Here is a 244,924-nt window from a genome sequence, read left to right as displayed (position 1 = left end):
CAAATGTGAAAGCAGCAAGATTATGAGACTACTTTTATTCTGAGTTTTTTGAAGTTGAGGGTTTTGGCATGATGCCTGTTCTTGCTCTGTGAGGATGGAGATGGGTGTTAGGGCTGATTGTCATAGACATGGGAGTAGTTGGGTTAGGGTATTATGTGGTGCCTTACTATGCCATGCTCTGTGTGATCCCTTGGATATGTGCTGATGAACTTCTTAAAGTCACATAACCTACCATTACTGTAGTATTGCTTTTTGAAGCATCAGCATTCTTTAACTATCCCTCACTGCTGAAATAAGTTATCTTTGAGCTTTTCTCTCATTTGCATTACCAACCATAACACCTCTCTGAACTTCTGGAGTTCCAGCAAGTACCCTTGTCATAGGGTGATGCTGCCTGGCAGATGAATCAAGGGCCAGAATGTGACACTATATTATAAAATCACACTGCCAGTTTTACTTTTTTCCTTTTTTTTTTTTTTTTTTTGCTATTTTTAATAATAATAGCTCTGTGCTACTCTGATGGTGTGAAAGCAACACACAATTGGAGTGAAGAGATAAATGACAGGGGTCTTATGTCTTGTTAAAAATGTCAGTATAGGGATGGTAAAAGGCAAATCCTCCACAAGTTGGCCACAAAGTGTGCACAAATTTTAGAGAGTGTGTGAACGTTTTAGAGAGGCGCTTCCAAAGGGAGGGTTTATTAGGGTGATTTTACTTACAGGGTGAATGAGAGCAGGTGCAGATAGAGGAACAGATACCTGAGAAGTGAGGGTCAAAGTGCTGGCTTTTGAGACGCTGTTGAATGCTAATGGCCTGCTGGGCTCTATCTGGATTCTGCATGTATGGGATTTGCTCCATCCACCACTCTGCATGAATGAATGCAAAAAACCAGGAGAGAGCAAAACCCTGTGGTTTATCTCCTCTTGCAGTATTCAGACAGGAACTCTGAGTCTCCGTGACTATTTCCTGCGTTTGGCAGTTTACTTTTTGGTGCATAATCTTTTCTTTCTGCGTTTGAGATCAACTAGGACAGACTAATCCCAAGATTAAGGCAGATCAGATGAAGGACTGTTTCCATAGCAGATGCTGTCATATGAGTGCTGAGCTCCTCTTGTGACAGAGCAAGGCCATAGGCCAATGCAGATGGTGGGGCAAATCCTGTTAGTCTTGACTAACTGTAAACTCCGTCGTAGTTCCTTTTTCCCCTGCAGAAAAAAAAACCCACCAAGCATCCAATTAAGGAGACTGAATTGGTTGAAATCCTAACCCAGGCTTGCTCTGACATCTCTTCTGAATAATGATCTTCATTAAAGTTTGCATTAGTTCATGTTTGACTTGTTGAGTAGCAGTTTGCATAGTCCTGGAGCCAGCTGCAGGAGGGGACTGTCTGCTCACTACCCCAAGGACTGCACTGTGTAGCTGCACACTCAACTGTGCTGAAAAGAATCTAAGAGCTGCCCTCAAAAATTATTTATGGAGGTCTAATGAGTAAGTTCTTTGACAGAAATTGATACTGCTGAGACTCTTCTGTAAAATCGCAGCAGTTTATTTTAGTATCATCTTGGGATGAGGCTTTCTACTAAATGGAGAAAACAAGGTTATCTGTGAGGTGTAGCTGTTATTTCAATATTTAGATTGCAAAGCTTAATATCCTTCTGAAACAAAATATAGTTACAGTTCCTATGACAACTGTTTCTGTCTGCTCTGGAGCATGGGCTAATGACAGAATTTCATTACATGGTCATGTAACACAGGGCACTGTGACAGCCTTGTCATCTCCACTCCTCTGTTTGCTCCTAAATGGCATTTAGCTGAAGCCCACTTGTGCTGTGCAGAACACGAACTGTAGTGACTGACCTTCGCTGTGCTTACTGCCTGCCGCCTCTGACTTCACAGCTTCCCGCTTCTCACTCGTAGGCTCACTTTCTACCAAAATGCAGTTGGTATGCTGAATTTTGTTGACAAAAAAATTCTAGAAACTTAACTTGAGTGGTAGAAATTCTATACACTGACATTAATTAAGAATAGCATCTTAACAAGTACACAGAGTACTGATCTGCTGACAAACTTGTGAGTACAGCAGCCAAACCAGACTATTAAGCAGATTCCTGCAGTTACTTCTGTAACACACTTAAGAAAAACTATAACAAGTTGAACAGATATATTAAAAGACTTTATTCACAATAGAGAAATTTTTACAAATATAAGTTCTTAAAAATTAAGCATCTTGGTCTATTATGTATTCCATAATTTGTTTATATAAAGATGAAAAGACTAAATGGAATATGTACAAATCAAAACCAATTTAAATACATGACAGAAATGGATATGTATGAAGTCACCATAGAAACAGTGAGCCATTGAGCATTGCAAAAATCTGTGTACAATCAACACATATGCAATACTTATCTCACAAACAATCAAAAAATATTTTTCCCCCCATGAAAAAATATGGGTGCCATTTAAACTGATCTACTTCTTATGACTTAGCATCTGCAGATTTAAATGTATTATCATGCTACAACAAAATGGAAGAAATATGGGCAGTGTGTTTATGCAAAGATAACGTCTCCATGTCCTTGTTTTCCCTATCTGTGTGTCTCCTCCCTCCCCCCCCCCCAATAATGAGCAATTTCTTTTGCTCTTATCAATGACTGGGAACACAAAGTGATCCTTACCAGCTACTTCCATGCAGCTAGTTAAGTGAATGGGAAATAAAATGCATATTATTTCAGCAATCTAACAAGCAATGGTAAGTGTGGACTGTTTCAAAATGATTGCTCTAACTTTGGTGTTTTGGGGTTATTTAAAAAAAAAAAAAAGATAAATCAATATATTCTCAGTTTATGAAAATTTTTTTCTTACAGTTGGCAGATCTACACGTTGTACAATCTTCTCGTCTACTTACATTAGTTTACAAAAAGTACAGTATAGTGCAGTTTGTACATACAACCTGAATACCAATACCAGTCACATCAAATTTGTGCTCTTTCAAATCATCATAACTCCCACACTGAAAAAAAAATCATATGAAATGTCTGTATTACAAGGAAACAGTCGTGATACTTCTGTTTAAGTACATAAGACCCAATGCATACACAGTTGCGGGTGTGAAGCCTGCTTTTTGAAATGTGAAGGAGACCTATCTGGTTCTCTGCTGTTTCCTTTCAGCTCATTAAGTACCAGCAAGATCACTAAAAACATCTGGGGGAAACAAACGGTGGTTAAAAAAACCAGAAGCTTACAAAATGCACTTTTCAAAGACTGTTTTTGTCTGAGCTGTTGCAGTTATGTAGCTGAGAGGAGGCCTATAGCAGCACATGCATGTGGTAGGCAGCAGCAGCAGGTGACCTAATAAAGCTACCTAAGAAAAAAGTAATTATTATTATTTTTTTGGTTAAAGAGGGAAGAGAGCTTTTTGTTTTGTTTTTATTCCACATCTATAATTTCTTTGCGGTATTTCAGGGAGTGGAAAATAATCTCTCTTATAAATACCATTTCCAAAGAAATACAATAAATTATAGTCCTCCGACAAGACAAATTCTGGAGCATCAAAATCAGCAGAATTTCTGCTTTTCGACAGAGGAAATAGCGAAGACTTCATCCTTGCTTGGTTGGTTTCAGAAAACTACTGCGACATGAGGGAATCCATACTTTAAAATAGAAAATAGTAATTGAAAAATAGGCAGTAAAATAAAAAGTTTTGAGTCTATGCGCTGGCTCCATGAAGCAAGCTTTACCTGCAGATGCACATCCATTTCCATCCCTTCTCCCGGTGCTGCGTGGCCCAGGCTCAGAAGGGTGATGGAAGGATCAGCATCACCTTGCCTTGCCCCCTACATAAATGCCTTTGGCAGCTTATGTGGCACTTGCCATCTTCTCTGTCTGCAGGGAAAGGAGAGAGGCAGTGCTGCCTGTAAAGACTCCAGAAGGTGATGTCTACGGGTCAGCTTCCAGCTGCTATATATAAAAATGTAATTAGTAATTTTTCCTCCTGGCTTCTACCTAAGAAAATGTCCCTTGCAGACCTCTGTTAATATAGAAAAAATGTAACTGTAAAATGTAAATGTTACTGCCTAAACAATTGTGCTCCCTCAGCTATGCTTAGTAATGCTGGACATGTGAGCTATCTTACTAAATACCATTAAATATTACTGATCAGAACCATATTTTTTTTGCTGCAGTCAAATCAGGGAATTATGTGCTTTCTCAGAATGGGAAGCCAGGTGTTTCCTACCTGAAATGTATGAGAGTCATCCTGTCCTTAAATGAAGACATAGGTAAACTTAAAAATCATGTGAACCACTTCAAACCAGACTTAAATAAAACCAGTGTGCCATTTCTTTTTCCCTTTGGTGATGCCACAAAGCAAAATATTTTTTGGTAAAGTTGTTACCTTTCTCAGTAAGCCAGGTCTCTGCCCTAGGCAGTATATTTTAAGCACATTGCATTTCTATTACTTAAGACAGTGCTGTCAGAAAGTTTTCATTCCATGCAGCGTAATTTCCTCTCTGAATAACTTATCTTCTTTTGAAGAGCCAAGTTTTCTTCAAGGCATCTGAATATCTAGCTTTATTCATACAGATACATTAGATTGTTTCATGACAAATAACTACCAAGTCTGGTGCCAAGTCTCAAACTACCAAAATGTTTGCAAAAGTCCTAGAGAAACAACTAAATTGTCTCTGATATAATTCTCAGCTTCCAGGAAAATGTCATTGAGTATCCTTTTGCCTTTTTGCCAACCAATCAAATGAAAGCTGCTGGACTAAATATATAAAGAAGGTTAATACTCTCCTTTTTAGTCAGAAATGACTACCTTATTTTACTTCATAGTAGCTTGACTCAAGACGTAAGAATAACACCACTTAGAAAAGGGAGGAAACAATTTATTCTATTACAATATTCTAACCAAAACCTGAAAAACTAAGGTCTGCTAACTAATGTGCTAAATTCATAAAAACTAGTTTAATCTAACCTCAACATATACTGCAATTTCAGAGTTGTGTCTGCATGAGATGAAAATACCCCTGTGTAGACTTCATTGACAATGAAATACAGATACTTTACCAAGTAATAATAGACCCGCATAAGAAGAGGCTGTCACAGTCACAATATTTGTCCTGGATGAAACACAAAACAAATTAACATAGAACAAAACCAATACAATTAAAAAAAAAAAAAAAAAGGAAAAAGCTCTTTATACTTAATTCAATATGGCTTTTTGCAACATGGCAAAATATTACAGCTTAAAGCATACATCTCCTCACAGAGGAGAAGAGAATTTTGCAGTCAAATTAAAAGCATAACAGGAAACGAGTAATATGCAGACCCTCTGCTCTTTTTGGCCAAGATGACACCGCAGCCTAACAGAATCTGTGGAGATGTACTATTTCTCTTCTAAGAAGTTATTCATCTGGATTGGAGGACTGAGGTTTTATCATAATTAATTTGGGTCCGTTAATAAATATTTACTGTTAAAAAAAAACAGACTGCAAAACACTTGATTTAAAAATTTAACTCAGGAATTTAAAACCAAATTATGTGCCCAAGTCCTGGAAAGAAATACAAGGAATGAAAGAAAGGATAAGTTAATCTTCATCTATTTCTGGTTTTCTTCTTTATTCCCATCATCTTTGTGAAGAACAGGGAGAGGATGAGCCTCTGTATTGAAGACCCAATGTTCAAATGGAAGAAGATCATCTTCAGAAAACAGCAAATACAGGTACCTGGCAAGAAAAAAAGCAGGAAATGTGACCACATCTACAAGTGAAACTACAACAGTTTTCTGGAAAACATATGGTATTTCATTTACTTGAGTATTAAATTTTCTGTTGAAATGGCGTGACTTCTTTTTTTTCTGGTCCCTGCAACCTTTTCTTGCACAGCAAAGGAAAACAAGTGAGGAAACCAAGACAAAACTTTGTTCATCTCATTAAAAACTTAGGACATGATGACAGATAATGAAATCTTTTGGTTTTCTCTTTTAACAGACCCTGCAACTTCTTTTTCTCTTTCTACAGTTTTCAAATGAGAAGTATGTAATACAAGCCTGATAAGTCTAGTCAATTTGTTTTATTAGTGTTGGCATATATAATTAGATCCTATCAAAGGCAGGAGATGCAATTTCTCAAAGACTATCAAGTACCTTTATCAGAAGTAAAGAGAGTTTCCAAAAATCAGGGAACTTAGTTTATTGACATAGATGGGGAAAAAAAAAAGGCAATTTGGCTTCCTGTCACCTAAGAAAAGCTCTGCTATTCCACTCAGATTTTGTTATGTGAATGTCAAGGGTACTAAAGATAAATACTTATCTGTAAAGGTGATACACAGAACTACTTCCCATTAATGAAAGTCAACTTTCTTAACTTACTTGAGTGTCTCTGAAAGGAAGAAACTTTGCTGCACATCATCATGGCTTTCATGATTGTTATAAACATCTCTAATGCCAGAATAGCCACCGTCTACTCTGCAGTGTTTTTCCAGTGCCTGAAGCAGGAGAAAAAACCAAAACAGTAGGATTAACAAAATGAATCATCTATCAGTTTTTCTTTGTTTGACAATAAAACTAGCCAAAAACAATTGTCACAATTTTTTTGGAAAAGAGATGAAAACTAGATAAAGCTCCAGATAGAAAAACCTCTTTTTTTTAAAGACACACGCACATGTGTCTAATTTTACATTTAGGAAGAGAAGTAAAATGATAAATGAATAAAAAGTAAACACAAACCAGCTTTCAGAAGGAAAGATATAGGGGTATAAGGAGGTAAAGACATGGATTTCCACAACAACTATGTTTTTCTCTAACTAGTTTCCAAACTCTGTATTCAATTAAAAGGTGTAAACCAGATGACTGATGCCTATTTCACAATAACAAGGAGTACATGGACGACCTAAAATTCAATTTCTTTTCTGCCCTCAGGAATATCCTATATTTTGAAGGAGATTTATGATTTTGAAGGAGAAAAAAGATCAGATGAAGAGTGTTTGCAGAAGGGCAAAAAATATGTGCCAGAACTGTAGAAGGTATATACAGTTAGAGTATTTAACAAACTTTATTTTAGACAGGTGTTTGCATTAGAGAGGTCGAACTCATATGCCTATGTATGAACCATAACTTCTTTAAATGTACTGCTATCCAATACCTTATTTGAATATTACTTATCATTACGTTGTTTAAAAATATTAATTCTTTTTTTCTTTATAAATGACCTATTTAACAAGGCCACAAATATTCTTAGCCTCTTAATTCTTCTCAGTCTGTTTTATAACTCTCTTGTACCATGCAGTATAATGAAGGAGTTAGGAGAATCTAAGATGATTATATTTAAAACAACTCATTATTCAAAAACAAATCCAGAACATGGTATTTTACCCTAAATGATTTCTCATAATGAAAATGATGGTAAGGGTAGTGGATTACTACATTCAGTCAGGACCACGCTACTCTGAAACTTGATGTTTGGTCTGGAGCTGGTATTGGAGCAGCAACTTTCAGGCAGAAGTACCTCAGGCTTTATCCAACCCCCAGCAGAGAGCCAGAAGATAACTAGTTTCTGAAGTTACTACTAATATCACTGCAGTGAGTACAAGATGTGTAGATTTTATTTAGGGAAAGATGCTGCATTTCAAAACACACATGGCAAAAAGCTATGAAAAGGCAGAAGGTACGTCTAAAACAGGCAGAATAAGCATTTTCTCATGAAAGATGGGACTAAAAGTCACTAATAATTACTGAGGTATCCATCACCTTTACCTGCTTCAAAGACTGCTGGAGATCTGTGTTTTGCTGTGAGTAGATATCCTAAACGTCCTTGATTTTGCTGGAGTCCCTGTAGCTGTCTGCACACATTTAGCTTGCATGTCAGGCTCTTCCTAGTTTTCACTGGAGAGTATGCTGCCTATTGTATATTTAAAAGGGATTTTTCTCCAGGAGAGATCCTTTTAAAGTATAACAGCCTATCTGTCTTTTCTTATGTGTCTTTAGGTTCTTTAATTTTCCTGGATACTTTTACTAAGTGACAAATATTCTTAAGTTTAAACAAATAATTTCCCCTGGCTGGTACTCCTTCCCTCTTGTCTCCTTCAACCTGCAATGAATTCAAAATGCTGAATCTGTCTCTCGATTTTCAATGTCAAACACAAGATGGTGTTTTTCAAGGCACAGCAGAAGGAGAACTTGAAGGATAAGGTTATTATGCAAGGAAATAATCTCCATTCTAAACAGGGCAAGGTAAAAGAAAAGCAAATTGCATTTGCTATTTATGTGCTCTTAGAGTCTTGTTTGAGTTCACTGTAGGGAGACACCATAAAGGTACCTGAACACACTGCTGTGATGTAAACCAAGGCGTTAACTTGCACCATGTCAGCTATCTGGTGGTATTTGCTTGGTGCAAACATGAAGCATCTTATCCCTCAAAGCTCCTTTCCATGTAATTAAAGCACATTCACCAGCAGGATTAGTAGGATGAAAAGACTTTTGGTCGCCAACCTCCTTTGACTGGCAATGATGGGCTTTTGTGCCCCTTACCTGCACTTTCAGAGTACAGTGATGCTCACAGTGACAGGGGGTAGTGGTGGGTGGGAAGAAACAATCAAACACATTTTAAATTAGCAGTTCTCAGAAAGCGAGGGTGGCTAAGATCAGTTATGCTAGAGTAATGGAAAACATCAAGCACAGTGAAAACTGGCTGACAGTCTCAAACGATCATAAAAGGGGAAAAAACAAAGGAAGTGCTACGGATTGAAAATATGTGCCACATTTATAATGCAGAAAGGGAGGCTTTCATGAGCTAAGCTGATAAAACCTTTCTGACTCAGTAACAGTGGATATTACTGGTGGTCATAACTGCATTTTCTCCAGCTGCTGAAGTACATACAAAATGATCTTGGACTCAAAGCAGCAAAGGAAGTTTACAAAGAAAAAAGGGAGAGGCTATAGCATATTTTTAGTCTACAAAAGTTAGAGGACTTAATAGACTTGTCAAAGTTTAGAAGTCATGACTCTAGAGCAGCCTCCTTTTGTACTACAAGGGCAAGGGGAAAACATGATTTCTTATTGCCAGAGTAATGAGTTGAAAATGGACATGAAAAACCTGAAGAGCAGCTATTTTAGGGCAGAACCCAAATGGTCTGATTGTTCCCTCTTTTTTCTTGTTTCAATCTCAGGTTCTGTTTCATGCAACAAAACTACCAACTACCTTCAGTGATTGGGGACTTTCCCAAGAACAGAGAGGGTGAAGTGACGTGCTCTCTGGGGCAACAATAAGGAGCAAGAGGGAGCAGAATTTATGAAATAGTTGTGGTAAGCTATTATGAAGTGCTGGAACAAGAAACATTATCAGGTGGAGCTGTAGTACTATAAATATCAAGGGAGAAGAGGAAAGAAAAAAAAAAAAAAAATTATTTTAAACCTTCAACTGTGATTGTATAACTTCTGTGAAGCTGTAAGATTTGTTTTTGTGAAACACACAACTGCACATTAGGACAGTGGAAGATGGGCCCCCTGCAGAATGGGACCAGCTGCATCTCCCACACACAGGCTGTAATCCATTATGTTAGAGCCAGATGAGAGTAACCACAAGAATGTTAAACAAGGAACACATGGGGAGTGCTAAGAAGGTAACCAAGTGTACAAACCTGAAAGAAACACAAACAAACTGAACCAACAGGGTAAAGAATAATAATGAGGAAAACATTTCAATTGTTTATAACAATGTTATCAGTGTGGGCAGTAACAATGATTCAGGAAAAACATCTCTTGGAGAAGGAACATTTGGCATTGTTGAAGCCTGGTGGGATAACTTCCATAAACAGCCATTGTAAATATGCCAATTATAATCTGCCTGGGAAGATTCCATTAATAAAATGTGTGCCTATGGGTGGTGTTACCAAAGAAGAAAGTAAGGGAACAGCCCTCTAAATTAGAGGTTTTAAAACAACAATTGCTTTGGAATCATTAACTTGGAAGCATATTGTTTCAGGACCACAGAGCCAATACCCTAGAGAGGCAAATATAATGCCCTAAATAACTACAGTCTACCTAGCTGAATAGAGTGCTCACTGCAGATACAGAATAACTGTGAATATTCAGACAAGAAGTTTGAGAATATAAGTACACTTAATGCTATTAGTCTTCTTTGCAAAGCAGATTTTGCCTTTAATTCTTCAAGAAAACTGATTACTGAGCTTGAAATGCCTTTTTTTCACAATGCTCAACAACATTTGCACAGCATTTTCAGTACATTCAGTATCTCACATGGTGAATACTGAATACATTTACAGACCTTGGTTGCTGTTAAGGGAGTCGGGTACATCGAGTCACAACCCAGTAAGAGCTCTCTAGTGGGGTCCCTCAGGGAACAAGTTTACATGTTCTAGCCTTAGTAAAGAGCAACTTTCTACAACTAGCAGTGTAGGCCCCTCCAAGAAAGTTGTAATATCACACATTCATACACTCCTAGAAGGAAGAGGTGTTGGGCACACTGACAAAAAGGACATTTTTGAAATCCTGGAAAGCAATACCTCTGCACAAAGGAGGTTGCTGTGGAAAAAAATACCATATAGAGGTGTGGTGGGGTTTTTTCCCCTTTTTTTTTTTTTTTTAATTTTTCTTAAGTATACAGAGCCACAGAAATAATGTTCTTTAGCTTCCCGTATTTCCTATCAGACTCATATAATTTAACATGGGTAACATCAATGTGAGGAGAAATTAAGTGAACTCTGTAAGTGTAATAGGGGCCCAAACCGGAGGATGAACCATGGTAAATCTAAAGGCTCTCATCCCTAGCAGTAAGAGTGCTTAACCACTGAAATAAGGGAAACAATGGATTTGGCAAGCTAATTTTGGCCGTATGGACTAGATGCCCTCTTGGAAGGCTTGGGCTAGATAAATGCAAAGAGCTAGATTCAGCATTGCTGGTCCCAACTGTTAGTGGGACACAGAAATTTAAACATAGAAGAGATTGCTATCATTTATGAAGTTTTGTCCAGATGACCTATGCTTTTTGAAAGTCACCCAGTTTTTAAATATTCAGTACTATCTAGTACTTCATCCTGGCCTTCATCACCTTAATTAAAATCACCTTTGTAAAATTACTGTTGAAAACATATTTCATAAAACTTATTTCCATGTCAAAGGCTTAAATCTGACACACGTCTGCACTTTCCATTCATATGCAGCAATACTGCACATCTTGCACAGCACATCCAAATGTGACTCTAATCCTAGAAGTATTTAAGAAGGAGAAATCACAAGATATTTTCCTACTATGCAATACCAGCAGTATTTGCTATTTGTCAAAATTATCTTAGTTAATACATTAGTAAATGAATCTCTGGAAATTTGAATTGATATTATTGATTTAAAATAAATATTTACTCTCCATCTGCTAAACAATATCCAGATATCATTCAATAGCTCACGTAACAAGATATTAGGATTTAACATGAAAAAAGTCCAGTGGAATATTACCTCAACAGCTTCCCATCCCCACTGCCTGTACTTTGGATCGTGAGTGAGCCGCCACATGTACATGTAGGTTTCTATGACTTCTGGTCGTAGGATGTAGTATTTTTCATTTTGTCTTGTAGCAATGGCCTCAACACCACCATCAAATCTGAAGGCTTCTGGTCCCAGTTTCATGCCTAGCCAATATAAAAACACAGGCTAAACCTAAATGTAAATTATGTAACATACCAAATTATGTTTCAAATTATGTAACATACCAAATCAACTAGCCTTTCTTGTGGCACAAATCCAAGTTGCCCAAAAGGTATATAATCCATGAAAGATACTTCCAGCACATCCTATTTTTAATATTTTGTAAGTAATTCAGGGTAGGAGAGAGCTGTTCTTCACCAATGCCTTAAACAGAGGTTACAGTTTGAACAGTGATGCTAACATTTGCATTCTGGAAGACTTCATATAACTAGCAACATGTAAAATCCTGCTTAAAAGATGAGGATATTTACTTTTCTATATCAAACTGGAAAATACACTCTGGGATCTGAAATACTGCCAGGGTTATTTCTATAAGAAGATGAAAGAATCCAAAGAAATTCCCTGCACAGGAATCCACTTTCTTTGTGCAATTCTATTGTTTGCAGCATTGTATCAACAGAATTGAGTGTAAAATAGGGTTTTTGTGCATAAAATGTGATTAACAGCTACACTGATGCATAAATGAACAGCGTCCCTCTCTTATTTGTATTCAGCTAGAGAGAAATCGGCATAGTGAAAAAAGCTGTCATGTTAATTACTACAGTGAGGAGGCACAACTCAGGTGCACAGAAATTATTTATAAAACCGAGCATCCATTTTTAAAATTACTCTTAAAGCAGAGCAGCATTTGCTCAAAAAAGATGAACAGTTCTCACTCTGCTACAATTTTCATTCAGCATTACACAAAAATACCAATGGCTGCCTTCACAAAGTCAAGCTGTGAAGCTAAACTCTGCAATACAGTACTCACGTGTACGATCATAGGATTCATGGCAAGTCCTCGCAATTTCAGCACCAAGCTCGATGTGATGGCCCGTTTTGTCACTGGGTGCTCCATCTGCTCCGAGAGCAAACATGCCTCCAGCAAAACAAGTGAGATGTCCCATCTTGTGTTCAAGCAGCCCACCCTTCCACTCAGCGATGTATGTCAGCCCCCCGCTTGATTTTCGGATGAGATGGGCCTCTATGGCCTGCAAAAGTACATGATTCCAAAACAAAGGCACCGATTGGTAAAGTGTGAAGGACAAAGCTGCCTTGTATGTTGGCTATTTTTGCTCCCTATTGCCTTTGCTTATAAAATGAAATGGATAACAGGAACTAGCATAATCAGAGTACAGCCGAACCAATGCAGATTGGCATATATCAGTAATAATGACTGATTTTGCTAAAACTTTGAACAATTTAAGTGGTACATCTTATAAAAATGTTGGAAAGACCTACAAAATACAATTAAATTTTTTAATTATTTTCTTTCCCTTTCTACTTTGAGCAGTTTCAGGTAATTTCACGTTTAATAGTGGTTAGCCATCACTTGAGTTCTGCGTTTCCCATTTTAATTCTGACTTAAAGGATGTGCTTATTGATATAATTTCATGTAAACTATATGCAGACATAACTCATATTCAAAACACTTGGTTCAGTGCGTGCACTGAATGATGTTAGGCCTCTGAGTCTAGATGGAATTCCCAAAGTTCAATGAGTTTCCCTCCCAGACTGAAATGGTCTATTTCATCAATAAAGAGTAGGGTCTCACTGAGATTTCTGGAAAAAAAAAATATAAGCAGAGTAAAAACATACAAATGTAGAGAGAATTAGAAGTTGGTGATACTAGCAACGCATGGTAACTGATTACAAAATCCAGGAATGCAACCTTCCCTTGTGGGAGGAACAGAATTAGAACAACAGAGGAGATGCAGAAGAGCACATTATTTAGAAGCCCACAAAGAAAGTAAGCTATTACTCTTTAAAGGGTAATAGAGAGGAGATAAAAATGCTATCATACATTCAGTTATCCAGCAGTGCTCTGGTTGTTCTATTGAAATCATAAGATACAGAAACAGTACTCAACATGCCTTATACAAAGGACAAAAGCATTAATAAACATCAGTACAGACTATTAACAGATTATTACATATTATTACATATTATTAGATTATTACAGATTAGTACAGATTATTAACAAAAATGCCTGGATTTTTTTTAAAGTGTATAAACAGAAATTAATTATTGTATTTACTACTTCTTACTTAAACATTTGTGAAGGTTGTTTCTATAAGCACAACAAATCTCTAAAATAGAAGCATCAGGATAATAATTGTACAATTGTGACGTACTGAGTATTTTTTTCTGCCAAGAATGTCACATTGAAAACCACACTTTGTTTTCCACTAAAATTAGTGCTAAGCACTTAGTAGGGATGTTTTCTGCCAAGATACAGAGTCACTATTAGCTCAGGAAACTCCTCTATCCCTTTTTTTCCTCCTTGATTGTATGTTTTCTAGCTCTAAGTACCTACTGGAAAGCATACCTAAATTTTAAGCTGCAGTAAATAATGAAGATTGCTATGCTTTAAACAAATCACATTTTAAACAAATCCTGCATAATTCAACTTTTAAAAACAGGGATTATACATGAAATGGGAATGGTGAGAAACCACAACAATTTTGAGGGAAATAGCTTTAAGACTACTTAAGCATATTAAAAAATAAGTTACCTAAAACCAAGTTCAGAAAAGAAAAAACTTGTAATTACGTTTCATTAAATTTTTCAGCATGGTATGTCCCATCTCACCAAAACAACAATTTTGGCAACAGGTGATAACTCTACCGGTCATAGAATCATAGAATTAACTGGGTTGGAAGAGACCTCCGAGATCATCAAGTCCAGTTCTTGATCCAACCCCACTGTGATTACTAGATCATGGCACTCAGTGCCACATCCAACCTCGTCTTAAAAATCTCCAGGGACGGTGAATCCACCACCTCTCTGGGCAGGCCATTCCAATGCCTGATCACTCTCTCTGTAAAGAACTTCTTTCTAACATCCAACCTAAACCTCCCCTGACAGAGCTTAAGCCCGTGCACTCTTGTCCTAACTGTTAGCCTAACTTGTCCTAGGACAAGTTAGCTGGGTTAATTAGCTGTTGGGTCAGAATTTATTTAAAAAATAAAAAATTATAAAAATAGACTGATGATTAAATTTACCTATATTGCATTTTTTTTAAAGAAAATAATTAATTCAAGAAAATAATTATTGTAACACAGAAGTAACTGACAGAAATAACAGCAGTGATGCACTTTTGAACTATAGTAACTAGACTAGAGTTGATTCCTGTATGAAAATGGATTTTGTGATACCAATTAGTCATTGCAAGTTTTTCACCCTCTTGGCTCAAGATTAAAGTTCAGGTTGAAAAAAGACAACTTCCACTTGAGAAATTTTAAAATTATTCTAACAAATGGGTGCTAAGAAACTAACAAATTGATGTTGATTGATGCCAAGAATGTCACAAAATAAAAATATATTTCCAATTTAAGTATTCATGTTTCGTTAAGCAAATCATCTTGGTTTTATAAACGGGTCCTATTAAGAACTAGTACATATGTCTATTAAAAGTTAATTTACTATGTAACCATCTTACTTAAAGCTATTTTTATTAGGTAGTTATTTGATATATTACAGACTCTCAGATTGCCTTGTCATACTTTGTACAATCATGGGTCCATGAGTGCTAGATAATACCTATACCAATGCATATGCCTTTATTAATGGCATGCCAGGTCACTAATCATTTTTACCTAGACATGAAACCTGAAGTTTAACAGTAGGATGGAAAGGTAGGGTTACACTCCCATAAGGAAATGCTACTTGGTATCTGAAGTGCTGTGGGTGCAGTTTTGGTAGGGAAATAAAGTGAGTAAAACAAGTTATTATAAAAGGACAATAGGTAGTATGGTGACAAAGATCCACTCAAGTAAAAAGCTCTGTCTGGTATTATTAATTTTGCATTTCATACTTAAAATCACTTTCTTTTTGATATAATTATGTACTCATTCAAAGGGACACATTTAATTCAATTGCAGCTCTATTACAAGTTGCTCCCCCCCTACAAGTAATTCCGTCCTGCACTGTTTGCAGATCAGGTGGTGGGATGGAGCATTCCTCCTATGAGGAAAGGCTGAGAGAATTTGGTTTGTTAAGCCAGGAAAAGAGTAAGCTTTGGGGTGACCTAATTGTGCCTTCCAGTACCTGAAGGGAGCTACAAGAAAGATGAAGAGAGACTATTCATAAGAGCATGTAGTGTCAGCACAAGGGGGAATGGATTCAAACCAAAAGAATCATAGAATCAACCAGGTTGGAAAAGACCTGTGAGATCATCAAGTCCAACCCTTGATCCAACACCGCTGTGGTTACTAGATCATGGCACTCAGTGCCACATCCAGTCTCTTCTTAAAAACCTCCAGGGATAGTGAATCCACCACCTCCTTGGGCAGCCCATTCCAATGCCTGATTATTCTCTCCATAAAAGATTTCTTCCTAATATCCAACCTAAACCTTCCCTGGCAGAGCTTAAGCCCATGCCCTCTTGTCCTACTGCTGGCTGCCTGAGAGAAGAGAGCAAGCCCCACCTGGCTACAACCTCCTTACAGGTACTTGTAGAGAGTGATGAGGTCTCCCTGAGCCTCCTCTTCTCCAGGCTAAACAACCCCAGCTCCCTCAGCCTCTTCTCATAGGACTTGTGCTCAAGTCCCTTCACCAGCCTGGTTGCTCTTCTCTGGACCTGCTCCAGCACCTCAATGTCCTTCCTGAACTGAGAGGCCCAGAACTGGACACAGCACGCCAGGTGTGGCCTCACCAGCACTGAGTACAGGGGAAGGATCACTTCCCTTGTCCTGCTGGCCACACTGTTCCTGATACAGCCCAGGATGCCATCGGCCTTCTTGGGCACCTGGGCACACTGCTGGCTCATGTTCATCCTCCTGTCAACCCAACCTCCCAGATCCCTTTCTACCTGGCTGCTCTCCAGCCACTCTGCGCCCAGCCTGTAGCACTGCAGAGGGTTGTTGTGGCCAAAGTGCAAGACCTGGCACTTGGCCTTGTTGAACTTCATCCCGTTGGAATCAAACCATCTCTTCAGCTTGTCCAGGTCCCTCTGAAGAACCCTCCTGCCTTCCAGCAGATCAGTGTGGTGTCATCTGCAAATTTGCTAATGGTGGACTTAATCCCCTCATCTAAATCATCGATAAAGATGTTAAACAGGACTAGGCCCAGCACTGATCCCTGGGGGACACCACTGGTGACTGGCTGCCAGCTGGATGCAGCCCCGTTCACCAGCACTCTCTGGGCCCGGCCCTCCAGCCAGTTCCTAACCCAGCACAGAGTGCCCTGTCCAAGCCATGGGCTGCAGCTTTTCCAGGAGTTACGATGTGGGAGATGGTGTCAAAGGCTTTGCTGAAGTCCAGATAGACACATCCACAGCCTTCCCTCATCCACCAGGCAGATCACCTGATCATAAAAGGAGATCAGGTTGGTCAGACAGGACCTGCCCCTCCTAAAGCCGTGCTGGCTGGCTCTGATCCCTTGTCCATCCTGTAGGTGCTGTGTGATTGTATTCAGGATGATCTGCTCCATAACCTTGCCAGGCACTGAGGTCAGGCTGACAGGCCTGTAGTTTCCCAGGTCCTCCTTGCAGCCCTTTTTGTCGATCGGTGTGACATCCCCCAACTTCCAATCGTCTGGGACCTCCCCAGTGAGCCAGGATTGTCAGTAAATGATGGAGAGTGGCTTGGTGAGCTCCTCTGCCAGCTCCCTCATCACCCTAGCGTGGATCCCATCCGGTCCCATAGACTTGTGAAGATCCAAGTGGCTCAGCAGGTGGCTGTTTCCTCCTGGATCACAGCGGGGCTATTCGGCTTCCTGTCTCTGTCTACCAGTTCCAGAGCCCAGTTGTCCTGAGGACAACCTGTCTTACTGTTGAAAACTGAGGCAAAGGGCAAAAGAGGTTAGGTTTAGATTAGATATTAGGAAAAAAATTATTTCCTGTGAGGGTGGTGAATCACTAGAACTTGTTGCCCTGAGAAGCTGTGGATGCCCCATCCCTGAAAGTGTTCAAAGCCAAGTTGGCTGGAGCTCTGAGCAACCTGGTCTAGTGGAAGGTGTCCATGCCCATGGCAGCAGGTTAGAACTGGATAATCTCTAAGGTCCCTTTCAACCCAAACCATTCTATGATATTTATCACTATAAAGATTATTATTTCTTCTCACTGTAATGAATATTCTCAATACAAACCAATATGCAATATCTGAAAATAATCAAAAAAGCTAAAATAAGGTGGTCTTTAGCTGAAAATACATTACTGATGGATAATTGTTTTTTGGAGCTGGTACAATTTTTCTTTTAAGTAAATGGAAATTTAATTCCAGAATGTATTAAGGTAAGACAGAGAGGCTGTGCAACATAAAAGTCTGGAAAGAGAAAAGGTGGTTACAAATGTATGTTGCCAAAGGGAGGAATACCAGACACTACCTGGGAGTGACCAAAAAAAAATATAAAAAATAGAGACAGCCTGACTTCTTTGTCCTGTACTCACATATAGCTGTAAGTTTTTAGAGCCAGACTTACATTTAGAGCTGATACTGTTCCTGGCAATTTTTGAGCTTTTACATAAGGCTCTGCTTACAGACCTTACTGCAGTAAAGCCTTCAGCCAAATTACTTTTTTCTCCATCTTGTGGGAAATTATTCCTTTGATACAACAACTCTATAAATGCTTTAGCACTCAATTAGAAACAATAATAGTCCCTTTTACAGTTTGAATTGCGGCTCAAGTGCTCCTTGTATTACTACTGGCATCTTTCTCATGAGTTTGCATGTTAAAATTATGCCCTTGCCTATCTGTCACAGTAAATGAGACATTAGGCATTGTTTCAAGTACAGGGATTGCAGTTTGTGTAATCTCTGTTATTGACAGCACAAAAGAGAAACTCTTCAGCTTTTCCCAACCTGATTTGCATCCCCTCCTGCCTTCTGTGGTAAGGCAATGTTTTGTGTTCTCTTATCAGCCTGTTCCTTAACCTATACAATTATACTGCCACTTCTTATCCTTGCACAGTTAAGTAGAACTGGACCCTCCTAATAAATACTCATTTTCCTTCTTTCGGTTCTTCACTCCTTAAAGCTTTTCATACAGCTTAAATGGTGTCTTCACCACCCCCTTCCTCCATCCCTGACTTGATTTTGTCATTGGTAAGTCCTTTGTTTACCCATTTACCCTTTGATTTGTTTAGAACGAAACTGTATTGTTTGTAGGGAAACACAGACGGCACAGAACTAAACCATCTCACTGTTCAAATGAGTTAAACCCCCCAATCAAAAAGCTTATTTTTACATGTATTCTCTTGGTGGATTACACTGACAGGTAATAAAAACACTAACAGAGATGCCTACAGAGCACAGATGGAGGCTCCTCAGGAAAAATGATCCACACCTCAAGGTTGCTCAATTCAAAACAAACATGTGCCACAAAAACATTAACTCTGCTAAAAGAGTGGAGATAACAAATTACAAACCTGAAGTTGCCATGTAATCCTGCAGTTCTACTACCTCTAGCACTTAGGCATTTTACCTCTCCTTTTACAGTAACTTCTAAATTATGATTAATGAATTTCAACGATTACTGCTGTTTTAACAAAAACCAGGTGTTTCATTTCCCACCTCAAGATGTCGCTGTAGCTGGAGATAAAACTGCCCTGCAAGACAGTTACATATTTCCATAACTTAATAAATTTGAAACTTCAAAAATATGATCCCAGTTCTAAATTTCAAGGGGTTTTAATGTTTGTTTTGGGGATAATTACAACTCTGTAGGCGTCTTCATAACAAAGCACTATAAATTATCTCAGTTCAAACTTTTAATATATTTTTCTTCCCCTAGGACTTCTCACAAAAAGTATTTTGATGACCTGAAGCAACAATGAGGACGAAACAGAATTCTACCACATGATATTTCCAACAGTTCATAGATGTATAATGTCAATTGTGTATTTATTTTAATATTTACAGCTTGCACCAATACATTTTATTGCTTTGAAACAGCACACAGCAGGCAGGTAAGCTTTTCATGCAGTGCATTTCTAAGTCAAGCTGACAATTTTCTTTTGTCTGAAAATCATTATTTTTTTCCCTCTATGGATCTATTAGTGCCTCTAAGAGCACCAGTGCTCTAGCACTAAATGTACTTAATGCTGTCTGTTACCAGAAGGCTAAATTTATTCATATTCTTAAAACAGTATTAACAGTCTAGCAAGAATCAAATCAAGCCACTCTCAAAATATTACATTGTGCATTTTCTGAATATTCTAGAATAAGTATCTGTTGCTCCTGATAAGCTTTTTTTGTCATCAGAAAAGGAAGGGAAAATAGCAAGAGTAGAAAAGACACGGCTGCTCTGACAACAAAACCAAGGTCACGAGCAAAAATCAGACAATTTCTCTCTGGACTTTTACAGTTAAAATCCTCCTTAAAGACTTCTAACAACATTATACAGCTCACTGCTTCTCCTGACAGTCCATAAATAAGCAAAAAGTTGAATAAATACCTTCTACAGTCCAAAATATAAGGCATTGTGCAGTTATAAGTAAGTTATAAACAATTAAAAAAATCTGCAGAAGCCTGTCTTTAGTCTTGATGCTTTCTGTAAGCAGTTGTAGAGAGCCTCAAAACTCTTGTTAAGAGGGGAAATACAGTGAAGAGAATAACAAGGAGCAGTGAGTCCTCTGGACATTCTCCTCTGCTAAGTGTAATGAATCTACATAATACAGCTATACTATCGCTATGTGCAGAACACCAGTGCATCTGGGTGATAAATATTTTAAACACAGCTGCTGACAAAATGTAAATAAACTGCCTGTTTATTAATTTTAACACGTTTAAAGTTACAGACAATGCCTCCCCACTGCTACCTCAAAAAAACCCCCCAAAACAAATTATGCAGTGGGACTGCTGGATCCCCTGTTTCATTCTAGGGGCTCCTGTTGCAGCACCCCGTGTGCCCTGTTTATGTATTTTCTTCAGTGCCAAGAAATGCTTAAGTATTGAATGTCCAGTTCATTAAAATACTTTCCCCTTTACCCAGTATGACAAACTATTATGAGTGACCTGTTGCAGTTCTGTCACTGTTCACATTGGTTATGTAGTTTTTATAAAAGATCAATACAATCACAAAGCAAACCACTTCAAGCAAATTAATGCAAACTGCAATCAGCACAGACCAGCCACCAGACTGTCACCACAATTACACAGACCCTCATGAAACTCCGGAGATAAAAAGGGCCTTTCTGCCAGCATCACATGTTCAGTTTGCTAACAACACTTTGCTCTCTCCCTTGTTTCAATGAGAAAGGAATCTACATGGATTTGTTTTATTTATCTGAAAGGCTGAAATCAACAGCTCTGAAAAATATTCATTACTTAATGCTGACAATTAAATCTATCTCCAAAAAACTCCAAACAAAATCAAAGCTTCCTCTGATAGTGTACAAACTGAGTATATCAAAGTTAGTCTCCAAAGTTAGCAGTGTGCAAAAAAAATTATAAAAAATTAAAAGTGATTCTATATATTTTCTGTCTAAATTCTCAAAATCCTGAGGCAAAAAAGTAATTACTTTTTTGCCTTTTGATACCCACAGAAGTTTACTGCATTCCTTAATCATGCAATCCAGCCTAGCAGCAAGCTGACTTTTAGGAATGCTGTTGAAATTTGGCAGGATCGCTGTGGCACTGCTGTGGCATCACCAATTCTTCTTTTGGCCATTTCCATTGTTTCTACTTCCACGTGCTATGTTCTCCAGAGATCACTAGTTTTCTTGTTATTATCTTCTGAGCAGTTACTCTGCAGTCACAGAAAGTAAACAACCTAAATGTCTAAAGGTAAACTACCCTGACTCACGGTAAAACTGCAGAGACCATCTCCTTCACCTTACTGGCACCACAGGGCCACCCTGGGCTGCACTGAATTGGGAAGTGCTGGTGAGGCATGCTCCCCTTTCCTGTGAGGTTCTCCTAGGATGAGTTTCCATTCTCTTTACAACCTTTAGTTATGTCATTTCTCTAGAAATACACTGAGAAGAGGATGAAGGCAGCATCAGAGAGAGAGAGAATAAGTATATAAGATGCAGAAAGATTGCAGCAATGGCCATAAATAAACGTAATGGGAAAACTGGAAAAAGATACTAGACCAGTTCAGACATCAAATGTGAGACAACCTATATACAGGAGTAGTGGAAAAATATCCCTTCAACTTGGAAAATGAGGGCTGACACATTCAAGAGGGGAGGATTTGATGCAGTTGCTTATGGTGCTGCTGTTGCCAGACTAGATATAATTCAACCCACAAGGTCCATTTTTGGTCTAAATTGTCATGTTCTCTTATTAAACTTGATTGTGGTTTTGAGGTCAGCTTTTTAACTGAGAAGAATGGGATGATTCTTGTCCTGGATACTTGCAAAGACTCATAGATTATTCTGTTGGCAGTTGTATCCTCAAATTATGGGTAAAAGCTGAATACACCTTTGTTCTGTAACTAAATGTTGCATGCTATCCATTGAAATCCATTTAAGAAGATCTCTTACTTCATGTATTATGTGAAACAGGACATTATAGGTATTGCTTTTTAAAAAAAAAAAACAACTTACATTAAAAATGTATTCAGTTGTCTTTTGTGTGAATTCTAGAGGTTATGAACCCCTCTGATGGCCTTATATATTCATACTAAGCTCTGCTATTCAAAACAAGACTACCTCTGTCCCTCTTCCCATTAGAAATAAACACTTCATTAAATGGTTTCAGCCAAATATGCATCTTATTCATGGCAAGCAGAAGAAGTTTTTAAATTTAGTTTGACATCTTAGTTATTGCTTTTAACTTAAGCCATTATACAATCTATAGGTGATACAAAAATTCTAATACAAAGAACTCTTTTTTTAAATATGGTTTACAGAACAATGTGAGAAATAATCCCAAAGCTTTATCTAAATAAATTTTAGCTTTTCACAGTGAACTGTATCACTCACCATATATTTTCATTTGTGGTTTCTGGATAGCAGAGGATATTGAATTAGGCATCGAACCCTCACATCACTCTTTCAGAATCTGGTGGGTATGTGCTGGAGTGAACGGCCAGGAATAATCACGCCGTTCCCTTTGGCGTAGTCTTAAAAAGATTCTGAAAGCATCGGGGGAAATCTATCTAAGAAAATATGAAGCAGACTCAGAATGCCCAAACCATGGAGGTTTAGTCTTAAAGAAAGACTGCAGCTTATGCAGACTCTCAAATTAGCTTTAATTTAGATAAGTAATGGGTCGATAGCAATAAAGGCAATATCAGAATGGATTTCAAATCAGGTTTGTTGCTCCAGGGAAGAACCTGGCATCTCAGTAGGGCACAAACATTCCGCAGTTTCTGTGAGACTGCAACTTTGCCTATGACACTCTGCTTTTGGAACACGCTATGTTACAACATCAAGCTGCAACTCCTAGTGCTGCATGTAGATTTTCAGCTTTGGTACAGATGTACCTTGGTACAGAAAAGAGACAACAGGAGGAATGTCATCACTCAGAAAAGACGTGGCATTCAGCCAGCAGCATGAGGAAATCTAGCACATCTTTATAGTGTTCACTTGGCCCTCTCAAACAATAATACGTGATGCTGGGACTTCTTAAGAGCTAGTACTACTAAAAAATATTAAGAAAATAGATACTTTAAATAGTCATATACAGGAGAGCTCAGACCCTGTCATTGATATTGTCACATTTGGTGATGCTGCTGACCAGGCAACTGTGCCTCTCCAGCTCAAACCCAAGCAGGGAGAACTGCTGTGTGATTCTGTAGTGTGGTGGCCATCACCACTTCTGCTTCCCACTAGGACCTCAAGATGCCTGTGAAAACTTCTGTACCCAAGGAGGTTGTTATCCTAGTATAGCTAAGGAGCGAGTTTAAAGACAGGCATGCTCCTGCACCCTGCACAGACACACATCAGAGTGCTCCTGGCCCTCTTCTCCAATGACCAGCCAAAACCTGGCAGTTCTTCAGCATACGGACAGCTCGGGCTGACTCAGGAGAGATACAGGCATGCTGCCACCTTGCAGCTGGCATGGAATGTAGACATGCTCGTGTGGTGTAAGGCAAGACAGACTTCCTCATGTACCTCACTCCAGCAGTGCTCACAACAGGGGAAGGTAAAGTTCCACCTTAGTAGAAGCAACCCCACAGTGGCCACCGAGGCACTGGGCTCTTGGACTCTCTGTTGTCAGCTAGGATCAACGTGCCCCTGCTCCTCCCCCGCAGGGGCAGTGCACTCAGGGTCCTGCCAACAGGGGCGATGGTCACACCACATTTGGGACAGTCTACCTGCAGTTGTTTCCAGAATAGCTGTACAAACAAGAGTACATTTTTTTTACCGTATGCATCTATGCACTACCGCTTACCATGTGTGAGAATGTATTTAAAAGGAAAACCTAGCGTTATTAAGCCAAAGGAAGCAGAAGGCTAGAAGCAGCTTTGAGGTGCTTCAAAATGCCTTCCATGCTAAGATGAATTGATATCGTATTATCAGACACTTTGTTCTCTCTGTTTGGCTGCCAACCCGATGGTTGAGCTATTTACAGTAGCACTGTTCTTATGCTATAGCCTCAAATGCACTCAAATCTAATTTAAAATCCACCTTTTGCTCTGAAGCTGAATCCATGTTAGCAGGGAGAATGAGGCCGACTGCATCCAAATCTGCACTTACAAAATTAAAGGCAAGATTTTCTTAGCAGGGGATAGATACTTGGTCGTCAAATTTACTACCACCAGAGATCACACCCTCCCTCAAATCATCACATAGCACTTTCTAATGAAAAAAAGAAAGATATAGTTGCAATAAGTCAGAGTTGTATTTTTTAATGTCACCACTTTTTGTGTATTGGAAGTAAAAAGAGACTTATAACTTCCCTAGGGACAGTGCATTTCCAGATATATGAAAGAATAAGCAGATATTGCTTAGCATCTTGAAGCCTTGTCTATAGAGGCACTGCACATAGATACAGTTAATAAGAGATAAAAGTCCTGGCCCTAGACAGCTTCCAGTCAAAACAGATGAAAGGATGGGGAAAAAAACAACTAATATTATCTCTTTTATATACATATATATGAAAGCAAAGAACCAAGAAAATAGGTCATTTGCCCAAGACTGGAAGGAAAGCCTGTAAATATGAATTTAAAGTTAGTATTTCTCAAGTCTCAATCTGGTGTCACAAACCCATTACTTCTCCCAAAACAGCATATTAAGGAAATACTATCAATAACAAAGCAAACTGCAGACCAGCAGGACCATAAATAAAATACCACATAGAAATGTAAGCGTGAACAATTCTGATTTTTGTGTCCAATTTGGCTGTTTCACAGAAGCTGGCTAATATATGCTCTTGCACCAAAAGGTAATTGTGCAACAGAGCCCCTATTTTCATTTATACTTATCTACCATAATACATTGATCCATTTATGGACCACAATCAAAACACTTTTGATGGCTGAAATGTGAGACTGAAACACAAGAGAGGAATTCCCTTCTGGACATAAGGGAAAAAGACAAGAATAATACATATTTAGAGAAGACTGAGGAAAAACAATTGAATGTCTTTCTGGGAGCTACCTGTAGATGCATCTTTTGCTGCTTATTTTATACTTTTCTTCTCCAGAGACAACTGACTATATTGCAGTTGAAAAAAAATAGTTATTCATAAAGATTCTCCCCTGTCCCACAGTATCTGTATTCCTCTAGCACTTCTATTTGAAGAAGTCTTTTTAAAACAGAAACTAATTCTTTAAAAAAACACCCTGTGGTGGCAAATACATAAATCTCTCACATTGTCCCCAGAGCCTGTCTCTTTAGAATTATAATAGATTAGATTATTATGGAAAGGAAGATTTAAATATCTTATTTACCTGAACAGCATCATAATACATTTTCTTGCCGTCTTCATCTGTTTTGTCTGACATCAGCCATGCCTTGAGCAGATATTCATAAAAGCTATCCCCAAGCCCTCCAATGGAGACATGATCTTAATAGGGAAGAAAGAGATTGAACAGCAATTTCATCTTCAGCCCAGGCAATAAAATACAATTACAGTATGAAATAGTGTATTTGATGATCTCTTTCTACAACATCTGCAGTAAATATAAGCCTGGAATCTCAGGAAAAACTTTACTGGTATAAGCAGAGAATTATTTATTTCATTCCTAAATTTTTAATCTAGCTAAAGCACCACAGTTATTTAATATCCACAACATGCCTCAGGAGTTCATGGCAAAGAAGAAAGAATTTATATGTGTTAGTTCTAATTCATGTAGTTTATCCCATACAAAAAATGTGTTAAACTATGGTATTTTTTTATTCTAAAAAGGGAAAAAAGTAGAAAGTGCTCTCTAATTTGATAAAGGTTTTCCCTTCTTAATATGCAGGCATTGCTTTTATTTGCTCTTTTATTCATTAACTTTCCATTTAAGTCACTTCATAAAAAAGGCTTTTAGCTTCTTACTGCAGAGTTGAATTTCAGGTTATTTAGTGGTATTTCAAAACACTGAGCCGTAAGTTTAAAAATAATACTATATTTTTGAACATCTGACTGCTCTCACAACTCAGCACTGGTTCTAGAAGGAAAAAAAAAAAGACTACAGAAGATTATTGCTGTGACACTGCATTATTCTGCCCTATGTTTACCACGTGAAATGATCTGGTACTACAGATGCCGTGATTATTCAACTGAACAATTTAGGATGTGACTCTGCAAACACTAACACCACACAAGTCAGACATCCCACACCAGTTGCACCAGTGATGGGAAAGTTAGGGATGCTCTCAGATGCTTGTATAAGGCTGCACCCACTTGCTGTGCAGGAGCCTAAGAGGTTCTTGGCAAAATTTTAATGGGTTATCATGATTTCAGCATAGATACCCTTAATACAGGAAATACTACAACTATATACATATGTAAAGTGTTTCTCTAAGCTCCATTAAACTAAGGACAGTAGCTAGAGGTTTTCTTCTAAAACTTGGTGCTGCCTGGTAAAATCAAGTGATTTGGTAATTATTGAGTCTTCAGTGAAAGGATGTCAAAATGCTTTACCAGGACTATTCATTTATAACTCAATTTTACAGCAAGAAAGGTATTCACTAACTCCACCCAAGACATCCAGGATGTAGATGTAGTTACATAGATCATGCAGTAAGTCCATGAGTCATTACCATAAAATTCTGGGCATGAGAAAAGCAAAAACAACCCTCATGGGATAATCCAGGCTCATAAAGTGAGATGCAGAAGGGTTAGTGGTACTGAAATTTTTCCTGACACCTAAGTCTCATTTTAGCTTCGAAGTTATGCCCCTATTGGAGGAATTCAAAAGAACACAGAAAATATATTTCTAAACTCCTTTGTATCTTTCTCTTCATGGAAAGCCTCCTGTCACCTTCCAAACAGGTTGCAAAGACATGCAAACATAGAAGTTATATATTTTTCTATTCAAACTTTACTAACAGTGTTTTTTTCCTCCACTAGCCTGTGATATGCAAAAAAATAATGCAGCTTTCTGAACATATCCTGTGCCTATCAAATACACTGTACCATCAAACCTGGGTTTTAAATGGCTTTTTTTCCCCTCCCTACTCTTTTGAATGAGATATATTAAACTTCTGAAAAGACTACACTATTTTTTTAATTAAATGTTCGTGGTCCAAAAGGAAAAGAGGCTTCTTAAAACAATGGGAATATTTCCTATGATCAAAGGCTGATCTTCGAACAGCAGCATTTAAATGACCTTTACAGTTTCCTAAATAAATTACCATAGAAACCTCTGACATTTGCAAACTAAATAGCACAAGCACAGTTTCATCAATAATAAGCCCTGTTATTATATACATTATTGCAGCAGACAAATCCAATTGACGCATGCTGCAGCAAATCACTGTCAGTTTACTGTCAAAATAACAAGGGCTAAATGAATTTACAGGAACAGTGGCAGAGATCCAGCAGTGGCTTCCAGTTATGGCACTGCTGGAGAAGAAATGTTCAGAAACCATTTCTCCCTCCCCACTTGATGTTTGAGAGAAAATACTTCTGTCTTATGCCAATTAAGGGTATAAAGGGGTTGTTTGTTTTTTTTCTTCTGTTGTAATAAACTGAAAACAGCCTTGAGAAAAGCAATCTCAAAACATCTTTCGAGTCTCACAGACTGATCTTCTCCTTGGGAAAAAATGTCAGTGTCTGCGAATGAAGGCAACCAATATGGAAGAGATGAGACATTTGTTTTTGCTGCTTCAGCATGCTACAGATAGACCTGCATCAACATCTGTGTTCATCATTAGCATGCACAGGAAGCTAATTATTTGTCTATACTACATCCTATTGGAAAGCAAAGCTAGTATAAGCTATAAATTTCCCTGTGCACACCAACATTCGTGTGAATGAGGAGTGTATAAGATGCAATTATATTAAAAATTCAGAAATGGCAAAGATCATAAGGTAGAGTAAGTGTATAAGGCAGAGCCACTAAGTGCCTCGGCCACTAGAAAGATCTGCTTTCATGTAGCTCACCAAAAAGCTGACAGAAGCCAAGGAAGGAATTAACTGGACCTGGCTCACAGGTGCAGTTTTCTCTGCCCTTCTCTGCCCTTCTCTGCAACCTGTCGAGGTCCTTCTGAAGGGGTGGGCCTCTCCTCCCAGCTTTGTGTCATCACCAAACTGCCTGAGGAGGCATTCACACCTTCATCCAAGTCATTCATTGATGAGTAAGGTAAACAATACTGGGCCCAATAGTGAACCCTGGGGGGCACCACTACAGACAGGTCTCCAACTAGACCCCGTGCCACTGATTACAACCCTCTGGGTTCTGTTTTTCAGCCAGTTCTCAATCCACCTCACTGTCCACTCATCCACTCCCCACTTCCTGAGTTTGTGTATGAGGATGCTGTGAGAGACAGTGTCAAAAGCCTTGCTGAATATGAAGTAGACAGTATCCACTGCTCTCCCCTCATCCATCCAGGTAGCTGTTTCATTGCAGAAGGAAATCAGGTTGGTCAAGCATGATTTGTCTTTACTGAATCCATGCTGACTACTCCTGATCACTTTCCTGTTATACCCATGGGTAGTGATGGCCTCCAAAATGAGGTGCTCCATCACCTTTCCAGGGATTGAGGTGAGGCTGACTGGCCAGTAGTTCTCTGAATCCTCTTTCTTGCCCTTTTTGAAGTCCTCAGGCACCTCTCCTGAACTCCATGACCTTTCAAAGAGTGGCCTTGCTATGGTGTCTGCCAGCTCTCTCAGCATTCATGGATGCATCCCATCAGGGCCTATAGACTTGTGGATGTAAAGTTTGCCTAGGTGTGACCTTCCTTTTCTCATTTTTACTTACTCTGACAACTCCCTATATTAATTCCAAATGGCCTGACCCTGTTCCATCTCCCGTGTATTTCCTGCTTATGCCTGAGCAATGACAGGAGTTCCTTGTTCATCCATGCTAGTCTCCTGCCTCCTTTGGCCCATTTCTTGCTCATCAGGATGCATCATTCTAGAGCCTGGAGGAAGTGATCCTGGAATACCAACCAGGTCTCTTGGAACCCTCTTCCTGGAAGGACCTGTTCCCATGGAATTTTTCGAATAATATCCATAAAGAGGACAAAGTTAGTTCTCCTGAAAATCCTGGTTACAATCTTACTTGCTGCCCTCCTGTTTCCTCCTCGTCCAATCCTGAACTCCACAGTCTCATGGTCACTACAGCCAGGGCTGCCCCCAACCTTCACATCTCTAACAAGGCCTTCCCTATTTGTCAGTATGAGGGTCACCCAGCACACCATTCCTTGTGGGATCCTCCACTACCTGTGTCAGGAAGTTGTCATCAGTGCTCTTCAGGAACCTCCTGGACTGTTTGTCCTTCACTGTGTTGCTTCTCTGGCAGATGTTAGGGTGGTTAAACCCCCCCCCCCCCAAGAATCAGTGCCTGTGACTTGGAAGGTGTTTCGAGGTGCCTGTAGAAAGCCTCATCCACTTCCTCCTCCTGATCAGACCTCATTAGCAAACATCCACAACAGTGTCATCCTTGTTTGTCTGCCATTTTATCCTAACCCTAAGCTCTCGACTCACTCGTCATCTACCCCAGGACAGAGCTTGGTACGTTCCAAGTGCTGCCTCACATAGAGGGCAACTCCACTACCATGCCTTCCCGGTCTATCTTTCCTAAACAGTGTGTAGCCCTGCACAACAGCATTCCAGTCATGCAAACTATCCCACCATGTCTCTGTAATCGCAGTGAGGTCAAAGTCCTACGACTGCACACAGATCTCCAGTTCCTCCTGTTCCCTATACTGCATGCACTGGTGTGCGGGCACTTTATAGAACGTATTTGATTGCATGAACATCCCAGTAGGGGTGCAAAGGGATGCCCCAAAGTCCTGTCTTATGGTTACACCTTTGGCTGCTTGTACTTGCTGGAGGTAAACCCTCTTAAACCTCGTTTTGCTACTTCGGTTGTTGCTATAGTTCTTCCCTTCCCACGCTTTATCTCTCTCGAGCCTGGCTATTCCCCTTCCCCCTTCAAATCAGTTTAAAAATCTCTCAACAAACTCTGGTAACTCTTCAGCTGAGATCCTTTTCCCCCTTTGAGACAAGTGGGCCCCATCTGTTACCAGAAGGCTTGGTGTCATATGATCCATGATCAAAACCCCCAAAATTCAACTGTTAACACCAGTCTCAAAGTCAAGTATTCAGCTGCATGATTTTCCTGTTTCTTGCCCCATCATTCCCTGCATCTAGTAGGACAGAAGAGAATATGACTTGTGCTCCATATTGCTTGATCTGTCGTTACAAGGCCCTAAGGTCCCTTCTTGATTGTCTGCAGCCTTCTTGCCGGGAACTTTGCCACTACCCACCTGGAAAACCAGTAGCAGGTGATAATCGGTGGGCCACAGCAGGTTGGGAAGTTTCTTCGTGATGCCCCTTACTTAAGCCCCAAGGAGGTAACACATCTCTATAGCTTGGGTCCAGTCAGCATATTAAGCCCTCCAATCCTCTCAAATGGGAGTCACCAATGACTACTACCCTTTTTTTTCTCTTAATAGAGGTCATGATGCAGTGGTAAGCTGCCCTGCCCTAGGTGACCCCTCCAACCCAGATGGGCCTTCATCCACATTCTTATTTCCCTGGTCCTCAGATTCCAGGGCCTCACAGCTATTTTATGAAGGCACCTGGGGAAGTGAGGTATGTCAGGAGGGGAGATTTGCCTGCCACCATGAGCAGAAACTTGTTTCCACTCCCCTCCATCTCTAAGACCCACTCCTTCTGCCTGGTGGTGAGAGGGTAGGGGATCCATTGCTTCTTGTGAAGTGCATCTTTGCCTTCTAATTTTGGTGTCTTCAGCAATGGTTCCAAGGGGATTAATGCCATGGCATAGTTCTGTTTAGTTTGCTTCCTCAAACAAGTCGTTGGCATTAAACATCAACAGAAATCACAGCTGGTACTAACTGGGAAGACTTGTCTTATTGCTTTTTTTTCTTCAGTGGACTCACACCACTCTAAAAACATGGAATTTGATTCAGATGAGCTGATAATGTTTCCTTAACCAGCTACTTCAGAGAGTACTTTAGATAAGAGACTTATGTAGTCTACCAAACCCTTTCCAAAATCATACATATTCAGACATTTCCCTGCTTGCACAATCCATACTGGAAGATCAGAAAAAGTACATTAAAATACAGCAAGTAGAATTATTAGTTTTATGTTTGTAGCATTTTTCACATTTTATAGAACCTCAAATATAATGTGAATTTCTATATGTTATAAAAGTTCTCCATATATATATATATACACACATACACAAAAAACACTTAACAGTGACTGAAAGAAGTTAATGACTGCAGGCAGCACACTGATAGACAGGTCACAGTACCAGACTTGAGCTACTTACGCTGGCCCCATTGGCCACTGCTGGGATTCAGATAGTTGGGGTAAAGTCCCTCTGGTTTATCCAGTCGATTTAGAACTTTTCGAATATTCATCACCTATTGGAAGGGTACAAAATATTGAGCACTGACCCATATTCCACATACACACAAAATAAAGAAGTGTTGGTACAATATGCCAAAAAATAAATCTCCCAGTCTTATTCAACACAGATACCTGAATACCTCTGTGCAATTGTATTACTATTAAAAAAGACTCTCAAAGCTGATATCATCATGCACACAAAGCCCCTCAAAACCTCTGGAGTTTGTGTGTCGAGTGTCAGCAATGAAACAACCCAACAACAGAAGCAAGCTCCAAAGTTCAGGGCTTGCCATGCACAATCTCACTCCTCCACAGGAGACTGAAATTGCCTGAGCATATTTACCTTAACTAAGTTAACCTATGGCAGCATTATATTCCTCATACACCTAAATCAGAAATGGTATTAAATATTAAGCCTATCACCCAGTTCAGATGTGGAAGTGAACTCTAAAGCAGTTTTGCCTGGAAAGGAGAGCACTGCTGGAACTGAGTTTAATACAACCAGCTTGCCCAGCAGGCACCCAGGCAGCCCTGAGCAGTTTGCTGGCACTGCTAAGGAGCTTGCTACAAATGAGATGCCCGGGGAAACAATTGCAGTCCAGATGCTCTGCAGTTTGAGTCATCCAGCAGCACAATCCATTGCAGAGCACATGAAATGAGTTATACTTTAAGAATCACAGAAAAAGCAAATGTAGCAACTTGGGAGCATGAGGATCCTGGGCACTGCAGGCCAGAAACTGTAAGAAAAAGCTACTGACAGCTTCATTATAACACCCTGAATGTCTGGAGATCCAGTGAACTAGCCACTGAAAAAGAAGATAAATTAGGTTATACCAAGGCACAGAAGGATTTCTGTTGTGGTACATAAACTGCTTCCTGCATCTCAACACTACTCATTGCTCTAATGCAGGTTGTAACGTGTCCTAGACCTCAGTCAATGAGTTCTGTGAATACTTCCATGCAAAGTTTATTCCAGTGTTTTCCCTTCTTTGCCAAGTGTACCAGCCCTGGAATGGTTTGCCTTGGAAGGCTTTGGAATCACAATCTCTAAAGGCTTTTAAAAACAGATTACATAAACAGATTTCCAGCATCTTGCAGCTAGAGCATGATGCCACTCTGTAAGAGAACCATAGACCTGGATTTTTAAGATACACACTTTCATTGTCTCTTAGTAGCACAGATGTTATACATTAAATTACCATAAATGTCAAAAGATAATTAATTTACATGGTAAATTTGTTTCTGACTATTCCTCAGTGCTGCTACCCCCTCCCTATCTATCCCCTGCAGATTACATTTCTTTAAGAGAAATTCTCTTTAAATTCACCCCTAAATACATGAAAATTTCTAGGAATTTGCTTCACAAAATTTATTCCAATGTTGACAACGGTATTGCAGCAAAGCCATTCAGTCCTTATCCAGTAATAACTTTAGATTTGGCCACTGCTTTTAGACCTACTGCTAAACATTTGCAGCTTGTTATTAGTAACTAATAAATATTAAATGCATAATATCAGTTTTAGCTAACATAGGGCAGCTGCAGTAAGAATACAAAACCAAAACAAGTGTAAGTTTAAATTACAGGAAAAAAAAGAAGATAAATGAATCAGTGTATTATAAAGAACAGGACTTGCTGGCTATTTATACACCCAAAAGCAAAGCAAAATTGTTTAGGTGGGAATTAAGAGCAGGAGGAGTTGCTTTCTATGGCTCATGTAAATAAAAAGTATGATAAAACGTTGTCAAATTTTGGAAGCATTAGTTGTTTGACAACTGTTTTGTCAAAGGATGAGATTTTTTTTTTCTTTCCTCCAAAGAAAGTTCAAAGTGTATTTCTTATAGGTCGGTGCAATGGAAGCACTTTATGAACTCGCTGACAGCAGTGATATTATACAGCATTTTAAAGAATAAACTTGTTAAAATCACCATGGTGCTTTGCTTTCTCCAGACATCAGTTATCCCCAATATAATGTCAGTATTTGTTTACACCTTATTCAGGTGAAGAACTGAAGAAAGCTCTACAGTCTGATTGTTTAACGTAACAGTAATTTAGAACATAAACAGAAATTATGTGTTTTATGAGGCCATATACAAGAAGATGCATCAGAATAATTTTGGAAGGCATTTTTTACTTTTTAATAGAAAAACATGCCAAGGTGATTAGGGAAAATGTGACAAATGCTTACAACTGAGGAAAATCCAAATCTCTCCCCACTGATATTAGTCTTCTATTATGTGATTTTTACAACATGATTTTGACTGAGAAGTCTAACCTTTTCAGCAAAGACAGGGTTTCCAGATAGGTGGCTCAAATGCACAAACTCCAGATGCAAAGTCCCAAATTCTGCCAAAATGCTGCTTCCACCAGAGGCCCATGGCCAATTTCGACCGATTCCACTAAGATGAGGGGAAGAGAAAGACAGAAAATAACCACAAAGCATCTATAAGGCAATGCTAATAAAATATAACAGGCAGTAGCTATACTGTTATCATGAGGAGATAATTAATTTAAAATGTATTTAATATATATGTAAGGAGCCATGCTTCAGCAGCCTTCCATGACTTTACCAAAGTGCCTTAAATTACCTCAGTCCAGTTCTGCTTAGGCTTCTAAAATCGCTTCTTGCAACAACCCAACCTTTTAGCTCATGAATAGCTCCATTACACTTCTCACTCTGTTTCATTGCATGATGTGGTGGTTTTAATCACACATGATTATTACGTTCAAAGACATTAAAAAACACTATGAGGAAACATTGTCATACTTCACCTGTTTTCCCCTGTATTTAGCACAACACTCTCCAATTCTAACTCCCAATTCTACAGTACAATTGTTTATTAATTTAAAATAATGCATATATAAAGAATAGGCTTTAAGTTAAAAGTGCTGCAAGCAGTGTATCCTTCTTAATGCATGAGAATTTAATAGGGTAGGATATGGAGGCACTGTCTCTCTGGGCACTCTTACCAGGATGAGTAACTTCAGTTTTCATTAAGACCTAAAGATACTTCACAGCAAAGTTAATCCCAGGATTTGTGCTGAGAGTAGAGAAAAGCACATTTATTGCTAAATCCCCACCAGAAATTAATGCTGGTTGAGATTCAGGACAAAAATCTACTAAAGTTTCATCACAAAAAGATGGTTTTCTTTTTCGCCTTGAAATTTCCAGCAGCAATATTCAGAAAAAAACCCTGAAATTAAAGAAAAATTAGCCAACTTTCTGGAGCATCTAGGTGGTATATTATTAGCATGAATGTCAGATATAAACACACTTATTAGATACTGGAATGTCTTCCTTATTTGCAAGTTGTAAACAGCATTAAACACATATACCTATATAAATAAAATTTTAATTTTACTTTTACACATAAGCAGCCACTACAGTCATCAGTTAGCAGCTGCACAACCATGAAAATAGGGTATTCTTCTCCATTAAAATATGACTTACATTATGAAAAAAACCTCACAAAACAAAGTAAAAAACCCAAGAAACCCCACCTTCAGTTCATCAAGATGGAAGTCCTCAGTTATATTAAAATCTCTTTTTCAAAAGGTCATCTATAGCTGAAGTTTATCCAATACAAAGAAATTAAGACTCCATGAAATTAATTTCTCTAATAGCTATATTAACACATTATTTTCAGATTTTTGCCAGACATGTGAAATGACACCAAGTCATTAAACTTTAAAAGCAGAGAAAAGACTACAAATGGAGAGCACAAAGGAAAGAGATCAGATGAGGCTCTGCTGGCTGACCATAAAGGTGCAAGAGGCTAAGACACACTGAAGTCCTCAAATGCAACTGATTGCCCAAAAATCCAAAGGATAAAAATGTTTCTAATCTTCATAGCTGCAGACAAAAATCAATGACACAATGAAATCAGGGTACTGCAAAGATGCACACAATCCAATTTTGATATGGTATTTGTGTGACCGAAACAGAACATAAGTTTCATGAGACCTAAATATCTCATTTTAAGAGCTATCTTACAAAGATTAGAGCGCTTTTTGCATTGGATGAAAAGAAAAAGTGCAGAGAAAACCCCATCTGGTTTACAAGCTGTCTGCACTTCAATCTACTGTGGCTTAGAATTTTTCTGAATGGTAACATAAAACCATCAGATACGACAGAAAACAGGATCAAGGTGAGTATGGCAGACAACATATGTGGAAACCTCTTCTCCATAGTCTGAAGAACTTACAGCTACAGACTGGTTATTCACCCAAGAACAAGCACCATATCTGGGACACACTGGCTCCAGTTCTAACTGCTGATTCTAGAGGAAAATATTTTAGCTTGTTTCCAAAACACCTGGATTTTAAGAGCTGACATAAGACACTACTGGTAAATAAAGTTCACCAGGGGATGGGGGAGGAATTGAAATATTTCAGGGTTTTGAAAAGTTACCATGTTATGGTACATGTGGAAAAAGCCCTCTTATTTTTTTCTATTAAGTTCCTCTGTAAATCTCAAAGTGGAAAAATTGAGCTGTTCCTGCAGCAAAGCATCAACCAAAAGTGACAGAAAATGTTAATAGAGTCCCTACTTGCACTCCACCCCAATGTCTGCTGATATCAAAACAACCTGTCAGAACATTTTGATGTAGTGCGTTTTGTTAACCAGAAAAATTTCCAAGCATGGCTGTCAAGAGCTTTCCTGCATGCAGCAATGTGTTTTGCCATCAGAGGAAGCTTCTTCTTGTTTCAAGATGGCCTGAAAATTACAAACTCGCATCCTTTACTCTCAATACAAAAAAAAAAAAAAAAAAAAAAGAAATAAATATCTTTGTTGCACTTTTGTGCTATTTAATATAGCTTTCGGGTTTTTATCAGTTGGGGCAGCTGGTTAGGAAAAAAAAAAAAAAGGCATGAACATATTTCTGGCAAATTTGCAAAATAATGAGGCTATCTGTTGGTTTAGTCTCAGGTGCGAGCTCTGCCAAAACTGACAAGCTCATTTCAATACGTGGTAGAACCCAAGAACTGCACTGCAGTCCCTTGACCATTTTTCATACAACCCTCAGTTATGAATGCCTGGTATTCTCTCATATCATAAAATAGTTTGGGTTGGAGGGCACCTTAAAGATCACCTAGTTCTAAACCCTTTGCCATGGGCAGGGACACTTCCCAGTGGACCAGGTTGCTCAGAGCCCCATCTAGCCTGGCCTTGAACATTTCCAGGGATGGGGGGCATCCACAATTTCTCTGGGCAACCAGTTCCAGTGCCTCCTCACCCTTACAGTAAAGAATATCTTCTTCTTCTTAAACCTATCCTCTTTCAGTTTAAATCCATTCCCCCTTGTCCTATCACTACATGCCCTTGTAAAGTCTCTTTCAGCTCTCTTGCAGGCACCCTTTAAGTACTGGAAGGGTGCTGTAAGGTCTCCCTAAGCCTTCTCTTCTCCAGGTTGAACAGCCCCAACTCTCTCAGTCTGTCTTCATTGGAGTGGTGTTCCAGCCCTCTGATCATCTTCATAGCATACATTTAATCTTTGGGAGCAATGGAACAGGTGAGTTTTCCATATTCCCTCACACCAACTGGAACAGCCACAGTATTGCTTCTGATCCCATTGAACTCCATCCTTATTTTAGGATGACAGTCCAGTGTGCTCTATACAGACAGTCAGCTCCTGAAGAGACATTACTAGAGCCCAGGAGACACTCAACACAGCTTTCAGCATACAGAATGTGAGACATTTTTGACTGGGAAAGTCAAAAGTCCAAAGACTTGGACTTTTGTTTAATAGTCTCTTGGCTTAAAAAAATAACAAAAAACTGAAGTGTGTGTTCTTTATTCACCACCCCCTTCCTCTGCCTAAAAATAATCCTAAATACTGTATACTTTTAAACAGAACAGAACTTGAAAAAGAGAACTTGAACAGAACAACAGATGTGGTGAAATGGAAAAAGATGACTGTGTCAAGCCTTATAAACAATGAGCACATTTAGAAATTATTTGAGGTGCCCAAGAAAATAACACACAACAAATAATTGTAATAGCTTAGTAAATCTTAATAACCAGGCATAACAAAATACTGATTTTTGCCCATGCATGAGACAACACCTCCAGTGCTCCCAACTGGGACATTTTTCAGGCTCTTCACCATTGTTATTATTGAGATGAACAAAAACTACTGCAACATTTAAAAAGTCAGTGCTAGTTACTCTTCAGTCATAAAATCAATGCTGGGTATCTTGTTACTCTTCAGTTACGAAGCTATACGCTATCTTCCTGAAGCCTTGAGATGTAGGCCTGAGGCTCTGGTGAAAGGTTTCATTTCTACTCCCAAGTTTTAGCAAACCTATGTAACACTGCAAGCTCCTACAGTTTTTCTTCCAAGGGCACCCATTACTCAGGTCAAGAAATTACAGCAGCAATCTCAACCCAAAGGATGGTCAGGGCATTTGGGGGATTTTTCAAAAGATAGCTTACGAGTCTGAGATGCACAAACTTATGTGCAGATCATTCCTCCCAGTCAAAGCAAAATCTGTAAAGCACTGAAACTTTTTGCATCTTATTTTCATTCAGTTATTCTTCCAAAATGGTGTAATGTCCCAAATGTCTTGTAAGCTAACAAATGCACTTTTCAGAAAGAGATGGAGGACAACAAAGCGGGCCAGGTATGATACCCTTTCTCTTAGCTTCATTCCTTTATCTTGCTTTCCTTTTGTAATTTACTTTGCCACTGCATTTTTCAATTCTACTATGTTGATACTCACTACAACCTGTACTAAGTGTCAGTCATGTACTAACACCAGAGTCAGAAACAAAACTCCTACCATACACTTCAGGAAGGAAGGAAGGAAGGAGACACACTGCTCAAACTTCTTTGAAGATCCAGATCACTACTAAAATAAGTTCAGTTTACAGGGCACTATTTGAATGTATCTCAGATCACTGTGTCTTAAATCGTACTTTTTATACTGCTTAAAACACACAAAATTTTTCAGTAACATATTCATAGAGCTTTATGACTGATTATAACTGGTATTATGTAAGTAAGTGAAGTTTGAACTGAGGATCTAGATCAGAGAAGCGTATTAAAGCAGGATCATCACTGGTTTATAACATTTCTCATTTATTTTATAAATTTTGTTTCTGAACACTGAGTGCCACAGAACCTGAAAAACAGTGTTTGTAATTCTACTGTCATTAGTTCTCAGGAAATGTGAGCCTGACTGACCCGGGCTGCTGCTAACCCAACTCAGTATTTTTCCAGTAAACCGTGGTTGGTCCTTCTGTACCTAAGAACAGAATGTATGAGATCAGTATCTCTTCTAAAACGTACAGAATGTACCCAGAGAGGGAACCATAGAGGAAACATAAATATTCAAAGGTTGCTTTTTAAAATTATTTAAGTACAGAGGCACAACAATATTGAAAAGATTTTTTAAAAATTACAGCACATCCTCAATATACATAAAGCAGCAGCTGAATTTCAACTGAAAGCAAAAGCAAATCCTCAGGGAAACCACATAAATACTTCAAAGGGTCAAAACACTTATCAAAATTCTTGTCACCAATGATAAGAACTGTTTGTCTCTACAGACAACTTGTTTATTATACCCCAACCTTTCCCGGAGGATGCTAGGACAACTCCACAAGCTGGAGGCAGAGCAAGAAGTCAGAATTTCAATATTTAATGCAAAATGCATAAGTACAACAGAATAGTCAGTATCCTGCAGACTTAGCCAGTAAAAAGAGCAAAAGGCCAGAATAAAAGAGATACAGCAGTAACAATGTGAAGTGTCCAAGTGCCACTGCTGTGAAAGGTTTTAGGATTAAATATAAAACAACTCCCAGTAGCCCCCTTGGACTTTACTAATGCTGTTTGGTTGTGGTTTGTTTTTTTTAATGAAACTACCCCAACTATGATGGTGGGTGAAAATACAAAAGGCTACAACGGAGAAATGAGAAGATGGCGCTGCGAAGGTTCCATTGAAATTCACCAGAGCTGGGACTCAAAGTGGAGCACACAGGTTGTGCCTGCAGTGCTGAGGGGGCAACGGGAATCTGCCCAGAGAATACAGTTTATGACTGGAATTGGTTGGGCTTAATCTTCTTTTAACAGCAACCTGCAGGAGTGGAGTGCTGCCCAGCCCAGTCTGCAGATCCTGGCTCACCAGCCTCACTCCTCACCACCAGACCCAGGAGGGAGAGAGACCTTCCCAAAAGGAGGTCAAGAAATAGGCAGAGAGTGATGCAAAGGACATGAAAACTTTCCTGCAGCTGTTTTTATCCTTCTTCCCCCTCCCAGGATGCACTTCGTGCTTCTCCCTGAGTCTCAATCCCCAAGCGTACATGCCAAGAAATAAAGTAGAATTATCAGGTTTTCTGTGAAAGAAAACATCACCCCCTGCTTTTTTTCCCCATAGGAAACCTGTGGTCCTCAGACAATTTTGAAAGCATAACATGATCATTTTTCCATGTTTTAGTCTTAAAATTATGACTGCATGTGATTTGGCTGCACAACTCAAATCCCAAACTGTAATTCAGCAGCCAGGCACTGTGTGCCAGCTACAGGTCTGACCATGAAAGAAGGTGAGGAAATGCAAGAGCATTGTAACTCCAGCAAGGGTAACTCACAGAAATTAATCTCTTTGGGACTCCCCCGATAATCAGTACAGTGAGATAACAAAATTAAATCACCTCACAGAGGAGATTAAGCTGAAGATGGAGTCTTTCCCGTTACAGAGTAAACCCAGGGAGACCAGTCTTCTACAGTTACCCCTTCCCAGGCGCCCAAATCTCAAAATTTCAATTAGTTTCACAGGTACCAGATGAATTTTTTAACTCTCTACAGGCTAATATACATAACAAAAAGAAGTACTGGAGATAAAAACTCTGTAATATTATATTTTTAGTTCTTTAATTATATATATAAAAAAAGGTTTTTCCTACCTCATAATTTATCTTTAATGATTTTTTTTTTGTACTGGCCACATTTGCATGACATTTTTATAATTAATCTTCTATACCTAGTCAAGCAAAGCCATGCAACCAGTGCCACATATTGTGAATTAGTAAAACAAATAAGTTAACACAATGCATTATGTCCAAAATTTCTCTCATGTAAGTAATACATGCCAACTTATTATTTTCTATCCCATTCTAATGGGAGATGTCCCTGCCCATGGCAGGGCAGTTGGAACTAGATGATTTTTAAGGTGTGTTCCACTTTGGCAGAATTGCTCACTATTCCTGTGTCTTCCTTTTATAAAAACAGTCAGTATAACTACCCAATGCCCAGTCACAGCATTTCTAATAAAGTGTTTATACACTGCAAAAGGTTTCAGTCCATACATTGCCAGTCTTCAGACTATTTCTTTTCTGCCCCTACTAGTCTTTCATATATTTTAATTTAATTAAGTCAACTAAGTCTCCTTAGAACAGATGAAGAGAGGTCAGTAAACCGTCAGGTTTGCATTTACATACTAAGTATCTAGTTGTCATTTTAAGCAAAGTATATTTAAAAATTAAGTTGGTATAGAACCATAGATGGCAGAAAATACATCAAAACGCTAAATAAAACTTATTTGCTTTCAGCATTTCCTAGGCAAAGCAACAAACTCACAACCAAACAATTAATATGCTCTAAATATACTTTGTGACACACACCTCAACATAAAAATAAGCCAATAATGGGGACAAAATATTTCATGGATGCTATAGTGGCATACTCCAGGAGTGCTCTAGGGTGACCCTGCCTGAGCAGGGAGGTTGGACCAGATGACCCACTGTGGTTCATTTGAACCTGACCCATTCTGTGATACTGTGATCCCCTAGCTCAGGGAGTCAAATTGGCAGCCAAAAGGATGATTCTCAGAGGCCATTTTCTGTTTCATAAATTATTTAGGATTGCCACATCTGAAAATGTTTTCACAAGAATGATTTTTTGGTTTGGCCTGAATGGAACCAGTTGTCAATAGGTCACACCTTCCCAGAGATGCTAAAGGATGCTCTGCTGTTAATACTTTTTAGAAGAGATTCCCTTCAAACTCCTGTGCTACATCTTTCTACTTTTAGTACTGCAGCTGACTAACAATGCTAATAAATTATGGTGTATGATTTAATTTATAAGGAAGCTGTGATGAGGAAAGACATTTTTTAATTACAGGCTCATACTTTTAAAGCAAAAGAAAAAACAAATCCAACCACAGAGCACAAAGGAAATGCTTGCTAAAGTTTAACTACTATATTTGATATATTACATGTTCAAAAGATTTTTATTTTTTTTAAATTTACTTCCTTCACCCCTACCCCCAAGAGTACAACATATGGGATCTTGGTGTAAGGGCCTGTCTTCACAAACACTGAAACCACTGATTAATTTGTTAACACTTCAAAGATATTTAATGTGTTTTTGTTTTCCCCATACCTGGCAAACCATCCATACCCCTGAAATCTCATGTTTGTGCACATCACTGGCACTCAACTCTTCCAACCCAGTCTCATGGCAGGAGCTGTCAGGGCAGGATCAAATGGGGGAACCCATGACAGGACTATTTCTAGTCCCAGCAGCAAGCGTGAAACAGCTTCCTGTACAACTTCCAGTAAATGGTAATTAACTTTTTGCAGGCCTAACTGGTCCCAGCATCACCCAAGGCACCCAGACTCCTGCTGGAGCTCTGACTTTTCCACACAGTATCCCTTTCCTGAGACAGGAAAATGATTATAATCTGTTTAAGCATCTCTCACTCATTGTCCCAACAGCTGGAGACAGCTGAAAAAGAAACTGAAAATCAGCTAGCTAGCCTATGTGGTAGTTTTTGATGTCTGTTTTATTCCTCTTTGAAAGGAGGATCGTTAGGCAAATTCTAACAGCTGGTTACTTTTTCAGCTGTGACAATGAATGTGTAACTACTACTGCCCTTGCCTAACCACTGCTCAGCTGGCAGCTTCCTGCTCAACTGAGCTGCCCTCTCTGAAGACTGACTGAGACCAGCTATCACCTGGCGAGGTGATTTCTAGGGATGCTGACTTAGCAGGACGAGGTAGACAGTGAATTAGTACCATCAGCAACCGCAGTAGGAAAACTAACAAAAGTGGTTACTCAATTTTGTGGTACGACAGGGAATAAAAAAATTTCTATGCTGTAATGTGACACAAAACACAAATGTTTTTTACTGTAACAAGTGATATAATGAAGAGGTATAGCCTCAAGAGCTTTTAGTTTGAGAACATTAATTTTGCCTATTTGCCTAGTCATATGTGGTGTCAGCATTAATATTATGCTGATCTCCTGGCCACTTGAATGCTGCCAGTGCAGGAGATGCATCTATTTGTACTGGAGGCACATGCACATCATCATTTGTCTGGAAACAAGAGTAGAAAAGTCAGATTACTGTGGCTGTTTATCTTTTGAGAAACTACCAGCACAGCTTCAAAAAGATATGAATTTGAAACAAGATCTCTGCTTTTCTCCCTGAAGTTCATCTGTTAATGGCGCAGGAGAAGAGTGTCCTTGCTCCCCTTGCCAATTTTAGGAAGATGGGACCAATAAGAATGGTCTTGTGGTTCTTGAAAATTAACAGCTGTTTCAGATACCCTACACTACCATGGCACATCAGTTGCACTGTCTGTGGTTACATCTTTCAAGAACAAAGGTTATCCTCTTCCCAGCATTTTTGTCTTTTACCTTTATTAAGGAAACCTATGCAGCACCTCTAAAGCTGTCCTACTTTTCCTTAATGTGCTGGGAGGCAAAAGTTTAAAATGTTCAACAATCACGGGACGCTATCCAGTGGGCTGATCTTCATTGAGGTGACCATCTGACAGGCAATCTCTCTTGAAACTGGACAGAACAGCAACAGAGACTGAAGAGCGCTGTTAATGCACAACCAGGAAGCGAGCAGAAGGTGCATGAAGTACAGGGTTTCCAGAATCAACCTGTGCTATGGCCTATGCCAGGACAGGTCCCCACCTTCCAGAAGGATCAGTCAGCAGTGCAGGACACAGGGGAGGCGGGAAACATCTATCTGCTCCATGTCATAGTACTTGGACATGGAGCAGCCATGAAAGCCCACTAAGTATCTTCTGTGGTGAAATGTATCTGCTCATGATTAAGTCAGAGTAGTGATGGCTCCTGAGGAAGCACTGAAGTCAGTGGACACCTCTCAACTCATGACTACACTTCGCGAACGAAGATTTGAAAGGGCTCTACCCACGCTTGCTACAAGCGCGCTGATGGCTAAAAAGGCCAATGCGAGATAGACAAGTCCGGTTGCAGAAGGCACAGCAGAAAGACTCCCCAGGTGATACAGACGAGACGCGATTCTTTCTGCGTTGTCTTTTCTCCTCGAGAGTGATCCTGCGTGTGTTCTCAGAAGCAGCAGCAGCGTTATAGATGGTGTGTCTCCAGGCCTCCCGATTGGAGGCCAGGGTAGACCAATGGTGATGATCAATATGGCCAAGGATGAGGGATTGTTTCAGGCAGTCCTTGTATCTCCTCTTCGGGGCTCCTCTCTTGCGGTAGCCAGTGGCAAGTTCCCCATAGAGTACGATCTTAGGGAGGCGGTAGTCCTGCATCCTGGAGACGTGCCCTGCCCAGCGCAGCTGTGTTCTCAGCAGCATGGCCTCAATGCTCGTGACTGCTGCCTGTTCAAGGACAGATGTGTTGGTCACATAGTCAGTCCAGTGGATGTTTAGAATTGTGCGGAGGCAGCGCTGATGGAAGCGTTCTAAGAGACGCAAGTGGTGCCGGTAAATGACTCATGATTCGGATCCATATAAAAGAGTAGACAGTACAACAGCTCTGTAAACGCTGATCTTTGTACTTTTCTTCAGGTGTTTGTTTTGCCACACTCTTTTATGGAGTTTACCAAAAGCTCTGTATGCCTTTGCTAACCTGTTGTCTATTTCTGCATCAATCTTACCGTCTGAGGAGATGATGCTACCCAGGTAACTAAACTGCTGGACTGATTTGAGTTCTGTTTCACCAATGGTGATATGGGGGTGATGGGAGACTTCCTGAGGTGCAGGCTGATATAAAACTTCTGTCTTCTTCAAGCTGACTTCCAGTCCAAACAGCTCAGCAGCCTCTGCAAAGCAGGATGTTAGGCGCTGCAGAGCTACTTCTGTGTGAGCAACGAGGCGGCATCATCAGCGTAAAGCAGCTCACGGATAAGACAATTTAAGGTCTTAGTGTGGGCCTTCAGTCGCCTTAGGTTGAACAGGCTCCCGTCCGTACGATATCGAATGTAGACACCATTTTCATCATCGAGGTCTGCCGTGGCCCTTTGGAGCATCATGCTGAAGAAGACTGTGAATAAAGTTGGTGCAGAACGCAGCCTTGCTTCACACCATTGGCTATTGGAAACGGCTCAGAAAGTGCGTCACCATGTCTCACTTGACCGCGCTGGTCCTCATGAAGCGAGATGATCATTTTGAGGAACTTGGGAGGACATCCTAAACGTTCCAAAATCTGCCACAGACCTTTTCTGCTCACAGTGTCGAAAGCCTTGGTGAGATCAACAAAGGTAACATAGAGTCCTTTGTTCTGTTCCCTGCACTTCTCTTGCAGTTGTCTGAGAACAAATACCATGTCTGTGGTACCTCTGTTGGCTCGGAAACCACACTGGCTTTCAGGTAGAAGATCTTCTGCTATGGTGGGTATTAATCTGTTCAACAGAATTCTTGCAAGGATTTTACCAGCAATGGAGAGCAGAGTAATACCTCGGTAATTTGAGCAGTCTGATTTATCTCCTTTCCTCTTGTACAAGGTGACGATGACAGCGTCACGAAGGTCTGAAGGTAGTTCACCTCGTTCCCAGCAGCGCACCACAAATTCATGAAACTTAGCACAGAGTGCTTGGCCACCGTACTTCCAGATTTCAGGTGGGATTCCGTCAACCCCAGCTGCCTTGCCAATTTTCACCTGCTGTATTGCTTTAAGAGTTTCTCCCATGGTGGGGGCGGTATCCAGTTCAGTTTTCACGGGTTGTTGTGAAATGAACTGCAATGCTGAGTCTTGAACTACACGGTTAGTACTGAAGAGGGTCTGAAAGTGTTCAGACCATCGATTCAAGATGGAAACTTTATCTGTGAGAAGCATTTGGCCATCTGCACTGAGTAATGGGCTTTGAACCTGGCGTATAGGACCGTAGGCTGTTTTCAGAGCCTCATAGAATCCCCTGTAGTCACCTGTATCTGCGCATAATTGGATTTTTTCCGCTAGATTGGTCAGTGGACACCACAGTGAATGGAAACAGCTGCACAGGGAGCAGGAGGAGCCAAACCCAGGTGGAGAACAAAATGCCAGAGAGAACCAAGATGAAGAGGAAACAATTTCATCTGCCTCTGGAGAGCAGTAGAGAATAAGCAAAGGCCAGTGAAACTCTCTGTGGGAAGCTCATGCTTCACTGTATGCATTGAAGTCTGACAGCCGCTGAGAATAAAAATAAATCACCTCCTCCATGGGATCCAAAAGCCACCAGACTCCATTAGGTACTTCTTTAATGTCTGATATACAGTTTTTGAACATCTGGATCTAGTGATACTGTGTCTATTGATGCTTAAAATAATCAGAGTATCTTATTTTTACCAGTCCATTCAGGCTGTTGGGCTGCTTTGTTTACATCAAATACTTGTGACATTTCTCTGTGGAAAAAGGCTGAATTTCTTTAGGATTTTACAGTCAGGGTTTGCACAACCCTTTCCTTATGGCTGTCTGCCTAGTGACACTTCTCATGTTATTGGTGCTCTAAAGGGGCATCAGAGCTTGTGGAACTGACACTCTGTAGCAAACCCACAGAGCAGTAAACTCACATGTACACACCCACACGGAGGAGTAGGAGAAAGGGAGAGGCAATTAGTGGTCAGGCAGTACATGATCTGAAATATCACTATGAGACATGTCAAGTGCTTAAAGGTAATTTTCAGTGTCACTATCTAAAACTGTACTAAAACTGTGCTTGTTACCATAATAATTTCTGATAAAAGTTATCTGAGCACAGCACAGACCTACATATCTCCCACAACACACTAATGAATAAACTAAACAATTCATGCATCCTATTAGTTTACGCGCTAAGGTTTAATTAAACAGCTCCAAAGGCTAAAAAAGCAAGAGGGAATACAAAACAACAGAGCAAGGCTAGAAATAATAAGTACTAGCATGGACCACTTTTAATCAAGTCCCCAAAGAAAAGTGAAAAAAAAAACAGGAAATGAAAAGTCATGGTTGGAATTTCACAGTTCTGCCACCCATGTGATAAGTTAAGATGGTGTAAAAGAAGGTGGTATTAGAACGAAATCCCCCACTGTAGCAAGTGGTTTAACTCAGTGTCACTGACAACCAAAAAACTCACAAAACCAAACCCAACGAAATAACAAGCCTCTCCAACTCCAAAAAACCCCAAACCAAAGCAAGAAAAACTAGCTCCTGAGAAGCCAATGGAAAACACCTGAACAGATTCACTGGGAAGGAAAATAATTAAGAATTCTGGAAGAGTCCATGAGAAATGCTATTTATATATGTTCTTTTCCTCTCTGCCATGCCTTTTAATACTAAAAGACAAACTAACTGTTTAAAGCTTATTTCAGAACTTTACATCTCACATTAAAAGTCCTTGCTGCCTTAAACTACAGTAGCCACAGCACTCAGCACTCTTGATCATGTCTTTTTTTCTTCTTGTTACCAGATATTCCCTTTACTGCCAGTCACTACAGATAAATTTTAAGTTGTCTCCACACAGCCTCAAGTGGAAAGCAGCAAGATGTGTTTGTATGACGGAGATCCTGCAACAGAAATTCCCTTCATTTCAGGTTGAGGACACTCACAATCCAAGCAAAGATATTAGTGTACTGAAATATTGTGATAACAATGGCTTCTCTATCACAAGAGCAGTAGTCACATTTTCAAGGAAAGCCACAATGATCTTCTGGACAGGACAAAATCCCAGTATTTCGTCTTCTCAGTCTGATGAGGACTTATAAGAAAGGGTAAAGATTCAAGGGACCAAAGCATGGATGGCAAGTGACAGCTATATGAAACTTCTCAGGCACTAATTCCCATTTTTCTACTTCATAGTACTAATTTTTCAATACCCTAAATAATCCTAATCTCAATCTCAGTCATTTTAAATATATCTGCATCACCTTGTTTATACAGTTCATATTCATTCCTTACCACCAGATGGGAAAATCAAAAAGTGGGTTTATTCTTTTACTTTTCTGAACTCAATTAGCTTGTATTAGCTTCTCATGTCATGAAAATATTTTATATGGGTTCACAGTCATTTAAGTCAAAAAGTCTATCAAAGCATCTAGTCATATTTATTGTGCTCAGTGTCGCATGTGGTGCCATCAAACGTTTGAATCACAGAATCAAAATCATTACACTAACTGCATGGCTCCATTATTAAAAATAATGGGCTGACAAGTTGCAAAGGTCTGTTTCAAGCAGTTTTATAGCTACCATTCATCGTAAGGAGACTACATCAAAGGCTTGCTGACTGACAGTCGACTACTTCTCCTTCTGATACAGCTGTTGGATCAACAGTGGTTTCAAACACTGGACAGCTTGTCACAAGACTTGCAGCTGTGGTATTCATCTGATATTAACATTAACTTACAAGTGCTGTAAATTACACTTGCATATGCATTTACAGATACGTGTATCAATCTAAACATGTACAATACAGAGACACCACTGTTGTCAAGGGAAACCTCTCTTCAGTATCTGCTTTCCCAGGTGCTGTGACAGCTGTATGAAACACTACTGAAATGGCATTTTGGTTCACTGAAAGGGACAGCTTCTCCAGATAAAAAAACCTGAAGTAGTCTTTTTAAGACTAGTGTTGTTAAAGACATAATCTGTTTTGACAAATGCTTTAAGAAAAGTATAAATGTCCCCTTTTTTCAGTCTGCTTCAATCTCCTTGTTCCTCTTTACCCACACATTGCTGTGTCATATAAATCCATTTGTTATGGGATTAGATAAACATTTGTTTTTCTCAGTGCCAGTCACTAAGGGCTTGATCCTTATTCACAGGCAACAAAAAGACTCCTGGTGGCTTCAACAGGCACTGATCGAGCATTAAAATCCTGCAACTGTCATTAAACCTGTTGCAGAGACGACAAGTTAATATGAATACAGGGATACCCTGCAGCCAGATTGAAACACCAGTATCACTGTATAAAAAATTTCTGCTAACACCATTCAGATTTGGGAACTGAGACCTGATTCTCTTTCTGGAAATCAGTAATACAATGTGAAAAAAAGACGCAGGTTTCTGGTTTCTTTCCCCAGCAAATGACACATTTACTTTTGCACAGTTTTATCCTTCAATGACTATTAGCTAAACAAAAATCAAGGTTAAAGTCAATTATTTTAAAGAACTACTTATTTACATACAATTTACCTATTCTTTCCTATGTTATAGATTTATGGAAGATACATATTATTCAGTACAATCCAGGCAATTTAACTATAAAGAGCCATCCCTATTTTTCTCAAATGACATTAATTTCAGGTATATCACTAGGCTAGAGAAGATACATATGCTGTTTATCAGTTTCTGATTCTGAATGTTATGCTTATGCTCCATACTTAATAACCATTAAACGTTATTTTATTGGATCACATATTTATAGATGAATCAAGTCCGTCATTGTTTCTGTCATCAAGGAAAATAAACCAATGGCTAAAATATGATCAAATTCATTAACTAAGGTATGACCAAGAATATTTCCTACTGTGTAGCAGGCAAAAAAAAAAAAAAAAAAAAAGGGCAACAAATGACACATAATCTAATACACACGTGATTTTCACATGAGGAAATAACCCTATTCCACTTTTCCTGTAATAGTCTCAATTATCAGTTATTCAATTGTGTTCCACCAAACCCTGAACTTCACCATCAATCAATTACTACTTCAAACAACAAATGCTTTTACACAGCTGCTGCTCATCCTATAGATGAGCTATTTACAAGAAACCAATGATGCTAGTTATCACAGTTGGTGAGGCACAGCAAAATACATCTTAATTCCCAGATTTGCACTAAAAATTATGATCCAGGACAGTCTAATTTCACCACAAAAAGAAGAAGAAGAAAAAAAAACCAAAAAAAGGACAAACATTACCTCGAAAACTCAGTAAAGTCAGATTAGGCAAGACTTTTTTAAAACAAAAAGTAATTTTGTTCCATAATCTTTTTTCAGTAATCTATGTATTAAATTATGATACAAGGACACTTTACTTCAGTGAATATCCCGAAGAAGAAAACGAGTTTTCCATCCAATTACCTAACAATTCAATAGAGCTGCAAAAGGCTGAAAGACATTTGCTACCTTGGCAGAGCAGAAAAATGAGAAGTACCAAACATTTCTTCTAAAAGTACTTAAAAAAGTAATCACAATCCATGCACTAATACTCATGACCACACTGAAGATATTCCTTCGGGGATTCTGTAAACGAGATTATCAGATAATAAAGGACCTGGCATGAAGTAGTCAAATGAGCTGTTCTTAACAATAATGGGATTTTAATCAATACAATGAAAATAATATAATAAAGGATGAAGCGAAATCAGGATGAAGGGATTACTATTTAACATAGTAGAACAATAAAAAGCTCAGAAAAACCCGCACACTTCTGGAATCCTCCTGGAGGCAGTACGTGTAACTTTTTGTTCCTGCACCAGCATACAATGTTTCATTAACCATGCTGCAAAAGCTGCTGCATACTAAACAACATCCACAGGGAAAGTACCTTACTGTTTTTTCTTTTATAAATTATCAGTGAGAACAATGATGCTATAGTTTTATAAAGCATTTAAGAAAATCAGGTTTTTGTCCCAATTTCAGCAAGACGTTTGGTCAAAGGTTTTAAGTGGTGTTTGTAATCTCTCTCTGCTTTTAATGGCTTTAGTGCAAGAATCAGTAATTTAAGCTTTTTTGTTTTCTGCCATTTTTTTACTTTTTTCTTTTTTGTATTTCTCGCTGTAGACTGGAATAAAATAACATGGAATATTTTGAAAGGATTGTTATGTAAGGAGCACCATATCTGTTCTTCAACTACAATGAAGACCATGTCTGGAATGGAGTATATTCTGGATAGATATGGCACATTGGTTAGTTTTTTTGAAACTTTTGTAAGATAATGTCAGTCAAAATAATTACTTTTGGTAAGGTGCACAATTGTCTTTTCAGTACCAGAGAGACTTTGAACTCAAAAGCCATCAAAATAAACTATTTTAGGTCTCTTATGGGTGACTTAAAGTAGAATAGGTCTACTTTATTAAAAGTATTTAGTTCTTGTCTCATTATATTACATATTTGGGAGTTTAAGAGCAACACCCTGGCCCAAGTCAAAATGATCAGAGTAAATAAAAAAAAAAAAATTGAGATGAATCCTTTTTCTGACTCCTGTCTCTTTCAGCTAGGTAGATTTCCAAAGGGTGTCTTGAAGGGCCAGCAATCAGAGTCCAAATTTTCTTTGATGTGTGGGTGAATGCAGGGATAGAATGCAAGCTCCCTTCTCCTCCCTAACAAGCAAGCATGAAGAACCATCTCTGCTACAGCTGCGGTCCCTGTGGACAGTAACAGGTCTTTCTCTAATCCTCTGAAGTACCCAAGACATGTTTAGTCAACTCATGAATGATTAACAACAAACTAATCTGGCTCGCAAATAAAATGCTATACAATCACAAAGGATCATAAAGGGAAAACAGGAAAAAGCCGGTTGTTTACTTCAAACAGGCTCAAGAGATACGGAAGCCTAAAGTCTCCCATATTGGAGAATCAAGTACTGATTTGGTATAGAAAAACAGAAAAATACATTAAAGTGATGGTGATGCCACAGTTCTGTCCAACGTTTGTTTTCTCCTTCTGTTGTGCTTGAGTGAGGGGAAATAAACAGAATGCTGAGTGAATACCAGAGCTGTTCTGAGGAGTATTTTGCTTGCTCAAAAAAATGGAATGTGTATGGAAAAGTGCTCTGGAGTATTCATGAGACTACTACCTAGGATTAGAATATGCTATAGAAGCATCCCCACAAGCTTGGAGAAGTAGGTCTGGAGGAGAAGATTTCAGAAATGAGCAGGCTATAAGGGGAAATGTAAACAAGGCATGTCATGGGGTGTATGATGTGATTTAGATGTGAACTGAGGAATGAGGACGATGTAAGGTCTATGTTATTCACTCACAGAAAGGCATTCCTTGATCTCCATCCAATACTGGATGTCAACTACATTTCAAGAAAGACAGGGAAAAAATTTAGAAAGCTTAGAGAAGAGTAACAAAAACTCACAGGAAAGTAATGGTAGGATTGAGAGGAGAGTCATCTTGTCAATAGATTAAGCATATCAATAGTCTTCCAACACATAAAAGGGGAAGACTTCACTGAAATAGTGAAGTATTTAGAATAAAAAGCACAGACAATAACATCCAAAAAAACCTTCAAAAGTGAGGACACAGAGGCACTGGAATCAGCTCTCTCAGAAAAGCATGGAATCCCCATGTTGCAGTTCTTGAAGAAATGGCTAGACAAACATCCGTCCACAATAACTTAGATAGTGCTTAGGTGTTCAGTATTGAAACATATGAATTGATGACAGGATTTCTGTCTTATTTGCTGTGTTTAAATCATTCCTGAATCATCCCGAAAAACATCTGATAAAGCAATACAAAGCTAAATCATACATTCTTGAGGAATTGTTTGTTTAAAAATAGTAATAAAAATTTTACAGCATCCCATCCCTGTGCTGGAGGAGGGAAGCAAGTAAAGCCCATAAGATGTCCTTTTGTAATTTTTAAGGTATGCCTTATCAAAGGATCTGCAATATGACATTCAGAAGAAACAGTATATCATGCAAAAACTGGACAGTTCAGATTTCATTAAGTAGAGAAATAGAAGCAAGTATGAGCCACTGTCTAAAGTTTACTTACTCAAAAACAGGCTTGTGAACTAGTACGACTTATGAAATATCAGATGCTAGTAAACCTTAACCATACAATAGGCTGAATACTAAACCGACAAATTTAAGCCTTCAAAGACAGGCTTAAAAGCTATTAGCCACTAAAACAATGCTGACAAACTTAGTTAAGCAAAACTCAATTAACTTACAAATGGAACTCTGAGTAGAAGACAGCAAAAATAACTTAACTAGAGCCTCAGTAGAATACTATGACGTGATGCAAAACAACATTGCTGAAAGACTGCATATTCTAATGCCTGTTAGAAAACATTCATTTGAAAATAATTAAAACCAAAATGATACACTTTTTTGCTCCAGTAGATTTGATTACCTAGAGAGGTTGCTGTATGACATGAAATGGGCAACCTGAAAGGTCAACCAGAAAGACTATCAAACTTGCTGCACCAACAACAATTTGCTGGGATGTATTTAAAACATATAAGCCTCTCCAAGGCAAAGTATTGAATCAAGACATTTACATTTATGGGCCTTTGACTAATACTAAGTTTTCTTATACTAAACAGAAACTGCACAACACGAGCACCATTACAAGATATATAGCATATGGATACTATTAAAGCTCAATTATAATGAATACTTGCTCATTTATTTCTCTAAGCAGTACTGCAAGGAATGTAGCAGCAGCTTCACAGGTGTCAGCTGGAAACAGTAGCCTTTCATTTAATTTGCTGAAAGATTGTCCCTCCTATTAAGTTCATCCTAAAGATGTGTCAGTGTTACAACAATAAAAATGTCACTTTAACATGAAGTTTAAAACAATGGAAGGCAAATATCTGGAACAAACTATTCATATGTCTTCCTAACCTCTTTTTATTTCCTTCTCAATAGGTTTCAAACTACCTCTTCGTTGTACAAGTCTCATTTTGTCTTTACCCTCTGCTGTATGGATTCCTACAGCAACATCCATGTATCTATGGCATTTACTGCTGAGGTTTTATTACTGCTTGTTGGTGAGCAGCAGATTGTCTAATACAGAGCAACAGACTATTCTGGCAAGCCTTTTAAAATTACACTCAGTTATACCATATCCTCTAAGCCAGGTCTACTCAGGTTACGATGTACTACAATGAGCAAGGACTGCTCATTAAAAAGAAGGAAAAACAATGACTCTCAGATTTTAATGTGAGATTAAAGCAAGAGCACAATATATTTTGGATGTTGGCTGGGTGCATCCACCTAACTCAACACTTAGATGAGAGTCCACAACAGCCCACTGGACTAAGAAGGTTGAGTGTTTTCTGCAACATAAAGACATGCTAGTGAGCTGTTACTCTTGCCTGCCCTTAAAAAATTCAGTCTGTAATGAGTTAAAGGTCAGCCAGAGCGGAACATGATCATGAAGGTATTGCTTACTGGGTTATTTGTTCTTGAGGTTGACTTGCCAGGCTTTAGTAATTCCAAATTATATGGCAATATTAGGGAAAAAACCAGCACAGTCAGCCTACCCAGTATCAAATAATCACCCTAACACTGGCAAGCTCCAATAGCAAAAGGAACACTTGCATCAAATGCTCACCTAGCCGTAACATTGATATGATAATGACATACAGTTATTTTGAACACATACAGGATTTTTAGCATCAACTCACTGAAAAACAGCATAGAGAAAACAGCAGATACAGATTCTTTGGTAATCTGTGTTTCTCCTGACTGAAGACTTTAGCATCTTTTACAGTTTCTTTCTCAAGGTGAATATCATATTTGCCACCATAGCAGAAACCCAAAGATATGACAAAGGATCAGTTTTCAAAGTTATAGGTACATGCAATTAATCAGCAATCAGGAGATTAAAAAAAAAAAAAACAAACCTAAAAGTTTTCCTAAAAAAAAAAGGAAAAAGAAAGAATACATTAAAAGTCAAACTATCTCTCTAAACTGGACAGAAAAATTGAGCAGTTAACATTCCATACTTTTTAATGCTGTGAGGAAAAACCTCAGACAGCTACAAAAAGCCCTGAGGCATTCACATACATGACTGAATTTGCTTTTGGAGGTGCTCTTGGTCTTTACTACTCATGTCAGTTCTACAACCATCCATTTTATTAGCACAGTTGAATGAGTTACAGCACTGGATATCATATAAGGTTATATTTTATCCTGCATATCTACAAACTAATTCTTTAATGTGTACTCTTTCTCAGCAGTAATATCTTATAGTACAGGAAAGCGCAAAAAAAAGTCCACCTGATCTAACTGAAAGTTACAGCGTAATCAAACTGATTTACAGTATTGGAGTGCCTAATCCACTACAGAATGACTTCAAAGAATACATAAGACACTTTAAAAAAATTTCTTTCTCCAACCAGCTGCATGCCATGTAACTACTCTTATTTTGCCATATGCAAACCGAGCTTCATTACTGGAAATGCTCATGAAAATTGTGTTACAGTGGTAACTGGAAGAAAATAGTTATCAAATGGCTAGTTACTAGAGAACAGTCAAATCTTTTCATTTCTGCTCAAAATCTTTGATTTGGCTGGCTTTGCTCAGATCAAAAAGCTGGATCAAAAGACATAGAAGGCTTTGCTTTACTTAGCTATCTAAGACCGAGTTTGTGACCCCCACATGTTCTGAGAACAAGCAGGTCAATGGTGCCAAGCAAATATCCACTTTTAGGTACTTTCATGTTTATCCCATAAACCACAACACAGCAAGAGGGAAGACTGAGAGAAACACTTCAGAAGTTCATTTCCTGAGCTGAACTAACCTGCTAATGAAGACACCCATATTGATTCCTTGATCTTAATTATTCAAGAGCCCTTAGGCATAACATACCACCATTCACCTATGAGTAAGGTCAGACTGATTTAAACTCTAGCTAATGCTTTCTTTTAAAGGAAGAAATAACCTAGGGAGCTGAAGCACACATCTGAGAACTAAAACTTCTCAGTTTAATTGTCCTCCAGCTGAAAAGTTTCAAACCCATGCCTTTTAAAATCTTGGAGAATGTCTTAAGTACTAGGCAAGAAGCTGTCTTTCTTTTCTTTTGTTGAAATTGTGTCATAAAACAACTGAAAGGACAGATTGACTGGACTGAAAGTTCACAGATTTTGGTCTCCGAGAATACCTTCTCCAATGCATTCCTAATAAAAACTCAAACAGCAACAACAAAATCCCTAAAACAAGACAAGCAAAGTCCCCACAAGTCTTTTTAAATAAAGCAGGTTGTTTTAATTATCTGTTCACTGACAATTTAAGGATAATGAATGGATTTAGACAGTTTTCAGCATCTGATCTATAGATGTTTTGTGCTTTTTCCTCTTCAATTGTTAAAAATAAGACTAAATATAAAATATAAACCTTATTGACAGGATTACAATACTTGGTTCACCTGACTATTTTAGTAGATCAGATTTGATAGTGGCAAAACCAGGCAGTCTGCTAAAGAGCACTTTCTATTATTGATTCCACTGCTAGGATCCAAGCTGTAGTTTTTGTCCAGTACCATTTGATTTCCTACTAGACTAGAGGCACTGAGCATGGGGTGATCCACAATAACCTTCATGCCTCAAAAAGAAGGCAAAAAGGGTACAAATGCTCTCTCCCCCACCCCTCAAGTCACCTTGTCATGCTAATTAAATACACCTAGGTAATTTCTACTGTGTTTCTGAAAAGAGTTTAGGGATAGGTTATGAAAAATGCAAACTAGTATGACCATTACAGTAATTGCATTAGTTAAATATTAATTTGTCAAAATTAAGTCAATAAGAGTTTTAGTAATACTATTATATTACTTGATTAGTTTTGAAAGTGATTATCCTAAGAACTCTATTTAATTGGAATCATCTCAATTTACAGGATACATTAAATGTTCAGTAGCATTTTAAGATGATTCAACATATGCAGGTCAATTACCAGTAATCACTGTTTTATACAACTGCTTCAGAAGAAACTTCAGTACAACACTGGAAAACAATAAAAGGGTATTCTAAAAAATACAACTGAACCCCAGTTCTGAAAGATACAAGTGAACTTCAGCATATGTTATTATAGTAAAAGGCTCTATGTAATACCTAAGTTGTTAAAACTGTTTTGAAATGGTAAAGATTATAAAAATCTGAGCTAATATTAAAGAACAGTTGTCTACCTAAAAATGGATGATGATAATTTGTCAGGACTGCCAAATTACTGAATTGCACTAACTGCACTCATGCCCAGCTGCACATTAATTACCAGATTAGAAAGTTATAATTAATTTTCTTAATATCACTACACTGCTTTTCTTCCTTGAGTTAATAAAAACAGATTGCAATCAATCTTTGTTAATTCATGCTGCAGAACAGAACTGCCATAGCTATTTCTATATGCGAAAAACACCGCACACATAGTTCTTGGGGTAATACTCTGCCTAGAAACTCTATCTTCTGACATTTTAATGAAGCGTTGTAATAAGGCAAATAAATTATAAATTATAATTTGGCTTAGCAGAAAAACTACAGAAGCCTAAAAAAGAATTTTTAAAGAATCTTCTTAATTACAAAATTTAGAAGTGGATAGTATATTTCAACATATTTTGAACTGGAAAAGAGGGTTTAGTCATAACTGCATTGTTGAAAGCATTAATTGTTGAGACTTTTAAAATTTCTTCATCAGCTGACTTTGTCTTTAGAAACCATAAAAAGTGTTCCATACTTGTCTGGCCTTTCCAGAGCACACAGTGCAAGACATTTTAAGAACTAGTAAAAGAAAACAACTTTACAGAGATACAAACTAAAGTACATCAGAGTTCTCATCAAGAGCATTCAGTTACAAATGCAGCCAAGATAATTAAAGCAGCATTCAAGCAGCATACAATTTTATGTGTCCATATCTGCATCAGTATAAAAAGGTGATTTTATAAGATGGAAAGGTTTATTCAAGGGTTGTCATGTGAAGAAAGGAGAAATGAACAAAATCAATGTATCTTTTTTTTCATTTTCCATTACACCCGAAAGCTGTTTAACTTCTCCAGCCTCATTATTGCTTAATTACTTTTTTTCTCTCCTCACTTCCCTTCCTTAGTACAAGATAAGAATGAGTGTAGAAACATAAGAATTATGACAACATGGCTTCCAAAGAGTGCTAACCTATTCTATTTTGATCTGATAGAAGTCAGCTTAGGTGTCAGAAAGGGAAAAGTGAATGTCAGTAACAAATGAAGACTGAAAATATCTTTGGTTGGGGTGTTTGTATTTTTTGATGTTTCTAAAGTCTTCCAGGGGATGGTAAAGAATGAGCAATTCCATATTTGTAGAAGACTGGAGATAAAGGATTTTAAGAGAATATATAGACTTCAGCAGCAAAGCCAAGCACAACCCTTTTGTTATATATCTCTTCTCCCAAACTTCCCTAAAGAAGCCCAATTTGCCTTACACTGCTAAATGTTATAAATATATTTTTTATATATATAAAACATCTATATGCATGTGTTGACCTATACCCACACACACACCTCCCCTCCACCCCACAAAGTATACCAAAATACATATAAACTTGATTATCCCTCTTTCCAGAATATTTAAGTACTTCAATATATTTAAGACCTTGATGAACAATGTAGTAGATGATAATACTCTAGGAGAAGTAGGATTTATGGATCAACTCTTCCATAATGCATTATACCTTAAAGCAGCATCTCTAGTATATGTTCTGTTTGGGGTACTGCAGAGAGGAAGAGTAGCAGATCAAACAGATGACTCAAGAATGTGAGTTGACAGAAAGAAGGAAAGAGGTAAAGAAGGAAGGATGGAAGGAGGGATGGAAGAGAAGAAGAGAAGAAACTGAAAAACAGTCAGCACAGATGTTGCAGAAGACATATGTGGGACAATACCCAGTACAGTTCTCAAATATTAATTTTCAAAAGCTATGAAAATGAAAAATATGAAAAAAGACTCAGAGAAGCAACCCACAGATCTGGAAAACACGATGCATCCAGGATTCAGATACCTCTTATGTGGGGCAAGAATCACAGAATCACAGTAGAGAAAACTTCTATCAGCTCTGAAAATGATCACTGCTGTGCTTCTCCTCCAAAATAAATATGGATTAGAAGAGGGCATCAAGCATGGAAGAGGAGTAGCAGGGTTAGAAAATACATAAAGTAGAGCAGGATCAAAGACAGATTGCAATAGTTTTGATTTACAGAAAACACACCACTAAAAGGCACTGGATGAGTTCAGAGATTGTAATAAAACTTGCAATTAGATTAAGCAATCAATTAAGGTCTGGATGTTTAAGAGTCACTGTGAGAAACAGTGTAGCTGTTTTCCAACCAAAAACCATTTTGTTATATTGACCATTACCTGGATAACTAAAAGTAACAAGCACAGCACTACAGGTATCATTTAATGCTGAGATTATTACTTAAAACAATTATGTGTTCTTTATTCAGCTGGCCATGAAGTGTGTGTATATCTCAACACATGAAGCTAGTCATAAAGCTGAGAAAGTCCAAGTTATGATCATCAATTATGGAAGCAAGGAAGCAAATAAACCTTTTATTATTTTAAGTCTGTATCTCTGTAAAGTTGTTTTCTTTTACTAGTTCTTAAAATTTCTGAAAAGAAAGAAAACTCTGCAATCCTCATCTAATGCTAAACATAACTGAACAATTAACAAATAACAAACTTTTGTTTCGGTTAAAATCTAAGGCAAAAATTAAATCTGTGTGAATGTTATTATTCTGATATAATAGACTGATTTCTAAGGGAAAAAACACCTATTCTATGCTGATTTGTTACTTTAAGGCCAATCTAAGAGATTAAATGGGAAACTGTACTGCAAGAGTATCCAATGTATCCATGAAAACAGATATGCCATGAGTTTCAGAAGAACAAAAGATTTCATAAGCAATTATGACTAGTCAGCTTAAAAAATGCATAACACACATCCATTAGCATTGGTGCTATGAAACTGAAAAACAAAAAATTCAAGTTTCACAGTATTAATAGGATTATGAAGTGCTATAAAGAGAAGTTAAAAATTCAGATAAGTAAAACTGTTATTTGTGATATACATGATGCATTGGAACTGTATCACTTACAGGCAGGGTTTCAGCTGTCCAGCTGCAAGGTTACAATTTAGAGGAGGGTACAGAGAGAGCCTCTCACATCAGCAGTAATGAGACACCATAAAATGATGAATAAAGATTAACCAATACATATATAAATCTATGTGTTTATCTGTCATGAAAGGTGTACTTCAAGAAGTATTGAAGGGAATTGCTTTTTTTCAGTGAGGAAAAAATGCAGTATTCCATGAAGATACGAGTAGAATCTGTTCCCAGCAATGATTTCTGAAAAAATGTAGTTAACAACACTTGTTCATGCTCATCATTTTAGGACAGTAAGAATACAGAGTAACTACAAACATCAGTTAGCTATTTAAACTTCTGCTTATTTTAGAACCTAAAATAGTTCTTATTTTCAATACTAAAGGAAAACCTTGTTTCTCCAGTCTTCTAATGCTGAACCCTTATACCAACAATTTACTCTATGAACAGTGGTTTTATCTACTAATTTAGATCATAAAGACATAGTTTTTCATTTTGAAATTTAATGAAACCTGAAATCTGTAGGAATTGATTCCCTTCCATCTGAAGGAAGCCTCGTCCAACAGTGCCATTTTGTCTATTATAAGATTATAATTTACTATTATATTATAATTTACTATAATTTTAGTCTATACAGATTAATCTGTAAAGATTAAAATTATGACACACAAGATACAAGCAATTGAAAGGGAAATGACCTTCAACCAGTGCAAAGATTACTTTGCCTACACCCAGATGTTGGTGTTCCCAGCACAGTCAATAAGGCCAAAAGAAAGCAGCTCAGCAGGCCAGGCACTGGATACTTGATTTCAGGGAAGGAAGGATAACTGCTCCTCAAGCTGCTTCATAGTGACTTTGCAGTGTGTCCCACTGTAGTGGGAGCTTGTTCCTGCTGTGCTGGTGTCTCATCTGGTGTCTCATCCAAACATGTCTCATCCGGAACTGAGCCTCAACCTGCACATCTTTACAAACAACTCCAACGTGTTTGGCAATTCAGTGTTAAGTGTTCCCTTGCAACTCCTAGGCAACAAGGAGGTATGGTCCAGGTGCAAGAGATCTTTGGAAGAAATCGCAAGGAGGGAGAGGTTAGCACCCGCTCAAGGAAACGTTTGCTGGCAGGGAAAAGTTTTAATGTGGGAAGGAATTTGTTCTCGTGCAGGATGCTGTGTATGTTCTCCTTCTGTCTGCTGAGAGGTAACTCCCTTGCTACAAGTGATAAAATTCTCACAGACGTGCCTGGAGGCTCCTGCAGGGGGCCAGGCAGGCCATAAAACACAGTGGGAGAACACAGCCTGGGCTTTTACTGTTCATGCGAAAGGTGTTAAACAATACCAAAATGGGTTTCTTCTTTTGTCTTCTTGGCCAGCTGTATCGATCACTTAGATATATTGCAGTGTTCTTGGCAGTTAAAATTAATTTTCTTTAAAACTTTCACCACAACCTGGTGTCTGGGGTTACCTGCATGCATATCAATCCTTATATATGGCATACAAATAACTCCTAAGTATCTGCCGCTATCAAAGTGATACCTAGCTAAAGCAAGAGCACAAGCAACACCAATATCCATATACTAATTGATAAAATTCTATTTTCAATAATTGTAGTTTCAAAATCTTGCAGGTAGATTTCTTTGTCGTTCAACGTGTCTATCCTAACTCAAATCCCTCCCTGTTTCCAGCACAGAAAATATTCATATCTTCATTTTAAATAACACACACAAAAGCCAGTTCCTATTTTTTTAAACCACCAAGACAAAATCTTATGATAGCTGGGGAAGGCTTTCATACCCTAAAGACTGTCTGCTGAGGAGGGGGGCAAGACCTATGAAGTGAAGACCTAGAGCCTCCTCCTCTAACCAGTTGGCTTCTATGGGGCTGTTTGGCACAAGGTTTGTTTTGTTTTTAAAAGAACATTACCTATTGTTAGTACCACAGAGATCTATAAAGTGATTGCAATTGTACATTTTATGCTGAGGAATCACATTCCTAATACTCACACAGGATTTTACACAGATGAATCGTAGGATAATTACGAACTTGCAAGGATTTATATTCATTTTACATTGCACTAATAAACTGTGGGAAAGAGTTAGTATTTAAACTTAGAATTTGGGACTCCAATCTCTTTCTTTTGGCTATAAAGAAGGCACTTCAACTGAGAAAGATATTTTGCAATAGTAATAATAGGTCCCAAATCCTTCCTGTGTTATTGCCAGAGGCCAGCCTCCCACACAAATTCTGCATTACAATATTGAATTGAAAATGGTATTTGAGTAATACAGCCTATCATTAAGGGCTATCATAAAAATAACATTTTTCTTGGTTCTTTTTCTTCCTCACCAAAAAGCTATGTTCCTTGAACTATCTCATGGAATTTTTCTGATAGTATTACAAATGAGACTTTTTTTTACATTGCCTAATGGCAAATCAGACATCACTGCAGGTCAAATATACTGACTACTGAACATAAAGCACTATGCAATACCGGCTACTCATTTCAGACAAGGTAAAGACACGGCAAGGAATCTTTTAAGTTTAGTGTTCTAACAAGTCCTAAACCAACGAAATTTCTTAGCAGATGACATATAGCATGGTGATACTAATATGCCCCAAACACAAAACTATCTTCCCAGGCTTTTTTGCATTCAATACTGACTCAAGAAATGTAAACTTGTTTATGAATCATACAATGAACTGAAATGTCTGTGCTGAAAAATGTACCCTTCGCTGAAATCATTCTTGTCACTAGTTACTTATAAATTAGGATGGAATTAATTTCCTCAACTCAAGATGTTAGTTCTTTCAATTACTTATGTCTGGTCTTCTTTAGTCAATGCAAAGGGATCAGTATCTCTAGACAGTAGATCATTCTATGCCAAAACATATACTTGACACCAGACAAATAATTTTTAGAGAGGTAAAGTTCAGCTAGGATTTAGCTCCTTGCATCCAGTGCTAATACAAATCCACACCATGATCCAAATGCCTGAAGGCAAAAGTCTGTTTTCAATTGGTTTGTTTTTCTACAGGGTTTAACTCAATATCCAAATCCTTTTTGTTATTATTGCCACTTTATTACATCAGTGAAGCCATTTGCCAAAACCACACGCAAAAAGTCTTCATAAAACATGTCTGCTACCTTCAGCTTTTTTTCCTTATGTAGTTTTGATTTCTTCCTCTGACATTATGCCAAAATTACACAGAAGGGGTAAAATTAAAGATTTCAAGATTTCATCTAAACACAACTTCTGCAGGGTTCTACAATAACAAATTATGCAGACAATGTAAGATCTTCCTCCCTAAAATTGCTTTAAAAGACAGGTTTATTTTTGCTAAAGACAGTCAAATTTGAAGAATAAGCTTTATTTAACCCTGTAGTCTTATGTTTTTTGTTTGTTTGTTTGTGTGTGTTTTTAAATTTATTTTAGACACTGGAGTTAACACTGCAAACCAGAAAAAATTAATTATCTATCCTGGTTGAATCTCTGCAAGAAATGGCTTGTTGCATCACTAGGACAACTAAAAGCATGAACTATTAATTCTTTTAAAGAATATAATATCATACAAACAACTTGCAACAAATTTTGCAAAATAATGCAACAATCACGTTTCAGGTACTTTGTGACAATGTAAGTAGGAGAACTAAGCTGTCCTAAAATGTTTACTGAATTTACATGATTGGATCCCTTCTTTGTTATATTTTCAAACTTTTAAGATTCCTTTACAAACTATAAAGGTATATACTCTTAAGTGCAGTGACTATGTTTTGGAAAACATCCCAGAACTCAAAGAGAACCATTCTGTTATACGCTAAAATCTTTCCTTAGGAACACCAGACTTTTCCTAATGAAGCAGCACACTAAAGACATTTTGAAGACCTCAAGTGTTTTTGGTACGTGAGACCTCAAACACATTTTGAATTTGGGAATTACTCTCAAACTTTAAGATATTTTCAAGCAAGTTCTGTTATCTGAAGACCAACATTTCATACCTCAGTGCTTGGTTTATTGGCCGCATTTCCACTGAGGTGGGAGGTACTGAGAGAGAAGCTTTTTTAAATGCCTACAGCCTAAACCACTGCCAGTACTCTGAAGTACCAGAACAAGTACTTGATAGTGTGAAGTATCAAAACGAGTGCCCCATAAGAGAACACCACCTGTGTCTGTGTCATCCTGGCACATGCTGTGGTGTTTTAGCACAAAAGCCCTCTCCAAAGCAGCTCTCTGAGGCAAGCCAAACGGTGAGGAGAACCATCCTACTCGGCACTACTGTCATGCAACAGGAATCTTAGCTGGTGGGAAAAATTAATTCAAAATAAAAAACTATGAGTGTATTTTTCTTGCTACTTTCTTTTTTCTTAGTGATGTGAGACAAAAAACTCTTTTTGAAGCTATGAGTGTATCTTCTTGTTTTGAATCCATACAGTGGCTACAAGGGCCCAGCAGCTCCAACAAACTTTTGTTCAAACTTTGAAAACTGTGAGGCCTGGAAAAGCCTGTGGCCCAACTTAAATATTCTGTACAAAATGTAGTACTTTATTTATTTATTATTATTAATTAATATAACAACAACAATAAAGTCAAAAGGGGACCTTGTTAAAAATCATGCTGACAACATCCCAATGGTGTATACTGCAGCTTAGTCACTTCAACTTCAGTTACCTACGGATGAGTAACTACTTTGTGTAAACAATTTAGCAAGGCCTCTGCTATCTCACTTCATAAAATATGTTATACTGAATTCAACTCAGGTCTGCTTTTAATGTACAATCAATGTTCGTGTGTGAAAGGCAAAGAACCCTGAGTTGACATCAGACACAGTAAGCATTTTACATTTATGTCGAGTAACTCTTACCACACCCTGTAGTTTGATTTCAATACCATATTTCAAACTTCTCCTTTTTAGTTTCTGTTGAGCAGAATCTTAGTACTAAGAAGTTAACTCCTGACTGATCCAAAAGAATAACATCAGTCTGGGTTCTTCTCTGTATTTCACAGCTGGGCATCATCCCATAAACAAAAGCCCTGAACAGCTTCCCTTTTAATAGTTACAGGGGTAAAAATAAATAGATACATTAAAAAGATTTACTTGATCCTGCAAAACTGATACAAGTCTGGGTATTTATTAAGCTTACTTAACTCCCTAAGAAAGTTATAATTCCAGATTTTTTTTATTTCTATAAATCTTACAGGTAAATTACACAAATACACAAGCATTCCAATTGCTCAGTCATAAATTACTTGAAGTTTTCAGAATCCAATTTTAGCATGGAGAAGCCCAATTATCACAAGTCACTGAGAAGAAAAATATAGGATCATGAGTGGTATATCAAGAAACTCTTATAGTTGGTGTTTTAGAAGTACTGAAGACAAAATATCTAAACAAAGGATTTGTATGAGGGAGGAAAATAAATAAGTAAGCAAATAAATAAATAAAAGTGGCTTTGCCAGTTTGTGTTCCTTATCCCCAAGAATAAGACTCAAACTTGTCTGTCAACCCATTACTGCTTTAAACACTTCTCCGTCTGCAGCCTCTCTTTGTACCAGCATTTTTAGCCAGAATAGTCAGTATGTGCTATACAACCCTGGTTACTTAAAAGGAACTTCAAATTTGGCAGTACAAGCAGAAGTGAAAAACAGATGCTGCAGATGAAGCTACAGAGCAATGTCAAGAACATCAGAAATAAGGAAATGCAACTGAAACTTTAGAAAGAAAGAAAAGGAAATCCCAACCAACAAACAACCAATCTAATTACTTAAAATGCACTTTAGAGATGAAAGGAAATTTTACAAGCAAACACACTCAAGAATTGGCAAGTAATTTTAGCTGCAGAATAGTACAATGAACTTTTTATTTATTTGACAATTAGGGTTCCACAAATGAAACAGTAAGTGTCCTATGGTCAGTAAGTGGTGAGGAAAGAAGCAAGATGAAGAAAAACAACAGAGAAGATGAAAAGACTTCAGATGGATGCCTTTGGTATGTAAGCACATATATACGTCAGATAAAAGCACATACATGTTTACACACAGTGGCATGCAAGGAGAGAGCAAGTCTGACTATGATGATACAGGAAGAGCAGAGAAAACAAACTATTTTGTGAAGAACATTTGCACAGTGAAATAAATATCCAGCTCCTCTGTTAATCCAAAAATAGTAATTTAAAAATAACCACTGACACCCATAATCTATTGTGAGGGTTTTCCAATTTGAAGTGCAAATCAAAATAAAATCAAGTAAAATACTAATCAGAAATGAGGCATATTAGATCTGTTATATATGCAGGCTTCAGTGGCTTAGCATTTCCTAAGCCTGGATGACAGCATATTTGTTTACTCACAGTATTATGGAAGAGTCATCTACTGAAGGTCAAACCTAGGCAGATGTGGAAGGATTCAGAATGAATAACCAAGAATCCAGCATTTATTGTAAATTTTTCTGCCACGGCAAAGGAAATTATTTCAGCACAGATCCTCTTCGACTTTTATGCTGGATAAGAAACAAATCCCTTTTGCATTACCACCTTGCAGTGTTTGTGGTTGACATCTGCAGTGCCCTATAGCAGTTGTTGTGAGAAGGTAGGAATAAAACCATAAAGATCTACCAAGCAATTTGAGCTATATGCAAAAAAACCATTGATTTATTTAGTAGTTAAGCAGGGATTTAGATAAAAGACAAATTTTTAGCCTGAATACCTTAAACACATTTACATATACTGTGTAGAGCAAGTTACTCTTGGGTTGCAATTTCAAACATATGCTAGCATTCTGTATTCAGAAGTTTTTCTAACAGCTTAAAAACAAATAACCAACACACCTCAAGCTGTTGTACTATTGAACTTGTGAAGAACTCATTAAAGCCTGTTGAGAAGAAGTTATTAGCATGCATATAATTAACCAAAGTCCAAGAACCATCACCAGGCAGCACTTAATCAGCCCCTTCGATGATGAGAAAGTTCAGGATTTGCTAATTCCCTCCTGCTCCTGCACACAGATGCATTTTTTTTGCCTTCTACCTCAATGCTGTTTGAAGGGAAGGTGGAAGAAAAGTCTGTCTGAACTGTCATGCCAGAGGTTTCTGTAGGACTCTGAGCAGTTTACTGTGAAACCTGAAGCAAACACAGCCAATCAAGTAACATGACAATGTATGTCCTGCTGTGGGGAAAGGTGTGCTCATAAATACAGATCAAGAACAGTGGAAGATGCTGACTGCCAAGGATTGAACCACACAAAAAACCCACAACACCAACACATGCAATTGTGAAATTCTTCCTGATTCACTTCCTTGTGACGAGTGATGCTGGGGTTTATTTGCAGTATGAAAAAAGCTGATGTGTCCTTACAAATACACCCCACAGGTGTAACTTTCAATATTTTTCCCCATTCAGTGCATAGAAAGAATTTTTTTTATCAGCATCACAGCCAGTGGTTCTGAGATGGACCAAGGAATTGTTGACACATCTGGAGGCAAGAGTGATTTCAGGAAAGCATGCATCTCCTACAGCAAACACACAGCTGCCTTCAAACCACAACTGCCCAAAGCAAAACCAATCCTTGAGAGAAGGTACAAAACAGTGAGTCACTTGTAGCAGGTATCACTCTTGCTTCTCAATTTGAAGGACGTCCTAATGGTACATTTGAGAATAGATAAAAATCAAGTGGCTAGAAAACTTATCCTTTCAGAGTAACTCGTGCCCTTTTGCTTTTACCCTACCTAAAACAACTGTAAAGGTAATTAAGGATCTCAGTGATGAACAATATCTTAACTGACAAAAACGCAGCCAGTTGTGAGATGAATAAATATATTTGTATGTGTATTCTTGTGTGCACCACATGTATCCACTTAAATTTCCCAATTTAGAACCAAAAAGACAAAAACTGTACAGCAATTGCAATAATTCTGTGATAAAGATGGATTCAACATAATTTTTATATGCTCTAGGCACCATAAAGCAGTTGTTTTACCTCTTGATGTTAAGCAATGCCCAAGGTATCCCAGTGGGAGTGTTGAAAGCTGGTAGCAATTTCTCTCCAAGCTCCACTGCCTTTTTTCGGAAAACCTGGAAGTTAAGAAGAAACCAAGTGTTGGAAAATGCACTGGTGCTCCAACTAAATTAGTTAAAATAATGCCATTATTGGGCATGTGGTACAAGCCACCTCAGCACAATGAAGCATTCCTGCTCTTTTAGAATGATGTCAAAGGAACGAAGCAGCATGACCCGTTTTCCATTGCAGCTGGTAACAAGAGAACCCACACAGCAGGATCACGCAATGACAATGCCCAGATGACCAGCCTCTGGCACGACCCCGCCAAAACCAGAGCCATCAGCGCAGCCAGACCTGCTCCAGATGTCACAGAGCAGCTCACATGCTCCCGGTTGCCTGTCAGGTACTCCAGGCTCAGGGTGGGGCCCATGAGCCAGGTCCGCTGCTGCTGCTGCATCCAGGCTGGCTCGCTGGCAGCTCCCTGCCCTGGGCAACACGTCCCGCCGGAGCGGTGGGAACACGGCTGCAGTAAGGTTGCCTTTGCTGTCGGTGAGGTTTATTAACAGCGGCTCAGCAGGCTGTGGGAGCCAGGGCTGCATTGCCATGTACCTGCTGTACTGCCAATCTGCTGTGCGGGCAATCTGCATGGGCAAAAACACCCACCCACACCACTGAAAAAAAAATAATTTTGCAGCACTAAAGTCTTTATGGACTCAGCTGGCTTATGCCCAGATAGTGTCAATGCCACAATTAATCAAAAAATTAGAATATACCCCTGCAGACAACTGAGACTTAACTGATATTTAGCATCTGAAGAGTTTCAGCTTTCATTTTAAAAACATGAAGTAAAAGGAACCCAAATGCTTAACATATGCCCACAAGAATGATAAACAATTTAACAGGAGGAACTTTCATGAGTTAAAAAGCTGGAACAAAGAGGATTTTGTTTTCCTTCAACTGCCAGCTCAGCTCAGGTTACACTAATCTGATTTTTTGAGAACTGAGTGCTCTACTAAGAGAGTTTTTAATTAGAAGCAATATTGTTTCAACTTAAATATAGAAACCTATTTAGTGATTTCAATATGATGATGTTTAAGGCCTATTTCCTTGGAATTACACTGGGATCTTGCGCAACACTGAAAGGGATTATCCCAGGTGTAGTAGTCAAAATAGCAAAGTCACCTTCATTGTTCTCTGTTTCTAACAATGGTTCCTTTCAATTAATTTTTTCTCCTCAGACATATTTATGATGAATTTATATTTATTTATGTATTAGAAATCAGCTTGTACATCTGATGCATCCTGTGGTGAAGCCATGCATATGTGTTTATGTGAATACATAAAGACAATTGCTGATCAAAACAAGGTAATGAAGAAGCTTTTTTCCACACATATAAAATACAATTCATAAAATCCCACTTTCTAAAAGTGACATTGAATAAAGGTTTTCGATTATTGAAAATATGTGATCAGGAGTGAATATAAAACTCTGGGATAAACATGTTACCATAAAGAAGCTCCAAACTACCCCACTCCATGGTTTCTTCAGATGATACAGATCTCAAGATTAAGAAATACAGTACAAGATATTTTGAGAGAGCTAAGTAATTTCAAGCCAAATTATGGCTGGAGTCAGAAAACTTTCTCAAGTGGATTGCATGTGAGTGATGGGAGAAACTTGAAGAAAAGCAGCAGGTAAAGCAATTTGCTTGGAAATCCCTTCATAATCCATGATATTTTTAACTTCCCAGTTTACCAATTGTGTGCATTCTGATGAGAATTAGTTATGGATTTGTGATCTTTATCCAGCACAGAATTCAGTTTCCCTAAGGGTTAAACCCTTGATGAGCACTCAAACAACAGTTGGTGCAGAACAATTACCTCTTAGCAGACTTCCTTGGGGGGAGCAAGAGACAGTAACTCACTATGAGAACACAAGCTTTCCCCTCCTTTCACTACGCAGCCGCATTGTTCACCTTGGTCTGTTGAAGCCAAACCTATCCTTTGTTTTTTTAGCACAAGAGAGACCTCCCTCAGCCTTTCACAACATACGGTGAGATGAACTCATCAGCCTAGTTTAGCACCTCTGCCCTGAAGCATTGAAATACTGACAGGAGAGTGGCTACGATGATCCTCCTAAGGAATGGGCACACCAGGACCCAGAATTTTTGTAGAAGAATCTGCTACATAACATAAAACCCTACCTTTTGCTATTTGTAAAAGGGCTTGATAGATATCTCAGGGAATGTGGTTAAAGGTGCCATGTGTATTCTTTTTAGGTAGGTATGTAATGACAAGAGGAGATCTCCCTTTCAAAATGCACATACATACATAACCACAGCCGATGCAGAAAGGCTCACTAACTGCTGTACCTTACAGGCTGTATTAATCCTTCATCATTAAAATGATTACATGTGAGCTCAGAAATAGGTCTATTATAATAATTGCTTCTGGACAAAAATGTGACATTTTACTATCTTAATAAAAGGTTTGATGTACAGCAACAATGCTCTACTTCTAAATATTTTTACCAACTCACATATTTTTTAAATTCTACTGTATTTATTTTATAAATTAACTACACAAATTCATTCAAAATAAAAATTGCCTGCTTTATGGAAATGTCACAAACAATGGTTATCAAAAAATAAATACATCCCATACAAAGCAGTAAGGAAGTATTGTTCCATAAATGGTTAGAGAAGAAAAATGTAATTCAGTCCTGCTAAAAACAGTGCTCTGAATACCAGCATTAGAACACAGCGAAGACCAACACTGGAACGCATTCTAACTTCTTTCTTGTTCAAAATGCACCTGTTCCAATGTAGTAAACAATTTTCCTAGTAGGCAACTAGGAAAAAGAATTAAAAAATATTTTTAAATCATCATACAATTTTGGCACAAGTGCCAAAGTGAAGATGCACTTCTTGTTTACATGAGAATTTCAACAGGTTATTACTAATGTATGCTAGTGATTTTTCTTCCCCTTCCAAAGTTAAAAATAAAAGTCAACTATGGACATTATCCAATTTTATCTCTAAGGCTAATTTAACATGGCTGAACAACTGACTGCCAAATCACTATCTATTAAGTAGAACAGTATAGACAAGAATGACAAGAATACAACACCACTCTGAATGACTCAACACAATAAATAGTAGCTTCATGCAGTAAAATTATACTTTTTCAGCAAGGGTAAATGGAGGAAGATTAATAAAGGAACCACTTTATTTCTCAATTTGCAGCTTTAACAGTTAAAGAAAAAATAGCAAAGCAGGTGCTGCAATTATTGTACACCATCCACAATGTTCACTCTATTTTTCTTTTGCAAAAACTTCCAGTATTGGACAAGAAATAAATATTGTACAGGGCAAGGTATTTTTTTTTTTTATAATAAAAGTCAATAAACAACAGAAACTTCTACTTCTTATCTTCTCTTTTGACATGAATTTCAACTTTTTGCCAAGCCTCGATCTTTCCAGACTATCATTCAGTAAAGTCAGCACTGTGGTAGGCACAAATGATAACAGCTGTGCTGAGAAGCACAAAGCAAAGGCAGAAATGACAGAGCACAAAAATGAGAGACATTATATAATAAGGGGGAATATCTACAGCAAAATCTCCCATTCCAGTAGTTATGTTTAGAGGCTCAAGAACCTTTCCTGGCTTTTCCTCATGAATGAGGAGCCAGCAATAATGAAGGATTACTTACACGAAGTATTCCAACTGGATCAGACCTGGCAGAAGCTTTCACAGTCTCATGCTTGCACCCACCCTTCACCCCACATTTAGTTTAAATATTTACCTACAAGTCTAAAAGCCTACAAATCTCTTACAAGGTCTTCATCACTTTCTCCAGTGCTCTATCATATGTAGATTACATACTCTTTAAAGAAGAGGGAGTGTGGAGTTATTTACCTGACATATCGGCAGTCCCTTTATCAAGTGATGCACAGAGTAAGCCACAATGTCATCAATCCCTTCTTTTAAACTGAGGATTCAGAGGAAAGTACTCCAACTACCTTTAAAGAGCAGCAAAACCACTAGAAGTTTCACTGATATTTAACTCAGCTAGATATCATACCACAAAAAAGAAAACTATTTCAAGTAAAGCACTGTGATTCAGGAAAGAAAGCGATCACTGAAACGAGTCAGAAATACATGATCAGTATGTAACACTATAAAGTTGCGCACAATATGAAATACTTTCTCAAGCATTTCCCTTTAACCTAATTTTTCCAGACTTTGGATGTAAGATAACTCTCTTTTTAAACTCTAAGGTATTACTAACATTTTTAAAAAGATATAATACTGATTCTCACTGTGTAAAACGGACTCCTCCATGAGATTAGTGCAGATTCCTCTGTAGTCCTATTCAAAATTATCACTAAAGCAAGTTAGATACTTCCTATAATCATAAAATAGATTATATAGAAGACAGAGTTACAACATTTTCAGTCACAATCTCTGTTTATATTAGTAGGCTGTGAATTATTAAAACAAGCTTGGAGTTAATAAAGCAGCACCTTCACTGTCCTTTGAGTTACCAATCTGGAGTACCTTACAGACACAAAAGTCACTCCAACCATTACCATTACTCCAAGACAGCAATTCTTTGAACAATATTTGAGTAAACAGTAATACAAAACAAGAAATCCAACTCACTGCTGCACACACTCGGCTTTCCTGTTACTGTCTGTTCATTCCACAGGCAAGGAACATACCAAGCAAGGGAAAAAACACATCATATTTTCAGTCATTAGATATTCTTAATTATTTTTTAAATACATACAAGTATTTTTGTTCTTAGTAAGAGAGAATAAACTAGCTAACTAAGAGAGCATACATCCAGAACTGCGATGCTCACGTTAGAACACCCAATGCCACAATCAATCAGGTCTTGCAGACTCTCCCATCCATTAACAAATCTTATTAGGGAAAATAGCGTTCCCACAGAGAAATGAGGATCTGCCTGCAAAGATGCAACTGCAGGGCTAAGACCAGACCTGTCATCTGGTGAGCACTGGCTTTCATTATAGTGCAAGAATGTTATCTCCTCTGGATAAACAAAAATGTTTCCTCTGGCTGGAATGACAAATCCCTTTGAAAATGTTAGATTACCTCATTGTAGATTTAATTGCTGTTGCTAATCAGGAAGAAAAGAAAACATAGGAAACGAGAAATATCTTAGAACTATGTATGAGGCACATCTAATTAAAAAAGAGCATGAGATGGTACAGTATCATAAATTAAAGAACAGCCAGAATTCTGCTTTAAAAAGTCCTCCGTATGAAGGAAATTAGAAGTTAAAATTTAACACCAAAGGAAGTAATACTATGTTTTAATTTTTTTTTTCAATCGACAAAGACATTTTCCGAACATTTCTAATTCTGTCAAATTAAGCATTTCTTATTTTTGTTTTCATATTTACAGATAGAAAGTGACAAGCCACTAAGTAAGATTTATTGCTTTCTTTCCTGTACCCGACTGCCTTTCCCAGTAGGGTAAGGAATGAATATTTCAGTGCAAAAGCAGAAAACAAGAGCAGAAAAATTAATAGGGACAGGCTGCTTTGCTGCTCTTCAGAACACTGAATAGAAATCCTTCCAGCGTAACAAATGTTGATTTGGGTTCAAAGTGATCTGCTAACGAAATAACTCTCTCAGAAGAGCTTATTCCAATACCTTCTTCATTGAAAGACAATTCAGTATTTTTGCTATATTTACATGTGTTTTATTTTTACAATGAAAGATTACAAATGCTACAAAAATTGTGGTACTCCACCTGACATACCGGAACACTTGAAATAGTGGAAGTTGAATTCTGCCACTATTTGCAATACCAAGTGATACCACACCTAAGTGCCACATTACTTGAAACCATTTCCTATAATACATTTTCAGTATTTATAACAGCTGGCTAAGTTACCGAGAAGCTGCCATTAATTCAGCAGCAATTACTGCTTTTACAATTACCATCACCTTGACATTAGCAGGTGGCTTTGAATTTAATTTCATTCAGTCCTCACTCCTGGCTGAGCCAAGTCAGTTATGAATTTTCTGCACTAAAAGGTGAGGAGACAGTTAATAAAATTTCTGGAAACAAGCATTGTAATGAGTCATGTCAGTGTGATAACAAGTACCAACAAAAGAAGCCAAATGGACTTCACTGAGGACTTCCAAAGCTGTAGTTGTATTTTTGTACATCCAGATCCAGAAGCACTGGGAGTGTGTTTTGAGCATTTTCCCCAGGACACAGACTGTGTTCAAGACCAACTCACTTGCTCTGGGCCAGCCCTGCTCCTGCTGGACTTGAGCATGTGAGTTGCCACACCAACACATGTGCCCACCTCCAGCCCAGGACTGCACCCAACCTCAAGTCTTCCTACCAGGACACAGAAGAGGAGGACAGTGCATTAAAAACAAGTGGCTTCACTTGGGGCTACACCTATAGTGGTCCAAGACCAGCCAGAACAATTAATACAAAGGCACACACTGATACCAGTCAGCATCACATTCTTCACCACTCTGGGAAGGCTTTTCAGTTTGCAAGCACTTTGCCCATCCGCACAACTTCGCTCAAAGCTGATAAGCCTCCCCTCAGTCCCCAAGACCAGAGGGTCACTGATGGCTGAGACCTGGCTCTCAGGGTTGCACCAAGATGAAGCTCCAAAGATTGGCTGGATGTGGGGACTTTCCCTACAGAGGCAGTGTGGGGAGGGCTTCTGCACTACACATCTTAAGGCACCCCTCTTTCTTTACTGGCCAAGCTAAGCCCATTCTTAGGGGCGCCCCAGGCACAGTCAGACTCTCAGCAGCAAACAGATGACTCTGAGCTGGAAATTTAAATTGGCATCAATTCTGTAAAAGCACCATGAGAAGAAACACAACATGCTTTATCTCCTTCACAAAGGGGTTGTCACACCTTCAAAATGAGAATTTTAACTGGACAGAGCAGCATTTTATTTTATTAAGAATTTAAAAAAGACATTCCCTTCCTAGAGATTAGCAAGATACAACTGGTCTTGTTCCTAGCCCACTGGAATATCAGCAGAGGAAGCACAACTGAAGCTGTTACACAGCACAACACAGGGGTATCTTGGGGTTAGGAAATGTCAATAATCCCAGGAAAATTAAGAGATTTAAAAAATCTACTTAGTTTGGGAAATAATCTTCAATGTTCCCTTCATTAAAATTCTCAAAGTAGCTAGTTTTCATACAGTTCTCCCTCTCATGCATAAAAACAGTATCACAGCTGAATAAAGCAGGATGAATATCTCATTCAAAAATAATGACAATCAGCACCCATTCCCACAATCCTGCCCAGCATCTGCCATCATACAGTGCTGGGCTGGAACGTGTTAAAAGACAAATGGTTATCAGTGGAGACAGCATGGAAAATATAGATCCTGTGGTAAAAGAGGATCCCAATCTAAGGCTAAAACAACCACAGGGTAGTATTTATTATGAGATCTTCAGTCTGGGAATCCGAAGCTTATATGTGACACATCTGTGCCAGCAGCAGGCATCAGAGATTCAAGGAACTTGTGGTATCTGTGAGCAACAGTTCTACTTCACCTGCAAACTGCTAGAACAGTACATGTCTTGTTCATAACTCGAGGAAATAACAAAGATGGGTAAGCTTTTAGATTTGTACTGCCCTTTCCAGAATAGTCCAGTATGTTAGTCACCAGATCATAGAAGAAAATCTACTTTAAAAAGATGCTTATTATAAAAAGTATATTAGATCAATAAAATAAAATAAAATTTTAAAAATACCTTATTTTATTCAATTAGCCTTTTTTTATGGTTTCACTGATGGCAAGAAAATTAGTTTTCTTTTCTAGCTGACTATTGTATCAAAGAATTTATATAATACTATGAAGAGTATACCCTCTTTAGAAAAGAACTTAATCTAATGGAAGTAACTGGATTAGTGAGATATTTCCAAGTCTCATCCAAATGCACACAGCAATAAGCACAAACCCCCTTAAGTTATCAGCAGTAGCTAACGTGTGTAATTACTTCAGTTGTTTTTTAACTAAGGAATTTCTAAGTAGATCTACCACGTTTGAAAATCTTATTTTAGGAAGGCTGGTACAAACTATCAGAAAGAACACCAGGCATAAACCAAAGAAATATTAATGTACAGTAACTTATCCATATCTGACTTGCACTTTAAAACTCAAATAAAGGAATGAATTTATAAATAACTGCAGAATTAAAAAATCATAAAGGAAGAGTTTGTTCCTGTTATATTTAGTTACTTCCCTTTGTGTTATCATGTGCATTTAAGATTGCTTACACAGACAAACTCTGAGAACTATTTAACAGGAAGAACTTTTAGACCACAGGAGAAAAAGTAACTGCTAATTTATCTACTAATGTCAAGAAAGCATAAGTTTTTTTATAGCTTATGTATACTTGAACAATTACAATCTTAGCTACAACCCATTAGTAGCTGGAAAGCTCATGAACCAACCATTTAATAATATCTGTGCTGCGATAGTTCAAGAAAAGGTGGTGATGAATGTAGTAAACAAACTTGAATGATTTCCTGTAATAATAAAAGGAATTTGTTACTTATAAAAGCCTTTGAGAATTCCTCACCCCAAACTCAGGGCAGCCCTAATTTTTCAAGAGGTGCGATACACAGAGTGTACAAAGAGTAACAAGCTGGATTTGCTGCATAGGTATAGATTAGTTGTGTGCTGGCAATTGGCTCCTGAGGAAAAAAATACAGGTAACAAGCCTAACACCTACAAAAACTACGCTCAAACCTTAAGACTCTGAAATACCACACCACCCCAAATACATAAATTATGAAACATCTCAGTGTCAGCAAATGAGTGTCAAAGATTTGGGATGCCAGTTTTGCATCCTATCAGCAAGAGAAAGCCTGGAACTCTGGGTCTTCAGTCAAATAAAGCGTGTTTTTTCCAGCAAGGACAGATGATAAGTTAACAGGTATAATAAATGTCAGCAGCCCATAATGGAGGACTAAGTCCATACTTAAGAGCTACTGAAAGTTTTAAATATCTGTTTTTAACCAATATCCAGATAGTTGGAACAGGCTATTAACCCACTGTATATGTATTAACCCAATGATACGTCTTGCTTTGAACAACAGGGAGCACTGTAAGAGGCACCATAAAACTGTATGGTGTACTAAAGTATTAACAGACACTAGCACTAAAAAACTCCTTCCCAAGACCCCTCTGCCCCCAACAAAACAAACCCTTTCCAACATGTTGAAATTTGATATTCCTATGCTTGGATGCTGGTGAGAGACACTGTCAGCCCTAGAAGCAACTCATACACCAACACCAGGTAAGGATGTCAAGAGTACAAAATACATCATGTATTTAGTCCTCAGGTCTTCTCCAGTTCAGGAAGATGATACATGTATTTGAAAATGTGTGGAATGTAAGTAAATATGAATGAAATTACAAATATGGCATATACAATGGAAACTCATTATATTGCGAAGCGATACAGAAAACATCTGGATGTCATCTTAGAGGTTTGAGGTTTTTTCTTGATTAAGGAAACAGCTGCCTTAGCAAAATTACTCATACCCAGCAGTAATGAAGAGTATCTTTTAGCACAATTCTTCTGTTAAGCCACAAGCATCTGCTTCCTAATTTTCCTTTTATTTAATCTTGTGTACCCAGCCCAAGTGTTGTAACAACAAATTTAAATAGCTGCCTCATTTTAAATCTTGCAAGCTATCAGAACTAAACAAAGAATAGCACTTTGCATATGAAACTCTCCTTTCAAGCAGGTGACCATTGAGAAGTGATTTGCAACACCATCTGTGTGAAAGCAGGAGGTGGGGTGGAGGAGCCTAATAAACTTTGCATGGTGAATCAATAATTACATCCTTAATGTAGCATAAAGTGCTAACAGAAGATTCATTCCTAGCCTTGTAAATTCGGCTGTATATTTTAATTCCAATACCATTAAGTTACTTAGAGTGATGTCTTCACTCTAAACTACGCTCCTAGACCGTGGTGGCAGGCACAGAGAAAGCTAAAATCACTCTGTGTACATGAATGGAATTCTATTTGCTTTTTAATGGTAAGTCAACAGCAAACGAGGCGCTGTTTCAGCCAATGTTACATGACACTTGTAATGGCGTAAATGGCAAGAGTTCTGAAAGATGGCTATCAAATGTACAAGTGTAACCATGTGATCAGGATATCAAGGATGCCTACTTCAATTGTTCTTCCACTTGTATTTTTCTAACTTCATTTACTCACTTTAATATTTTACTCCAACCAGAACAATAGCTTAATGAAATGGCTCCCAGTAGTTTGAATCCAAAAGGTCCTTGGAAAAAAGTGCCCAAGACTGAAGATCTCCCATATTCTGTCATCTTCCTTCAACCGACCACTAGCAAATCTAATCAGCTCACCAAGCAAATAGAAAAATATAACTACCCTATCTTTTTGTTCTGCTTCTCCTCTATAGGGATTTAGGAAGACTGCCCTTCATAGTCTCAATCTGACATCACCCACAGGTATTTTAAGTTATTTTTTTGTTTCACTCAGAGGGAGTCCTCAAATAGTTAAAATTTGTATTGACAGTGTCCTCAGACCAGGTAGCACAGCTCAGGGTTAGTTCTTTCTGGAATTACTCACTGTACAGAAGTTGTCCTGGGTCTGCAGTTGTAGGGAAGTGGCCCTGAGGAAGAAAAGCTTTCCCTTTCCCTGTTCTTTACATGCAGAGTGCTCGAGATAGTCAAGGGGCGGTGTTTTCACGGAGCTTTCAGTGAAAGTTCATGGAATCAGAGGATGGTTGAGTCTGGAAGAGACCTATGTGGAGGGAGCCCTGGAAGTCATCTGGTCCAACTCTCCTGCTCAAGCAGGGCCGCCCAGAGCATGTACAGATAGTTTCTAAATATCTCTAAGGACAGAGATTGCACAATGTCTCCGGGCAATCACTGCAGTGCTCAGTCACCCTAATAGTAAAAACGTGTTTCCTGATGTTCAGAGGGAACCTCTTGTGTTTCAGTTTCTGCTGAAAAGTCTTATATAAATGTTATACATGTATTGTGGCACAGCATTAAGACACTCAGGGCACATCAGGGCAGTGGTACAGTCCTAAGTGGTTTGTCCAAGTTATAACTTCAGTAGACACTGAAACAAGATATTTATTAAGAGTCCTGTTTGATAAGGTAGTAGTGGCTTGATTTAGAATGAAGCAAGCAGTAGACTCATAATAATAACGACAATAAAAAAAAACAAATAACCAATGAACTGCATGCAATAGATGTTATGAAAGGACTAGCACAAGGAATAAAATATGATGAGAATCCAGACTGACAAATTTGAATACTTAAGTTTTGAAAACAAACCATGATGTTAGGCACAGAATTACTAAGTTCCAAGCTTTACACAGTCTTCATTAAACACAAAAAGCTTAAGAAGTTAATTTGTATTACTTAAAAATAATGGGATTGAGTGCCATTTGAGTAAATTCAGCTTGGATTTGAAACCATGTAAACAGCTCAGCTTGACTCCATGATAGGTGAGTTTGGTAACACTATCCTTGATGCATTTTTAAGTTGTTATTTTTCTAGGGGGAGGAACAGGTTAAAATTTTGCAAATTTAGCATGCAGGCTCCTTTCTCCACAACACTTCTGACACGCAATCTAGCTGACTTTTTATATAACTAACGTAACAAGAAAAAAACTTCTATATAGCAGGACACAAAGATGATGGTTTCTTAGCTCAGAGCTTGTTTTCTTATTATTGGGATTTCTCTGACAGACAGTAGTCAGTGAATTGTCTGATGAATACTGGACACATCCAAAATGATACTAAATAAAGCGTGTATTTTCCTTAAATTTAATATAAAAAATGTGAACTCTTGCAGTTCTTTTTATGTAAGCCAAACAGGAGGCTTCAAGAGCAAAGAACTATGATTTAAGAAGCTGCTTTTATGTTGTAAGTTAAATCATCGGGCAGACTAATTCAATTTCTTTCTGTTTACTCTAAGACTACTTCTCTTACTGGACAAGCCATAAAACAAAAGTTTTATTAAAATATAAGGAGGCAAGCAGACATTTCCAATTCTTAAGAATCAGAAACAAGTCCTTTGACTGAGCAGCAGAGCTGCCAGCATGTCACATTTACGAGCAATTCAACTGCTTCTCTGAATTCCCTGCAGTTAAAACTTTTTTATAGCTAAACCTCAAAATCCTTCTTGTAATTAAAGAGCAATAAGTTCTTCTCTCTAAAGATTAACATTATTTTTGAATACAGTACATATTTGGAGCTAATAATGGTTAGAAGTATTCATAAAGATGTCAAGCATGCATATTAGCACATATAGATATTATTACATTGCCTTCCATGCCCCCACTTGAAGAAAGGGGAAAGATAAAGGCATGACAGTCATGTAAGCTCTCTCAATTTTTAACAAAACTCATGACATGGCTCTAGTGTTTTATATTACTCTTTGACTGAACCCTTTACATTCCTAGAGAACCTACCTTGTAGGTTGCACTAAATTATTTTCATATTTGATGGTATGTAAAGTAAAACATTAGATTACCTTAACTGTAATTTCAAGTTGGAATTAGATACAAAAAAAGTCTTCAAAGTATGATTTAGAAAAAGGGCATCTTAGAATTAATGAGTAGAGCTGGTGCTATTACCAACTGTCATAGTCCCTCAAGAAAAAAAATGTTTGAGCAAGTACTTCTTGTTATCTCAGTAAGTCTTTACTTTTGACCTTGTGTCAGTTAATAACCATATTAACTTAACACAGAACCTTCAAGCAAATCAGAAAGGCTGATGGCATTTAACATCCGAGTAATTCTGCTCAGACATGCTGAGAACCACTGCTGTAGTTTCCTGCAGCAGTGTGGCAATGTTGGCCCAGAGCATCTCAGCAGTTATAGATCTTGCCTGAAATCAGGAAGATTATTTGTTCTTCCCTCTCAAATATAACTGGAAATAAAAGCAGTTCTGGAAAGAAAAGACTGAGCACAGACCGAATGATGTTTGTAAGAGATACCCTACAAGCAGCAAATGCTGATGAGAAGGTTTGAGTTATTCACTGGTTTTGCATGATAAAAGGAAAAAGATTGAAATTGTCTGTATACTATGAATAGTGTTTTTTAAGAACAAGTTGGGGAAAATAGCATCCTTTAAGAAACAGCATTGTAAACTGCTGACTTTGTTCTGCAGCTGTTGGTTTGAAGAAAACAGAAAAGAGTTTTCAAAGAAAAATGGAAGGGAATTAAGTTTGTAGCATATCCTTTTCACATGATGATCTTTAGGATCTATTGGACTGTAAAATTATCTAGTCATGCTTGCAAAACTTAAGGACAATTTGCCCCCCAAGGGACAACACAACTTTAAAGCATTAACAGGACTGAACCAGCTTTCAAACCAACTAGTATGGTTGTTTTGCCTACCATGCAAAACCAGATGAATGCCTGAAGACTGAGGAAAAGAAACAAACCAAACACATCTAGGTCTTCAGATTAACTAGTTACACAGCCTTTCTGATAGTTCAATGCATAAGAAACAATGGAACTGGCCCTGCCAGAAAGAGGACAGCTTTCTGTTAATTGAAGGTTGACTCTACACCAGTAGAGTCATTGGTGCTGAAATGATCTTCCTTGATTGCTTTAGAATGTTGTAAGACTATATAAGGTTGAGTTTTTGGATGTTAAAATAAGCTTTTGAGACTTCATGCAGCCAAATGACAAGAGTTTCCTTATACTGTACTGCCTTAATTAGCCACTATTTGAAGAAGTTCATCAGGGTCAGGTGGGTTAATGTAAGCAATTAAAGACATTGAGTAAAGAATATCAGAGCAGAACACATGAAAAAAAAAAAGTTTTTCAGAATGTTTTGTCACCTCCTGACCTTCCTTACATCTTATGCTTTACTATGAAATTAAACAGTAAGATAGTAGACCAGCTAACACCTTCAGGAACACAAAAGCTTGTATATGTTTTCACAAAAGACTTGCACTGTAAATTAAGAGCTAAGAAACTGAAATTGCTGTTAAAGTACATCCTAAATTATTTTTCCCTGAGAAAACCAAGTAAGATTTGTATGAGACACTGGCACTACATACCACTCCTCTTTTTCAGCTTTCAAATCTTCATGTTCATCCTCTTCTCAGTCTTTGGTTTAAGAAGAGTTTGCAGTTAGCACAATTCTGTGCACTTAACCCTGGGCAAAATAAGCCCTTATATTTACTGATTTGAGGGAAAAAAAGGATTTGTCTTTCAAATACCTCATGACAACTCTGTTTAGGGACAATCACCTGCCAAATCCACAAATTCCCCTTAATATCCGTCATGATGAAAGTGGCACAGGATTTTTCATATGAACATATTTTCCAAATTCCTTCTCAATCATTTGTAGATAGGGTGCAAATACAATCTGGCAGAGGCAAGCTTTTGGCACCAGAGAGACAGGAACCGCACTCATTTATCAACCACAACATTTATCAACATTATTCAAGTGTTGCATTTTTGCAAACAAATTGCAAACAAATAGCATGTGGATTCCTGCAGTTCCTGAAAGACATGGGAGAAAGCTCCCTCCTCATCTTACAAATCTTTCATATTTCTGTTGTCTGAAAATAACAAATCTGCCAAAACCCTCCACCAGACAGGCCAATTAGCACTCACCATAAATTGACCTCAAGAGTTCATGCCAACATAAAGCCAGTGAACCTTGTTTGTATCTGTTTCACATTTGATCTGCTGAGTAAGATGTGTTCCTAAGTATAAAGGAGACTAAAAGAGTACCTGTTTCTTCTGCAGCAAAGATACTATTATCTCCATCTATTGCTGGAGACATGAAGGACAAGCAAGAACAGCAATGCTTCTGATTTCAGGCATTCAATTTTCTCAATGATTTTCAGTTAGCCTGATGCAGCAGAACTGGTACGTGGCACAAAGTAGTGTTTTGTAATGAATTTCTAATCTGATCCATCAAAGAGAAAATTGGATAAGAAACTTTCCCAACTTCATCATAAATTTCTGTTCACTTGATTTGTATCTAAAATACTAAGAATTAATTAATGCTTACATAATTTTTAATAGAAGTAATTTAAATTTTTCCAAAAAGATACAAAAGTAGAAAGATTCTTTGCTAGCCAGCTTTGGGAATCTGATGTAATGCCTTCAGATGCCTTCTACCAACAGAATCAAAAACATGGTAATCTACTGGATGGTTTATGCTTTTATCTTCTCAAAGCTAATAAGAGTTATCACCTACTTAGCCCCCAACTTAATGAAAAATAACTTCAGATTCAATCTATGGAGACAGAGCACAAAATGGACTCTTACACAAACTAGCTATGCATTGTGACATATTTAGATGAAGAAATGAAGAATTACTCCACACTCAGAGTAAAATAATATTTTCACATGTTCTTTTTTTGTGAAAAATCAGTACGATGATTCAATAACATCTTTTACTTATCACCTAACTTAACTTTTATACTACATAACCAGAGAGAATATACTTTCCCAAATATTTTACATAGCCTGGAGTTTAAGCAGAATAAATGAATGTTGATCTATTCCCACTGTCAGCACCGACTGTAATATTTGTATGTTGTTTTCATTTGCAGAAAGAAGTAAAATTCTCAGCTGTGATATTATGCATAAGGATTATTCTTTAGATATGGATAGTATATTTGCATCAATGTAAACACTGCTTGCAAATGGCTCCACAGAACCCTGTATCTAAGCATATGTTGTACACTTTCTATTAAGTCTGCAGAACAACTCCACCAACTCTTCAGGCACTATGTTTCTACCCTGTTTTTACTCCTTGTAATTGCAACTGCATGTGCTGGTACAAAGTGACAGAAGTGAATACTGAGATAAAAGAGAGAAATGTCTTGGAAACAACTTCTCTGCATGGTGACTCTGGTCAGACTGTTAATAGCGTATCACTTCTTCTGTACAATATATTAACCCACATGCAAAGAATTCTTCTTTTGGGTCTATCTGGGCTGCTGCTGCTCAAAAGGAAAGCATATACACTGCTATTTCTGATAGACAATCTCTCTCCAACTGTTACGTAGAACCATAATGAAGTGAAACTGCAGGAGCTTGTTGAGAGCCAAATCCTCAGAAGAAACAAACAGCTCCTTCTCAGTTGCTTGAATTCTACTCAATAAAGTAGCCCATGAGGTTGTGTCAAATAGACCAGCCGATACTATCGCAATCAGATTATACTTAGCTCTCATTATCATCCATTCTCCTTTCTAGCAATTTACCATCAGACTACAGTAGTCTGGAGGTGAGCAGGGATTTCAGTTAAAATTAATGTAATGAGCAACTAACTTTTTGGTTACTTCTAAAGTCAACATGTCAAGTTGTTTTCCATGGGACAAAATAGACTTTTTTGTTGTTTTGAGAAAACTCCCCAAACAAACTCCTTTCAGTTATGCACAGAGGAAACCACTAAAAGAGATGAACTTGGTTATGTACCAGTTAGAGTTCTGAACTCATGTTTCTCAGACCAAAATAAGGGCTCTGACTCCTGGTTTCATAGTAGGTTTAGTTATGGCAGCTGCAGCAAGCTATTACCATAGCTTCTCAGTCCCCTGCCGTGGATATTCACACTGATGACAGAGAATCGAGAAAAAAACATACCCACTGCTGGACTCCAGCAGACAGCACTTCATAGAATTGATGCAAATTGCCACTATTCTCACTTTACATTAGTAGAGTAGCTTGAGGGCCTTTATTCTGAGACACAAAAAGTGTTGGCGATGACAGCTAATTGTGTGCCTGATGGTGGTGCCTGATCGTGGTACAGGTGGCAGAGTCTCCACAAGGCTTCAGGAACTCAGACCTGAGAAAATTCCTTGTCATGGTATGTATATGAGGCACCAGTAACTCCAAAGCAGAGAGGGAAGAGAAGGAAAACCAAAAAGCAACATTTTAATTAAGTGCAAGACTGGAAATCCACATCTCTGTTACCCATATCTTCGAATTTTTCTCAGAATTATGTGCGGGGCCAGCTTGAGCAACAGAGTTGCACAGAGCTGAACAAGCAGCACTGGGAGAAAGGGGATAGAAGTATTAGGAAAGAGAAAGCTTTTGGAGTAAAGGGAACATATTTAAGAGAGATGGGTTTCATCAACAGCGACAGTATAATTACACCACAGGAACTTAAGAGACAGAAATAGAAGACTGAAGGGCAATCTGCTTGCAACAGCAAAGAACAGTCTACATAAAAGAAAATTTTAGGAGTCAAGGTTATATCCAGAATGTGAAACCAGAGGGAATCTGTAGTACATTTTGATGCAGCTAGCAGAGAAAGTGAACAGCCTTAGATTTATTAAAGGTGGTGAAGAGACTGAAATACTAATGGAGATTACAGACTGTGATAGTGGGAAACAGAGGAGATTTTAAATCCTTCTCTGTCCCTGAGTAGGCAGTTAAGTGTTACATTAGAGCTGATATAAACCTTGCTTTTATACACTGTAATGACAGCTTCTTGAAGAAACTCAGAGTCTACAAGAGAAAAAGTAGCTCTTAACTTAGTTTGACATATTACTGTCTAACAGGGGCCACATGCTCCAATTCAACATGCTGTTATAAGCAAAAGGTTCACTTGGCTAATGTTTAAGTTTGAAAAGAGAATCAAGATGACCAGCTGCAATGAACTTAGAAACAGGCAAATGCATAGAATGCTTGGAGATGACTTGGAGAATAAAATATGAGGTTCAGAGTCCAAAATTCTCAAATCAAAAGGCTCAGATGACTTTTACCTTCTTTTAGTATGACTGTAAAGAAGCTAATTAAAAGTATACTGAGTCCAGTTAAGAAGTACAGAAACTGATAATGCTTGACAAGTTAAATGAAAACTCTCAAGTCAGGCTAAAAGTAATTTTTCAAGAACAAATGTTTAAAGTTAAAAAAAAAAAAGAGAAACAGAAGGCTTACTAGAGAGCCAGAAGAAACAATGAGAGATCTGTGTAAATGAGCACAGTGCATGAAACAAATCCATTGAAGGAAAGACAAATGCAGAGCTTAGCCAGGTTCCCATGCAAGAAGGTTCTCAAAAGAACAAGCCTAAAGCACTGTTGCAATATTGAGGCTGAACTAGTCACCTCTTGAGGTCACTTCCAAGTTGAATGGCTCCAGGATTCAATCATAAATCTATAAAAGTGAAACAAATCTTAAAGATCATTTTAGAGCTTTAAAGGAACGAAACATGACACCACTGAATTACTGATGTATTGCTTAAAAGGGGCAGCAGATGGATGGTAGGTGGGAAACAGGACTCAAATCTGAAAACAGAGCTGCAGAAAGCTACAAGCAATTGCAGTCTTCTAGTTTGTACCACAAGGGGAACTCAACTGCCAGTCTAGGAAAACGATTAAAGAGGAGTTAAATGGCATTCACACTGAAGTGATCAAGCTGATACAGTATGCCTGCAGTTTCAAACAGCATTAGAAATCAAGCTTCCAAGGCATAAAAGGAAAAGGCCTCTTGTTAATTAGTGTCAAATTAAGTGAGAGGAAGCAGGAGATAAAACATGTGGTCAATTCTCACACTGGTAAGCTAAGATCCCTGAGGCAAGTACACTGGGAACTTACATCATGATTTGCACTAATAGGCCAATACCTTTGTATAGGTGACAAAATTAATTTTCCTACCATTCAAGACTGCTAAATGATGGAATATATTTTTTTTTTTTCCATTTATGGAACTTAAATATTCTCTCTGAAGAGACACCTCTACAAGAGAGGGAGAGATGGATAAAATAGCTACAGCTAAATTCTGGAGAATGTCTTAGCACTATATGAACTCAGAAGTCTTCTGTGGTCAGCTTGGCAGAGGCAGCTCTAGATCAATAGCATCTGCATCATTATTTCATGCCTGCTCCTCATTAGTAAGACAGCACTACAATCACTGAGGGATGGTGGTTTTAAGTGAGCAATGACTAGGTCTGAAGTCAGACAGGAAGCCAAGATCATCAAATGAGGTTGAATAGTGGCACTGTAAGTCTGATTCTAAATGCAGATATAAACTAATTAGGTGATATGTCATCACTTTCCACTTTTTTTTAACCTCTAATTAACAGCTGGTAAAGAGCAATAGATGAAACTCAAAGTCCAACATTTATCTTCAAGAAGAGCAGTTTTGTTTTTTGGTTGGTTGGTTTTTTTTGGTCTGGGGTTTTTTTGGTTTGTTGGTAGTGGTGCTTTTTTGGTTTGGTTTGGTTTTTTAATTATTATTCCTTCACCTTAATCAGGATAAATTCACGTCCCTTCAAAAAGGTTGTACTGCCAGAGTAAAAAAAACCCCAAATCTGTCACATTTCTGCTTCATGCCAGGGAGAGGGATGGCAATATGAGCATATTATGAAGGAAGAACAGCTGCTGAATGCAAAATATTCTGACCCTGGGACAAAAAAAAAAAAAAAAAAAAGTTACTTATCCCATTCAAAAACCAGAAAAGCTTCAAAGGAATCTGTGAACTTACCAGCTGGATCTAAAACTCATGTGTTCCTTATTCACTTCAGAGCATTTTGGATTTACATTTTTGCTATTCAGACAAACAGCAAATTAGAAGCTCCTTCTATTTCTGCCTGTGCAACGTATTCTCTGTGGACTGTGGAACCAACATTCAAGTAAAACAGCTTCCTTATTACACAGCTTTAGCAGTGCCTTTAAGAACCATCTGTGAGTAAATCAGAAGAGCTAGAGAATACACAAGCCTGATCGGACTAAGAGCAGTGCCATACATTTACCATGACTTTCAGCACCAGTATCACAGTTATTCCCAACAGTGAAAATTACAGTGCTCACAAGTAATGTTTGTCATCTCCATGAATTCCAAGAAAGACTTCAGTTGCTGTTAGATGACACAATGTTTTCGTCCTGCAAAAGTTAACAAATTACCTCCTTCTATGACTACATATGGAAGTATGTGAATATCTGGGTCTGCAGAACAGGGGATCTCGTTGCACGCAATACTCCTGACACTTGGTATACCAGAATTTTACATCAGACCAGCAAAGTACAGCAAAGCAGCTGTAAAACAAATTTCTCCCTTATTTTCCAGTAGCGAAACAAAAGTTTCTTAAAATTGCTTACTTAGTAACGAATTCAGGTTTAATTTAAACAAAATGATCAAGAAAGTTTGCCAAAAAAAAAAAAAAATCCTGTCCCATTCTGATGGGTTACATTTACCATATTACAGGCTCCTACCGATATTGTTTCATACAAACAAAAAAAAAGTCAATACTAGCAGTGCTTTAAAAGAGCTAGTTTTATTTTTAATAATCCCTTACAGTCACTGACTCACGAAAAAATACCAGGGAAGCATTCACATGCAATATTACTATGAGGGAGTTAAAAAAACTGAAACAAACCAAAAAACAACAACAACAAAAAAAGAGCAGCACCTAAACGGTTGCATTAAATCAAGTTTTTTGCTATTTGTAGCTGGTTTATAAATGAAGTTTGATATTTGAGTGGAAATCTTTCTAGCTTGGATTTAGGTAGTACTCACATTTTTTTAAAAATTAAAGCATATGACACTTCCAGCACTTTTAGGTATTTCACATTAATTTGAGTAAGGCAGAAACTGTAAGAAGGTTTAATAGAATGCACCACATAGCTCCATTTGCAAGCGAGCAGTACACAAAGTTATCAAGAGGCAAAGTATTCAATCTGTTCATTTTTAGAATGATTCACATTGGTGCCTTTATCTAAATGAACTATTATGTGAGCAAGATGTCTTAGGAACTACTCAGTATGATAGGATATTCTTTAATCATGATTTGTTAGACTTACAAATGATTCTGGAACATACAATGTGTTGCAGCTTTGGATCATTACCCATGGAAATGTAATTCAGAAGTACAAACAATAATTATTTCCATCACTCCTTTTACTGAAACATAGCTTCCTTTAATTAGGATATTGATAAGTGAACACAAAAAATGTAAGATTTTTTAATAGTTAATCTGATAAATAATTAATTGAGCTTTTAACTGAGAAAGCTTAATCCTCCAAACAGTGTGCATACAGATTATGCCACCTCCTTAGGAACACCCACTAATGTAACGGACTAACAGATTATTAAATATATATTTTCTACGGTAGCAGCCAGTCTCTGGGGCCCTCAGGCCTTGCCACACCTCTCAACAGCACTAGTGAAGACCCACATAGCATGGAAAACCTCACCCTGTTACATCCCATTCTTTCCATAGGCAGTGGCTGGCTATTGCTTCAGTGTCTTGGATTTAGGAGACAAATCGTGAAGTTTCCCCAAATCTGATAAAGGCAGCATGTGCTGAGTTGCACTCTCTAAGCCACCAGGACAAGTGTTTAGGAACATCATTCTGGCTCAAACAGCAGATGCCTAGCAAAGAGTATGAGAACCAGGGACAAGCATGGACAGTTCCTTTCCTGGCCTGCAAGAGCCCTTAATCATGCACCTCTGTTTTGTGTTTAAGAGCCCATTTTACTTTCATTAATGAGTCTGTCATTTTTAGAATTGGCATTAGCATCCATTATGGACAATATTCCACTGCAAAGAGTTCCACTTAATTATTCACCCTGTGAAACACTTTCTTTTGCTTCAGATGTCTCCTCATTTCATTTGTACAAGAGTTTTACTGGAACGTGGGTGTTGCTATCAATCTAGTCCAAGAGGTGGTGGTAAAGCTGCCTCTAAGGATGAAGGAATGGTCAAGAAGCAATGACTAGGTGTTATTTAGGAGAAGCTGTAAGTACTGATTGAAAGCAAGACTGCACATTAACAGACACAAGATATAAACCATCAACACATATGCAAAATCACCAGCACCAATGACAAATGGTTCAGGCATTTCTGGGCAGACAATTGTTGCTTGATGTAAAGGCTCACACTCATTCATCTACCAGCTTGTCATCTGCCAAGAAATATCCTGTGCTTCTGTCAGAACTGGTTAATTAAAGTGTAGCAATAGGTTATACTGGAAAAGTTCACTCCTCTTTGCCAAGTAGATCTGCAGTGAAAGATACAACTACGTAATCGCAGAGCTTTCAACTGGAGACATGCTTAGATATGATTATTTCTGGTGCTGAGTTACTAGAGGAGGATGAGTGATTTTCTTCAAGAGTCAGAGACTGAAACATAAGTAAAACAATAGTTAGGAAGAATCAAGAAGCCAGATCCCAAATGTCTCTCTGTTTTTTTTTATTACTGTCAAGTGTCTAAGTGCAGGGTTTTTTCCCCCCAAATTACAAAGCAGTTAAAATACTAAGAACTGTTTATTTTCAGACAATTATGTCCTTTTAATACCAGCTACACTCAGGACAGAACCATTGAAAACAAACAGGTAAGTCCTTCTTTAAACATAAAAATATCAGAGGAACATTGTTTCCTTTTAACTGCTTTATCAGGTACATGACACCAATTGTATCTGCTGAGGCAGATTTAACGTAATGAGAAATTTTTACAAAACTCAACATGTACACCACAGAAATTAAGTTAATTTAAAGTGACAGGTTCAAAACAGAGCTCTATCAAGTATTTGGGAAATTTATGTATGAAAAAATTATCTTTTTTAGGGTTTTACGGAGTTCCCACCAGTAATTCCTTTGGATTTAAAGAAATCCAATGATAAATTCAACTTACAGTTAGAGTATTAGCTTGTGTAATCCTACAATAAAATACTACTATAATACAGAGACAGAAATACAAATTTAAACTAGTAAGATTAAAGTCTTTTCAAGTGACAAGCTGTAGTGGGTTTCTGTGGCTGGGTTTCCATAGCAGTGGGGGAGGGGCTACAGCGGTGGCTTCTGTTAGGAGCTGCTAGAAGCTTCCCCTGCCTGTTGAAGGTAATGCCAGCCAGCTCCAGGATGAACTTCCTGCTGCTGGCCAAAGCCAAGCCTATCAGGAGTAACAGTAATGCCTCTGTGACAATGTATTTAAGAAAAGAAGGTTATTGGAGAAAGAATTACAGCCAGGGAAGAGCAGAGAACATGGCAACATCAATGCAGACACCAAGGTCAGTGCAGAAGGAGGGCAGGAGGTGCTCCAGGCACCGGAGCTGAGGCCCTGCAGCCCGTGGTGCAGCCCATGGTGGGGCAGCTGTGCCCCTGCAGCCCATGGAGGACCATCGGGGTGCAGAGACCCCCCTGCAGCCCATGGAGGAGCCCATGCTGGAGCAGATGGATACCTGAAGGAGGCTGTGACCCCGTGGGAGGCCCAGGATGCAGCAGGGTCCTGCCAGAGACCTGCAGCCCATGGAGAGGGAAGCCCACACTGGAGTAGGTTTTTCCCAGGTAGGACTTGTGGCTCCTGTGGGGGACCCACATCGGTACAGCTCATTGGTGAAGGACTGCACCCCATGGAGGAGTGACCCATGGGATAGCAGTTTGGGAAGAACTGCTTCCCAAGCGATGGACTCATGCTGGAGAGGTCTATCAAGGACTGTCTCCTGTGGGAGGGACCCCATGGGAGCAGGGGAAGGACTCCTCTCCCTGAGCAGTGGCAGAAAACAACAACTGACCACAACCCCCATTCCCCATCCCCTTGCACCGCTGGGGGAGAGGAGGGAAAACATGGAAGGAGGGGTGGGGGGAAGGTATTTTAAGACTGTTTTATTTCTCACTCTTTGGCTTTTATCCTGTTAGTAATAAATTTAAGTACTATCTCCACTTTGAGTCTGTTTTTGTTTGTGAAGGTAATGAGTAACTGACCTCTCCCAGCTGTTATCTCAACTCATGAATCCTTAGCTGCTTTGTTTCTTTTCCTCTCTCCTTTGTCCAGTTGCAGAGGGGGAGTGAGAGTGGCTGTAGTGGATACCTGGCATCTGGCCAGGGTCAACCCACTACACAAACTAAAAATTTAAAACATCACAGTACCTGTGACTTAAAATGGTACCTGTGACCCGTGAGCCTTTTGGCTTTCTCCAAAAATATTACAGAATTGCATTTAGTCAAAGCTCTTAGCTGAGATTGCATCTTCATTCTCTCCAGAACCCATGAACGGCAACAGAGATCAATGAGTCATTAACGCTTTAAAGACATTCACATGTATAGGCTTACCAGTTTTCATGTCTTTGACATTTTCATGTCTTTTCCACCTGAGTTGAAGCTTCATCTTCAGGAAGGCCAACAGAAGTAGGAATTCAAGGATATGCTTGAAACCCATTTGGAAGCAGGAAGCTGATGCAACAAATCTACCACTATCATAGCATAGGAACTCCACAGTTACACACTATAAAAGCCCAATAAAAATGTACTGGGTATGGTTTCAACACAGGAAAAGAACTTGAGTATCATTTAACACTCAGATGAAATAATAGCTTTAGGACTTATAGAAAGCAACAGCAATAGAAGAAAACCCACTGGACTGGTTTTCTAAGCTTTAAACAAATTTAATTTGGATACTTAAAATTCTTAAACTAAAAGTTTACAACTTATCCAGCTGATGATATGTCAGATAACCCATGTGAAATATCTTACCTCTTCTCCTGAAAGGTAGTAAGCTGAAAGCAGTCCACCGACAAAACGAATGTTCACTTCAAATACAGAAATTTCAGCATTCTGTTGAAATAAACAAACATTTATTTCTATACAGGTTTGTTTGTTTGGGTTTGCTTTTTTTTCCTTTTTTTTTTTCCTCTAAATATATATACATGCAGATATTAAGCCACAACAGCTGTGCATAGCAAAACACAGAAGATAAAGGGAAAGCTAGATACTAGAAAAAGCTTCTTCAACCAGAGGCTGGTTGGGCACTGGAACAGGCTCCCCAGGGGAGTGGTCACAGCACCAAACCTGACTGAGTTCAAGAAGCATTTGGATGATACTCTCGGGCACATGGTGTGACTCTTGGAGATGGTCCTGTGCAGGGTTAAGGGTTGGACTTAATGATCCTTGTAGGTCCCTTCCAAGTCAGCATATTCTGTGATTCTGTGAAGCATTTTAAAGCATTTCTTTCTCTTCCTCACGTTAACAAAATAGCCTCTCCATTTTCCTCATCCTGTGTAACTTTTTCATCTCTTCCATTTGGACAAAAGGCTTTTTCTAAATCTACATATCTAAATACTTCCTTGCAGATGATTCATCACTTGCCCAAAAAGTGCTCTCAGATCACGTGTCCTACACTACCTCACCTCACACCATCTCTTCTCAGACACTGTATGAGAAGCTCTTGATCAGAATGTCATATCAAGGGTTTTCCTACTTCATTCTAAATGCAGGTTATTGTAAAAAAGAAGGTAACATTAGAATGAGTTAATTACATGATCATGATAAAAATGTAATCATTATGTATATTCACAAGGAAGCAGATGATCTTTCACTATTACAGTGATGGCCCTTCCCAAGCTGGCCTGGTCTTTACCAATGATAGAGACTAGGTCTGTGGTATAGCAGTATAGCCATTATCCATCTCAAAGCCAATTCTTCCTTGTCTTTTAATATTCAAACACAAATAAAGAATCTGAGTCTCATGATCACATGCTCTTGTTCTTCACCAAGTCAATTCCAATTTTACCCTAACACAAGACATTCAATCCACTAGATGGATTCAGCTGAAAAGGTGATCTAGTGAAGTTTCTTAATTTTTGCTTTTTTCTCTAATATGACTTTTTATATTTCTGTATTTATGTAGAAAAATGGCACACAGCAGTCAATGTTCTAAAATTTTTGGCATGTAAATAAGGTGTTTGACTTTCATTTGTTCTGAGTTGCTGTTGCTTCCATTGAGTTACTTTTCCATTTTCTATTTGCTGACATACACTATAGCTATTTTTAATATAAATCAATGCATGGTAGAGCTGCACAATTTTCCTCTGAAGGGCTTATAGGTTTTTTTCATTCAGATAGATTTTGTGCTCTTCCACTTTAAACATATAGATGTCAGTCTAAGTAGGAGGGAAGAAGTTGCTCCCTGTTTTCTATGGATTTTGTAGTAAACTGCCTTTGCAGAAAAAAAAGGGAAAAAAAGGAAAAAAATCCCAGCACTAGGCTACTTACTAGAAATATTATTTCATGCTTTTCAGTTTGCAAGGTGCTCTGATTAAGAAAAGGTATCTAGACACATTGCAAAGTTGTTCAGTGTTTTATAAGTTGTAAAGGTTCAGACTTCAAAACACACTCACAGATTGTGTTTTTAGATTTGTAGTATTGTAGAATTGCTACAATACTAGCCAGTTTATACTCAGTCACCTTTTCTCCTCTAAAATCTGTTCTGCACCTCTTATTCTAAAATCTGAGGATATAATTTCATCCACAGAATTACTCTGATTAATATATAATTCATACAGTATATATATATATGTGTGTGTCTGTACAGTTTTTTAATACACATGAGGCACAATTCAAAAGGGCAGACAAAGTAAACCCATCCCACACATCTACCTATTGAAAACTCAGACTGGCATAATGTGTTAAAATTGCAAACTGAAAAAGTTATTTTGCTGTCTTGCAGTGTTAAGAACATAACATTTTTTGAAGTTAATTTTGAGTGTACTGAAACTCTGTAGTTTCTCCTCTGTCACTGCTCTTCCAAAACAGGTCTACTCTTATTCTTTCTGGAAAAAAGTACAAAGGAAAAAAGAAGCTTAATTTCTGTTTCCAACATTTCTGGTTTTCTTTCAGAATCTGGTATTTCTGCTTCCAAGTGTTCAGTCATTGTCTCACTGAATTCAGCAAGAAGACAAATGAAATAACTGGAAACAGGTATTTGCTTCAACTTTAACATTTCTGTGCATGCCTTTTTATTATACCATAACATATGCTAAACATGGGAAGACGGATATAAAAACATTTAAATCCTCTAGAAATCTGAACTAGCTAGACAATGCACCTGTTCACCTCCTAAGCACGCTACCTGTGTAAGAACTCTACATTATATATAAATTAAACACAAAAGGCTGCCTTAACTAAATCCAACACCTGAGACAGCTAGTAAAGAACTGGTCTGACTTAAGAAAGGCTGATCTGACCTGATCTGATTGAAGAAAGGGTGATTAAATGAGTGACAGGGGCCATTTCTCTTCCCTGGAGTTTGAGCTAGCTGAAGTATATTTTATATGAGAACCTTCTTCAGAACTTCAGGTTCTTTACATTTCAGTCCTAAGCCTCAGCATATGTCAAGAACTTTTCTTTGATGGAAAAGTTGAAGCTGTAAAGAGGTAGGTATTAGATGAGGAAATGAGTTAATCAGATATCCCAGACACTTGTGTTTCCTTTGAGGACTGAATTAAATTACTTTTTGATTTTCAATTGCCTGAAGTAAATTGAGTGATGTATGACCTGAATATTTTGTCTCCAGAACGTTACATTTTGCCCTTCTGGATTTAATATAACCACTTAATTCACAAAGCCATGGCTATCTTTCAAGGAAGGCAAAGGCCCTTTAAAAAAAGCTCAGTATGTATGCACTGACATCTTTTTCTGGAAATCAGTTACAGACAAAAAGACGACTTAGAAGTAACATGAATAGAGGTTTTACTGTTGAGCCACAAAGATTAATTGCACTGTAATCTTGAATGTTTGTTGAAGGGGTGATCTTTCAGGACATTTCTTGAAGGTAACCATTATTATAATTTATCAAATTTCCAATATGTCATTTGAACACACCTCTGACCCTTTGTTCAAAATCCTTGTTTCTCACTAAAATTTCTACACAAGCCACTGAAGCAAATGCAATTAATGAAATGGACAAACATTTCGTTAATGTAGATTTGAAAGCTGTACACTTAATAACTATGTATTATAGTTATTCTTAAACTCATGATACTAGGTTAGTATATTCTCAGCACAGCAATTTTCAAAACAAAGTTTTATAATTTCATGTCAAAGATACATTCATCTCTACATGGAAAGCTCATGTGAAGAAGCAGTCTGTTAAGAAAAATGAACTTATCCTAAAAGAAGCAGATTTCTGCTACACCGACTTTACTCTTTTTTCTGGTTTGATTTTTAAAATTTTTTGTATGACACATTGAAGATGCAACACCCTGATCATTACCCTCTTTTCATATTTTTAATCATCCACATACAGTTTGAACAAATAAGCCCATATATTTCTATTCAGCAGTCAAATCCTAAATAAGCAATATGATTTTTTATTTTGCTCTTAGATCCAGCTGTACTTAAATACCTTATGATCCATTTAACAGTGCCAAAATATAACAGGAAAAACTTCCATCTGAATTTCCCAAAATTTCTACTTCATCATCTGGAGAGGCAAGCAAGATTTTACTTTCTCTTTCAAATTTAGCCTTCTTTTTCAAACCATCATTGTATCATTACACAGCAGGTCTGAGAAGTGGATGAATTAATTCCACTACGTCTAATGGAAATTCTGTAAGGAGAAGTGATTGGGCATGTTTATTTCAACATGACTATATTGTTCCTTTTTTAAGATCCCAAGTGTATAAGATGGTGCTGACCAACTGGATAGATACAATTTCTAGTGTTATGGTCCTTTCATTGGGGTGTCTGGCATGGCCACGTGCTGTGTATGAGAATACCTGAAACACCTTTGTGAGTAAACAACTATGCTAAGATCTTATTGTTTCTATGAAATATCAGCTTGCTCTGATATTTGGAGGTCTACATTTTGTCCTTACAAGGAGAAATGCTAAAACAGAGGGGGAGAGGGGTGGCGTTTAAGCAAAGGAATTATAGTTCCAGAAACACTCAAGAAGCTGCAGAACATTACAGATTTAACTAGTAAATCTATTAAATTGATTTCTTTTAAAGAAAGGGAGGGTGATAATACCTTAGGAAATCCCATCTTCAAAAAGCAACAAATATAACCAAACGGGGTGGGGTGGGGGGAGAAATAAAGTGCCAAGAACATTGGCTAACTTGTGTTACTCTTGCATTTCTCTTTTATTTGCAAACCTATGAGATGGCCAATCTGATCTTAGCTGCATCTCACCATCTGACTTCTCTTACCTTTCTGTAAACTGGAGGATTAAGTCTACAACTGATAAACTACTGAAGCTTCAATCAGCTGTGATTGAATTTAATATCAAAAGCACTGTTCGGACAACAAATGACTGTCAGTTGGGCACTCCTAAAGCCATTTGCCCATTGGACTCCCTCAGCTTCCCAAAAATCTCTTTCCTTAAAGTCTTCCTCTCCACAATGCATAGACCAAGATACAAACAATTTCTGTCTATATTTTCTCATGGGAAGTCACCCTCATTTATGAACACAACATTTGAAATACAACTCAACTTTATTTATCCAGTGTGAGCTTCCACCTGGCGCTCACCAGCACTGGTTACTTGCTCTGCCATTCATAATTCAGTTGGAGAAAATACTGTCTGCTCTTTACACAGAAAAATATATTCCCAATATATAATCAGGCCACCTAAATTTATATTCGATAAAGAGCTTACTCTCTTAGCTTTTATAAAGATAATAAAAATCTTACCAAATAATTTCAGTCTTATTTATAGCACAGAATCTTTCATAAACTTTCTTTCCTTCAGCTCTCCTGTTCTTGTACCACCAAGAGCGCATAGAACTTCAATCACCTCGTCTGCATTTCCACCTATTGCTCCTGCACACAAGGCATACAGTGACTGCCCCCAAGCACACACACCATGGTGTACCATGGCAAGCAGCCCATATCCTGCAGTTTAACAAGCTGTGCAAGAGAACACCAGGGACTCTGCACTGAGCAATGCTGAATAATGTATATAATTCTGGACTAAAAATTGCTCACAAAGGGCCCACACTTCCTGTGAAATGAGATGAACTTGTAATTATTATTACTATTAAATAATAGTATTCCCCTGTTGAAGCATAAAGGTTAGGAACAGCAACAAATCTTAGCATTTTCAAGCAGTCCAGGAAGTATGATGGAGCCACGGAGAGTACTACAATAGCTCACTTTCAGCTACTGTAATTAAACAAGATTTTAATTACTTGCAATTGTGGGAAAAAAAGTTTCATTCATATTCCACAAATGAAATTTACTGGCAGCTTGCTAAAATATTCAGTTCCCAAAGACATGGGAAACAATTTTAGCAACCTTTTTATTGCAAGTGTCAAAGCCTGGTTATTGCATAACATGGCATTTAACCTTGCTCAAGTTCCTGTATGGCAAACTGCAAGCTCTTCAACAGGCACAAAAATAAAGTGCTACTGAAGGCATTAATGAACTCTAGCAGCAAAAGAAGTGCATTTAGCAATAAATTTGCAGGATCTCCTTTTAGCCCATCAAAATAAGTTCTTACACAGAAGCAAAACCAAATCACACTGAAGTCTGTCATTTAATATACTAGCAAGTTATGCTGCAAACTAATAATCAAATAGTCCCAAAAAATTAAAGAACTATATTCAAGTGCTAGCTTTCTTAAGATACCTAACAGACCCATTATACAGGTAGTTGAAGTTCATTTACTCACACCTCCCACACAATTTTTTTTTTAAATAGGAAAGCTATTTTGTTCCAAATCATTGTATTAAGAAACGTTCTGATTTTCTCACTTGAAGAGAAAAACCCACCAAGAATAAAACTCAAAAAAAACAACTGCCTCCAAGTCAGAACATTAGGTAGTGGACTGTTAAATATGATTACAAGTCAACCATAATACTTACAGTTTGAAAGTAGCATGATTTTGATTTGTAAATGAAGTTTGAAATACGCAAACTGGTTTCTAAAAGTCTTCCCTGTTACTGACTGCCACACATAGATATGAGCCAATGATAAATGCTGAAAGCATTAATAATTAGATGCAAATAATATTTGCTATTCTGGGATCTTGGAAAAGGAATACGTTGTCCTATATATGACAGTAGAGAAAAACCCATAACTTCAATTTTCTAGTTTTTTGCCATTTTTTTCCAGCTCCCAAAATAGCAGACACATCACTCTCCAAACTTCCATGTTGCATGAAGCTGGTGACAAAACTTCTTTAGTAGATACTCATATTTTCAGAGCTAAGCACAAAGATGAAAATCAGAACTGTAAAGTTAGCCTTCAAGCTTTAAAGTGGCTTATAAAATCAGATACAGTGACAGACCCCTGTAAACAGCTTTCCTTAAGAGCTTCAGCAGGACACAATACTGAAGGTATCCCCTTCTTTTTATTCATTCCCTTCTCTTTATGCAGTTCCTCAATTCATTAGCATCTTTCCTCGAGAGGGAATAATGAAAAGCTCTTCATACTTTCCCCGTTTTCCTTTTATCCCAACAAGTGTGTGGCTTTCTGCTCCATACTTTGTTCCCATTCTGGTCCTATCTGGCTACACTAACATCACACAGCTGATCAGCAGGTCAGGGCACGAATTCAGGCCCTGTCCCATGTATCATTTGATTGTTAGCACCTTCTGGTCTGGTGTGGCCCTCTGTTGTTCCAGCCAATATCCAGATATGCTTTAGGACACCATGTAGGCCAAGGACTGCTCCTAGCATGAAGTATAGGCGAGACTGCCATTTTGCAGGGAAGGAGTTCAAGCAGGGCTGAAGAAGAGGGGGACAGATCACTTAGTTACTCATTCTAAAGATGCTGTGGTGTATCTGGCTGTAGAAGTGAAGCATCATGAATTCCAATACTTAACAGCTCCCAACCCTTCACTGCTCTGCCATGTGGCTCAACTCCTGCACCACGTACCCCCAACACCTGACTCCCTCATTCGCCTCATTAAGATCCCTCTTCCTATTTCTCTTCCCAAGCATGGATTCAGTGAGGTTCAGCCCTTGAGCTGCAGAGACCAATAGCTTTTTCCTCCCCAGTGTGAAGTGCAAGTTGGGTAGTGGTACAAAAACTCTTTCAGAAAGCTGTGAATGCTCTGTGTGTGTGTGCGGGTTTTGAAGCAAATGATAAAAAATAAGGGCAGAGAAGCACGTAGCAGTGTGTAGCTGTAGCTAGGAAACAGCCAAGCTCCCTAGAGATCCCATGAAAGATTGGCTCCTTTTTCCTCTGTTCTAATGTGCTGATATACAACCCAGCCCGGTGCAGCCTTGGGCTGTGTGCAAGCACTGCAAAAGGGCATGTGGGCAGCAGCATGCATGGGGGAGGTCAGAACAAATCCTTAGCTATATTAATTAGAAGAGCAAAGATAAATCCCCCAGGGAGATGAAGTGATTTAACAGAAAACAGAGCACACATCCATGGTGCAAAGAACATGGATTTAGCCACTGTAAAGGCCAACTCTTTTCAAAGGTATGTCTAAATCTCTTAAAACATTGAAAGAATCAGAAAATGTAACGTAATGCCTGAAGGAATGGCTCAGTTTGGCTGAAACTTCAGCAAGGTGTCAAATACAAAAAATTTCAGCAGTTTGAACAGAAAAACCAGCTCTAAGCACTGCAACATGGATATCTCAGTTATAAAATCACAGGGCTACCAGCTATAGATATAATGACAGTAGCCTAAGCATGTTATACTCCAAAATGGGAAGCTTCCAAACACCCACTCACAAGCTTACTAAAATGCACAAGTTTGATAAGAAAGGTGTCATTTACTTTTCTAGAATTTTCCTTCAAGCTCAAAACCTATTTTCAGAAAAGTAAATAAGAATAACCCTGACATCCAATTCATTGAATTGCTGGACTGAAATCTAACAAATAAAGAGATGATGACATTTCCCATTAAGTCATTTTTATTCCATAAATGCTTTCATGCGATAAACTAGTGCCTACTTTACAAAGTGACATTAGGAAACTCTTATGATCAAGAGATGAGAATGATCTGAGTGATGGCCAAATAATTCTGTACAATGAGTATCTTCTGGAGTTTGAAACAGTTTCCTTTATCCAGCTGCATTGAAATGGAACACAGAGAAAAGATACGGACTATAGTCACAGTTACTTTTGTAAAGAAAATCTTAAAAGAAAATTTAACATGTAAAATACATAGTTATAAGAATAAATGGAGAGAAAACCTAATCCTATTTATGCAAATAAAGCCGAAATATGCCTCCCCAAAACCTGAATAAGCAGTCACTGTCCAGGAAATAACCAGAAACATTAAACACAAGTTTATACTACTCACAAGAAATAACCCTTAAGGATATGTCAGTGTGTCAGTTTTTAAAAACAAATCACTTTCATGAGAGAAAGGTTTCTAAAATGTGAGCATGTAAGAGTATACAAAACATTAACACAGAAAATGTTGAGCAATGCCTGATGCACGATAAATGCTTAAACACAAACCAGAGGGCTTTCCTGGTTTTAAACAGTAAGATACAAATACAAAAGAGCATTTAAAACTAGAACTTATATTTAAAGTGAAAAACTAAAGAAGAGTGAAAGTTGAGTAACTTCTAACAATCCAGCCACTAAACAAATGCCTAACCTTTATTAAAGTTGGTGTTGCAGTTATTTATTTTCATTTCCTTTTTCCAGTTTGGGAAAATTAATCTACTCACTGCTGATGCCAATGTAAAATTCAATCCTATATGATTATGAAGTATTATGAGAATAATTTTGTGAGGAGTCAGACTGAAGACAGCTATTTACAGGAATATCAGGAACAAGATACTGTTACTGATGCGTATCAGTATTATCTATGAAGTAGCTTTGGTAAATCTGCTTGACTGCTGCATTGATCAACTAATGCAACACAGGATTTCAGACATTTTGAAAGACTTCATAGCTTATAAGCATTACTGGGAAAAAATAAGTGCAATAACAAGAAGAGCTGAAATTGTAGGCAATACCATCCATAAGGTTCCAGTACGACATATAGCAAGATTTATGTACTCACAAAGATTTTTGACTTGATAATGTAAATCACTCTACAACACTACATATTTCTCCAAGTAGAGCTCAGCTCATCCTTTAAAACGGAGTTTGCTATTTTCTACATTATTTTGTTCTTAGATTTTTAAACATCTTAACAATGCCAAGCTAATAAGACAGGAATTTAGTATTATAACAATTCTTTAAAAAAAAATAATCTTATGCACAAAATAAAGTTAGCACGTCATTCAGTCTTCTTACACTACTCAGAAGCACTGTTTAATACCCTGTATTTACATTACACATGTAAATATAAATGCACACTAAATTACTGCTTATATAAACTGTGTAATATCCACTCTTATTAACTCCTTCTTAAAATGATAATTAATTCTGAAGCATGAAAGAGAAGCTAATTAATCCTGGCTTTTGCCTTACCTATTAGAAAGAGTACTTTGTTTTCAGAAAGTGTTTCTAACATTACACATGTCAACTACAAGAGCTTTTAAGTGCTCTGTGTACTATGCCTATAATGTCTTCCTACTTTATTACGCTGATCAGCAGAGTACTCTATCAGCTCTCTATACCCAGCAATTACAATAAATCCTCTGGCTCACGAAAGAAAAAAAAGCTGAAAAAAAAGATCAAACCCAGGACTTCTCAATTTAACGGACAATTTTCAGAGGTTCTTGCCTGTTCAGGGCTTTTCTAGAATAAACACTTCAATAATGAACTTTGCTCTCAGCTGCATATTTGCCAGCTAATAGAGTGATTTGTACTTGCAGTTGTGAAGACCTGGTGCTTCATATGACTAAAGCAGCTCAGTTGTGTCAACAGTTCAGCTTGACTCATGGGATTCAACTTTACTGGAATAGGCAAAGGAACCTAAGTAGTATGTATGATGTGTAGCTTTCTCTATACACAAGTCAAATTTGTGGAAGATTTCACAAAGTGAAAATGAGTTTACATAACAAAAAATTAATGCTTGAAGTGTCTGGATTCTTCTATCCAAAAAAAGCTGAAAAAGCTGTTGTTTACTTTACAAAGGCAAATACTCTATTTCCTTTTTCCTTCCTTCAGTCCAGCTTGTTGCCTTCTATCTACCTAAATCTCTTAAATTCACAAAGAGCATATAAGCAGAACAGGAAAGTTTCTTATGTTCCAGCTTTTTGCCGTTTTGTCTATCAACGATCTAAATTCTGTAGCCTTGCATCATGCTTTTAGAACCCAGTCCTCAATAGGCCCCTGAAAACTAAACAGAGCATTAAATGCTCATCAGAACACTACTTACCACATTGAAATCCAAGTTTTTTTCAACCCACTCCTTGGCTTCCTTGAATTCCTCTTTCATTTCCATGATGTACAGTGTATCAAGGGCATCCACTATTGTTGCTCCTTGTATGCTACCTGAAATACATGAAGAGCCAGTGATTAATTACTTTCCAACAGAAGACTTTTTAGTTAGATCTAATTAATTTAAATTCATTATAATTTCAAAATCCAAGTTTAATTAATCCAACTAAAAAGTGGGTGTATAAGCATTCAAGTGGTAACTAGTAATTCACAGCTTTAACTTTGATTCCCATGCCACAACACAACATCATAATATTTTTCTTCCACTAATGAAGTTTTCAAGAGCAGTTGTGATGCACTGCATTTTCAGTCATAGTTTTTCATTTTTAAACACTGATGGAAGAGTTCAATCTGAACTAAAGTTAATAAAATAAATTAATAAATCTCAATAATGGAGAAATTACTGATTTTCCATTTTGGAGTGAAAAAAAAAATCAGCTACATTTTTTGTTTTTATACTTAATAATTAATATACATAAAACTTCAAGAAGCTGGTAAGTACTGTTCGCATTTCAGTCAAGAAAGCCCTTTAAGAAGTATACTCTCTGAAAAACAATTTTTCTGATACTGTGCACCACCATGTAACCTACACAATATAGCACTGGGGGAGGCAAAAGGGCAAACTTGCACTCATGGATTTCTCAGCTGAGGAGAGCCTGCAAGACACTGGTTTCCAGAGTAAGTTCTGGTGGTTTGCATAAATGGCATCCCTCTACCTCTCTTATGGAGATGGCCAAGAGCTAGCCTTCAGCTAGCACTGCAAGATGAAACATCATCAGTATGTTTGCTCTGGGGTGGGTTAAATGTTCATGATCTTGTACTGAAAGGTTAATGCAGAGGGTGGGGGAGAAAATACAGTCACTCAAACTACTTTCCCACTACTTCCTTCAAATTTATGATGACCATTTCAAATCACTACTTTTGTCTCAGCAGAGTTTCAGTCCCTATTTATTGAACAGTGTCAAAAATTCAATTTCAACTACTAAAATTTGTATTTATGGTCTTGGGTCTTGCAATTTTCATTATGAATGGAAACCACTGTTATGATATACTTTAGAGACTCTGATACAGAAGTAAACATTTAGAATTACAAAATAATTTAGGTTGCAAGAAACAGAGAAAATAATTATGTCCAATTCCTCTCCTCCACAGCAGGGCTAATGAATTAGGTGAGTAGCAGACTACTTATTCAGGCACTGATTGTACAGGGGGAATAACAAGACAGTAGCTACAATAAACTTTAAAGAACTTGATTATCATCTTGTCTCTGAAACACTGGATGAAAAAGTAAACTTAATTTTGTAAACTTATCAAATATCATAATTCAATTTTTCATATTTAAGAAATTAATCTCCTATTTCAGTCAATTCTTGTGTTTACTGACATCATGAGTTTCTGCTTCCACATGAAACAGTGAGGTGACTGGAGAGCTCCATATAGCAGGAATGACACCACTTTCTTAACTTAAGTTCCAGGTAGAAAATAATTTTCCATTTCTACCATCCTAAACAAAATAATACTTAAGACTATAATAACAGTTACTTGCTACATTTAACAGAATCAGATCCTTTCTCTATTTTAGCAGCTGCTTATACAACTCTTTTTGGAATATCACTCTCCTACTTTGAAGGAATTAATCTATATATTTTCCTCCAGATATTCCACTAATAAAACTGCAGCATACTTTGGTAAGAACAACATTGTATCTTTGCAGAGCTCATTTGGAGCTTAGTTGCCCTTCTCTCACATTAAAGGAAAAGTATTCCTTTAAACTTGGCTAAGCAACTTTTATTTTTCCTGAGTTAATGAGAAAGTGAGAGTGACTGTGAAAAACAGCTGGAGGACATCTGCTCCAAACACTACTGCAAAAGAACTGGAGGTGTTTAGTAACTCCATATCACAAAAGCAGCTCCTAGTGAACTTTTACATCTGAGCTCTACTTATGGAAAAATAATCTATAACCTGATTTGCTTGAGTGGGTTGCGATAGGTGCACCGTGCAATGACAGTCGTTGTGTTAATCCTCTTGTAATACAGCTAACACCACCACTAAACAGTTGAGCTTTCAATTTTGAGGATTAATACTTGAGCTGCAACTCACTACCAAGTCAGAAAAAAAGGAGGAGAAAATAAGGAGAAAGCTTATTGAGAAATCACCCTTGGAGTCACCCCCTTACTATGATTTCTCTCCCGCCCTCCCCCGAATCTAGCCTATATGGCCTGCACAAGGAGCACAGACCTCTCCTTGCAGGCAGGCAGACAGATAATGCTAGAATCTCAAGTAGATCTTATTTTATTTAAAATATCTTTTTTTATTATTCTGAAAGCTTCAGAAAACAGAAAAAAACCAATTATTGCAACAATTAGTCGAGTTTGTCTCAAACAGCTGTACTTCAAAACAAAGACAAAAGAACACAGAATGAATTTTTAAAGTGTCAGTTTAGAGCCCAGAATTATGACTTGTGAACATTTGCAGTTTACACTAAGTCAGCCAACAGGATAATCAAAACATAAGAGTATTAAGGAAATTGTGATGCTGAACAGTTCATTAATAACCAGTCAGACAGACAGGTGAGGGGGGAAGGAATGCAAAGAAGTTACATGAATATTTCTTATTATATGATAAGATCAAATTCTTCACAAGCCTATATAAGTGATTCTTCTCAAAGCACAGCACACAAAGTATTAAATATAGTTATCATTCTTATTAGTTTCTATACAACGTTCCCAAGGAATTACATGGCAGTCATGGTCTACAAGAGGCAAAGTTTATTGCTAGGCAATTAGAGTACACACTCACATGACACCAAATATTTGGACAGGAGGACTGTTTTGCTAAACACCTACAGTACTGGCTATAAATTTGACTAATGGTGAGCACTGCATTACAGAAAGTGCCAGCAAAGTTGCAGTCACCATGGTAGAGTTTCACAGTTGCCCTAGGCAGAAGATATCACAAACAAGACCTGGAGCAAATTCCTACACCTCAGGTAAATACAGATGTCTTGCAGATAATACTAAAAAAAGAGGTATACTTATGGTAGAGAAAATGAACTTGAAACTCATAAAACATAAGCTCAAGGTGAGTAATTTAGATGATAAAAGGAATAACCAGACGTACAAGCCTACCAAAGTGAAACATTTTTAGTCTCTACCAAAACCTCCAGACCAAGTACTCATATATGCTCCATTTTACTTCCTTTGTTAAACCTTTGCTTTGGTCTCTCCTCTTTACTAACAGTATCATATGCTCCATGTGTGTGATTAATAGAGAACACATAAAATAGCCTACAACCTCGTTAACCAAAGACAAGGCAAAAAAGGAAAAAAAAAATAAATCAGTCAAAATGGAACTTCCATGGATTATCTAGAAACACCTACAGAGATTCTTTTCCAGTTTAACACTTCAAATCTTAGGCAATGATCTGGAAGAAAATAAAAAGAATATATTGCTAACAAGATTTGTGGACTATTAACCAAGATGGTTTATCACCCAGAATTTTAGAATAGTGTGATATAAAGCACTGAGCAGTCCAGATCTCCTCTAGTAATGTAGAGTTGGTCTATTTAAATAGCATGCTTTTTAATATCTAACAATGCAAAGGTGTATGCATGCAAATAAAAAAGAGATTACATTACAGAATGGAGTAGCATCTCAGGGGTGGGCAGGAATAGCAGAATAAAAAAAAAAAATTATCAGAGGATGAATAACTTTGTATGAGTTTCCAGGGTGACATTGCAGGGAGAACTGCTGTGGATGTGAATGACAACCTTATTAGCACAGCTCTGTGTCTGAGCTTATGCAGCCATATGGTTTAAAAACCACAGCTGGCTTACGGCCAAACACTTTGGAGAGCATGACAAAAATAAGTTTTTATTTGTCTAGCCCAGGCTTTCAGACATGGCTTATATTTTGGCCAGAAGAATCCAAAACAGGATACTGCCAGGATGTCAGAATCAATGCATATTGCTGCACTTAATAGTTTGTTTATAATTTTCCTCCTATCCCTTTTATACCAAGTTTGGTTCTCCAGAACATGCACATTCCTCTTCAGGAAATAAACTGAGATACATATATATATGGGTGTGTGTGTATATAGATATGTGTGCATATATATGTATATATATACACGTATATATATACATACATGCATATATATATTTATGCACGAAACAGATGCGTATGTATGTATGTTTCTAACAGATGAAGATTTGTGATCTGCAAGGATATCATACACAACATGACATGGAGGAAAGTTTCAGACATGTTTTAATGCACTGTCTGTAAGAGGATGGAAGACAGGCCCCTTACTCTTATCAAGTTCTACTGTTTTTCTTTTGCTGACTCTGTGTCATATTCTGAATGGAAAAAACTGTGGCAAAACACATGATGAAAATAGAAGATAAGGAAAGATGAACTATGAAGTGGCTACACATCAGGTCCATGACCTACAATAGTGTACCTTCCAACAAGCATCATAAGCTAGGAGTTTTTATTCTTGCATGACTGTAGAAGACAGATAAAAAAGACAAGTAGAATGCTGATTTTTCTTTCAGAAAAACAGTTACCTTTCTGATATGTGTTCTGATATGAAGTATGAAAATGAATATGACATTAATATTTGCAATTTTTTAATGTGAAAAATTCAAGCAAATACAAAAAAAAATCAGATATCCCTTCATATAAAGTGAAGATGTTCCAAGAGGTTTCCTCTGTTATTGTCAGAGGAACTTCTCTTCAGGGCTATTTTGTACTGCTGTGGAAAAGAAAATTTTATACACAGCTGTACTTGAATTGCACTCGGCCCCACCCTATTCTTACACTCTTCACTATTTTCAGCCAGAGAGGTAAGCTTTTTTTGTCATCTTCCAGTTATTCTAAGTTGGAGAAGCTCAGCCAAAGTAGATGTACACTATATAATCTCTTTCCAGTCTGCCATTTCAGATTCAAAATTCCAGCCAAAACCCCAGAAATTAGCTGTCACAACTTTTTTCTTAATCTGGCCACTAATAATACTTTTGATTTTCTTAACATATAAGACCAGATGCTTTGTAACATTAAACATGCAAATTAAAAAAGTTAAGCACTCATCCAATTCTTTGCCAGCTCTATATGCATATACATTGTACATTAACAAATCTGAACTACATTACTCTCAACATATCCATGAATAAATATAGGTTTGACTAAAGTAACATTTTGTTTTGAGCTGTAGGTTTCTTGGAGCATTGTTTCAAAAGCTGACTCAGATCTTAAGACCATGTTTCCCTTTAAATAAAGTTCACTGAAAAGGTTCCTATCCAATATCATTAGCAATTTAAAGTGTCAAGAGTGATTAATTATTAAAGTGTGCTATGCCAAAACATGAAACTCTTACTCAAGCACTGGCAAACCCTCAGCAAAACTAACATTTCTTATTTCAGTGACTACTAACAACTGGTAAGAGTGGGAAAAGAAACAATAAGTTCAATTTTCAACAGATCTAGATTTCCATGTGTAGCATGAAACAATACTGTGATATTTCTAGAACACTCTTCTAATCTCTAGTATTTTATACAACTCTGTATTTTAGAGCCAGCTCTAATATCTTTGTATTTGATAAAGCTTTATTAATTTTTCCTTCATTGCTAATCTCTCTGTTTTCTGTGGAAGCTTTTGGCATCCACCAAACTTCCGGCACCCATGCAGCTCAGCCACGTTTCGTTATGAACTACCTTCTTTTGTTTGAACTTGCCTCCCAGTGATTTGGTATTTCCACCCCTTACAAAGGGTATCATTCCCCACAAGGAACAAAAAATCCTTGTTCATCCCATCTATGCCACTTTTTATGGACTGCCATATATTGTTCTGGAAAGTTTTCAACCTTTACCGGTTACTGTGTGTTCAAGTGTGCCACTTCCATGTATTAACTTAGAATTCTCTCTCCCATTTCACTAAGTGACAGTTTAAATTAGGAATATTAGTTCTCATTTGCTATTTCTAAGTGCAGTTATCATCTGTTGGGGAATCCTTCTGGGTTTGTGGAACTGCTTGCAGTTTGCCATTGTTGAAGTTACCCCAAGTAACTTATTTGTGCTGTCAAACTTCACTCTGGTCATTTGTGAAGTTTGTCATCTGGTGAAATTAAATTAGTTAAATTTGAGAGTGTGGCCTCAGCAGCAACAGATCCTTGTCAGAGGCTAGTAATAAGTCTCAAAAATGCCTTTTGGAAATCTAAAAAGACAATAAACTCGTCTTTGTTGTACAACATGATCTCCTCTCATAAATGCTGTGTTGAGTCATTTATCCACATATCTGCTAATGTTATTCTTTACACAAGTTTCTATTAATTTAGTTGAGATAGATGGCAGGCTTACTTCCAAAGTTAAGACTACATATCAAAATACAAAATTTCAAGGAACCCAGTAGCAACAGTGAAAAGAAAGAATATTGGGGCAGGTGGGAGATGTTGAAGCCTTTCAATTTAAATTAATATACTGTTTAAATACATCCACAATTAATTGCCTAGAGCTATATTAATAAGCTTACAGTCTAAAGATACACATTGTTATACACTGCAAGACAGTTTTGAATATAACTTTTGGCAGGCTTTAAAAATCTTCATACACCTCAATGCTCCATAAAAGAAACTACAAAAAAACCCACTTCAAATTGGGAGGAGCAGGATCTTACTAAATTATAGGACTTTGGTGCTGCAGATTGTATTTATTAAATGCCTCCCTTTTCCCCTTCAGAAAACATCCTTTTTCCCTTGCAGAGGCTAATTATACTATGCCCACAAGTTACAATATTATTAAACTGGCAATACTGCACATGAAACACAGTTACAGACAATTAAAAAAGCCCTTTAGTAACAGTCACTTAAGTGCAGAAAACACTTATAGAAAGAGCTCTTTGCTAGTGCAGCAACACTCATTAGTTTTAAAATTAGTACAGAAGGCTTGGAGAGGAATAGCTCCTGGGCTGGGGAGCTGGTGGTAGAGTGCTGTGAAAAAAATTGGCAAAATTGTGATTTTGCCACTTTCGCACTAGGAAGGTAGATTAATAAATCTCTACTTTAGCAAATATTGTTATCAGTAACCTGCAACTCTAAAGGTTAAAGTATTAAAAATTAAGAGCACTTACACAGGGCCTATTTTCTGCTGGGTATATTCAGAGAATGATTAGTACTCACAGCAGAAGTCATACCAGCATAGGAGACATGCCCTGTTTTGCTGATGCACAGGTATGGTGCAAAGAGGTGCTAAGCTATTTCAATTTATTTGATTAACCTAGAAATAGTTCTATGCTTCATGGAATTAAACAAATAAGAATGACACAGAGACAACAACTAATGACTTTTTGTTTCTGCTTTTTCAAATGGTTGTTACAACACAGTAAGAGCTAATTTGGCAAATAAAAAGGAAATAAAAGCAGTACATGGATGTGCTGAAAAGACACTGCGATGGTCAGAAGCATGGATGTGGCTTTGGCTTCAAAGAGAAATGTTTCAGTTTACATGTGTTTCAGTGTTTCCCTAAAGGTATATTATTCTTAGTGTGAACAAATGAGACAGAGCAGTTTCTGCTCACAACATGAATATATTTACACTCTAATAGTCCAAAGACTCTCTCAACTTATCAAATACACCCTCCACACACACTGCTTGCAGAATACCAGCAAGATCAAGGCAAGTCCTTGTCTTCATAAGTTGTTTTCATTGCCAGGGATTAGGACAAATAAATGTCATTTCCAGGTTCAACAAGAAGTCCTCAGCTACAGAATAGCTCTATTGCTATTAATTGTATGAAGTGCTAAAGAAGGGTTCTTTTCCTTCCCCTGAGATCAGAACAACCAGTTGTCCCTATCCTTTGTCCCATCAACATCCCACTGGCCATTTTCCTCTTTTCCTAGCTGAAGTACAGTGTTAGTATAGTTGCCAAATTCATGATTGTCTATGTTTAATTACACCTCTCAAAAGCCATCTTATTTTTGTATTTCAGAGGAACACATCATGACTTGCCTTCAAGACACAACCACTGTTATAATTCATCTACAAGATGATTTATCATTATAGAAAGGAACGATGCATTTATACTTTCAAAAATAAGCTTAGAAGCAGTATCATTTGAAAACAACTCTCCCCTCCTGTGTCAGGAAAGCTGTAATTGCAACATATGCAACAGAAAGCACCCCACAGCACTGGAATCTGCTGTTCCTCACAGTGAGGTACTAAAAGTCTCTGTCCCATAACAGGCACTCCTATTATATGCAAAGCAACATAACTGCAGCAACTAATTCATAGAAGGAGAGGTGCTTAAAATTAAACAGCTGGATAATGAAATAAGTTCTATCTTATTAAGACAATTAGAAACTTGTATTTCTGAAAAATTGAGACCTGGTAGCAAGAACAAAAGACAATCATGACAAATTGGAGACAGTTATGATGTATGACAGTGAACTGAAGGTCTTGACTTCTGAAGATTATGAGGAAATTCAGAGGACACAGAGCTGAACTTATTCTCAAATAATTCAATTCAGAATTACCTTAAAAGTAGTAAACCATTTGTAATTTTTTTTTTTAATAAAAAACAGAAACAAGAGATAAGGAAACTTGTCTGGCCTTTCACAAGGAAAAAAACCAAAATATAAACTGGCTTTTCTCTTTATGTTTTATGAAAAAGAAGGCATTCAATTTGTTGCATTCAAACATGAAGGTAAAGATCAGATCTAATCATCCCAGGACACTCAGAGAAATGAGGTTTTGTTTCTAAAAAACAAAAGGAAATTATGGATTCAGGAAAGGGTAACTTATGACATAGATCTGCTTGCAGATATGCTGCTCTTTGGTATTCTCTAAAGTACTTCAGCAGAAAGAGACCTGCTTGCTCATTTTGATTTGTCACCAAGATCAATAAGAGTGAAGACATTTCTAAGGAAAACTCCTCAGCAATAAGATCTTATACTAGATGACCATAACAAGAAAGTGATCTGCATTTAGACTGACTCTGGCTCTTAATCCTTTAAATGCAGTTTTATTTTCCAATTCAACACTTGTCCTGTTTCACAGTGAATTGTGCCTGCAGTGACAAACTTATACAACATTCACAGAAATCCTGCTTAAGAATTTTACAAGTCAACACATCTACAGCTTTTTCTGTGATTCCATGCAATATTATCGAACCTTAGAAATTTTTCTACCACTTCTGATTCCAAATGAAACTACATTAAGTGTTTTAATTTTCAGGAAATTATATGCTGTTTTGTTGTCCTCTGAGAAAACAGGATTGTATTAAATAGTTCCTCAAGTGTATTAAACTGCACAGGTCACCTGAAGATAATAAATAATTTTAGTTGTGGTTTGGTTTTTTTTTAAGAAAACAGAAGGAAACAGAAACATGACTGAACCCTGAAGTTCTTCCAAACTACTCTGGTTTCAAGCACTCAATTCAGGTCTGAAGTCCAATAACTAACTAGATAATAATTACTTTGTAGCAGTTTTGATGTCATCTCGGGTAGACAAGCGGTGCAGCAAGATCAATACAGATGTTGCATTTTCAAAATAATTTTTGTAATCACAAGTTCTGTCTCTTAGTAACTTACAAATATAGTTGAGGATTTGATAAGTGCTCTATTTAGACTGTTTTAGGAAGTGTTTCCACTTCAAATCATCTTTTCCAAAAATTCAACAAAGTTAGTTCCTGTTAAAAATCAAAATTATGTATTGATTTTGTCAATTTTTTCAGCTTTCTGTTTGGAAAACAGAAGCCATTTGAATACAAAAATTGATGTCAAACAGTTCAATTCTTCATTTTTCTGCAAAACTGATGATGACAGATCAGGGGACTGCTTTCTTACACTTTCTCAGAATGTTATTGCTCTGCAGATACTTATCCAGCTCTATGTCCCACTTGGACACTGGAAAAGTCTTGCCTCTTTACACTGGATTTCTACAATGGTTTTTGTACCTCTCCTACTAGAACTTTTTGGCCCCATATTTGTTCTACACTGATAACAACTTGGGTGTTATTTAGCATTACCTGTACAACACTTAGAGGAGCAAATAATGGTTATATTAATGAAAGAGAAAGCCTGATAAGGGAGTCTGACTGATATAGATTAACAAGTTTTTTTTAAGGAATGGAAATAAATTCCTGAAAACTGCAGGCAGCTTCAGCCACCTTAATGACCGTAGAGAGCATCATTTGCACCTTGTACAGTATTTCTCTTAGAGTTTTTGTTCCCTGTTTATTGAATGTGGTATCAATGAGTTCCACTCCACAGGAAAAGTTTAAGACAGGGCAGTATTTAATGCAACAAAACTATATCTTTATCACACAGCAATGCCATGCTCCACTGATTCTCATTCAGACAGGAATCTATAAAAGTCATAGAAAGCATCATCTTCATTTAGTGTTACTTTTTATACATAACAAAAGCAACAAACATCACGCTGCATGACAGAGAGCAGAAAGAAAACCTGTTTATCACCTATAAGCTTTTCAGCTGATTTAATGTTTTATGCTAACGTCACTAAGCACAAAAATACACTCTACTCACCAAATAAATTGCTTGAATGTCCTTGCTTAGATATGGGTTTCAGTTCATTTAATCCCCATGCGTAACGCTTATAATTATCCCAGGCATGCTTCATCATCTGTAGGGAAACGAAAGCAGGATTATAATGTTGATTTAGCAAGAAGCCACAGCAAATACCAACTTGAGGATATTCTCAGTATTAAACACATTTAATTCAATTCTTAACCAAATTCCTGTTGTATGCACTATAACTATGAAATACTCAGTACAGAATAACGATGGCACTATTTTCCAGGGGGTAGTGGGATGGTTACTATTAAGAATTCCACGACTGTCCACTTCTACCATTATCTGCAAGCTTATGGTCAAGACAGTCTAGAAATAATTAGTTTTTTAGGAAGGGAATTCATTGTGTTGTATATCAGTTAATTTAGGATTTTATTTCCCTTAAGCATGCACCTCTGAAACTGAGGGAAGTAACATTTTTAAAGGAGCTTTCTTCTCCTAGAGTAGGATTTTTTTAAGGTCAAAATTAAGCTTATAGTAGTTTTCAGATTCTGACAGAGACTTACTTGGTTGCATAAAACTAGCTGGCTCAAGCTCAATATGGCTAAAACCAATAAAATAAAGCTAAAGTGGGTACACAGAACACCTAGGAAAGATTTTGTGGTAGGTTATTATGATATGGAGCCCCTGGTGGTCTAGTGGTAAAGGCGCGGCGCTATCACCGCAGAGACCCGGGTTCGATTCCCGGTCAGGGCCACTCCCGGGCAGGTGGGGCTCGTTAGCCCTTAAAGGCAACCCACCTACGTCCTAAGGACCTCGCTGCCACCGTCCAAGCTCGCTTGGCCCCGGCAGATGAACCTTAGGATTAAAGGGTGGGCTCAGTTCCGCGCACACTGTGTCTCACCTAAAAAATCCAATGCGCAGGCTGGAAGGTGTAAAGACCTTCCCCGGATCTTCGCTCGCGAAGACTGGCCATTATTATTATTATGATATAATCTTTTTGTTACTATAAATGCATCTGTAGCTCCTCTCATGCCATTTTGTGCAAACAGAAAAAAACTTTTACAACTAAACACATCACAACAAAAGCATGTTTTGCATAAAAAGAGGTGCACCACAAATACATGCTGCTTTGGGAAACAGCCTTGGGAATCCAGAACAGCAGCACTGCAGTAAGAGCAGAAGCCACCCACATCAGAAGCCAGGGTAATGGGTTGACTCAAGATCACTTCACACTCTTTACCACCACCACCACCAGACACACCTGGCCCAAACTGTGCTTTTCCAGGGTGGTCCAGGTGCATTGCCAGGAGCCCACCTGTTCCTCCCCAAAGAACAATGTGAGAACAATGCATGCAGCTCTGCAGGCCTAGTGGCAAACCACTGACACTCCAGCAGGTCTAACACCTCCCTTTACCAACCACTACCCTTAACATCTGCTCAGGAAGTCTTCTATGAAGAAGTAGCACCACAAGCAGCCTGGCTTTGCATAACAGAAAAAAAGATTTTTACTCCTTTTTGTCCCTCTTTCCTTCTTCCACAAGACAGAGTAGCGTTGGGAATGCCAGAGGTCATCTTCTAGACAAAAAGTGACAATTTCAGACCTTTTCAAAAATACTGCTTCAGGCTGTCAGCTGACAACACTGCTCTGTCCTTGCTTTCAGACCTCTTCTTGAGGCCATGTGTGTCAAGGATAATTCTGTTAAGTAACAGTTATAATCCTAAATTTAAAAGCAGCAGCCTTGGGACATGCTGATAATAGTAATCCTGCACTTTCTCCCTTCCTCTTTCCTTTGCTCAAACCACAGAGAAATTATGTCAATTAAAAATCTGCATTAAGCCATACTATAATAGATGACAAGAGATTTTCTAGAGTACCTCTCTACTTACGAGAATAAACATTTCTTTGCTATTTATGGAATCATAAATGCACATCTATCCTGCAGGAGAATTCATCTATGTTAATCTACACTACCGCCCTTACAGGCCCAGCATTACAAATGCAAAAATTGGCAACTGCATTTAATACATGAGCATTTCCAACCAGAAGGTTAGCCTGGTGTCAGATCTCAGCTGAAAGGCACCAAGAGGCCCAAGTAAATGGTCTCAGGCCATGGATTGCACCAATATGCTGGATGGCAGGAGCAGCATTTATTGCTTAACTTCATTGCAGAATGGCATAGGAGCTCTGCAAGGATGGGGCTTTTTGTCCCAGTGCTGAACTGGTATATTTCCTAATTTACCAATTTAATTCTAATTTAAACGTCATATTTTCTAATTTACCAATTGAAATTTTCTGGTAATTTTGTCTATTATATGAGAAATTCTCAAAGATTTCAGGAGGCTAAATCCTATGCTTTGTAAAATTTTATTTTCTCATGAAATCATGTCAGAATATTTTCATTAGTTTAATCTCAATCAGGGACACAACACAAAAGGGTTTTTTTAAACTACATTTGTAATTAAGTGGCATGAATCAAAGTGTCTAACGATGCAGTATTTTAACAGAATTAAAATTGCTCAAGCCAGTACTGCAATGTTCCTTCCCTTTTTCTGTCCTTTTTCTCCTGGCACATCCTTGCTCCTTCTCTTGCTTAAGAAATGCAGCTCACCTATTTCCATACCAAATCAGTTCAGGAAACAGAAACTTTTGCAAGTGAGATTTTGTTCTGAGGATCATTTTTGTCCCAACTGATTCCACAAGTCAGATTTTCCTGAGTATTAGAGTTACCAAGCAGGAAGGGCAGGAACAGCTCCAAACCCAGTTCAGTTTAGCCACAACAGTCACAAAGTGCCTGATGCTACAAGATGTCTTATATGTGCTCAGTTGCCTTTAGTTTTTCCCAATGGATTGACATTTCAATCATATTGTATCTTAAATGCATGTGTGATTTGGTAATAGAAACCACTCAGATTACCTACTGTTAGTCAATCCCTAGGCAATAAGACAGGAAGACAGTAGACAGTATCTTCTAATAATACTTATTATTGTGTGCTAGTGAAAAATTGTGCGGGGTTTCCCCCCCCCCCCCAAAATGTCCGCTCATTTTGCTAACTACTCAGGTATAATTGTTTATTTATTTCTTAGGAAATTAGGATAGAGTGAATCCAAAAAGCCAAGCAGACAGAAAAAAACCCCAACCCACAGTACTTAAAAAAACCAAACCAAAACAAACCACAAACAAACAAATCAACCCCCCAAAACCCCAAACAAATCCCCCAAACTAACCACCCCTTCCCCTACAAAAGAAAAAAAAAACCCAACTTTAGGAAATATTCCAGTAGGAAAACCCCCACCAGAATCTACTGAGCAAGAGATCCAATTCATCTCTTTTGGCTAATCAAAACATTTTTTTAGAACTCTTCCAGAAAGGGTAGATTTAGACAAAACCAGCAAGGTTACTTAGCAAATTTACTCCTAAGAACATGCACCTTTAGAACATACTTGCTTTAGACATTTGGGGTTTTATGGGCATACATTGAAAGCAAAATGCAGCTCCAAGAGTAGTCAGTGAGCCCTCTAGCGTTTCAAAAGAAAACGAGTCATTCCAACTAGACACAAAAGTGAATGGCTATTTAGCAAAAAGTTACCAGGACTTAGTGTTCCTGCGTTACTTGCTGAGCAAATAGCCACTAGATATGGGAGCCAAAAGTGAGTTTGCATCAATTGAGTTTTGGCATCTAAGCTATCAAGAAGTTTCAGTTTCAAGAATTCAATACATCAGAAGTAATCTACATGCTTTCCCTCCTCTGGAAATCACAAAACTATATTAAGTTTCCCACTAATTTTATCTTCCTATTTTTTAATAATTTTATTTTCTATGTAAAAATGAAAAAGTTCTAAAATATTTAGGACCAATTTTAATAGACCCAGCCCACTGATAATTTTTTGCTTAGGCTAAACTCCTAGCACTGGTACTCTGGGAATTAATTTTAACAGTTTTTTGGCTAAATCTACCTATCTTTGCTGTCTTACCCCTTCTGTTTGCATGAGACATTAACAAATCATTATCTTCAGATTTATTTTTTTAATTCACAAAGGTTCTTCTAATGATATTTCTACTTATACAAGTACTGTTGATCACTTGAAATTTCTAAATAAAGATCACAGTTACTGAGAACATCTGTATATCAACACAACATTACTGATCCTGTTAAAAACAGAAACTCCCAATGAGGGAGAGTCTAAGAGCTTTTGACTAGATAATTCCAGATACTCTCAAACTCCTCTACAGTATAGCTAATAAAATTATCTCACCCGACTGCTTTCAAATAATTCCTTATTAGCCTTCCAGGATGTTAATAAGCAGAGTTACATTTGCATATAGATATCCCTCTGTCCTTCTAGTTTTACTAAGATATGTTAACAGTCACAGAGTGTTTGGGACTGGAACAGAGAAATCATCTGGAAATCAACTAGTCCAATCCCCTCTATTAAAACACGTTCATGCAGAGTAGGTTGCACAGGATTCTGTCCAGGAAAGTTTTGAATATCTCCAGAGAAGGAGAATCCACAACCAGTAGCTTGTTCCAGAGCTCTGACACTCTCACAAGAGAGATGTTTTTCCTCACATTCAGATGGAACTCCCCCTGTTTCAGTTTGTGCCCATTGCCTGGCACTACTGAAGAGTCAGGCCCCATCCTTTTGACACCTGCCCTTAAGTTATTTGTATGCACGATAAAATCCCATCTCAGTTGTCTCTCCTCCAGGTTAAACAGGCCCAGTTCCCCTAGCCTTTCCTCATAACGGAGATACTCCAGTTCTCTAATCATCTTCATAACCCTTTGCTAGACACTCTCCAGTAACTCCTTGTCTTTCCTGAACTGGGGAGCCCAGAGCTGGACAGTGTTCATTGAACCTCAAACTCTAAAAGAGCCTGACACCTCACTGGGAAGCCACATGCCGACGTTAGCAGTCTCTTTCTGATGGAGTCCTATCTCAGGTCCCTCACAGTCAGATGTGGCAGTGGAAGGTTTGACTAGCTAGCACTGTTTCACTAGTAAGCTGGCTGCTTTTCTATCTTCAGAAAGAAATGGAGCACTGATTTTTACTTATGAAGTCAGAAAATGCCAAAACATTAACCCACCTCTCTTGGAGAACAATGAATTATGCTATTGTAATTGCTACCAGCTGTCATTCAGGAAAAAAAAGGTGAAGGTCTGACTTCATACACAAAAGGACCTGCGTATTTCTTTACCTCTAAAGGAAGCATTTTAAAATATAACTTTAAAACCCTTCTCAAACTGCTGAAATTAAAATAAAAAAAGTAAATTACAAAACCCAGAAGCAAAAACAAAGACCTTTTCTACAGCTTTAATGTTGGCCACTAAAAGATGATAATGCACTCCAATTCACTGGCATTTTAGTTACTGCCATCTTTCAAAGCACTCTTAAGGCAATCTCTACAAGAGGACACATAAGTCACTTGAAATCTGCAAAACACAGTTCTATTCAGAAAGGAATGCTCAAGAGTTCAGGCACAAAATGTTGCCAGAAAACAACAGTGATGCTGAATCAGCACAGTAATAGTGGTATTTAGATGTAAACTACTGCAGTACCAGGTGGAATGAAAATAATAACTTAGCAAGGTTTATTTTTAGCAGTGACATGCAAGTGGGGGAGATGTCAAAGAGGACATAAGGAAAAGAATTAAAGCACCTTCTAGAACTGGGATGATAAATGGAAAAAAATTCACTGCATGAAATAGTACCATCCTGACTTTCAACAGAGCCATTTAAATGTTGCCAAGACAAAGGAGGAAGGCAGAAAACTAAGGTACTGAAAGCTCAAGAAATGACGAGATAAGTCAATAAAAAAACAAACACCCCCCCAAAATCAAAACAAACCCTTGACTAAAATGCAACAGTTTATCTATTAAATTCTAACTGCTAGATTAAATTATCTTTTCTTTCTCAGCTCACATGGATCTTTTTACACATTTAAATTATTCTCACCTTTTAAACTCCTTACCAGAACTACATGTTCACTCAGTCTAGTCTCCCTGCTTCTCTTCTTGCTGCTACAACTAAAATATCATTCTCTCATAGTCAGCAAGGGAAATTAGGGAAGTCCCTAGAATTAGTAAGAAACCTCTATAGATTAAACTTTCCTCCTGTACAATTCAACTTGCATGGCTGATGATTGTACTTGATCCGGTTGGGATGGAGTTAGCATCCATCAGAAGAGCCCATATGGTGTTTTGAATTTGTGTCTGAAATAACATTGGTAACACAGCAATGTTTTGGCTATTGCTGAACAGTACTTGTACAACAAAAAAGGTTTCTCTTCTTCCAACCTCTGCCCCTTTTCTACTCCCTCCAAGAAGTAGGATGGAGGGGATGGCTATGAGGTTGAGAGACACAGATGGAACAGCTGGCCCCAGTTGGTCAAAGGGTTATTCCCTAACACATTAATACCATATTCAGCAGCAAAAACTGGGGCAGAGGAAGAAGGAGGGGTTTTCCAAGGGGCCTGTTCCCTGAGACTAGGCATCAGTTTGCTTGTGGGAGGTTGTGAGTCATTGCCTGTGTATCACTTGGTCCTGCCCCTTCCTTCCTTCCTTCACCTAAAAAATGGCCTTTATCCTGATGCACTCATTTTTTCACTTTCATTCTTCCTGTTCTCTCCTGCAGCCCTAGGACAACAGCTGAGTGGTTGCTTAGCTGCTGGTCCAGGTGAACCCAACACAGTGTCTCATAGTATCTTCAGTGCAGGAAGTTTGTGACCACAACACAACCCCCAGCTGGTTTCTTTGCTCTGATGACAATATCACATTAACCATTAAGAAAAACTCAAGCTTTAGAAAGCCTTACATTCTCACATTCTGTTCCCATTACTGTTAACCAACAAGCTATGTGAGACTTGGTGAATCAGAATCACAGAAGGGTTGAGGCTGGAAGGGACTCAAAGTCATCATGCCCAAACCCCGTCAAAAGACCTATTCTCAGCTGTTTTCACAGCCCTCAAGTACCAGCCAAATTGCAGTACAGCTGAAAAACTCTACATTTCAGAAATCTAGTAATCAGTAAATGTAACATTACCTTTGAATGTACTACCACCAATTAGGATTACTCTGAAAAACTGCAGGATCTCCTTCAGTTGATTTACTATCAGTTTTCATAAAGCTATGCTGTATATTCAAGAGCTCTGTTTAATATGCTCTTACTGAATCTACTGATTATAACAGTGAATAATTTTTGGCAATACACAGTCTGTTTTTTTAGTTATGAAAAGTATTACATGTGTGTTTCATCATCTTTACAATGGTATTTAGTGTAACATTGCACTTTAAAGAAATAAAAGCTATTAACCGAGTCTACTGATCTTGTCTTGAATAATATGCATCTTGAAAACATGAAGTAATAGGTGAATCTTTCTTTATATCTCAATACATGACACTTTTTCTAGGATTAGTAAGCACAAGTACATTGCAAAATAATTTGACAATTTCTCTTGTTTTGGAGCATGATCTTTGTTACTTTTGTCAATATTCACTATTATTGCTTTGATAGTATTTAAAACCTCTTATTTCAATTTTTCCTTGCAGTTCTAAATGTAATTGTATCACATTCCAATGTCTTTTCCGTATGAAAGTGTTTTGATCACTTATAACTGCCTTGATTTATTTTTTAAGGTAATTTTTACCAGTATTCAGATCTTTTTACCCTGCTCAGACGTGCTCTATATTGGAAATTTAAGGTAAAGATGTAGGGTATTCTACCGCATTTACTTCTTTGCTAATTAGTTCATAACCTTATCTAAGCAGACACACAGATATGAGCAAGGGTGATACACGTCTGGTTTTGGCTTTTTCAGTTACACTGTCTACTGTCATGCTGGCATGCTGAGAGTATTTATTTTAAGCAACTTTCCATAAAACAAAAACTCAAAGTTGACTTCTTGACTGCAAACCAAGATTCACTAGAAAACTAGTTAAAACTGGTTTATACTCAGATCATGTTTTCTGTAGGTAAAATTGCGTCTAGACTTCATTTTCAAACTAAAAATCAGCAATTATAGTTGTATGAATATTACACTCTTCATTTTCTGTTACTATGTATTATTCCAGAAACAAAGCTGAAAAAAGAATCTCATCTCGGTAGATACTATTTACCTTTCTCCCTTGAATCTGACAGATTAAGATACAAATGACAGACTCCCTTTCTCTACTGGCAACAGAAATCTGTTTTTCACCTTCAAGACACATAAAATAAATCCTGTCACTATGAACCTTCATTTATATAACCACTTCTTATCTGTCAGTAGGATGCTTATTGCAGATCAGGAGTTTGACAGATTTCTTGTGTTTATAACCTCATTTCCTAACACGGCATCATCCCAAGTTAAAAGCAAGCTACACACTGTCAATGTTTGTTTAACAGTCACTGCCAAAGTGTCACCGCTACTAATTCAGCAGGTGGATGACAATCATGCTCAGAAGCTCATACAGGCTGGAGTGCTTCCTGATGGGACTTCCACTTAGCCAAGAAAAGCTGCAAAGCAGTCTTTAGTATTAGTTAATGGGCTAAGATTCCCAGTTGTGTTTTCCACTAAGCAGCAGAGAGCAGTTTTGGGAACATTTAGGTGCTCACTGCTTCACTGCTCATTGTGATAGGAAGGAAGAACTAACAACTCACAAGTTCATCCAACAGTGCTGCCCATGGTGTAGGGCATTGCCACACATTAATTCACTCTTGCCTGCAAAGACAAAATAAAAACCTGATATCTCCATATAAAAAGGAAGTAAGAGGGAAAATAAAAACATTAAGGCCTATTCTGAGGATTAATTTGTCATTTGTATTGCAAAGCACTTCAAACTCCTCAAATGGAAAGCCTGACAGAAATGCTAAGTATTATTCCCTCATGTGTTAAGTTACAGATAAGCTTCTATTCTTATATTTCTATTCCTCACAGTAGCTTGTAAGCCTCTTTAGTAGTGTATTAAACTATCCAACTAATATTCATCATATGCTGTTCTGGGCATCGTTTGTTAACCAGGGACAGACGTTGCACAGTGCTTCATTCTGTTTCTTGCTTTAAAAGGAATCAATTATCCTATTAATTCTGTAACAAGAATTTAATTAAAAGGTAACTAAGGAGAACAGGAAGTTTGCAGGTAAGGTATTTTCCACACTTATTCTATTACTGCATATTTTATTTAATGCATAAGTAAACAAGAAAAAAGAGGCTGTTTCATATAAAAAATAACTAATAAGAACAGCAGCCCTTATGCTTTGATATGCACCAAGAAAACCCTCAGTTCATTTGAAAATGACTGTATGACACACCAAACTACTCCATGATAACAAGTTAAGTTTTACTCATTTTTCAGGCATACCTCTCTTAGTAAAGAGTAATGTACAGCTAAAACTATGATTTTACTGAAAAACTGGAGATACCAGGATGTTTTACTGTTAGTTTCTGAGAGCTGGGCTATAGTGTTTAATTATCAAATGGGTCATTTTAATAGAAGTCACAGTGTGATAAGACAGAGGAACCTGAGGGAAGACTAGACTTCACATGCATACTCCAAGTATTGGTATCATACAGTACAAGTCAATATCTACAGCCTGCTTCTTACCTGGCCATCTCACCACTACAAGTACATGAGAAACAAACTATTTCATGCAGTACGGAAGCATTCTGTTTGAGATCCTTTCCTTGACTAATCAAAAACTATGAAGGCAAGAACAGTGTACAACCTTTGCCAGAAAGAGCACTGTCCTTGCACTTTCTGCAACCAAAGGTCTGGCTAATTTCAGCCAAACGAAATCATCAATTTCAGAGAAAAAGAAAAAAAAGGTGGTTCAAAAATCTTACCCATATAGTTACCCAAAACTAATAAAACAGCATTAATGCAACCTTGAACTATCCAGAGTAGATCAGTTTTCGATTCATTCACTCAACTCCAGCTTTCACCCAAAGTAAACAAAATAGACGTGCAAGAAAACACTATTTCCTTATAAAACTGAGGGGTTTGGATAATTTTTTTTAATTTTTTTTTTTATTTCCCCTCCCAAGTAAGCTAGGATTTGAGTATGTTCGGTAGACATTTAAATATTTTTTTCCTGAAAAAATCTGCCTTGAAAGCATCAATTAAGATACTGTTGAACTGCTTTGTCCTCCAACTCTTTAGTTACTAGTGGGTGAACCAATCATACATTCTCAGTAGCTACACCCGTAGAAAAAGAAAAGAAAATATAGCACTGAAGTGTAGCATTATGAGATTGAGCATAGATTACATTAATGTTTAAGATATTCTATTTTCAACTTACTTCAGTTGCCATTTAGGTCTTTATACATACACACACATGATGGAAATTTTAAATGAACTGTCCAACTCATCCAGTTACAAACAAAAGAGCAGCCTAAAGAACGAGCTATAGAGCCTGTATCTTACAACTTAGCAACTGTTACCAAGATCTGCATTTCAGAAAAAAAAAAAAAAAAGAAGCCTACAGGCTGTCACTCAAACCCACTGCATTTCTCCCAAGTTGTCTTCTTCAAACACTTTACAAAAAAGTCAAATGCATCCTTTAAATCTCTGTGATGGACAAATCAGTGATGCTCCAATGTTCTGGGTTTTCTTTTCCTAAGGAGAGTCACTGTTAGCTAATTTTTAAAGAACCAAATCACACTGTTACTGAAACATCCACTAAAAGAGAAACATCTCACATCATAAGGTAATGTGGAAGAATTCAAGTTATTGTTCATTACTGACAATAACCAGAAAGAAAAATGAAACATTTTCACTTAAAACAGAAAAGCACTGAAGTTTTGTACAAGAAAATAATGTATTTCTTTGATCTTCTGTAGAATTAGTAGCAGCCTCTGAAGATCATGCACAGTTTGACTAACATCATACAAGGGAAAGAAAAAAGAAAGTAATTCATGGAATTACTACTCTTATGAAGAATAGTGGTATACATAGACTCATCCCACTCAGTGTAATTTTTTTTTTCCCTTGGTCTACTTACAACTTGCTACAGTTTCCAAGAACTCCCAAGCTGTACAGCGTGAACAGTTGGGCTCCCGCAACTGCATGATACAATCATGCTTTTGTTCTCTATTTTTTTCCTACTGATCTTTAAAAAGTTAAGGTTTGCTTCTAATTAGATTATAAATTATTCATGGCATAGACTGTATCTCCTACTTGTTCGTTAGGTACCTGGCTCTCCACAGCCATGTGGCCAGCAAAGTTCCAAATCTCAGCAGGGTAATGCAAATGAAAAAACAAGCACAGTGTTATGAAGTATGACACAGCTACATGAAGTGATTAACATCAAGATGATTCAAGCTGCTGTTTCAAAGCACAATTAAAATCCACAAAAATGAAGTAAGAAGGAATTAAAAACCTGTTTACTTTCACACATTTTGAACCTCAATCTCACCTTATATGCTTCTAAATTTTACCCTACTGTTAAAGTCAGTAAGAGTTTTGGCCACCCTGTTAAATGGAAAGTATCAGTATATGCAGGCCTATCCAGGATGTCTTTAAGACAAAAACCAAAGAGGAACAACAAATAAAAAAAGTAACAACCCTCCAGAAGTTTCTCCTCCTTGCAGAATGAGTCTACATTCATCCCACAATCCTGTTTCTTTTTTTTTTTTTTAATTGCAGCTTTTTTCTTAAGAAAGAAAATTAAACAGTGAGCCATGCATTATTAGTAGATTTGGGACCATTACCAACATAATTAAGTAGCTAACAACAGTAAGTAAAAACACAAGCCAGTTATAAAAACTATTAGAGTTTCTCAGTTAACAAGAAACTTACTAGAGCTGGATGTGGTCCCTGAATTCACCAAGTGTAGAGCACTTCGAGCTTTCCAAAATGCTGGGTACTGGCAATAAATACTTTACTCATCCTCATGCCATCAGCTTTTGACAAAAGCCAGCCCAGCCCAGATCATATCAAATCCTTACCCATGTGTCACTAATTGTCAGCTTTAAGAATTTTTCTCCTGTTCACCTGCCCCAAATGAGTTTTTCCTTTCCACTCCCTTCTTGTCTCTCCAGCATCCCGTTAAAGACGCTGAAGTACTCCACTAGTAAAGCTCCTTATTTGGGCCATAGTGAAACTGCGCTTTCAGAAGTCAGACAACCTGTTCATTGAACAGTATCTACATAGATTAATCAGATACACAGTTGCTGCATGGATCAAGGGCTAAGTCTGCATCATTAACATTATCCTCAGAGAAGTATCTTCAGCCTAATAGCCTGGAATTAGAACGAAAGGATGGGACTGTTTCCCAGCAGCTGAAAACAGTTACACAGTGGTCAAAAGCAGGTGATACTAATTTGTGACCTTTCCCCTTGCACCCCCCTCTTTTAACACTTTAAAAGATGTTAAAACTTGCAGGATGTGATGCACCATTATCAAATTTGCAAGTGACACGATCTTGGGGTAGGGAAAGGAAATCCCATCTGGGAGTCAGGGCTGTCATTTGCAGAAGCCAAAACAGCCTGGAGAACAGGCCGAAAGGAACTTCATGACATTTAGTGGGGACAAATGCAAAGTCCATAACCCCCGGTGACGGTGCAGACTGGGAAGTAGCTCTGTAAGGAAAGCGCTGGGATACTCTGCACAGGTAGCTGCGCACATGCCTGAGCACAAGGACAGGACACAGCTCATCCATCAGAGGATGGGATAACCCTCCTGTTTTCACTGCTCATGAAACCACATCTCGATGCTGCATCCAGTTCTGGGCCTCCCAGTACAGAAAAGGTATCAATAAACTGATATGAGTCCATTGGGAGGTGTGGCCCAAGCTGGGCATGGCTGGAGAAACTGGCTGAGGTACGAGCTGGCTCAGCCTGAGGGGAGATGGCTCCAGGGGTGCCAGCAGCAGTCCCTGGTACCTGTGGGAACAGGATCAAGAAGAGAGAGAGACACACACAAGGAGAATCAGCTGGACCAAACTAGAGAGGTTCAGGTGGTGCACAAGGAAACAGCTTTCCCCTGGGGCCAGGGAGGCAGAGGTGTGCACCCAGGGAGACTGAACCAGCTCCGTCCTGGGGCATTCCAGCACTGAGGGGGCACAGATCAAGGACCTTCTCATACCCACAGACCAAGTTATCCTGCAATCCAACTGAATTCAGTGTGGATTGCACATATTTACCTCCCTTTAACAGGGCAAGTAAATTGACTTGCTTCTCACAATCAACAACTAGGACACAACTCAAATTTCAGCCCAAGATAGTGGCCATTTAAAACATTCTGGATGAGAATTGTGAATTGTTAAAGTCTTTCCCCACCCTTCAGAAATATTTCAAGGTATTTTCTGTATTGAATGAAATATATCTATAAATTCATGATTTCTGCCCATTTCACATTTACATCTACTTATCTTGGTCACAATTGATCAAATAGCTTTCCCAGGGCTGCATTTGATTTCAGAAAAAAAGTACTTTAAGAAATATTTATTCCTGCAGCCCTCCAATTAACTCCAGGAAACATGGGCCATATTGTAGCAAATCTTCTGAGGTGAAAATTTCTTGTTGTAAATTAGTCATCACATCTCCCTGTACAAAAAGTGAAATAACCACCAAACAGAAAATGTGTATCAGTTATTTTCCTTCAGCAATTTTATCACAGCATTTGAAACTGATACTGTAAGCCTAAACATTACCATTCTTTGGGTGGCATTTGTGTTTTTCTCTTGAAACATCTATTTGATTACCTAGCCTGTGGATCCTGACACAATCAGTGTCAGGATCCCCAAATACAGTTCCCCAAATCAGTTCCCCAAATACAAGACACTTATACCTTACACCTTTTGCTTAATTGCTTAATTCCACTACCACAGTATATACGTGTTACAGAACAGTGACTGGATTTGTAAATTAGCTTTCCAGTTCACATAAACACATCTGCAAAAAAAGTAGTAACACACTTCCTCCATGTCCAACAGAAACCTACTGGTATCTATAATTTCCTTCAGTAAAGCTGGAGTAAGGATGACAGCTTGGAAATGATGCCTTTGTACTGAAAAGTACACTTATGACATGAATCCTTTTGTGGAAGGATACAGTTTAATAAAAAAATTTTAAAAGCTAGACAAATCTGCTTTTATGTACAAAAATTTATTTAACCCTTAGGTAGTATCTCTTCCAGTGCTATACACAGCATATTAGTTCTTTACATAATATTTTTCTCATGTATACGAATGTTCCTCAGCAAGAAGTAGTTATAAATGATATAGCAAATTATAATACTGTTAATAGTTCATCAACTCCATGTGAATTTAAGAACAGCTGTCACAGGCTTAAGGAGAATATCTGTGCTCGTGTTTTCATGACAGGCAAAAGAAATCAGATGCTCAGTTGTACAAGAAAATGAATGGAAAACCATAAAACCATGATGAGATAAAAACAGCCATGAGGGATACTAGTGGTCTGTCCTAAGCACCTCCTGGCAGTAGAGGATACAGAACAAAAAGAAAGGATTCAATTAAGAGGTGTGAACATATTTTCATCAATAGAAAGGCTGAAAAAATAGCTCTGTTTATTTGCAAATGGGCAAAAAGAGAAGACAAAAATAAAGCCATACAAAAAGTAAGGATTGCTCCTGAACATCTTTGTAAAAGACAGGAGAAAATGAAGTATGAAAACATGAGGTTCGTTACTGAAAAGGCAAACACTCAAGAATTCTTGCCAGAAGATACAGTGACAACCTAACAGGATACTGAAGGATGTGAGAGAGCAGATGGTCATAGTGGCCCAAACCTCATACTGCATTTCCTAAGCTGTTAACAAAAGTGCTTCAAATGCCTTACAGTTTTCACACTGTAAAATGAAACAAATGGAATATAATTTCAGTTTGCACTGCCTGTAACACAACTAATAGCATGATGACTTTCAAGCACTGTAGTGTTATCAGGAAACACCTTCCACCCCATGCACCCAGTAAAGACTTATTACAGAATCATAGAATTGTTTAGGTTGGAAAATGCCTCTACGGTCATCAAGTCCAACCATTAACTCAGCACTGCCAAGACCACCAATAAAACATCCTTAAGCACTACATCTAGGCATCTTTTAATTGCCTCCAGGGACAGTGACTCAACCACTTCCCTGGGCAGCCTGCTCCAGTGTTTGACAACCCTTTCCTAATCTTTCCTAATCTTCAATCTAAACCTCCCATGGGACAACTTGAGGCCACTTCCTCTTGTCCTGTTGCTTGTTACCTGGAGAAGAGAGCAACTCCCACCTCACTACAACCTCCTTTCAGGTAGTTGCAGAAAGCAATAAGGTTTCCCCCTGAGTCTTCTTTTCTCCAGGCTAAACAACACCAGCTCCCACAATGGGCAAAAATTTTAGCTTTTCACTGCCATCTAAACTTACAATTTCTCAGCATTACGGTGCCTCACACAAACACATAAGGTATCACAAAAATACAGAAAGTGGGATGCTCCTCCATGATACAATGCATTCAAACAAGTACCAGAAATTTCTGTCCCTTCCAGCTACTGAGTTAACAGACCTGCAAGCTTGGAGAAAGGCAAGACTGTGGATGGGATGTATTTTCCAGCGCAGGTATGTAAAACCATGCAAGTCTCCTAGATCAGCCCTGTTGATTCTTCACTTGTTTTTCAAGTTCCCCTAAGGAAAACAATCAAAGTATTTGATGTACTTAAAACTTCAAACTGTTCAGCCTGAAGCTGGAACTTTAGGTGCTTGGAACTAACAATCTTTAAGGTCCCTTCCAACCCAAAGCGACCTATGAAAATAATCAAGCAAGTTTGCTACAGCTGTTTCTAAGAAATACCTCAAAGGTAAGTGAAATCATGTGGCAAAAGGGAAAACAAAACATCCAAATCATCACCATAATTTAAAAGAAATAATACCTAGGTCAAGCCACTCAGCTACAGAATGTCTGGTGGAATAGAACTGGTGGTGAAGTTCCCTGTCAGAAATCCATTTGTCCATATTTAAAAACAGCTCTCCCTCAACCCACCAAAACCAAACAAACATACACAAGTGAAAAACACATCAACTTCATTTTCTGTGGACAGAAAGCTGAATTTGACAAGTCCCTTCCAGGCAGGCTGATGGCTGAGGAGAAGTGCAGGCAGGGACTGAGCTTCCCCAGCAACCTACTTGACAGATCCTGTCAGTTTTCATTTCTGGCTTACCAGAAATGCCCATGAGCACATTTTGTAAATTCTGAAGACTCTATTTTTTGAAAATAAATAAATCGGGTTTTTTGTCTCACATTTCTTCCCTAAATCTCAATTTTTTCCACAAGAAATGTTCTCTATGTAGCTGTAGGCTTGATCCCATTTCCAAGTCTACCCTTTTTCAGCTAGCAAGTCCCCTAAAGTCCAGTGCAAACAGCTGCACTTATGCTGATAGAAAGACTTTAGGAAACCCATGGCTATGTCTATAGTTATGTAAACATTGAGGTTTGCGTAAACTATATTATTCTGCAACCCTTTCTGGGGCACAGACACAAAGAATTACAGATTGCAAGACTTTCTGTATGTCAGGGCAGCACACAAATGGCACGACCAGGCTTGTGGTGCCTCTGTCAAGATAACACCACCACCAAGTGCGAGATGCTGCAGATAACAGAGGAGGAGCAGCCTACATGCAGATGGCACTGTCTTGTGGCACCATCAACAAGAAAGCAACAGGAGAAAGGCAGGCACAAGAGATAACAGAAGAGTGCTGGCTTTTAATAGAATCGAGGAAAGGAAAACTGGGCTGAGATGTTTAACTGGGAAGTGATGAGAATGATATGCTGAAAGAACTTGGAAAGGGGAAAACAGGAGAAGGGAATGCAAGGGGAAATAAACCAGGCATTTGAGGTCACATTACCAATGCAGTGAAGGGGGACCTGTGTGCTCTCCTTCCTGCGCTTGCAGAAACAGCTGTAGGGGATCTCCTGACATCTTAACAACTTACAGTATGGAGTAGACCTTTACCCACATTTATAGCTCTTTAACTGAGCATTTGGGTAATATTAATGTAATTCTATTTATGACAGTTAGGAGTTCTGTTTGTGCCATTCTAAAACAATGCCAATATCTTTCTTCGGGACTTTTTTTCATGGTTGTTCCTGTCTCAAAAACAGATTTCTCTCAGTACAAGCCAGCCAACAACCACTTCAGCTCTCAGAAGATACTCAACACAAAAAATGACTGCTAGATGAGAGTCTAAAAGGCTTAACTACAGTTTCCTATCTCTAACAAAATCTTATGAACAGTACAAGCAAACACTTCCTATGAGTAATAGGAGTGTTCAGAGCTTGAGAGTCAGAGACTTTCAGAGCCAGACATGATGCTTGTATGACTAAAAATGCCCAGTAGAGTTTTCTTTCATGAAATTACTCAACTGTTTTCTGAACTTGTTTAAATTTTTTATATTTGCAACATCCTGCAGAAAGAGCTCTACAGCTCTGCAACATAATGTGCAAAGAACAGGTTTGTTCTGATTTTATCACCTAGTAGTTTCATTCGATGTGCCTTATATTCAACAAACAGGAATATTTCTGAGAATAGGTGCAAACAGTACCACTAAATACACTGTAAAAATTGATGTCTTACTATTATCTCTTTCTCCCAATTACAGTACTTTCCAGGAAAACACTCACTCTATTTAATCTTAAAATTTTGGAACAAAGTATGCTTTTATTATGTATTTCGGTAAAGATCGTTGTAGGGGAGCATAGACTTGACAGTCACAAATGTGTAATTTACTTTTCTTTCTAATTATCTACTATTTTTGTATTAAAAGGCGCTAACATGCTTTAAATTGCCTTAGTTCCTGCATTCTAAAATGGGGAAGCAATTCTGATCTTCTCTGAAATGCTTCACTAGACCCACCCACTGAAACCTTATATAAAATATCCATGTGTTATCATAGCATCCAGTTTCTATACCATGTTCATTAGCATCAATTTTTGACTCATATTAATATGCAGGTTACCTGCCTATGATCTCAGTCTCTATACACTTACTGATTTCAGAATCAAATTACAGAAATTCAGAGCTTTTTTTTCAGGATTTAAATATAACATTTAGCCTGCTAAACTAACATGCCTTAGAGATAACTATAAGACAACAGAGGTTTCAGTCCTTCTAAGGATACTACATTTCTCTAGAACTACACATTGTTGCCTTTTTGAGCACAGAGTTGAACACATGAGATATTTCGACAGCTTCTTACAGTCTTCTCTAAACTGCAATATGTTTCAGTCATAAAACTTATTTTTCACAACATCTTTGGTCAAAAACGAAAGGGGAAGAAATAGTTGTCAGTCTAATGCTACATTTTCACAAAAATGTGAAATGTTTTACTCTGACATCAAAGAATTTGAGACTTTTCATTTCTTTCAAATGTTCTTCTGCTGCTGTGCTTGTGACTATCACAGTAAAACTGCGTTTGTTTTTCTTTCCTGTGTTTCCATTCTGTAATGACCACTTGCAAAGAAAACTTACAAAAAACCCTTTCTGACACATCCCTAAGTCTGTCTTGTCTGCTCAGTTTCACAAAATGCTGAATCATATTTTCCACATACACAGGAGATGATCGGCCACCCAGAGAGAGCTCTTCGTGACTTGGCTCTGTAATAGCAACCTTTTAGTTTGTTTAAGTTTGTTTTACAACCAGGACACATTAGAAGGTTCTGACATCACTTGTTTACAGTACAACACAATGTATCCTAGTTGTTTCCTGTTAATCATAACAAGCAAGCCCCATCATCCCGCGATTCAGGTCTGCCAAACACATGGAATAGAAAACCTGTATTGGTGTCCCCATTTTGGTTGGGATGGAGTTAATTTTCCTTCTAGTAGCTGGCACAGTGCTGAGGGCTGAGTTTGGGATTCAATACGAGAATAATGTTGATAACATACTGATGTTTTAGTTGTTGCTAAGTGGTGCTTATCCAAGTCAAGGACTTTTCAAGTATCCCAAGCTCTGACAGCAGGTACACAAGAAGCCATGAGGGAGCATGGCCAGGAGAGCTGACTGAACTGGACAAAGGGATATTCCATACCATAGAATGTCATTCTCTGTATATAAACTGGAGCGATCTGTTCCTGAAGGACTGCACCCTGTGGAAGAGACCTGTGCTGAAGCAGCTTGTGAAGAACTGCAGTCCATGGGAGGGATTCATGTTGGAGAAGTTTGGGAAGGACTGTCTCTTGTTGGAGGGACCCCAAGCTGGAGCAGGGCAAGAGTTTGAGTAGCCCTGCCTTTGATGAGGAAGCAGCAGCAGAGACAACACGTGATGAACCGAACACAGCCCCCATTCACTGTCCCCCTACATGGCTGTGGGAGTAGGAGGTAAAGACAATTAGAAGGGAAGTCAATCCCAGGAAGAAAGGAGGGGTGGGGGAAAGGTGTTCCAAGATTTGTTTTTATTTCTCATTACACTACTCAGATTTGATTTCCCCATGTTGAGTCTGTTTTGCCTTTGATGGTAACTGGTGAGTGATCTCTCCCTGTTCTTATCTCCACCCATAAGCCTTTCATTATATTCTCACCTGTTCAGCTGAGGAGGGGAGAGACTGAGCAGCTTTAGTGGGCACTTGACTTCCAGTCAGGTCAACCCAAAACACTAGGTTAACCATATTTGCAAACTTCTAGCTCACATGGTTAACTGAGAGTTAAAAATTTACCTGCACTAACTAAGTAAGGCAATGAAATGCTGATGTGTATATTGAAGTGGAAATCTAATTGTCCCATCTGTCAGTCGTAAAAACAAACAAGCCAACTCTATCACTGCCTTACTCTGCTGAACAAAAGAGACTCATTTCCTTCTATTCTACTTTTACCCATTAATAGACTATATTCTTTTAAGGTTGTCATTTCTCTAAGGAAAAAAAAAACAACTGCTTTGAGCTTAGTCCTTTTACCCATACTAGCATAGTAGCTTTGACAAAAGCTACTAGGCAGTGTGTTCATCAGCTACTGCCTCTGAAATAGGGCACTAACCATTGCTCCAGCTATATCAAAGCAGACCCCTTCAGAAGTGTCACACCAGTCAGGGCCCACAGCTGCAGTGCAGAAGCCTGGAGCTTTTCACATCCCATTCAAGAGCAGTGATATGTGGCAGGAAAGCCTTTGGGCTGTACAATACAGGAGAGAAGGCTTTGCTCTGGTGCATGGTGCTACTGGAAATGGTCTCAGATTGGGACCTCTGACCAAAGACTAAAAGCCAGAGAGTTGGTCGCAGAAACACATCACTGGAATTAAAATATGCAGCAGCTCAGACTTTCAATTTCTCTAGCCATCTTCATGCCTGCCTTACATATGATGCTACTGTTACTTGCTAATAATAGGTAAAAAACAGATGCCAGAGCAAGAAACTGTCAAGTTTAAATAGTGAGCAAGTATTTTGCATTTTTTGAGGAAGTTTTAAAGTCAGCATAAAAAGTCAACAATGCCTACTGATGCAAGCTAGTGCCATAATCAGACTAAAGACTAAACCCAAGGCAGTGCAGAATGCAAAAAGAAGGGTCTGTAAGAGAGGCAACACATCAGAAATATATCTGCATTTGAAGTCTCCTGGCAGTATTAAGTGAAGTTAAATTCAAAAATTACAGTCTTCCAATACACGTGCCCTGAAAAACTTGTTTAATATTTGCAGTCTGGTGCTTTTTTCATTGATTTTAGGAGAAATTGCTTCCCGCTGTCTTTCTGAAGAACCACAGTCCATGTGGAGCAGCATTTGCTGTGTTTGATAGATACAACCACAAAGAGAGGAAACCCACTTTCACTGCAGTGCCCTGATTTTTCCTCTGTTTCCATTCTCAATACTAATGAAGGGATATTAGAAAACTTTTAAAAGCATTGGGAAATGACAGTTCTATTCCATCATGTCAGAGTTACCTTAAAAGCTAGATAGTGGAAGAGTTTAATCACCCACCCCATCTGGAAGGATCTTTTGGTGGTCCCATCTTTGATTACTAATATTCTTCTACTGTAATCATTTGTTCATGCAAGGTATGTTTTTTACAGATCAAAGTGAACTATAGTTTTAGTTAGCTTGGCTTTCATCCACATTTCAAAGTAAATAAAGGAATATATGTTCAACATATGACCAGAGCTTCAAGGAAAAGTACAAATATTCCACAATTCTCATTCACTTTCAGAAAAATTTGCTCCCTGCAGTCTAAAAGCCTTGGCACCAAGTACACATATGTCTCTTCTATGAACAACACAAGCACATACACTCCGCCTTCAGGGAAAAGGATTTTTCAGTGGCAAAGTGTGTGCCAAAAAGAGCAGTGTTTTATTGGCAAATTTGCTTCCAGCTCTGATCTGGCAGAACCATGGCTGGTTAGAACACCAAGCGCACTGCCAAAGTCCCAGGGAGAATGAAAGGAACATGAGTTTGTGCAGGTTCACGGAAAGTAGTTGACTGTACAGATCTTAAAAGGTTATGAAGATGAAAAATAATTTTTTTCTCACCATATCTATCTTTAATATTTTTTCTGTAGAAACAGAATCAAGTACATTTAGAGACAGATGTTAAAAAAAATTAAATTCTACTAGAAAAAAACCACAAAGTATTTCTAAATTTTCCTGGAGGTATTACTGATAGTAAGTCATAGCTACTTCAGCATCACCAATCATATCACAAAGGCTGGAGAGCATGAATGAAACTGTGTCCCAAAGTGAGAGAATTTAACTGGATTAACTGGAAAAAGTAATTGTTATCAAATTCCTTGTATAAAAAGCTGATTGAGAACTGCTGATAAGATTTTTCAGTAAAATAGTACACAAAAATTATTTTTAAGCACATTGTGACTTGCAAGCAAATACTGTTCTCACCCAAAGAGGTCTATAGTTAGCTAGCAATAGCACTTCCAAAGGTCAAAAATGTTCTTTATGCCCAGCAGTCCAAAGGGCAAAAGGCAAAATATATAAATAACACAACATTTAATCAGAGTTCAATAATCAATAGTACACCTTTATATACAGCTATACATCAATTTTCAAGAACCACCTTTCATCACCTGACCTGCCAAACACTTTGTACTTACTCACCAGTTAAAAAAAGGGCCTTTCAGAGGTTTCAGTCTCATATACAAGCAGGAAAGGCTTTCAAATATTCATGCTATAGAAAATTATGCTCCGTAAAAAAATACAGTTTGGTTCTACCTCTTTGGCAATAATTCCAAATACGAAGGAATAAGCATTTTCTTTAGACTTTTTTCCTTAACACATACATACATATTCATATATCCATACACATACAAATCTTCCTCCACTTCACTGCAAACACTCTTTTATGTGCTAGTTTCTTTGGTAAAATGAGTCACATTCATGATGTTCCTAGTTACTCATTTTCAAACAAAAGATGAGCAAGTTTTCCTTTTCCCATCAGAAAAATTTCTCTCCTCCTTTTATATAACATCTTTGGGGAATTTAGACAAGTTCTTAACAATTTTAAGGAAAAGACTGAAGCTGAAATTTGAGTAGGATTGGGAGGAGGACCGTGGTAGTGTTAGGAGATACAGTATGTAACAAATTCCCTCCTTCTGATTACAGCATGTACAATATCACCTGGGATGCTTCCTATAAACAGCATATTTAAACCACATATTACAGCACAGCAGAAATATCCAAGAGAAATTATGAATCAGTTATTTTCTTTCAGATAATAGCACATTCACAGCCTGCAGAAGTTCCCCACGTAACACAGGACTAAGGGCAACATGAAGGTACCAAGCACAAGAGAATCATTATCGGTGATGTTGCAGTAAAATCAGCCCCAAAGTTCTTAGGGAAATGTTTCTCTATGTGGACATATGGTAGGGCTGGTAAAACAGACAATAAGTGTGCTTAATTGAGGTAGCTGATCACATCCTCATTTATGTACACTGCAGTGTTCACATGAACACAGAGGACTTTTAAAGCTGTTTTTGAGACTTGTCTTTGGCATCAGCCGCTGGTCCTCTTCCTTCCACAGAAAATGAAGCATACACATTTTTCAAAGAGCGGTATGAATCTGAAGGGGGAAAGACTCCTCATGAAAAATAATTAATAAAACAGGCATCACAAAAATACTGTGTTCAAACAAAAGGGGAGAAAAACTCCACAAAATCCCCCCATCAGAGAACACAGAAAAAGGTAACTAGCACACCACAAAGCTACTGCAGAGGCACGCTGAAATGAACACGTGTAATACTTTGCAGTGCACTATTCTGTGTTTAAAATAACTTTATTAATAGTTGTATTCTTCTAGGTTCTTGTGATCCAGGCTACAGCTGACAAAAAAAAGTGTTTTCTCAATGCCCAGCACATACATGTCAGATGACTGTTCATCTAAAAGTTTCTTTTCACATGCAAGAGACCCAAGTGGTGTGACTTCAATAGCTTAGACTACAGGATCAGCTTTACTTAAGAAAATGCTGAATATTTACTTCAAGTCATTGATCAAAAACATAAGTGGAGGTGTACAGCCATTGGTCATGCTTTGGATTCCCAAATAGCATCCAAAATAACTTACTTTCTTGATGACATGAAACCTCCATACTTAAGCACAGTAGAAAATGTAAGGAAAAAAAAGCCTAATGAAAGTTAAAACAAGCTTAACTCCTTCACAAAACCTGGCTCTTTCCTCAGACTTACTCAGTTCACACCAAAAGTACTCATGTAGGTTTTACAGCTAACTTTTCACATTTTAAGGCCCAAATAAAAACTATAGGTGGTTACTGTTCCCATAACATAGGATCATAAATTTGGGGCCAAACAACTTGTTGCCAACAAGGATCATAAAGTTAGGGTAAAAGGAAGGTTATATAGTCCCTGCTATAGATGGAAAGAGCTTTGCTTCTCACATCACTAATCAGAATAGGTATGTCAAATTGAAGGGATGCTCCTATATCTCTGTAATGCTGGAAATTGATCCTTTTAGAAGTGAGTAGTGGGTCTGGACATGGAATACAAGGCAGGGTAAAGAAAGACTTCATTTTCAAAACCAAGCTTCTGTAAATCCAGACCCCTTTGTGATGTCAAAAGTGACAGAAAATCAAATACTGAGGAGCTGGACTCTCCTGAATTGGTGATACAGTTCAATAGTACAACACTGCTGTAAAAATATTTAGAGTTCCTGCTGTAAATCCCAAAATAAGTCCATAAAACACTGGGGAAATTAATAAAAAAAATACATATTTGTAAGCTTAGATGCCTAAGAAAGAAATCAGACAGAACTGTGATTTAAATCTAATCTAATGGTATCCATTTCTGTTACAATACAAACTCCAAAACTACCAGCTTTGAAATGACACCGTATTAGCTTTCATGTCCTTAGTTTCATACTTGCAAAGTATAAACATCAGCTGACTGATACTTTGTTCAGAGGTATATAGAGGAAAGACACTTCAAAATTCTTCAGTGATATCACCCAGTCTGTGTCAGTATTCTAGTCACCCATTTACAGCCACAAAAGTGGCAAAGCTGCAGCTAAGGCTTTTGTTTTCCATCAACAGCTTGTATTTCAAAAATTTGAATGGGAATTCCCTATATCAACCAAATCTCTTTGTCCAGTAAACATTTCCTCATTTTTTAAATAAAAAAATACCTGCTGAGCTAACATACAGTGGCCTGCTGAGCTTCCCTAAGGAAACTTAATAGATGCAAAATAGCCAGGCAAGGCTGCATGCCATTGCAAGGCCTCTCTGCATCACCTTTGAAAGGCCATAGTAACCAAGGGAGGTCCCTGGGAAGTGAGGAAAAGAACAAGAAGGGAATCTTGCTCTGTAGATCCAGGGAACTACAAGTCAGACAGCCTTATTTCAAACCTTTGGAAGAAAATGGAGCAAAACCTCTTTGACTCTCTTTCTAGGAACATCAAGGGTAGAAACAACTTTGCAAATGGCAAGTATAATTCCCCAAAGGCAAAACGTGCCCAAACAACCCAGTTACTCATTATGATGAAGCCACTGGCTCTGTGGATGAGAACAGTGCAGCAGACACCATTTACCTGACTTCAGCATGCTTTTTGACACATTCTGCCTCAGCACTATGGCAGTCAAAAGCGCATGGATGAGGTGGCTGGTCAAAGTTGATGAAAAAAGTGGCTGGTTAGACAATCTCAAGACAGCAGTAAACAAGTCAAAGTCTAACTAGTGGCTAGGTGTGAGCGACATTTCTCTGAACAACAGAGCAACCACACCCTCCCAACTATGTGTGTAACACCAAACTCCAGCAATCAAGAAGCTGGATGGTAGTGCTTAAACCTGAAAGTCCTCAACTCATGGGAGGACTGAGCTGACAAGCCTCTTGAAACCAAATAAAAGCAAATGCAAAAATCTTATACTTGAGTACACATCAGGAACTTATAGGCTAGAAAACAGCTTCGGAACAAATATCCTGGGGGTCCTGGTGAACAACCCATTGAACACAAACAAACAAGGCATCCTTGCAATGATGAAAGTGAGCTGTAGAGTGGGCTGCATTAACAGCATTGCATGATAGTGATGGGAAGCAATCAACACCTTCTATGTGACCTTCCTGATGCTTCAAATTGAAGCCCTTGGTTTTCAGCTCCTTTGTACCAAGTAGAGATTTTTCAAAAAATAATGGAGAACACATGACCTATGAAAAGAGGAAGACAGAGCTGGCTTTGCTTGGACTAGAGAAAAGAGGTTTCTTAGTGACTTACGGGGTACCCATGGAGAAAAGATAGCCAAGATTTCAGTAAGGCACAATGAAAGGAGTAAAGGCAGTGTCATCAGTTGCAGCATGAGAAATTCTAACTAGACACAATAATAATTCAAAAAAACCTACATAAGGGTCTTTGGACACTGGAATATATTTGTCCAGAGGGGCTTCAGAATTTCCCTCTGCATAGGTCTTCCATACTTTGGTGCACAAGACTGAGCACCTCGATTTAATTTTGAAGTCAGTTCTACTGTAAGCAAGAGATCAGGCCTTCAGAGGTCCAGTGGTAAGTCAAAATCTTTCTCCTTTTCAACAACAAAATTCTATGGTAAGCAGAAGGTTGGGAAAAAGAACAAATAGGACTATGGTGTGCATAAAATGCAGACCAAGCAAGTCTCCATAATTCTTTCAGATGATAAGGCTGCATATGGAAACTGTTTCCAAGAAGTCTGAAAACTTTCTCTGAGAGAACCTACTTTCTGCAAGGTTTAGATTTATATAATAAAAAAATAAATTGAGCAAATTTTATTGAAATACACGGATTTTTTTGCTCCATCCTAATTTTGCTTGCAGCATATGCATAATTATATTTTCAATTTAGATGATTATCTGTAAAACAAAATCAAACCTATGCCTTTTACTTTGTTCAAGGTATTTATTCAGATCAGAGCTTGCCTCCAGACTGCATCTTCAGCTACAAGCTACATACAACAGACTCAACAGTACAACATATTTGACTCTTACGTAAAATATACTTATGGAGAGAGATACAAATACATCCGTCAATATATCAGTTAAATTATTTTTTTAAAGACACTGCATAAACAGACATATGAGCTTTTCTTCAGAAAGGTCATTTCTTTGAAGTGACCTTCTTGATGTGTGATGTCACATCAGCCCCTGACAAGATCACACACATTTCTATGAACAGTCGGTTCAGGTTCAGTGCCACGCTTACTCTAGAGCTTTATAGAATAAGGCATAAAAATATCAGTCAACTTGCAGTTTGTTTTTACACAGCACAGTTTTCCCCGTGGTGACTCTTCAGATGATCTCACCAGAACAAAGAAAGCAGCATGCAGTTTAAAAGTATTATGACTTTTTAAATATGTAATATGTATAGCTCTTCTACTCTATAAATTGTAATTAGTTATTCTGTTGCATGAATCTATTTATCTTCTCTAAGTTTTCAAGAGTCTAGTATTACTACCTAGGTCCAACACAGAATTAAAAGTGCAATTCTCAAAATCACAGATGGGTGGAGAACTGCAACCACAGTAACAAGCAACAGATTTCCCTACAGACAGCAGTATGGGCAAAGATTTATCATCAGTACCACCATTCAGTGCATCAACAGATGTCAGTGCTCAAAGGCAGTGAGAAAACTGACAGTGGAGTCAAAGACTGTGTCTGCATCTGCATGTGTCTATCAGTGAATAGTAAAATTACTATCTCCTTAAGCACTAAGCCTCGAAAGCAACATTTATTTTTTCAGTTTCATATTCTTTTACACAATCTACTTCCTATTTCCTTGGACAAAAGTAGTCCCTGAACAAAAGAAATTTCAAAAGGCACAGAGATTTATATTAAGCAGTGAACTAAGAGAAAGAAAAATATGCAGAAATTAAAAAAAAATAGTCTCACAGTGGTCTGAAGCCTAATTAAAGAAGCAAGTCACATTGATCTAATGCAATTTTATTGCAATGTTTTAAGAGCAGATACTGGCTTTTAATAAATAATTGAAAAAAAGGGTTTATGTTGCCAAGCAATAAGATCACCCTGACACAAGTGAAATGATATAAAATTCTGGAAAGAAATTATCAGGCATTCTTTCCTTTCTACTTTACTCAAATAAAAAATACACAATACTGCCTCTACACTAAATGCCAGCAATATGTATCTTCACATGAGAAGTGTAAAGCTGCATCCTTTTACATTAACACTTTAATTACTGTTTCAATCCAGCATCAGAGAAAAAAAGTTGATTCTTCTGAAATAATTTTTGAGATGCACACTAAGTCTTGTAACAGCCAGATGTTTCATAGTCATCAGCTCATTCATTGCACAGAATCATTCTGCTCCTTTGCTCAGTATTGCCTACCATCTCTTTTGATCTTCAACTATTTTCTCACCTGACTAGAGATTTGCCTTTAAGAGAAAGGGCCCATGTTTCATAGAAGTCAGACTTTCATTCACCTGTTGTATTCCTAAAACAATTTAAAAGCCAAGGTACATATAGCTTCCAAGAAAGAGTGAGAGGACAAATGAAAATAGATTTTATACTTGTAGTTACTTTTGCATAAGTGACTGCATATCTCAGTCTTCCCACAAGGGTTGTGAATGTTTAACAGTTATAAGAATGTAACAGCAGGTTATATGCTCATCCAATCTGTTTGAAAAGCTTTTAAAATAAGAAGCATCAGAATGAGCAGTACCTGTATCTTCATAAACACCGGCTATAAAAGCCAATCAGCTTACTGCAAAGAGTTATAGCAAGTTGTCATAGTATTTTATACAAACCTTTCTTGGTTACAACAGAGTTCAAACTGAAGATTTCAAGGAGTAAGAAAGGTAAACTGAATTTTACTATTCTATGAGCCTTCCTTCAAAACAGCACCAGAGTATACCATTTTAATATTGCTTAAAAAGCTTACAGATTGTGACCTAAACACAGAAACAGGAAGACTCAGGTTTAGCCTTCCCCTGAAACAAACAATGCATTTAGCAGCAGTTTAGTGGTAAACCACAGCTGCCCATGTGTAGCCATGAATCAGACTCCAAAATCCAGGTTTAAACTGACCCTAATGAGCTGACATGCCCAGGCCAGAGATCTGCAGCATGGCTAGGAGAGAAGACAGCCTCCACCCAGGATACAGCAACAGTCCCTGGTTTAGCGGGGCACAACCGAACAGGATCCAGGTATTCAAGTTCTGCTCTGAAACCTGTCACACTGTGTAGTCCTGTGCAAGTCAATGGACTGCTCTCACCTCTGGAAAACAAAACTGCTTCCTCTCAACAGTAAAAAAAAGTCTTCTGGACTCTGCAGGCCAGGCTGCTAAGCACTGTGATAAAACAGCAGCTTAACCACAATTCTGTAAAAGGTTTCATTTAATCTGGTTCAGGTAAGCATGCACTTCATTACTCACCAATTATGTTTTCATGACAGACTTGCAGACATGATTAGAAAGACCCAAGGAAAACAGAAAAACAGAGGCGCTTCTTAGAAGCGTGCACACGCCCTTGGTATGACATGCTTAAACCCAAACAACCAAGTGGGAAAAAAATCCCAAACCAAACATCAAAAACAACAATAACAAAAAAGCAACAAACCAAACCAAACCAAACAAAAAAAACCCTATAAATTTTGTGGATAAAGAATATTTTCACACAAAAGGAATCAGCCTATTGAGTATCTGGTACATTGCCCACGTTGCTTAATTCATAGCCCCTCGCTTCGAACCAATTATTTTCCTCATTTGTAAAATGACAGTTCTTTAAATAACTTCTAAGTAGACCACAAAACCCTTCAAAACTGAATGTCTAAAATGTGCTTTACACAGATTCACATTTGAATAGCTGAGTTTGCTACCGAAAAGGCACACAACCAGTGTTTCATTATCTCTGTACCACCAGAGATGGCAGTTTATTGCCAGGTAAGTGCTGCAGTGTTAAGACAGTGAAAACACTGAATGAAAGCCACTTTCCTGAAGTATTACTCTTACTCTGCCAAGTGAGATAGGAAGACAAATTTATTAGTAGTAAATAAAGGAAGTACTTATTAAGATATTATCTTCAAGATGAAAACCACAGATGTTTACACCTATGCTGGGTCCCCAAGCTAGAAAAAAACAACCCAATCCAATAGAAGTGGAAGTTAACACACTCAACAATTCTTACAGCAGTATGTTTTAGCTTTAAGAAAAGGCCTGTCCATTCAGCAGTCATACAGGTCCTTCTATAAGGATGTGAATTACCTTCCACAAGAAGAGATGTCTCCTGTCTCTCTGTGATTTCCTTTTCATAAGTCCTGTGCTTTCATTAATATTCAAAGAAGATATCAAAGCCTGTCTGTCTACCACTCTTATTTTCCCTCTGAATGAGATAAGAGCTTTTTTGGTCTTAATGGTAGATTTTAATAAACAGGTAGAATTTTTCTGCTTCAGTTTGCCCAAAGCACAGAACTACAGCCTTAAGTAACTGTACTCACCAACATTATGATTTATTCTATTTCTTTATATTAAATGGCTGCCACAGGCTCCTATACTAGCATTAAACCCAAAATCATCACCCTGAGAATGTAACTTTTGCCAAAGCACAGGAGACATTCTATTTTAAGCTTTACCTCGCCCCTTTACATCACCTTACTAGGTTCTCAAGAAAAGAGTCCTGTGTGTCTGGAATTTACATTTTGCCTTTACATAAAGTTATGGAATTAATCATGTGCTTGATTTTCTGTGAAAGCCAGATGTTTTCCACTGAATATTTAAAGCCTTTTCATTTTCCCCACAATTCCAAGGATCCAGTTACATAAGACATTCAGTTAGTTTCCATAAATTTACCTGTTGAGAATGCAAGCCACGTCTGAAGGTAGGAAAATTAAATATCCTTCTTAGCTCAAAGAAAACAGGTGTAAGGCTGTAAAAACATGAATTAGCAATTGGGAACACACCCTATTCCAGTCAGATATGTACACAGTCACACACAGACATCCCTCCATCTCATGAGAGATGTTCAAATCTGACAAGCATTTGCCTGCGAGTCATTTGCTTGAGAAGAGGCTGGGAGGTTCCCAATTAAAAAAACAAACAAACAAACAAACAAACAAACAAACCCAAAAAAACAGCTGAAGCAACTCACCTGAAACCACACCCTTCCGTAAAATGACCTTAAGGGCTCCCTTAAGAGAACATTAATTTGCAAAGGTATACTCTATTTCATGTCTCATGGGCATAAAGACACCTCAGTCCATTTTCCTTCACTTTCCTCTCCTTTCAAATGCACTGGCTTAGTGGGGGTCCATTGCTTCCACTATCCTCAGACCTCCACTAGGCCGTTTTGGCTCCCTACCTCTCCAGGCCACAAACCCAACAGAAGTGGCTGGATCTCCATAGATTCTGCCAAGTTACAGGTACAAGAGGATGCTTAATAGAGTCACTGAATCATACTCTTAGTAATTCAGCTGAAGCTTCTCTGCGTCTTGTAGTGCCATTAAGCCCAAGCAAGCACTTTAACTTACTGTTTTGTGAGATTTTGGATACTGTAAGACAACCCAACCACTTCCAGCTTACCACTACACAAAAACACAGATCCCACAAAAAATCCAGGGAAAGTGTCTAGAACCCAGGTGAGGATGCCCTCAATTTAGGGGTATAAGGTACCTACTGACCATCATCATATTTGATTCCCTGTCTTTAGCACTTAATTCACTTCCTTAGTGTCTTTCATAAAATTATTAAAAAAAAACACTACAATAAACAGTATTTATAGTATTTATCAGGAAGGAAAGCACTGCCAAACACTCAAAAAGAACTCGCAGATACAAAAATATTGAAGATTACAGGTAGGTAATTAAAGCTTTGGGTAAAAAAAGCCAAGATTAATTTTAAACTTCGACAAATTGAATGACAGCTATAAGAGTTATAAGTCAGCATTAAGGTTAAGGAATACTTTAAGAAAATTTCTTTCAAAATGTATTGCATCATCAGCATGTTGGCAGCAATCACTACACTGCTTACTCATTAAATGCCACCTCCTTTCTTTTCACTGTATCTTGTTCTTAACAAAATGTACCACTAGGGAACATAGCTTTTTCCTGTCTGAAAACCAAACCACTCAATAGTTAAACTGTTGCATTTTAACTCTTCCCTCTCCTATAAAGGCCCTCACAACCTTCCTCCCAGTAACAGCACTCTGAATTTCTGTCTACAGCAGCTGAGGCTTCAGTAATTTCTGCCTCTGTGTTTCCTCTTATGAGAAAAGAGGTTGGGAGATAGTCTCCTGAAGGGAAGCACTTCATTCTGCTAGAGAAGGTTATTACAGTAGATAGAACCTTTGCTCTGCAAAAGTCTCATTGCAGAGACTCAGTTTTAATGGAGAAGCTAGGCAAGAAGATCAGGTACCAGCTTCTAAGATAAGGCTACTGAAAGAGGTCTCATACCTTTCATCCACCTGTTCTCTCACAACAGCCAAAAACAGCACCAAGCCAACCCTTTCATTAAGGCCTTCAGCTCACCAACTTGACAGAAAGTTTAGCAGAAATCCATCCATTCTTTTTGCTCTGGCAGTTTTCAGTTGGTTTACTGAGCTGAAGCAGCTTATGGAGAGACACAGTGGAATTCACACAAGGTAGATAGTGGGAGAAAGCAGTCAAAAGTAGTAAGAAGAGACTTCTTTCAACAGTAAGAAGCTCACTTTGTCATGTAAACATCACCAAAAGGAAATAAAAATCCCCCCAGCCAGTCACTGTACCCTCCTGAGCAGCAGCACCAGGATACCAGGCAGTAGGAAAGCAAGTGCTGGAAGCACACAGGAAAACGCAAGGGACCGACTGCCCTTCTTCAGCAGTGAGTGACCTCCCATTAATTTTCCCATCACTCCTCCTTGTTAATGAAGAGTTCCGATTATGTCCAAGTGCTCTATGTCAAGTGCATATTAGATCTCTGAATAGTGCTTTATTTCCATGTTCACAAGCTTATTTTCCTCAAGATACTGCTGAACTTCCCTGCAACATTATTGAGATTTCCAACTAAATAAAAACCACCACAGAAAACAGTTAAACAAACAAAATGAATGCTGAGGACTCAGGAAGCTTCAGAATTCACACTGCCAGTGCAACGTCAATTCTTTATAAAAAGACAGGGGAGCCTGCAAAGTCTATTCTGCTGACTTGCGACCATTGCTTTGTTGAGCTCAAAGGACTGGTGTTCAAATTCTCCTCTCCAGGACTTGTACTACATGACTGCAACAGCTGAGAGCTGTGTAAGTACTTGCAGCACTGCATGATCATGCTCTTCCAACATTGATTCCAGCTTACCAAGGAGGCTTTTATCCTGAAAACATGTCCAAATAGCTCTGATCAATAATGTGTACAGTTTCCAAGCTAGTTCCTTTGTACAAGAACAGCTCAGCTGCATTAGTATGGTGCTCCACCACACCAATAGCTTGCTGTTCCGCGGGATTAATTAGTCTGGCAGAGCACCGCACTAATGTGATTATGTAGCTTCTAATACCTGAGCTAGCTCATTCATCGTTTCTATTCCTTTGCTCTGAAATAAAGAGTTTAGATTTTGCTATTTTCTTAACACCAAAATAATTCAATCGCCTTTTTTTCTTTTTGGAAGAGAGAGGAATGAGACTTAGAAAAGACTCAAATTCAGATTTCCCTATCTGAAAGAATGCATCTTCTGCCTCCATTGCTTCTCTCACTATTACCATCCTCTTCTAATCACTTCTTTTGTTCGTATCAACTGCCTATGAACCTGCAAGTCTTCCCTTTACAGCAGAAATAATGATTTCCAGCCACAGCCAACAGTGACAAGAGCAGAGACTGGGAGATGTTGAGCTTGAGTGCAAGAGTCATCATTGCCTTCTACTCCTCCTTTTTTACAGATAGGGAACAGATATCACAGGAGTACTTGCTCAAGACTGGCCACCTCTCAAATTAATGAGTGGAAGAGCAAGAACACAGTCACCTCATTCACAGTCTGGTGTTCCTGTCATGACATGGAAACAGAGACCAGTGTGAGGTATACCAGGTACCCAGACCTTGCCCCAGGTCATGCAGTCACCAGAGCATCAGTGGAACTGCACGAAGAACTCAAGTTCTGACAAAGTACAAGTGTGCTGGTATGCTCAAAATCAACAGTTCCTCTTTGCTCAAGTCTCCCTGAAGCATTTGGCATAAGGAAGACACTCAGAGCAGGCAACATTAGGTCATCCAGTAAAAAAATCAGCAGCCGCAAGCAACTGACAGCAGTTGTACAACGGGAAGTACTGGGGAAACCCCACTGCTGGCAGTACTGCTCTTCCTTTCGAATTTGCCTGTAGCACACCATCAGAAGAGAAACAGAGAATATCACAGCACCCATTAGTGTCTCTGGTCTTTGGCCCACATCCCTTACCTGTATGGGCACACCTGCACACTCACAGGCCCCACAGGTGTAACACAGTGGGGCAGTTCCCACACACAGACTTTAAGAGCAACCATATTGTTCTGACAGAGTGAAAAGCAGTGACAGAATCAAGATCTCCACTTCTTCATGTTTCCACAAGTCTTTTACTTGCTACCTAAGTATCTAGCATTTATTTTTCTACTTTTTGTCTTATTATGGTGGTTTAAATACTAAAAAAGGTTCAAGAATCTTTATATTTTCATCTTTTTAAAGTTTGTCCTGTTTCTGGATTGTGGTTTTGCTTTTGTTTTTTTTTAATACAAAAGAGTATGACATAGAAAAAACAATTAAAATTTCTAAAACAAAATGTGGTTAAGAAATGCTATAAAGTCTAGGTATTTTATTGTTCTGTGACTGTAAATGATATTGTACTGACTGAACTTCTGAACACTTATGTCAACTTAAAATTTGAAACATTAGATAGACAAAATATTTGTAAGTTCTTTCTCCTCTCAGCTTTATGTCAGCATGTTGAACAGACAAAGCTCTTACAGGACAGAAATGCACAGAAGAACCACATTATTTTTTAACATTCTTTTCCTTTAAAGTAACTTGCTTCCTTCTGTCAAAAATATCCACAGGAATAGTTTCAAATTTTGCGTTCCAGGTATATGACACAGATCACACAATGCAGATGCAAGTTCCAGGCTCAAAAGAGTATGAGAGCAGGAAGATTCTTTACATTTGCATCTCCAGCATGCAACCACCAGGCACAAAGAGAGGAGCTTTAAAGGGTAATTCTGGTTTCTGTGCATGTACAGTAGAGTACAAAAGTTCACACTTAAAAACATTGCAGTTTAAAACTTTTTCTAAAAAGACCGCAGATTATAAATCCATCTTGACAGTAAAGTAACAGTATAAAAAAGTAGACTAAAGCCTGCAAAGAGAGAGAGAAAATCAACAAAAAGGCCAACACATGAATTGATGTGAAGCAAGTTAACACAGAGTAAGAAACACTGTTTAGCTGTAAATGGAAAAAAAAAAGTATCTTTTTTTTTTAAACAGAAAAAAGTGAAACCAGGCAAAATCCTGCAAAAATGCAAGAGCAATTAAGTAAACAACATGTTAAGGTCACATACTGAATTAGGAGGAAAAGAAACTCCCAGAAACAACATGTAGTATTGAGAAAAAATAAAGATCTGGAAACTAAGTGCAGTCCTTCTGTCATCTCCTATGCTTAAACAGTCAAAGGTCTCATTTGGGGGGGCTACTGTATTGTTGGTGGCTCCTGTGTAGAACTGGAGGAGAAAGATGAGTGACAGAAAGGAAAGGGAGGAAGAAATTGAAGAGATATTGGGTTATGTATGTATAAGCACACAACTATATGCACACACACATGCATCTATATACAATAAAAAAACTTGAACTAGTTGACACAGAGTGGGACCAGCAAGAGCAGCAGTGTATTTAAGTGTTATCTTCTTCCTCTTGTTTATTTACTTATTGCAGTTTCTACATCACAGAATCAGGTCCGTCAGATCTAGAGCCTCAGTACTTCTAAATACTTCTACATGTCAATTCCAGATAACTGGAATAAGAGCTTGCTGGTATTTCTAACTGTTCCATATGCCTCAGGGAGTCTGTGTGACTAAAGCAGAAGACAACATAGTCTCTGGACTCTCCAAGATGTGGTCTGTACTATGCACTCCTATGAGTTTCTCCCTTCAAAACACCTTTGCATTGGTCTGTACTACTTATGGAGTTGGCTGCAAAATTTGCTAACTGATGCAAGGACTCTAGAGCAGAGAACACAACTTGAGATTTGTGATAGCTTATTATCTGATTCTCTGTGTGATATCATGGCTTACTCTTTGGACCACTCTGTACAAACATACAATAAAAATTAATTATTTCAACTAAGGCTAACCATGTTTCACAAACACTGAAATACTTGTAGTTGCAGTCTTATTCCTATCTCATTTCCATCACCACAGAACAGGAAACACATACTACTAATTAATTCATAAACCCTAATCTCTGCAGGCAGCTGAAATTGTCAGTTCAATAAATAAACCAGCCAGTACGGACGGGAAGTTGAACTGTATTATCAGCTAAATTCTTCTTCTGTCAGAGGACCCTGTCAAGCTCTGCTCATGACAGCGTTACCTAGACACAGTTTGGTGAATTTCTGCAAGGAAGGACTTAAAACCGTTACCTAAACCGACCGAGCAGCACAACCGAAAAAGACAGTTGAATTTGTCAAAACACATACAGCCTGACGCTTTACTGCTTTAACCTAAATTGACCGTATTTTGCCAAACGCCCTCAACTCTTTAGACAGCCGGTATCGCTGAACAGTGAGCCGCACGAATGGAGACAGACCGCGACATCTCCGGAGCGTTGGACCGCACCTCCATCCTGCACTCGCCTGGTGCCGGACAGCCCGGGGCGGCTCCTCGTCTGACAACCGTGCGGCACGGGCAGGGCGCCGTCCCCCCGCACCCCGCAGAGACACCCGGAGCTCACCGGCCGGCGGCCGAGTCCGGGATGCCCCGCGGGGCGCGCAGGGGGACCCGCGCCGCTTCTCTTCCCGGGCGCCGCTGTCCCCAGCCCTCGCCCAGCCCTTGCAGCCTGCCGGCCCGCGCCGGGCTTTGCTTCCTCCGCGGATTTCTCTGCAACAGCTGGGGGAACCCGGTAACGCCGGGAGAGTGGGAGGCGCGGCCGGCGCGAAGCCGGCAGCGGAACGCACCGCAGACCGAGAGGATGCAACCGCGGGCCACGACGCCGACCAGCGCGGCGGCTGCCGAGCGAGGGCCAGCAGAAAGACCCCGTTCCCGCAGGGAGGAGGAGGAGGCAGGAGGGGTCAGGGCTTTCACCACACCGCCGCCAGTTCCGGCAGCGACCTGTTGCCCTGCAAGAAGGTGCCGAGGCGCGTCCCCATGAGCGGCACCGCAAACAGCCGCCACCCACCTCTTTGATTTTCTCCCTCTTCTGCCGGACGTCGGGGTCGGCGGGCTCCTGCCCTACGGCGCCGACGGGCTGGCGGAAGAGGCGCTGGGGCAGCCCAGGGGCCCCAGCTTCTTTCCTGCCGCGGGCGTCCTGCAGAAGTTTCTCCTTGTCCTGGCGGATGTCCCTGCGGATCTCCTCGGGCAGCTTCTGCAGCGTCTCCTTGGCCTCCCGCAGAGCCCGCTCGTGGTCCGCACGGATCCGCTCCAGGCTGCCCGCGCCGCCCGCGGCCGCCGCCGCCGCCGCCGGGCCAACTCCGGGCTGCGGAGGGGCGCGGGGCTGCCCGCCGGGCGGCGGCGGCGGCGGCTGCAGGGCGGCCGAGTGGAAAAAGACGCCGCTGAGGAGCTTGGAGGAGTCGGGCAGGAAGAAGATGGCCCCGAAGCAGAGGGTGATGAAGGCGCTGAACACCAGCAGCAGCACGAACTTCTCCGTCAGCCGGAACGCGCCGGGGCCCGCCGCTTTCCTGCCCCCGCCGCCCGCGCCGCTGCCCGCGGGGCCGCCCAGCGTGCCCGGCCCCGCCGCGCTACCGAAGAGCGGCAGTAGGCTGGCGGCGGGCATGACCCCCGCGCCGCCTCAGCGCCGCGCAGCGCGCCCCGCCGCCTCAGCGCCGCGCAGGGACCGCACCGCTCCGGACGGCTCGGCTCCGCCGCCCCCTGCCCGCCTGGGCGCCACAAAGTTTCCTCGGGCGGGTGCGGCAACTTTTCCCTTCCCCGCCGGCAGCGCTCGGCAGCGTCTGCGGGGCGGGCGCTGTCAGCTCCAACCCATGCTGCTGATGATGCTGCCGCTGATGTTGCCGCTGATGCTGCTGCCGGGCCGCCGCCGCCGCGGGTGCCGCTCCCGCTCCGCCCGCGCGGAACTGCCGGGCGGCCGGGGCCGGGGGCGGGGCGGGCGGGGCGGCCGCCAGCCCAATGGCGGGGAGGCGGGGCTGCCGGAGCCGCGGGTCCCGGGGCTCACCCGCGGGATGCGCTGCCCGGGCGCTGCCCGATCCCCGCGGGCGGAGGGGCGCGGCGTCGGGGCCCGCCCGCTTCGTCCCCGCGGCCGGCGGCGGCCCGAGGCGGGTGCGCGGCACCTGCACGTGCCGGCGGGGCGCACGCTCGCACCCACGCGCACATTAGTGCGCGCGCACACGCGCGCGTGTGCCCCCCCCCCCCACAGCGGCGCGCGGGGCTGCTTGCGCGCTCCCGGCAGCGCGCGCGCTCGCGCGTGTTCACACAGGCACGTGCACAGAGCCGGGGGCGGCGCGAGAAGGGGCGGCTCCAGCATCCCTGTCCGCTGTCCGGCTGGGGGCACGGAGCGGGGCCGGGAATAACTCGCGATCCACCGGTCAGGAGGAGCTCTATTCTATTCTTCGTAAGAAAATCAGGGGTTAATTCTGTTTGTTTAATTATTTACTTACTTACTGATTTATTTTCTGTAGGCGGAAGATGCATCTTTTGCAGGGAAGTAGGGAAATGTATCTCTGTATAGAGTATGAAAATTCGAGTTTTCATCTATGCTAGTGCAAAATGAAAAAGCCGTCGTGTCTTGGCACAAGGAAATGTGTTTGATAGCAGATCAATTTGCTGCATCAACCTCCCCGAACAAGCGGTGATGGGAAAAGTTTCCAAAAACAAAACAAAAAAAGATAAAGATTTATTTTCTTGCTCGCGTTACAAAGCAAGGCAATAAACTGTGAGGATGTGAGAATCAGGAAAAGGTAAGCCAGCCAACACCCAGGGGTTTATCTCCAACTCTTTGGGAACGTACTCGAGTCTAGCTTGACTTTCACAGCAGTTCAGCACCATAAACTTAAACATTTCCTCCAAAATGTTAAGCACACAGTCAGAAAGAAAACAGTGAGATAGGTTGTTCCCAGAAGTTAAGATGCAGAGGTTTGTTTGCGTATTTGCATGGCTTTATTTTGCAAGGGAAACCAAAAAAACAACAGCAGAGGGAAGTCTGTGCTTTAACCAAGGGCAGGGAAAAGGCATTGTGTAAGCCCTAAAGACGTGATTTTGAAAATGGGCTTGGCATGGCTCTACTTTTTCTCCCGGTGGAATTAAGGAGAGTTTTACCACTGACTTAATAGGAATAAAGTAAAGCTGCTGCCCAGTGCTTTTCTAAATCCCATTCTTTAGAAGTTAGAATATGTAATAGGTTAATTAAAAACAGGTTTAGAGAAGAGAGTTACATAGAAATGTTGGACTGAGTCCTGCAAAACTCCCCAAAGTATACAAGCAAATGCTTCTGTAAAATTTCAAGATTATACATGAAACTGAAGAATCAGGGGCCCAACTTTGTATCCAGTGAGATCAGTAATTTCATTTAATTTTTATTGTTGTTTTCTTTTCAATCATATTTTTTTCCTGACTTGCATTTCCCCACAGTTAGATGTAGAACTATTGCTTAAACTAAACAATAAGCAGTCTGATTTTGACACATATTTCCCAGAAGCGTGTAACATAGTCCAATAGTTGTGCCAAGACAAAATCGTTTAGGATTGAAGAGTTCAGACTGCTTTTGGAAAAGGAGAAAAGCATCTCTGGTGCCTTTTTTTTTATTTTTTTTTTTTAAAGCAACATTTAAAGTAGCAAATATGGGTTTAGCTGTTGAAAGACAGCTGACTAATGAAAAAGCTTTGAAAAAGCTTCCTAAATGGTGAAATACCACTCTCAGCTTCAGCGAGCATATTCTTCTTCAATCACTGACTATGTGGGCGTACAATATTTTTCACAGATTGCCCTCAAAACTCATCACTACTTATGTGATAATGTTTGGAGGCAGAAGTTACTGCTGGAAGAAGTACCTTTCTTGAGTACTCTGAAGTCATTCCTTAGGTTGCCATATATCTATAGCACTTCATGAATGGATGCGGGAGTTGAAAATACCATCACATGGAGTTCTGCTCTTGTGCCTCCTAAACTGCAGCTCTCTGAACTCATCAGTCTCTTGCCTTCTTTTGCTGTCCACCCTAAGTACTAGGGCTTAAATGTAGACCTATGCCAGGGGCTTCACTGACACACTCATCGCTGGCTTTGGGACATCCTGAGGAAGCAACAACAAGGATTTTCTACACAAAGACAGAAATTGTTAAATTCTCAAGCCTTTGTGATATGAAGATCATTGCAAGGACAAAAGATCACTTAGGTTTATGGTTCCTTCTCTGAACAGGATGTGAAACTTTGTATTCAGAGCATTCCTGTTGTTAGCACCTCATGTTACAGTTACCAGTAAAGTCATGTGGGAACTATTCAGTGGGACTATTGACTCATGTAAAGTTACTGGCATACAGAGCTGTTCACTAGGTGAGGGCAATGGAGACTGAAAGAAAAAAAAAAAAAACCTTCCTTCAACACAACAGTGATGTACAAGTTCTTTGTATTTTTTGGTCAATAATTTACTTGAGGCACAAGGTATTCCAAAGAACATGGAAATACAAGGAGTATCTCAGAAAAAAATACCTTGATTGCAAGTAGTAAAATGAAGGGCTGTACAAGCTCAGTTTCAGCTGTCTGTGTCCAACAGGCAACTCAGCTATAAATTTAAACCATGTTGATAGGTGCTTAAATAGTGTCAAAAAGTCCAACAAACCAGGAACAAATGAAGCCTGGTGTTTGCATTAATCTAGTGACAGCAGTGGAAAGCCCACCTGCCTGTGCCAGGACTTGCACTGGAAGAGCTTCTTTGGTAACAACTCTGTCAGCATACCCACCTAGTGGAAACATTGAACTGGCTGACACTTTGGGTTGTGTTTTTTTGTTGTTGTTGTTTGGGAGTTTTGTTTGTTTGTTTTGTGGGGTTTTGTTTGTGTTTGTTTGTTTTTGTTTGGTTTTGTTTGGTTTTTTGGGTGGTTTTTTTCTAATTGAGCTACATTACTTCCTGGATGACATCAGCAAAAACAAGTCTTTGGGCAGTTGTTTTTCTATGCTGGCTAAGGCTGGATCTTATCCAGTCTGGTTATACCAATAAAAATCTGAACTGTATCCTTCCATGGAGGGAAATACTGCTTCTGTGGGTTCAGTGGCAGGATCAGGAATAATTTTTCAGCAATCATACATAGGTCAGGCATTTATAGAAAGGTAGAACTGATACATGAGAGGTGGCGAGAGGGAGATTTGCATAATAAGGGACAAGGTTCTTTTCTGTAATAAATGTTCTGAATGGGGAAATTTGTTGCCTGGAAAAACAAAACCAAACAAAAAACCAAAAAAACTCTTCTTAATTTTTTTTTCTTTTTTTTTTTTAAATCAGCTTACATCTAACTTGTCACAGTTCTAGCCTTAGGTCTTTTTTAGTGATAAGGAATTAGCCTATATGGTCTAAAAGACACATGTAACAGATAAGGAGAGCATTTACATTGTCCCAGTTTTAGGCCCATTCAGTTGAAGCAGAGATACTGACTGATACATCTTTTTGGAGAGTGAGTTTGTAACATTACCACTCCCTTGCAAGGGGTTCCCAGTGTTACCTTCTGATTAAGACTACTGTAAAAAATTACTCAACAGCTTCCTTTTGAAATGCAATACTTTTGCACAGCTCTTCAGAGATACCTTTAATATGCTTGCCTTTGAGAATATGATTCATAAGCCCAAGTTAGACATCCAGCTCTTCATAGAATAAGTAACATGACATAGACTTGGGGTTCCTAGGGTTCACAAGCTGGATTCATAACACATAACATGCAGTTTGGAAGGAGGCTTCAACTGTTTGAGGACCAGATGTGTATGAAATGCTCTCTGTCTCTGATATTGGCGGTTGGCTGCAGTTCTAAATTCAGTATGTGAGGAAAGTGTGATTCACAGACACAAAAACTTTGCTTGATCTTCAGTGCTTTGAGAATACAGGGCTGCCTGATGCTTTTCTTTAAGAGCTCAGAAGAGAGAAGTGTTGACCACTTATTTAGGAGTCCTGTAGTTAGAGAACTTGCTCAGGAAGTTGGAGATCTGTGTTTTACAAGATTTTCTAGTCTTGGAGGATTCAAATTATCCTCTTTTGCCTTGCAGAAATATCCAGGAGAACATGTACACTCCCCACCACCTTTCCTTTTGAAGTACTGCTATGACTCAGAGAGAAGTGTGGTACTCTGAAGGCAAAGAAAAGTTTTCTGTTGAGTATTGCTTAACAACCCTGAAGTAAGAATGTTCCGCTCCCAGAGAAGCCTACAGTCTAAGAACTAGGGCACTAATTTGAGAGATGGAAGACACCAGTTTATCCCCTTCCCAGTGAGATGGATGTTGAAGATTGGTCTCCTATTTGAGGTTGAAAAGCAGAAGAAAGAAAATTAAATTCTGTGGCATCCTTTATCAAACACTTCTTCTAGCTCAACACATGAGATGAATGTGGCTAACATCCAAACTTTATAAATACTATAGAAATAAATGTATGTGGAATGTGAAGCTGTAGGCTCACAAACCTTCTTAACAACTTTTTCAACTCTTTTCTGGCATGGCTGTCAATGCTACGAAAGGTCTCTTTTCTACCAGTATCTTTGGAAATATCTTCCATAACTCCCCACATCCCCACCTGAGGGAGAGGATGATTCATCTCTCCAAATGAAATCTCTGTAGTGCATGCAGCTTTCAGTGTTTATTGGGAGGGTTCACTGGAAGTGCCCAAGTAAGCATCCAGGCAGGTAGAAAAGCTCTGACCTTTCTCTCCTCCCTGAGATTTCAGAAAGCGCAGAAAATGAACTGCAAGAAATTTTATCTGAAGAAAATATTTGATTATTATTCTATAAAAACATGAAAGATTAAAATAATTTTCTTTAACATCACAAGGTGTTTAGAAGCCAGATGATTGGAATAACTGGATATCCTCGTTGCAAAGCAGGACTCTTTTAGTGTATATCCTCAAGGAAAAGTAGTTAGAGCAGATGTTACTAACATGATAAACCTACTAATGAACAAAAGTATGCTATAATAGATGACTGAAAGTATCAACAAGCAATATTAAAAGCAAAGGACACTGTGAATTACTTATCTGTTTCTTTATACTATCCATGTTTAGTTTGTACAGAATTTTAATTTCATATTCAATGGTTCCTTGACTATTTAATAAAAAACAGTGTTCCTGAGCTTTTATCACCCCAACCACATGTGATGCCACATGGATTATTTAAATTTCCCTCACATAATAGTTGAAGTGGTGTCCTTGTGCCTCTCTTTCCAATAGTTATTTCCCTAACTAGATGAATTAATTCTGCTCAACACCACATTTTAATAGAACAAGTATAGACATGGCTTACTGACTCTGCCCTGATTGACTGAAGTATTACTATGAATTTACTTAATTTGTGAGTCTATTTTAGAGTTGTTTTCTCTTACTGTAAATCTTATATGGCTTGGGATTATAAGCAGCAGAGTTTATGTAATAGTTATTTTTTTTAGTTAAGCTTTCCTATTGAAAATATTCCACTGCTTACTGGCTCCACATTTTTGGGACATCCTGACTGGTGCACATTTCCCAGTGGTTCTAATTAGGACCATTACACATGTAGCCAATTACTGGTTAACTTGAAAAAAGTAGATATTACCTCTTAGAGTAGATATAGTATCTAAATACATTGATGTTCACCCACAGTTAGACTGTTACTTTCCGTGTTAGCAACTGTCCTGTAGGTTTATTATGTCCTTTTCACAGCCTTTTGTTCAAAATTGTTGAGGTCGGTTCCAGCAATACTTCATGGATTCTCTTACCCCAGACCACAGAAGCCTTTTGGTGATGGCGGGTTAATCTTTTTTTTATTTTTCTGCCTGTACCATGTGTTTTCTGACTCACCTTACCACATAGTGATATTGTATCAGATGTGTCCTGCTACCACCTGATGGACTGTGTGAATCTTTTTTTTTCCAAAATCCCTCCCGGAGTAATGGCTCTCAGCTGCATACTGGCAGATGGTGCATGTGCGCACAATGCACATGTGACTGCTCAAATCTTACACAGTTGTGAATTATTTGTCTTCTCTAAATTAAATCCAGGAGTTTCAGCCTCCGTTCTGATCTTTTATCCTGTTTGATTTACTGCTTGGGCTAAATCATGCAGAAAAAAATTGGTGCTAATCTGACCTTTGCTCTTGCTGTTTGGGTAAACCAATATCTTATTGAAAATCTAGATGAGAAAAATGGTTTGCCATTTTTTTCTCTGTGCGATGGTGAGTCTTAGTTTCCTCAGCTTTAAAGTAAGAGCTAGCCTATTTTACAGTAAGACCTAATGTATGGAGTTTACTTCGCTATCCTTAGATGAAATTTTGTTTTGGGGTGCACAGTTTTGCTTTGTTCTCCTTAGAAATTAAATTCTTCCTAGTATTCAATGCTCAGCTACTAATCCAAGGACTCATAGTATACCACAGACAATCTATCCTAGGCCACTTCTGGTTCATTTCACATTTTTGGCTGTCTTCCTGAAACACAGGTCTCCTTTCTCCCCCACATATATCCAATTGTCCCTGCTTTATTGACAGCTGTAGTGCTTCAATATCATCTTATGCTCTGGTTCATTGCTGCAACCCCGAGGTTGCAGTGTATAATGCTTTCCTGAATACAAGGCATCTTTGAGTGCATTACATCCCTCAAAAGCACCAGGCAGTATGGGACCCCAAACACAAGAATTACAAGACAGAATTAGCTTTTAAAAGGGCAGATTTCAATTTAAGGTGAAACTCAGGAAAATATTCAAGGCTGAAAATGGAAGATAATTATTGAGTCAGAAGTAAATGTTCCTTAGGGAAAACCTTCTCTCTCAAAGAAGATGCTAAAGAGTGAAGAATGTATTTTTGGTTTTCAGATTGGTATCTGTGGCATGAAGGTCTCCATGCATGTGAAGTATTGTCTTGAGAAAAGGGTAAGTGTTTGTATGTGAATCAAATCTACAAAGTGGGCGTACAAGTGGGACAAGGTCCTCTAAGCTTTTAATAGTTTCATGCCTCTGCATGTTTCTCTAGTTCTCTTTTACACAGTCTGTTCCTTTAATATCCTCGGCAACAGGATGGAAACCTGTCTTTGACTTCAATAAACCTACAAGACAGTTGTTAACACGGAAAGTAACAGTCTAACTGCGGGTGAACATCAATATATTTAGATACTGTATCTACTTTAAGAGATAATATCTGCTATTTTTTCAAGTTAACAAGTAACTGGCTACATTTGAAAAACATGCATGGTCTGTTCCTTATTTTTGACTCATCATTGGCATTAGTTATTTTTCTCAAATGAAAACAATTTGGTGTTTCTTTCCCCTTAAGTATTTGAATCAACAGATGAGAGACAGCAAAATAAGTTAATTGTTAATATATGTACATGAACACAGAGGACAAAGTCCAAACAAAGCAGAATGAGGCATCTGGGTAAGGTTGTCATGCTCCTAGAATCACCCATGTAATATAAGTTTACTTTGTTCCACCTTTTTCCCCAGCATAGAGGCGATTTATTTTCGTGGACATACACCTTCTTGTTGACCTATATTACAAAAACATTGATTTGCAAACTGGTCTGAAAAATAAATCTTTGAAATTAGGATTTTTCTTTTCTTTTCCAGTGAGGAGTGTTTACTGATGTACATCAAAGTTTACTACATAGCATTTAAGCAGCTGCAAGTAGTTTACTCTTCTCTCTAGTTGCAGTGTAAGAAAGAATAAATCCATCCTACCTAGCAGGCAGGTTAAAGTCACATTTCTCTAGGAGTTTGGGCTGACATGACCTATCCAATGCCTCTGTGAGAGCTGAGCAGACTGCTTTTGAAAAAAACAGGTTGAGTGGTCTTTAAGGAGCTTTGTCAGAAGTGGTTTGGTGTCATGCTGTCTTTTACTACAACTTCACCATCTCTCTTAAAAGAAAGATTCTCTGTCTTGTGTTGCCTCACATTTACTCCTCTGTTTCAGCTCATAGTGATATTTGATAGTGTAGAACTCTGGTGGCCAGAAAAATTAATAGTTAAGTGTTTGCCTTGGAATGAGAGATTACTTTCTGTAATCAGAAAGTAATGTGCTGTTTTGTTCTGTTTCTGAGAAGGGTTGTTGCAGTGGGGAATACACGTGCTGACTTGTCTTCTCAACAGTCCTGTCTTATTAACAATCCTACTGGCAATGTAGGGAGGCTTCCACAAGCCAGGAAGTCTTTATAGTTGTCTCTTGTACTAGTCAGAGGGAAGAAGACCTTAAACCAACAATTCTCCATAACCTCTACATACCAGCATTTCTTAGCCTTACTGACCTGTGATCAGTCATGATGGTGCACAGTAACCAGGAAAAATGCTGACATGGTGTAAGTCTTTAAAAACTATGAGTTTGGTCTTTCTTAGAACCAGTTTTGTTACTGTTACTGCTGCTAGATACTGCCTAATTCCATCCTATTTTAGTCAATTGGATTTCTTACTGCAATGTAGAATAATCTGTGTGGTGTCAGTTATGTGCTCTGAACCCTTGACCAACAAATTCTGCACAGGAATAGTGCAGTTCCCTGCAGCTGAATCTGTTTATAGGCATGGCTTGGAGGTTAGGTCACCATGGCTTGGAGGCTAGGTCATCAGTGTTGCTACCATGCTTGTCTGTGAAATGGCTTGTGAATGGTTAATGCAGGGAACTAAGATGAATGCCTAGACACATAAGTAAATAATACTAAGAACAAGGAAATGTGAATGGGTTGCTTTAGGTTAATGCATTAACATAGAATGAGTTACTCTACTGTCCTTCCCAAAACAGGATGGGTGGATATGGAAGTGGATCCATAAATAGAAGTTGCTGAGTTGTGTCCTGTGTCAGGCCTATTTAGTGTTCCTTATCCTTTGCTCCTTCAATTTTTAGCTGTGGAGATTTAATCTGAGCTGCTTGTCACTGAGATGGAGAAATAGACGGTGTACCAAATAGAGTTAAAGCAACTGGGAGGTAATCAGCTTTAAAATTAAAAAATACCAGCCAGATATTTTTACAACACTAATACAATTATATAATGTGTTGGGGTGACCCTGTCTGGATGCCATGTACCCACCAAAGCCTCTCTATCACTGTCCTCCTCAGCTGTACAGGGGAGAGAAAACAGAATGAAAGACTCCTGAGTTGAGAAAACAACAGGAAGAGATCACTCACCAGTTACCATCACAGGCAGAACAGACTCAACATGGGGAAATTGATTGAAATTACTACCAATCAGATCAGAGTAGCATAATGAGAAATAAAACCAAATCTTAAAAATACATTGCACCCACTTCTCCCTTCTTCTCGGCCTCAACTTTTCTCCTGAATTCTCTACCTCCTCCCCTACAGCAGTACAGGGGAACAGAGAAGAAAGGTTACAGCCAGTTCATCACAAGTTGTTCCTCATACTCCTTCCTCTTCAGGGGAAGGACTTCTCACATACTTCCCCTGGTCCAGTGTGGTTTCCCTTCCATGGGAGACAGTCCTCCATGAACTTCTCCAATGTGAGTCATTCCCACAGGCTGCAGTTCTTCATAAACTGCTCCAATGTGGGTCCCTCCCATGGAGTGCAGCCCTTCAGGAACAGGCTGCTCCTGTGTGAGTCCCCTGCAGGGTCACAAGTCCTGCCAGCAAACCTGTTGCAGTGTGGATTACCACGGGGTCACAACCTCCTTTGGGCATTGTCCCAGTTTAAATGAGACAAGGGTCTTTTGCTGAGGATGGGTTAGGAGAAAAGACCCAAACTTCTCTTTCTAAGGAATTATAAATCCAAAATTAAGAGGTTCTGATTGAAGGAAAACAAATTATGGAAAAGGGAAAATAACAGCCCTTTATTAAAAGGTATGTGTGTGTTAACAGAAACACGGAAAAAACAAGTAAAACAACCAAGCAATACTCCTATACCCACCAAAAATCCCCTTCAAGAACCAAACCGATAAACTGGCAAAAGGAAAATTAAATAGTTCCATTTTTTACACCTTTTGGTGCAGTTCCAACCACCTTCAGCAGGGGGCGCCGTCAGGTCACTGGAGATGCAAAACTTGTAATGTCCTGTACCATTCACCAGGTGGCGCTGTTGGATCACTGGAGGAGCAGAACTTGTAATGTCCGGTGCCCGTCACCAGGCAGCGCTGTGAGATCCTTGGTTGCTGCCACGTGGGTTGGGGGAAGGGGAAAAAGCAACACCCCCCAGGGTATATCAGAGAAAAAACCAAAACCAAAAAAAAACTCGATTCCCCTTCCCTTCCCACACTGGGAAAGGATGGGGGGGGGAAGAGAAAGGAAATAAAATTAAAAAAACAGCAATAAAACAGAAAGTTCTCCCAATGGAAGAAAACTCACGATCTTCAACTACTTAGAATCCACCTCAGGCAAAAACTGCAGCTGGCAATGGCTCAGGGCAAACAGAGACAGCAGCGAGCTTCTCCTCCAACGACGTGTCCTGCCGTCCCCAGCCCCAGCCACACACCGGCAAACACACACCCCAGCCCCAGCCACACCATAGTTCTCCCGCCCCAACTCCTCCCACTTCATCGCTCAGGAGACAAGAGAAAAAAGTAAAGTGCAAGTCCTTATCTGCCTTGTCTCCTAAGAGACTAATGTCCGGCCATCAGCCATGAGGCTAGGTCTTTTGTACTCTGAATTGCTTATATTGATAACTAGGGGGGAAGGGAGAAAATTCTTCACTTGGCTTATGAGAGCTAGCTAAAACCACGACAGGCATTTACCTGTTCCAACATGGAGACCTCCAGGAGCTGCAGATGGATCTCTGCTCCACCATGAACCTCCATGGGCTGCAGAGGCATAACCTGGCTCACCACATTTTTTCTCACGGGCTGCAGGTGAATGAATCTGAGCTCCAAGGCCTGTAGCAACTCCTTCTTCCCCGAGCTTGGTGTCTGTCACACATTCTCATACATTCTCACACCTCTCTCCAGCTGTGCAGTTGCGCCAGGTGGATGGGGCTTTGAGCATCCTGGTCTAGTGGAAGGTATGACTGACTGCCCATGGCAGAGGGGTTAGAACTAGGTGATTTTTAAGGTCCCTTTTAAACTATACTCTTCGATGATTCTATGATGCTGAAAACTCCACTGTGAGCATTAGAGGGCATAAAACTTCAATGAACTGATGAACAGACAAGCAAACGTAAGTGCCAAACTCAAGTGTTTGCAAACATGAATTTAATCTTGCAATCAATTAAACTCATGTTGATTATAGTCATTAAAAGGGACCTTGAGATGAAGTTGTAGGGCTCTGTAGACCATTAAAATATGTTCCAGTTTCACTTAGTCTTGAGTACTGAGTCAGAGGGGTCTAGCTCTGCTTGGGCATTGATGAAGATGATTTTTCAGAATGTAGTTCAATATAGGACTGACATAATTTTGATTAGTGAAGAAACACACCAAGAAGAGGAAAGTTTACGCTTGACCCTCTTCTGAGTGTTCTTTAACCAAGTCCTGATTTGTGTGATTCCACTAAATCTTCAGCTTCTTCCATGCATCAGATATGGGTAGTCAACAGTATTGATCCCCTCTTTCCTTTACCCCACCCTAACTGTTTCGCTTGTTAGATTAAAATACACTAAAAGGTTACTGAGAAACTTTAGTCAGTGTGGGATGCAGTCAGATCTAGGTATCAGAAAGTATTCTGCAGTATTTCAGAATCTAAAATATCTTCTAGCTATTTTTATATTAAATATAAACTATTGGTGTAGAACCCTTGATTCCATAACTGGTCTTGGTGTCGTAGAAAAATCTGTCTTCTAAGGTGATATTACTAGGTTTTAATATAGGCTTTAGAATCAGTTGATACTTCTTTTCTCCTGTTGTCATTTGTTGTTCGTCTTGCTGTCATTTGCTGATCTTCTTGCCCATAAATTAGGAGGTCAACACACTAAATAGTTCAGTAAATATACGTAAAAAAAATATACATCAACGTATTTTGTTACTAACAAACATTGCAGAAGAAACCTACAAAGCAAGATAAATTGAAGTCAATTTTTCTCTTTCTCATTCTGGCTGCTTGTAAAGATAGACGAAGTCATGGGAAGGGATGCACTCTGGAGGAAGACTGTCCTTAGTCTAGTAAGGGTCATTTCCATGGACTCCTGCATAATCCATGAAAAAAGATAAGCCCTTTCAGATGTAATAAAGTATAGCTGCTTTGAGCTTTTCTTCTGAATCTTTTCTGGAAGAGATGATCTCTCTCCATCAGCAAAAGAGAAAACTCCTGAAGATTATAGAGTAATCATAGAATCCTCACCTGGGAGCAGCAGATAAGCACCAGTAGTTTCTTCCAGAGGTGTAGGAAAGCCCTGGAGATTTTGTTTTTTTAATCAGATGGGGAAGCAGACAAGTGAATGAGCTGGTATATAATATCAAGAGAAAGACCACTCTGGCAGTACTATGTGGTACAAGCTCTGTGTACTTGCTCATAAAGCATGAACTATTAGTGAAAACACGCTTTCCTCTCTCACAAACACTGAGTAAAACATTAGGACATGTATGCAGTTTCCAGTCACTGAATTAATGAAAAGTAACTGAATTGCACTCTGACAGGTTCCCATCACAGCTGGTTCAAAAGCTATGGCGAGATGCACTGAGCTGCAGTTCATTATCAGTTTTCTTGACTGTAGTGCTGGTAAGTGATGTTTGTCTTCTCCCAAGGATTTACATCTATCCCTTTTGGGGGATGAATCCTATAGTCCTGGCCATCCTTTGCCTTTCACCTTTGCAAGGATTTTTTACACAGGTAACAGAGTATCTATGGCCTGGTCTGGTATGCCCGTGCACTCTGAAATGTTCATATTAGGTTCTGACAGCCTCTGCTGTTCAGCTTTTTTAAACTGATGTAAGCAAGAATAGAGCCAGCCCACCAGTACCTTGGAGGTTTTGCTTTTCCCTCAAGCCACTGCTTCTTATATTACCCTAACAAAATTATTTCTCTCTCGTAAAAGTCATCTCTGTGTAAAGCCCTTCCTGAGCAGTGGCTCAGGCAGACAGAAGCATTTTACATGGGAAAACTCCTTCCTTGTGGATATAGCACTGTGAAGAACAGAGGTAATTTAACATGCTCAAGAAAAAAACCTCCCAGCTAACTCAAATATCATATGGTAGTAGTTTTCTCCATTAGAATGGGGAAAAATAGTGATCTGTTGTGGCCAGCATTAATGACAGTGTCTTTTCTTTCAAACCAGTGGATTTGAATCGAAGGACTCCCTCTGTCCTTGGGCTTCCTTTAAGGCTAACTTTAAACACATTCTTTTGCTTGTTCAGGAAACTGTCATTGAACAGCAATAACCTTTTATTATTGAATTTAGCTGGATTTGAATAGGTGACCTAGAGATTAAAATTTCAGACTCTGTTACTTATTAAGAGAGTCATTTGAATCCCAGATGGATTTATTATTTAGTACTTTGACTTAGATAGGTGATTTTCACATCTTGGAAGCTACCTTTTATTGCAGAGCAAATTTAGTATGCTTATTCATCACTTTGCCATGATAAGCTTTAGTCTTCTCAGCCCTGATTCCCACAAATGTTCAGTCACGTTATTTTTTTTTTTAAACACAGAGTTAAGTATATTCCTAAAGGTTGCACTGAGGCAGGAATTTATTAGGATAAATTTTATTTCCCAAGATTTCTCTCAGTCAAGTGCTATATGCTAGTTTTGGACAGGGTGTGAAAAGGTAGAATAAATATTAGTAAAATATGTCTTTGGTTATGTGTAATTATAACAGCTTTATATGAAACACAGCATGATTTTCAGTTGGACAAATTCTTTTTCTAGCACATGAGATACTCAAACTGCAGGAAACTGCTGGTTGTGAGAATATCTGACACTGTTTCATTGGAAACAAGTAATGAGGTATAGGCTGAAAATTGGATTTAAAAGTAAATAACCCCACCTATACCATAATAAATAAGCTCAGGTATCTGAATGTCAGTGGCCTAAGTAATTAGAAAAAACTATTTGGAGATTAAAAATAGATTTCTAGAACTATTTGATTTCTTTTGTATATCAACAGTGACTGGAAGAGCTAGACAGCTAAACCTCTGAGGACTGAATTGTAAGCCCATGTAAACATTTCATTTGCAAAATTTAGCACAATTGTGCTCTTTACACAATCTTTATTTTATAGTCTAATATTTATTCTTTTATATTATAGTGAATGTATCTGATGCAGTGTATGTAAAAACATGATTTAAAAACAAGCCTTTTAAAACTCAGAAATTTTAAGGAATGAAAGTTGGGCCTTTTGTAAGTTTCTAGGCACCATGTTAATGAAAAGTAGCTTAATTTCATCCTGGCAAGTTCTAACCAGAAGACAGCTTTGAAGAGTTACTCTACTGCTGAGGTGATGCACCAGGAACGAAACCTAAAGGCAAATTCAATGTCAATTTTTAAACTTGAAACTAATTGGTAAGTCTGCTTTTCTCTTGCATTTTAGGTTTGTGGGAAGAAAATAGACTTTTTTATAAAGGTTTTGATGATTGTTTAAGACAGCTCAGTCTTACATTTTTTAAAAATTTACCATACATTACACTACCATTCTGAGTGAACAAGAAGATTCTTGTTATCAAAGTGTTCTAGTAAGACTTAGGTCACAGCTTTCAACTAAGGAAAGCCATTTAAGTTAGATGTTTTACAGTTTACATATCTGGAATTACTGGGACCAGATTTTTCACTGTCAGGCTTAATGTATCTTGAGCAACATCACAGCCTCCCAGAGGTTAAAAAAACTATACCTAATAAATTGTTGTTTATTTTTTCTTGCTATACTAAATATCTGTGAAACCTGTGAAAAGATCAAGCCCATGAACCACCCAGGAACTCTTTCCAGCTCACTGACTCAGATGTGAGCTGCAGGGACATGATACTCACGCACACACTTCACCCCTCTTTTCTGTGTTTCAATTTCCCAGGAAATCACAGCTCTAACACTATCTGCATTATTAGGGAAACATGGACTATGAAGCACAGGGCAAAGACCTATGCTATGCTATACCATTAGATCCAAGATGGATCATTAGGGTACATAATTTACATGTCTAAATAGAGATCTGGGAGAAAATAAACTGATACAAAGTGAAGCAAAAGATCTGAGCACCTTTTATAGCAGTGGGGCTTATATGGACCAAGTGAATAGGATCTGGGGTTGAAATTCATGGGAAGGAGCAAGGGGAATTTTTGGGGAGGATTTTTTGTTCAACTTTATAGTGATCCTGTATTCGTACTTGCCATAGAGGCAACTGCATCACCAGCCAAGAAGCTGCACCACTACTAGATGTATTATCTGTATCTTTATCTCTCTCTATATATGTATATAGAGATATATAGTTTAAAGCAACTTTGCAGTACACACAAGTCCTGTCTGAGCTAAGTAATTTTTTATTTATTTTTTTTTAGAATTTCAGAGCAGACTCCTGAGAGTTGTTCAAGTGTTCTGTGGCAATGTAATTAAAAGCAGAGCATTGTTTAGGGCAAATGAGACTGTCTTCATGAATAACTTATATTCTACAAGAGCTGACTTTGTGTCAGCATATATAGAATAGCCAGAAAATAAAGCAATGGATGCCTCATTTGCACAGTTTAAAATCAGTGGGTATTCTTTTTTTTTTTTCCCCACTTGAGTTCCTTAACCAGGAAAAAGATGTTTGGCCAGGTGGCTAAAAATGAGATACTTCAAGGAAACAGAGCACAAGGGAAAGAAGATGGCACCAAAAGTGAAAGGACATGGCACTTGCTGATCTAGAAATAAGTAGAGTGGAATTGTTTTCTGCCTTTCACACAGGTGAAATAGAGGTCTGCATTGATATGTTTCCAGAAAAGGAATATGCAAAAGTATATCTCTGAATGTCATATGACAATTCATCTTTTTATTAGTCAATGCCTTTTATATAACACCACAACTCTAGTCCTAACTACAGATTTTTTCACCTGTACTTCATGGATTTTGTTTTCTGTGTTGCCACAAACATCACAGCAGTAACAAAACATCCCTCAAGTCAGAAAATACTGATACATGAACAACTGACCACCACCCTACCCTCCCCCTTTCCTGTTTTCCTAACTTTTTTGGAATACAGTTTTATTATTATGAAAGTGAAATCTCTTGCCAGATTAATTTTTCAACCATGTCAATCTGCCATAAAGCCCTAGAGAATGATAGGAGATGGCAGAATGACTTTATATCTTTCTTGGAAAGAGACAGAAATTGGAATATATAGCATTTATTAAGAAATTTGAGTGAGATTATATAATGCCCTCTGGGTTTTTATCTACATTTTAACACAAGCTTTGGAGCAACTTAAGAGAGATTTTCATTGAGACCAGCTTTCCTTCATATTAGGTTGACTCCAGCACATGAAGAGACATGATCTGGAGAGTCTTGTAGGTCCTGTGGTGATCTCCAGTGTGGGCATGTTCCATACAGAGCGCAGTTGTGTTCCTTACTCCTGAGTCTCAAGATTTTGTTATAAGAAAGTCTTAGTAGTTAAGACTAAAAAGCAATTATGTTTTATTTTTCCAGGCTGAAGAGGCACTGTACCTTTTTGTTGTAAAAAAACTCAAAACCCCTGTACTTTTAATTTATGTGACGTAACTCTACCAGTCCAACAAATGCTTTATTTCCAGCAACACCAGCAGGGAGAACAGGATCTCCTTTACTGAACTATTGGCTACAGATCAGAAAATAAGGCAGAAGGTCCTGTCTTAATTCCTGTCTGTCCACAGGTGAGCAACAGTGTATTAGTGGACACATTTGTCAGTGCACTATGTCGTAGCTGCACCAGGGTGTCAGGAGGCTCCTTCCTCTCTCCATTCTCACCTTATCACATACCTGCTGCAAGATAGACAGTATAAAGCATCCCATGATTTGCCCTACAGCTTTCAGGCAATGCTGTGAGTTAGTCTATGTGCTTGCAGGCCACAAGAGGAAATGGGAAGGTACAACAGGAGCAGGTCCCCTTCATCCAAATGACCAGAGGAAGGCAACTCTTTATGTCATTTTGTCCTGCAGCCTCCTCCTCATTGTAAGGCTGATGCAGAAGTTGGCTACAGACTACCTGATTGATTTCCATCATCAGGATGGCATTTCCCTTCTTTTCTCACACTGAGAACGAAGCAGGACAGGGACTGTGAAGAGTAGGTCTTTTCTGTTTGTGTAAAGGGAACTTTTCTGCATCTTTAGCTGATAGCTGGGATAGTGACAGGGTAAAAATGACAAATTACAAGGATAGTACAGGGAGACTAGTCTTAACAAGAAATTGCAGAGATTACCTGTAATTTTTCCTGAGCAAAAAACATGTTATTTTATCACTTTCCAGTAAACTAGCTCACAGTTTCTTTTGAGGAGAGGGAGATTTAGATGAAATGGTATTTAGGTGGAGGTGCATTTAATATCATTTTATGGCATATAATTTTTTACAACAAGCATAACTCTTGTTATTTTTACTTGTCTGCCATGAGAAAAATGACAGCCTGTTTGAACACTGTAAGACTACAGTTAAGGCAAGGTATTTTACCTCTGTCTGCATTTTCAAAGCAGGAGTGAGGTGAGGGAAGCAGACAACTAGAGATGAGCTGACAATGTACCTGAGAAGTCAGGGCTGAAATTACAGTGTAAAATCTCACCCAAATCTGATATCTACTCCACTCTTGTGAGACCCCACCTGGAGTACTGTGTCCAGCTCTGGGGTTCCTAACGTAAGAAGGAATGGACCTGCTGGAGTGAGTCCAGAGGAAGGCCATGAAATGATCAGAGGGCTGGACCACCTCTCCTGTGAATACAGGCTTAGAGTGTTGGGCCTGTTCAGACTGGGTTAGAGCAGGCTCTCTGGATACCTTTTAGCAGCCTTCCAGTACCTAAGGGGGATCTGCAAGAGAGCTGAGAGGGACTTTTCACAAGGGCATGTAGTGATAGGTCAAGGGGTAACAGCTTTAAGCTGAAAGAGGGTAGGTTTAGATTAGATATTAGGAAGAAACGCGAGGATGGTGAGACACTGGAACAGGTTGCCCAGAGAAGTTGTGGATGTTCCCTCCCTGAAAGTGTTCAAATCCAGGTTGGAAGGGCCTTTGAGCAACCTGGTACTGTGAAACGTATTCCCAACCTATGACAGGAGGTCTGGAACTAGGTGATCTTTGAGGGCTTTTCCAACTTGAACCATTTTTTTTTCCTTGACCTGCTGATGGGCTTAGCTCTCTCTTTCTCCACACAAATCACCTTCACCCTACTGTACTCTTAGTCAGCCAGTCCAAGGCGAAGAGGTGGTGATTCAGGGCTATGGATCTCTCTGAGATGAGTGTCTATCCTTCTGGACTGAAAAGTGGATGGAGCACACCTGCTCAACCCTGGGGTCTCCAGTGCACTCACGACCCTGCTGATGAATTTGTGTACATAGGTCAGGTTATGGATGTCAGGAAAGTTTTGGGTCCGCATTTTTTGTCATTTTCCTCCTCTGCATTGAGCACAACAATGGATGAAGACAGAAACCTTTCAAACAAAGCAGGACAGAGAAGGCATAACCAGGATGTGTGCAGGCAGATGATTTGCAGCTGGAGGTAAAAGCACTATTGGAAGTGTGACATGGAGGCAGGAGTGTGGAGGTGACTGACATGAAGGCTAGGAGTGCTCTCAAACATTCTTGTGTAACAGGGTCAGCTTGGCTGTGCAGTGTTCACTGTATGCTAGCTCAGGTCTGGCCAATACTGCTCCACATTATGACTGGAACACTGCTTGTTGTGCATATAGATGTGTGAAAGCAAGGTGTGACATGGGGACAGCTTGCTGCTGATGGGAACTGATTTTGCAGAGAGGAGAAAGCCAAAATAACTTTGTGTTCCTGATGATCTCTGAAGTTGTCCCCAGACACTATTAGGTTAAACAACTGTCAATACTTAGCAGATAACCTGTGGGGACACCAAACTTAACAGAATTAGGAATTGCTTGTTCAACTTTGAAAGTGCTAAGACAAATATGTTGTTGTGACCAGTGGGAGAGAACACTAACACTCACTTCCCAGATGAGTTCTTACACACCATTTTTAAAGCGTAACATACCGTTGATTGAGTGTAGTGGCATACTGCACAGATGTGGGTTGGTTTTGTATTTTTCAAGATTTTTCCCCTGAGAGTCCAGTAACAGAAGTAATAAGTAGTTTATTGAACCCCTCACCATTCTTTCAAAACTTTAAACAATTAAAGCCTGTTACAGACAGCATTAACTTTGTTTAAATAGAGCTGGTATTCTATGATACAATTAAATCATTTGCCATATCTCTGTCACTCTTAGTTTATTCTTCTTGAGAAAAAGTTTATGCTCATCGCAGTGACCCCTTGTCAGAAGTATAATTTTTAAGCTAGTTAGGAGCTAATTCACTAGATTTATGGAAAATTCTTGACAACAAGGGGCAAACTTGTAGACAGTTGTTTTTTTGGGTCTCAGTAGAATGTAAATGAGAAAGAAAAAGTCAACTGCCCATCACCTGTGCCAGAAATCTCAGAGAAAATCACCATGCTAGTTCTGGATCTCTGGGATTCCCAGAAAGGAGTTTGTCTTATAATATGGATTTCCTTTTCTTACTAGACTATTTCATATTAGTTCATTAGTGTGGTTGGACTTCCTTAAGGAGATGTTAACTGGAACATCACAGGATTTCAGCTTTTTATTTTTTATCAGTTTTTGCATTGTTTTGGTCACTCTGGAAAATTCTGGAGGCTCTGTTCACAAAGTGCCTACACTGGTGTCTGTCACCAGGAGAATTCTGGTAGCAGCACCTTCACCTTTGGGTGCATTACAGCATAGCACAAGTACTCTGCTCACTGTATTAGAACCAAAAGATGGGCCAGCAGAGCCTTACAACTGTAGATGTTGAGTCAAGGCTTCCAGACATATGATTTAATATCTCTATCAACAGTAGGCACAAGTTTCAACCTACCTGCTGTAAAATAATTACTGAGGACATTGAAGCCAACTTGTTATGTTTCTTGCTCTCCCTCCAGTGCATCAGCCTTTAGTAGGCATTAAGATTTTTCAATTTCTGTCTCTCATGCCAGTGGACCTGAATTGAAACACTGTAATTTAAAATAGCTAACATATACTATGCAGTCTAAAATAATGAGAAATTTAGTACAACTTTACGGGCAGATGGTTTTATAGTCCAGTATTCAAAAGCAGATACAATGCTATTCAGTCTTGAATTAAAAAAGGCAGGGATCCTTTGAACTCTTCCAACTATTGGAGAGTCCTATTACAAACAATGAGATCTGTAGCTTTGCCATAGTATTAATATCTTTCTTCAGAACAACTGAAATTAAATGAACACGGAGATCTTATGAATTTTGAAGAGAACTATTTCCACCAATCCATGGAGCAAAATTCCATGCTAAGAAGGTGAATAGATCTCTTGTTTGTGGCAATTGAAAATACAAATGACTGCATCATTTAGAGGTGTTAGATTTATTTTTCTTTAGAAGGACTTTTGTTCAATAGAATAGTTGTAGAATGATGTGTAATATCTGATCAGTTCCAAGAGAATTAACACTTCCATCATAATATCAAAAGAGTGATCAGCAGCCCTGTTTCTCCTGTCTTTAACAGGACACCAGGAACCGAGAAGCAAGAAGCAGTTAGAAATCAGAAATCATCCCCTGAATTTCCAATGAACCTTAGCTTCTCAGTTATTCAGAGGAAAATTACTGCACTTTTTTAACCTCAGTGAATTGCACGTAAGTCATAACACTAAATAACTTGTATGTTTTTCTGCATTATTCTGCCAGATCTGAGCTCCTGATTTGCAATATCACAGTCATCAGGCCTTTGGCTGACGACTGAAGGGAAACTGGTGATTAAAACATAGCTTCCCCAGGACAGATTGCCTTGCTTATGAGTTTAATTATTTGTCAGAATTTAATTCCTGCTCTGTTTCTGTGATAACACTGACATAGTGACAAAAGAGTGATCTAGGTGTTATGGTGCTGCATCCTGTATGGAGTGACATGGATTTTTTTCAGTTTTGCTCCAGACTTCCACTATTGCCTTGTGCAAGTCATGGAGTAAGTATGTGCTTTACTTCTTTTTCTTACAAACCCAGATGGTTAGGAGTCCCTGGCTCATACTTGTCCAGAAAAATGGCCAGCAATTTTGGATCCCCCAAAAACTGTGGCCAAACAGAAAACAACGGAGCTGGAGGGATACTCAAGGTTTAATTTAATTCGACTAAACTGGAAAACAGAATAAGGAAAGTAATGAAAAAGGATGCAATCAGATGCATTTCTTTACATGACAGGTAGAAATATTTTTATACTCCTAGAACATTTCATTTTATTTTCTGTGGTGGCACATAAGTCAACTTTTCTCAAATGACTCCACGTTGCTTTTCATTCAACCTTTACAAATTGTTCAGCTACTTTAGGCATTGATCTAATAAAACCTTTAAGAAGAAACTAGTAAGTAGAAGAAAAGGTCTGACCCATTCTTATTTACGGTACTATCCATTCATTCCTCCTAGTATATTTTTCATGCCAAACATGTTTTCCTTTTACCTTGAAAACTAAATCTAAAAGTCTTCATTGTCAGAAAATATAGGCTTATTACCAATATGCCAAACAATCAAGGAATATAACTTCTATCCCCAGTAACAACCTGTTCTCTTGCACAAATGTTAGACACTGCTACCAGCCTTGACAATGCCTGGGCTCTTGGTGGGATAGGTAATTGCATCATCATGAGGGGCATTTTAGTGACAAATAGTTAAATTCCTTCTACAGCTTTTTTTACATTAAGAAATGCAGAAACATTTTTTCCTAATTACAATTTCCTCTCAGGATTTCTGTTCCCTTGGATGTATTCCCACTGCCTTATGGCATGGTCCACCAGGAGCCAGACTGGGTGGGAGTTTTTCCATTAATTTCATTATTTACATTGTTTCACTCTAGATTATTGACACATACTCACTTCAGCTCTGAGCCTCGAGCTGAAAACTTCTAAGATGTGAAACTCCTGTCAGGAGCACCTCATTTTCAATGAAAGAGAAGATTTCTGAGACCAAAAATATTACTGTGGACCTGAATCAAGGGAAAACAACCATCTATACGTACCTGCTTATTCTGCACATTTTATGACTCTCAGAAAAGACATATGAACACAGATTTACATTTTTATTTAGCCATCTTTTAATTTAATCCCTCTGTTCTGAAGTGAGTTAAGCACAGAAGCTTTCTTCATGTTTTTCTCCTACTTGAGCCTTCCCTCTCCTGTTTCTCCTCAATATCAGTAGCAAGCTAAACATTGGCATCAGCTGCTTCAGGAAATATTTTGTGGTTTTCCTAGTATCTGCAGGTGGCTGCACTTGGCTGCATCTCCCAGTCCTACTGCTTCTATCTTTCTTTGACAGAAAGATAGAGAAGTAATAGCATACAGAAGAAGCATGGAGAAAGAAATACCTGTTTGGGAGTTCACACTTCCCAGACATAACTCATTGGATATTTTACTTCCTATGAACATTTTTGAGATTTTTTTTTCCTGGTTTATACTGAGAGGAAATGAGACCTTTTCATGTTCTTTTCATGAGTACTAGCGAGTAGTGGCTGAATATTTGAGGAATTTACACTGAATGGAATTCCTCATAAACTATTTTAGCCCAGGGACAAGACCTTTTCCTATGTGTATCTGATATGAGTACAGAACTGCTCAGCCATACTGGAGAAGAGTTCTCTCCTACCTCTGAATTTGACAAAGAAACATCCAACTTCCTCTCTTCTAAACTGTTAAAATCTCTGTTAAACTTTTGATATCTTCTTGCAGTGTTTTTTCAGCAGTTCATTTTTGTTTTCTTTAAAAAATCAAACTGAAAAAACCAAACCAAACAAAAACAACCCATGAACAAAAAAAGTGCCAGGGGTTATTCTAGACTGGGAAAAACAAACACTTGCAGTCATTTGTGTTTATTTCCCTGATGGCATACTATGAAGCTGTTATCACCTAAGGTCTTAGTATTCCTGCAGTTTCTAGCTCTAGGTATTAAGTTTTGGTTGATTTTTCTTACTGTGTTTGCAACACAGGTTACAGATATTTGTGCCATCTACTTGTAGTTACTAATCTGCGTGTGGCTTTACATGATCATTTTGAAGGCAGGGTTGTACGAAAAGTAAACCATAAAAAAGTCCATGTGAATTATAAGGCTTCTATGTATGAGGTATTTCTCTGTTTGTGGAGTTATGTTGCATTTGGAAGCTTTGTGTTGTACGTTGTAGTAAAAGCAGAGGGAAAGTTAAGGCATTTTCTGACTGTTGTGTGATCAAACACACTGTAAAGTTTTTACTAAGTGAACCATTAATACTTTGTTTTTACAGTTCCTTTTCCAAAGAGAAAATGTTTTTGTTTTGGAGCCTGGGCATCACCTGTAGTATTTCACTTAATGGGGATGGCCAGATCCTGAGATGATAACAAGGGACACCTCCACTCTGATATTGCAACATCGGAGTCAGGAGGAGTTTTGCTTTTGGAGAAAAGTAGGCACGGAGGTGGCAGTAAGAACAGACTGTGCTCCACTGATCCTCTGTCTGTGTCTTCTGGGCAAAGCAAGAGCCTCCTAAAGTCATGGCATGTAGCTTTACAGCAGGTGAAGAGAACTGAGATGACAGGATACAAAGGTGTTTTCCCTTACCTTCCCTACTGCATCAAGAATGTCAGCTGATCTGCTGTGGAGGTCTCAGGACAACTCACATGTGTATCCCACGTGTGCATGTATGTTTGTGTTGGTCATTTAAGCTTGCAGGTAGCTGAAGGCACCCAGAGATCCACAGTAACATGTTGTAAAGCATATTTCCTTTATGCTGTGATCTTCCTCAAGTAAGACAGTGAGCTCAGAATGAGATGATGTAGCTGCTCATTGTGCCGTTTGGTGGCTTGTCTCTTTCCCACTCCTTGCCACTGAGCTGCCTGTGAGCTGCATAGTGATAGAAAAACTTTAATCCATGCTGTCACCCAAAATCATTGTGAAAAGACAGTTCTGGTAATGGAACGGAATTTCTTCCTCAGGCAGACCCAGGTGGGTATTGGCAGGCAAGGTTGTCCATACAGTTGGCTGGTTTCAACACAGTTTTCTGCTGTGCTTTTAATACTTTGCTGCAATGAGGTTTGTCCCAGAGGTATAATGAATTACAGCATTCAATTCTGCTTGGAAAATAAAGGTGACCAATTCTTTGAATTATAAATTCCATATTTACATGTGTCAAACTTTTTGTCTTCTTTTCATAACCTGATAATCCTCACAACCTTTTCATATTGTGGTTTTTTTGCTCATCCACCTCCTTTCAGCATCTCCTTTTGGCTTCTCAGTTGCTTAGGCCAGGACAAAGTGAGTAATAAATACGTCAAGGCTCTTTGGTATTGTAAAGATGTAAAACTCTTTCCATGTTCTCATGGGGGTATCATACCCCATAATTCATAAAAAATTCCTGTGGTTAGATCAGGTACTTAGGAGTTTACCTCATTCCCATTAAAAGTCAAAGGCATATCTTTAACACCTCCAATGTTTTTAATGGAGACAGCTTTAAAACTTAAAAAAATGCTGTATCACTTCCAAAATTGTGAGTATCTGGTTCTGATTATGAAAGGTTAATAGCATTTTAAATCTGAGCTATGAAATATAAATCGTGCTTATTCCTTAAGTCTAATGCACTGTATGTCTGTTTCCATGACAATAATAATAATAATGTAATCTTCAGGGAATAGTGACAGGCTCAAACAGACTGGATCCTGAGGTGATCTGAGCAACTCCAGGAAGGACTGATGGTCCTCAGGTCCTGGCAGTAATAGAAAAGAACATCTTAAAAGAAATATATAGCATTTTTCGAGGTCAAGTCTTGCAACTTCTGCCACTTAGGAGTACAGTCTGTTGTATAGTACTTCATAATCCTGTTAAAAGCAGCCAGAAGGGACTCCACAGCAGGTGACAACACCAAAATATCCATCCTGTGAGGTCTCAGTTCCTACTGGAGTTTGCATGCTTAGTGCTTGTCAGCTTAGATACTTACCTGTGTGACACCCAAATTGCTACTCAAAGCACAACTAATCCCTTTAAAAGTATTCCAATGCTGGTGGCATACAGTGAAATTGAGCAGGATAGGACTTACAGGTAAAGTGCCATTCAGGAAACCAGTGAGTAGAACTGGGTTTTACTTCTGTTTTCAAACAACTGGTAAGTGAAGTGAAGATAGTTCATTAATTCATTTTCTACCTCATTCTCTCCCTTCTCTTTCTGCTTCTTCCAGAATTTGTTTTCAACTTGTTTTCTACCATGGCTTGAATTTGTTATCAAATGAAGTATGATTTCATCTTTTAATAAATATTAAATAAATAAAAGAAAATAATAGCAAATATTATTTCCTATTTGAGTGGAAATTTGGGAGAACTCACAGAGAAACTCACCCCAAATATTTTTAAATGTATCTTATATAAATATCTGCTAGGAGTGAATTTCTTCTTCCTCAGGAAACAAAAAGAAAGAAGGTTGGATAGCAAGGAGGACCTTACCTTAAAAACATTTTTACTTTAGTTGTCTGTTAAATGCAATGACATTTTTAATATGTTAATGATAGCTGTATATATACACAACTGAAATTTCATTTGTATATGTCATATTTTTGACAAATCATATTGATTCTTGTGTCTTTCAGACATAAATGGACCAATGGTCCTATTCAATAAAAAAATGAGATTTGATTTATTTAAGACAATACTGTGCAGAAAATCATTCATCTGAGATTTTAATCCTTCTGTGTCTAGAAGGTTGCTCCCAATCCCTGCAAAGAAGCCCTGGACCCCAGGCCTACCCTCCAAACAAGTGTGAATGTGACATAGTTTTTTAGGCCAAAGATGAGACTCTTTACATGGGTTTGTTGACAAGACAGCGTACCCAGGGCTGCAGTTTTCTAAAACTGTGTTCCTCTCCTGTGATTCTGCTATAGAGTAGAAGTAGTAGGAAGTACCTCTGTCATTCATGAGGATATGTCAAATTTCATTCACCAAAATAACTTAATTGAATCACTGGAAATATTAAGAAAGCATAATACCTGTTAAAATTAAAAAGACCAATCTTTTATTTGCTGTTTTAAATGTTGGTATAAAATTACAGTTGTAAAGAAGTGTGAAGGTTGGGAAAGATGTTTTTTTCTTAAATAGACATTTGCCATCTTAGTGAAAAGCGGGACAGGCATTTATAAGCATTTAAGCAGAGCGTTTATCGCAACACTGAAACAAAAGCCTGCTGAATTCTAAATTACAAACCTGGTCAGGAATTGAATGTCAGACTGCACCTCTTTAAAGAGCTACAATATGCCTTTGTGACTACTGGTGTCTCGGAGGAAAACATGACATAAGCAGCTTTGCAAGATTATTGCATAGGAATAACAAACACACAATTAAATGCATTTAAATGTGATCACATTTTCATTTGCTGGAAACCCACAGCAGCTCTGCTACCCTGTTCTACAGAACTAACTCAGCACTGTTTTTGCAATTGCCTTGAGCCTGTGGCTTCCTTATGGAAACATCCAGAAAAGAAGCCCCATGTGGAAAGCCAGGGCTTAGGTGGTGCTGGTAGTGCTTGAGTGATGGCATTATCCTGCCCAGTAACAGGTAAAGGAATCAATGGCATACCGATTTGCTTGGGTTTTATAAGCCTCTAAACTCCATATGTAATTAAAGAGACTTTTCATATTTAATAGTATTTATCTTGTGTGTCAGATAACACTTGTTAAAACTCATCAGCTTTTCATTACCAAGATCATTAATACTATTGGTGATACCGTGACTTGAATACTTCTTCGCTTGTTTGTCACAGCTGTAAATTGACTTTCTAATGACTGATTCAGTTGTAAATTTGCCTTTTCAAGAACAAAACCAGAAGTATCAGACTTGTTGCTTACCTCAAATTCTTTTATTCACATTTGCTTTTGAGGTAAAGCAATGCTAAGCTAAAGATTTTAGGGGAAGCTCTCTTTTGGAAGGTCATATTTTCAAATAGGTAGCATGCTGCCCAATGGAACAGCTTCTTTGTGAATTAAAATTTTGCTTATTTTCCCATCTGTTCCCCCTGCTGTGATAGGACACCTGGCAAAAGGACCAGACTGTTTTTTCCTGCATGTGCACACTTTGACCTGGTAACATTTGCATTAATACCACCATGTGTGATGGAAAGGACAAAATTGTGCTGGCCTGGCAGGCAGGAAACCTGTTTGCTCTGTACTTCCACTTTTACTTGCAGATTGAGCAAAGGAGTTACTGAAACTGCTGCTCTTTCAGTACACAAGGGCAGGTTAAAGAGTTTTCAGGTTTTTTTTCTTTTTTTTGCATCTTTGCATGCAAAAAGCCCTCAATATGAGTTCGATCTTGTACAAGGCTTTAGATGGACAGGTAATCTTAGATTTTAAGGCCACAAGGAGATTGGAAGTAATTTAGTTTCATCTCTTACGGAGGTCAAGGTGTGAGTTTCTTCCATGGCCCAGAAGATATCAAGGAATGGCAATCACCAGGGTTTCTTTTTGTTTGTTTGTTTTGGTTTTGTTTTGTTTGTTTGTTTTGTTGTGGGTTTGGTTTTCTTATGTTTTGTTTGTTTTGGTGTTTTTTTTGTTTTTCTTGTTTGGTTTGGGTTTTTTTCCCCATTACTCATCACTTTCCCTTAACAGGAAATTCAGAACTCCTGAGCTGTTGAAGATTTGTTGGAGGAAAGGGACAGGGAGGTTGCCAGTTTAGGCATGGCATGAAGAGTAAAGTGTTTTAGGAGCCTCTGGTTGGTACAGAGAAGCCAGTGCAAAGAGTATATCCTCAAATTTGGCTTTTTTAGATGACAGTTTAATGACAGTACTGAGCCAGCTTTAATTGCTGTTGTGTTGTCAGCAGGCACAAGGTTGTGTACTGGAAGATGACTGCTTTTGAGGGGGAGGTCAAATCTGAAAAGAGAAGGACATCATCAAAGTGCAGTGTAGTCAGAAGGTGATTGATAGAGGCAAAATGATTCAGCTTGGATGTGCAGCCCATTTCCTTGGCATGACTGTGAACTGGAGCTGAAACTTCCCAGAGGCATCCTTGTTCAAGGTGAGTGCCAAGCCAGAAAGATCAGCCAGGCTTGCAGCTGAGTCCACCACAGTACTGTGCGCTGTAGTTCTGACCCAATAAAACTATCAGGATCAGACTTGGATATATGGACCTTGGTAGTCCTCTACTGGGGCATGGAGGGATGTGAGAGAGGGTGGTGAGCTTTGGCTACATCAAAGTTTTCTGTGGTTGTGTTGGTGCTCCCATCACTTTCATCTTGTCTAGGATACCTATGTAGGGAAGGAGTTGAGGGAAACTTTCCCCTAGCACATTGTGAACAAGTCAGTTCGGTGGAAAGCCTTGGGGAGTAAGTTCTGTTAGTTAGTTTGCTCACCAAGAGGGCTGAATGTTTGGTTTATGCAGCTGTAATCTTGGTAGTATGGAAGAAATTTCTTTCCCTTTTTGTTGCCAAGATATAATCTAACTGATTCACAAAGACTCCCTCCACTCAAAGGACTTTGCAGTCAAAGCCAGACAAGCATAATTTGGACATGGATTGCACTGGATAATGAGGTAAGCTGTGAGCTTACAGTATTGCACAATAATTTAATTTGGTTTTTTGTTTAATCCAATCTCAATGAAGAACTCTAATGTACTTCATATGTCCCTACTTTGTACATTTGATGATGAAGTGAGATTTTAAGGAAGTGAGATATCCACAAGGATCGGCACGCAGGTGAGGTTTTGCTGTATACAGCCAAATGGAACCATAGGAATGCCCTAAGGATATGAAAGCCTGAGAGTAAGCTCAGTGAAAATCAGAGTGATTTGACAGATATGTCTCATAGGAAGTCTGAGTGTTCAGTGTTGGAAAAAGGCGGTGCTCTGGTGGATTTTCAGTCAAGGGGCACCTTGAGTCAGAAGGTTACCTGCTTTGTTGGGTTGCACTAAAAAAATTAGAGAAGATGGTAATCGCTGAGGTAATTGGTCAAAACAAAATGATAAATCTATATGAAAACATGGTCTTTGCTGTGGGAGCAGCAAATGTTCCCTTTTACAGGCAACAATTACACTGTATGGAACAAGTGCTGTGTTTCCACCTAACAATACAAAGATGTGGAAAAGGTACATGACCCTGGTAATTTTGTCTTGCAAAACTACAAATGGTTTCCTTAGTATCAAAGACTGAACAAGTAAATAGTTCATTATCAGAAAAGTGCTCTAATAATAACAGTAATTTTAGACAGAATGAAATGAAATATCTCTAACAGCAAAAAATCAACCTGTTTAAACGTTGATTCTAGTGGTGCCAGTGGCTTTTTGCAAGACAGATGGTAACAGACATCCACAAATACAAAACAGCCTAGACAGAATGTGGCAAATTAAGAGAAAAAGCTGCAATGCCATAACAAAAATTATCTATTACTAGCATTTGCCCTCATGAGTCAAAATAAGAAAACCAATTTTATGAACGCATTAAGTTCCGTCATTACGGGGAAAAGAACTGCTACCCTCTAGGGTGCACAGACAACATGTGGACTGTCATGTGCACTTCTGTATAATTGTCTTCTCATGAAAAAAAAATTGCCATGCAAACTGTTGAAATACTACCAGAGTCCCATGTAATCCCACTACTGAGGGTTTAGAGCTGGATTCATCTCCAGAGTAAGGTACCTAACTGAAGATGTCAACACATGAACTTGGTGGGTAAAGTATATACATTTGAGTGTCTTAACCTGGAGACAAATCATAGAATCATGGAGTCACTTAGGCTGGAAAAGACCTTTAAGATCATCAATTCCGATCAGTAATCCAGCACTACCAAGACTGCTGCTAAGCCATGTCCCTAAGTGCCACATCTACACATCTTTTAAATACCTCCAGGAATGGTGGCTGTACCACTTCCCTGGGCAGCCTGTTCCAATGCTTGATAACTCCTTCCCTGAAGGAATTGTTCCTTATATCCAATCTCAACCTACTCTGGCACAACTTATCCATTTCCTCTCATCCTGTCACTGGTAAAAGAGACTGATCCCCACTTCACTACAACCTCCTTTCAGGCACTCATAGAGAGCCATAAGGTCTCCACTGAGCCTTCTTTTCTCCAGACTGAACAACCCCAGCTACCTCAGCTGTTCCGCACAAGTCTTGTGCTCCAGACCCTTCACCAACCTCATAGCCCTTCTCTGGACACCTTCCAGAACTCATGTCTTTCTTGTAGTGAGGGACCCAGAACTGAATCCACGATTCAAGGTGCAGCCTCACCAGTGCTGAGTACAGAAGGATAATCACTGTCCTGGTCCTGCTGTCCACACTATTTCTGATACAAACCAGGATGCCATTTGCCTTCTTGGCCACCTGGGCACACTGCTGGCTCTTGTCCAGAGCATTGATAAGGATATAAAATGGAACTGGCCCCAACACTAAGCCCAAAGGGACACCACTCATGACCAGCTGCCAGCACCATTCACCACCACACTCTGGGCCTGACAATCCAACCAGTTTTTTACCCAGCGAACAGCAGATCCATCCAAGCCATGAGCAGCCAGTTTCTTCTGGAAAATGCTTTGGGAAAGAGTGTAAAAGGGTTTACTAAAGGGCATGTACACCCATCCACAGCCTTTCCCTCATGCACTAAGATGCAGAAGATCAAGTTAGTTCTACCCTTTAACCTCTGAGACAAAGTAATGAAAGCTTGATCCTGGATGTTACTAAAAAGTGCCAAGTAACAGTTATGATATTTTATAAAGCAGCTGTAATTGCATGGTTCTTTGTTAATACACTAATGGAAATTGAGAAGTCTGATGATGGGGCAGCTTCAAAATGTAGCTGCTTATAAGAAAAATAACAATAATGAAATGGAGCTTTTGTTGCAAACTCCTTATTTCTTGAATAGTTTGGAAAAAAAGTTATGTTGATGATGATATGTTGAATTTTCTCTGTATTATAGTCTTAACTAATAGAATGCTATAATAATGCTGGGAAATGAAAGATTTTTGCTCCCATTTTATGAATCATTTTAGTTTTCAAAGTAATGAGTGTATATTAGAGTCTACATTGCTTAGGGCTTGATGGAAGTTTAGATAAGTGACCTTCATTTCATATGGTTTAATGCTGATGATTCTCAACTGTACACTCATAGTACCATCTGTAAGAAGATGTGATGGTCTTTTTGTCCATATTCCTGCATTGATTCGTGTTGAGGAAAAAGATTATCCCCTTTGACTTTTATTTGCACTCTTCTTGGGCAGGGTAGGCTTCTAGTATCTTTCTGTGCCTCAGAGTTCTTGTTTGCATCACGTTATCCCAGATGCCAAAGTCTCCTCTTATAAATCTGCTATGACTGCCTCATTCTCCTCTGCCTACCACCCTGCATACTAATTTACCTTGCTGTGACCAGAGTAAGAAAAGCAGCAGGAATGAAAGAGAAGAGATACAAGGGCATTTCTGCTGTCATAGTTCATACAGCTAGTGCTGGAGGGAAAGCAAAACACATTTTCTCCTGCTGAAGAACGAAAAATCAATAAATCCTTTGGTTTCTGTAGGATGGCTTCACTTTCCCATTTGGAAGAAAGTAAACTGCCCTTTGACTGCCTCCGAGAGCTCTCTGGGGCTAGTATATCCTTCTTACTCTTCTCTCTTTGGGGGGTAAAGCCTTAGGGCTTTTGGTAGAAAGCCCTACAGTGTTCCACTGCTTGGCCTGGCATCTGTGTGCCTAGGGCTCCCCACCTTGGCAACACACAGAGCTCAGAAAAGAGCTCTCAAAAGAGTCCCTCCTCAAAAAAGACATCATTTCTGCATGTGGCAGGGTCTTGCTCCTACCCCTAAGTTTTTGAGTTAGGGTTTCCAATTTTTACTTATAACCCAGGTCTTGCTGAACTTTCCTCTTTCCTGCTGGGAGCACACTGGTATTATTGACTGTACAAAGAGAAATGCACTAGTTCATTTCTTCCGTAAATTGTTACAGGACGTTACAGTCTTCCCTTTTCCATGATTTTCAATATTGCAGCATACATAGACTGGCACGTCCCTTTGCACATATGGTCATAATCTCTCTTGCATCAGATAATTTTGCTCACCATTTTTAATGTCATATTTACTCTCCTGGCTTCAAAGCCTTCCAGTTTCACAGACACATGTCTCTAATCCCCTCTTTTTTTTTCTCCTGTTAGTAAAAGGGACTGTCAACAGGTACAAATCGACCAATATGGATGTACAGTAAAAGAAGCCATTCTGCAATAGGTTCCTGCAAGAGCGGCCTTCCAGAGAATAATTTACAAAATAATTGTCCTTCTTCCAGAGTTACACACTATGTCCTCAAATCTTGAAGAAAATTCTTTGGCTGGATTTCCATCGATTTGTCTTTGATTTAATGACAGGGAAACCCAGAAATGTCTCTGTTGGATGACATGCGTTGCTTATGCTGATGTAAAGCTTACGCAACACTGTAGAAAATTAATTTCATGTTTCTTTCTGTCAGAAGGATCATCCCAATTATTTCAAATTTTTTCTACTCCTGGTCTGAATGTATCAATTTCTTTATCTTCTCACTGTCATGTAATTTTGTCATTAAAAATGTAAAAACCTTTATAAATGTGGAGGTGTTTATCTTTCATAAAAATAGCTGTATTGTAAATGCTACAACTCAGTGAAAACAATAACATTTTGTTATACTATCACAACTGAATCCTTAAATGATCATAAATTCCCTTGGAATTAGCATAATAACTCTATAAAAGAAATAACAATTTGTAAAATGAATGTGGAAAAGATTTAAGTTTAGCATAAAGCAGGAAATAGATCCTGTAGCAGAACTGGAAAATGCTTGGTGGTATGTTAAACAGTAGAAGATAAAGTAATGACTAGAGTATCCAGACTGAGTTAATACAATGAATGACTGTTGGCTGAAATCTTAAGACTATGTCAAGGATTAATGGAAACCATCCTAGCATGCCAAGAACATATTAAACACCATGCTTTTCCATTAGGATTATTTGGATTTGTTCAATAGAAGCGTTTGATTAACGAGTATATTCCTGTAAGCAGCAAAAGGCTGGCAGACTGAGGCACATAATGTCCCTTTAGAAACGATCACTTTTCCTTCTTGGTGTACATTCCCGTGTATTCCATGCTGCCCTGCTGGGCTCTCTCTGTTAAGTTCCTTAGGCACCATCCCTGGGGGGAATGTGTTTCTAGTAACTAGGAAATTGAGCTGGTTTCAGGGCCCATCACTGCATCTACATTCACTTTTATCACAGCTCCACAAAGCAGTGTTTTGCTCGAACATCTGCAAATCTGAGAAGCTGGTGGTCCTCAGTGGTTGATGCCCACCTTTTCAGTGAAACTGCCCGTGCACTGTCTATCTAGGAACACAGCCCCCAAGCAGCCCATTTTGCCCTACAAGCCAGGCACCTGTTGTCAATGCCTGTGTGGGAGTCTTGGGGGAAGCCCTTCTGCCAAAGCAGGACACTCCTGTGCTGGTAGTTGCTCTCTTTGGGAGCTGTGGAGACAGTTTTGGTAGAGCAGCAGGGCAGTTCAAGGAGGGAGATTGCATCCATCATCAGCTTGGAGAGGAAGACAGGCTTTTCCACTGTAAGGAACATTAGGTATCAAAGATGTGGAAAGTGAGAAGGAAAAAAGGAATCAAGCAGACTGAACAGTGAGGATGAAGTGTGAAATACCATGGCAGAGTATGAGAGGACAGAAGGAGAAAGGACTGGTAAGAGAGAAATGGGAAAGAAGAGGGGAGCATAAGGATAAAGTAAAGGAGTATGGGAATAGATGGTCTTCCTTGGTCCTCATTTTCCTGCCAAAGTGATAAGAATGGTCCCCTCTGGGAAGGGAACCCTAGGTTCCATCAGTTCTCTGCCACATGGCTTTTCTTCCCTTCCTGCGCATTTCCTAATTTTAGTCTACATTTTCTCTTATAAAATCTATCATGCTTCTCATCACTATTAGCATTATCAGCAATACCTCTATCGACCAAGCTGGCACTTAGCAGCCGCACACAGGTCAAAGTCTCCTGCAGTAAAAGTTGTCCTCTGACATCTGCCTAAGGCAGAAAAACAGCTGAGGTGCATGGGAGGAGTGGGAGGAGGAGAACAGGGCGAGGAAAGCATAAAGATTAGCATTGTGGTATGAGGAGCTGAAAACACCAGGTATCTTAATCTTTTGCCATGCTAACTCAGCTCTCCAAGTGTGACCCTTTTGGAGCATTATCCTGTGAGTGACATGGGTTCTTGATCAACCACTCAGACACTGTTGCCATGTAGAGGCCACATGAAACTAGTCCTGCAGGTGCCTTTGCCAGCCCTGCTCTGGGCATCTACTCTGAGAAGCAAAGGGTATCCTGGTGTGGGGGTCTCCTTCTAAGGCTGTTTCCTCACTGGTTTGCTTAGCAAAGATATTCCTTGTGAGAAAAAAATTGGGGGTTTCTTATTTTTTTTTATTTTAATAATAATAAAAAAATAAATTAAGACTCTATTTTCAAACCAGTTCCTGATGTTCATCTGCATTGCATCACTCTGAAACAAAGAGCAGCTGCACTGCTTACTGTAAGCGCATGTGGAAACACGGACTGTGTACTTTGCCCAGGTAATTGTGCAAAAGAAGCTCAAAGATCAAAGTTTTTATGTTTGTGTTTATTTTTCTTTTTTATTACTTTGCTGCTGATTTAAGTTAAATGATTTTGCAGTTTAGATTTGGGTGCACACTATGTGCAAGCTGGTTGCCACAAAGAGGAGATTTAGGCATCAACTGGAACTTTCTGAATTTTCCAAATTTTATGATATAGTTAATATATATTTTTTTTTTTTTTAGGTATTGTGAATGCTGCCAAATAAGGGAACACTTTACAAATTAGTTTGGGTAGAATAGGGAACACATTTATTTCAATGCACTTTTTATAAAAAAACATTAATAGAAATTATGGCTAGGTTGTTTTTGAAGTGATTTTTACTCCACTCATCTTGACAAGCAAAGCTTTGAATACATCCTTTTCCTTCATGGTTTGTTTTTATACTGGAGAGTGGTGTTGAAAAATTGGGAAATCTTTTTTCAAAATTGTGTCAGAGTTTTAGCTAATCCCACGTTAAATTTTGTGGAAATAATACCCCAGATCTAGCAGAGGTAGTTTAATTGTCCTGACACTTGACTTGCTGCCTTCAGAAATTACGCAGTTTTACAACAGGGAGGAGCCACAGTCATTCCTGGCTCTGTCTGCTCAGCCCACTCTTTTTTAGAGCTTCTCACCTCTCCTGTTGGATGGCTCAGCTGCTGCTTGGCTCCCTGAGCTTGTAGCCTGTTGCACTAAGGCAACGTGCCAGCTCACCTTGCCTTGTGGTACGTTGCCTCCTCATGAGTGTCTCTGTCACCCACACAGTGGGCGAAGAGAAGGGAAGCAGAAAGCTGGAAGTGGGAACCATGACGACAGTCCTCATTTGTCAGTCAGAGCACTCAATCCCAGGGAGCTGGCACAGCTATGGATCTGCCTCAGGCAGCTCTAATCCCAATGAAAAATGGTATCTGGAGGTTTTTTCCTTGAAAATTTAGCTGGTGGTAGATGATAGGGATATGTTGATTACTATCATAATGAGGACAGAACAGCTAGATGAAATGTAAGAAATGAAAATGTGGCAGTGTCTGGGGAGAAGGAATCTCCATGGCAGGAAGCAGGGTATGCTCGGATCAATGAGTGTCTCTTAGTAGCATCCAGTAAGTCATTTCAGTATAGATCAGGCTTGCTGCAGTTGAAGAGGCTGTGTGGTCTTCATATCTCTCCCTGGGCTGTTCCTCCAAGGCAGTGGGAGCTCTGATGACCCCTCCCCGTGTGGGTTTGCACTAACCAGGCATGATTTAGTGTGGGTACAGATCTGAGTCAGATTTAATTTGCGAGTTCACTGCCAAACCTGGACCAATTTTTAAGCCAGCTGTACAGCGCTGATTTAACAAGAAATGGAAACCATTCAAAGCTCTGTGAATTTGGCATAAATTAACAATTTTGGCTGAGTGTTACTATGGGGTTTGGATTAATTCAAACCTAAAGCTCACAGTGAAATTCAGGAGCCTTGAATCCACGCCAAGGGAAAGGTTTGCATAGATCTTTGCAAATTGGAAGTGTCAAGGTTTCAACAGCTCTGCTTGATAAGTGAGTAAGAGGAGATTTCCCTCTGAAGTCTCTATCTCTCCTGGAATCCACAATGTATCTGTCATGGCAATATACCACACCTGATAACATATCTTCATTAAGCAGCTTTATTTGAAAGGGTTGTTAATGACATAAACAATAGCAATTAGAAGTATTGATACTACATTGACAGGCTGTGAAATGGTTGGTGATTCATTCTTCTAAATTAGCTCTTTTTTCTGCTCTGCACTGTGAATTCTGCTATTGCTGAAATCAAAACAAAAATAACTTAAGGAGAAAAAAGAGAGAACTATCTTGGGGGAACTATATTTGGGGCAAATATTTGTGTAAGGATTTGAGCTTGGTATTGTACTCCTTGGGAATATGTTATGGCTAAAACTGGTCTTCTTTTCTGCATATATTTGTGCATTCATTTCTGTGCGAGTATTTGTTAGTTATAATTAGTTACCAAATTAGTTGAATAGTTGTTAGGTGCAATGGTTGTTTGCAGTTCCTCACTATGAATATTTATGATGTGCAACAGTATCATATGGAATTGGATCTGGCCTTTAATAGTGTAACTGAAACAAAGTAAATATAGGGCAGGAAAAACCAACCAAAAAAACAAACAACAAAATTATGAGAAGTGGAAAACAAATATTGTTCATGCACTAATAGTCACATGTACAGACAGCTGTAGGTATATGTGTGTAAATCAGCCACTTTGTAAACATTTAAGTAATCTGAAAATTACTTATGGATTTTTTTTTTTTGTGATAATGGTACCATAGGTAGCATTACTCACCTATAAAAACTGTTTAAATCATGAAGAGATGAAGACAAACATAAAATCCGTGTTATACAGGTGGTGCCTGCATTGAAGAACTACAGATTTGTGTTTTCACATCAATACTGAAAGGTTGCTTTTTTAAAAAATGAGATTTCAGAAGCTAATTGTATGCTTCCATTTTCTTGAAAATTAGTATTTTTACTTCATCTGCAAAGACCTCTATTCTGTACCTACTATTGTGTACCACTGTAAAAATTTAAGCACATGGAAGAGAGGATATGGGAAGGAGAAGAATTTATCTTCAGTGAGATTAATGGAGTACAACTCAACACCATGTTATTGTTCTGTAACCCCAGATTTTAACACCTGATCTGTGCAACACTCACAAATGGCTCTTTGTTTTATTTTAAATCAGAGTAATTTGTTATACTGTTTCAATATTTATTGCAGTCACACAACGTTATTACCACGGTCCTATCTGTCTTCTTATTATTTTTGCAGTGCTTACCTGCAAGGTTTCAGCATAGCTGCTGAGCATCCAGTAAGCTGTGAGGCATTGACGCAGAACACTAGGCAATGCCCCATCCTCTGATTCTGACCTGAGCCTCACACCTGCACATTAGTCTCGGTTACACTTCACAGGCATTAATAATCACAATTTAAATAGCTTAAAACTGAGTAATGAGTTCACCTGAACACCTTTGTAAGAATGTTTATCAATCACTAGAGAAATAGTCAAAAAAGTGAAAAATTAGCATGCCAGAAGCCATGTAATAAACCCTGTAAGACTAGATATTAGAAAGATTAAGCTGTTCTTTCACTACGGCAATATATATCTATAATGAGATGCAGTTGCCTCTTGCAACTGTGCCACAGATTAATTAGTTTCAGAATACTGAGCTTGTTCACAGTACCTTAAAGGCTCTTGAAAAATATTATGCATGATAGGGATGCAGAGTGAGTATACAGGAGGGACACTGAAAAGCAAATAAACTTGGCTCTTTGCATTGTTGTATTCTGGGGAGACAATTCCACTTTAACGACTTTTCACTCAAACATCCTGATAGGATGTTACAGATGTGACCTTCATCTGCAACTTTTGAATTTGAATAAGTTTAGTTGAATCAAGTTGGCAGAATATGTGTTTCTCAAAAAAATATGTGCATTGTCTGAAGACCCTGGAGTAAATATTGTTTTGTTTTCTCTTTCTCCTGCTTTATGTATAACTTTATAAGTGGTTCCAATGCTTTAAACCAGATGTGCTGGGCCAGAATGATTCAACTATTGCGCAGCTTCAGTTAAAGAGAACATGTGCTCTGTGTGCCTGCATAAGTAAGCACTATGCTGTGCCAACACTTTCTCTTTTCTGTTTGCATATTTTTCTCCAATCCACCTCCCTCGGGAAAACCGAAGTGCATTGGACTGGATATGAAACACAGGACAAAAAACCCCAAACCATGCATGATGCATTATGTACAGGGGAGGCATGGTGGTGTAATATAAAGAATTTATTAGCAGGAGTATGAGATCCCTACTCAAGAGTAGCAGCAGCCAAAGTTAAACTATGTAGGTCATCCCAAAAACTACCAAATAAACCATATGTAGAGACTGTCTTTTGTTACGTGATACAAAAAATTGTTTATATTTATTATTGAGACTTTCTACGTGTACATAAAGGTTGCTATTTTATTTATAATCAGGTTTGTCTCCAGATGCAACCTGAAATTATTTTTAGATCCACATAAGCAATGATGTAGATCCAAATAAATCATATGCCAAGATGTGGGAGAACCAGAACAATGGAATTCAAAGCCAAGGGAGTCAGACGAACTCACAGTGAGTGGGGTGGTAAGACAATGCCTAGAAGAATCACTACAGAATCACTAGATTTTTGGCTCAGTGGATATCTGTATATCTCAGAAAATTGTAAGTGATCCAGAACTGAACGATTCTGTCCTGGGAGATGTGTATTCCTTCCTTGAGGAAGAAGAATTATGTATTTAGTTGGAATTTTTTTTTTTTTAATGTAGCTGTTTTAGCATACTCAGGGCTTTTTTCCTGATATGATTAACAAGAAGTATCACAGGCACAAAGTGAAAATTTCTTCAGTTTTTCATTTCTATGCATGTTTACGTTATTGTTCAAACTCTAATTTTTGTAGACAATCCTGAATATCTACGAGCTCATTTTCCTTTTCCTTCAGCTGTAATATTCATTGACCTTTAAAATACTCCTATAATTTTGTTTCTTCAATTGTGATATTGTGACAGCACCTTTTGGTTACAATAACCTCATTAATAGCTGACAGTTATATGTACTGTGTACATGTGAACCTGAGGTGAAAGTATGACTTGCATCAGAAACAGTGATGTCAAATCCTGGTAGTCCGTGAGAGATAATGACATACACCTTTTCTCATAAAGCTTTCTCAAGACTTCTCTGCGATGGATTAAAAATGTGGATTACTTGTTCCACCCTTGCCAAGAAATTGCAATGAGAGATGCCAATGGCTGTGGCAGCCCAGTGGCTTCTCCAGAATTTAGGTAGAGGGACACCCCCCTGACTGTATTTGCACAAACGTACACAACTAGGGAAACAAACTGGAGGATCCTGAGCACCATGTGCTACAAATCTGCAGTGCTGTTGGAAGAGCTGAGATCTGGTGGAACTGTTTGAACAATGGAAGATGGTGGCTAATTGAGTGCACTTTGTCTGGGAACTCTTAACAAATGCAGTACTGCAGGGGTCTGTCCTGGGACTAGTCCCATGTAATATCATTATCAGTGTTCTGAAGATGATGGACTGCACTCTCATTAAGCATACAGGTAACAGCAAATGGGAGGACCAGTCAATGAGCTTGAAGGTAGGGCTGCCATTTACAGGTACCAAGACAGGCGGGAGGAACAGGCCAGGAGGAGCTTTATGAAAATCGGTGGGGGCAAGTACATAGTAAATAATGCCTGTAAATGTGTTTACCTGTGAGGATAAGCTGAGGGAGACTGTGTCTGACTTGGCTTCAGGGAGAAACTGTTGGTGGACTAACAGCAGCCCCCCAATACCTCAGGACAATTGACCAAGCACTGGCACAGGTTGCTCAGAGAGGTTGTGGAGCCTCCATTCTCAGAGATATTCAAAAGCCATCTGGATATGGATCTGGGCAGCCTGCTCTGGGTAGCCTTGCTTTAGCAAGAGGTTCGACCAGATGATCTCCAGATATCCCTTCCAGTCTAAAGTATTCTGTGATTCTCTGATCCTATGATCCTATCTAGGGATGCAGTTTTGGGGAAAAAAGTGTAATATCAGAGGGGCTTTTATTTTGTGTGTGTCTAGATCCTCTAACATAGCCAGGTCCTTGAAACTGTAAATTTGTCTTCTTCCAAAAATTTCAAATTTTTTTCCCAAGTGTCTATTTTGTAAGACTAGAATGGGTATTTTCCACCTCTTATTCTATGCTTGATGAAACGACAGTCCTGTCAGCTCTTATGTCTGTAGTCACAATTAATATGTTGTTGACTGCACTCTTGTTGGATGACCTTAATAAGAATTCAGTGCTTTTCTGCCAGTTACTGTATTTATTTTCTGGACTCAGTGAGTTCTTTGAATATCAGAGTCATGACACATTGTTTTCTCAGGTGTCTTGAAACTTGCAACACAGCATTGCTGAAGAATCCACTCCTGAGTTTCCACTAGGTGAATAGTCACTCAGTTCACCGATAAACCTAGTGTAGGACAAATATCTCTGCATGTGCATACCTATATGCATGCATATACACCACTTATAATTAAAAAGCAGTTTAGCAACCTACTTATGTCTGATGTTAGAATACACTAGATCCTAGCAGCAGATCTTTCACTGGATTTCAGCTATCGATTTCAAAATCATGAGTAAGACTCACGAAACTGGCTTGAAAAGTTCTCAGTAGTTTGCTCTTCAATATTCCTCCCTATTGATATTTCTGTGTTTCAGTGAATGCTCTTGTCACAAATTGAGAGCTCAATAAAATATAATGCCCCATAAAATACAGATTATATGATGGCAAAATTTATTCCATGAGCCTAAGGGGATAATTTGACTTTCATCTCTTCCTTCTCTCTCAAAACATAGAGCTACCAATAAATGGTATGTAAAGGAGATCAGAGCAAACCAAGGAGTTAAAAGTTTGCAATTTATTAACTTGAGCATGAAAATAGAGAAAATAGGCAGGAATTCAAGTTAGTTGAGAAAGAAGTCTCAACCTATTGCATTAAAACATGGTTTGCACTAGTCTAATGAGTTTTCCATCAAATGAGGCATGAAACATACTGCCAGAATATAAAGTCAGTCAAATACCCAAATTACTGTATAATGTCATTATATGTTTTATCTTATCAGGGAGCTGGTAAGGAACACATTATCTTTAAATTTACACAATCTGCAAAACCAGAAAAAAGGCCTTTTTTTTTTTTATTAATGAATTCAGATAAGTCGCTAGTAAGAAGAGATCAAAATCTACTGAAGTCCATAAGAAAAATATACACATGGAGAATTGTCAAGAACACATGAAAAGAATTGTTTAGTAGAGATTTCAGTTCGATGCTCTATTTAGAGTCCTTGTTCAATCAGACCTATGGAAAATAACACACAAAAGTAGAAAGTACCTCATCATACAATTCTTTTTCCCCAGAAACTTTTGAAATAATAAAGAACTGCAATATAACTGTTAACATTCTGCTTCAAAAGTGAATGTTGATTATTTTAGAATGCTATATTTTGTAAATATCTAAAGAGGGAGGACTGCTTTCATTAATAAAGAATGGTGCTAAGTTACAAGTGGTATTTTTACATGACTAAAGGACTTCAAATTAAAAAAAAAAACCCAAAGAAAACAATTATTTTGAGGTTTTTGTTCAGAATCTTATTCCTGTTTCTGTCCCTAAGGGACCTCTTTACAACTGTAAGACAATTGTGTGCTTTCAAAATTAATGGAATTTCTATTACCTCTCATGAGGCTGGAATTTGTTTGCTCCAATCTCCTCAGACACTAGAGTAGACTGTCTGGTCAAGTATTCTCCCTTTGACTACTGCTGAATTCCATTTTTCTGTGGTTTCATTACAAACTACACCCAGAAGCTTCCTAGAATTGACTACGAGTCAGTGTATCGCATCAATTACTGCAATGCGATGAATTAAATCTTCATTTATCCTAAATGCCAATAGGCAGCTCTGAATCTTTTCCAGCATGGTTGAACACTGCTTTAACTACAGGCAGAGCTCTGCCTGCATTATCTGGGCTGGTTCACTTGCATCCTTCTTCTGTTATCTGTTTTTAAAATAGTTGTGTTTCCTCTCAACACACTATTTTACGGATGACTGTGCATCCACCTCCTCAAAATCCCGTTATTTACCCAATGATACACCGTCATTGACAGACTTTAAGTTTGTTTTGATGTGTCCCAGGTTTCCTTCTAGATACCTTTGGAAATAGAGTGCTGTTGAACTCTGTGGGAAGCTATAACAATTCATTAAAAATTAATTTCCTACTTGCCTGGCATTTTCCTGACTTATGTGGCATTTTGATGCCTTCGTGTGCATGGGTAGATTTCTAGGCTTCACATCAGTATTTTAAATTGGAAGTAGGATTGAGAGCCTCTACTCCGGCCTTACCAGTTAGTAATGTTTTTCCCTTCCTGGGCAGGGGCGGGGAAGTCCCATCACTTTCAATGTATGTAATCTGATTTCTTCTGTTACATGGGTTTGCCTTAAAGGAGCAGTTCATCTAGGGAGAAGATGTTGATGCAGAAGAGCTGGGCAAGGACTGGGGCATCTCTTCCGTGTGAGGTGACTTCAGAGGGTGAGGGAGTTATTGTCTTCTGGCCCATGAGAAGAGAGGAGGAATTTATGTTGAACTGTCAGGAGCCTGGCAAAATGTCCACTCGGGGAAGGGGAGAGGGGGAAACGTGTTCTCCAAATCTTCACAGACTTTTAAAATTAAATTTTGTTATATCTTTAACCCTGTCTTTTTTGGTGGCAACTTCTAAATCAGCTCCTCTGTTGCTGGGAAGAGCTGTGTCTTTATTTAAACCTCATTCTTCCAATGTGCAGTCAAGACAGGCAGTGCCAGTGTTGTGTCTGCCTACCCTGTGTGTATGCTTGTTCTAACACTGCAGCTAGTGCCAGCGCTAAAGAGAAATGCACCCTCATTTGACATCATTTTAAAAAATGATCAAGTCTGCATTTTCTTTGACTACGCAAAGTGCACCGTAACATAAAAACCTGATGATGGTAATAGTTTTTATTGGCATGCTATTTTACTTTAAAATGGTCCAGAATCAATTGCAGCACAGGCTGCCAAATACTTTTTAAAATCCTTGACATTTGTGGCATGTGGTTTTTGCTATTGGACATTCTCTCCTGTATTTTTAGAACAAAAATGTGATTGACACATTATCTTTTGGGTTTAAATCCAGTCTGCTCTTCTCTTAGGTTTGCCTCAATTACTTCCTTCATCCTATTCATAAGCTAACTGCAGAAGGCTTTGTTTGTCACTAAAAAGAGAGTAATACCTCACCAAACAGGGCATCTCTTAATGCATGTTCCTTTGGTCTTCTTTTTCTGTCTTCGCTCACATAGGGAACGTAGTGATAGGACAAGCAGGAATGTCTTTAAACACTGGGTTTAGAATGGATATTAGGAAAAACCCTTCACTATGAGGCAATGGAACAGGTTGGCCCGTGAAGTTGTGAATGTCCCATCTCCAGATGTGGCGAGGGCCAGGCTGAATGGGTCAGGCTAGTCTAGTGGAAAGTGTCCCTGCCTGTGGCAGGGGAGTTGGAACTAGAGGATCTTTAAGGACCCTTCCAACCCAAACAGCTCTTGGATTCTCTCTTCAAGATAAACTGTGGTCTCCTCTAGTGTCAGAGTTTCTCTTTTCTCTGACCTTCTGGAGATGATACAGATGCCCATTCAATACACAAAAGATCTATGTAGCTCTGGAAGAAACCACACTGAAAAATTTTAGAAAATTCTCAGATACCTTAGTGCAGGGAAAACATCTGTAGAGACAAGCCAGTGCTCTCAGAGAACAATGATTTCCATGCCCCACTGGTTTGGATATCAGATTTTCCATAAAAGAACCTTATAACTGAGTATATGTTGCAGAATATTGTCAGTACTACAACTCACTGAACCTCCAGTTCTGACAATGCCATCATAGCTGACTGATGATATTAAGCACTGCAGATTCGTTAATTTATTTTGTTTAAACTGTAGATAAAAACAACTGACTGTTTTCTAGTGGTAATGAAGTCTCTCTGCTTTGTAAATCCTCAAGAAGCATTGTGTCACAGCACCTCAATAACTTGGGTATGTTCTATTTTCATGTATGAATTTTTGTTCACTGAACCGAGAGAGTTCTGAAGTTTGTTCTGTCTGGTTCTTCCGCTACCTGTACTGCAGACATGGCTTCTGAGGCACAGACTGCTGTTTTCACAATTTATTTTGTATTTTTTGCAAAACTCCTTCACTCTGAGCCTTCTCAGAGCCTTATCTATCTTTTGTCATTATTACTGGGGCAAAGTTTATTGATTTTACATGCAATATGCAAGGAAGATAACTTTCTGCTGTTTCTTTTACTGAAGTCTTATGATGCTCATGTTTCAACCCTCAATTCTGCCTGTGCAAATGCAGACTCTTTCAGATAGACCTTTTCTCTGTACTGGAGAAGAGACCTGGCAACAACTGCTGAGGTCAGCAGACCATTTGCTCGTGGAGGAAACGGCTCAAAAAGCTGACCATGTCGGGTATTGGGACTAAATGTCCTATGACTTCTTCCACCTGTGTTCCCCCATGGGTACACAAAAAGAGATAGCATGCTGTTCACCAGAAGCAGTTTTCCTCAGGTACAAGGGTTAGATTGGTGAAAGGAGGTATCCCTTCACTTGACCAACTGCTCAGGAATCTGGTTCAGCACAGTTAAAGAACACTATCCCACATGAAGCTTCCTTACCTCTCTGTGTTCCAGCAAGACCTTCCTTTTCCACTAGCCAAAATCCTAAGGGCTCCATATAGCTCTGCATAACCTCTTCTACAGGTTTTTCTTACCTCAACAACAATTTAGGAGAGAGTTCATGCACTTGCTTTTTGAGTCCTGACTGCTATTAAAATGTGGGATGCAAAATGAAAACTATTAGTGTACTTTGTTCATCCACTAAAAAATATTTCCAATTATGGGAAGATTTTTTTCTTGACATTAACTCCTCCAGCAGAAGTCATTTTATTTTTGCATGCAGGTATTTTAGATTGTAGATAAAGTTGGTGCACTTTTCTTGCAAAAACCCTTAAGATTAGTTAAGCTGGTGCTGGTACAGGTTAATGGATTTCAAATAAAAAGTAGCAAATTTAAAGACCCTTCAGGCTTTTTCTGTACCACGGTTTAGAATAACACTTCTTTTTCACAAAAGCTTAAATTTAAAAGATAACTTTTTTTTTTCTAGTCAGCAAAATGTAAATTGCATTAGGTAATAACAATAATTGTAAAAAATGCCTCTTCATTTGGCAGTGTTTAGCACATTCTAATGAATTGTGGTAATAAAGGCATCTTTCTTGTGCTTTATAGTATATGAAACTAATGCCTTGAAGGGACAATACAAAGGGGTACAAAAGCTGGTTGCAAGCAGTATCTGCTGTAAACACTTCTAAGGTAATTACATAGCAGACCATAAGCAAGATCAGTCAAAAAGATAGATATTATGTTTTTCTTCTTAGGCAAAGTTAAACATATTCAGGTTCCAAAAAACCATAAACATTTTAAAGGAAATATTTATTATTGGTTAAAGGTTGAAGCTGAACTTCTAATGGTACTGATCTCTTCTCCTCTAGAGGAGGTGATTTGACTCTGAAGTCAAATTTTGTGGTTAACAGTTAATGGGGACTCAGAGAGGATGGCAAAAATATAGTTGTAATATAGTTCTAGTCCTGTGCTGTATATTGTAGTGGGAAATGGTAACTGGTCAACATTTTTATCTGCAGGATGAAAGGACTTTAAAAGCTTAATGGGAGAGGACAGACAAATGAATCAGGGTAGGATCTCACTCTGTTTCTATGCTATTATTTTAACAGTACACACTATTACATGGGCTACTGAAATACACCTGTAGTCAAAAATGTGGGAATACAAAAGTTGTTGGTTTATAAAGTTCTGTGCCTTGCATAGGTAAAAATTACTGTGGATCAAGGGAAAGGGTTGGACTTGATGATCTCAGAGCTCCTTCCCAACCCATCTGATTCTATGATTGATTTTACTGCAAGTATTCTGAGTGCCTTGAAGTTATTTCTCATGCTTTCAACAGTGTGAAGACTTTTTAAAGATACAATCTGAAAGTATGCTTAATGGATAGGTATGTTCATAATACATCATCAGTAGAGTATTGCTCAGTGAACAAAGTAGAATAATTTTATTCTTTTCCAAATGAGAAAACAGAAAAATGGAAATTGCCTTTGGGGATCAGACCATCAGTCTAACCATCAGATCACCATTTTGTCTAGGGGGTGTTGATGTTAGTTGATTAAAAGCGTAATCCACCCTCTACCATGAACAATGAAACAAAATCTCAATCAAACTTGACTATGCGTACATTTTTGTATAACTTTTATTGCAGAGAAATTGCCTTAAAATACATGTATTATTGGTGTTATATTCATGCCATTGTCAGGAAAACAAAGGAGTTACAAGACGATCTTTTGGAGGCAGATTAGATTGGGTGATGAAACAGAAGTAAGGAATTGAGCAACAGTGGATGCTGGAAGTGCCTCTCAGCTGTAGAGTAGGATGTGTGGCCTGTAGGAAAGGTAGAAGCAAGGAATGTGGAGCAAGCATCCTACATTACTCTCAAATTACTCCTGTATTATGACTAATTTGTTTTGAAGAAGTGTTTCAGGAGGCTGTTCTGAGGAATAATGCATGCACAGTGACCATTTATTTGTTTATGAGTGACAGTATCGCTCATTTAGCAGTGGGCTTCAAACTGATGAAGACCTAAAAAAATGCAAGCTACTTTGAATTAGGCTGTGAAAGATGCACTACAGGCATATTATTCATCTTCAGAGAAGGCCCTAGCAACTCTGAAGTATACTGCTATATATATTAATAAACTAGCAAAGAAGTAGAACTAAATGAAAATCACACTTTCCTCAGTTTGAACATTTAACATTTTCCTTTACTCAAGGTCATTTTGATTATTGGAATTTTAGTTTAATGAGAACTTTGACCTACCCAAAATTCTGTATTTTGTTATTAAATCACTAGCAGGTACAGTGATGATTGGATATATTTGGCAAGGAATATTGATGTGGAATTCTTACTGCAACAACATGCATGTGTATAAAGTTCAGCAACATGAGTTCTTTGTCTCTGAACATTGTACAATCAATATTCTATTACTGCAGTGTGAGCTCTGCTGCATTGTAGCTAAATTAATGCATAAGACTCAAGAATGCAATGATGGGAAGAATTCTAATTTCTCGATATAAAATGTGTGTAAGCTGTTTGTTTTAGCTGTAGCAGCTCCATTCCAGTACCTGTTGCTTCAGGTGCTATTTATGAAATTTAATTGAATAGGAATTTGTGAAGTTTTGATTTATTTTCCTTGTGGTTTTCTTCACTAATGATTTCAAAGAAGCATCATATACATCTAGATGATTTTGTTGAAGTTCTTTCCATTTGTTTTGCTTTGTATGATGAAGATGTCTACAGCATCAGGATATCCATTATAGAGGCTTTACTACAGGCTGAAGCTCTTCTATGATAAAAAAATCAAACAAATTCAAAATGAAGATGTTTGAGGACAAGAAGGATGATGCTGCTCCCCAAGGAAAAGGTTAAGAGTGCAAACTCCAAATCTGGGGATTATTTAGGCAGTAGGCACTGCTGTATGTCACCCCCACAGACAAGCCAGGGTGGTCTTTCTATAAATCCAACCTAGGCAGCTGCCTGCAGGAGCAGAGTGCTGAAGACAGCAGCTTCTGTCCTTGTTTCTTTCCTTGCCTGACAAGACCTCTGCTGTAGTCATTGCTGACACTTTTCAGGTGGTGTGAGGGAGAGGCTGTTGCAAGCAACACAGATTGTCCTGGTGCCTCATTACCTTCCCTGACTCTTGCTTCCTTCAGGGGCCATGTTAATCCCTGCTCAGCCTCCTTGTGGAGAGGTGCAAGGGAGGATTCATCCAAAAAGATGCTGCTGGAGGTAGAGGGCCTGCTATTAGTAGTAGTAGGAGGGGAGCTCCTGTGGGAGAAGGAAGATGAAGAATTGATTAGGCATGACTGAATTTCAACGAGCTAGGTGAGTCCCTCATGGGGAAAGAAGAGAGATATCTTTTGAAGTGTATTGGGAAATGGGAAAGGCAGACCGAGAGAAAGAGAAGCCTTCATCTGCAGCCCCTGGGACTTCTCACAACTCTAATGATCTCTTTTGTCCAGAGTCTCTAAAATCTTTTATCCGCTCAACTCATTCAACACTAAGGTTGAATAAAATTTTGAATTCCTTTTGTCATTTTCTTTGGAGGATGGGAGTAAAATTTGTCCACACAGTCCACAAATTCTGATTGTACTCTGCTTGTTTAACCACCTCATCTGTACAGGTATTTCACTGGTGTCTCTTAATGGATGCAAGCTGCTCTGCTTTATTTTCTTCTCCCTCTCAAATCCTGAGACAAAATACAAGAAAAGTTGTGGTGTGTCTTTTTTGTTTGACTGATTGGTTGGTTTTTTTGTGGTTTGGTTTTTTGTTTGTTTGCTTTTTTGTGTAAGGAAATCAGGATACATATGCCTGTCTCTCAGTTTTGAAGTGTCAAAGCACTACATCATAGTTTCAGTATCTGAGTGAAGTTCCTTCTAAAACCAGAACTCATAGAGAGGTAACGAAAGATGGTTTCACTGTGTGTGCTGTTTAGAGGACAGCACATATCATCACTGCTGCCCTTTGAACACCAGAAAAGTATTGGTGAAGGCAGTCCTATTACTGCAATTTTAAGCTGTTCTGGACATTTTCAATGGTGACAGAACTCATAAGTGGTAAGGCTGAGTACCTTGAAAGGCCATGGAGTTCAACCACCTGCTCAAAGGCAGGATCAGCCATAGCTGTACAGTTTCCAACAGGTGCTTGTACAACTTATGCTTAAAGCCTGCAAGAGGAGGATATGATAAGGTCCTCCCCTATACTGTACTTGTGCTTTATTGTACTACCATGGCTTAAAAGAAGCATTGATCTATGCTGACATGGTGTAGTCATGCTTCTAGATCTTACTTACCTGTAGTTTATACATGATACTTGCCTTTCCTTGTGAATTTGTGATGTTGTTGACTCAAATCACATGGTAATTCATAATGCCAAATCCTTTTCTCCATGGTGACTGCTGAAGTGGGTATTGTACACTCCGTATTTATGTAGTGGATTATTCCTACTTAAGCACAGACCTTTATTTATTTGTCCTGACTGCAGTGCATCTTTTTTCTTTATGACTGTTTTTCATATTTGGTAAGAGGCTTTAGATTAAAATTCTAATCCTGGCCCCTGGTGTGTTTGTGACCCTTCTTGCAGCATACCTAGTATATATTCCTTGATCCAAAGCATGCAGGCATTAAGTTGTGCAAGCATAAGACCCAGGGCAGACCCCTAGGGAATCTATCAGACACACCTCCATGGTGTGGTAGTGTACCCTCTAATCTGTGCTTGCTTGTGAGAGTCATGTGAGGCAGTGTCAAAAGCCATACTGAAATCAAAGTATTTCAAAGGTAGTGCTTCTCCCCTGTCTATGAGAACCATTACTTCATCATAGGAAGAGTTGAGATTTTCTTGACTTGATTGTTTCTTGACTGCTATTTATTTCACTGTCATTTTCTAGGGGCTTGCACACTGATTATTTTCTTCAGTTCTTTCCTAAGAAAGAATAGTGTTGGCATTACATTTGCCTTTTATCCTGAAATATCTCTCCATCCTTCATGAGCTCTCAGTGACAACTGCTAATGCTTCTGAGTTTGTTCAGGTGTTTCTTTTTTGCATGAGTGTGAAACTCATTAGGCTGAACTAATGTGAAAACAGCTAACTTATAAAAGTATTTTCTAGTCTGGTCTTCCCCTGCTGCATTCTTACTCCTTTCTCACTGATGCCAGTTATACTAACTGACATCAGAGTGGCATTTTTTTTCTTTCTTGACAACATTGACTATAAGTGCCTACTAACTACAGAGCAGGAATATCCATGTTTTCTCTTGCTTGTGACATCCAATTTTCAGCCCTGGTCTTTGCACTTTTCCCGTCATCTGCATAAGCTCTTTCAAATTCCTTTGTATCAGTTCTACCTAACTTGCAGTTTCTATGTAATTTGACTTTTAGATCAGTGAAGGATTGATCATCAGCCCACCTACCCTTTTTTTGTTTATTCTAATTTCTGCATTAAGATAGTTTTTTGGTTTTTTTAAATGACTTTACATTTATTGGATCTTAGCTACCAGTTCTCAGAACATCTTAAAATTTTCCCTTTGCAGGTCTGTTGTCCTTAATTAACTGGACAGTTCTGCTTATCTATTATTTTGTATATGCTGTCACCCAGCTTGCATTCCACCACCTCTCTGGGCAACTTGTTCCAGTGTTTTTCCACCCTCATCATAAACTTTTTTTTCCCCTGAGATCTATTTTGAATCTCCCCTCTTTTAATTTAAAACCATTACCCCTTGTCCTATCACTGCAGGCCCTACTAAAACATTTGTCCCCATCTTTCTTATTGGTCCCCTTTAAATATTGAAAGATTGCAATAAAGTCTCCCTGGAGGCTTCTCTTGCCTGGGCTGAACAACCCAAACTCTCTCAGCCTTTTCTCATAAGAGAGCTGTTCCATTCCTATGATAATTCTTTCTGGTTCTCCTCTGGATTCTCTCCAGTAGGTCCTTGGTCTCATTAGGTTGACGTCCTCACAGCTAGACACAGTAATCCAAGTGGGGTGTTACAAGAAGAAGAAGAATCATTTGCCTCGACCTGCTGGCCACGCTGCTTTTGATGCAGTCCAGGATGCAGTTGCTCTCAGGGCTGGAAGTGCACACTGTAGGGTCGTGTCCAGCTTTTCACCCATCAGTACTCCCCAGTCCCTTTCTGCAGGGCTGCTTTCAAATCAATTGTCCACGCTTATGTTCAAGCCAAGTGAACTAGTTCACTAGGTCTTTTACAGCAATTAAATCAGAAGTTTAATCACTTTAAGACTTTCTTGTTCACTACATTTTTTGTATTGCTGTACGGTCACCTAAACTCATTCCTTATAGTTTCATTATGAGTAAACCTACACTTGCCTTTATTATTTGTACTTGTTCATAAGTATTGCAACTGTGAAGTGTTTTCTTTTTTCCTTCCTTTTCTTTGGAAAGGATCATGGCACAGTGTTTCTATGTTCTTCACAAATATCCCAGAGCCTTCTTCTAGTGCAAGTTGAGATTTCCATGAATTCATGACCAAGGTGCTAGGAAACCCTCTACCCTGGTGAGAACTGCATCAAACTCATGGGTCTCAGTGGCTCTCTGAGATTGTCTTGAGAGTACCTAGGTTTACCAATATAGAAAACTTAGATGGCCAAAGGTTCATAAAAATCATTAACATATTTTTAAAATTCTGAGATTCTGCTGTCAGGTAGCACATAATTACAAATAGTTAAAAGGGCAGGAGATGTATTAAAACTTTTGTTACCACTTGTTTAATGTCATCTATCTAAATAAGTTCATTTCACTCCTCCTGTGCTCATGCTGCAGATAATGCCTTTCTACCATACCATCATTTATTTATTTTTATTGATTCACTCATTTCACAAAATTGTTGGGTGAGAGAAAAGCACCTATTTGCAATCTAATCAAGCAAACAAATATAATTATAGCTATCTAGTGTTTTCTTACTTGCAGTGGCCTTATCTATCTTTGCCTTGATTGTTTTCTTGTTTGCTAATCATAAATTCAGGAAAGTGAAATTGTTTTCTTGTTTGCTAATCATAAATTCAGAAAAAGGCTAGAACCCCCTTTCCCCCAGTAGATACTAGGCTAAATGCTTAAAACATATAAATTATAACAACATGAAGATTGAGCAAAAAACCCCATAATTTTTAGCTGGGCACCATCTTTGTGTTATATGTCTTCACAATTTGCCACAGGGTACATGCACTGGCTCGTTTGTAAAGGCCACTGCAGTGAAGTGGTCAGTTTTATGTAAGTTTAAAACAACTGTCAAGAGCAAGCTGATAGTTTTTCAAAATACTTCCCAGGAACCCAATGGTCAGTTCTAATGTCAGACAGACCAAGGACTATTCTCTGTCTTTCACAATGTGCTTCTTCTTGCTATGACTATCCTTTTTCTTCATGATGAGCTTATTCTGCTCAAAGTATCTATGTGGATAAGTCCCAAGAATGTACCATCCTCCCAATCATATCTGTGTATTAGCTAGGAGAGTATTGACTGGCATGAAACAAAGCGATGTCAAGGGCCCTCAAACAGTTAAACAAACCAGACACATGGTCAGGGAAATAATTCTATGCCCACTGTTTTTTTGCATATACAACTCTAAGAAAATATATCTCATCAAGATGCTGTTAGTTATTCAGTGACATCCTTGCTGAATGGGAAAGCTGCTTTCTTTGCTATATATGAAAACTTAATTTTAAATAACTTTTAAAGCTGTGGTTTTCAAGAGTCTTACCTAACACATGGAAGACAATGATTTTCCTAGATGAGCCAAAAATTTAATGACAAGCTGCTATCTTCGTAATAAAATTTAACAGTAACAACTGTTTATTTCATCACATCGGAGAAATAGGTTTTTAAAGTATAATTTATGTTTAGTACTATAACTGAATGTGAAAAGAAGACTGGAGAGGCCTGTCAGCTTCTTCCCAGACAATGCTTGAAATGAGAATAGACAAAACACATAAAATACGTGGTTCTCTTTATGCAGGGTAATGAAACAAAAATGATAGATTAGATTTTGAATTTTTAACTCTTTAATCTGAGTGATTTAGCTCTCAGATTTGGGATTAAAAGTTTATGTATAGAATTAAATGAATGGTTATGGTATTTTTCTGTATTTCTATTATTTTTTAATAATTTATTTAGCATTTTGTATCTTGAGTTTGGAAAAAAGTAAAGTTTTGACATGATACCACTGAGAAGGACATTTTTTTTGTTGCAGGAGTACCTAGAAGATATAGGCCAGGACTGTGCACTGCCTGCTGCAGTTTTCTGTTCTCAACAGCTGTTTTCATTATGTGGGACTTTGCTTAAAGTTAACAATATCGGTAGAAATGAGTGCAAGCCTGAAATGAAGCACCAGTCATTAGAACAACTTCTCTTATAGTATATCAAGCCATATGGTATATCTATTGTGTAGATGAAAAAAGTTCACTCCTGTTTGGTCCTGTTCAGCCTTTTTCTCCTTCCAATGTGACATGGGGTCCTGCCTTGTTCTGCTAATGATGTTAACCTTGATCGTCTGCTCTCCTGCATCCCCATGGATAAGGACACCTGTGAGCATTGTGTTGCGCTGTCTGTGTGCCTAAAGAGGAAAATCTGCATTGTGGTTTCATTTTTCAACACCATATTCTCCTTCATCTGTGATCAGGAGTCTCGGTTTTGTCACCTGTTTACGCCTGGGGGTGTTATGAGTTATGACTGATTGCTAAGGGTGAAGTTATGTGACACAGCTTGAACCAGTTTGGAGGTTCAGTGGTGCCTTCAGGGCAGTTTGACCCTGGCACTCTCTGTCCCATTTCCCTCCCTTTTACCTACAGTTCTTTGCTTTGACACCCTGACCTCTTTGTTGAGCTGACTCTGTGTTTCCCATGATCTTGCTCCAAGCCAGGGAAAATTTACTCAAAGAGTTGAAAATCAATGTAGAGAGAAAAAGCATTTTTTCTGCAGCATCAGTGAATTGGTTATTGCTTGTTTAGGTGTGCTCTAGAAGTGGTGCTGTATGGGCAGAAGAGATGATGAAGGCAGACTGTGTGTTTGCATGGGGACTCAGACTTACCTTCTGATAACAGAAAATATCCTCTGCATCACATAACCCCAAACTCAGAACTGACACAGACACATACACATAATTTACCTAAGGGAAAGACATTTTAGTGCATCAGCTGAATGGCAAGAAGGTACAATAAACTCAGCCATGCATGAGACCTTTGTACTAGTTCCATTTATTTGAATAATAACACTCTGATAAACACAACACTTGAACTTTAGTCGAATTCCCTTGTTCAGTAGGTTATTTGGAGTTGTAGCCTTTGGTCAGCAGAAAAATCAATGGATGAATTCAAGTTTTTGTAATTCAGCTAACAACCTTGTGCTTTGGCTTAAAAGCCTCTCATGCTTAGGCAGGTAAAATTTGCCATTGGAAACATCAGCATTTTTCCATTGATTAGAGAAAGACCTTTGACCTTCACACCTAGAGCACTAACGGAAGGCAAACTGCGTGCCTAAGGCTGCGTGATTGGAGCCTACTCACTGAGTATTCAAATAAAGATAGTTCACAGAAAGGGAGAAAGGCTGAGTTTGGAAGGCCTCTCTGGAGATTCTCAGTCCAAAATTTCTGCTCAGGGCAGGTTCACCTCCAGAAGGTCAGGGCTGTGTACACTCAGGTTTCGAATATTTCCAAGGATTGTGACTCTATGACCTCTCTGGAAAATCTGGACCAGTGTTCAATCTCTTTACCATTTAAGAAGTCTTTCCTTATTTTTAAGAAGACTTTCTTGCATTTTCAGTGTGTGCCCACTGACTCCTGTCCTTTTATGGGGCACCACTGAGAAGTCTGCTTTGTGTCCTTTACTTCTCCCCAACAGGTATTTATAGACTTAATGCATAAGAGCCTTCTGAGCCTTCTCTTCTCCAGTTAGACTGTCCCAGCTCTCTCAGTTTCTCCTTGTATTGCAGATGTTCCAGTGGTTTAGTCACTTTTGTTGCCCTTCACTGGACTCATTACAGTATGTCCATTTCTCTCTTGTTCTGGGGAGCCCAGAATTGGACCTAGCACTTCAAATGTGTCTCACCAATATTGAGTAGAGGGGTGGGATCACCTCCCTCAGTGAGCTGGTGATGCTCTTTCTCATGCAGCCTGGGAGGATGTTGGCCTTCTTTGTTATAAGAGCCATTTGCTAGCTCATGTTCAGCTTGTTCACCAGGACCCACAGGGTTCTTCTCTGCAAAGCTGCTTTCCAGTCAGTTGGTTCCCAGCTTGGCCCAGGAATTTATCATCAATGCACTCCAGAAACATCATGGATTTGCTTCCTCCTGTACTGTCCCTTCTGCAAATGTTCAAGTTCCCCATGAGGACAAGAGCCTGTGAGAGTGATATTTCTTCCAGGATCCTGAAGAAGGCATCATCCACTACTACTTCATGATCAGGTGGTCTGTACCACAATAACTTAGTTTAGATAATAATTTAAACCCAGGTAATTTCATTGCAGTATAGAAACATCTCAAATTTTTCCAGAAAAAATCATTGTCTTGTTAAAAATAAAAAAAATTCTAAAACAAAACCTGCAAAATAAAATATGAGAAGCAAAATTTGGTAAGAGACTCCTAAGAAATTACCTGAAGTGCATTGTTTTCACCATACGACATTATAACTTACCCTTAGTATACCCTAACTATGTTGTTGATTAAAAATTTAAAAGAAAACTTTCCAGGGAAAGGAACAAGCCTTCCTTTAGGTTTTGTATGGGAGCTGCATTGATGTTGTAATCTATTAACAACTGTTCAGTTAGCTCAGCAAAAAATAATTGCAGAGTAATGTTGTGTAAACTTTACTAGTCCTTGAATTTTTTCTCATTTAAATATTTATGTATGCAAGACAGTCTAGAGAGGACAATGCAAACACATGTGCAATGCATAAACAGTGTGATGTAATAGAAATGAAAGGCAGGGACCTAGGATAAAAACCATCCAATCTGATAAAAGATGCTAAGCAATATAACACAGTACAATAAGATTAGGATGATGAAATACTGTACTGGGAACATAAAAGGGCTTGATAGGTGGCATGTGGTTAATGAGGCAAGGCTTTGTAAATGGACAACTAAAATATTAGGACAGGGCAATAAATAGAAGGAAGTAGGGCAGCAGTGAGCCAGAAATCCTAACAGTGAGGATTTTAATTCTTCACTGTAGCACTAATAATCCTTCAGAGATGTTGCTTTGAGATTATGCCGATTTTGAAAACTATAGCTCCAATTGCTTGGTTGGTATGTCTTTCTTTTATTTTACTGTCCAGAACAGTGATAATATGTCAAAGAGGTAGCTCAGTGCCATAATGGGTTAGCTGGGACAGACCTAATTTCAATGGTTTAAGACATCATTGTCACTAAGCCCTTCACTCTGGGACCTTTTCCTCACCTGTCTGAGGTATAGGAGCACCAAATGTAGGTAAAAGCAGTTGCTCTTTATCTGACTAGAGGTCTGGCTGTCTCCACATGCTGCTCTCAGCAGTGGCCAAGTGCCAGGTTGGATATGTGACAGCACCTGGCTGTCACTGTTCACATCCCAGAAGGGACAAGTTTGCATTGGCATGGTACACTCAGCTGCAGCAAGGAGGGAAGGCACTGGGCTCCTTTGTGCCCCACTGGGGCAGGGATGTGTTGAGGAGGGGCAAGAAATGCAGTGGAAGATGTTATTTTGTTGAAAACACAAAAGCTTTAGTTTAAAAATAATGATTCCAAGAAACACTCCTTCAGGAAAGCAGATTATGAAAGAAGATATTACTACAAAAGAAATAGTATGAAATCTATAAAGAGAACATGTTAGCGTGTGGTTAATGACCTGGTACTGAAAACATGCAGGGAAAGATTTTAAGTTCCTCATTTTTCCCATATAATTCAAGGAAACTAGTTTTCTTAGGTGTATAAAAAGCTTGTGGGGTCGAAGCCCAACAGTTTATTATACTGTATGTGTGTTTAATTAGTAGAACTGAGCATTTAGTTTTATACTTGCATCAGTCTCTGTTATGGATGTGTAGGAGGACTGTGTGTCTCTAAAGGCAAAAGTGGTGTGAATACCACAATAGTGTGATAAATGTAAAAAAAAAGCTGTTTATGAGTTGAGTAGGGTTCCAGTCTAACATACAGGTACCTATTTTGGTAAAGCTTACATTTCAGAAGCATTTAAAGTTCACTTTGGAAAAATATCTAAAGCATATGAATATTTTCCAAAAACCTAAGCTGACCCATATTCTTGTGATTTTCTGTTTCCAAAAGTGCTGGGCATACCATTAGGACTAGCTCTTCCTTTTTTTTGGCTCTGATCTTGTGTACTTTTCCAACACCAGAAAATATTGGAAATCAAATGGGGTGAAAAGGTGGGAGTTTTTTGAAAAGTACAACTAAAACCCAAAGCTCTTTTTCAGTTTTGGATGAAGACTTTAGCTTGACATTTTGCATGCTCTCAGTTTCTAGCTCCCTTTCCTATGCTGTCATACTGTATTACTGTCATTTTGAAACTAGGGAAGATTTATAAGGAAGTAGTCCGTGGGTTTTGGGGCTGGGAGACATTTTCTCACATGGTGAGAAAAATTGAGGAGAACTGAGGAGGTGGAGGTTGGAAGCACTGTTTCTGATAGCAATTAGAAAGAGATATTAGAGGATATGGCGACATTCTCTAGGAAAGAAGTTATAAAAATCAATGTATGGTAATGACTTTCATAATCATTATATGCTTATTTGGAAATAACCAAGTACTGATTATCCAAGTCCTTTATTTCTGTTTAGATAATACTTCTCAGTGAGAGTAGAGGGAATGACATAATTTCGAAAAATAAGTATCTATTTGTGATTTAGACATGGTATCAAGTCCCTCCATGCTGCCTGGTTCAGGAAATGTCAGCCATTGAAGGACTTACTGAACATGAAGCAGAAGGACATTCCTGTCTGTAATTTTGTGACAGTGACAGTATTTCACAACAGTCCCTCGTAGCTACAGTGTCATGCCCAGAGCAGACAGACATCCACATGGCCAGCTCAGTTGCCTCGGCATTGCACAATTAATCAATAAGTTTTAACCTTGTTTTTGAGTATTGCGTATTGAAGACATCTGTAAAATTACCAGATTCTTCTCCAGGAGAACACAATAGCAAAACATGTAAAAACCTGAGCTGTGCAACTGGGCCTTGGTGTTTGCATGGATTATAGCACTATCCTTGAGTTTAGAGAATGTGGCTACAGGAAAAAAGATGGAGGCTGTGTGTTAACATATGTAAATAATGATTGCAGATATAACTCGTGTACATGGTGCAAAGCTAACATTTATTAAAAAGCAAGGATCGACTTAAAAGCAAGTATTTTCTCTACCTTTTCTCTGGCAAATAAGTAACAATTTCTCTGTTCTGTGATTTCCAAACTAAGTCTTACCCAACACTGGGAAATATACTGACATACTGACAAAATGTACTGATGTAGGTGCAGATTTATTAGCAGAAGGAGATTGCTTATACTGCTTATAGTAATCCCCTGAAGAAAATAACACTGGCAACCTATCCTCTATCCATGTTTTTGTTACTATAATTAAGCTTGTGCTTGGATTTTTTAGCATAGGAATGAGCACAAAATAACACAGCTTTAACTGATAATCTATACTGACATTTAAGTTTTGCCTTGGAGGAAAGTACCTCCTTGCCCTCCCACCTTGACTTCTTAATATGAATTTCTTGCAAATGTAGAGAGAGCTTCCACTGTTTTTTTAACACTTTATTTTTGGTGATGGTGTTGACTTTTCTCATCTTAACCTTCAGTAAATGGGAAGAGAACGGAAGTTAGGTCTACAGGAACAGGGACAGGAAGGAGACATAATGTTGCCTTATTCCTTTGTACTATCAGTCCTAACATTTTCTTTCATTCCACTGCTTGTATCAGCTGTGATCAGGAGCAGAAATAATCTTATTTCAATGTTTGGGAAGGAGAAGTACAGGAGGTATATTTAGATGCAGAAATACTGCAGGATAAAGAAAAAGAAGCTTAAAGATACTTTAACCTGTCAGTAACTTTTGTTTGAGTAAATAACTTCTCAACCTTTTGTTACCAAGTTTGTATTTAGCCCAGAATACACCTATTGCCTTGAAATGAACTATTCATTTATCTTTCAAATAATGTTTATTATATCACTTCTAGGATTTTGCAATAAGTATATTGTTAGAGAAAGCAGGAGGATCCCATATAGCAAAATCAGGACAGCATGTTCTCGTGTCCTTTAAAGATCAAACATCAATGAGTCTCCTGCATTTGCTTCACCCTTCTATGTAAATATGTAAAAACCAGACTGGATTATTAAGTTTACCTTGTTCAGTCACTCTGATGACACTGATCCATATGTCAACCTCCTAGACTGTTGTAAAAGACAAGATTAGTAGGGAAATAAAGTTTAAGGGTCAGCGCTTTGGTAAACAACCAAAGCTGAAGGAAGTCCATTGAGGTGAAATTGCTTAAAAGAGACATGTCAAGTAACCATTTAAATTTCAGACATTGGATTTATAGTGCAAATAGGCAGAGAGGAAAAACAAGCCAGGCAATATGTCCCTAATTCAGATATCCCAGTCAAAGGGAAGAACTTCTATGAGACCATTTTTGAGCTTTCCAACTGCTGTGATGTTGGTCTGTCCTTTAGGCAGACATTTTGCCTCTGGGTCTTTTAATCACTTGGACAATACTTTTACCTTGCACAGGACTGGCTTGGCTCCTATCCTTATTGATAGTCCTCTCTAAAATATTATCCTAATGTGACTGCATTATGGAGAAGTGAGATTGCATTCTTCTCAAGAGAAGGCCTTGCAGCCTTTTGCTCATGCACAACCTTTTGCAGTAGTAGAAGAGGTTGCAGGGATGATGACCATGACTGCAACAGCTGTGGGAGCAATGAGAGCAATTATTTGCATCCCTGAAATTAAGGGGAACCACAGGGCTTGTGAGAGACAAAAATAATCTGGCACCCTGACTGGCAGCTTAGCAGCTGCCATGCTCCACTTTTCATTTTGTTCCTGGTTACTTACCCTGTGTGAGTTGCTTTACTCTTGACTATCTGAGTAAAGTCTTTTCCCATTGAGTAGGTTTGACTTTAGGAACATAGTGCACACACAGATTTTTGAGGACTGTATAGATTTTGAACTTTGAGAGTGACTTCTTTTTGAAGCTCAGGAGCAGAGACAAAACTAGCTCTTGTCATTGGCAAGAGTCTTCTAGAATTCCTACTGGTTTAAAAAGAATTTAGGATCATAGGAGGCAAAGAGGAAAGAAATCTGGTCTTCCTTTTAGAGCTATACATCTCTAATTCCCTTTGAACTTTTGCTCAGCATTTGATTAAATCTTTGTGTGTATTATGGACCTAGTCAGAGGCAGCTTGCAATACCTCTGCACTGAAGTTACATGCTTCTGTACAGTCTGCCTCTGTAATCTTGCAGACCAGAGCACAAGGATTTGGTAATTCATAGGCAAGAAACTATTTAAGGTCAGTTTCACATTTTTTTAAGATTTCTAGAGGTGGTTCTCCAGGTACAATAAATTCTGTGTCGGTTCATTGCAGCAAAGCTACCCTGTAAAAGTAGTCTCTCAGCATTAATATTTACAGTTGTGGTTACAGTGGGAAAGTACCTTATACTCATTTCTCAAGACTGATGTCAGCAGAGTGTTTCAGTTAGGGAGATACTTTAGCCATAATCTCAGACCCAGATAACCTATATCTGAACATCCCTCGAACATCAGGATGTTTAATCCTACTGTGACTTTCACAGTGAGTCTCCTTTTCATAATGAGTCAGACACTCAGTTTAAAGATATTCCTGTATGTAAAAGTCACAGATCTAAATCCCTGCCTTGCTATTACTTCTACAGATTTAAATCAAGATCTGAGATTTAGGCTGCACCTATGCTGCTGAATTAAATGATGTCACAATGTCCCCAGGCACTTGTTGAAGTAGTCCCTGGCACTCTTTTCAGCCAGAATATCTAGTGTTTTCTCATGGAGTTTCCAGGCAGTTGGGGCTTCATAAATGCTGGAGACTGTACTTGCTGCGACAATTGGGCAGTTTGGGTGACCCTGTTTTGGAGTCTAAGAGAACTTAGTCGAAGACACATTGCCACATTGTGTCAGCTGATCTCAGACTCAGAAAACAGGCCCTGGTGTGTTTCCTTTACTAGTATAGATATAGATATAGCCTTTGGCTCCTTGATTTGTTAGGCAATATCTTATGGTCTTCAGATAAGACCATAAGATGAATCACTTTATTTGTTTGTTGATGACTTGCAACTGTGTAGAAGCTAAAGATCTCATAATAATTTTCAGTAGAAAAACAGGAAGAGCCCACGTGTACCAGGTTATGTTTTCTTTGTTGGTAGTATTTGAAATGATAACTACTTTTGCCTAATTGTAATACTGTTATTGTTTTGTTTTCTACATTCCAGGATGATTTGCCATATTGAAAGTATGGCAAGACAGTGAAAAATTCTATTTGATTCTCTTCTGTGCCCACTGTTTGTTGTTTCCATAGGATACTTCATTACAAAATGAATATAAATGTTTTGCTGCAGGATCTCATGAAAGATCTGTTCTTAGTGCCCAACAGCCACCGATGTCAAGCAAGAAATGAAGATAGCTTCTTTCTCATAAAAAGATACCACTGAAACACTGGAAGTGATATGTGTATCTGTACCTCTGAGGGATGACAGAACCAAGCAGAAAGTTTTACTATTTATGACTCTGAAGTGGGGTAGTCAAATTGAAATTCATCTTTGCTATTACGCTGCAAATTTGGGTTGTTTTATGTAATGTCATATGAATAGCTGGAGAGCTGTCTCAATCCCAGCCAGCTGGGGAAGCTCAGGACCATCTCTCTGAGGGCACTAGAGGGGTTTGACCATGTTTCTGGAAGCTGTAGGACTCCTATTCCTTCACTTTGGGAGATTTTCTATTGTTAGAATAACTTTCATTTGATCTTTTAAAAAATATTAGCTTAATTTTCTTATTCACCTTTGTGTTTTCCTCAATGGATCTCAGACTAGCCACATCTCAAACCTAGACTCAGTACAAGATCTGGATTTTGCAAGCTAGTTTGAAGTGCTGGGATGCAATTGTGTCCTAACTGTGTCATCACTTAGCTTGACAGCAGCACATAGTTAACTCTTCCTCATCTTCTAATCTTTTTCAGTTCCTTTATCATGTACAACAGATAGGATAGTTAGGATATTAGACCTGCTCAAGCATGCTCTAGTGGTATTTTCATTTGTCTTTTTTTATAGGTGAGGAAAACACATTAGTTTAAACCATGAGATTAATAGAAATATTTTCAGAACTTTCCAACTTTGGATTCCACACATTTGCGTTTTTATTCTGCAAGTCTTCTTTCTTCTTTTAAGTGCATATTTCTGAATGACAAGGTAATAACAAACAAATCTCACCTTGGCTGGCAAGGTAAGCAGAATGTTATCGAGAAATTATCAGTTTAAACTAATATGCAAGCACAGAGGGAAAGCAGAGGTGTGCACTGTGGGTTAGCAAGTTGTCCACCTTGAACATCAAGGCAGCCTTGCACTGAGCATTGCCAATCCCCTTGCAGAGCTCAGAGCTTAGTTTTCACCATCAGCCTCATGACAGCAGATGGGGCTTGAACAATCAAAGCACTTGACATTTCTTTTTAGAGAAATAGTCAATCTCTAAGTGTTGTGCCTAATTTTGTTCAGTCTGTTTTACAGTATTTGCAGACTCCTGGTGGCAAGCCAGGGGTGCTCCATGTGGAGCTGTGTATTGATAAAAGCAAGGTAATGAGCTATGGGTATGTGTTTGGGTTTTTTTCTACCCAACAGGTCTTTGAAAATCAACATTGTAATAAATTTTAAGTGCCTATTAGAAAAAAAAAAGAATCAATGGGCACCAAATCTCAGGATGTTGGCATACATGATGCTCTCACCTCCTGTGCTTGTATACTTAGGCACCTAAGAGATGATTGATTTACTACCATACACATCACTGGGGAAAGAGCCCTTAGCCATGTTTATGATTTCAGTGTTGTATCCCTGTTGCCTCTGTAGGCTTGTCTGCATATCTGAAAAGATGTTTGGGTTTTTTCAACTTGCACTGAAGTTATGCTAAGGCAAAAACCCAAATTGGGCCCTCTGCTTTCATCTCCAGGGAAAGCATGTAAGCTTACTGCTGTACTTCAGTGAGTTTCTCACATTCTGTGTTTCCACCTAGATTTCAGGGACCTGCAGTTCCTCACTTCTGAAACACTGTGATACCTGACCAGCATCCTTCCTCATAAAGAGTCATTTTCATTTAGCAATAGATAAAAGCAATAAAGAAAGGTTTTTGAAATAGCCATGTGAATATTTTGTCCTACCTAATCTCATGCTTCACTGCAAGCAAAGCTGGATAAGCTTCCCTTAAAGCAGCAGAGCAGAACCTGCTGCCAGCTGCCAAGAAAAGGTGTTCCTACACGTGCTAGAGCCTGACTGACTCTCCTGGGCATCTTTGAAAGACTCTCTGTCCTTCCATGCTTTGCCCTCCAACTATGTTTCTAAATATTGCCTTGCTCAATTTACCATGTGCTGGTTCCCCTTGTTGAGTTGCCTTTGGTACTGCAAGGGTCAGAATGAACTGTATGAAAAGGCTCCCCATTTTTACTCTGCTACATAAGGCCAATGCCCAGCCCACATGCAGCTCTGAAAGCCGCATAGCTAGTGATTAATACATGTCCTTCCCCAACATTGCTTATTCATCTTTGGGTTGAGTTATCTCCCACCACTGAAGTTTTGAGGTTGTAACAGAGGCAGGTTAGACATTCAGGAAATTGTACAAGGTGAGGCACAAAGCACTGATATTACTGTTGCACCAGACACACATGCAGTTTTCAGAAATGCCTCCCAACACCCAAACGTTGACAGGGTAGGTGAGTCTGGACTCCCCTAATCTCATTTTGTGAAGTCAGATGCTGAGGGTATCCCTTAAATCATGACACAGGGTGAAAAGAGAGAGAAATTGGTTCATCATTTCATCTGTATTCTTTGTTTATTTTCTCTTTGGTGACATAAATTGATGGTCTCTGGCAAAAAGGTAATAGCATCAGATAGTGGTAGTATCACCTGATGCTCCCAAATCCTTTGATAATCTGGCAGTAGTACAGCTCTATGCTGAAAAATGTTTCTAGAAATGGCATTGTGGGATTCTGTGCCTATAATTTCTAAATTATTTCCATATCAGATGTTATCCACAAGCAGTGAAAAAGACACTTAATTTTGTTTCTGCCTGTCAGTCCCCATGAACATAACCTAGACTTGGAGTTCACACTGGACTCTTTTCTTCTCCTGTATGATAACCAGCAATGGAACACTCAGTGGATCAACTTAAGTCTTCAGTTACACCATAGCAAGTCTACTGTCTTTGAACTGGAGCTGAATATGAACTATTTAGTCTTGGTTTTCCTGTTATTCTTGTTCTTTTTTACCCTTTTGTTCCCTCTAATCTTGTCACAGAATATAAAATGCATTTGATGAATATATCCTCTCATCTCTCTGTAGGTTGAAGAATATTTGCTATTCAAACTGTTCTGCACTTTATTTCCTTGCTTGAAGCACTAAAATATGTTTTATGCATATATACACACAGAAATGCACGTATTACAAATACAACATAAGTGTGCAAGCTGCTGATAGCTGTTTTCACAAACCAAATCCCCAATATTCAGTAATGATAAAACTGGTAGCAGACCCCAGCAGTAGTACTTCAGCAGCCAAAGAGAGCAGGAAGTTCATGCAATTCAAAACAGTTTTTCTTTATTGGTGGATAGTCCAACCAGATTGTGAAGAAGAAAGAATAAAGAGCTCTTAAAAATCAAGTAAATCTCATTTTTGGAAAAAAGGATCCAGCAGACCTTGTCTCTCTGATGACTTTCCCCATTCAGGCTGACCAGTTATAAATATGTGCTGATTAGTTCTTTGTTAAATTACCTCTTCATAAGGATGGATGGAAGAAACGGCAAAATGCATCCTGAATTCTGGCCCCCAGAGCAGGCCACCACTATTGCATATAAGAGAGACAAATACAGCATACAGACACAAGAGAATAAATGAAGTGATTTCAGAAAATCATGCTAGCTTTGAATTCTAGAGGTTTAATTTCATTTCATCAAATAATTCGCTGCAGACCCTCCATGGTAATCTCCAGACTGGATAATGTCCCAAGCACTTCTTTAAAGGTGGGTCCAGGCTCCCTTGTAACATGTGAGATGAAATACGGGGTATATTTAGTGTCATTTCCTTTCAAGTAGGTCTCTGAGGAAGTGGTTGTTGGATAACATTGCCCAGTGTAAAGTGGGAAAGGGGACAGAGATTAATTGCCTTCTATTGACATCACTGCGTATCTACGGAGCCCAGATTTGTACAGTGCCAATTTAAACATAAGGACTGTGCTGTATATTGACTGAAAAATGTGACATACAGAAAACCCATAAAGCACAGAGCCCACCAAAAGGAATGCAGTGGAATGATTTTGGCTATGTGGAATGATTCTGCTATGTGTTCACAGACATGCAGAGGCTACAGAAGAGGGATGTTAAGTCTGCCAGGACAGAGGCCACTGCTGTCTTCCTCACTCCTCTTGAGCGCATGCCCATCATGTCTGTGGTGATGGCAATAGCATGGGCATCTGTAAGTCACATTTCAACTGTACAAACTGAATTGGCAGAACTTCCATTATGTAAATGGCTGCTGAAGGACACTGGCTGTGGAAATGGGTTTTGCCATTCCTTATGTAACAGCATTTCTAACCATAGCTCTTCCAAGAGGAACCAAAAATAAGTAAAACTGAGAGTCCATCTGCAAATTACTACATGAGATGGTGTGAAGTGCAATAAAAATGTTTATGTTCTATGCTGCTCCTCTGGCAAAGACTTACATAACTCACTGGTGGCTCCATCACTCATGAGCAAAGCACTCATCCTAGATGCATGGCCATAAAATCTTTATAGTGCCTTGCAAAGTGTGGTGTGCTATAAAGTTTTATAGCCATGCATTTGGGATGACCCCATTACATCATCACAATATTTCCCCATGAAGATTTTGGCTTACTGATGCTCTAAGCCAACTAACTTTTACAGACGGCTCCTAGAACAGCTGAAAGATCCCTGCTTTGGTTTTTGTTGTCAGCACAAATTTAATGTACTCCTTTTGTTTCATTAAGTCAGGCTGCAGGGGAAGTGGAACAGTGCAGTGAATATATGACTGGATTTGCTTTCTAGTTATGTGAATCACATTGTCTCCCTCCGTTATTAAACATTTATGCTGTGGTAATGTTTCCATAGGACAGCTGATAGACAAGCCCATGCATGGGAGCAATGAGAATGAGGTGTGTGTCATGGGATCTGGTTTGTATGCTGTCAGCCCTTAAGGAATCTGTACCTGTTAGAGATTTAACTGTGTAATGAGCTATTATGTACTACAGAGATAGTTTCTGTCTCAATTTTTGTTTACTCTTGAGTTGGTTTCTTGCTACTTTTCAGAGAGATGAAGTAGTGATTCTGTCCCTCGGTGACCCTCTGAGCGCAAGAATAGGAAACCTTGAGTGAAAAAAGAAAAGAATGAATCCTCCATCCACAGGCAGCATTAATTTATTTTGCCCTAGCCATTTAGGACAGTGCATTCTATGATCATGTTTCACTATTTATAAGTTAGAAACCTTGAAATATAACCAATTCAAAGAATATATTTCTTTTTTAACATCAAGTTACTTTAAAAACAAGTTAAGGTTAGTAATTTTTTAACAAATAACATGGTTCCAGAGTAAGTATAATTATAATACCAAAATATAGGCAGGAAGGCATTACAAATTTAGAACAATACTGATGAAAAGACAGTTTTCAGATTCAAGACAGGTTATATCAGGCAACAAAACAATTTCTGTATGGAAAACATTTGAACCAGTTTTATGGTCCAAATAAGGAACATTGGTCAGCTTTTACCCATAATTTAGTGACTTAAATTAGTTTAAATATTAGTGCTGATGGGGGAGATGAGGCTATGAATCAGTGCCAAAATGCATTAACTAAACAGGGTAGAAATAAGTTCCAGTCCAGAGTTCTACGCATCTCTTAGATTTTTTTCTTTATTATTGTATGTTTAAAAGATTTTTTCAGGCTTATTCATTTCCAGCATGGTTCTCTGTTATTAGGCAATTTGGTCCACAAACACTTTGTTCCTTCTTGTTTCTTGACCAGTTATTTAAAACAGGTCTCAGCAGGCTTTTAGAAGTCCCAGGTTAACCAAAACTTGTGATTTTATACTTGATGATTATTAGTATGCAAAAAACTGAAATTAATGTAATTCGCTGTCACACAATCATTCATTGTCATCTTGTTCTGACAGCAGGTAGACTCTGACTGAGTTACTGCCGTACGTTTTCAGCTGTTGAACAAATGGGAAAGCTTTGACACTCCCCACTGCTGACTTACATATTCAAGTGGTGGTGGTGTCGTCCAGTGGGTGGATTGCAGAGCAGTGTTTGTGTGTGATATACTAACTGACCACCACTTTCTCAGGAGGAATAGGTCCAGTAATTAAGTAAGTAACTCTTTGTTGTAATTGAATGGGTTAAAGAAGTGAAAATTTGAGACAACTGATTTTTAGGCAGGACACTTGCAAAGTTTCACAGAATTAATAAAATGGAAGAGAAAGTCCTTTGCTGTTTGTCTAGTGCTGTGTGGTGCTGATGAATGTCTGTAATCGATGCTTGAGTCTTAATGAGTAGCTCCTCTGTATGTTTATTTATACTTTCAAGCTACAGTTTATATGTGTCTGGTAATGGTGAAAAATGTCTTCCAGGTGCAGCATAATGTAAATGTGGAAGATAAAGCTCTGAGGGACACAACTGAGTTTTGCAGCTGACAGCTGCACATGCAATGTCCCCTGCTGAAGTAGTTTAATACAGACCACAATCAATTAATTACATTTATAATTTGTGTAGAGCACTGCAAAGACTGTTAGGTGCAGTAAGAAATGTAGTTTTGGAAAGGCATAGATGGAAATGTGTATATTCCATTCTTAAAATAGGTGTTACCTATATCATTAGTATCTTAAATTATCAGAATTAAAAAAATTATGTGCCCTCATGTGCTCTTTTGCGTCTTCCTTCTTTTGACATTTAAGTTGGTGCAGACAGTGAAAATAATTCGAGTGCAGTTCTTCTCTGAACAACGTCTGTATGAAAAGAGCATTTTAGAGTTCACTGCTTGTGTCAGTGAATTCCAGATCAAATCTGATTCAATTTACACAGAAAATGTAAAGACCACTTAATCTGATGTAGGTTTATATTATTTATTTTTAGATGTATTTGACATTACACATCAATGTAAATTGAGGAACCTGATTTCTGATCCTGGAAAAAAATAATTGATGTTCTTCCCTTCCCCAGCATATTATTTTCTGCTTATCCCTCAACATCCTTTAACAAGGAGTTTTGCAGACAAAATGCTCTGATCATTTGCTTTGACTTTGCTAACTACATTGAGAGGAAGAGGACACTCGTTCTCCTGCAGAGAGTTAGTTCTAATGTGATAAAAGAAGTTTAAACAAGTACAAACAGCACCCAATTTGCAGACTTTGCAAGCATCCAGCTGAGGAACTAAATCTCTAAATACTTGCAATTTTACACCCCCTTTTTTAAACAATTTGCAGCTAGCTACTGCAATTGGATCTAACAATAGATATTATCAGTCAAATCATTCAAATGTCAACCTATAAATAAGAATTATTAGATCTAGCACTCCTCAATACAATGGAATCAATTGCCAGCATGCTATATTTCCAGCCTGAGCAAGGCAGAGAGCAGGGTGTGCCAGAACTGGCTCAAGCAGCTGATCTGGATATTGGCTGCTTTGTCAACAGTTGTTTTGGCCAAACTGTCTCCAATAGAGATCTGGCCTTGAACCGCTTCTTTCAATTAACTCTCCAAAGGGACACGCCACCCACACTGAGAATCCATTTGTGTGGTTTTAGAGCCATTTAAACTGTCACTCTCCAAACACTCTCAGTGTAGGAAAAGCTCAGAAGTACCCTAGAGAAGATGCTGTGCCTGTAATTCAAACCCAAACTTATTTCACTCTGATGTCCATCCTTGACATTCTTCCAGCTTAATCAGAAGAAAGATGGGAGAAAGAAAATCCACTGTTCAGGTGTTTACGTTTTCCTTATGAATTTAGAAGGTTCCATGTGAAACACAGTTTGAATCAATGGCAAAATATAAATAAATAAATCTACAAACTTGTAGACCCATCTAAATATCTATTTTGCACTAAACTGTGGTCAGTTTTCCACCTTACTCTGGGTTACAGTGTCTAAATTCTCTTACTCTAAGCTGACAGAGTATTTTTCTCACTTGTGTTTTACATTTTCTCCATTCACTCTCCTTTCTGTGCCATGGTTTCTGCTTTGTTTTCCTTAAGGTATTAGCCTTGGTGCTCAGTTACAGTCAGGGAAATATCAACACTTTTCATCTACTCAGATCTATGAGGAACAGGAATGAAAAAATGCCCACTGGCAATTTCCCATTTGCTGTGCACTGCAGTATTGCATTCCTGCCACTGTGTAGTGTTCTGTGAGACTCTAAATTAAACTAATTAATGGGATTTAGTGTGATTCACTTATCAAGCAGCAGTTACAAGAGAGTTTGCCTCTCTCACCTGTCACCAGGAGTCTTCCTTCCAGGTAAGAGCCTTTCTGTTGTGCAAAGGGTTCTTCTCTGTTCTTTTTGTAGCTGGAGATTGTTGAGAAGAAGGCAGTTTACTGTTCCTAAAATGTCTGATGTAAACGTGCCTAAGAATCTGGGAGACCTTGGGCATAAAAACGGGATGTAAGCAAAGACCCTCTCTTAGTGGTTGCTGGTTACTAGGGTCCATAAAAGCTAGTTTCTTGGGGTTAATAGCCTAATAAATTAGATAGGCCAGTTCCATTTCTTGAGAGCTATTGAACTGAGAGGCCTCCAGGCACACGTTTTATTTGCACCTGTTTATCTGTGGGTTTTTTCTCAGATATTTTTGGAAGAACCAGGAGCTAAAAGTTCCTTTTCAGTTTTCTTTCACGTCCCCAAATGAAAGCTGTGTTTCCATTAACAATTATGTTTCCTTGACCCAGACCTGTTGATAACAATTCCTCCTTCTAATTCTTCCCTGGAGCTCTTTGTTAACTTTCTTGGGGTTTTCTGTTTGCTCAACCTTTTAACACTGTCCCCATTTCAGTTTTCCTTTTCTCTATGGGAGTTCACTCTATTTCTGCAGTTTAGGCTATAAAATAAAATTGTCCGTGGAAGTCACAAGGCAGTGGCAAGTCTTAGGTTCCTCTTCGTGTGGACTGTCTTCCTTGTCTACATTCTGTTTTAAAGATCTGCAGGATGAGGAATTAATCTGTCTGCAAAGCATTGTGCTCCTCAATGATTCCACATAAAAAAGATTTGCCTGGTTAATCCATTTGTTTTCTTGAGGTTCTTGTATTAAATAGAAGCTTGTTGTATGGATTTTTGAGCATCCTGCAAATTAATATTTCTGTTAGAAACTGCTCTGACATTACTACACAGGTGACAAACCAAGAAACTGCTTTCTGTAACCCTTTAAAAATGGAGATGGATGCAAAACCAGCCTTAATTTGAGAAGCAAGGTGCAGGGAATTATGTAAGAGAGGAGCAATTGCAATGTGATATTTCCTCAGATTATGCTCTAACATGTTCCAGCTCACAGTCTTCCTTAACCTCATCATGTCTTTGGTATTCTCCTCTTTGTTCAATGCCCCTCTAATCTCATGTGAATTTACTAGCTTTGTGTATTCTGCTGCAAGTAATTCCCCAACTCTCTTCCTCTTTCAAAGGCACTGTTTCTGCCATGCTTACTTTTAACCTGCCATTGGTTCATCACTTTGAACTGGTGAACTGAGCATTTGTTCCTTTTTCACATCTAAACAGTTCCATAGATCTCTTCTGCAATGCACTCCCAGCTAGACTTTGGATATAAGACTAGTAATTTCAGTCATTCCTTGTAACGGGAATCATTCTGAAAAACGCTTCAGGTAACTTATGTAATTGGCTTCATTGTTGTTTTGCTTCTCTGATATCTTTTTTCAGCTCCTTTTTGCTATGGAGAGGGGTACTAGAACAGCACAGAGGATTAACAAAGAGCTATATGTGGTGGCATACCAGGGTTTATTGTGGTAGGCAGCTCAGCCCCACAGAGCTGCTTGCTCACTTCCCCACTGTGGAACGAAGAAAAGAATCAGAAGGGTAGAACTGAGGAAACTCATGGGTTGAGACAAAGGCAGTTGGTTTAAGTTTAATAGGTAAAGCAAAAGCTGTGCATACAAGCAAAATGAAGCAAGGAATTCAGTCACTCCTTCCTGTGGGCAGGCAGGTGTTCAGCTATCCCCAGGAAAGCAGGACTCCGTCACGCATAATGGTAAATTGGGAAGACAAACACCATCACCCCAATGTCCCCCACTTGCTCCTTCTTCCCTCATCTTTATATGCTGTGTATGATGTCATGTGGTATGAGGATATCCCTTTGGTCAGTTGGAGTCAACTGTCTTGGCTGTGCCCGCTCCCAAATTCTTGTGCATCCCCAGCCTACTGACTAGTTATGCAGCATGAGAAACAGAAATGACCTTGATGCTGTGAAAGCACTGCTCAGTAACAGCTAAAAATTCTCTGTGTTATCAACACTGTTTTCAACACAAATCCAAAACATAGCATGATACCAGCTACTATGGAGAAAACTAACTCTACTTCAGCCAAAGCCAGTACAGTTCTCTATTACTTTTCTCATAATTTTGAACATTTGCTTTGGCTTCTGCTCAGTATCATGCTGATGTTTTCTTTAAATGATTTATTATAAGCTGAGGATCTCAATCTGGTTGGGAGTCAGCTCTAAGCCCTCTCCTGCAGATGCAAAATGGACAATTTTTTTTTCCCTATTTGCATCCTTCTATATTTATCTATATTGAAATTCATTGTCAGTGTTTATGAGAAGCTGTATTACAAAGACACAAACAGCTGTTAATTACTAAACATGTATGTCCATGCACTGTTCCATATCAGAACCCATCTTTTATAGTGGAACTGCTTAATATCAGACTGAATAAAGAGACCTGAAAACTGGAAAGTACTTAGATGAGTTGTTCCAAGTTGTATAATAATAATAATAATAATAATAATAATAATAATAATAGTGGCCTCTATGAGGGATTAAGGTGAGAGAAACTGTGGGAAAAAAGAGTTTAAGTACAGGAACCATTATAGGTGAGTTGTGATGCTAGGAGTATGAACTTGTCATAGGAGTACAGAGTATATGTCCATGAAGTTTTCTGGAGACCTGAATGCCTTCTAGCATATTAGACAAAAACATAGCACTGTTTTTTTGTTGTGGGTTTTGTTTGGTTTTATGGTTTTTTTTTCTCTCTCTTATTAAATCCTGTCGGTTCATGCTCTGTCATTCTGTGACTCAATGATGATGTGAGTGGGGTTTGTTGCCCATAGATGGGAGGCATTTTCATGAGGTGTTGAGGTTCTGTGACTAGCATGCCCAAATGCATTGAGTCATGTTTTCAGGCTCTGCTAGTTAGGCCAAACAAACTAACCAGAAGCACGCACAGCTGGGCCATCAGTGACCTCTCATTTTGTCAGACAATAGCTCCTATAAACATTAACATGTTTAAAACTGTGTCTACGTGGTTCAGCTTTATGCTTGAGAATACCTGTGATCATAGCAGAGGAGCATTTGGCCTTGGAAACATGAACTATAAAATAGAATTGGTATTACTGACATGATAACAGCTTGTCATTGTACAGACTGTAATGATTTGTTGCTACGTTCTCAGAAGGAGATGCTGCAGATGCTGCTCTTAGACCTACTTATTAACCTGTGTCTCCCACTGACATAGTACATACTAAGCACTTAATGGCATCTCATCTTGGCACCTCTGATGCTGCATAGCCTTTCCATCTTAGTCCACAGTCCTGTGACTTGGGAGTGCTTGTGGATGAAATTAAATAAAATCTGCACGTCTGTGGTGGATTTTCAAGCACAAACATGCAGTAGACTAGTGTGTCTGAATAGAGGGGGAATGTGGTGTTGGAGCATATGTCGGACTTGTGCGTTGTGCTGCTGATGTGTTTGGTTTCGCATGACTACTAAGATAAAAATGATAAATATATTGGTTTTAAAATGTTAAACTGCTTTAAAGTGACAAATTATAAACAATCCCAGCTGTCAGGATAATATGTAATACTTTTGTGTCTAGTTACTACTGCACAAGAAAAATTATAAAAGTATGTAATCAAAAGAATAAAAACTTTCCACCTGTGGGTGCCATCTGGTGGTGAATGACTCTGATCTTGATCCAGCAAAGCTCTTGGATGCATGCCTGTTTCTAAAACATGAACGCTCCTCCTAAGTGTGTGGGTGTGTTACTAAGTCCCACACAACGGGGTGTGCATGTTGGAAGAATAAATCCAAATGCAGGTCCTCCAACTGAGATTCGCTGAATATTTTCCCTTTAAATGAACAAAGGCTTGTAAAAGATCTGGGGAGGACAGAGCAATTCTTGCTCACAGGAAAACTGAAGAGCAAGGCAAGGAGCCATATTGTAAGGTTCCAGTACAGACAGGAAAGCATGGAAGTGCTAGGAGTATAAGCACTCAGCTATTTTGGTTCTGGTACCTTTGCCAAAAACACAAATTTCTGTTCTTGTGAAAACTCAAAATACATTTTGAAAGTGTTTGAGTTGTAATTATGCAGATGTGTGCAGAGGAAGCCATGCTTAGAGTTGTATTAGCACAACACTGTGCAAGGGCTTGTGTGTCCTTCTGCAGCCCATGGGCTCAGGCATGTACTGCTATACCAAGCTGGGCAGGAGCATTGATCTGCTGGAGAGCAGGAAGGCTCTGCAATGGGATCTGGACAGGCTGGATTGATGGGACAAGGCCAACTGTATAAGGTCCAATAAGATCAGGTGCCAGTTTCTGCACTTGGGTCACAACAACCCCATGCAATACTACAGGCTTGTGGCAGGGTATCAGAAAAACTGCCTGATGGATAAAGACCTGGGGGTGCTGGTTGACAGCTGGCTGAACATGAGCCAGTAGTGTGCCCAGGTGGCCAAGAAAGCCAACGGCTTCCTGGTTTGTATCAGAAATTGTGTGGCCAGCACTAGTGAGGCCACGCCTTGAATCCTGATTTCAGTTTTGGGCCTCTCTCTCTGCAAGAACGATGTTGAGGTGTTGGAGCATATTCAGAGAAGGGCAGCAAAGCTGATAAAAGGCCTGGACCACAAGTCTTGTTTGGAGTGGTGAGGGAGCTGGGGTTGTTTGACCTGAAAAAAAAAAAGGCTCAGGGGAGACTTTATTGCCCTCTACAACTACTTGAAAGAAGGTTGCAGCAAGGTGCAAGCCAGTCTCTTCTAGCAGGCAACTAGTGACAGGACAAGGGGGAATGGCCTGAGTTGTGCCAGGGCAGGTTTAGATTGGATATCAGGGAAAACTTCATGGAAAGGGTTATCAACACTGGAACAGGCTACTGAGGAAGTGATTGAGTCCCCATCCCTGGAGGTATTTACAATATGTGTAGATGTAGGACTTAAATACCTGGTTTAGCTGTGGACTTAATAGTGCTGGTTTAATGGTTGGACTCTGTGATCTCAAAGGTCCTTTCCAACCTAAATGATTCTACAATTCTATGATTCTGCTAGAAGGGACTTCTGGTTTCAGGAACTCAGTCCTCTCCTCACCCGTCTGTGGAGACCTGAAAGTCTAAAGAAATACCTACATGCCTTCAGCTAGACCTCTCCCATCTGTGCTCAGGCTGGTAAGGAATGGAGATGGTGGGAGATGCTACTGCCTCTTATTGCTCATAATCATCCAGTCAAGGAAGGGCCCTGCTTTCATAAGGCCGCACACAGAGGAGGTGAGACACTATCTACAGCTGTTTATGATAACAATGATTTTGTTCAAAGCTATCGTTCCAACCCTTGTTCTGGAAAACACCGAGGACAATAACTTTCAGAGCAGAGGAACAGTAAGCCAGGGACTGGGTAGGAGGGGTCATGGTGAGGGGCCATGCCCATAGATGGCACAAAAATTTGGGAAGGGACCATCTATTTGGAGTAATCTGCAGGCTGCTTTCCACCTCTCTCATCCATTGCCTTCAAGCTCAAAGGCTGCTATAAAGTGCTACCACAGGTGCTTCAATGGAGGCTTTATAGCAAGGCATGAGATTTCTTACCTCATATAGACTGAGCAGAAAACAATGTGATAAGATTAAAGTAGAGAAATAGACTCAGAATTTACTTTCTTTCTCTACCAATAAAACAAAGGTTTATCTTAATTTCAGCCCCATATGCATGAGATTAGTATTCAGGCAAACAGTTCTCCTGAACTATATTATCTTGGTGCTGTTGAAAATCCCATAAACCAGAAAGTACTAGATATCATTCACCCCACAGAAAGCACAGTGGGGAATAAGCAAATAAAGTGGAAACAGATAAAGATCTGAGTATTGATCTCTGCTTGTGTTGCCTAATAGAGCGTAACTCCAAAGGAATATTGTAGTCATTGACGGAGAAGAAATCGAAATAATCTGGCTATCACTTTACATGTCTCTGTATTAGAAGGGTCACGTAGGCTAAAGAGTGCTAGGGATTTACGCAAAGTAACAGCAGATTTTCATGAGGTGTATAGATTTACAGCTACAGAAAGCACTTCAGTCCCCTTAGCAGTGACTTCAATTGGGCCAGCACAGCTCGTGGTTTTGTGGTGAACTCGCAGCACCTCCCCCATGCTTTTCTGCCTATCTCAAATGTGTGTTACCTCAGAGCTGCCAGCTATGGGGTAAATGACTGAGTTGGCACCAGGATTTTCCTCCTTATTTTTAGTGTGAAATTAGTACCAGAAGCCATGTGTGAAAGCCAGTATTTTTCTAATGTGACCATTTCCCTTTTTTTCAAAAGTTTGCTTGAAACATTTTGGGAAGACCACCTTCACTATGCAATTAATTCATGGTAGTTCCGGGATTTGCAGCTGTATCTGAGAAATAAGAATAGAAATTACATTTTCTGACTCTGCAGTCTTGGTCATCACTCTCGTGGATAAAAAAGTTTTATTACAACTTTACTTCTGCTCAAATCACAGAACCTGTGGTTATCGGAAAGCAAAACTGATTCCATCTGGCTCATACATTATCAACAGTTGTTAACAGAGTTTCAGTTACAAGGACAGATTGCCGAGGTAGAAATGAAGACCTTGAGGACAAATGCAGTTTCGTACCTGTAATTTAGAATGCAGTTTGACTCACAAAATCTTTGCAATGTGCAATAAAGGGGAGCCTCGCCTGACTTTCAGATCAACTTTTAGTTGAAGTTTTCAGAGCCAGCAGCTAGGAAAAAAATAGTTTTGTGCTTGCAAACTGAAAAAATTCTGATCTGAAAGCCCTCTGGACACTTTGAATACACAGTAAGCATGATGCAGTTACTTTTCACTGTGCACAAACATCACCCTGATGGTCTACATTATTCATGCAAACAAGATGATGTAAATGCTGTCTCCTCCAGAGCCTCTTAGAAAGGAGGCTTCAGTTATGCCTAGGAAACCCTGCAGGCTCTCCTCTTGGATTTCATCTGCAAATAAATGCTAAGCTGCTGCCTCGGCATTTGAGTGAGAACATATTCCTATAGTCACTTGTAGAAACCCTGCTGAAGGCAGAGGAAATCTGAGTGGGTACAGAATACTGCCTACATGTATTGGAGTATGTCTAACCTTTCAGCCACAGAGGTAGCCTGCATAGTAAAGATGAATGCCTTCTCAGCTCAAGAGGCTTATGAGGAAAACTCACATGTTTAATAAACTGAAACATGTAACAGGAGTGCATGTCAGAAGGCATATGTCCTTGGTGTGCTACGAGCTGATCATACTGAATTCCTACATAATTATTAATCTGTAATTCACTTAGGGCATTGAAGTGACATCCTATTCTGAAAACTGCACTATGTGGTGGCAGGGAAGATGGGGAAGGATACGGAACAGACAGGGAAAGATTAAGGGTGATTAAGTTGGAAGGCAGGAATAAATTCCAATACCAAATCTCAGGCAAAGTTCTTAATCAGGAAAGTCCTTCTTTCCTGTCCTTTAGGGGTTTTTTTCTTTCTTTTTTTTTTTTTTTCCTTTTTTTTTAATTCATTAGGGTTGGTTGGTTGGTTGCTTGTTTTTTTGTATGAACGGCAACACTATAATCCTGTCACTGTCTGTAGACCTTAGCAGCCCTATAATCTCTAAAACAGCTTCATACCAAGAAATGTAGTCACGGTACCCTCTTAGTATTTTCCTGAATAGGAGAAAGCGACGGGCTGTAAATATGAAGTGATTACTGAAAAAATATTAATGCTACTGGCTGATCAGGGACCTGAGGAACACTACCAAAAATTTAACTGTAAATTTCTGCTTAGATTCCATTGTTTTAACTTGCCTTAGGTATTGGAATTTATTCCTGCATTAAGGGTTTTTCTGCTTCTGGCTCTATAGAACACCCTGTTGCTCCAGTCGCTCTTTTTTTTCACTTCTTGCAGTCAATATGTACTGCAAGCAAGTGAAGTCTATTTTTTTTCCTAAACTGATATTGAAACATAGGTTATGGAATAACCAATTTTCAAATTGTATTTCATACACCATTGACTAGAAATTCTCATGGCTTCATTGCAATCCAGATCTCTTTTATTAAAAGGCATTCTCTCAGTCCCAGTGTGAGATCTTTCTGTATTATGAGTTATTATGCACTAAATATGTGTGCTAAAACAAATGAAACTAACTTCCCTTGAGTATTTTTATAGCCTACAGTCAGTTAAATCTGGGCAGAAGGTAGAGAACCTGGATTAATGTACTGTTCTGTTTTGACTGAAATAAATAATTCATGTATTCCTCTTCAAAACAAAAATATTTATCCTTCAAGACTGGCTGGAAAGGATTGCTTTTAATGAAGCTGCTATTTTTTTTTCTAGTTTCCTTTTAAAAAGGTAATGATTGGATTTTTGCAAACATTTATTTATGTTTTGTAAAGTGATGGTACACTTTTGTTCCTTACAGTGTAGTGAGATTTCTGTACCTAATCAAACCCCTTAAGATGTTATGGGCATTAAATTTGTGTTAATGGGGTGTTCATGAATGCAAGGAAGAACAATAGCCTGTCACTTCTTCATGAACTGATCTGACAATTTTGCTGTGCTTGGGGTATGAAACAAAAAAGCTGTAGAGACGTTGTCATTAGTAAGATTTATAGTTGCAAAGGCTTTGGTGACATAGGCCTGTTGGGATTACAATTAGATGTAAAAGATCATCCGAAGAGTACAATTGCAGGCAATTTATATAATCAAACGTGTAAGTGACACTTTCCAGAGACGCGCTGGAGAAAAGAAATTTCATTCTCCTGCAGTGATCTAGGTGATTCTTCCATAAACACAAACATACTTATTTTCACCTTTAGCCTACAAATAAAATGTCTATGTATATGTTAAGTGTGTGAGGATTAGTTTGTGCTTTTTCAAGATGGTTCAGTCTCATGTTTGCCTGGAGTCCTTGACCAAATAAGAGTTCATGTTGCACAAAATGCTTTTTAAGAGCAGCACTGCTTTTGTTCATAAGGGATGCTTTATGACTAAATTTATGTATTCTCACATGCTGAGTAACAGTCCACTTCCCTGAGACCCTTAGAAAATACACTTTACAGCCTAGATGTAGTCCAATCTGAGCATCTGATTGTCACTGAATGTAGAATATTGGAATAGTTATTGTAATCCAAGAAGATTAATTGCTTCTGTGAGTAAGCATCTAAAAGAACTAAGCTCATGTTAGAAAAAAATCATGAGGATTATCTTCTTTATGCTTCAGGGCATAGACTAAGCTTTTTGGGGAAAAATATAATTCAGTGACATACTGTTTCATAATTGGTCTCATTTTGTGTAGTTTATTTTTTTCTCTGGAAACACTCAGCAATGGCTTATACTGAAAGCAACAGTCTGTTTAAATTCTCGGTTTATTCTGATGTATTTTTGTTTTTATATGAAATCCATCTAAGAGGACAACTTTTCATCATGTTGACATAGCACAAAGACTGATTTTGTGTCCTCTTGTATAATACATTTTCTTCACTGCATGTATATCTGAAAGCTATGGATTTACAAAAGTTGTTTTTGAGATTTTTTTAAAATAAATAGTTTGATTGATTTATGTTCTTTTTAGATGAAAGTAGAAGGGAAAAATTGCAGGCATTCTCTAACAAAATCCAAAGACTGTGTAGTAAGTGACAGGTAACCAGAAAGCATAACACTAGAACTCAATGTAATTAAGTTCTAATCATAACAAGTAAAGTTTTTATCTGTCTCATTCTTATTACCTTTTGTAGTAAAGAAGGAATAAGCAGGCACTGAAGATATTTCTGAGTATATACTGCAATCTATGTTAAATGAGACACCAGACTCCTTTTGCATTTTTAAACCAAGAAACTGCAAAAAATTAATTCACATTCCATTCCACTCAAAACTGAGAAAATGAAGACCTGCAAGTCTGTTTTCTCACACAGGAATAAAATTTTGGGCAGAAAGTATATATCCTTTAGTCAAAGCGTTGTATAAGACTGTGTACAAAACTGCATCCCTTGAGGGTATAGATTACCCATAATGAAGAAGTCTCTTGAGGCATCTACATGGCGTTTTAGTCTTTGAGAGCTGAAAGTTATCTTAGTTGATCACATTTGCACTCATTTTCTGTCATTCATCTCCTTTGAGTTGCTTTATAATTCCTCCCATCTTTTTCTCAGACCTATTTTTTCCCAGAAGTTATACCAATAACTTGATTTTTTGTGTGGGTACCCATGCTAGTCTATAAGTGTCTTCTTTTTCAGTTCCGTTTCTCATTTGAACCTCCTTCCAATTTGCATAAGTTGTGAAAAAACCATTTGGTTTTATTTTTGAAAAACTGCCTATAAAATGTTGTACTGCTATATCTATTTGGCCTACATTCCCCTCCTAGTAGTTCTGGTTTATACAAACTTGCCAAAATAAGAAAAATATTGGAAATAATTTCTTCATATTTCAGAATTACAGTCATACCTGTAACTCTGTGGACTCCACAGACAATGAGGGTAAGTTTTTGTTCTCATCTGCCATTACCTATTTAAATGTTTGGAGACGAAATGATTCTTTTTTAACACTAACTGTGCAGTGGTTGTCTTGAGGTTTTCTTTGTAGACAGTGGAGAAAGGCCAGGCACTTCCAGCAGGACGTTTATCCCATTTATTTTCTGATTAAATGAATCACTCTTGGGAACAGACCTACATTCCCCTTTCTAAATTATAGAGGGACCATTAGTGTCAACCGTGCCTACGTTTTAGATTACAAAAGTGAGATGAGAGGAATCTCGGAGTTTATATATTTCTTAAGGTACTCAGCAGGCATTACTGAATACATCTTGTTTACCTTAGGGTTATCACTGCTTCAAGACTGTAATTTTAAGCCAGGGTTTTGGATTGCCTAAAAGCAAAGTGAATGTAGCTAAAATTGTTCTCTTAAGGTATAACCTGCCCTCAGTGGGGAAATGCATGAAAATCACAGACAGCATAAGCTAATAGAGATCCTAGTATTTAATCTCAAAATCTAACTTGGATATCTTGCTTTTATTCCCTGTGCAGTAACATCCTTTTGAAAAATGACTTTCTATTATGTTCAAGTACCTCTTCTGATCATAGTGATAGTGACCACCAGCCTAAATATATCTTTTTTGTCTACATTATTTTATGTTTCATGTTGTAACATATAGTATTTAAGAGTGTTGCAGGGAAGTGATGGGAAAGGGTTTCTTCCCCATTTTCTGGCACCCTCTCCTTTCATTTTGTTCTTAAGTCTATGTTTCTGTTGCCTGTATCGTGCCTGTTCTCATGGTCAACTATATCCTAAATCTTTACTGAACTCCCTGTCATCCTAAGAGTCTCTCAGTGTAAAGGTCTATTTGCAGGGTAGGAAGTCTAGGGCTCATACTGCTGGGTTTTGTTTGATTTATAAGGCGATACATGAACCCACTGTTATTAAATGTGACAGGGCCTGACAGAGCCTTAATCACTTTCTCCTCTTGTCTTTTTCCATGGTGATCATTGGAAGAGAAAAAAATTAATTGAAAACTTTGGTCATAAAACGCAGAGAAAGTAACAAGATGAAATGTAGTCATACATTAAATTTGTTTTAATTCCTGTTCTTATGTGTAGGAATTATCAAGTTTCAGGTCAACAGTGGTCTGTAAGCATTATTTCCACTGCATGAGTGAAAAATAATATCAAAGTGATGGTGTTTAAATGTTCTGCTTTATGAAATATAGCCCTTTTGATAATTCAGTAGGTAATAAACCCACATAAAAATGTTGTGCTTTGTAATACAGTTCTTCATCTGACCATATGAAACAAAATGTTTGAATTTGGTAATAAATATTTTCTGTAGAGAAAGTTACCAATAGGTTCCAGCCTGACTACTCTGATTAGTCACAACTGAGAATTATGGCAGGTAGGATTATTTTTAATATAAAAACATATGTAAGGGACACAGGCAGTATATTTTCAAAGTGTGCAGTAATAAGGCCAAGTGATAAAACATCATCCTATGTAAAGTTTGTATGAGGGTCAGTAGAGGCTGATTTTTCTCATCTTCGGCCACCGCACTGTGCTTCCTGAGACACTGACTCATGAACTCATATGCTTTCCTTCCAGGGGGGCACTCAGTAATCCCTATCTGTCTGTCTGTCGGAGGAAGCTTGTAGCTCTTTGAAAAAGTTTCTGGCTTTCTCTAGCTGTCTTTTGTACACAAATCTGTTACAGACACAGGTACGAGTTGTTCTTTTTCTGTGTGGAGTATCCTCATTTATGTTCTCCCATTGATTGTTGGTTACAATTCCTTCTTAGAGTACCTGAGCTGTAGACAGTGAATGGTATGAGGAACTGATATTACTGTTTCAACAGCATTTGGTTGTATGTATAGTATATGAATGGGATGTTATATGTATGCGTTTAATGTTAACTGTCATTCTACATTTGTCTTATGCCCCTCTGCCCACAAATTCTTCCCTGCCGGGTTTATTGGTACACTCCTGGAGCAGCTTCCAGCACCTTCGGTAAGACAAGACCATTAACAGTGCTATGGTTGGGATATTTGATGCAATCCTGGACTTCAATAATGAACTGAATGGTATGAAATCTGCTTAAAATAGATAGCATTATTTGTCACAGGAAGGGACAATTTTAATAGCGGTATAAACCCACTTTTGCCTAATGCTCCAAACTCATCTGGGCCAGAAGATCATCACACAGGTGAGATACCCAGCAGGAGTTAAATTCCAGAGCAAAATGATGCTTGGTTTGAGTTAGGTTATATTTCAGGAGCTACAATTTAATTTTCTTCTGAGCCTCTGTTAGACCTCTGGCACTAAGGTAAAGCAGCAATATAGGTGGAGAAATACAAGAGCTATTGGTGTCTTGGGGCATGGCAGTCTAATCGACACCTAGGGTGATCTGTAAAATTCTCTTGAGGTTTTGTCACTCATAAGTAATGTAAACCATTTGGAAACCAAGCCTCCCAATTCTTTTACGCTTATCATGGGTCTTTATTTTTTATGCTTACCTTCTGTCATTTCACTCAGTAATCAACCTCTTCTTCTCCTGGAAATGTTTCAGTGCTGCTCATTGAACAGTATGAGAACTGAAAATAAGCATATGTAATACAAACTTTTTAAGATTCCAGTCTTTGTTTTCTTTGCTTATATGAAGTTAAGAAGTTTTTATAAAAAAAAATCAAATTCTTTTTTCTTTTTTAAAATACAGTGTGTCAGCAGGCATAGTCCACTTCAGTATTCGGTGTATTTTAATATCTCCCCCAGGTGTAACTCAGATATTTAGTATCCTATGAGTGTTTCTGTCAGATTGTTTTAGCAGCAGTATCTCATCTGACTTCAAATTGGAAAGGCTTCTCCATGGAAATGTGAAAAGGCTGGAAGGCTGATGCTTAAAATAAAGAAGATAGAACAATCTTTCTGTAATAATTGCAGTGCCCATCAGTGCTGAGTGAATGAGAGCGGCATTACTAACAGCAGCAGTTAAGGTTTGCTCTCAGGACACAGTTCACGGCAGACAGCTGAGTGACTCTGCAGATGGATCATGCAAGGTTAGGCTGCTTGTTGGTTGCTTCTCCCTCCCTGCTCCCCCCCCCCACACACACACCCCTGCCTCTTTTTTTTCATTATAGGGATAATCTCTTCCATAGCTCTCCGGAGAATAATTCAGTTAAACTTGTGCCATGCCTCAGGCAGAAAGGAGCTCCAGTAAAGCATGTGTACTGCTTTGGTGGAATCAAGTAATTTCTCTTTTATGCCATAATAAAAGTTAGGCAACTGGACAGGAAATAGGCAAAGAAACTTTACTGTCAATTATGGCCATTTTCTCCAGCTTTAATTTTGGGTAAGGGGTTGACTGATGTTTACGACTCCGCAATTAAAACATTCATGTCTGTACTGACAACAGCTACTGACCGCTACAGATGAGGCAGGAAGCTGCCCCTCTTCGGCTGCAATGCATCAGGGAACTTGATTATCTGTAGCTGGGCTATATTATAAAGCATCAGTGTCGGCTCTCTGATGTCCTTTGAGAAGTTTTTGGTTTCACTGTTTAAGGAAGATGATCACAGAGTTTTGTGTCTGTGGTTAGGCTTTTGTGTAAAGCCTAGCTGTGCAGAGAAAAGCTTAAGTCAGATAGAGACTCAGTGACAGAATATGATGATCATGATGTCCAATTATTGTCCTTTTCTAAATATTAGCTTTAAAGGACTTAATAATAATAACAATAATAATGTTGCTAGTTGAATTCAAAGACAAACCCCATGTCTGTGCACTTTCAAATGAAATAGAGTGAAACAATTAAGCTACTTCAGCAGTTACTTAAAGGAAAAACAAAGTCTGAAATACTCAATTAGTTTTCAGGTAATAACTCAGACTTTCTCATGGTTTTGTTTTGCTTTATCTATCCTCTATACACATACACTAATCAGTGGCAGAAGGAAAGTGAATGTCAGCTGGGAATTAGAGAGTGGCAAAGTACATGCAAATGATTTAAACTACCTCTGCCATAACGATCTCATGTATAAGGATTTCAGGATTCATGAGCTCAGGGAATGCGTGGTCTGTGCTTTTCAGATAGACTTGGCAGGGTTGCTAATTGCTCGTAGCTCACCTGGGTTCCCACGGACCAATCAGTGAGACAAGCAAGTGCAGAAGAAATTGCAGGAGCTGTGGATATTTAATTTAAACATGTAGCCACTAAGAAGAAAAAGTAGTGCTGCTCTTCTACATTAAATATTTTGTCCCTGGAAGAGGAAGATGTGGGCTAATTCATTCCTCAGCCTGGAAGTGTTCAAAGACATCTCAGGAGCATGGCATGAATAATGGGTGTGGGATAGTCATGGGAGAGTTCCTCAAGAATTTAGTTCCTGTTAGAGATTTCGTGTATTCCAGCACAAAATGAAGCTCAACACGTGTCTGGATTTGTGCAGTCATGTTTGCAAGATCCATGATGCAAGAGAGAACAAGTATGGGGATCATGGCTCAGCTCAGAGCCAAGGGTTCTGAGAGAGGTGACAGGAGTAAGTGCAGGTTCTGCTCCCTCTGTTGCTTCATACTTTACTGGTGATTAGTGCGTGGGCTGACCTTGGGCATGACGTACATGTGCACAGCACTGCCGTAAAGAGCGAGGCAGTGATCACGTGTGACAGGAACAGATGGCTAAGAGCAGAAGGCTGGCCCCAAGCAGAGATGCTCTGTCCCTCGGGGCATGTCCCTCCAGCACCACGGCATGACCAGCTTGACATGGGTGTGAGCACAGCAAACGGCCATGGTGGCCAGTGGGGTGCTCGTGGAGAGACTTACCCTGAGTCTCAGTCCTCCAAACGATTTCTTGTATCACAAGATCTTTTGAAACTCTTTGTATCAGCAATTGTATTTTAATAAGGAAACTGTCCCTTGAACTATATGTCCTTTCTCTTTCCAGCCACGTAGATCATGCCTCCCTCTTTGGATTAACATAGCTTTCTTTGACAGACTGTAACAATTGCTTACATGGAAAACAAAAATGAGTAAGACAAGAGTCGCACGTGGTCTATGCTCACATATTTGTGTGCCTACAGATATGGCCCAATATTCAGGATTTTAGTCCTCTGATTTAATGAGCATAACTTTTAAGAGCACTGCTAATACTTGGATGTATGCTAGCAACAGGAGTACAGTTTCAGCTGATCACATTTGTGATCACATGTTATGTAATGAAATTTCCTCTACTTCTAAAGACATTATTATCTGCATCAGCATTAAGGATGTGTAACATTATTACTTGTAATGTTTGTTGTCCAGGGGCCCCAGCTGAGACTGGGCTCCCACTGTGATAAGTGGTGTATAAACATGCACAATTTAAGGAAAGATGTGACCTGAAAAGAGACACAAAGGAGAAAGCAAAATAAATTTGTTTTGATATAAGACACATCTCCACTATTGAACTGTTGTCATAAGTTGGTAGATGGCCTATTTGTGTGTCAAGCTATCATTAATTATCTGACTTCTTTTTATAGGCAAAACAGCAAAGATGGATTCTGAGCAATGATTCGGATTAAAAAAGGAGATATGCGTATATATTCATTAGGGAATTCAGCGTTGAAGTTGCTTCTGGGCAGGAAGGTCAGAATCGTCTAGGGCACCTGGGACATGATCTGCTGGTAGAACAGGAAAGTAAAGGAGAAGCATGACAAAATGTAAGAGTCAGACATCCACTGGAGATACTGGTTTGATTTACTGAAAAAATGGGACTCAGGGAAAATTTAAGGGAAAAATTCCAGTGTGCTGTAATTAGACTCATAGAATGGTTTAGATTCAATCACCCAGTCCAACCTCTCTGCAACATGGAGGGACACCTTCAACTGGATCAGGTTGTTCAGAGCTCTGTCCAATCTCACCTTGAATGTTTCCAGGGATGGAGCACCTATCACCTCAATTGGCAAGATGGGTTAGAAAAATTACTTTGAAATATGATGTTTTCACTTGGTTGGAGAGGCGTTACATAACACATACAGATTGCTTCCAAAGGAGTGAATAAGAAAGAAGGGCTCACAAGTCTGCTGTCACTGTGTTACTCAGTGCATGTCTGGTGAAAGTGAAGACCCAGTGATGCATCCTGCAGCAGCATCAGTGAGAGTGATAAGGAGTGTTGTGTTGAATTTTTTAGCAGTGTCAGATAATATGGAGAGAACTGAGTTTTTCGTTTTGTCTGCTCATAGATGATGATGAGACATCCAAGGGAAGTGTGCATTAGGTAGGGAGATAAAAAATGACAAAACCCAGCGATGATAAGAAACACAGCCATTGCAATGTTTGAGAGCTCCTATTGAAAGGAAAAACTAAAATCACTGGGAGCTCAATTGCAGATAAGGCCACCAGGTTATTGATACTCTTGAAGATTAATTTTCATTTTTTCCTAGTAGTCTAAGCACAGACTTGTTAAGTCTTGGATGTTATTTTGTTACTTGATTTCAAAACTTTTAAGTGCTTTATGTAGTTATTTTGGATACGAAAGTGCTTGCAGACCCATATCAGCTGAAAGAAGAGACTGAAAAGTTTAGTGCACAATTTGGACAGTTTTTACCAGACTTCTTGTCACTACAATAACTGTATTATCACAAAATGACAGTGGTTGTTTTGAAAGGGTGACTTGATTTTTAATGCTAGCATACCCTTTTAATTTCACTGTTTTCTGCTAGCAACAGTCTAGTAAATTTTTTTATTTTGTTCTATTTTTCCTTCTGGCTACAAATACCATAGGGTCTGCCAAAGTTTAAATGATCATGGTCTTAATAAGTGATTTCTTATTAAGGGATGGGTTTTCTTTTCCATTTGTCTATTAATTTCATTTAATGAATTTGGTTTTGTGACTCATTTGTTCATTTGTCTCAGAGACAGGAGCATTAATAAGGGGAGAAAATAAAATCAGCTCGTTGAGACAGAAATCTATGGAGTGTCTTTCAGGAAATGTTAGAGAGAGGCTGAGATACCAGCACACCAAATCTCATCAGTTTCTGTTAGTCGTTTCAACTAAAGAAATGACTGAAATACAGAATTTCTAACAGAAGATACTCTTCTGTTCATTTTAACATTTAATAAGGATCATGAGTCTGAGATAGGAAAAGAAGAATTCTGCTGTAAAATCTACAATAGTGCTGAAAAAAAGAGCAAAGGCAGCCACCAGTGATACAAGAGTTCTGCTATGCCTAAAGTACTAATTCTTCCTTTATCTGATCTGTGGCACCTAAAAGAGTTGATAATTGGTGTTCTATACAGAAAATAACCTTTTCTGGAAAAAATTAGGAATTGTGTTTTCTGTTATTTTAGATGAAGAAGCAAAGAACACTTTTCTGACAGTGATTGTGTGTGAAGAGTCAACAGTATGTTAGAAATGCTAATAAAGAAAAATGTACAAGTGTACTGGTATCATTCATACTGATATCACTCAGTTACCTTTAGAACTTTAATGTATGGGAATGGAGTTGAAAACACAACTTTTTTTGTTTGTTTGTTTGTGGTTTTGGTTTGTTTGTTTGTTTGTTTTTAATATTATTTGAAGCATTACCTGAAATTTTCTACTGAGAATTAGATTCTTAAGGAACTGCCTTCACTTTTTACAATGCTGAGATTTAACTCCTCTTCAGCCTTGGAGGTTAGTATAAAGGATTTATTTGGACTTTCAAAGACCTTTGACATAGCAGTCTCATAAAGTTGTAAAAAGGCTACTCACTGAAGTGCCATCGTGGATCACAAATTAAAGACAAATGAAGATGAAAAGATTAATTTTTACAAGTTGTGATCAATTTTTTGTCCTGGATGTCTCTAAGGACAAATCCGAAGTGGCCAAAAAGCATGTTTTTGTGAAAAGAGTAGTACAGAGAATACAAGTGATAGTGATGCATTATCTTTCATTGCTGGTCATACTGTGTTTGGCTCTGGTAGCCTCATTTTTAGAAACAGGAATTTTAGAAGGTAAGGAGGTGATAAGATGTAGGAGATAAGCTTTATGAGAGAAGACTGCTTTTTATTCTTGTGGCTTAGACCTCTAAACCGAGTGAGAGACATTCTCTTCTTTTACTTTAGAAAGGAAACAAACAATACAGTAGAAAAACTGTGCTAGAAGCATACCCAGTAACTGATGTTACAGGGAGGATAAATTTGTAGCTCAAATGAAAATCCAGTGTAAGTCATCACTCAGTGAAATGAACAAAATCCTTGTCTTCACAAATATGTCTGTGATAGTAGTGTTGTGAAGCTTTACTCTTGTATTTCCTCCTCAAGGAAGGGGCTCTTTCCAAATCTGATATTGCTGAAATATATTTCAAGACAGGGTGAACTTTGAGACCTTGTTTTCAGAGGAGTCATGTAACCTGCTTTTAGCTGTAGGTTTTGTCCATCTGAGTGTCCATACAGGGTGTTTTGTTCCTCTGAAGCAACTAGTATTGGCCACAGCTGGAGGTGAGATCAATGCTTCTCAGCCTCAGCTGTGCTGTTTTTGAGCTCAGCAGGGCTGTGGATTTGGGAGCTTGTGGTGCCTTATGAGTCAACAGTCAGCAAGGGGTCAATTGTCCCTGGCTTGGCATCGTCTCAGCTCCTCCAGGACACAGGACCGACTGCAGTGGTTGGTTGTACATATACTGAACAGCCAGCAGTTGCAAAATGTATGCCAAGTCCTGGAGGACATGGACAGCAGGGCTGACCTGGTCTTACAGTAGGATCAAAATGTGGGGAGCTGGGCAGAGAACTAAAGAAAAAGATTCATGGTGAGGAGGGAAGGTCAGAGAAAAAAAGGTAGGCAGAATTAAATCCTGAGGGACAAGTTTTAGAGAAAGGAGAAAGAGAGCCACAGAACTCCTGGGATTAGTAGTCCTAAGGAAAGCAGCATAAGAAGGCGGAAGGACAGACAAGCAGAGCATCCGTGGTAAGCAATTCACTTTCAGTAAATCCATTGTTTGCTTAAACACTCTCTAATTTCCTGGCACTTGCTTGTTGAGTGTTTTGAACACATTTGTATAAGGTGTGGAGCTGAAACATAACCTAAGCTGTTGAGATATACTTTAAAAGTGTTTAAAGCACTCACTCAGTTTGGTCCTAATTGATTCATCAATAATTTGTGGCTCATGCTTAGCTCAGTAACAATCAGTAGTTTGAGGTCTAAATTTAAGATGAATTGTTCCTGAGACTAGTTCATGAACCATTGTACTGTATTTTATCTGTTACTCAAGAAGCCCCAAGTTCCATCTTTTCTAAACAAAGCCCTAAGTGTCACAAGCCTGTTTTCAAAATTACATAGAAATGTCTTTTCTGCCTACCTGCATGGTGTGGCTTTCAGATACCTGTTTGTCTTCTAGGTGGGAGTGAATCAAGTGAATAGCTGAATTGGTATGTGCTGAGATGTATGTCTCACACAACTTATGGTGCTCAAAACCCTCAGATTGCTGCGTTGCAGTCACCTTCTCAGCTGGCAAAGAAGGTAACAGTAGCAGTGTTTAACACATATCAGGTCACAGAAGACAACTGGACTGTAATGCAGACTTGTATTGACAACTCAGTCATAATTCTGAAGGAGGGCTTCTTCCTGTTTAATCTGGTGCCTACAAGAACTTACGATGTATTTCTGATGTTGGTTGGTAGATGTGTCTGCAGAGGAAGACCTGGAGTCAAGGAGAGGGACAGACTTCCTGAAAGGCTGATGTGATGACTGGTGAATAGCTGCTCAATGTCTTCTCTCCATTTCTTTAGCATGATGCTGAATCTTCCTATAAAAGACTGTAGAATAAGAACCTTCCAGGCCATCACTGCAAATTAAAAGTTTACTTGTGTAAAAATACAGGAGATTATTAGAATTGACAGAGACCATGGAAATATTTTTCCATTCACATTAAACTTTGTATAATCCCTAATTCTCTGAGCAACGGCTTCGTCTCTTTGGTTTGACTTTTTTTATAGGGAAAAAACCCTGAAAGAAATAAATTTTACTGGTATAAAGCCCATAAAAATACAGGCAGGTGTATTGACTCCTGCAGTTGGAATGGAGTGATAGCACAAGCTGCTATCCCCATGTGTGGAGGAACAGGGAGGGATATAAACTGACTGCCTCATTAAGCACAGCAAGTCCCTTGTGGTGCCTACAGCTCACAAGCAGTTAGTTCACTGCCATAGCAGTGCTAGGTCGATTTTAAAGCTAGCATGGATTGTTTGTGTAACAGAATCATAGCTCTGATTTTAGGTTAAGGCCTCTAGTTTACCAAGACAACTTCTAAGTCACACGATTGCTTTTGGAAATTATTCTGTTTGCATTGATGATGTCTTCAGAGTACTGGTTTTTGTGGCTTAATGACCTGCATCCCCTCGATTCAAATGTTTTCCTCATAAGTTCTATGTTGCATGTTGATACTTTTAATGTAATAAAATATGCCCTTTTCATTGTTTTCCTCACAGAAATAAAGAAAAACTCTGTATCATTTTACATTATAATAAAGCATGCAAAGAATTTGGAGAGTCTTCTGTATATCTGCAGCATTAGTAAAAAGGTCTTGAGAACAATTTGTCAACAGATTGATAAAGCACAGTCTGTTGCTGATTGTTTGTCCCCATTGATGGGTGTTGGCATCACCAGAACTTTACTCATGAGAAACTTCATTTGCTTTCACCTGAGTGAGTTTTCATTTACGAATTTGTACATGAGGAATGTTTTCTGTTGACTGTTGCCTAGCATGCCCTACATTGTTATTTCTCCCAGGGCATAAATGATGTGAGATGAAAGCCACCAATCACAATTTTAAATGACAAATAAGTAACAGTAAATAGTTTTCTGACTGACCAGTAGGTTGGAATCTGTATTTGAATTTGTCAAAGAACTCACAGATAGATCTACCACTTGCAAGTGTTTTGTGAACAAAACCGGTATTTCTTCATCAGATATCGTGTTCATGATGTATATATAAATCCATCAACTCTTGTATTCTGAGGCAACTTATACTGATTGTTACAGTATATAAGAAGTTCTCACTGGTTTGAATTACTTTTTGCTGCTCAAATCTGTGTGACAGATGACTGTCTACGTAGCTGTAGCGATATTCATAGTTGACTACAACATAATAGAGGGAGAAGCTTAAATAGAAATAATAGGCTAAGTCTGAGTAAAAGTAAACCAACAATAAATGTCTGCAAGTAATTCCCAACGGTAATTTCTGAAGGTTACAGATTGCTCCAAGTGAAGTAGCTTGCGTTGCTTGAATTAAACAGGGTAAGTAGTTAATAAGAAGCAAAACTGGAATAGCAGAAAAATAGACAAGATAGCCCGTTCTCATCTTCAGTAGAGGCTGTCTTAAGCATATATTGCTGGTGTAAACATCATATGCATTTTCTGATTTTGAATTACCTTTTCTGCCTAGGCATTGCTTTCTTCTAACTTAATCAAAATTGCTTCTTATAACTTAATCAAAATAAAAGGTTAGATATACAACGCAAGGAGGCAAAACAAAGTATATGCTAGAATTGTTCAAAGGAGTTATCTGTTATTATGCTATCAGATAGGAATAGTTTGTCAGGTTTTGATCTGGTAAAAGTAGGTGATAACTTGCACATTGTTTAACTGATTGTTTGCTGTCATAGCACAGTTGTGAAATGCTGTTCTTTGAGCCAGTTATTTGAGTTACTATAGGAAAGAGTGAAACAATTTAGAGGACATTAGATATTGTAATAACAAAGAACTCTTTGGAATACTTTTATGGGTCACTACGAGAATTATCCTTGCAAACAGTAATGTGACTCCTTTTGAAAAAAAAAGTGTTTCTTCAAAGGTTAAAACTGTATTGACAGCTTCTATGATTCAAAAGATTTTTTTTCAAGATAAGGCCTCCATAATTTCAGATATTGCATGATTTCCCCTGGATAAATGAATGTCAGAAAATGGAAAAGGCTCATTTCTAAGCCTGAGTGGCAATTTTCTTATTATGCTGTCATATAGATAAAGTACTTGCCATTCTGAATTGTGCTGGCTCAGAAAAAAAATTGGGCCAAGATTAATGAAATCAACAAAAATAATGTTTGTTTCCCTGGACATTTTATTGACATTCCTAAATGGCCTGTCAGATCTCTTTCCTAAGATCATTAAATTTCTGATATGGTTTGATCTCTCATGTGAAGAGCCCAGACTTCAAGCCTGCCCTTCTGCTGGCTGTGCCTTCTGAAGGACACCAGGGCCTACTCTCTCAGTAGCACTCATTGCAGAGGATGAACAGCACCGGACACATTAAAACATCTTAAAGAAATCAGCAAACTGTATTCATAACTTCAGGAATTGTAGTAGATGTGGGTGCTCAGGCTGGGGTTCCAACCACGGATAGGTTGAAGATGTGTGAGAGGTTAGTCTGTCTTGGCAGCTGGATGCTGAATGCAGACATGACCCCACTGTGCTGCCCAGATGTGGGGAAGAATAGGAACTCATTCAGAAAGGATCAGTATCTACTGGGTGACTTAAAAACAGTAAAACCAAGAGGAATTAATTATCTAATTAAAAAGTGAATTGCCTTAATGTCTGTTGGCTCTACAGGGACTTGAGGCAGGCCAGGGTCTGCCTAGCTTCAGAAGGAAGGAGTAGCTGAGACTAAATCAGCCTAAACTGTTTGCCTGGGTTTCACTGTATTTCTTTGCTCTGCCTTTGAAAGTAACATGATTGTTACTGTGAACTACGTGCATCTCTATACCCTGAGTCTAGTTTGAATGCATGTAGACTAAAGCCGAGAACATAATACCCGTTGTAGATGGAGGGCAGGGGCATGGAGGGCAGGGGGAGTGAGGAGTGAGTAGGGAGTGAGGGTGTAGTGTCAAAGTGACTCTTGCTGGTGCTGTCAGAAATGTCAGGACAGGCATAAGGATAACAATATCAGAGCATCAGCTTGTCAGAGGTTCAATTGTATTAGAATATTGATGTCCAATAAGTTGGCATGCAGTTGCATGTGCAAGTTTGCTATGTGGTAGTAGCTACGCATACATGCATATAATTAGCTCCCATGTTAGAGCCATGGCACAACGTGGTACGAACCTTTTAGAGTGCTGTACCAAAGCAGACCACGATCCAGTACAGCCAGGCATCTTCAGATGGAAAAGCAGATGTCCTGGTGTAACAGCATGGCTGATAGAAATGGCAGTATGGGATAAAAAAAAAAGAAGATAGTAATTTCTAGTTTCCCATTAACCCTGAATGTAATGCAAAGCTGGTGCTTAGCTGCACAGAAAGAATTCTAAGTTTTGACAGGTTTTTTTTCTCACATTTCTTGTGACATGCAGGAGATTCTGAATCCTTTATGTTTGAACTGGCCTAAGGGCTTCAGTGACAGTCCCATAAAGATGAAAGATACATTTCTTATTAAACAGGTTTTTTCTTTTTTCTTTTTTTTTAAACATTTTTGCAAAACAATTTTTTTTCAAATTATCTATGAAAGTTTAAAAGCATCTTTCCATGTACTTTTATTATTTGCACTTTTTTGGAACATCTAAACTTTTTAATATCTACTGCAATTTCCTTAGAGTTCGGCTAGCCTTCCAGAAGCAGATGTAAGTTCAGCAGCTTCTTTATTATCAAAACGGAAGATTTAATTCTAAAAATGAAGTATGCAACTTAATTACTCTGATAGAACTATTTTGGGTTTTGCAGTAACTCAGAGGGATAAAAAAAAGTTAAAACGCTTCTAAGTGGTGCTTAAAAGAAGTTTAGGGGAAGCAGGAGGAAGGATGGGGATTTCTACTAAGTTTCAATTTTATGTGAAGCCTGGGTGTGTGCGTTAAAAAGCTACTGCTTTAGAAAGATGAAAAAGCTCATTCTTTTCCATATTTGTGTTGCATTACTAAGACTCTGTCAGCCACAAGATGTGTGTAATCATACATACATGCAGGACACATGTATGACAGTTCTGTATGGAGAGTAAGAGCATTCATGGCAGATATAAATGTGTACTTTATGACAAATAATTTGGAACCTCAAGATGGTCCGGTCATAAGACATTTATTTACAGAAGGCGGTAGAACTGTGGGCAAACCAAACTTTCAGCTTCTTTGAAATAGCCAGGCTAATGTGTACACAAGGTTCCCTGGTGGAGTGGTGAC

At 38.7% G+C, this 244,924-nt stretch overlaps 1 protein-coding gene across 1 annotated transcript; it reads right to left on the bottom strand.

Annotated features, from left to right (window-relative positions):
* Positions 1-2,151: 2,151 nt before the first annotated feature.
* Positions 2,152-150,643, bottom strand: MAN1A1 (mannosidase alpha class 1A member 1). Its single transcript, XM_050316080.1, has 12 exons — positions 149,781-150,643; positions 113,094-113,190; positions 102,493-102,608; positions 92,007-92,087; positions 67,512-67,606; positions 33,849-33,972; positions 31,496-31,589; positions 25,487-25,602; positions 12,474-12,693; positions 11,474-11,646; positions 6,374-6,489; positions 2,152-5,729 (listed from the first exon to the last, which is right to left on the bottom strand). Exons 1-12 carry the CDS (start codon positions 150,372-150,374, stop codon positions 5,603-5,605), a joined length of 1,953 nt encoding a protein of 650 aa, XP_050172037.1. The 5' UTR covers positions 150,375-150,643; the 3' UTR covers positions 2,152-5,602.
* Between the last annotated feature and the right edge of the window lie 94,281 nt (positions 150,644-244,924).

This window comes from Myiozetetes cayanensis, unplaced genomic scaffold (assembly GCF_022539395.1).
Source record: "Myiozetetes cayanensis isolate MyiCay16 unplaced genomic scaffold, myiCay2020 scf2-11, whole genome shotgun sequence".
Lineage (NCBI taxonomy): Eukaryota > Metazoa > Chordata > Aves > Passeriformes > Tyrannidae > Myiozetetes > Myiozetetes cayanensis.
This window is presented reverse-complemented; position numbering and strand designations above follow the sequence as displayed.

Excerpts from the sequence above, each read along its gene's own strand:
- MAN1A1 (XM_050316080.1), bottom strand. The coding sequence starts at position 150,374 with ATGCCCGCCGCCAGCCTACTGCCGCTCTTCGGTAGCGCGGCGGGGCCG. Across the intron at positions 92,088-102,492 it reads AAAACTTGGATTTCAATGTG|AATGCTGAAATTTCTGTATT; the intron begins GTAAGTAGTGTT and ends TTATTTCAACAG. Across the intron at positions 25,603-31,495 it reads CAGTGGCCAATGGGGCCAGC|ATCATGTCTCCATTGGAGGG; the intron begins GTAAGTAGCTCA and ends TTCCCTATTAAG.